This window comes from Stegodyphus dumicola, chromosome 3 (assembly GCF_044657685.1).
Source record: "Stegodyphus dumicola isolate Sdum_Otavi_A_Nest chromosome 3, ASM4465768v1".
Taxonomy (NCBI): Eukaryota; Metazoa; Arthropoda; class Arachnida; order Araneae; family Eresidae; genus Stegodyphus; species Stegodyphus dumicola.
Genome location: NC_140770.1, coordinates 3325250 through 3613607, shown reverse-complemented (window position 1 = coordinate 3613607; position 288358 = coordinate 3325250). Strand labels below are relative to the sequence as shown.

Here is a 288358-nt window from a genome sequence, read left to right as displayed (position 1 = left end):
TAAATGTGGGAAGTAGACAAGATACACAGGAAGGGTATACGAAACCCTTTATTTTTCTCTCTTTACAATGATTTCCGGACTTCGGAATACAGAGACCAACCACTTGTGGTCTGAACGTAAGAATATAAAAATATTAACTAAACTAACTTTGGATTAATAAACAAGTGTCTACTTGAAGATTGGCCGTATATTAACAGAAAGGCCGTATGTAGTACAGAGAACTGTTAACACTACGATACGTTTAAAATTATCAAGAGGATTAAACCTCTGGCCTTGAAGGCAACCAGCAACCGAGTAAAACTGCTATGGCAAGCGGCCTGCTCCTAATCACTCCTTCCTCTCTCTTGCTTGACAAAAAGCCACAACTTAAGTACTTGGCGTTCGCAAGACAAATTTGCATAAATAAGTTAAAGCTTTTAATTCTGGCCGGAAGTACAAAATAAGAAGTGATAGTAAGGATTTAAAATAAAATAAACGTTAGTAAAACTTAAGATCCTTACACTGTGAATAATTTAGATACATTTATTTTCAGAACTCCCTTCGAAAATGCAGAATGCAGAATCTACTGCAATAAGTAATTAATATGGATACAGAATTATAATAACAAATTTTTTTTAAATAAGTACAAACAATGTCATAAAACGTGTTTTAATTTTAAGAGCTTGGATGCATCAAAATACATTCAAATGTACTAATTTATTATTATAAGATAGGCGCTCCTCTATAACCAGCATTGCGCAGCTCTTCAACTTGCACCTATTGTATTAGATAGACGCTTCTCTATAACCAGAAAATTCTGCAGCTCTTCAAATTGCACCTATTGTATAATATAGGCGCTCATTTATAAGCAGAAATATACTGCAGCTCCTCAACGTGCTCCCATTGTATTATATAGACGCTCCTCTATAACCAGAAGCACTGTGCAACTCCTCAAATTGCACCTATTGTATTATATAAATGCTCCTCTATAACCAGCATTGCGCAGCTCCACAACTTGAACATATTTTATTAGACAGACGATCTTCTATAACCAGAAGCATTGTTCAGCTCCTCAACTTGCACCTTTTGTAATATATAGACGCTCCTCTATAACCAGAGGCATTGCGCAGCTCCTCAACTTGTAACTATTGTATTAGATAGACGCTCCTCTGTAACCAGAAGCATTGTGCAGCTCCTCAATTTGCATCTATTGTAATGGATAGACGCACCTCTATAAGCAGAAACATTTTGCAGCTCCTCAACTTGCGCATATTGATAAGCGCTCCTTAATAACCTGAAATATTGTGCATCTCTTCAACTTCCAGATATTGTATAAGACAGACAATGCTCTATAACCAGAAGCATACTGCAGCTATTCAACTTGCACCTATTGTATTAGATAGACACTCCTCTATAACCAGAACTATGAGGCAGCTCCTCAACTTGCAACTATTGTATAATATAGGCTCACCTCTATAACCAGAAATATTCTGCAGCTCCTCAACGTGCGACCATTGTATTGTATAGACGCTCTTCTATAACCAAAAGTATTGTGCAGCTCCTCAGCTTGCACCTAATGATAGACGTTATCGAAGCTATAACGTTATAGAGGAATGTCTATCTGATGATAGACACTCCTCTATAACGAGAAATATAATGCAGCTCCTCAACATGCACCTACCGTATTAGATAGGCGCTCCTCTATAACCAGAAGTACTCTGCAGCTCCTCAACTTGCACCCATTGTAAGAGATAGCCGCTCCTCTATAACCAGAAGCATTGAGCAGCTCCTCAACTTGCACCTATTGTATTATAAAGGCGCTCCTCTATAACCAAAACCATTGTGCAGCTCCTCAACTTGCACCTATTGTATTAGATAGCCGCTCCTCTATAACCAGTATTGCGCAGCTCCTCAACTTGCACCTATTGTATTAGATAGACGCTTCTCTATAACCAGAAAATTCTGAAGCTCCTCAACTTGCACCTACTGTATAATATAGGGGCTCAAGTATAAGCAGAAATATTCTGCAGCTCCTCAACGTTCGCCCATTGTATTATATAGACGCTCCTCTCTAACCAGAAGCATTGGGCAGCTCCTCAACTTACACCTATTCTAAAATATAGGCGCTGTTCTATAAGATGAAATATTCTGCAGTTCTTCAACGTGCGCACATTGTATTATATAGACGCTCCTCCATAACCAGAAGCATTGTGGAGCTCCAAAACGTGCACCTATTGTATAAGATAGGCGCTCCTCTAAAACCACAATTGCGCTCTCCTCAACTTGCACATATTTTATTAGACAGACGATTTTCTATAAACAGAAGCATTGTGCAGCTCCTCAACTTGCACCTATTGTATTAGATATGCGCTCCTCAATAAACAGAAGCATTGTGCAGCTCCTCAACTTGATCCTTTTGTAATATATAGACGCTCCTCTATAACCAGAAGCATTGTGCAGCTTCTAAATTTGCATCTATTGTATTGGATAGACGCTCCTCTATAAGCAGAATCATTTTGCAGCTCCTCAACTCGCGCATATTGAAATGGATAAGCGCTCCTCTATAACCTGAAATATACTGCAGCTTCTCAACTTGCAGATATTGTATAAGACATACACTCCTCTGTAACCAGAAACATTGTGCAGCACGTCAACTTGCATCTATTGTATTATATAGACGCTCCTCTATAACCAGAACCATTGTGCAGCTCCTCAACTTGCACCTATTGTATTAGATAGGCGCTCCTCTATAACCAGAAGCATTGAGCAGCTCCTCAACTTGCACCTATTGTATTATAAAGGCGCTCCTCTATAACCAAAACCATTGTGCAGCTCCTCAACTTGCACCTATTGTATTAGATAGCCGCTCCTCTATAACCAGTATTGCGCAGCTCCTCAACTTGCACCTATTGTATTAGATAGACGCTTCTCTATAACCAGAAAATTCTGAAGCTCCTCAACGTGCTCCTACTGTATAATATAGGGGCTCAAGTATAAGCAGAAATATTCTGCAGCTCCTCAACGTTCGCCCATTGTATTATATAGACGCTCGTCTCTAACCAGAAGCATTGGGCAGCTCCTCAACTTACACCTATTCTAAAATATAGGCGCTGTTCTATAAGATGAAATATTCTGCAGTTCTTCAACGTGCGCACATTGTATTATATAGACGCTCCTCCATAACCAAAAGTATTGTGGAGCTCCAAAACGTGCACCTATTGTATAAGATAGGCGCTCCTCTAAAACCACAATTGCGCTCTCCTCAACTTGCACATATTTTATTAGACAGACGATTTTCTATAAACAGAAGCATTGTGCAGCTCCTCAACTTGCACCTATTGTATTAGATATGCGCTCCTCAATAAACAGAAGCATTGTGCAGCTCCTCAACTTGATCCTTTTGTAATATATAGACGCTCCTCTATAACCAGAAGCATTGTGCAGCTTCTAAATTTGCATCTATTGTATTGGATAGACGCTCCTCTATAAGCAGAATCATTTTGCAGCTCCTCAACTCGCGCATATTGAAATGGATAAGCGCTCCTCTATAACCTGAAATATACTGCAGCTTCTCAACTTGCAGATATTGTATAAGACATACACTCCTCTGTAACCAGAAACATTGTGCAGCACCTCAACTTGCATCTATTGTATTATATAGACGCTCCTCTATAACCAGAACCATTGTGCAGCTCCTCAACTTGCACCTATTGTATTAGATAGGCGCTCCTCTATAACCAGAAGCATTGAGCAGCTCCTCAACTTGCACCTATTGTATTATAAAGGCGCTCCTCTATAACCAAAACCATTGTGCAGCTCCTCAACTTGCACCTATTGTATTAGATAGCCGCTCCTCTATAACCAGTATTGCGCAGCTCCTCAACTTGCACCTATTGTATTAGATAGATGCTTCTCTATAACCAGAAAATTCTGAAGCTCCTCAACTTGCACCTACTGTATAATATAGGGGCTCAAGTATAAGCAGAAATATTCTGCAGCTCCTCAACGTTCGCCCATTGTATTATATAGACGCTCCTCTCTAACCAGAAGCATTGGGCAGCTCCTCAACTTACACCTATTCTAAAATATAGGCGCTGTTCTATAAGATGAAATATTCTGCAGTTCTTCAACGTGCGCACATTGTATTATATAGACGCTCCTCCATAACCAGAAGCATTGTGGAGCTCCAAAACGTGCACCTATTGTATAAGATAGGCGCTCCTCTAAAACCACAATTGCGCTCTCCTCAACTTGCACATATTTTATTAGACAGACGATTTTCTATAAACAGAAGCATTGTGCAGCTCCTCAACTTGCACCTATTGTATTAGATATGCGCTCCTCAATAAACAGAAGCATTGTGCAGCTCCTCAACTTGATCCTTTTGTAATATATAGACGCTCCTCTATAACCAGAAGCATTGTGCAGCTTCTAAATTTGCATCTATTGTATTGGATAGACGCTCCTCTATAAGCAGAATCATTTTGCAGCTCCTCAACTCGCGCATATTGAAATGGATAAGCGCTCCTCTATAACCTGAAATATACTGCAGCTTCTCAACTTGCAGATATTGTATAAGACATACACTCCTCTGTAACCAGAAACATTGTGCAGCACCTCAACTTGCATCTATTGTATTATATAGACGCTCCTCTATAACCAGAACCATTGTGCAGCTCCTCAACTTGCACCTATTGTATTAGATAGCCGATCCTCTATAACCAGGATTGCGTAGCTTCTCAACTTGCACCTATTGCATAAGGTAGGCTCTCCTATATAGCCAGCATTGGACAGTTACTCAACTTGCACATATTGTAATAGATAGGCGCTCCTCTATAATCAGAAAATTCTGCAGCTCCCCAACTTTCACCTATTCTATAATATAAGCGCTCCTCTATAAACAGAAATATTCTGCAGTTGCTCAAGTTGCGCCCATTGTATTATATAGACGCTCCTCTGTAACAAGAAGCACTGTGTAGCACCTCAACTTGCACCTAATGTATGAGATAGAGGCTTCTCTATAACCAGAAGCATTCTGGAGCTCCTCAACTTGCACCTATTGTATTATATAGGCGCTCATCTATAACCAGAAGTAATTTGCAGCTCCTCAATTTGCATCTTTTGTATTGGATATACGCACCTCTATAAGCAGAATCATTTTGCAGCGCCTCAACTCGCGCATATTGAAATAGATAAGCGCTCCTTTTTAATCTGAAATATTGTGCAGTTATTCAACTTGCACATATTGTATTAGATATACGCTCCTCTATAACCAAAAAATACTGCAGATCCTCAACTTGCACCCTTTGTATAATATAGGCGCTCCTCTATAAGAAGAAGTATACTGCAGCTCTTCAACGTGCGGCAATTGTATTATATAGCTGCTCCTCTAAAACCAGAAGCATTGTGCAGCTCCTCAACTTGCACCTAATGTATCAGATAGACGCTCCTCTATAACCAGAAGCATTATGTAGCTCCTCAACTTGTATCTATTGAATTAGATAGGTGGTCCTCTATAAACAGAAGAAACGTGCAGCTCCTCAACTTGCACCTATTGTATTATGTAGACGCTCCTCTATAACCAGAAACATTGTGCAGCTCCCCAAATTGCACCTATTTTATTAGATAGCCGTTCTTTTATAACCAGAAATATTGTGCAACTCCTCAACTTGCACATATTGTATAAGACAGACGCTCCTCTATAAGCAGAAGCATAGTGCAGCTCCTCAACTTGCACCTATTTTATTAGATAGACAATCCTCTATAACCAGAAGCATTGTGCAGCTCCTCAACATGCACCTAATGTATATTCTAGACGCTCCTCTATAACCAGAAAATTCTGCAGCTCCTCAACTTGCACCTATATTATTATATAGACGCTCCTCTATAACCAGAATCATTGTGCAGCTCCTCAACTTGCACCTATTGTATTAGACAGCCGCTCCTCTATAACCAGCATTGCGAAGCTCCTCAACTTGCACCTATTATATTAGATAGACGCTTCTCTATAACCAGAAAATTCTGCAGCTCCTCAACTTGAACCTATTGTATAATACAGGCGCTCCTGTATATGCAGAATTATTCTGCAGCTCCTCAACGTGCGCCCATTGTATTATATAGACGCTCCTCTATATCCAGATGCATTGTGCAGCACCTCAACTTGCACCTATTGTATTATATAGACGCTCCTCTATAACCAGAACCATTATGCAGCCCCTCAACTTGAACATATTGTAATAGATAGGCGCTCTTCTATAACCAGAAAATTCTGCAGTTCCTCAACTTGCACCTATTGTGTTATATAGACGCTCCTCTGTAACCAGAAGCATTGTGTAGCTCCTCAACTTGCACCTATTGTATTATATAGACACTCCTCTATAACAGAATCATTGTGCAGCTCCTGAACTTGCACCTATTGTATTAGATAGCCGATCCTATATAACGAGCATAACGAAGCTCCTCAACTTGCACCTATTGTATTAGATAGACACTTCTCCATAACCAGAAAATTCTGCAGCTCCTCAACTTGAACCTATTGTATAATATAGGCGCTCGTGTATATGCAGAATTATTCTGCAGCTCCTCAACGTACGCCCATTGCATTATATAGACGCTACTCTATATCCAGAAGCATTGTGCAGCTGCTCAACTTGCACCTATTGTATAAGATAGGCGCTCCTCTATAACCAAAATTGCGCTTTCCTCAACTTGCACATATTTTATTAGAGAGACGCTCTTCTATGACCAGAAGCATTGTGCAGCTCCTCAACTTGCACCTATCGTATTAGATAGGCGCTGCTCATTAAACAGAAACATTGTGCAGCTCCTCAACTTATACCTTTTGTAATATATAGACGCTCCTCTATAATATATCTCCTCAATTTGCATCTGTTGTATTGGATAGACGCACCTCTATAAGCAGAATAATATTGCAGCTCCTCAACTCGCGCATATTGATATAGATAAGCGCTCCTCTATAACCTGAAATATAGTGCAGCTCCTCAACTTGCAGATATTGTATAAGACACACACTCCTCTATAACCAGAAGCATAGTGCAGCTATTCAACTTGCACCTATTTTATTATATAGCCGCTCCTCTATAAACAGAACCATTGTGCAGCTCCTCAACTTGCACCTATTGTATAGCATAGGCGCTCCTCTATAAGCAGAAATATTCTGCAGCTCTTCAACGTGCGCGCAACGTACCTAATGTATCAGATAGACGCTCCTCTATAATCAGAAGCATAGTGAATCTCCTCAACTTGCACTTATTGTATTAGATAGACACTCCTCTATAACCAGAAGCATTGTGCAGCTCCTCAACTTGCACGTAATGTATTTCTGGTTATAGAGGAGCGTCTATCTGATACATTAGGTGCAAGTTGAGGAGCTGCACAATGCTTCTGTTTATAGAGGAGCGTCTATATAATACATTGGGCGCACTTTGAGGATCTGCAGAATATATCTGTTTATAGAGGAGCGCCTATATTATACAATAGGTGCAAGTTGATGAGCTGCACAATGCTTATGGTTATAGAGAAGCTTCTGTGTAATACAATAGGTGCTAGTTGAGGGGCTGCACTATGCTTCTGGTTATAGAGGATCGTCTATATAAGACAATAGGCGCAAGTTTAGGAGTTGCAAAATGCTTCTGTTTATAAAGGAGCGTCTATCTAATACAATAGGTGCAAGTTTAGGAGCTACACAATGATTGACGAGATTCTGGTTATAGAACGATTGAGGATTAACGATTAAAGACCTATGTGGTCAAAATGTTTGCGCATTGTGCTGCAAAATTGAGGAAATTAAAATAAAAATTCTAATACACACGCTAAAAAGCTGCTGAAGTACTCTGGTTCCGTGAAAATTTTATCATAAATCAAATTGGTTGCAATGAAATGTGTTAAATGAGAAAAATACAACATTTGATTATTTACAAGTAAAAATCAACAATCATAGTAAATTATATGCTAAACTAATTAATCATATTTAAAACATAGTAAAAGTATTAACTAATTAATTGAGTTAAAAATAAAATTAAGAAACACATATATATATATATAAATAAGTCACCCTGGTGCATTATATACAGTAACTGTGGATACGTTATTTACTTCAGAGTATTCATGTGCAATATTCTATTATACACACTACATAGCACACTTAAATGTCGCACAAGAGCACTAGTACCGTACAACGAGACGCCAGGAAGTAAGACAGTTAGTACTGAAGTTTTGGCAGCAATCAGTGGTGCACAAGGTTACATGGCAAAGGTCCTGTCCCAAAGACTGCAATTTTTCCATTATGAGTTTAAGTTTTCTGAGCAGAGCAGGCTGCTTAATGAAGAAACTCATGAATGGTACATCATGAACTGGCAGGTCAGGTTAGGTGAGGTGTATGTAGGGCCGGACACACGGACGGATTTTTGTGACAGATCTGGTATCGTCCGTTACCCACAACTATCTAGCTGACCCACACCCTTATAAATTAACATAATATTTCAAAGCAAAACGTACTTTCATTGCATTGTAACTTGCTTAAACAATATAGTTGGAGTCTTTCGAGTTTTGGCGCCCTAAGTTGTAGAGTCATTAGGATTTTTAGGAAGTCTTCCACGAAGGCATCGCTCCTCTTAGGCAGATAGCCCTTGCCTACTTTGCCATAATTAAATAAACGATATCAAATCAATTGTTATTCTTCTGGATTCAGAAAATGGATCGCTTAATACGAGTTCAGTTTCGCGTAATAAAGAGATCAGACAGGTATATAACATATTTTTCAAGCCAATGTGTAGAGACATTAAATTATTTCGAAGCAGGAAAGACGAAAAAATGAGCAATGCCCTCGCCGGGACTCGAACCACGGACTTCTCGAATACGCGTCGAGCGTGCTGACCATTACACCACGAAGGCATGCCAAGAAGGCTGGAGAAATACAAAATTGGACATGGGGACTGTCTTCCTATTATTCCCAAAGATTCGTGCTTATTGAATAGCCTTAAATAAATGCATATAAAACGATCTTGAATCATTAAAGATTTTACAGAAAATTACAGACGGCCGTTATGAAGATAAACAAGCATGCTATATAGGTATTAAAGCAATTAATAGGTATAGTCATAATTAATAATAAATTAGTACATGTGAAAGTATTTTGATGCATACAAGCTCTTAAAATGAAAACAAGTTTTATGCCATTGTTTGTACTTATTTTAAAAAAAAATTGTTATTATAATTCTGTATCCATATTAATTCTTATTGCAGTAGATTCTGCATTCTGCATTTTGGAAGGGAGTTCTGAAAATAAATGAATCTAAATTATTCACAGTTTTCATTACAACGCTTTGTCCCTAGTTATAACTTGGAATTCTCCAGATATATTCCAATTTACTATTAATGCAACTTTTGGTTCCGCCCAACCAGGACAGTGGTAAAGTGTCTGTGCGGAATGGGAGCACTCTAAATATGCGCCGAGCCGAAAGTCCTCCCGATGGTTTGTTGGTAGGAGGAGAGTGGTGGGAGATCTTAGGACCGGTCTCCTCTGGATGCTCTCCATCAAAATTGGGGGCGGAACTGAGCTAAGGGCCGGCTGTCACCTCTGTGCTGCTCAAGGCTGTTGCCAACGACAGGCGCAATCCTGCACTTCATTACCACAATAAATTTCACTGGGAGACCCTGGGACTCTTCACTCCCCTCCCCGGGGGCTATTTTTCAAAATTCGGGGGTGAGCTGAAGTCGGGTAGTCACATGCATGGTGCGCAAGTCTCTTGTCGACAACAAGCATATTTGACTCTTGCCCTGATGAATGTCGTGGGTTTTGGTAACACTTAGCTCACGTTAACAATCTATCAAAAACAATGCAATTTTTGTATCCTAAGTCGTACATGAAGAGTTTAGAATAGAAAGTAAATTGTTTTTTAGTCGAAATAAGACAGCGTGTAACAAAATAATTGCTTATGAAGCATTAAGATAAGTATTTACTCTTTTTTTAAGTCCACTTTATAGAAGCTGATAAGATAAATCGGAGAAGATAGTTATATAAATTTTTTTTAAACTTCCCGGCAAGAGGATTCATTATTTCATTCTTTCAGTTAATATGATTGAGCAAAAAGTTTAGATGCGTTTATTTAAACTAGATAATACCTGTGTTATTTTACCCAAGGTAAAATTGCCTCTAATTTTAATCAGGAAAGAAATTCATTTAAATGGATAGAAAAACTGCGTCTAATAATGCAAAATGAAATTATACAAATTTGAAGCTTTCATTCATTACAACATACTATTTTCGCACATTTTTTTTCAGCTTTTCAATGTGTGATTCTTTACTTAGATGAACAAAAAAAGTTATATCTTATCATTTCGCTTAGCAGCAAAGTAAAACCAAGTTTACTTAGTAACTAGCTTACAACCTCACTTTACTTAATATTACCTTACAAAGGATATATAGAAGAAACGTTTGGTATAAACGTCTGGTATAACTTAACAAATATTTATATTCTGAAAATGCTATAAGAAACCTATTGTAGTATTATTTCAAATGTTTTGCCTCAGGATTTTAATGATTTTTTTTGTTCTCATGATTTTAATGGAACTTAACATTCTTATCATTTCTGAACATATAGAAAAGGAATTAAGGATAATAACATACTGTCAGAATTTTACATTATTGTATTTACTTCATATATTTTACTTTCAAATTCTACAACTAAGTATGTCCACTTCACAGTTGATGTCTCTATGGCTCAGAAAGATTTTTGCTTCTCCAAAGATACAGTACTCAAAAGAAATTTATACTTTTCACTTCATTTCATTAACCATCTTTCCATTAAACGTTTTAGATTGTTAACGTTATCAGGTTCAATGTTCCGTCTTACTTTCTTTGGGAACATGCAAGGACCTGACTCGGAACAGGGAGCTTACTAAAGCTATGTTCAATAAATGTGGGGAGTAGACAGGATACACAGGAAGGGTATACAAAACCCTTTATTTTTCACTCTTTACAATAATTTCTGTACTTCGGAGTACAAAGACCAACTACTTGTGGTCTGAACGTAAGAATATAAAAATATAACTAAACTCTAACTTAAATTTGGAATAATAAACGTGGAATTTTGGCCTTATATTAACAGGAAGCCGTATGTAGTACAGAGAACTGTTAACATTACAATACGTTTAAAATTATCACGAGGATTAAACCTCTGGCCTGGAAGGCAACTAGCAACTGAGTAAAACTTCTAAGGTAAGCGGCCTGCTTCGACTTACTCCTTCCTCTCTCTCGCTTGGCAAAAAGCCACAACTTAAGTACTTGGCGTTCGCCAGACAAATTTTGCATAAATAAGTTAACGCTTTTAATTCTGGCCTGAAGAAGAAAATAAGAAGTGATAGTAGAGATTTAAAATAAAATAAACATTAGTAAAACTTAAGATCCTTACAACGTGAGCTTTTGGTCTGTAGAAAAAAACGTGAATACATTTCAAAAGAAATTACCTGTTTCTTAAGAATAATGCATTTTAAGACTTGCTATTTTTGTTACCAATCTCGCTTGGCTGTCAATGGCCAGCACAAGCCCATGATATTCATCGTAGCTAGGAGTCATATGCTCCTCTTGTTGGCAAGAGCCTTGGACACAATAAAGGAGTGATAGGCTCCTGTCTTTGGCAAGAGCATTGGACACCATAAAGGAGTGATAGGCTCCTGTCGTTGGCAAGAGCATTGGACACCATAAAGGAGTGACAGGCTCCTGACGTTGGCAAGAGCATTGGACACCATAAAGGAGTCATAGGGTCCTGTCGTTAGGAAGAGCCTTGGACAGCATACAGAATTCATATGCGCCTGCCGTTGCAACAGCCTTCAACGTCATACAGGTGGTAGTCCGACTTTAGCTCACTCTTGCCACCAAGATTCAGCAAGAGCGCCCCTAGGGTCTCCGACTCCCCTTCCCTACCAACAACTTCTTCATAGGACTTTCGGCTCATTCCATATTCAGAGTACCTCCATACCGCACAGACAGTATACATTTACAAACAACCAAACCTTCTCCGGGATTCGACTCCCATCCCTTCGGCATGGCAGTCAGAGTTACTAACTATTCGCCCATTCGGTACAAAGAACTACTACATTATTTAAAACCTTATGGATGATATCAGGTCAAGTAATGTACTTTCATTAGTACGACACTTGAAGTATAATGTCACGACCTGAGCTTAATCTCAGTGTCACCTGTAAATGTGCTCAAGGCGCTGGCGTCACTTACCCTCCTTGCCACGAGGTATTTCATGGGATTGTTCTGATGTTACTGTCAGACAAGTGAGATAAGTCACAATCAATCAAATGCAGTTCTATTTCGCAAAAGCCAGTCGACCAGTTTACTAGCTACTCCCAGAGCCGCCTTGTTCAAATTGAAAGTTGGCGCCTTTATGGGGTTCTGTTGCACTCATACAAAGTGCTGCAAATTATGTGTGAAATACTCTTTTATAATATTCAAAATTTGACTTTCGAACTGAAAAGCTTTAGAATTATAATATCAAGACACGTGTTTGTCTTAGTGTTTTTTATTATTTCTTAAATTTTAAAACCTAAATAATGATAAAATATTTTTTAAGTAAAATATAAAAATTAGAAAAATATATTCAAATATTGACTCCCCTAGCTTTAGCAGCTTATCAATTCCTTTATATTTAGTTTATCCAAAATTTGGCTCTCTTTGGACACACGACCAGTCCGATAATTTCTCCGGCGCCATCGTAGATCACATGTAGTTTTTAATACTTTTAAGTTTTGAAAAATTTCGTTTTCCAGTAGTCATCGAAAATTCTCAGGGTTAAAATTTATTGCAATATTTGGAAATGTATCGGTAAGATTGTTTTAATAAATATAATTTGAAACATCAATATGTGACAAATCCTCTTTGGCAAAACGTAGCAAAGATTTTATTTGTTCAAACAATTTTAATCCGTCAGTATCCTTTCCATTAACATTTTTAGTATCCATTAACTTTTGTTCTAATCCACTACAATGCTTTAAAATTTCTTTGTCACTCCAGTTTTTAAATTAGGTATATACTGAATTATGTAAATGTAATGTTCTTTTAATCGACTGAATATTTCAATAATTGAAGAAATAGTAGTGTCTAATATTATATTGTAATATTCAACCTTAAATTTTTGTTTCAGATTTTTGATTGGTTTGTTCATCTTGAAGTAGTTTCTTTTGAAACCAGTTTCGACTTAAAACCTGTTTTGAAAAAAACCCTGTTTTGTTTCGACTTAAAAGCCGTTTTTTTAAACCTATTTCGAAACTCAGTATCCACCCGAAACCATCAGCAACGATGCTTGGCAATTGCGTGTTCACACGCTTCATCAGGTCTACGATTATTGAGTTCTGATCAAAGATTTTGTAAACTGTCAGTCACGATTTGTAAATCACATTTTTTCATTTACCACTTTTACTAAATTTAAAACATCGCGTCAGATGTTAATGGAACAAATGAATTTAAACGTCAAACCATCCGAATCAACTCTATTGCTTGAGTTCTTAATTCTACGTCTCTTGATTGATCTTCTTGAATATTTATAAACGCTCTCAAATTTCCCTTCGCCCACCAGCGGCCGAGCGGTAAAAATCGCTGAACACTGGTAGTACTGTCCGAGGTCCCAATCCCGCGAACGGGATGGCTGCATGTTAGTTTTCGTGGTTTTCTCCATGTAGAACGTGCATATGAGCCATTTTCCTTAGAAAGTCTTCCACGAAGCCATCGCTCCCTCGAGGCTTTGCCATAATCAGACACACACACAAATTTCCCTTCAAATCGTTTTCTTCGATCTCCCGTTGTGTCTTAAACTGAAGCCCAAAGACTGAATTCTACTTCTATCTGGTGTTGGACAGTGGTTTTAAAATAATATATGTTTCCTCCTGCTGCTCCTCCTCCTGCTACTTCTCCTCCTGCTGCACATCCTCCAGCTGCTCATCCCTACTGCTGCTCCTCCTCTTGCTGGTCCTCCTCCCGCTCCTCCTCATGCTGTTCCTCCTCTTGCTGCTTCTCCTCCTCGCGAGGCTCCTCCTTATGCTGCTCCTTATTCTGCTCCTCCTCCTCCCGCGGCTCCTCCTCATGCTGCTCCTCATTTCTCCTCCTCCTGCCGCAGCTAATCCTCCGTCTGCTCCTCATTCTGCTCCTCCTCCTCCGGCTGTTCCTCCTCATGCGGGAGGAGGAGCAGGACGAGGAGGAGCAGAATGAGGAGTAGTTTTTAATACTTTTAAGTTTTGAAAAATTTCGTTTTCCAGTAGTCATCGAAAATTCTCAGGGTTAAAATTTATTGCAATATTTGGAAATGTATCGGTGAGATTGTTTTAATAAATATAATTTGAAACATCAATATGTGACAAATCCTCTTTGGCAAAACGTAGCAAAGATTTTATTTGTTCAAACAATTTTAATCCGTCAGTATCCTTTCCATTAACATTTTTAGTATCCATTAACTTTTGTTCTAATCCACTACAATGCTTTAAAATTTCTTTGTCACTCCAGTTTTTAAATTAGGTATATACTGAATTATGTAAATGTAATGTTCTTTTAATCGACTGAATATTTCAATAATTGAAGAAATAGTAGTGTCTAATATTATATTGTAATATTCAACCTTAAATTTTTGTTTCAGATTTTTGATTGGTTTGTTCATCTTGAAGTAGTTTCTTTTGAAACCAGTTTCGACTTAAAACCTGTTTTGAAAAAAACCCTGTTTTGTTTCGACTTAAAAGCCGTTTTTTTAAACCTATTTCGAAACTCAGTATCCACCCGAAACCATCAGCAACGATACTTGGCAATTGCGTGTTCACACGCTTCATCAGGTCTACGATTATTGAGTTCTGATCAAAGATTTTGTAAACTGTCAGTCACGATTTGTAAATCACATTTTTTCATTTACCACTTTTACTAAATTTAAAACATCGCGTCAGATGTTAATGGAACAAATGAATTTAAACGTCAAACCATCCGAATCAACTCTTTTGCTTGAGTTCTTAATTCTACGTCTCTTGATTGATCTTCTTGAATATTTATAAACGCTCTCAAATTTCCCTTCGCCCACCAGCGGCCGAGCGGTAAAAATCGCTGAACACTGGTAGTCCTGTCCGAGGTCCCAATCCCGCGAACGGGATGGCTGCATGTTAGTTTTCGTGGTTTTCTCCATGTAGAACGTGCATATGAGCCATTTTCCTTAGAAAGTCTTCCACAAAGCCATCGCTCCCTCGAGGCTTTGCCATAATCAGACACACACACAAATTTCCCTTCAAATCGTTTTCTTCGATCTCCCGTTGTGTCTTAAACTGAAGCCCAAAGACTGAATTCTACTTCTATCTGGTGTTGGACAGTGGTTTTAAAATAATATATGTTTCCTCCAGCTGCTCCTCCTCCTGCTACTTCTCCTCCTGCTGCACATCCTCCAGCTGCTCATCCCTACTGCTGCTCCTCCTCTTGCTGGTCCTCCTCCCGCTCCTCCTCATGCTGTTCCTCCTCTTGCTGCTTCTCCTCCTCGCGAGGCTCCTCCTTATGCTGCTCCTTATTCTGCTCCTCCTCCTCCCGCGGCTCCTCCTCATGCTGCTCCTCATTTCTCCTCCTCCTGCCGCAGCTAATCCTCCGTCTGCTCCTCATTCTGCTCCTCCTCCTCCGGCTGTTCCTCCTCATGCGGGAGGAGGAGCAGGACGAGGAGGAGCAGAATGAGGAGCAGCCGGAGGAAGAGGAGGAGCAGGAGAAGGAGCAGCATGAGGAGGAGCCGTTGGAGGAGGAGCAGCATGAGGAGGAGCCGTTGGAGGAGGAGGAGCAGCCGAAAGGAGGAGCAGCATGAGGAGGAGCCGTTATAGGAGGAGGAGCAGAATGAGGAGCAGCCGGAGGAGGAGCCGCGGAAGAAGGAGGAGCAAGAGGAGGAGCAGCAGAGGGAGGAGGAGGAGCAGCATGAGGAGGAGCAGAATCAGGAGTAGCCGGAGGAGGAGCAGCATGAGGAGGAGCCTAGGGAAGAGGAGGAGCAGGAGGAGGAGCAGCATAAGGAGGAGCCGTTGGAGGAGGAGGAGCAGCATGAGGAGGAGCCTAGGGAAGAGGAGGAGCAGGAGGAGGAGCAGCATAAGGAGGAGCCGTTGGAGGAGGAGGAGCAGCATGAGGAGGAGGATCAGGAGGAGGATTAGCAGGAGGAGAACCAGCAGGAGGAAACATATATTACTTTAATACCACTGTCCAATTTAATTTCTTTTACGTTTACGTTTACGCGCCTATTGTATTAGATAGACGCTCCTCTGTAAAGAGAAACATTGTGCAGCTCCTCAACTTGCATCTATTGTATTAGTACACTCTCCTCTGTAACCAGAAACATTGTGCAGCTCCTCAAGTTGCACCTATTGTATTGGATAGACACACCTCTTTAACCAGAAACATTTTGCATCTCGTCAACTTGCGCATATTTTATTAGATAAGCGCTCCTCTATAACCAGAAATATTGTGCAGTTCCTCAACTTCCGAATACTGTATAATATAAGCGCCCCACCTCAACCAGAAGCTTTATGCATTTCCTCAACTTGCCCCTATTGTTTAAGATAGACGCTCCTCTATAGCCAGAAGCACTTTGGAACTCCTCAACTTGCGCACATTGTATTATATAGACGCTCCTCGATTAGCAGAATCATTGTGCAGCTCCTCAACTTGCACCGATTTTATTAGATAGCCGCTCCTATACAACCAGCTTTGCGCAGCTCCTCAACTTGCGCCTATTAAATTAGATAGACGCTCCTTTATAACCAGAAGCATTGTGCAATTCCTCAACTTGCGCCTATTCTATTAGTTAGGCGCTCCTCTATAACCAGAAAATCTTCAACTTCGACTTCCGAGATAGCAGGCAGCGGTGTTTGGAGCTCCGTGTTTTTCAGAAGTTTCTGCGAAAATTTTTTATTTTCAAGATTTGAAACTAGTTGTATTGGATTATTAAAGGTTCTACGAGTAAGCCGATCGGATCATTAATTAGGACGTAATTAGTAAAATCTGCATCAATTTCAACGTGGTGCGATCGACCAGTGGTTTTCAAACGGCCATCGAGTAGCTGCCGGATGCCAACGCCCATCGCAACTTATATCTCTGGAAAGAGGAAAATTCAATAATTAATTTGATACTAATTGCAAGACGGATGGATAATTACAGCGGGAGTTATTAATTTTTGAATATTGTAACTTTCTAGCCACGCGGTCCCAGTAACGTCAGACCTTGTCAGCATTGCCATTCATCCCCGAAGGCGCTCCTCTATAAGCAGCTCTATAGGCGCTCCTCTATAAACAGAAATATTTTGCAGCTCCTCAAGGTCAGCCCATTGTATTATATAGAATCTCCTCTATAACCAGAAGCATTCTGAAGCTCCTCAACTTGCACCTAATGTATCAGATAGACGCTCCTCTATAATCAGAAGCATTGTGCAGCTCCTCAACTTGCACCTATTGTATTAGATAGACGCTTCTCTATAACCAGAAAATTCTGCAGCTCCTCAACGTGCGCCCATTGTATTACATAGACGCTCCTCTATAACCATCAATGCACAGCTACTGAACTTGGACATATTGTAATAAATAGGCGCTCCTCTATAAACAGAAGCATTCTGCAGCTCCTCAACTTGCAACTATTGTATTATATAGACGCTCCTCTATAACCAGAAGCATTGTGAAGCTCCTCAACTTGCACCTATTGTATTAGTTAGGCGCTCCTCTATAAAGAGAAGAATTGTGCAGCTCCTCAACTTGCACCTTTTTAAATATATAGACGCTCCTCTATAACCAGAAGCATTCTGCAGCTCCTCAACTTGCACATATAGTATTAGATAGCCTCTCTATATAACCAGCATTGCACAGCTACTCAACTTGCACATATTGTAATAGATAGGCTCTCCTCTATAACCAGAAAATTCTGCAACTCCTCACCTTGCACCTGTTGTATAATATAGGCGCTCCACTATAAGCAGAAATATTCTGCAGCTCCTCAACTTGAGGCCATTGTATTATATAGACGCTCCCCTATAACCAGAAGCATTGTGAAGCTCCTCAACTTGCACCTATTGTATTAGTTAGGCGCTCCTCTATAGAGAGAAGAATTGTGCAGCTCATCAACTTGCACCTTTATAAATATATAGGCGCTCCTCTATAACCAGAAGCATTGTGCAGCTCCTCAACTTGCACATATAGTATTAGATAGCCTCTCCTCTATAACCAGCATTGCACAGCTACTCAACTTGCACATATTGTAATAGATAGGCTCTCTTCTATAACCAGAAAATTCTGCAGCTCCTCACCTTGCACCTATTGTATAATATAGGCGCTCCACTATAAGCAGAAATATTCTGCAGCTCCTCAACTTGAGGCCATTGTATTATATAGACGCTCCCCTATAACCAGAAGCATTGTGAAGCTCCTCAACTTGCACCTATTGTATTAGTTAGGCGCTCCTCTATAAAGAGAGGAATTGTGCAGCTCCTCAACTTGCAACTTTTTAAATATATAGGCGCTCCTCTATAACCAGAAGCATATTGCAGCTCCTCAACTTGCACATATAGTATTAGATAGCCTCTCCTCTATAACCAGCATTGCACAGCTACTCAACTTGCACATATTGTAATAGATAGGCTCTTCTCTATAATCAGAAAATTCTGCAGCTCCTCACCTTGCACCTATTGTATATTATAGGCGCTCCTCTATAAGCAGAAATATGCTGCAGCTCCTCAACGTGAGCCCATTGTATTATATAGACGCTCCTCAATAACCAGAAGCATTGTGAAGCTCCTCAACGTGCTCCTAATGTATCAGATAGACGTTGCTCTATAATCCGGAGCTCCTCAACTTGCACATAATGTAATATATAAACGCTCGTCTATAAACAGAAGCATTGTGCAGCTCCTCAACTAGCTCCTATTGTATTAGATAGCCGCTCCTCTATAACCAGCATTGCGCAGCTCCTCAACTTGCACCTATTGTATTAGATAGACGCTTCTCTATAATCAGGAAATTCTGCAGATCCTCAACTTGCAATTATTGTATAATATAGGCGCTCCTCTATAAGCAGAAATAATCTGCTGCTCCTCAACGTGCGGCCATTGTATTTTATAGACGCTCCTCTATAAGGAAAAGGATTGTGCAGCTAATCAACTTGCACCTTTTGTAATATATAGACGCGCCTCTATAACCAGAAGCATTGTGAAGCTCCTCAACTTACACCTATTGTATTGGATAGGCGCTCCTGTATTAATAGAAGAATTGTGCAGCTCCTCAATATGCACCTATTGTATTATATAGACACTTCTCTATGACCAGAAACATTGTGCAGCTCCTCAACTTGAACATATTGTATAAGACAGACGCTCCTCTATAACCAGCATTGCGCAGGTCCTCAACTTGCACGTATTGTATTAGATAGACGCTTCTCTATAACCAGAAAATTCTCCAGCTCCTCAACGTGCGCCTATTGTATTACATAGACGCTCCTCTATAACCAGCAATGCACAGCTACTGGACTTGGACATACTGTAATCGAGAGGCGCGCTTCTATAAACAGAGGCATTCTGAAGCTCCTCAACTTGCACCTATAGTATTAGATAGACGCTCCTTTATAACCAGAAGCATTGTGAAGCTCATCAACTTGCTCCTAATGTATCAGATAGACGCTCCTCTATAAATAGAAGCATTGTGCAGCTCCTCAACTTGCTCCTATTGTATTACATAGCCGCTCCTCTATAATCAGAAAATTCTGCAGATTCTCAACCTGCACTCTATAAGCAGAAATATTCTGCAGCTGCTCAAGGTGAGCCCATTGTATAATATAGGATCTCCTCTATAACCAGAAGCATTCTGAAGCTCCTCAACTTGCACCTAATGTATCAGATAGACGCTCCTCTATAAACAGAAGCATTGTGCAGCTCCTCAACTTGCTCCTATTGTATTAGATAGACGCTCCTCTATAACCAGGAATGCACAGCTACTGAACTTGGACATATTGTAATAAATAGTCGCTCCTCTATAAACAGAAGCATTCTTAAGCTCCTCAACTTGCACCTATGGTATTAGATAGACGCTCCTCTATAAACAGAAAATTTTGCAGCTCCTCAACTTGCAACTATTGTATTACATAGACGCTCCTCTATAACCAGAAGCATTGTGCAGCTCCTCAACTTGCACAGTATTAGATAGCCTCTCCTCTATAACCAGCATTGCACAGCTACTCAACTTGCACATATTGTAATAGATAGGCTCTCCTCTATAACCAGAAAATTCTGCAGCTCCTCACCTTGCACCTATTGTATAATATAGGCGTTCCTCTATAAGCAGAAATATTCTGCAGCTCCTCAACGTGAGCCTATTGTATTATATAGACGCTCCTCTATAACAAGAAGCATTGTGAAGCTCCTCAACTTGCTCCTAATGCATCAGATAGATGTTCCTCTATAATCAGAAGCATTGTGCAGCTCCTCAAATTGCACATAATGTAATATATATACGCTCGTCTATAAAGAGAAGCATTGTGCAGCTCGTCAACTAGCTCCTATTGTATTAGATAGCCGCTCCTCTATAACCAGCATTGCGCAGCTCCTCAACTTAAACCTGTTGTATTAGATAGACGCTCCTCTATAACCAGAAGCATTGTGAGCTCCTCAACTTGCACCTATTGTATAAGATAGGCGCTCCTCAATAAACAGGACCATTGGGCAGCTCGACAAATAGCACATATTTTATTAGTCAGATACTCTCCTATATCAAGAAGCATAGTGCAGCTATTCAACTTGCACATATTGTATTAGATAGATGCTCCTCTTTAACCAGAACCATTGTGCAGCCCCTCAACTTGCAACTATTATGAAATATATACGCTCCTCTATAACCAGAAGCATTTTGGAGCTCCTCAACTTGCACCTATTGTATTATATAGACGCTCCTCTATAACCAGAAACATTGTGCAGCTCCTCAACATGCACCTATTGTATTAGATATCCGCTCGTATATAACCAGCATTGCTCAGCTACTATAATTGCACATATTGTAATTGATAGGCGCTCGTCTATAAACAGAAAATTCTGCAGCTCCCCAAATTTCACCTATTGTATAATATAAGCGCTCCTCTATAAGCAGAAATATTCTGCAGTTCCACAACGTGCGCCCATTGTATTATATAGACGCTCCTCTGTAACAAGAAGCACTGTGTAGCACCTCAACTTGCACCTAATGTATTATATAGGCGATCCTCTATAACCAGAAGCATTGTGCAGCTCCTCAACTTGCACCTATTGCGTAAGATAGGCGCTCCTCTATAACCCGCATGCAGCTCCTCAACTTGGATATATTGTAATATATAGGCGCTCCTCTATAACGAAAATAATCTGCAGCTCCTCAACTTGCACCTATTGTATAATAGTGGCGCTCCTCTATAACCAGAAGCATTGTGCAGCTCCTCAACTTGAATCTACTGTATTAGATAGGCGCTCCTCTATAAACAGAAGAATTTTGCAGCTCCTCAACTTGACCTATTATATTATATAGACGTTCCTCTATAACCAGAAACATTGTGCAGCTCCTCAACTTGCACCTATTTTATTAGATAGCCGTTAATCTATAACCAGAAATATTGTGTTACTCCTAAACTTGCACATATTGTATAAGACAGACGCTCCTCTATAACCAGAGAAGCATAGTGCAGCTCCTCAAGTTCCATCTATATTATCAGATAGACACTTCTCTATAAACAGAAACATTGCGCAGCTCCTCAACTTGCACCAGTTGTATTATATAGAGGCTCCTCTATAACCAGAACCATTATGCAGCCCCTCAACTTGCACATAATGTAATAGATACTCGTTCCTCTATAACCAGAATATTCTGCAGCTCCTCACCCTGCACCTATTGTATTATATAGACTCTCCTCTATAACCAGAAGTATTGTGGAGCTCCTGAACTTGCACCTATTGTATTAGATAGACGCTTCTCTATAACCAGATACATTGTGTAGCTCCTCAACGTGCATCTATTGTATTATATAGACGCTCCTCTATAACCAGGACCATTGTGCAGCTCCTCAACTTGCAACTATTGTATTAGATAGCCGATCCTCTATAACCAGGATTGCGAAGTTCCTCAACTTGCACCTATTGCATAAGGTAGGCTCTCCTATATAGCCAGCATTGCACAATTACTCAACTTGCACATATTGTAACAGATAGGCGCTCCTCTATAACTAGAAAATTCTGCAGCTCCCCACCTTTCACCTATTCTATAATATAAGCGCTCCTCTATAAGCAGAAATATTCTGCTATATAGACGCTCCTCTGTAACAAGAAGCACTGTGTAGCACCTCAACTTGCACCTAATGTATGAGACAAACGCTCCTCTATAACCAGAAGCATTGTGCAGCTCCTCAATTTGCATCTTTTGTATTGGATATACGCACCTCTATAAGCAGAACCATTTTGCAGCGCCTCAACTCGCGCGTATTGAAATAGATAAGCGCTCCTTTTTAATCTGAAATATTGTGCAGGTATTCAACTTGCACATATTGTATTAGATATACGCTCCTCTATAACCAAAAAATACTGCAGCTCTTCAACTTGCACCCATTGTATAATATAGGCGCTCCTCTATAAGAAGAAGTATACTGCAGCTCTTTAACGTGCGGCAGTTGTATTATATAGCTGCTCCTCTAAAAGCAGAAGCATTGTGCAGCTCCTCAACTTGCACCTAATGTATCAGATAGATGCTCCACTATAACCAGAAGCATTATGTAGCTCCTCAACTTGCACCTATTGTATTATATAGACACACCTCTATAACAGAATCATTGTGCAGCTCCTCAACTTGCACCTATTGTATTAGATAGCGTATCCTATATAACCAGCATAGCGAAGCTCCTCAACTTGCACCTATTGTATTAGATAGACGCTTCTCCATAACCAGAAAATTTTGCAGCTCCTCAACTTGAACCTATTGTATAATATAGGCGCTCGTGTATATGCAGAATTATTCTGCAGCTCCTCAACGTGCGCCCATTGTGTTATATAGACGCTCCTCTATATCCGGAAGCATTGTGCAGCTCCTCAACTTGCGCCTATCGTATTAGATAGGCGCTCCTCATTAAACAAAAACAGTGTGCAGCTCCTCAACTTATACCTTTTGTAATATATAGACGCTCCTCTATAACCAGAAGCATTGTGTAGCTCCTCAATTTGCATCTATTGTATTGGATAGACGCACCTTTATAAGCAGAATAATATTGCAGCTCCTCAACTCGCGCATATTGATATAGATAAGCGCTCCTCTATAACCTGAAATATAGTGCAGCTCCTCAACCTGCAGATATTGTATAAGACACACACTCCTCTATAACCAGAAGCATAGTGCAGCTATTCAACTTGCACCTATTGTATTAGATAGACGCTCCTCTATAAACAGAACCATTGTGCAGCTCCTCAACTTGCACCTTTTGTATAATATAGGAGCTCCTCAATAAGCAGAAATATTCTGCAGCTCTTCAACGTGCGCGCATTGTATTATATAGCTGCTCCTCTATAACCAGAAGCATTGTGCAGCTCCTCAACTTGCACCTAATGTATTTCTGGTTATAGAGGAGCGTCTATCTGATACATTAGGTGCAAGTTGAGGAGCTGCACAATGCTTCTGTTTATAGAGGAGCTTCTGTATAATACATTGGGCGCACTTTGAGGAGCTGCAGAATATATCTGTTTATAGAGGAGCGCCTATATTATACAATAGGTGCAAGTTGATGAGCTGCACAATGCTTCTGGTTATAGAGAAGCTTCTATGTAATACAATAGGTACTAGTTGAGGGGCTGCACTATGCCTCTGGTTATAGATATCCTCTATATAAGACAATAGGCGCAAGTTGAGGAGTTGCAAAATGCTTCTGGTTATAGAGGAGCGTCTATCTAATACAATAGGTGCAAGTTGGGGAGCTACACAATGATTGACGAGCTTCTGGTTATAGAACGATTGAAGATTAACGATTAAAGACCTATGTGGTCAAAAAGTTTGCGCATTGTTCTGCAAAATTGAGGAAATTAAAATAAAAATTCTAATACACACGCTAAAAAGCTGCTGAAGTACTCTGGTTCCGTGAAAATTTTATCATAAATCAAATTGGTTGCAATGAAATGTGTTAAAAGAGAAAAATACAACATTTGATTATTTAAAAGTAAAAATCAACAATCATAGTAAACTATATGCTAAACTAATTAATCATATTTAAAACATAGTAAAAGTATTAACTAATTAATTGAGTTAAAAATAAAATTAAGAAACATATATATATATATATATATATATATATATATATATATATACATAAGTCACCCTGGTGCATTATATACAGTAACTGTGGATACGTTATTTACTTCAGAGTATTCATGTGCAATATTCCATTATACACACTACATAGCACACTTAAATGTCGCACAAGAGCACTAGTACCGTACAACGAGACGCCAGGAAGTAAGACATTTAGTACTGAAGTTTTGGCAGCAATCAGTGGTGCACAAGGTTACATGGCAAAGGTCCTGTCCCAAAGACTGCAATTTTTCCATTATGAGTTTAAGTTTTCTGAGCAGAGCAGGCTGCTTAATGAAGAAACTCATGAATGGTACATCATGAACTGGCAGGTCAGGTTAGGTGAGGTGTATGTAGGGCCGGACACACGGACGGCTTTTTGTGACAGATCTGGTATCGTCCGTTACCCACAACTATCTAGCTGACCCACACCCTTATAAATTAACATAATATTTCAAAGCAAAACGTACTTTCATTGCATTGTAACTTGCTTAAACAATATAGTCGGAGTCTTTCGAGTTTTGGCGCCCTAAGTTGTAGAGTCATTAGGATTTTTAGGAAGTCTTCCACGAAGGCATCGCTCCTCTTAGGCAGATAGCCCTTGCCTACTTTGCCATAATTAAATAAACGATATCAAATCAATTGTTATTCTTCTGGATTCAGAAAATGGATCGCTTAATACGAGTTCAGTTTCGCGTAATAAACAGATCGGACAGGTATATAACATATTTTTCAAACCAATGTTATTAAATTAATGGCATTAAATTATTTCGAAGCAGGAAAGACGAAAAAATGTGCAATGCCCTCGCCGGGACTCGAACCACGGACTTCTCGAATACGCGTCGAGCGTGCTGACCATTACACCACGAAGGCATGCCAAGAAGGCTGGAGAAATACAAAATTGGACATGGGGACTGTCTTCCCATTATTCCCAAAGATTCGTGCTTATTGAATAGCCTTAAATAAATACATATAAAACGATCCTGAAACATTAAAGATTTTACAGAAAATTACAGACGGCCGTTATGAAGATAAACAAGCATGCTATATAGGTATTAAAGCAATTAATAGGTATAGTCATAATTAATAATAAATTAGTACATGTGAAAGTATTTTGATGCATACAAGCTCTTAAAATGAAAACAAGTTTTATGCCATTGTTTGTACTTATTTAAAAAAAATTGTTATTATAATTCTGTATCCATATTAATTCTTATTGCAGTAGATTCTGCATTCTGCATTTTGGAAGGGAGTTCTGAAAATAAATGAATCTAAATTATTCACAGTTTTCATTACAACGCTTTGTCCCTAATTATAACTTGGATTTCTCCAGATATATTCCAATTTACTATTAATGCAACTTTTGGTTCCGCCCAACCAGGACAGTGGTAAAGTGTCTGTGCGGAATGGGAGCACTCTAAATATGCGCCGAGCCGAAAGTCCTCCCGATGGTTTGTTGGTAGGAGGAGAGTGGTGGGAGATCTTAAGACCGGTCTCCTCTGGATGCTCTCCATCAAAATTGGGGGCGGAACTGAGCTAAGGGCCGGCTGTCATCTCTGTGCTGCTCAAGGCTGTTGCCAAAGACAGGCGCAATCCTGCACTTCATTACCACAATAAATTTCACTGGGAGACCCTGGGACTCTTCACTCCCCTCCCCGGGGGCTATTTTTCAAAATTCGGGGGTGAGCTGAAGTCGGGTAGTCACATGCATGGTGCGCAAGTCTCTTGTCGACAACAAGCATATTTGACTCTTGCCCTGATGAATGTCGTGGGTTTTGGTAACACTTAGCTCACGTTAACAATCTATCAAAAACAATGCAATTTTTGTATCCTAAGTCGTACATGAAGAGTTTAAAATAGAAAGTAAATTGTTTTTTAGTCGAAATAAGACAGCGTGTAACAAAATAATTGCTTATGAAGCATTAAGATAAGTATTTACTCTTTTTTTAAGTCCACTTTATAGAAGCTGATAAGATAAATCGGAGAAGATAGTTAAATAATTTTTTTTAAACTTCCCGGCAAGAGGATTCATTATTTCATTCTTTCAGCTAATATGATTGAGCAAAAAGTTTAGATGCGTTTATTTAAACTAGATAATACCTGTGTTATTTTACCCAAGGTAAAATTGCCTCCAATTTTAATCAGGAAAGAAATTCATTTAAATGGATAGAAAAACTGCGTCTAATAAAGCAAAATGAAATTATACAAATTTGAAGCTTTCATTCATTACAACATACTATTTTCGCACATTTTGTTTCAGCTTTTCAATGTGTGATTCTTTACTTAGATGAACAAAAAAAGTTATATCTTATCATTTCGCTTAGCAGCAAAGTAAAAGCAAGTTTACTTAGTAACTAGCTTACAACCTCACTTTACTTAATATTACCTTACAAAGGATATATAGAAGAAACGTCTGGTATAACTTAACAAATATTTATATTCTGAAAATGCTATAAGAAACCTATTGTAGTATTATTTCAAATGTTTTGCCTCAGGATTTTAATGATTTTTTTTGTTCTCATGATTTTAATGGAACTTAACATTCTTATCATTTCTGAACATATAGAAAAGGAATTAAGGATAATAACATACTGTCAGAATTTTACATTATTGTATTTACTTCATATATTTTACATTCAAATTCTACAACTAAATATGTCCACTTCACAGTTGATGTCTCTACGGCTCAGAAAGATTTTTGCTTCTCCAAAGATACAGTACTCAAAAGAAATTTATACTTTTCACTTCATTTCATTAACCATCTTTCCATTAAAAGTTTTAGATTGTTAACGTTATCAGGTTCAATGTTCCGTCTTACTTTCTTTGGGAACATGCAAGGACCTGACTCGGAACAGGGAGCTTACTAAAGCTATGTTCAATAAATGTGGGGAGTAGACAGGATACACAGGAAGGGTATACAAAACCCTTTATTTTTCACTCTTTACAATAATTTCTGTACTTCGGAGTACAGAGACCAACTACTTGTGGTCTGAACGTAAGAATATAAAAATATAACTAAACTCTAACTTAAATTTGGAATAATAAACGTGGAATTTTGGCCTTATATTAACAGGAAGCCGTATGTAGTACAGAGAACTGTTAACATTACAATACGTTTAAAATTATCACGAGGATTAAACCTCTGGCCTGGAAGGCAACTAGCAACTGAGTAAAACTTCTAAGGTAAGCGGCCTGCTTCGACTTACTCCTTCCTCTCTCTCGCTTGGCAAAAAGCCACAACTTAAGTACTTGGCGTTCGCCAGACAAATTTTGCATAAATAAGTTAACGCTTTTAATTCTGGCCTGAAGAAGAAAATAAGAAGTGATAGTAGAGATTTAAAATAAAATAAACGTTAGTAAAACTTAAGATCCTTACAACGTGAGCTTTTGGTCTGTAGAAAAAAACGTGAATACATTTCAAAAGAAATTACCTGTTTCTTAAGAATAATGCATTTTAAGACTTGCTATTTTTGTTACCAATCTCGCTTGGCTGTCAATGGTCAGCACAAGCCCATGATATTCATCGTAGCTAGGAGTCATATGCTCCTCTTGTTGGCAAGAGCCTTGGACACCATAAAGGAGTGATAGGCTCCTGTCTTTGGCAAGAGCATTGGACACCATAAAGGAGTGATAGGCTCCTGTCGTTGGCAAGAGCATTGGACACCATAAAGGAGTGACAGGCTCCTGACGTTGGCAAGAGCATTGGACACCATAAAGGAGTCATAGGGTCCTGTCGTTAGGAAGAGCCTTGGACAGCATACAGAATTCCTATGCGCCTGCCGTTAGCAACAGCCTTCAACGTCATACAGGTGGTAGTCCGACTTTAGCTCACTCTTGCCACCAAGATTCAGCAAGAGCGCACCTAGGGTCTCCGACTCCCATTCCCTACCAACAACTTCTTCATAGGACTTTCGGCTCATTCCATATTCAAAGTACCTCCATACCGCACAGACAGTATACATTTACAAACAACCAAACCTTCTCCGGGATTCGACTCCCATCTCTTCGGCATGGCAGTCAGAGTTACTAACTATTCGCCCATTCGGTACAAAGAACTACTACATTACTTAAAACCTTATGGATGATATCAGGTCAAGTAATGTACTTTCATTAGTACGACACTTGAAGTACAATGTCACGACCTGAGCTTAATCTCAGTGTCACCTGTAAATGTGCTCAAGGCGCTGGCGTCACTTACCCTCCTTGCCACGAGGTATTTCATGGGATTGTTCTGATGTTACTGTCAGACAAGTGAGATAAGTCACAATCAATCAAATGCAGTTCTATTTCGCAAAAGCCAGTCGACCAGTTTACTAGCTACTCCCAGAGCCGCCTTGTTCAAATTGAAAGTTGGCGCCTTTATGGGGTTCTGTTGCACTCATACAAAGTGCTGCAAATTATGTGTGAAATACTCTTTTATAATATTCAAATTTTGACTTTCGAACTGAAAAGCTTTAGAATTATAATATCAAGACACGTGTTTGTCTTAGTGTTTTTTATTATTTCTTAAATTTTAAAAACTAAATAATGATAAAATATTTTTTAAGTAAAATATAAAAATTAGAAAAATATATTCAAATATTGACTCCCCTAGCTTTAGCAGCTACAAACGCGCTTATCAATTCCTTTATATTTAGTTTATCCAAAATTTGGCTCTCTTTGGACACACGACCAGTCCGATAATTTCTCCGGCGCCATCGTAGATCACATCGTAGTTTTTAATACTTTTAAGTTTTGAAAAATTTCGTTTTCCAGTAGTCATCGAAAATTCTCAGGGTTAAAATTTATTGCAATATTTGGAAATGTATCGGTAAGATTGTTTTAATAAATATAATTTGAAACATCAATATGTGACAAATCCTCTTTGGCAAAACGTAGCAAAGATTTTATTTCTTCAAACAATTTTAATTCGTCAGTATCCTTTCCATTAACATTTTTAGTATCCATTAACTTTTGTTCTAATCCACTACAATGCTTTAAAATTTCTTTGTCACTCCAGTTTTTAAATTAGGTATATACTGAATTGAAGTAAATGTAATGTTCTTTTAATCGACTGAATATTTCAATAATTGAAGAAATAGTAGTGTCTAACATTATATTGTAATATTCAACCTTAAATTTTTGTTTCAGATTTTTGATTGGTTTGTTCATCTTGAAGTAGTTTCTTTTGAAACCAGTTTCGACTTAAAACCTGTTTTGAAAAAAACCCTGTTTTGTTTCGACTTAAAAGCCGTTTTTTTAAACCTATTTCGAAATTCAGTATCCATCCCAAACCATCAGCAACGATACTTGCATTGGCAATTGCGTGTTCACACGCTTCATCAGGTCTACGATTATTGAGTTCTGATCAAAGATTTTGTAAACTGTCAGTCACGATTTGTAAGTCACATTTTTTCATTTACCACTTTTACTAAATTTAAAACATCGCGTCAGATGTTAATGGAACAAATGAATTTAAACGTCAAACCATCCGAATCAACTCTTTTGCTTGAGTTCTTAATTCTACGTCTCTTGTTTGATCTTCTTGAATATTTATAAACGCTCTCAAATTTCCCTTCGCCCACCAGCGGCCGAGCGGTAAAAACCGCTGAACACTGGTAGTCCTGTCCGAGGTCCCAATCCCGCGAACGGGATGGCTGCATGTTAGTTTTCGTGGTTTTCTCCATGTAGAACGTGCATATGAGCCATTTTCCTTAGAAAGTCTTCCACGAAGCCATCGCTCCCTCGAGGCTTTGCCATAATCAGACACACACACAAATTTCCCTTGAAATCGTTTTCTTCGATCTCCCGTTGTGTCTTAAACTGAAGCCCAAAGACTGAATTCTACTTTTTAATCTGGTGTTGGACAGTGGTTTTAAAGTAATATATGTTTCCTCCTGCTGCTCCTCCTTCCGCTCTTCCTCATGCTGGTCCTCCTCCTCGCGAGGCTCCTTCTTATGCTGCTCCTTATTCTTCTCCTCCTCCTCCCGCGGCTCCTCCTCATGCTGCTCCTCATTTCTCCTCCTCCTCCCGAGGCTCCTCCTCCGGCTGCTCCTCATTCTGCTCCTCCTCCCGCTCCTCCTCCTCATGCGGAAGGAGGAGCAGGACGAGGAGGAGCAGAATGAGGAGCAGCCGGAGGAGGAGCAGCATGAAGAGGAGCCGTTCGAGGAGGGGCAGGAGGAGGAGCAGCATGAGGAGGAGGAACAGAATGAGGAGCAGCCGGAGGAGGAGCAGCATGAGGAGGAGCCGTTATAGGAGGAGGAGCAGAATGAGGACGAGCCGCGGAAGAAGGAGGAGCAGGAGGAGGAGCAGGAGGGGAGCAGCATGAGGAGGAGCAGAATCAGGAGTAGCCGGAGGAGGAGCAGCATAAGGTGGAGCCTAGGGAAGAGGAGGAGCAGGAGGAGGAGCAGAATAAGGAGGACCCGTTGAAGGAGGAGGAGCAGCATGAGGAGGAGGAACAGAATGAGGAGCAGCCGGAGGAGGAGCAGCATGAGGAGGAACCGTTATAGGAGGAGGAGCAGAATGAGGAGGAGCCGCGGAAGAAGGAGGAGCAGGAGGAGGAGCAGGAGGGGAGCAGCATGAGGAGGAGCAGAATCAGGAGTAGCCGGAGGAGGAGCAGCATAAGGTGGAGCCTAGGGAAGAGGAGGAGCAGGAGGAGGAGCAGAATAAGGAGGAGCCGTTGAAGGAGGAGGAGCAGCATGAGGAGGAGGAACAGAATGAGGAGCAGCCGGAGGAGGAGCAGCATGAGGAGGAGCCGTTATAGGAGGAGGAGCAGAATGAGGAGGAGCCGCGGAAGAAGGAGGAGCAGGAGGAGGAGCAGGAGGGGAGCAGCATGAGGAGGAGCAGAATCAGGAGTAGCCGGAGGAGGAGCAGCATAAGGTGGAGCCTAGGGAAGAGGAGGAGCAGGAGGAGGAGCAGAATAAGGAGGAGCAGCATGAGGAGGAGACGTTGGAGGAGGAGGAGCAGCCGGAGGAGGAGCCGCGGAAGAAGGAGGAGCAGGAGGAGGAGCAGGAGGGGAGCAGCATGAGGAGGAGCAGAATAAGGAGGATCCGTTGAAGGAGGAGGAGCAGCATGAGGAGGAGACGTTGGAGGAGGAGGAGCAGGAGGGGCAGAATCAGGAGTAGCCGGAGGAGGAGCAGCATAAGGTGGAGCCTAGGGAAGAGGAGGAGCAGCATAAGGAGCAGCCGTTGGAGGAGGAGGAGCAGCATGAGGAGGAGACGTTGGAGGAGGAGGAGCAGAATGAGGAGCAGCCGGAGGAGGAGCAGCATGAGGAGAAGAATGAGGAGGAGGATCAGGAGGAGGATTAGCAGGAGGAAATATATATTACTTTAATACCACTGTCCAATTTAATTTCTTTTATGTTTACGTTTACGCGCCTATTGTATTAGATAGACGCTCCTCTGTAAAGAGAAACATTGTGCAGCTCCTCAACTTGCATCTATTGTATTAGTACACTCTCCTCTGTAACCAGAAACATTGTGCAGCTCCTCAAGTTGCACCTATTGTATTGGATAGACACACCTCTTTAACCAGAAACATTTTGCATCTCGTCAACTTGCGCATATTTTATTAGATAAGCGCTCCTCTATAACCAGAAATATTGTGCAGTTCCTCAACTTCTGAATACTGTATTATTATACAGTATTCGGAAGTTGAGGAACTGCATATATAAGCGCCCCACCTCAACCAGAAGCTTTATGCATTTCCTCAACTTGACCCTATTGTTTAAGATAGACGCTCCTCTATAACCAGAAGCACTTTGGAACTCCTCAACTTGCGCACATTGTATTATATAGACGCTCCTCTATTAGCAGAATCATTGTGCAGCTCCTCAACTTGCACAGATTTTATTAGATAGCCGCTCCTATACAACCAGCTTTGCGCAGCTCCTCAACTTGCGCCTATTAAATTAGATAGATGCTCCTTTATAACCAGAAGCATTGTGCAATTCCTCAACTTGCGCCTATTGTATTAGACAGGCGCTCCTCTATAACCAGAAAATCTTCAACTTCGACTTCCGAGATAGCAGGCAGCGGTATTTGGAGCTCCGTGTTTTTCAGAAGTTTCTGCGGAAATTTTTTATTTTCAAGATTTGAAACTAGTTTATTGGATTATTAAAGGTTCTACGAGCAAGCCGATCGGATCATTAATTATTACGTAATTAGTAAAATCTGCATCAATTTCAACGTGGTGCGATCGACCAGTGGTTTTCAAACGGCAATCGAGTAGCTGCCGGATGCCAACGCCCATCGCAACTTATATCTCTGGAAAGAGGAAAATTCAATAATTAATTTGATACTAATTGCAAGACGGATGGATAATTACAGCGGGAGTTATTAATTTTTGAATATTGTAAATTTCTAGCCACGCGGCCCCAGTAACGTCAGACCTTGTCAGCATTGCCATTCATCCCCGACGGCGCTCCTCTATAAGCAGCTCTATAGGCGCACCTCTATAAGCAGAAATATTTTGCGGCTCCTCAAGGTCAGCCCATTGTATTATATAGACTCTCCTCTATAACCAGAAGCATTCTGAAGCTCCTCAACTTGCACCTAATGTATCAACTTTGTACTTAATGTAACAACTTGCACCTACTAACTCACCTAATGTAACAACTTGCACCTACTTATTTGAGGAGCGTCTATCTAGACGCTCCTCAAATAATCAGAAGCATTGTGCAGCTCCTCAACTTGCACCTATTGTATTATATAAACGCTCCTCTATAAACAGAAGCATTGTGCAGCTCCTCAATTTCACCTATTGTATTAGATAGGCGCTCCTCTATAACCAGCATTGCGCAGCTCCTCAACTTGCACCTATTGTATTAGATAGACGCTTCTCTATAACCAGAAAATTCTGCAGCTCCTCAACGTGTGCCCATTGTATTACATAGACGCTCCTCTATAACCAGAAGCATTGTGAAGCTCCTCAACTTGCACCTATTGTATTAGTTAGGCGCTCCTCTATAAAGAGAAGAATTGTGCAGCTCCTCAACTTGCACCTTTTTAAATATATAGACGCTCCTCTATAACCAGAAGCATTGTGCAGCTCCTCAACTTGCACATATAGTATTAGATAGCCTCTCCTCTATAACCAGCATTGCACAGCTACTCAACTTGCACATATTGTAATAGATAGGCTCTCCTCTATAACCAGAAAATTCTGCAGCTCCTCACCTTGCACCTATTGCACCTATTGTATAATATAGTCGCTCCACTATAAGCAGAAATATTCTGCAGCTCCTCAACTTGAGGCCATTGTATTATATAGACGCTCCCCTATAACCAGAAGCATTGTGAAGCTCCTCAACTTGCACCTATTTTATTAGTTAGCCGCTCCTCTATAAAGAGAAGAATTGTGCAGCTCCTCAACTTGTACCTTTTTAAATTTATAGACGCTCCTCTATAACCAGAAGCATTGTGCAGCTCGTCAACTTGCACATATAGTATTAGATTGCTCTCCTCTATAACCAGCATTGCACAGTTACTCAACTTGCACATATTGTAATAGATAGGCTCTCCTCTATAAGCAGAAAATTCTGCAGCTCCTCACCTTGCACCTATTGTATAATATAGTCGCTCCACTATAAGCAGAAATATTCTGCAGCTCCTCAACTTGAGGCCATTGTATTATATAGATGCTCCCCTATAACCAGAAGCATTGTGCAGCTCCTCAACTTGCAACTTTTTAAATATATAGGCGCTCCTCTATAAACAGAAGCATTGTGCAGCTCCTCAACTAGCTCCTATTGTATTAGATAGCCGCTCCTCTATAACCAGCATTGCGCAGCTCCTCAACTTGCACCTATTGTATAAGATAGACGCTTCTCTATAATGAGAAAATTCTCCAGATCCTCAACTTCCACCTATTGTATTAGATATCCGCTCCTCTATAACCAGAAATATTGTGCAGCTTCTCAACTTGAACATATTGTATAAGATCTATTGTAATGGATAGACGCACCTCTATAAGGAGAAATATTTTGCAGCTCCTCAACTTGCGCATATTGAACAGATAAGAGCTCCTAAATAGCCTGAAATATTGGTCAGCTCCTCAACTTGCAGATATTGTATAAGACAGATACTCCTCTATAACCAGAAGCATAGTGCAGCTATTCAACTTGCACCTATTGTATTAGATAGACGCTTCTCTGTAACCACAAAATTCTGCAGCTCGTCAACTTGCGCATATTGTATAATATAGGCGCTCTTCTATAAGCAGAAATATTTTGCAGCTCCTCAAGGTGAGCCCATTGTATTATATAGAATCTCCTCTATAACCAGAAGCATTCTGACGCTCCTCAACGTGCACCTAATGTATCAGACAGACGCTACTCTATAATCAGAAGCATTGTGCAGCTCCTCAACTTGCACCTATTGTAAAATATAAACGCTCCTCTATCAACAGAAGCATTGTGCAGCTCCTCAACTTCTACCTATTGTATTAGATAGGCGCTCCTCTATGACCAGCATTGAGCAGCTCCTCAACTTGCAACTATTGTATTAGATAGACGCTTCTCTATAACCAGAAAATTCTGCAGCTCCTCAACTTGCGCCCATTGTATTACATAGACGCTCCTCTATAACCAGCAATGCACAGCTACTGAACTTGGACATATTGTAATAGATAGGCGCTCCTCTAGAAACAGAAGCATTCTTAAGCTCCTCAACTTGCACCTATGGTATTAGATAGACGCTCCTCTATAAACAGAAAATTCTGCAGCTCCTCAACTTGCAACTATTGTATTATATAGACGCTCCTCTATAACCAGAAGCATTGTGAAGCTCCTCAACTTGCACCTATTGTATTAGTTAGGCGCTCCTCTATAAACAGAAGTATTGTGCAGCTCCTCAACTTGCACTTATAGTATTAGATAGCCTCTCCTCTATAACCAGCATTGCACAGCTACTCAACTTGCACATATTGTAATAGATAGGCTCTCCTCTATAACCAGAAAATTCTGCAGCTCCTCACCTTGCACCTATTGTATAATATAGGCGCTCCTCTATAAGCAGAAATATTCTGCTGCTCCTCAACGTGAGCCCATTGTATATAGACGCTCCTCTATAACAAGAAGCATTGTGAAGCTCCTCAACTTCCTCCTAATGCATCAGACAGACGTTCCTCTATAATCAGAAGCATTGTGCAGCTCCTCAACTTAAATCTATTGTATTAGATAGACGCTCCTCTATAACCAGAAGCATTGTGAGCTCCTCAACTTGCACCTATTGTATAAGATAGGCGCTCCTCAATAAACAGGAGCATTGGGCAGCTCGACAAATTGCACATATTTTATTAGTCAGATACTCTCCTATATCAAGAAGCTTAGTGCAGCTATTCAACTTGCACATATTGTATTAGATAGATGCTCCTCTTTAACCAGAACCATTGTGCAACCCCTCAACTTGCAACTAATATAAAATATATACGCTCCTCTATAACCAGAAGCATTTTGGAGCTTCTCAACTTGCACCTATTGTATTATATAGACGCTCCTCTATAACCAGAAACATTGTGCAGCTCCTCAACATGCACCTATTGTATAAGATATCCGCTCGTATATAACCAGCATTGCACAGCTACTATAATTGCACATATTGTAATTGATAGGCGCTCGTCTATAACCAGAAAATTCTGCAGCTCCCCAAATTTCACCTATTCTATAATATAAGTGGTCCTCTATAAGCAGAAATATTCTGCAGTTCCTCAACGTGCGCCCATTGTATTATATAGACGCTCCTCTGTAACAAGAAGCACTGTGTAGCACCTCAACTTGCAACTAATGTATCAGATAGATGCTCCTCTATAACCAGAAGCATTGTGGAGCTCCTCAACTTGCACCTATTGCATTATATAGGCGCTCCTCTATAACCAGAAGCATTGTGTAGCTCCTCAACTTGCACCAATTGTATAAGATACGCGGTCCTCTATAACCAGCATTGCGCAGCTCAACAACCATCACATATTGTAATAGATAGGCGCTGTTCTATCAGAATTTTCTGCAGCTTCTCACCTTGAAACTATTGTATTAGATAGACGATCCTCTATAGCCAGAAGCATTGTGCAATTCCTCAAATTGCGCTTATTGTACTATATAGACGCTCATCTTTAACCAGAAACATTGTGCAGCTCATCAACTTGCAAGTATTGTATTGGATAAACGCACATCCATAACAAGAAACGTTTTGCAGCTCCTTAACTTGCACCTATTGTAAGAGATATGCGCTCCTCTATAATCAGAAGCCTCAACTTGCAACTAATGTATCAGATAAACGCTCCTCTGTAACCAGAAGCATTGTGCATCTCCTGAACCTGCACCTATTGTATTAGATAGGCGCTCGTCTATAACCAGCATTGCGCAGCTTATTAACTTGCACCTAATGTTTCAGATAAACGCTCCTCTGTAACCAGCAGCATTGTGCATCTCCTCAACCTGCACCTATTGTATTAGATAGGCGCTCGTCTATAACCAGCATTGCGCAGCTTCTTAACTTGCACCTATTGCGTAAGATAGGCGCTTCTCTAGAACCAGCATGCAGCTCCTCAACTTGGATATATTGTAATAAATAGGCGCTCCTCTATAACCAGAAAAATTGTGCAGCTCCTCAACTTGTATCTACTGTATTAGTTAGGCGCTCCTCTATAAACAGAAGAATTTTGCAGCTCCTCAACTTGACCTATTGTATTATATAGACGTTCCTCTATAACCAGAAACATTGTGCAGCTCCTCAACTTGCACCTATTTTATTAGATAGCCGTTAATCTATAACCAGAAATATTGTGCAAATCCTCAACTTGCACATACTGTATAAGACAGACGCTCCTCTATAACCAGAGAAGCATAGTGCAGCTCCTCAAGTTCCATCTATTTTATCAGATAGACACTTCTCTATAAACAGAAGCATTGCGCAGCTCCTCAACTTGCACGAGTTGTATTATATAGAGGCTCCTCTCTAACCAGAACCATTATGCAGCCCCTCAACTTGCACATAATAATGTAATAGATACTCGTTCCTCTATAACCAGAATATTCTGCAGCTCCTCACCGTGCACCTATTGTATTATTTAGACTCTCCTCTATAACCAGAAATATTGTGGGGCTCCTGAACTTGCACCTATTGTATTAGATAGACGCTTATCTATAACCAGATACATTGTGTAGCTCCTCAACTTGCATCTATTGTATTATATAGACGCTCCTCTAGAACCAGAACCATTGTGCAGCTCCTCAACTTGCAACTATTGTATTAGATAGCCGATCCTCTATAACCAGGATTGCGAAGCTCTTCAACTTGCGCCTATTGCATAAGGTAGGCTCTCCTATATAACCAGCATTGCACAGTTACTCAACTTGCCCATATTGTAATAGGTAGGCGCTCCTCTATAACCAGAAACTTCTGCAGCTCCCCACCTTTCACCTATTCTATAATATAAGCGCTCCTCTATAAGCAGAAATATTCTGCAGTTCCTCAACGTGCGCCCGTTGTATTATATAGACGCTCCTCTGTAACAAGAAGCACTGTGTAGCACCTCAACTTGCACCTAATGTATGAGACAGACGCTCCTCTATAAACAGAAGCATTGTGGAGCTCCTCAACTTGCACCTATTGTATTATATAGGCGCTCCTCTATAACCAGAAGCATTGTGCAGCTCCTCAATTTGCATCTTTTGTATTGGATATATGCACCTCTATAAGCAGAATCATTTTGCAGCGCCTCAACTCGCGCATATTGAAATAGATAAGCGCTCATTTTTAATCTGAAATATTGTGCAGCTACTCAACTTACACCCATTGTATAATATAGGCGCTCCTCTATAAGAAGAAGTATACTGCAGCTCTTTAACGTGCGGCAATAGTATTATATAGCTGCTCCTCTAAAAGCAGAAGCATTGTGCAGCTCCTCAACTTGCACCTAATGTATCAGATAGATGCTCCTCTATAACCAGAAGCATTATGTAGCTCCTCAACTTGCACCTATTGTATTATATAGACACTCCTCTATAACAGAATCATTGTGCAGCTCCTCAACTTGCACCTATTGTATTAGATAGCGTATACTATATAACCAGCATAGCGAAGCTCCTCAACTTGCACCTATTGTATTAGATAGACGCTTCTCCATAACCAGAAAATTCTACAGCTCCTCAACTTGAACCTATTGTATAATATAGGCGCTCGTGTATATGCAGAATTATTCTACAGCTCCTCAACGTGCGCCCATTGTATTATATAGACGCTCCTCTATATCCAGAAGCATTGTGCAGCTGCTCAACTTGCACCTATTGTATTATATAGACACTCCTCTATAACAGAATCATTGTGCAACTCCTCAACTTCCACCTATTGTATTAGATAGGCGCTCCTGTATGACCAGCATTGAGCAGCTCCTCAACTTGCACCTTTTGTATTAGATAGACGCTTCTCTATAACCAGAAAATTCTGCAGCTCCTCAACGTGGGCCCATTGTATTACATAGACGCTCCTCTATAACCAGCAAAGCACAGCTACTGAACTTGGACATACTGTAATAGATAGGCGATCCTCTATAAACAGAACAATTCTGAAGCTCCTCAACTTGCACCTATAGTATTAGATAGACGCTCCTCTATAACCAGAAGCATTGTGAAGCTCCTCAAGTTGCTCCTATTGTATTAGACAGCCGCTCCTCTATAATGAGAAAATTCTGCAGATTCTCAACTTGCATCTATTCTATAATATAAGCGCTCCTCTATAAGCAGAAATATTCTGCAGTTCCTCAACGTGCGCCCGTTGTATTATATAGACGCTCCTCTGTAACAAGAAGCACTGTGTAGCACCTCAACTTGCACCTAATGTATGAGACAGACGCTCCTCTATAAACAGAAGCATTGTGGAGCTCCTCAACTTGCACCTATTGTATTATATAGGCGCTCCTCTATAACCAGAAGCATTGTGCAGCTCCTCAATTTGCATCTTTTGTATTGGATATATGCACCTCTATAAGCAGAATCATTTTGCAGCGCCTCAACTCGCGCATATTGAAATAGATAAGCGCTCATTTTTAATCTGAAATATTGTGCAGCTACTCAACTTACACCCATTGTATAATATAGGCGCTCCTCTATAAGAAGAGGTATACTGCAGCTCTTTAACGTGCGGCAATAGTATTATATAGCTGCTCCTCTAAAAGCAGAAGCATTGTGCAGCTCCTCAACTTGCACCTAATGTATCAGATAGATGCTCCTCTATAACCAGAAGCATTATGTAGCTCCTCAACTTGCACCTATTGTATTATATAGACACTCCTCTATAACAGAATCATTGTGCAGCTCCTCAACTTGCACCTATTGTAATAGATAGCGTATACTATATAACCAGCATAGCGAAGCTCCTCAACTTGCACCTATTGTATTAGATAGACGCTTCTCCATAACCAGAAAATTCTACAGCTCCTCAACTTGAACCTATTGTATAATATAGGCGCTCGTGTATATGCAGAATTATTCTACAGCTCCTCAACGTGCGCCCATTGTATTATATAGACGCTCCTCTATATCCAGAAGCATTGTGCAGCTGCTCAACTTGCACCTATTGTATTATATAGACACTCCTCTATAACAGAATCATTGTTCAACTCCTCAACTTCCACCTATTGTATTAGATAGGCGCTCCTGTATGACCAGCATTGAGCAGCTCCTCAACTTGCACCTTTTGTATTAGATAGACGCTTCTCTATAACCAGAAAATTCTGCAGCTCCTCAACGTGGGCCCATTGTATTACATAGACGCTCCTCTATAACCAGCAAAGCACAGCTACTGAACTTGGACATACTGTAATAGATAGGCGATCCTCTATAAACAGAACAATTCTGAAGCTCCTCAACTTGCACCTATAGTATTAGATAGACGCTCCTCTATAACCAGAAGCATTGTGAAGCTCCTCAAGTTGCTCCTATTGTATTAGACAGCCGCTCCTCTATAATGAGAAAATTCTGCAGATTCTCAACTTGCATCTATTGTATAATTTAGCGCTCATCCATAAGCAGAAATATTCTGCAGCTCCTCAACGTGCGCCCATTATATTATATAAACGACTCTCTATAACCAGCTGTGCGCAGCTACTGAACTTGTACATATTGTAATAGATAGGCGCTCCTCTATAAACAGAAAATTCTGCAGCTCCTCAACTTTCACCTATTGTATAATATAGGCGCTCCTCTATAGGCAGAAATATTCTGCAGTTCCTCAACGTTCGCCCATTGTATTATATAGACGCTCCTCTATAACCAGAAGGATTGTGAAGCTCCTCAACTTGCACTAATTGTATTAGATAGGCGCTCCTCTATAAACAGAAGAATTGTGCTGCTCCTCAACTTGAACATATTGTATAAGACAGACGCTCCTCTATAACCAGCATTGCGCAGCTCCTCAAATTGCACATATTGTAATATATAGGCGGTCCTCAATAAACATAAGCATTGTGCAGCACCTCAACTTGCACCTTTTGTAATATATAGGCGCTCCTCTATAACCAAAAGCATTGTGCACATATTGTATTAGATAGCCTCTCCTCTATAACCAGCATTGCACAGCAACTCAACTTGCACATATTGTATTACATATCCGCTCCTCTATAACCAGAAATATTCTGCAGCTCCTCAACTTGCACATATTGTATAAGATAGGCGCTCCTCTATAACCAGCATTGCGCAGCTCCACAACTTGCACATATTTTATTAGACAGACGATCTTCTATAACCAGAAGCATTGTGCAGCTCCTCAATATGCACCTATTGTATATTATAGACGCTCCTCTATAACCAGAAATATTGTGCACCTTCTCAACTTGCGCATATTGTATTAGATAGACGCACATCTATAACTAGAAACATTTTGCAGCTCCTCAACTTGCGCATATTGTATTAGACAGACGCTCCTCTATAACCAGAAGAATTGTGCACCTCCTCAACTTGCAGCTATTGTATAAGACAGACACTCCTCTATAACCAGAAACATTGTGCAGCTCCTCAACTTGCACATATTGTAATATATAAACGCTCGTCTATTAACAGAAGCATTGTGCAGCTCCTCAACTTGGTCCTATTGATTAGATAGCTGCTCCTCTATAACCAGCTTTGCGCAGCTCCTCAACTTGCACCTATTGTATTAGATAGACGCTTCTCTATAATCAGAAAATTCTGCAGATCCTCAACTTGCAGCTATTGTATAATATAGGCGCTCCTCTATAAGCAGAATATTCTGAAGCTCCTCAACGCGCGCCCATTGTATTATATAAACGATCCTCTATAACCAGCATTGCGCAGCTCTTCAACTTGCACCTATTGTAATAGATATTCGCTCCTCTATAAACAGAAAATTCTGCAGCTCCTCAACTTGCACCTATTGTATAATATAGGCGCTCCTCAATAAATATAAGCATTGTGCAGGTCCTCAACTTGCACCTTTTGTATTATATAGGCGCTCCTCTATAAGCAGAAATATTCTGAAGCTCCTCAACGTGAGCCCATTCTATTATATAGACGCTCCTATATAACCAGAAGCATTGTGAAGCTCCTCAACTTGCTCCTAATGTATCAGATAGACGCTCCTCTATAATCAGAAGCATTGTGCAGGTCCTCAACTCGCACATATTTTACTATATAAACGCTCGTCTATTAACAGAAGCATTGTGCAGCTCCTCAACTTGCACATATTGTATAAGATAGGCGCTCCTCGATAACCAGCATTGCGCAGCTCCACAACTTGCACATATTTTAATAGACAGACGATCTTCTATAACCAGACGCATTGTGCAGCTCCTCAACTTGCACCTATTGTAATATATAGGCGCTCCTCAATAAACATAAGCATTGTGCAGCTATGCTTATGCTTAGGCGCTCCTCTATAACCAGAAGCATTGTGCATCTCCTCAACTTGCACCTATTGTATCAGATAGCCTCTCCTCTATAATCAGCTTTGCACAGCTACTCAACTTGTACCTATTGTAAAAGATAGGCGCTCCTCTATAACCAGAAAATTCTGCAGATCCTCAGCTTGCACCTATTGTATAACATAGGGCCGCTCCTCTATAAACAGAAGAATTGTGCATCTCCTCAATATGCACCTATTGTATTATATAGATTCTCCTCTATAACCAGAAACATTGTGCAGCTCCTCAACTTGCACATATTGTATTAGATATCGCTCCGCTGTAACCAGAAATATTGTGCAGTTCCTCAACTTGAACATATTGTATAAGGCAGACGCTCCTCTATAACCAGCATTGCGTTGCTCCTAAACTTGCACGTATTGTATTAGATAGACGCTCCTCTATAACCAGAGAAATTGTGCAGCTCCTCAACTTGCGCATATTGAATAGATAAGCGCTCCTTAATAACCTGAAATATTGTGCAGTTCCTCAACTTGCAGATATTGTATAAGACAGACACTCCTCTATAACCAGAAGTATAGTGCAGCTATTCAACTTGCACCTATTGTATTAGATAGAAGCTCCTCTATAACCAGAAATATTCTGCAGCTCCTCAACTTGCGAACATTGTATTGTATAGACCTTCATCTATAACCAGAAATATTGTGCAGCTCCTTAACTTGCACCCAATGTATCAGACTGACGCTCCTCTATAACCAGAACCATTATGCAGCCCCTCAACTTGCACTCATTGTAATTGATAGGAGCTCCTCTTTAACCAGAAAATTCTGCAGCTCCTCAACTTGCACCTATTTTATTATATAGACGCTCCTCTATAACCAGCATTGCGCAGCTCAACAACTTGCACCTATTGTAATAGATAGGCGCTCCTCTATAACCAGAAGCATTGTGCAGCTCCTCAAATTGCTCCTATTGTATTAGATAACCGCTCCTCTATAACAGGCATTGCGCAGTTCCTCAATGTGCCTCCATTTTATTATATAGACGCCCCTCTATAACCAGCATTGCACAGCTACTGAACTTGCACGTATTGTAATAGATAGGCGCTCCTCTATAAACAGAAAATTCTGCAGCTCCTCAAATTGTACCTATAGTGTAATATAGGCGCTCCTCTATAAGCAGAAATATTCTGCAGCTCAACTTGCACCTATTGTATATTATAGACGCTCCTCTATAACCAGAAATATTGTGCACCTTCTCAACTTGCACATATTGTATTAGATAGACGCACATCTATAACTAGAAACATTTTGCAGCTCCTCAACTTGCGCATATTGTATTAGACAGACGCTCCTCTATAACCAGAAGAATTGTGCACCTCCTCAACTTGCAGCTATTGTATAAGACAGACACTCCTCTATAACCAGAAACATTGTGCAGCTCCTCAACTTGCACATATTGTAATATATAAACGCTCGTCTATTAACAGAAGCATTGTGCAGCTCCTCAACTTGCCCCTATTGATTAGATAGCTGCTCTTCTATAACCAGCTTTGCGCAGCTCCTCAACTTGCACCTATTGTATTAGATAGACGCTTCTCTATAATCAGAAAATTCTGCAGATCCTCAACTTGCAGCTATTGTATAATATAGGCGCTCCTCTATAAGCAGAATCTTCTGAAGCTCCTCAACGTGCGCCCATTATATTATATAAACGATCCTCTATAACCAGCATTGCGCAGCTCCTCAACTTGCACCTATTGTAATAGATATTCGCTCCTCTATAAACAGAAAATTCTGCAGCTCCTCAACTTGCACCTATTGTATAATATAGGCGCTCCTCAATAAATATAAGCATTGTGCAGGTCCTCAACTTGCACCTTTTGTATTATATAGGCGCTCCTCTATAAGCAGAAATATTCTGAAGCTCCTCAACGTGAGCCCATTCTATTATATAGACGCTCCTATATAACCAGAAGCATTGTGAAGCTCCTCAACTTGCTCCTAATGTATCAGATAGACGCTCCTCTATAATCAGAAGCATTGTGCAGCTCCTCAACTCGGACATATTTTAATATATAAACGCTCGTCTATTAACAGAAGCATTGTGCAGCTCCTCAACTTGCACATATTGTATAAGATAGGCGCTCCTCGATAACCAGCATTGCGCAGCTCCACAACTTGCACATATTTTATTAGACAGACGATCTTCTATAACCAGACGCATTGTGCAGCTCCTCAACTTGCACCTATTGTAATATATAGGCGCTCCTCAATAAACATAAGCATTGTGCAGCTATGCTTATGCTTAGGCGCTCCTCTATAACCAGAAGCATTGTGCATCTCCTCAACTTGCACCTGTTGTATCAGATAGCCTCTCCTCTATAATCAGCTTTGCACAGCTACTCAACTTGTACCTATTGTAAAAGATAGGCGCTCCTCTATAACCAGAAAATTCTGCAGATCCTCAGCTTGCACCTATTGTATAATATAGGGCCGCTCCTCTATAAACAGAAGAATTGTGCATCTCCTCAATATGCACCTATTGTATTATATAGATTCTCCTCTATAACCAGAAACATTGTGCAGCTCCTCAACTTGCACATATTGTATTAGATATCGCTCCGCTGTAACCAGAAATATTGTGCAGTTCCTCAACTTGAACATATTGTATAAGGCAGACGCTCCTCTATAACCAGCATTGCGTTGCTCCTAAACTTGCACGTATTGTATTAGATAGACGCTCCTCTATAACCAGAGAAATTGTGCAGCTCCTCAACTTGCGCATATTGAATAGATAAGCGCTCCTTAATAACCTGAAATATTGTGCAGTTCCTCAACTTGCAGATATTGTATAAGACAGACACTCCTCTATAACAGAAGCATAGTGCAGCTATTCAACTTAAACCTATTGTATTAGATAGAAGCTCCTCTATAACCAGAAATATTCTGCAGCTCCTCAACTTGCGAACATTGTATTGTATAGACCTTCATCTATAACCAGAAGTATTGTGCAGCTCCTTAACTTGCACCTAATGTATCAGACTGACGCTCCTCTATAACCAGAACCATTATGCAGCCCCTCAACTTGCACTCATTGTAATTGATAGGAGCTCCTCTTTAACCAGAAAATTCTGCAGCTCCTCAACTTGCACCTATTTTATTATATAGACGCTCCTCTATAACCAGCATTGCGCAGCTCAACAACTTGCACCTATTGTAATAGATAGGCGCTCCTCTATAACCAGAAGCATTGTGCAGCTCCTCAAATTGCTCCTATTGTATTAGATAACCGCTCCTCTATAACAGGCATTGCGCAGTTCCTCAATGTGCGTCCATTTTATTATATAGACGCCCCTCTATAACCAGCATTGCACAGCTACTGAACTTGCACGTATTGTAATAGATAGGCGCTCCTCTATAAACAGAAAATTCTGCAGCTCCTCAAATTGTACCTATAGTGTAATATAGGCGCTCCTCTATAAGCAGAAATGTTCTGCAGCTCCTCAACTTGCACCTATTGTATATTATAGACGCTCCTCTATAACCAGAAATATTGTGCACCTTCTCAACTTGCACATATTGTATTAGATAGACGCACATCTATAACTAGAAACATTTTGCAGCTCCTCAACTTGCGCATATTGTATTAGACAGACGCTCCTCTATAACCAGAAGAATTGTGCACCTCCTCTACTTGCAGCTATTGTATAAGACAGACACTCCTCTATAACCAGAAACATTGTGCAGCTCCTCAACTTGCACATATTGTAATATATAAACGCTCGTCTATTAACAGAAGCATTGTGCAGCTCCTCAACTTGCTCCTATTGATTAGATAGCTGCTCCTCTATAACCAGCTTTGCGCAGCTCCTCAACTTGCACCTATGGTATTAGATAGACGCTTCTCTATAATCAGAAAATTCTGCAGATCCTCAACTTGCAGCTATTGTATAATATAGGCGCTCCTCTATAAGCAGAATCTTCTGAAGCTCCTCAACGTGCGCCCATTATATTATATAAACGATCCTCTATAACCAGCATTGCGCAGCTCCTCAACTTGCACCTATTGTAATAGATATTCGCTCCTCTATAAACAGAAAATTCTGCAGCTCCTCAACTTGCACCTATTGTATAATATAGGCGCTCCTCAATAAATATAAGCATTGTGCAGGTCCTCAACTTGCACCTTTTGTATTATATAGGCGCTCCTCTATAACCAGAAGCATTGTGCAGCTCCTCAAATTGCACCTATTGTATTATATAGGCGCTCCTCTATAACCAGATGCATTGTGCAGCTCCTCAACTTGTTCCTATTGTATTAGATAACCGCTCCTCAAATTGCACCTATTGTATAATATAGGCGCTCCTCTATAAGCAGAAATATTCTGAAGCTCCTCAACGTGAGCCCATTCTATTATATAGACGCTCCTATATAACCAGAAGCATTGTGAAGCTCCTCAACTTGCTCCTAATGTATCAGATAGACGCTCCTCTATAATCAGAAGCATTGTGCAGCTCCTCAACTCGCACATATTTTAATATATAAACGCTCGTCTATTAACAGAAGCATTGTGCAGCTCCTCAACTTGCACATATTGTATAAGATAGGCGCTCCTCGATAACCAGCATTGCGCAGCTCCACAACTTGCACATATTTTATTAGACAGACGATCTTCTATAACCAGAAGCATTGTGCATCTCCTCAACTTGCACCTATTGTATCAGATAGCCTCTCCTCTATAATCAGCTTTGCACAGCTACTCAACTTGTACATATTGTAAAAGATAGGCGCTCCTCTATAACCAGAAAATTCTGCAGATCCTCAGCTTGCACTTATTGTATAATATAGGGCCGCTCCTCTATAAACAGAAGAATTGTGCATCTCCTCAATATGCACCTATTGTATTATATAGATTCTCCTCTATAACCAGAAACATTGTGCAGCTCCTCAACTTGCACATATTGTATTAGATAGACGCTCCTCTATAACCAGAAATATTCTGCAGCTCCTCAACTTGCGAACATTGTATTGTATAGACCTTCATCTATAACCAGAAGTATTGTGCAGCTCCTTAACTTGCACCTAATGTATCAGACTGACGCTCCTCTATAACCAGAACCATTATGCAGCCCCTCAACTTGCACTCATTGTAATTGATAGGAGCTCCTCTTTAACCAGAAAATTCTGCAGCTCCTCAACTTGCACCTATTTTATTATATAGACGCTCCTCTATAACCAGCATTGCGCAGCTCAACAACTTGCACCTATTGTAATAGATAGGCGCTCTTCTATAACCAGAAGCATTGTGCAGCTTCTCAAATTGCTCCTATTGTATTAGATAACCGCTCCTCTATAACAGGCTTTGCGCAGTTCCTCAATGTGCGTCCATTTTATTATATAGACGCCCCTCTATAACCAGCATTGCACAGCTACTGAACTTGCACGTATTGTAATAGATAGGCGCTCCTCTATAAACAGAAAATTCTGCAGCTCCTCAACTTGCACCTATAGTATAATATAGGCGCTCCTCTATAAGCAGAAATATTCTGCAGCTCCTCAACTTGCACCTATTGTATAATATAGACGCTCCTCTATAACCAGAAATATTGTGCACCTTCTCAACTTGCACATATTGTATTAGATAGACGCACATCTATAACTAGAAACATTTTGCAGCTCCTCAACTTGCGCATATTGTATTAGACAGACGCTCCTCTATAACCAGAAGAATTGTGCACCTCCTCAACTTGCAGCTATTGTATAAGACAGACACTCCTCTATAACCAGAACCATTGTGCAGCTCCTCAGATTGCACCTATTGTATAATATATGCGTCCTCTATAACTTGAAATAACCTGCAGCTCTTGAACGTGCGCCCATTGTGTTATATAGACGCTCCTATATAACCAGAATGATTGTGCAGCTCCTCAACTTGCACCTCATGTATCAGACAGACGCTCCTCTATAAGCAGAAATATAATGCAGGTCCTCAACTTGCACCTACTGTATTAGATAAGCGCTCCTCTGTAACCAGAAATATTCTGAAGTTCCTCAACTTGGAGCTCTTGTAATAGATAGGCGCTCCTCTATAACCAGGAGCATTGTGCAGCTCCTCAACTTGCACCTATTCTATTAGATAGCCACTCCTCTATAACCAGCATTGCGCATCTCCTCAACTTGCACATATTGTATTAGATGTTCGCTTTTCTATAACCAGGAAATTCTGCAGCTCTTCAACTTACAAATATAGTATAATATGGGCGATCCACTATAACCAGAAATATTCTGCAGCTCCTCAACTTGCGCCAATTGTATCATATATAAGCTCCTCTATAACCAGAAGCATTGTCCAGCCTCTCAATTTGCACCTATTGTATAAGATAGGGGCTTCCCGATAACCAGCATTGCGCAGCTCCTCAAATTCCAGATATTGTATAATGTAGGCGCTTCCTCTGTAAGCAGAAATATTCTGCGGCTCCTCAACGCGCGCCCATTGCATTATATAGATTGCATATATATATTATCCTCTGTAACCAGAAGAAATGTCCAGCTCCTCAACTTGCAACTAATTTTTCAGATAGACTCTCCTCTATAACCAGAAATATAATGCAGCTCCTCAAATTGCACCTATTGTATTAGATATGCGCTCTTCTATAACCAGAAACATTTTGCAGCTCCTCAAGTTACGCATATTGTATTACATAGACGTTCCTCTATAACCAGAAAACTCTGCATCTCCTCAGTATGCACATATTGTATCAGATAGACGATCCCCTGTAACCAGAATTGTGCAGCTCCTCAACTTGCACATATTGTATAAAACAGACGCTCCTCTATAATCAGAAGCATTGTGCAGCTCCTCAACTTGCACATATTGTAATATATAAACGTTCGTCTATTAACAGAAGCATTGTGCAGCTCCTGAACTTGCTCCTATTGTATTAGATAGCTGCTCCTCTATAACCAGCTTTGCGCAGCTCCTCAACTTGCACCTATTGGATTAGATAGACGCTTCTCTATAATCAGAAAATTCTGCAGCTCCTCAACGTGCGAACATTGTATTATATAGACGCTCCTCTATAAACAGAAGAATTGTGCAGCTCCTCAACTTGCACCTATTGTATTATATAGGCGCTCCTCAATAAATATAAGCATTGTGCAGCTCCTCCTTTGTATTATATGTATTTGTATTTCTCCTTTGTATTTGTATTGTCCTCCTTTGTATTTGTATTGCACCTTTTGTATTATATAGGCGCTCCTCTATAACCAGAAGCATTGTGCAGCTCCTCAGATTGCACCTATTGTATTATACAGGCGCTCCTCTGTAACCAGAAGCATTGGGTAGCTCTTCAATCTGCATCCGTTCTATTGGATACACGCACCTCTAAAACAAGAAACAATTTGCAGCTCCTCAACCTGCGCATATTGAATTAGATAAACCCTCCTCTATAACCAGAAATATTGTGCACCTCCTTAACTTGCAGCTATTGTATAAGACAGACACTCCTCTATAACCAGAACCATTGTGCAGCTCCTCAGATTGCACCTATTGTATAATATATGCGTCCTCTATAACTTGAAATAATCTGCAGCTCTTGAACTTGCGCCCATTGTGTTATATAGACGCTCCTATATAACCAGAATTATTGTGCAGCTCCTCAACTTGCACCTCATGTATCAGATAGACGCTTCTCCATAAGCAGAAATATAATGCAGGTCCTCAACTTGCACCTACTGTATTAGATAAGCGCTCCTCTGTAACCAGAAATATTGTGAAGTTCCTCAACTTGGAGCTCTTGTAACAGATAGGCACTCCTCTATAACCAGGAGCATTGTGCAGCTCCTCAACTTGCACCTATTCTATTAGATAGCCACTCCTATTGCATTAACAGAATTATTATTAACAGAAGCATTCTGAAGCTCCTCAACTTGCTCCTAATGTATCAGATAGATGCTCCTCTATAAAAAGAAGCATTGTGCAGCTCCTCAACTTCCACCTATTCTATTAGATAGGCTCTCCTCTATAACCAGCATTGCGCATCTCCTCAACTTGCACATATTGTATTAGATGTTCGCTTTCCTATAACCAGGAAATTCTGCAGCTCTTCAACTTGCAAATATAGTATAATATGGGCGATCCACTATAACCAGAAATATTCTGCAGCTCCTCAACTTGCGCCAATTGTATCATATATAAGCTCCTCTATAACCAGAAGCATTGTCCAGCCTCTCAATTTGCACCTATTGTATAAGATAGGGGCTTCCCTATAACCAGCATTGCGCAGCTCCTCAAATTCCAGATATTGTATAATATAGGCGCTTCCTCTGTAAGCAGAAATATTCTGCGGCTCCTTACCGCGCGCCCATTGCATTATATAGATTGCATATATATATTATCCTCTGTAACCAGAAGAAATGTCTAGCTCCTCAACCTGCAACTTATGTATCAGATAGACTCTCCTCTATAACCAGAAATATAATGCAGCTCCTCAAATTGCACTTATTGTATTAGATATGCGCTCTTCTATAACCAGAAACATTTTGCAGCTCCTCAAGTTACGCATATTGTATTACATAGACGTTCCTCTATAACCAGAAAACTCTGCATCTCCTCAGTATGCACATATTGTATTAGATAGACGATCCCCTGTAACCAGAATTGTGCAGCTCCTCAACTTGCACATATTGTATAAAACAGACGCTTCTCTATAACCAGTAGCATAATGTAGCTCCTGAAATTCCACCTATTGCATTATATAGACGCACTCTCCTCTATAATCAGAAATATATATAATGCAGCTCCTAATATATAATGCAGCTCCTCCTATATATTGCAGCAACCCAACCTATATAATGCAACCAACCTATATGATGCAGCTCCTCAACTTGCACCTATGGTATTAGATAGGCGCCTCTATAATCGGAAACATTTTGCAGCTCCTCAATTTGCACCTAGTGTATTGCATAGATGCACATCTATAATTAGAAACATTTTGCAGCCCCTCAACATTCGCATATTGTATTAGATAGACGTTCCTCTATAACCAGAAAATTCAGCATCTCCTCACCTTGCACATATTGTATTACACAGACGATCCTCTATAACCAGAAGAATTGTGCAGCTCCTCAATTGCAAATATTGTATAATATAAGCGCTCCACTATAACCAGAAACATGGTGCAGCGCCTTAATTTGCATCTATTGTATTAGATAGGCTCTCCTCTGTAACCAGAAGCATTGCGCAGCTCCTCAATTTGCACCTATTGTATTGGTTAGACGCACCTCTATAACCAGAAACATTTTGCATCTCCTGAACTTGCGGATCTTGTGTTAGATAAGCGCTCCTCCATAACCAGAAATATTGTGCAGCTCCTCAAACTTGTACCTATTGTATTATATAGACGCTCCTCTATAACAAGAAGCATTGTGCCGCTCATCAACTTGCACATAATGTATCAGATAGACGCTAATCTATAACCAGAAATATAATGCGGCTCCTCAACTTGCATATATTGTATTAGATAGGCGCTCCTCTATAACCAGAAATATTCTGCAGCTCCTAAACTTGCACCTATTGTAAAAGACAGGCTCTCCTCTGTAACCAGACACGTTGTGCAGCTCCTCAATTTGAAGCTATTGTATTGGATAGACGCACCTCTATAACCACAAATATTGTGCAGTTCCTCAACTTGCACACATTGTATAAAAGAGACGCTCCTTTATAACCAGAAGCATAATGCAGCTCCTCAACGTGCACCTATTGCATTATATAGACGCACTCTCCTCTATAACCAAATATATAATGCAGCTACTCAACATGCACCTATGGTATTAGATAGACGCCGCTATAACCAGAAACATTTTGCAGCTCCTCAGTTTGCACCTAGTGTATTGGATAGACGCACATCTATAATTAGAAGCATTTTGCAGCTCCTCATCTTGCGCATATTGTATTAGATATACGTTCCTCTATAACCAGAAAATTCTGCATCTCCTCAACTTGCACATATTGTATTAGACAGACGATCCTCTATAACCAGAAGAATTGTGCAGATCCTCAACTTGCACCTATTGTATTAGACAGACGCTCCTCTATAACAAGAAACATTGTGCTGCTCCTCAACTTACACATAATCTAATAAAAAGGCGCTCCTCTATAACTAGAAATATCTGCAGCTCCTCAACTTGAATCTATTGTATTAGGTAGACGCTCCTCTATAACCAGAAGCATTGTGCAGCTCCTCAACGTGCACCTATTGTATAATATAGACGCTCTTCTGTAACCAGAAACATTGTGCAGCTCCTCAACTTGCATCTATTGTATTATATTAGAGAGATTCTCCTCTATAACCAAAAGCATTGTGCTACTTCTCAACTTGCGCTTCTTCTATTATATAGACGCTCTTCTGTAACCAGAAATATTGTGCAGCTCCTGAACTTGCATCTATTGTATTAGATAGTCTCTCCTCTGTAACCAGAAGCATTCTGCAGCCTCTCAACTTGCACCTATTGTATAAGATAGGTTCTCCTCAATAACCAAAAGAATTTTGCAGCTCCACATTTTGTACCTGTTGTATAAGATAGGCGCTCCGCTATAACCAGCATTGCGCAGCACCTCAACTTGCACATATTGTATTAGACAGACGATCCTCTATAACGAGAAGAATTGTGCAGCTCCTCAACTTGCACCTGCTGTATTATACAGACTGTCCTCTATAACCAGAAACTTTGTGCAGCTTCTCAACTTGCACATATTCTAATACATAGGTGCTCCTCTATAACCAGAAAATTCTGCAACTCGTCAACTTGCATCTATTGTATTAGATAGACGCTGCTCTATAACCAGAAGCATTGTGCAGCTCCTCAACTTCCACATATTGTATTAGAAAGACGATCCTCTATAACCAGAAGCATTGTGCAGCTCCTCAACTTGCACCTATTGTATTAGATAGACGCTCCTCTATAACCCGAAGCATTGTGCAGCTCCTCAACTTGCACCTATTGTATAATATAGGCGCTCCTCTATAACCAGAAATATTTTGCAGCTCCTCAACTTCCACATATTGTAATAGACAGACGATCCTCCTTAACCAGAAGCATTGTGCAGCTCCTCAACTTGCACCTATTGTATTATATAGATGCTCCTCAAAAAATCATCTACTGACTGCTACATTGTTTGTTGGATGTTTTAATGCTGATCGTTTGAGGATTTGTAAGTGCGGAAATATCGACAGTATATTCTTGAAAAATATGTCATTCGACAGCCCTTTATAAGAGTAACAGTTTGATATAACTCTCATAAGGGTGCTCCTTATCACCTGTGGACGGTTGAATTAATTACAACTTCGGAAAATAGGTCTCTGCTTTTCAACAATCATTACTCCGTTTCAACGGTGGTGTAAGCTTTATGTACTAGATATTTTCAATATTTCATTTGAAAATTATGTTTTAAATTATATTTTCTTATAAGAGAAATTTTCTTCTTTACATTAAGATAAATACTTTTCCTATACCTATTTGCATTTAAAAATTATTATATTTTCAAATTTTGATACTTATCCTCTTTTATCTTAAGAAAAATTTATTGAGTTACATTATTGTATCGGCTCTAACTGATCTAAATACATATATCTTTTATATTTTCATTTTAAGATTTTGTTGAAATATAATGATTTTATAATAGAAATAACAAGAAGAATTTTCTCTTTCTTTTCATATTGGTTTAATTTCTGAATATTCATTATTTTAAAAGTTATTATACATTTTTCAATATTTTACTATTTATTTTCATATTTAAATAATTGGAATAATACTAGCAATGCATATGTCAAAATTTAACTAAGCGCATGCAATAATACATTCATCTAATATATAAAATTGTTAATATCCTTAATTATAAAATAAATAAATCTCATTTTAAATATGTTTTAAGAAATTGTTTAGTTTTCTGTAATTGGAAACACTAAATATTTAAATATTATTAAATAGTAATATACGAAATAAAAGTTAACGCATTGTTTACATTTTAATAGCAGAAAGCATTGACTCTTGTGTTTTGAAGATTTCAATTTGACAAGACTTCAACTTTTTATTTCTATTTTTCTTCTCTACATTTCTATTATTTTATAATAATAATAAGTACCATTGATACTTTTTCGGACACAAATTCAGAATTGGATATGGAGTATTCAACTGACGTTCTCGAAAATTCTGAAAATGTCCTCGTCAGCAATAAGGAGGTCATCGAATTCTTTTACAACAAAGGACTGAAATTGTTAAAATCCAAAAAGGGGGAAAAGAACACTATTCCATTAAAGTTACAAAATCAACTAACACAAATTTTGGACAATCTAAGAAATATTGCCATGAAACAACTGAAATTAAGAACTATTCTGATAAATCAGGCCAAGTCACTCCTACTATCCTGTCTCCAAATACTCATAATAAGAAGACTACTATGCAAGACAAAGCGGGGCAAGTTACTCCGTCTATTCAGTCTCCTCAATCTCAAAAAGAAAAAAATCAATACTCAAAATAAATCAGCTCATATTATTCCTAATTTTCATTTAAATGAAACTCACACTGATAATTTTCATCAAGATCACTTGCATATGAGATCAAACTGCCATACACATTCTACTCCGAATATCACACTACCACACAATTATCCATCTGTGAACGATTACAACTCAAATAAAAAATCTCCAGCACTTATCATCCATCCAAAAGAAAATAATACGACTGAAAAACTTTTAGATGATTTGGATCACTATGTACCATTAAACAATTTGAAACAGAAAATTAAAAAAATAACCAAACTTAAAAGAGGAGGCCTGGTTGTCACCTGCGAATCTTACAACGATGTCAAACTCCTTAAAACAACAATAATAGATAGCCCAATAGATAATATTTCTCTTCGAATCTCTTTACCAAGACTCCCAAGATGTAACTTTCACAATGTTCCAGCCCATTACACGGATCAGGACATTTCTGCCTTAATATCTTCGTTAATAGATACTTCCAACCACTCTTTCACCCCACTTTTCAAACTTTCAGAAAGATCAGAATCTACAACAAAGTGGGTAATTGAATGTTCCCCCACGGTTTTTGAACTTCTTATCAACATGAAATCAATTGCAATAGGTTGGAAAACTATTCGAATCACTGAGCACTTCGGAATTCGTCGATGCAATAATTGTCAAGATTTCCCACATTCAAGCAAATTCTGCACTTATTCAACACATTGTCTATACTGCGGAGATAATCATCATATCTCGCAATGTCAAGCTCCAGCTCCAACCTGCATTAACTGTCAAGTTAATAACTCTTATTTTAACACCAATTTTCATATCTATCATGCTGCAAATGACGTTCACTGCCCTTCTTATCAATTAGAAGTCTCGAAAATAATATCAAGAACATACTACTAATGGATTCTCATAAACAAATAAGAATACTACAAATAAATTTACAAAGAGCTCGTGCTACTTTGCCGAATGCTCTACAGTTTGCAAACGAAGAAAATATCAATATCATCTTTGCACAAGAACCATATATTTCCTCAACAAGGAAATTCCATCGGGGCTATTTTATCATCTTTCGCATTCTCATAAATCTGCTATAATCTACATTGGGCCTCTAACTCCAATAATAGTTCATACTACTCTACATACAATAACTATCAAATTAGAATTTCTTATTCATCCTTTATTTTGTACCTCCATTTATGCTCCTCCATCAATAGACTTGCAAGAGATACTTATAGAACTGGACTCAATTCAACTGCCTCCAAACTCAAATCACATCATTGCAGGAGACTTCAACGCACATAGCCCTGTATGGGGAGCGCCGGTTGAAAATAATAGAGGTAGACTGCTTTTAGAATTTATTCAAGAAAAACGACTTACAATTTTAAATAACGCTAATAGTCCACCTACATTCCTGACACTAAGAGCACAAGGTTGGATTGACTTAACTCTCGCAACGCCTAAAATAGCATCCTTAATCACAAATTGGAAAGTTTCTGAAATAGAATCTTTTAGTGATCACCGATTCATCACTTTTGAAATACAATCTGATTTCACTTTTAATAAAAAACGTCGCTTCAAAACTCATTATGGCGGACACAATAAATTTATAGCTAATCTACAAAATTACTCTGACAGTATTCTTCATTCCTTAAAAACAGCCTCTTCAAAAGCGGAAGTAAATTCCTCTGTTTCATACCTCATAAACAGTATAACAGAGATCTGCAACTCCTCATATAAACGATGCTCAGGTACCAAAAAATTAAGTACTCCATGATGGAATCAAAATCTTGCAATAGAAAGAAAAAAAGTAAGAGCTCTTAGAAGAAGATACAAAGCCTGTCTAGAAGATACAGAAAGAACTCACTATAAAATAGCTTTCCAAAAAGCAAGAGCGCATTATAAAAGAAATATCAGAATATCAAAAATTATTAGTTGGAAAACATTTTGCACTTCTACCTCCAAAATTTATGGCTCCGCCTTCAAATTAGCGCACAATAAAATTTTCACTCCTCCTTCATTATCAATGTACAGCTTCTCTGAATCAATTTCCTCTTCCCAAGCTGCGTTAGAAATTTTATCAAAACTATTCCCACAAGATGAATATAGATCGAATCATACCACAGATACAGAAGCATCTAACAGTTCTTCTACACGTCGTCCTAATCCACCAACAGTTATCATCCCTCCAAAGATCGATGAATTGGAACATATCATCAAAAGACTAAATAACAGGAAAGCACCAGGTCCCGATGGTATCGACAACATCATCTTAAAACTTCTTTTTTATAATTATCAACAAATTATTATATCATTCATTAACGCCTGCTGGTATAACTTAACATTTCCTAATATATTAAAAAATGCAGAAGTTGTTTTGCTCCTCAAGAAAAATAAACCAGCCACAAACCCTCTATCTTATAGACCAATATGCCTTCTTCCCACGTTGGGCAAACTCCTTGAAAAACTAATCCTTTCAAGACTTTTATATCATCTAAATAAGAATAAAATCATGCATGAAAATAAGTATGGATTCACACCAAATAAATCAACGGATCATGCTTTTCAAAAAATGCAAGAAGTCTTAAAGATGAATGAATCAAAGAATCTTCATTCAATAATAATTTCGATAGATATTCAAGCAGCCTTCGATTCTATCCGCTGGAAAGACATCATAACAATTCTAGAAATAATACCATGCCCTCAGGATATCCTTCATATTATCAAAGACTACCTATGCAATAGAACTCTACAATATTCTTCAGATTCCGGTGTAATAAATTATAAATTAACAAAAGGTTGTCCTCAAGGATCTTGCTTAAGCCCTACGTTTTGGAATCTTATAGCAAACGAAGTTTTAAAACTATACGACAATATTAATCATACCCATATCCAAGCATACGCAGATGATTTTCTTCTCATTGTGAACGCAAGTAGCCGGAAATCAATAGAAATTAACTCCAGTTTTTCTTTAAATATCTTCCGCAACTGGACAGATAAATTTCATCTTAAAATTTCTACTACGAAATGTAAAGCACTATGCATTCCAAAAAGAGGTACTTCTATAAAAAACCTAAGAAAGCCAATAATTAAAATTTCTCAAGAAAAAATCAAAATTGACAAGAGCATCACATATCTGGGAATAGTATTAGATACTCGGCAATCCTGGCATTTCCATATTCAATATCTCAAAAACAAAACTTTAACCCTTCACAATTCTCTTCGATCTGTAACAGCCAGCACTTGGGGTATATCCTCAAAATTAGAAAAAATTTGGTACATAACAGTTATTGAAAAAATACTACTATATGGTGCTTCCGTCTGGGGTTTAACCTTGAATTCCCAAGCTCAAAAACATTTACTTTCAATCCAAAGACCTTTCCTCCTCTCTCTAGCAAAAGCATATAGAACTACTCCAACTAGTGCGCTACAAATAATGACAGGCATCCCTCCAATTACTTTATCTCTAATAAAAGAAGCAAATAAAGTAAGAATATCAAAACTAAGAATTCAAAGCATAATGAATAATAATGTATTTCAACCCACAGATTTTGAATATCTTAAACACAACTTAGAGCTACATCCTACATATTTTTACACAAAATCCCTATTGGGAACCTTTGAACTCAATAAATGTGAACTCACCATATATACTGATGGTTCGAAATCTGAAGCAGTCGTTGGTAGTGCATATTGCGCATTCCGAAAAAATTCAAATATTAAAAACTGGAATATTCGTTTAAACAATAACAAATCAGTTTTTCAAGCAGAACTTTTTGCAATCAAAGAAGCCATATGCTTCGCAAAAGAACTTTCTTTACCATCCTTAATTCTCTCTGATAGTGCATCTGGTATTCAAGCTATAATTGGACACAATCGATCGCCTATTGTACGAGAAATCCATTTTCTACTTTCTCAATTTCAAAACAATAATAGACCACATTTCAAATGGATTAAAGCACACATCGGTAATAGTGGTAACGAGCTCGCAGACGAACTAGCAAAAGGGGCTGCAAACAATTCTTCCCTTCCAAATTACTCAATTCCATATCCAATATCACTACTAAAAACAAAATTAGAAACAGAATTAATGCACTTATGGAAGCAAACCTGGACTGAAGCAACTACCGGCAGAAGAACGTTTACTTTCATATCAAAACCTTCAAGATCATTAATATCTACCAACCGTTCAATTACATTTTTCCTAACAGCTCATGGTCCATTTCCAGAATACCTTCATAGATTCGGACTTCAGCATACAAATCTCTGTACCTGTGGTAATGAAGGCACAATAGATCATTATCTCTTTCACTGCAACCTTACTAAAGATTATCACCTTAAAGCATACAGTTTAACTTCTGCTCAGTTATGGTTTCAACAGTTATTAAAAAGTAATATTCTCAATAATCTTCATAATATAATAAATTATATCTCCGCAAACATCGATAATCTTAAAGGAACTTGAAATCATTATTCTTTGTTCAATTACCTTACTTAATAAGCCATTCTTTCTATTACCTCATTTTAATGCTTTTACTCAAGACTATCTTTATTTAAACCTTCAAGATCTCTCAAGCTCGATCAAGAATTTAAGGATATTTTCTAACTCCATCTCCTTAATATATTAATAAAGTCTCAACTCAAGATTTTTAGTCAAGTCTTTTACTCAAGAATGACTCTCTATCAAGAATTTCTACGAACTTTTCATTGAGGTCATCCTAATTCATTCAAATACTATTTCTCATCAACTTTTATTCAATTACTGCTCTTCATTCTCCACAATGAAATACTTTACTCTTTACATATCTTACATTCTCAGCCTCTATTCTTATACAATATGTTGTTCATTTTCAAAATTTGTAATGATCTTCTTAAGTATTTACTTATCTATTTACGTTTCATTTACTTTCATATTTCTTTAGGTATTATGTTTTTATATATTTAATTTCTTCAATTTTTATTATATAATTCTCAAATTCTGATACTTTATTTGGCTTCATATATAACACCATTGTATTTATCTTATTCTAAATGTTTAACTTTTATTTATTGTATCTATTTATGTTTATTATTTATTGTATTATTTATATATTTATTTCTTGATATTTTATTTTTATTATGTAATTATCAAAATTCTAAAATTTTATTGTATTTTACATAACAACACAGTTGGTAGATAATTCCATCAGTTGAGCGTAAAAGCTGAATGTCTTAAAGGCGGTGCAGCTGCTCATCTGATGGTAAATAAATAAAATAAATAGATAGATGCTCCTCTAAAACAAGAAGCAAAGTGCAGCTATTCAACTTGTACCTATTTTATTAAATAGACTCTCCTCTGTATCGAGAAGCATTGTGCAGCTCCTGAACTTCCACCTATTGTATTATATACGCTCTCTTCTGTATCCAGAAGCATTGTTCAGCTCTTCTATTTGCACCTATTGTATTGGAAAGAAGCCTATCTATAACCAGAAACATTTTGCAGCTCCTCAACTTGCACCTAATGTATCAAATTGAGGCTCCTCTATAAAGAGAAATATAATGCAGCTCTTCAACTTGCACATGTTGTATTAGACGACCCTCTATAACCAGAAGCATTGTGCAGCTCCTCAACTTGCAAATATTGTATAATATAAGCGCTCCACAATAACCAGAAACATTATGCAGCGCCTCAACTTGCATCTATTGTATTTGATAGGCTCTCCTCTGTAACTAGAAGCATTGTGCAGCCCCTCAGTTTGCACCTATTGTATTGGATAGAGGCACCTCTATAACCAGAAACATTTTGCATCTCCTCAACTTGCGTATCTTGTATTAGATAAGCGCTCCTCGATAACCACAAATATTGTGCAGCTCCTCAACTTGTACCTATTGTATTATATAGACGCTCCTCTATAACAAGAAGCATTGTGCAGCTCATCAACTTGCACATAATGTATCAGATAGACGCTAATCTATAACCAGAAATATAATGCAGCTCCTCAAATTGCATATATTGTATTAGATAGGCGCTCCTCTATAACCAGAAATATTCTGCAGCTCCTAAACTTGCACCTATTGTAAAAGACAGGCTCTCCTCTGTAACCAGACACGTTGTGCAGCTCCTCAATTTGAACCTATTGTATTGGATAGACGCACCTCTATAACCACAAATATTGTGCAGTTCCTCAACTTGCACATATTGTATAAAACAGACGCTCCTTTATAACCAGAAGCATAATGCAGCTCCTCAACGTGCACCTATTGCATTATATACACGCACTCTCCTCTATAACCAAAAATATAATGCAGCTACTCAACATGCACCTATGGTGCATGTTATTACCTATGGTATTAGATAGGCGCCTCTATAACCAGAAACATTTTGCAGCTCCTCAATTTGCACCTAGTGTATTGGAAAGACGCACATCTATAATTAGAAGCATTTTGCAGCTCCTCAACTTGCGCATATTGTATTAGATAGACGTTTCTCTATAACCAGAAAATTCTGCATCTCCTCAACTTGCACATATCGTGTAAGACAAACGATCCTCTATAACCAGAAGGATTGTGCAGATCCTCAACTTGCAGCTATTGTATTAGACAGACGCTCCTCTATAACAAGAAACATTATGCAGCTCCTGAACTTGCACATATTCTAATACAAAGGCGCTCCTCTATAACCAGAAATATCTGCAGCTCCTCAACTTGCATCTATTGTATTACATAGACGCTCCTCTATAACCAGAAATATTGTGCACCTTCTCAACTTGCACATATTGTATTAGATAGACGCACATCTATAACTAGAATCATTTTGCAGCTCCTCAACTTGCGCATATTGTATTAGATAGACGCTCCTCTATAACCAGAAGAATTGTGGAACTCACCAACTTGCGCCTGTTTTATTATGTAGACACTCCTCTGTAAACACAAACATTGTGCAGCTCCTCAACTTGCGTGTATTTTCTTAGACAGGCTCTGTTCTGTAACCAGAAGCATCGTGTAGCTCCTCAATCTGCATCTGTTCTATTGGATAGACGCACCTCTAAAACCAGAAACAATTTGCAGCTCCTCAACTTGCGCACATTGAATTAGAAAAACGCTCCTCTATAACCAGAAATATTGTGCACCTCCTCAACTTGCACCTATTGTATAAGACAGACACTCCTCTATAACCAGAACCATTGTGCAGCTCCTCAGATTGCACCTATTGTATAATATATGCGTCCTCTATAACTTGAAATATTCTGCAGCTCTTTAACGTGCGCCCATTGTGTTATATAGACGCTCCTATATAACCAGAATTATTGTGCAGCTCCTCAACTTGCACCTAATGTATCAGATAGACGCTGCTCTATAAGCAGAAATATAATGCAGGTCCTCAACTTGCACCTACTGTATTAGATAAGCGCTCCTCTGTAACCAGAAATATTCTGAAGCTCCTCGACGTGCAGCTCTTGTAATAGATAGGCGCTCCTCTATAACCAGGAGCATTGTGCAGCTCCTCAAATTGCACTTATTTTATTAGATAGCCACTCCTCTATAACCAGCATTGCGCATCTCCTCAACTTGCACCTATTTTATTAGATAGCCACTCCTCTATAACCAGCATTGCGCATCTCCTCAACTTGCACCTATTGTATTAGATGTTCGCTTTTCTATAAGCAGGAAATTCTGCAGCTCTTCAACTTGCAAATATTGTATAATATAGGCGATCCAGTATAACCACAAATAATCTGCAGCTCCTCAACTTGCGCCAATTGTATCATATATACGCTCCTCTATAACCAGAAGCATTGTGCAGCCTATCAATTTGCACCTATTGTATAAGATAGGGTCTCCGCTATAACCAGCATTGCGCACCTCCTCAAATTCCACATATTGTATAATATAGGGGTTTCCTCTGTAAGCAGAAATATTCTGCGGCGCCTCAACGAGCGCCCATTGCATTATATAGACGCTCCCCTGTAACCAGAAACATTGTGCAGCTATTCAACTTGCAACTATTGTATCAGATAGACTCTCCTCTATAACCAGAAATATAATGCAGCTCCTCAAATTGCACCTATTGTATTAGATAGGCGCACTTCTATAACCAGAAACATTTTGCAGCTCCTCAAGTTACGCATATTGTGTTACATAGACGTTCCTCTAGAACCAGAAAACTCTGCATCTCCTCAGCATGCACATATTGTATTAGATACACAATCCCCTGTAACCAGAATTGTGCAGCTCCTCAACTTGCGCATATTGTATAAAACAGACGCTTCTCTATAACCAGCAGCATAATGTAGCTCCTCAAATTGCACCTATTGCATTATATAGACGCACTCTGCTCTATAATCAGAAATATACATAATGCATCTCCTAATATATAAAGCAGCTCCTCCTATATAATGCAGCTACCCAACCTATATAATGCAACCAACCTTTATGATGCAGCTCCTCAACTTGCACCTATGGTATTAGATAGGCTCTCCTCTGTAACCAGAAGCATTGTGCAGCTCCTCAATTTGCACCTAGTGTATTGCATAGACGCACATCTATAATTAGAAACATTTTGCAGCTCCTCAACATTCGCATATTGTATTAGATAGACGTTCCTCTATAACCAGAAGAATTGTGCAGCTCCTCAATTGCAAATATTGTATAATATAAGCGCTCCTCTGTAACCAGAAGCATTGTGCAGCTCCTCAATTTGCACCTATTGTATTGGTTAGACGCACATCTATAACCAGAAACATTTTGGATTTCCTGAAATTGCGGATCTTGTGTTAGATAAGCGCTCCTCCATAACCAGAAATATAGTGCAGCTCCACAACTTGTACGTTTTTTATTATATAGACGCTCCTCTATAACAAGAAGCATTGTGCAGCTCATCAACTTGCACATAATGTATCAGATAGACGCTAATCTATAACCAGAAATATAATGCGGCTCCTCAACTTGCACATATTGTATTAGATAGGCGCTCCTCTATAACCAGAAATATTCTGCAGCTCCTCAACTTGCACCTATTGTAATAGACAGGCTCTCCTATGTAACCAGAAACGTTGTGCAGCTCCTCAATTTGAACCTATTGTATTGGATAGACGAACCTCTATAACCAGAAATATTGTGCAGTTCCTCAACTTGCACGTATTGTATAAAAGAGACGCTCCTTTATAACCAGAAGCATAATGCAGCTCCTCAACGTGCACCTATTGCATTATATAGACGCACTCTCCTCTATAACCAAAAATATAATGCAGCTACCTCAATATGCACCTATGGTATTAGATAGGCGCCTCTATAACCAGAAACATTTTGCAGCTCCTCAGTTTGCACCTAGTGTATTGGATAGACGCACATCTATAATTAGAAGCATTTTGCAGCTCCTCAACTTGCGCATAATGTATTAGATAGACGTTCCTCTATAACCAGAAGAATTGTGCAGTTCCTCAACTTGCATCTATTGTATTAGACAGACGCTCCTCTATAACACGAAACATTGTGCTGCTCCTCAACTTGCACATATTCTAATAAAAATGCGCTCCTCTATAACTAGAAATATCTGCAGCTCCTGAACTTGAATCTATTGTATTAGATAGACGCACATCTATAACTAGAAACATTTTGCAGCTCCTCAACTTGCGCATATTGTATTAGATAGACGCTCCTCTATAACCAGAAGAATTGTGGAACTCACCAACTTGCACCTGTTTTATTATGTAGACACTCCTCTGTAACCACAAACATTGTGCAGCTCCTCAACTTGCATGTATTTTATTAGACAGGCACTCCTCTGTAACCGGAAGCATTGTGTAGCTCCTCAATCTGCATCTGTTCTTTTGGATAGACGCACGTCTAAACCCAGAAACAATTTGCAGCTCCTCAACTTGCGCATATTAAATTAGAAAAAATCTCCTCTATAAACAGAAATATTGTGCGCCTCCTCAACTTGCAGCTATTGTAGAGGACAGACACTCCTCTATAACCAGAACCATTGTGCAGCTCCTCAGATTGCACCTATTGTATAATATATGCGTCCTCTATAACTTGAAATATTCTGCAGCTCTTCAACGTGCGCCTATTGTGTTACTCGTATATAGACGCTCCTATATAACCAGAATTATTGTGCAGCTCCTCAACTTGCACCTAATGTATCAGATAGACGCTCCTCCATAATCAGAAATATAATGCAGGTCTCAACTTGCACCTACTGTATTAGATAAGCGCTCCTCTATAACCAGAAATATTCTGAAGCTCCTCAACTTGCAGCTCTTGTAATAGATAGGCGCTCCTCTATAACGAGAAGCATTGTGCAGCCCCTCAATTTGCACCTGTTGTATATGATATTGGCTCCCCAATAACCAGCATTGCGCAGGTCCTCAAATTCCACATATTGTATAATATAGGCGCTTCCTCTGTAAGCAGAAATATTCTGCGGCTCCTCAACGCGCGCCCATTGCATTATATAGACGCTCCTCGGTAACCAGAAGATTTGTGCAGCTCCTCAACTTGCAACTAATGTATCAGATAGACTCTCCTCTATAACCAGAAATATAATGCAGCTCCTCAAATTGCACCTATTGTATTAGATAGGCGCACTTCTATAACAAGAAACATTTTGCAGCTCCTCAATTTACGCATATTGTATCACATAGACGTTCCTCTATAACCAGAAAACTCTGCATCTCCTCAGCATGCACATATTGTATTAGATAGACGATCCCCTGTAACCAGAATTGTGCAGCTCCTCAACTTGCACATATTGTATAAAACAGACGCTTCTCTATAACCAGCAGCATAATGTAGCTCCTCAAATTGCACCTATTGCATTATATAGACGCACTCTCCTCTATAATCAGAAATATATATAATGCAGCTCCCCAACCTATATAATGCAACCAACCTATATGATGCAGCTCCTCAACTTGTACCTATGGTATAAGATAGGCGCCTCTATAATCGGAAACAATTTGCAGCTCCTCAATTTGCACCTAGTGTATTGGATAGACGCACATCTATAATTAGAAACATTTTGCAGCTTCTCAATATTCGCATATTGTATTAGATAGACGTTCCTCTATAACCAGAAAATTCTGCATGTCCTTAACTTGCACATATTGTATTAGACAGTCGCTCCTCTATAACCAGAAATATCTGCAGCTCCTCAACTTGCACCTGTTGTATTAGATAGGCTCTCTTCTGTAACCAGAAGCATTGTGCAGCTCCTCAATTTGCACCTAGTGTATTGCACAGATGCACATCTATAACTAGAAACATTTTGCAGCTCCTCAACTTTGGCATATTATATTAGATAGACGTTCCTCTATAACCAGAAAATTCTGCATCTCCTCAACTTGCACATATTGTATTACACAGACGATCCTCTATAACCAGAAGAATTGTGCAGCTCCTCAATTGCAAATATTGTACAATATAAGCGCTCTATTATAACCAGAAACATGGTGCAGCGCCTGAACTTGCATCTATTGTATTAGATAGGCTCTCCTCTGTAACCAGAAGCATTGTGCAGCTCCTCAATTTGCACCTATTGTATTGGTTAGACGCACTTCTATAACCAGAAACATTTTGCATCTCCTGAACTTGCGGATCTTGTATTAGATAAGCGCTCCTCCATAACCAGAAGTATTGTGCAGCTCCTCAACTTGCAACTATTGTATTAGATAGGCGCTCCTCTATAACCAGAAATATTCTTCAGCTCCTCAATTTGCACCTATTGTAATATATAGGCTCTCCTTTGTAACCAGAAGCGTTGTTCAGCTCGATTTGCACCTATTGTATTGGATAGACGCACCTCTATAACCAAAAATATTTTGCAGCTCGTCAACATTTTGCGCATATTGTATTAGTTAAGCGCTCCTCTATAACCAGAAATATTATGCAGCTCCTCAACTTGCACATATTTTATAAGACAGACGCTCCTCTATAACCAGAAGCATAATGCAGTTCCTCAACTTGCACCTATTGTATTAGTTGGACTCTCCTCTATAACCAGAAACATTGTGGAGCTCCTGAACTTGCACCTATTGTATAATATAGGCGCTCCTCTATAACCAGAAATATTCTGCATCTCCTCTGTATGTGTGCGCATTGTATTATATAGACGCTCCTCTATAGCGAAAAGCATTGTGCAGCTCCTCAACTTGCACCTAATGTATCAGGTAGACGCTCCTGTATAACCAGAAATATAATGCAGCTCCTCAAGTTGCATCTATTGTATTAGATAGGCGCTCCTCTATAACGAGAAAGATTCTGCAGCTCCTCAACCTGCACCTATTGTAATAGATATGCTCTCCTCCGTAACTAGAAGCACTGTGTAGCTCCTCAACCTGCACCTATTGTATTAGATAGGCTCTCCTCTGTATCCGGAAGTGTATTTCCAACCCCTATCCCATTTTTTGAATTTTTTGACGTCGCGGAAATATCGACTAGTTTCACCTGGCAAGACGCCTACCCCACTTTTGCATACTACGGCACGCTTTCGAAAGAATTGTGCTGCTGAATAGTCTGTTTAGGTGCTAATTGTGAAATTTTCGCAATTTAAATTATTATGAGTGGGAATTTACGCAAAATCTTTAGTGAATGGTTATTTTTTATCGCCGTAGTGTATTTGAGGAAAGAGGAGAATAATTCACTGCTGATGTATACATTAACAGTGTGAAAAATTTGGAAAGTGATACTCGGCAATAAATGTGCAGCATTTAATCGCAAAATTCAGCGACGCCAGTAAAACAAACGAAAGTGTTCGAAAAAGTTATCCACATCTCAAGCCACTATACAAAAATCGTATGTGTGCCAATACAGCAATTTAACTACAAAAAAAAAACAATTGCAATGGAATGACTTGCACTGTTGCACTGTGTTAATTGAATGACTTGCAGTAAACTTTAGATCAAGGAATAAGAAAGAATTGCAGTGCCTCTATGTGCTTAAAAAGTACGAAGCATACTGCAGACTTTCGTGCCAAAATCAAGGTGTACAAATAGATTAATACATTTTAATGTTTCTTTTAGTGTATATATTTCAAAATTATTAAAATAACTTAAACAGTTGTTTAATTGCTTGAAACAGCAATAAAGTTTATTTATAAAGATATGCAAGGAACTTCATAATTCACTGCTTTGGTGAACAACTGAAATTTACTAAATTACCTAACTTTATAACATTAAATATCTTCGTAACTGTGGTATTACTATCTGTTTTGTAAAAGCTTAACTACTTCATTCATTTGTCATACATTAAAATATTTTCTGATTTATTTACTAAATGCATATTCAGGATTACTAAATGTATTAAGAATTTTCATACATGCTTGTGCAGTGTGAATGCACGTTTTTGTAATAAACCTTGATTTTCATGAACGAAAAAGAAATACAATCTCCGAATAAGTACTTTTTTGTTTTCCAGTTCCTGTGTTTAGCTGTAAAAGTAAATTCACTTCGTGTCTGTGCAGTCTTGACGATGTAAATGCTGAAATGTGTGTACAGTAAAAACTCAACAAAAAAAATATCCGGAAAGCTCTTGAAATTTTGGATAGCCGAGCATATAAAAAATGAAATATTGTAATAAGAGAATGGAAGAATAAACTACTAGTCTAAAATCATAAAAACAGTTCATCTTATTTGTATCAACTTGACTAGCAAAAGCCAATATTTAATATTATGCACGATTTTAAAAAAAATGTATGCTGCTGATCTTTGCAATGTGATAACGGGTGATTTTTATAATGGTTGTTATGTGGATTAAGACTGCAAGTTGAGACTTTAAATATGAACGATAGTAATCTGAAAATTTGAAGTAGTAATTTTATATCCAACAATCTCTGCCAAATAACTTCCATGTTTTAAGTAATTAAAAAATATATTTTTAACCACTTATTATTAATTTTATAAAGTACATTATATAATTTAAATTTTATTTACTTTCATCTATTTTTAATGTTTGTCATTATAAATTTCCTACTATGTACATTTTAAGATTTCATAGTTGCAAATTAAACTTCCTTTACAATTTATTTAGTTATTTTACACATACATTTATATTTTATGTAAGAAAGGGATTTATGTGCAACAGATATACACTGAAAATCATTTAACACAAAACTGAGGGGACTGAAATATTTTTTCGTGTTAAAGAATATTGAAAAGAAAAAAAAAGCATATATTCAACAAAATTAAGCTTATTACATTTTATTTACATAGATATGTACATATGCATGTATTTTATAAAAACCAATGAAACAAAAACATCCACAAGAACTTAATGGAATTTAATAAAAAATTTTCAAGTTCTTGAAAAACAAAACATTTATTGAGTTTTGGGAAAATAATCTGATATTTTTCTTTGCATTGTCTTTTTTTAGCATCAAATTGTTCAATGTTGAACATTTTATTATTCATTTTATCTTTGGAATGTGCGTTTAAATAACTGTCCATACTTTTTATGATATTCCTCATTTCGGATGACGTGGGAACAGGAACTGCATTTATTTTATTTTCGTCATCAGAATCTACATCAATGATATCTTTTTAGCTTTGAACAAACTCCAAAATAACTTTGTCTGCCATAATTTGGGCTGTACACACATTATCATAAACTACTGCAATGAATTCTTCCGATAGTACAGTAGGACAATTCATTAATACAGAAATTTTCTCAAACATTTCATTAAGTGTCAGCTCACTTTCAATACCCTACTTCTCCATTTCTTTCGGCGCCAAAGAATCTGATACTTTTGAGAATCGTGTGCAATGAAAATAATTTTCATTCATCCTTAGAGTCGCTGAATTCTATGCAGTGCAACATATGAGCCAAACTCACTAATTTTTACTCACATTGCCATGTACTCATCACTGAATTCCAAAGCTAACTGATGAGAGATGAGATGTTTGTGTGGCGTTTGTAGACGTGGAAGGCGAAAGTAGCGTAGATAAACAAACCTGGCTCGTGTCACAGGCTATTCCAAGGGTATTTCAAAGCCAAATTAGCCTCTTTCTACGAAACATGTGAAACCACCTCTCTTTCATTTCACACCCTGCTTAAATCTCGCCTGCAATGCCAGTGTTTTAAGTATTTTTTTCATTTCCAGAAAGGATATCTTTTCGTGTTAAGCTATTTTTTTGTTTCGTGTTAAGAGAAACAAATTGCATGAAAATACATAGTAGTTTGTGGGGACCGTTGCATTATTTCGTGTTAACCGATATTTCGCGTTAAACACATTCCACTGTATACAGATATGTTTAGACTATACAAATAATTTTTTAAAAGGAAAATTTATAATCCTTCCAAAAACTTTTGTGCATTATGCTGCTAAAAATTGATCAGTAAATTTATAAAGAAAGAAATTTAGAACCAATTTTTCAGGAAGAATAAAAATTCAAATTCAAATTAACTTGATAAAATCCTGTTTAGACTAGTAAAATCTTTTTTAATTTGAAGATATTTTTAATGATTTTACTCCCCCCCCCATTTTCTTTTGCTACTGCTATTTGATAAAAGGTTTTAGTAAAGTTTTGTGTTAAAATTATTTTGAACTCTCAAAGATTTTCCACTGTAGGATTTTAATTTTTTCTACATTTTTAAGGGCAAGTTTTCATTTTTTTTAAAGATTCCTTTTAGATTAGAAAAATATTTTTAATGATTTTCCTTCGCTTTGAGGAGGACTAGAATTTTCGAGTGAACTATTAAGATAAAAAATATATTGAAACTGTTCATTAGCTGATTCTGGATACAGAAAAGCAAGGATTTTGTTTTAGAAGGAAAATGTGATTAAATTCGACGTACCTCCTCTTGACGATATTATGTTAAAGTTGTCTTTTCTTTATACAACTTTTTTGGTTTTTCTTGTGATGGTTTATTTTAACATGTGACTGCCATGAGGGTCACCGGTGACCTGCACTCGACTTGGCTACAGCGACGTGGGTGCCACCGGCAACTCGACCAATAGTAAAATACATAATTAGAATAAATATCAATACTGATAAAATTTTTAAATAGTACCATTGTTACTATAATGGTTTGAAGAATAATAAATCATAAAAATTTAAATTATAAATCACAAAAATGGTCTACAGATGTTTGGAGGTCGCTGGTGATCCCCAGCATGAAGCACAATTATATAACATTATGTTCTGTAGACAATATTTCGACATAATATATATCGCATAATAAAAATTTCAAGTTGGCGTCAATGGCAAATCACGTAAAATGCACGCGGCTACGTGTTAATTTTTACATTTTAAATTATTCTTGTTCTACATTTATAGGATTTTTATGAAGACCATTTGAACTTCAATTTTTTAGTCTTTGTGAAAAGTTGGTTCTAAATTTCTTTATATACTATATATAAGAAGTCCTACACTCCTAGAAAAAACTAATTTATATATTTATTTATCCAAAATTTTCATTTTGAAACATTTTAGTATATGCTTTTCCTTAATATTTTAAAAGTTGATTTTGTGTTGAACTGAAATATGTAATATGGAAAAATTCTATCAAAAAACATAACTCAGAATCGAAACAGGAGATAAATAGAGATAATACTAATGTGGGATATTTGATTCTCTTCCCCTAATAGTCATTTGAAACATTTTAGCGTATTTTTCCATTTAGCTGAAACAGTAAAAATATAGAAAAATTCCCACAGAAACATAATTCGGCTGAGAAACAAAGAGGCAAAAAAATGGATTAGCGTCAGGAAACTGATTGGTCTAAAACAGAGCTTCTTAAACTTTTTTTCAGTTGTAACCCTTTTTTATCATATATTTTTTTCACGACCCCAAAATATTTACGAAAATTTTGTGGGACCCCATAAGAATTGCGAAAATCTGGCACGCGCAAGTGTAAAACTGTCAATTTTTTCACTTGTATTGATTGTAAGATATCACTTGTATTGATTGTGTTTTAGGTCATTATCTTTAATTTCTCATTTTAAGACATAGAACAATGAGAAAATTGTAATTAAGTAACAGACGAAATGACAGCGTCACGTGGAAAGCAAGTAAAATGAACATTTATATTATAAACAGAATGCGTTGAAACATTTTTGTTTTTCTCTTTGTCTGTATTGTCTTATCTTTATCTATTTTCAGATACATTGTGTAAAAACATTGGGTAATTGTTAAGTTATTATATTAAGAAATACCAAAACTACTAAAATTTTTTGCGACACCCTGCTGTATATGGGGGTTGCGATCTACAGGTTAAGAAAGTCTGGTCTAAAATAACGTGACAATATTTGATTTTGTTGGAACATTGGATAACCGAGGCCACAGCCAGTGCAGTTATGGCAGGCGTGCAAAATTTTGGAATTTTCAGAAATATCAAGTAGCAAAATTTTTGGAATTTAGAATTTAGGACCCACAGAGATTGCATAGCACAACAAAATGTACCTGCTGAAGCTAGGACTCTAGTGCATGGTTATATTCTTATAAGGAGTGTATGTCTGAATGAAGAGATGCATTTTGAGTCATCATCCCTAGGTCACCAGCCTACACAGCATTGTGTGATACATCATTCATGTAAATAAGAAAATTGACTGTACTTTAGTTAAATAACCTAACTCATTCCTTGTAAGTATTATGCAAGAGTACTGTAATTGTTGAATAAGAATACAACACTTGCTTTCTGTTCATCTGAAATGGGATAGATATTCTAGCAATTATTCCAGCAGAAGTTTGAAAGAACGGATCATTCTGTATTTAGTTAGATAATCAAAATACACAAGCTATGAACATAACATATTAAACCGTAATTCACTTTTCACATTGGACAGCCAATGTTTATCAATTTTCACATAAGTCGTACTTTCCCGTAAATTTGAAAATACTCTATTGTATTGCTGTTCTGTTGAAGACAAACCTGAAATCATTTTTTTTTTCTAAAATGCAATTGATAACTTGTATTGTTTTTTTACAAAATTTTAACCTGGGAGTCATGAACAAATTTGTGGGGGGTCACCAAATTCAAAGAAATTTATTTGACAATAAAAAATATACGGAATTTGAAGAGAATTTTGGATGTTTTTTAACATTTGCCAGGAATTTTAAATTAAACATTTCCGTATTTTAATTCTGATTTTATTGCTTTTCACTTGATTTATGTGTTATGTTTGATGATTTCCAAACAGCTTGAATCAAATTTCAAAGCAATTGCATACGCGCAGCTAAGATTTAGTTTTTTCGGCTATCTTAGTAGTGTCTTGCATGCAATTTGTAATTGTAATACGCATCATTTATAAACTATGTTTCTTATTTCTAATCAAATTTATTGTCAAGTAAGCACATAACATTTTCTAAGCATTGGAAAATTCAGTAGTGTCTCAAAGGATAATAAAAACAATTTTGTTTTAGTTGCAATTTTGTTCATGATGGTTAAATGGCCCAAAATCTCTTGTAAGAGAAACGGGATGGATGCACCAACATCAAATAAACTTAGAGAAAAACTATTAATGAAAATGCAAACAAAAATGAAACCGTTGGCTCTCTTTCTACTTCTAAAAAAAATTGAGTAAATATCAAGAAGAGTTTATTTTATACTGTTTTACATGTTGCATTATCAATGGAAAATGAATATCCATTGTGTGTTAAATGCAGTGAAAACTTGGCACATGGAAAGCATGAAACCTGCGAAATAAAAAACACATTTAGAAACGGTACTTTTCCCATTTTGACGGCGCAACCAATAAAGTCGGCAACAATGGTACAACTGATGCCAAACGGAATATCTTCGCTGCCAACCTTTTACGCCTCATTTTCAAAACAAGGTGCAGCCATTTCTTATCAGATTGTTTCTTTTAATACTGGCATACAACTACATAGAATTTTTACAAGATAATTAAATTTTATGCCCCAAGACAATTCGCGGTAATTAAGACAATTAGACTGCAATCACACCACTTACTCGAAGGCAAAATCAAGGGTTAAATTCATCAGTTCTAATGAGAATGCTGTAGCGAAGTAAAGCACTGCGGTTTTATATAATTTCTGAGTAAGCTATTTGTACGAATTGAAATAATTCTTGCATTTAAACTTTTATTCCAAATTAAGATTTAACTTGAAATTAATGTAGATAATTACTAAGAGAATAAGATTTTTGTAGAGTAGTTTACTTGAGATGAGATCACGTGATATGAACCATGAAATGTTGAACCATGAAAACATAGTAAATTCTTAATGTCTTTTTACAAATTTATTATCTTTATTTATTGGCTTTTTACAAAATTTTAAAAGATATTAAAATGTTTATGCCTTCAAAATAAAAAATTCTTAGAACTAACATTTGTTAACATTTTAAAAGATATTAAAATGTTTATGCCTTCAAAATAAAAAATTCTTAGAACTAACATTTGTTAACATTTTAAAAGGTATTAAAATGTTTATGCCTTCAAAATAAAAAATTCTTAGAACTAACATTTGTTAACATTTTTTTATGTGTATGTTGTCGCCAACAAAGTCTGCTTGGCGAGATTTGCGCCAGTGAAACTGAAAAGTACCTCAGAAACTAAACATAAAGATTAAGTAAATAAATCTGAAGAATTTTTTTAAGGAATGAGCTGAGAGTATGAAAAATTAAAATGTATTTTTGAAAAATATACAACAGTTCCTGAGAAAGATTTACAGGCATCCTTAAAAATTTCATCCTTAAAAGTTTCATATTTAATTGCAAAAAATTTAAAACCTCATACAATTGGAGAATCGCTCATTCTTCCTTCAGCAATTAAAATGACATCATTTATGCATGCAGAAAATTATAATAACGATTTAAACACAATAGCATTAAAAAAAGATACCTTTCTCACCAAATTTTTGTCATATCAGACACTATAGAATACAAAATCTAGTCTTTACTATAAAACTTGATGAAACTACCGACATTACTAAAATGTTTCAATTCATCGTTTATGTGAGATGTGTTTTTGAAGACGACACAATAGAATATTTTTTATGTTGTAATACTTGGGAAGGAAAAGCAACTGGAGAGAAAATATTTGAAATTATTCACAGACACTTTGAAACGAATAATCTTACCTAGACACGCTGTGTCGCAGTTTGTACTTATGTAAGCTATTAAAACTAAGCCAATACTTTGGCAAGGAGAATTGAACAAAAAAAAAAAAAAAAAAAAAAACAGAAACATGCTTTTTCAGAATTTACTAAAGAAAATAATACAGATTTCTTGTTTAAAATAACATATGATAAAAGTGACAGAAATTTTTTTGAAAAATTTCCAAATAAGGAATTAGGTTGGATCTGTGACCCAATTCCAATGTATCTCTAAACGAAAAAGAACAATTAATTGATATTTTAAGTGATGGAATACTGTGTGTTAAGTCTCTAACTTGCCAAAACTTTTAGTTGATTGGAAACTAATAAGCCGATTGAAAAGGAATGAAAGTAAATTATTACGTTTCTTACATAAAATTGTACAGTAAACCTTTAGCTTACATTTAAAACTTCTAAAATACTTATGTTACATTTTTCTGTTAGCATTGAAAGTGGATTTCTCACTGAAATAGAAATAATTTTGCTATTGAATTAACATAGAGAACTTTTTTATTGAAATATTTTTTCTCTGTGACATTAGTTGCATCTACTCAAAATAAAGATTAAAGAACTGTTTTTAAAACATTTTGAATTCGTTGTCATATTGATCTATGAAGCACTAGATTAGTGAGTTTTTATTACATTATTGACAAATATAGTTTTAAACAATCAAAAAATTTTCAGCGGAGATAATTATTTGTCAAATATGAATGTGTTTTCAAAGAGGAAATAAATAATAAGTGACAAAAAGAAAATTCAGTTAGAACATTCACATCTCTAACAAAGTAATTTGCTTTGATTTAATCTTTATAATACAATATATTTTACAATGATAAGGCAAAATCCAATGTGAAAGGTTATGCGAAGATTACAATAGTACCTAGAGTATTCAGCATTTTGGAGAATCTTGTAACCAGATAATAATAATATTAAAATAAATTTTATCTGAATGAAGTTTTCTTATTACAGAAACAGTAAAATTATGCAATTACATAAACGAATGCACTTTCAGACATTATACTTAATACTTTGTTGTTTGACTTCTGAATTAATACTTAATACTGTTTACAAGTGCAAGACAAAGTTCTGTTTATGTTTACTTCTCGCCCTTCAGCGCATGCTCAAGAATTACCATCCAGGCGAAACTAGTCTACTTGTCCATGACGCCAAAAATCCGAAAAGTGGGGTAGGGTTTGAAAATACGCTATCCGGAAGCATTGTGCAGCTCCTCAACTTGCACCTAGTGTATTGGATAGACGCACATGTATAATTAGAAACATTTTGCAGCTCCTCAACTTGCGCATATTGTATTAGATTAGACGCTCCTCTATAACAAGAAGCATTGTGCAGCTCTTCAACTCGCAACTATTGTATTAGATAGGCTCTCCTCTGTATCCAGAAGCATTGTGCAGCTCCTGAACTTGCACCTATTGTATTAGATACGCTCTCCTCTGTAACTAGAAGCATTGTTCAGCTCCTCAATTTGCACCTATTGTATTGGATAGAGACACATCTATAACCAGAAACATTTTGCAGCTCCTCAACTTGCGCATATTGTATTAGATAGGCTCTCGTCTATAACCAGAAATATTGTGCAGCTCCTCAACATACACATATTGTATTAGATAAACATTCCTCTATAACCAGAAAATTCTGCATCTCCTCAACTTGCACGTATTGTATTAGACAGACGATCTTCTATAACCAGAAGCATTGTACAGCTCCTCAACTTGCAAATATGGTATCATATAAGCGCTCCACTATAACCAGAAACATGGTGCAGCGCCTCAACTTGCATGTATTGTATTAGATAGGCTCTCCTCTGCAACCAGAAGCATTGTGCAGCTCCTGAATTTGCACCTATTGTATTGGATAGACGCACCTCTATAACCAGAAACATTTTGCATCTCCTCAACTTGCGGATCTTCTACTAGATAAGCGCTCCTCCATAACCATAAATATTGTGCAGCTCTTCAACTTGCACCTATTGTATTATATAGACGCTCCTCTATAACAAGAAGCATTGTGCAGCTCTTCAACTTGCATCTAATGTATCAGATAGACGCTCCTCTATAACCAGAAATATAATGCAGCTCCTCAACTTGCACCTATTGTAATAGATAGGCTCTCATCTGTAACCAGAAGCGTTGTGCAGCTCCTCAACTTGCACCTATTGTATTAGACAGATGCTCCTCTATAACCAAAAATATATTGCAGCTCCTCAACTTGCGCCTATTGTATTATATAGACGCTCCTGTGTAACCTGAAACATTGTGAAGCTCCTCAACTTGCATCTATTGTATTAGATAGGCTCTCCACTGTATCCAGAAACATTGTGCAGCTCCTCAACTTGCATCTATAGTATTAGATAGGCGCTCCTCTATAAACAGAAGCATTGTGCAGCTCCTCAATTTGAACCTATTGTATTAGACAGACGCTCCTCTATAACCAGAAGCATTGTGCAGCTCCTCAAATTGCACCTATTGAATTAGATACTCGCTCCTCTATAACCAGAAATATATTGCAACTGCTCAACTTGCGCCTATTGTATTATATAGTCGCTCCTCTGTAACCAGAAATATTCTGCAGCTCCTCAACGTGCGCTCATTGTATTATATAGACGCTCCTCTGTAACCAGAAGCATTGTGCAGCTCCTAAACTTGCAGCTAATGTATCAGATAAACGATCCTCTATAACCAGAAATATAGTGCAACTCCTCATCTTGCACCTATTGTATTAGAAAGGTGCTCCTCTATAACCAGAAAGATTCTGCAGCTCCTCAACCTGCACCTATTGTAATAGATAGGCTCTCCTCTGTAACCAGAAGCATTGTGCAGCTCCTCAACTTGCACCTATTGTATTAGACAGACTCTAGGATTTGAAAGCGAGCACTTGCTGCAACTTTCGAAATAAATCAGATTTTCATCTCCATCTTGCGAGACGGTTGCCACTCGTAAAAATGAGGCCAAATATTAGCGTTTTTCCGAGTTTTTAATTGATATCTCTGATTTTAGCTACTTGTTTTGGGGAAAAAGTAGACGTGGACCTTTTTCAGGATCCAGAAAAGAAGTGTAAAAACTTTGGTGACGATAGCTATAGTAGTGACTTAGATATCAGCAAACAGACTTTCTTATACGTATATATATATATGCGATAACCACATATAATAAAAATTTGCCATCATATTTGCATACTATTAAGAAAGGTAGAAATATCATTACGCGGATTGCTGTAGAGAAGGCATAAATGTTATATATGGGACATGGGGGCATTTTTAAAATACTGTTCGTCTCGAAAGAATTGCCGCAGGGAGAGAATAGGTAAGAGACCTTTGAATCCATCCCGTTGAATTATCAAAGAAATTTACAAAATGAGTGACGACTAGAATACGCGAGGGATCTCATGAAAAGCCATGTTATGAGCAAGTAGGGCACACAGAAACACGAGCTGCTCGTAGATAAATTATAACAATTGAAACATAATTAGCTTCAAAATTATCAAAGAAATTTCAGAAGAGAGTGTTCAATAGAATATGCTAAGAAAATACTTTTAGCAATCTAATTAAACCAGCTTTATTAAGTTCATTTGGTTAGATGATTTACATTAATATTCAAAATTAAAGTACACAATGTGAATAACCAAAGAATAGCCACTATTACAAATGAAGAAGTTAAATTATAAATGATGTAAATAGTTCAAAAGAACTTAAGCAATATCACAGTGTTCAAACTGGTGCAAAAAAATCGATTCAAATTTCCTAGCGAACGGGTTGCTGCATGGGCGTCTTCGTAGATTTTCCCATATGTAACTTGTATACGAATTAGTTTCCTATAGAAAGTCCTTCACGAAGGAATCCTTCCCCTAAGCACATATCCCTCGAGTGCATTGCCATAATTAAATAAACCAAACCAAGCAATCCCGAAAACTTTACCTGAGGTGAACCCCATAATCAATAGTCATGAAAACGCTACATATAAGAAATAAATTGTCATGGCTACATTTAGAATGCTTTAACACATTGAGGACGGCGCAGAATTTGCTTATGTTTTACCTGGCGGCGCCTTACACACAATGTTGTGTAACAAGCCTTCAGAAGCAGAAGCGCAGTTTCCTTTTACTGTGCGTTTAGTATATGCAGCGCTCTTTACAAGAGAAGTTTCTTTTTTCTGTTATTCTATGTTTTGCAAGCACTTGCGCTAAGTTGGTTCTGTAAATATAAAGTTGAGTAATGGTAAATAGTAATTCTTCATTCTTTACGGATAACTAAATGATAGTGAACTGCTGTTGGCGTGTAACGTTTTCATTTTGCACGCAATAATTTGAAATTTAAAAAAATTAAAAGTTGATTTCTTCTGGTAAGCAGAATTATAAGACATGTAAGGTATTTTCTCCCACTTCCCTAGCCTGCCTTCGTGGTGTAGTTGTTCAGCACGCTGATCCGGTATTCCAGAAGTCTGTGGTTCGATTCCCGGCGAAGGTGTTGCTAATTTTTCATCTTGTCTGCTTCCAAAAATACATAATGTCTGTACAGTGGCGCCCGAACTAAAAGGGTTTTGGATGACGATTCTCCTCACCAGGATTTGGCGATTGGGTCCCCTAAAAACACCAGTCGCCCTTTAAAAGGGGGGTATATAAAGTATTTCTCCCACTTTCCTAGCATGCCTTCGTGATGTAGTGATTCTGCAAGCTGGGTCAGTATTCCAGAGTTGCGTGGTTCGTTTCCCGAGGAAGGCGTTTGTCATTTTTCATCTCTTCGGCTTCCAAAAATAATCCTAATGCTACAGACATAGCCAGTATAATTTGTAATATACTAGAATTTTCACCTCTAGAAAACGGATGAACTGGATTTTACGATACGATAATAGATGACTCATCAGATGAGTTCACAATTGTGTTCCACAGACAAAGATCAAGGGAGATGATACTTCAGTCTCCTTCAGAGGAGAGTAATAATGACATTTATGATTTGGAGGAAAGAGACTCGTTTAGGACATCTGATAAATATACTACAACGCCAAAGTTTTTAGAAGCTGATTCCGAAGAAAGTGATGCGGAAACAGAATGGCAGCAGGTCACAGGAAGAAGCAGCATGATATGTCAGTACATGAAAGACGAGTCATTTTTGCACGAAAATGTTAATTCTGATGAACCTTTTTCATTATAACAGTTAGTTTTGTCAGACAATGTTCTAGAATTAATAGTGAATGAAATAAATAGATATGCTGAACAATACAACGTTGAAAATAGTTCTTTATCCATCACCAGAAAAGACCAACAATCTTGAATGCCTGCTACGATAGGAGAAATAAAAACGTTTATTGGCGTACCCATTATTATGGGTCTAGCAAAGTAGCGTAATATGATACAGTAAACCTTAAATATACTAATACATGAAGTTTTTTTAATCAAACAAAATATTATACAACTATAGCTGATGTGATACATCGATGGTACACGACGCCAGATAAACCATTCGCGTGTCAGCCACCAGTAGTAACGCCCTCCAGGTAAACCGTTCGAGTGTGAGCCACCGCTGGTGATCAACGTGATAATAAATCTATTAAAACATCTTTTTTATGAAATGGGAAATATTTTCTATTGTTACAATATTTCCTTCTGTTCCTATTTAAGTATTAACAAAGAATTCCTAAAATACTTTTCTTCTCTGTCCTACCATTCTCTTTACGCCATTAAACCTTTCAACTTGAAAACAATTCATTCCTTCCACAATACTTCACTTTCTGCGTCTTAAGGTAAAAATAAAAGATTTCTTTTGCCATCATGCACTCAATCTCACCCAATGCAGTGATAACGAGGAAGAAACCCTTCGGATACGAGATTTTTCACATCCTTCTTTTTCATGGCACAAAGAATCCTGTCATCTCCAGCATGTCCTCTTTAGTTCGCTCCCATTTCCTTTCGATGAATGTCTTGATCACCTCGGAAGGACTTATTAATCTATTAAGGGCTAATTCTGTGGGGCATCAGTCGGAAAATACGTCTTTTAGGATGGATTGCTAGAGGTTCCCCACACATTTAAAAAGAGGTTCCCTAACGCACAGAAAAAAGTGTTAAAAAAGAAGTAAACTGAAGAATAGAATTTTAATGGTATCTGTGCATTCACGGATGTCTTCTGTTTGATCATTATTAAGCATACTGATTTTTTCCGGTAAAAACAAACCGAATTTTTGCAATATATTTAATAAGAAAAAGAGGAAGAGCGTTGATTTGGAAAGCATTTGTATATTTCGCATGTACGAAGAAAGCGCAAAACATTTCATTGATGATTTGGATACGCTAAGCATGCACATCTCACTTATACATTAAAAGAAGGAAAATTTGAAACTTTTAGAACCTAGACTAGAGCTTTTCAACCAAGGGGAGAATTTCATAATTTAAGGAGGACGCGGCATAAACTTCTAGGAAAGAAAAAAATTTCATAAAACTTCAAAACAGCTTTATTAAAAACTCAAATATATAGAAAAACGTGAAACATCAAATACAGATAAACAGTGCCAAATTTTTTTACAATTAAAATTAGAGTTTCTACGCAAAAACAAGCAATTCGATCAGCGGGCAGATTTTCGATGCAGAAAACTAAGTTTCCTTTTGGTCCCACTCGACAAAAAGACAATGAAGGTGCAGAAAGATTTAATTCACTATTCTGCTAAGTTTCAAATGTAAACAAATATGGCTGTTATGTTAATAAAAAATTAGGCGTAGCTGCACTTAAACAATTTTTGAGGGGGATTTTTCGAAGGTGGATTTTAAGTGAGATTAAGAAGGAAGATTTTCCGGTGCTCAAAAGTTTACTTTTGGTTCCACTCGGCAGAAAGACACTGAAGGTGCTGAAACTGACTTAAAAAATTAGTCCCACTGAAACAACTTTTAAATTGTTGATAATTCTATAACTATTGTATGAAGATTAACTAAAGGCATAAAATCTTAACTGGAAGATAAGAACGACATAATTCAAACATTTTTAAAGCAAAAAATGTACAATTTACCAACATATGAGAATAAAAAAACTGAGCTCACTGAGTAGAGTAACAGGGTATATATAGAAATACTTACATAATTTTGTTGCGGCCGATTGCAACCAAAAACGTTAACACACACACGGGAAAACGAAGCACAATTAATGTTATAGCAGTCCTACATACAAAATTTCAATATTCTAAGGCTATTCGTTTTTGAGTTATGCGAGATACATATGTACATACAGACGCAACAAAAAATATCTTCTGAATCCATATTAAATCCTTTTTGCAGCCCGTTTTCGGAAAAAGAGTCCTTTATTCTGTCCTTCCGTAGAGATGTCACGCAAAAACATCTTTAAATCGCATTGGATAGCGGTAAAAATGAGTATTTTCGTTGAAATATGAAACCCGGAATTTCTCGCGATTACAATACTTCAGTTACTTCGTACAATTAAGAAAAAATATAAAATAAGTAAATACAGGGTGTTTCACAAAGAATCACCCTATTTAAAATGGGTAAATTGTGAAAAATATTGAACACAGAAACTTAAGATAAATTTTATACACGAAGGTGTATCGAAACAATGTTATAAGCATCAGCCTTTTGAAAAGCAAGTATTGGGGAGGAAATACTTTGACCCTAGAGTGTAGATAGATGGCACTAATTCTCTAGAAGTGGTTGTTAGGATAGGCAGGGTATAAGTTCCCAGACACGTCAGAGCCACAAGACGCTTAGAAAAGCGGTCTCGCCGAGCCGTGATTCTTTATCCTGATAGGGTATCTGGAGAGTGGTCATACCGTTACTGCCGATCGTTATTCTGCTACTTTAACAAGGAGGCACTGATACAGCTTTCCTTGAGTTAAAATAAATTTAAATCTGATAACGTTACGCTTTTGATTATGTAAAAAGCTAGATGAATTGGAAATCTGTGAAAAATTGAGCGACGATGACATAATAAAAACTGTCTAAGAACATGAAAATGAAGAGACCTTATTGGATTCAGAAGAGAATGCAGATATTGTAAAGCGTCCTAATGATCAAGCCATAATGGACTCCGTAAAAACTCCGAAAGCATTTATTCAACTTGAACCTTTCTAAAAATGAATTGAAATGTTTACGAAATGAATCGAGATGCTGGCTGAAACATGTAGGCATAATATTAAACAACACCAACTACCAATTCTACAGTTTTTTCCAGAAGTGTAATTCATATTTTTAATTAAAGTTTACTTTCTACTACATACCTTCTGCTTCGTTTTATGATTAAGATAAGTTTTTTTAAAGATGTTTCATTTTAGACAGCATAGCATAATACATTTTCTGGCGTTACACCTACAAGGAGATATTTCTTCTTCAGTGATACATTTTTAGAGTAATATTTTCTCTTAACATCGGATAATTCGGAAACTTCTCTGAGAAACTTCGAATTAACGAGCGTCCACTGTACAACACAACTTACAAACGTATGTAACATGTAAGTATTTTAAACCGGACTTCTCAAATACGCGCCGAGTGTGCTAACCGTTACACCACGAACACATGCTGGAGAAGGAGGGAGAAATTACCTTATACACTCCCCTTTTAAAATGCGACTGGGGATTAGGAAACCCAGTCGCCAAATCCTGGTGGTGAAGTATCATCATCCACCACGTCTTTTGTTCGGGCACCACTGTAGAGTCATTAGCACAGCTCATTTTGATGCTGGAGACGTGAAAAATGAGCAATGCCCTCTCCAGGACTTGAGGCTGAACCTCTCGCATACGCGTCGAGTGTGCTAACCGTTATACAACGAAGGCATGCTGGAAGGAGGAAGAAAGTACCTTATAAGTTATGAGGTTGTCTGAACGCGTTTTATATCCTGTATGTTCGTTAGTCAATGTAGGTTATAAGCCAACACTGTGAGACTGTTCTGTCCTCTTCTGTTTCCCGCCGTCATACATATTAAAATCTACCTTATATATTTTATCCCATTTCATTACCCATTTCGTAGTATTGGCGAAAGCAAAATATGATTAGAAACCTTATTTCATAACACTTATTTGAAGAAACATTTGTTGAAATTTCTTTATAATATCACAAAGAAGTTCTTGCTCTCAACTAAAAAGAAGCCTCAAAACTGCTCTTTTGAAATACGGTACAAAATCATTCACTTATTTTGTCAGGAAACAAATCATCTTACAGGACTATATTCGCGTAAATGACACTTTATAGAGAAGAATCGGTCAGTTTCGGAAACAGGATTTGTTCCACAACGACAAAGGAAGGTATTTCATTCAAATGGAAGCCCTGAAGAAGCTATTTCTTTTACAGTGAATTGGAGTTAAGGGGATAAGTAACAACTTATTTCTCAACAAAAGCGTGTTCTTCTGGTATTCAAAATCTTAGTGTTGCTATGAAACCTTTTGCAAGCTAAAATTGCATGAAATAAAAATGCAGTTATCACTAATAGCATTTATCAGGGAAAATTGTTTCAAAGATTCTCATTACATGTTTTGTTTTTTTGGGCTCGGCTACGCTTAAACAGAAATGAATTTTTATTATATTTTTAAGCATCTTTGCTTATTTATGATTTTGATGCCATAATTTTGTAACAAAATCTTTTACCCTCGTCTGTATGGTGTCAGAGTTTCGTACGTTTCGTATTAAAATTTTTCATGTGTTGGATTGTTTGTATTTATATGGTTTGTAATTTGGATTACGCTTGCTCAATGTAAAAAAAAAAAAAAAAATAATTAAAAAACGTTTTACTGACCGTGTAAAAATATTACCAAAGACAAGTATACCCATATTAAGGTTCAGACTGCAAACTCTAAAGGAACGAGTTCCGCATCACGTAAGCATCAGATTAGAAGCTTTCAAGCTAAGTTTTGTAAAAATAAAATACGTCATAATTTTGTTATCGCGATATTGTGAGTTTTTTCCCACCGGATGAAAGAATTTATTCGTATAATTTTGATGACTTGTATTAAAAACAGTTTTGAGCGTTTACCAGAGCGTTAAGTTAAAAGATCTTGAACTAGAAAGATTTAAAAGATCTTGAGCAAGAAATGTGAAAAAATGTGCAGTTCCTCGCCGGAACCTGGATCTCTCGAATACGCGCCGAGTGCGCTATGTGTATACCGCGATGTCGCACTGGAAGGAAATACCTTGTAATATACATATATTACACAATGAAATCGTGGAGAAAATACTTTATAATATACATATATTTATATACGTTTGGTGCTGCCGATTGTAACTAAAACGGAGGCGTTATAAAAATAGCACATGTTATAAAAATAGTACATACAAAATTTCATCACCCTGGGGCTACTCGTTTTTGAGTTATGTGAGATATGTACTTACGTACAAACGTCACGAAGTACGTACAAACGTCAAAAAAACAACCTTTTGCAATTCGCTTTGGGGAAAAAAAAAAAAAAAAAAAAAGAGTCCTTTATTCTGACCGTATGTACAAATATCGAGCAAAAACGTCGCTCAAACGGATTTGAGAGTTGTCTAAATGGATAATTTCATTTTTTCATGAAAATTAAATATTTTCATTAAAAAATTTTTCGCGATTACAATGCTTTCTTTACTTCGCACAAAGAAGCAAAAATACTATTTCATTGTTCTTTTCTCATTCATGACAAAAGAACAATGAAAAATTAATTATGATCGTGTATTTATTACAAAGATATCGAGGTAAGTGTTTCCCTGAAAGGCGTGACAGTGAAATAATTTTCTTTTGTAGAGTTCCTCACTTTGTAATTCTGCGTTAATGTTGGACAAATCCAACATTTGTTGGTAATCCAACAAAATGTTAAAACCTTTTAAAAAGTAAAATTTTTGGATAAATATTTGTTGGAAAAGTAAGTGTCCCATCACTTATATGAGCCATTTTTTGCTCCGTTATAAACAATTGTATTTTTATTAAATTAATATTTTAATATTTTGAGAAAATGTATGTTATGTAATAATTGTTACTAAATTTAAGTATGAAACATACCCACAAAAAATTTTTACATGCTTTTTTTTAAATTTATTTTACTACAGTTTCCTTTTGTAAAGCACAAGTGTCCCATAATATCAAATACATGCTTTGAAAATAATATCACAATTACAAGAGAAAAAAATAAGATACTAAATTTAATGGTGGTTAATAGGAAACAATGGTACACTGCCGGGAGGAAGAAAGGACAATTCTATATTCCCCGTTCTACTGGGACGATTGAGGAAATTCAACTTGAGTTTTTCATGTCTCGAAAGCGCGACTTAGGATATGTATTAGATTTATATATACCATTGTTCTAGTGTAAGTATTTTGACACAAAATCGGACTTTTGCTGAAAAGACATGACATTTTTTTTCATATTTCGATTATACGACTGAGATTATACCAAAATGCCAACTTTTGTAAAAAATCGCACGTCTAGTTTTTTAAAAAAATTAGCTATCAAACTTTTAGCTCCTCTATGTTAATTGAATTTGGTATATATTAATTAAGATTTCTTTTTTTTTTTTTTTTTTATTAAACTTACTTTATTCCTTCTTCCAGAATTCGAAATTTAGGCTTAATCCAAATATAATTCGCCTTTTTTATGATTTATTTTTAAAATTTGTATTTTTAAATATTTTTTATAAATTTTTCGAAAACATTTTTGTGTTATAACCTATAAAATTTTTAACATCGTCTTAAAGTAGATGAACTTCTAAGCACACTTGCAAAAAACTAGAATTTTTTGGCTAATCTTTGGAATATGGTAACAGGTAGTTTGGCGACATTTTGTTAAGGCGATAAAAGTTACTAGCCAGGAATTTAGTAGTGTACATGGATAAAGTCAAGAGTGTGCGCAATGCCATTTTTGTGCAATTCTGGGATTTTTTTTTAAATAGGTCGACGTGTACATGGATGATACCGTGTATATGCAATTCTTAAAAACGCGGCAAGCAGTTTGCGATTCTGCACTTTCTCCAAATTTCGGACCTAATCTTCGTCATGATTAAGCATTTTTGTTCCATAAAAGTTCTAGTATAAGCGTAATTGCGTAATTCGGGTAGCAGATTGTTGGAAAAAATATTGAGTTAAAAAAAAAAAAAAAAAAAAAAAGAGCCTTTACTTCGTGAAAACAAAATGGCGTCCCAAAACAAAACTAGCAGGTTGCCAAATTTTCGCCAAAAAATCGTAAAGTTACCATAATCCAAAGATTAACCAATTTTTTTTTTTATTCAAAATGTTTAAAGATATACATAAATTTACAAATTGGAACGTTTTAAAATTTGGCATTTCTTTTCCGAAGGATAATAATGCCAACTGTGGCTTAAGCACTTTGTTAAAACTATTTGAAAGTATGAGTGATGACTTTTTCCCCGCTCATCTACAATGAAAAAAAAAAAAAAAGAAAAAGAAAAAAAAGAAAAAAAAGAAAAGAACATAGGTTGCTATAAATTAAAAAGTTCGCCAAATAAATTATTCTTGACGTAAACTGAAAAAATACGCCAAGACATTTTTTTTAATTTCTTCTTAAATTTCGTACCAAATTTTACAAAATTTAATATTTAGGCAAAATTTGAGTTGTAGAATCGAAATACAGAAAAGAATTGGCATGACTTTTAAGAATTGGCGAAGTAGGACGGCCCAATTGGCCAGTAGGACGGGAGATATCGGTCCCTTTTTTGGGAGAAGCAGTATACATGCATGTTTCTTTAGAAAATTGTTTGGCACGTGTTCTGTAACTAACAATATCTCATTTTAATAGGAGCTGTAATTTTGTTCCGTAAATTTTGCAATAATTTGCTGCAACAATTCATTTATTACAGCCTCAAAATCAACAACAACTAGCTTTACTGTATTCGACAGACGATTAATCATATAGCCGATTAATCATATCTTAACCTATAACCGATTAATCCAAGAAACAGTTCTTCAGTATTCGCATACCTTTTTATGAGTCAAATCAATTTTCTTAGCAAGAAAGGCTTACCTGAGCTCGAAGAAAACTTTATTTGCTAGCTAACTCTTCTTTAAATATGGCCAACAGAAGGGCTGTCGTAAAAGGTTTTCATAGATTATCGTTCTTGTCATACCCTTACAATAAGCATAGATTTACATAGCTTAGTCGGTACACTATGTTATGTCAATTTGCTCAAATTTGACAGCCTAGTCGAACCGGTTTTTATGTTTTAATTTCATTTTCGTGTTTCAAATCTTTAAATCGACAGCTTTATCGCTTTCATTTATTTCTGTTCCTTCATAAAATTCATTCATTTTTTTCATTTATTTCTCTCTTTCTAAAATTTTATTGCTTACCCATTCATGTTACTAAAGCACATTCTTTTAAAAGTACTACATATTCGATACTGGTTATCTTATAAAATCAACGAAGCGGAACTGAACGTTTAAGAGGTTTTCTTTAATGCCGATATCAGTTGCATTAAAATCAGACACTACGGTTCGTCTTAAATCTCCCACACACAAAAAAAGTTAAAAATTTAAAACTCCGTTTCTATTTTATGATGAAAAATTAAATTTATTATTTCATTATAAACAAGAGAACAACTCAAAAAGGAAGAAAAAGAAGTCACGTACGTACGTATCTCGCATAACTCAAAAACAAGTAGCCTCAGAACGTTGAAATTTTGTATACAAGACTGCTATAACATGTAGATGTGCACCTCGTATTTTGGTTGCCATCGGCCGCGCCAAACGTATATAAATATATTTATATATATATCCACTCTGTTACCCGGCTCAGTAATCTCAGTTTCTTTACTCTTATATGTTTGTAAATTGTACATTTTTTGCTTTAAAAATGATTGAATTATGTTGTTTTTATCTTCCGGTTAAGGGTGTTATGCCTTTAGTAAATCTGTATGCAATATTTTTAGAATTATCGACAATTTTAAAATTGTTTAAGTGCCGCTAAGCCTAATTTGATGGCGGCCATTGCTCTTGTTTACATTTGAAACAGCTGAGTAGCGGATTTGTTGCCAATCTAGATAAACTTAGCTTCGTAACAACAAAGATAACGCCTTCATTTATTATTTAAATCATGCTTAATCCTTTCTGGAATTTTTTCGAGGAAATAACCGTTTAAGATTTACTTCGTAATTTTTAATACAGATATTTTAAGTTTTTATGTATTTTTGCCTTGCCGCGAAGTGAAAACTGAATTAATTGAATGAGAAATACTCAATCGTCTGTGGAAAACTGTTTCTTTTTTGTTTTGTTTGCTTAATTTCTTTTATACATAGTTCTAGCTTTATTATAGTATTTGAATAGAAAATGTGGCAACGATTAGATAATTATTTAAATTATATAAATTTTGTGCATTCTGAGTTATAATATGAACGAAATATAATACTGTTAAGTAAACCTAGCGCCAGAAAAGTTATTGTAAACAAAGTGAATTTTAAAGAATGTATTTATTCTATTGTGGTTTATGCGCTGTCGGCGAAGTAGGTTTAATTCAATCTAATAAGTTTAAATAAAATGCAAGAAAAAATGCGTATAATTTAATATTCCGTACAAGGAAGACATGTGGTGTACACATCAGATTTTTATTTATTAACGTTTGTGTGATTATTTTATTAAATATCACGTTCTCGGCGCTTACGCCACATAAAATTCAATTCAAGAGCAAAATCACAAAGTATTTAAAAACAACATATCTTTTGAATTTCCGATAGGCAGTCTCGCGCGCTGGATATGTAAATGTTTTATTCCGTACAGTGTTGCTACTGCTCGCTTTGAAGTCGTTGAGTTTATTAATAAAAAATTCGTTAAAGTTTTACAGAATATGAAACATCTTCGAAACTAAAAATTCGAGCCTCCAGGTGCCCATGTTCGGGAGGAGGACTACGTTATTCAAAATTTGATGTTTTTAGATACCATTGTTTTCTCGCACTACGAGAAACATACATACATTCAAGCAGATTCTTCATTATTTTATTTCCTTATATATAACACATGGCGAAATATATTTGGTGGCAACACTCTGAAAAGTGTTATAATGCATTTAAGTGTTTCGAAGTAAAGTAAAATGCCGTTTAGAGTCTAATATCCAATTCGGGGCTAACGTCCTTTTGGCCTAATAATGATGTAGAAATATATATATATTATCTTTTTTTTAGATGCGCGACTAAAACTGGTGTCTATTCTAATCATTTAGTTTTTTCTCCATTTTTATCGCACAGCAGAATATGAAAGCTATTGAGTTATTTTATAATATGAAGCTATTATAGTTGAATTAAGTTATGTAAATTGAAATTTAATGGAATAAAAATGTGGTTTTTAAATTAATTTAATTTTCATGTATGTAGTCTTAATTATTTATACTCATTTTCATTTTATGAAGCTTTGGAAATTTAAATACAGTGGGGTTAAATATTTAATAGGTTTATTAAATTTCTTTAAAGCTACTAAATATTTATTTTTATGAACCTATAGAAATTCAAATGGGATGGCGTTAAAAATTTAATGGGTCACTAAAGGTATAATTTAATTTATGCCTTTAGTTTATCTGCATTCAATAGTTGCAGAATTTTCAGCAATTTAAAGGGTTTTTTTTTTCCTCAATGGCAGATTGTGAATAATTACAAATGTAACCCAGTCCATTAATCTATACAAGGCCAGATGTGGTGGTCTCTTTATTATGGAGGCACCCAATAGGTGAGGCAATTTGAAAGTTGTTTAAATAAGGCTGAGCCAAATTTAGCAAAACTGTGAATTCAGTCAGTTTCTACACTTTCAGTGTCTTTTTGCCGAGTGAGACCAAAAGTAAACTTTCAGTTTTGTGCACAGAAAAATCTGCCTTCTTGCCCGCTGGCTTTAATTGTAAAATTTGATAACTGTTTTCACTGTACTTGGTGTTTTACATTTTACTAGCAGCTTCGCTGCCAGCCTTCGTCTGGCTTTTAAATGTACCGAAAAAATGCCTTAAGGGCAAACGTAAAATTTAAAAACTGCGTAGAATTTTACTATGCAGAACAACTTCATAAAAAAAGTTATTACGTATAACAAAATTACAATGAAATAAGCAATATCCCTTAATACAAATATTAATTATCCTAATAAATAAATTAACCAACTTCCCCTTGCAAAATCTTAAGAACTCAAATGGTATAAAGGAGGTTAAGAACTTTGTTTCCTAAAAAAATCACTCAAAATTTTTCAATATCTTAAAAACAGGGAAATGAGCAATAAATAACATAAAAGAATACAAAAAACAAAAAATTCTGAAAAGCAAAATATAATTAATGATATTTTACCTTATATTTTCAAGAGAAAAACTTTACAATGAAATAAGCTATATCCCTTAATACAAATATTAATTATCCTAATGAAAAAATTAACCAACTTTGCGTTGAAGAAAAAAAATCATGCAAAACTTTTCAATACCTTACAAACAGTGAAATAAGGAAAAAATAACATGAAAGCTACTCAAAAAACATAAAATTCCTCGCAGAATTTTACGCTACAGAATAACTTTATCAATAAAAATGTATTATATATATATATATATATAAATGACAATGAAATATGCCAATGTCTTAAAAACAGTGATATAAGAAATAAGATGAAAAATTGTTGCCAATCAATTCAAAATGATGCGATTTCATCAAAAATCTATCAAAAACAATAATAAGAAAGGAAAATTGTTGCCCAAATCATTTTAAAGATGTGAGATGTGAGAAGCACTCGGAAGCTTCATTTAAAAAAATACAAAATATTATCATTTTTCCAAAATTCTTTTTGTAAAAGTAGTCGCAAGGATGAATGTTTAACGTGTGCAAAAATCAAAGAAAAATAAACTGCAGATTTTTAAAAATAAAATTTTTTAGAAAAAATCCCGTTGAAAAGGTGTTAAGCTCACTTTGTTAAATAAATTCGTATTTATGGATTTATTGAAACATGAAATTTATTTTAAGTTCGTAAAATAGTTAAGTGACTACATTTCATGACGATGTGAAAATGGAGTGTGCAGAGTAAAATCTCGGTTTCCTATAGGCCATTATGTCTCAAAATGACGCAATTTCGTCACAAAACATAAAATAAAAAAAAAAAAATTAATTCGAATTTCGAAAAAAATCGCTTCGAGGTGCACTGGCTCTTGTCTAGATGCACCTATGTACCAAATTTCGTAGCCGTGAGTCTATTAGCTTACGTGCAGCGCGAACGAAAGACACACACACAGACAGACTCTTTCTTTTATTATATGTAGAGACTATATTTTTCAATTTTAATAAAGATATTTTGATGTTTTATGTATTTTTGCCTTGCCACGAAGTGTGAACTGAATGAGAAATATATATCTAAGGAAATTCGAGGAAATAAGTTTAAATTAAATGCAGCAAAAACAAATCGTACAAGGAAGTCATGTGGTAATACACATTCGATTTTTTTATAAAGCAATGGAAATTTCAATGTAATGACATTAAAAATTTAATATGTTTTTAAATTAGTAATGGAATTATATTCATTTATGCACTCTTAATTGCATTTATTTTCATACTAAAAATTAGAATTTTAATCGCACCATTTGAGAAAAAAGTAACAAAAAGTGGTAGTTTGCATACTACATCATTACCAAATAAAATATGTATAAGTTAAACTTTAGGATTGTTTTCTCTTCCATAATAAAAATTCTTTAGTTAAATCCTTAATTCAAATTTCAGGTATAGTAAGCATTAATTAATTAATCTACATTCCATTACCAGCAATATTCTTATATTTTAAGAAGGATATATTTCTGAGACATGTTACTGTATTTTGAACAAGCGATGAACTAAAGTTCAAAAGCTTGACAGGTTCTAGATGATATGAAAATTTCTTTACTGATATCCCAATTTATTGAATGATGATCGCTAAGCAAATCTCCGACTTGATCGACACGCTGTTATTTAAAGTAAATGAAGCCAGTTTCGTCTTCGATGTATTCTTTCCCTTCATTAAACATCTTACACTACTCAAAATCTCTTACGCTGAATAAAATATTGCCTTCAAAAGCATTTTACAAAGTTTCCAAAACTTACCTAGCGGATTTCCATTGCGAGGACAAAATTTCACGCATATTCTTTGCGATTAGAATCGCTATTTTGGGAAATCTCCAAAGGAAAAATTCTTTATTCATTAAAAATTAATATATCTGCAAACGATAAAAGAAAATGAAATGCGAATTGTTGCCACATGTCGATGGAACTCGTCAACTTCTGAAAAACCTTCGCAAACGATTTTTGGACGCTCGCATTTTAAATTATTCATTCTCAATATTTTGATTCCAATGTAGGGAAATGAATTTTAAATAACAAGAGTAAAATGTAAATCCACTGCACTATAGAAATCTATAGGAAGCATAAAACGTAATCTGCTGTGATTGCTATGAGCAATTAAGCTGAGAATGGCTGTATATGAATTGAAGAATTTTTCATTTAAAGCAATTGAGGGAGTTTCCAAAATTACGTAATTTCCTACTGTTTCCAAGAAAAAGAAATGAAATCTTACAAGAAACCCACTTTTTACTCCATCTTGTGTTCCTAATTGAAAAACTAAATTTGAAAAAGTTGTAGTACTTATTGCTAAGTATTTCTTTCGTTGAAAATTTGTTCACATTTGTTCACTAGAGCCATTCTGATTTCATCTCAAGTAAAAATTTTTAATTTAATTTTATTATTTATTTATTTCTCAAAAAATAGAGACATGATTTCAGAAATATTCAGAAAGGGAAAAAAAAGATTTCTGGATTAGGCTTTTGTCATTTTGCTCCATCTAATGACTGAAAAAGAACTCTAGACACATAATAATAAAACATCTTAAAATATTGACAAAATAAAATGAATTTTCAAATACAAACTGGAAGCAATGATTTTACATATTTTAAGCCAATATTTTATCCTATAAAACCAAGAAGGTTAGAATAGAAGGAGGGAAGGTTCAACTCAAACGGTGAAGCTTGGCGGCCATCTTCCTGTTATCACCGTGACTTGTGCAAGCAAGTCTGTCATTGCAACATTTTTTTCTTTTCTTTTTGAAGCATGTGAGCTTGTATTATCGATGCACAAATAGATTCTCGAAAAAAATTCCAGGCATTATTTTTCACACGTAAGTATTAATTTTCTTTTTTTATGTAATATGACAACTATGTCAAAAAATATCACAATGTCATGTGGTTTTCTTTCCAGATGTGAAAGAAAAGGACTTAAAATAGGTTATTTAATATAACTATAATCAAAATATATTAAATACATTTTAATGTTTCTGTTTATAGCTGGTATCTTCGTTCCTTAAGATACAATGCTATATGGTAGAATTTAAATTGTATAATTTGAACGTTTTAGTTAATTCGTTTTATAACTTTCATGAAAAGTAAGAAATCAATTGTTACTATTTTTATTAATTGTAAAGGTGTTAAATAAAGCAATGCTTTTCTTTATATATTAATTATTATTCATTTTTTTAAGATAAACTGTTCTGTTGTTAAAAATTTTTTGCATAAACTTACAAATTTCTAGGCAGTATAGTGATAAAATTAAGTAAAATATTTACACAATTGAACATGTGAAAAGATGTATCCAAAAACTTATATAGGTGTATTTCTGTAATTCAACTTAATTAAAGGCAGTTTCTTTGAGATTAATAAATATGAAATGCGCATAAACTGAAATCAATTAATTCACATAAATCTGTTTTATTTTATTAAGATTTATTTTCTAACCTAAGCAAGTCCGTGAAATATGCAGAAACATCATTTTTTAAAGGCTTTAATGTTATGCGCATGCATTTAGATTTCGAACTATTTCTTAATAATTTGCTGTACATAGTAAATTATGGATATAATCTTTATTACTTTAAAACAAAAATTCAACAATAGCGAGGGATTTCATTATAAATTTAACATATTTTTACTGGAAAATAAATGCACGGAATAGGTTAGAAACACATACATGTCACTGCCGTAATGCAATGTTTTGAAGTCACAAACATGGACGCCGCTTGTTCGGCGGAGTTTCATTCCCCGATAGTGGAGGAAACCGCGAACCTTCCCTCCTTCTATTCTAACCTCCTTGTATAAAACTGATTTTTCTTTTCAAGACTAAAATGATTCTAATGAATCAAATACCACACTATATAATATTTTACATGACGTATTTCTACGGTTCTAAGACGCAAATAATGCTAACACCTAACTCTTAATTTCAGAACGCAACCGAAGAAAGGCTGATTCCACGTGAATAAAATAAAGAAAATAAACGCTTAAATACGTTTAGCGTATATTTTTTTTAATAAGTACACCTTGCACAATATATATATATATATATGTGTGTGTGTGTGTGTGGGTTGTTGTGTTTGGCAATCACAATTCATATTCAGACAAAAAACATTTAATGAAACATTAATACATGTATAATATAGTTCATTTATTAATACAACATCTATAACACCTTATATCTATAAAACAACCTCTTACATCTCCTCTCATAAAACAGTGTTCAAAGTTCTATCAATTTCACTCGTGCAGTCAACAGCTAAAAATTAGACAGCTCGCGAAGAAAATTGTTAAGCTATGGATTTAGTATCCCACATTCGGGTTCCTGCTATGCGTCGACATAGACGACATTATTCTACTCTTGACATCATAAAAAGAACCATCATCGTGAATAAGCCGAAACCTGAAAAGAAGTACGAAGGGAAGATTGTGTGCTAAGGACAATATTGAAAGGAAAGATCTTAATTGTCCTTCATCTTTGCACAATAACATCGTCAACAGTTCCTTCTCTATTTCATCTAAAACGAAAAATATCTTCAATCTTTAACATTTTTGGAAATGTTCATTTCATCTTAAAAATAGCATTTACTGAAATAAAAGTCATTATTAGGTGAAAACTCACAGTTCAGTTATCAGTTGTATCACTCCAGGTTAAAAATGTCATAATCAGTATTATTTTATTCATCTTCTTCTGCTTGAGTCCATTGTTTTATGTATTCGGCACATGTACTTGTTTTAGTGGGTCCTTCATGATCTCCTTCTTTTACAACATCATAGGAGTCATTATTCTTTATTTTGACAATCTTATACGAGCCTAAATACTTTGATTTTAACTTAAAGTTTGGTCCAAATTGCGACTTTTTGATTGCTACTAAATCATTAATTTCATAACATTTTGAAGAAAGTCTTCGAAAGTTATATGTTTTCTTATTTTCTTCTTGTACCTTAAACATTTGTATTTTCGCATCTTTTCGAAGCTCTTCTCCGTAAGTTTCAAAACTATTTTGAATTTCTGCGTCAATTATTTCTTTTCCAGAAGTATAATCAGTATTTGATTGAAAATTAAAAGCATTTTGTTTGCTTACTTCAGATATAAAATTAACAGCTGATATTGCTTTAGAAAGTCTTCTTTTGGGGACAGAAGATTGTTCAAGAAACGCCTCTTCTGTGACGTTGTGTTATGTTTAGTTGATTTGTAAATTTATGTTGAAGTCGTGCTAGATGGTGTTGAAACAGCATCAGCACCACATAGGTCTCCCTAATGTTCCCAATCATCAGCATTAAGAATTTCTCGCAACTGACGACAACCTTTCTGATATTTTCATGAGTGATACACATTTTTCTTTCCAATTCTGCTTGTTTAGCAAATAATCTCTTCTCCATAATTTCCCTCATGCAATCTTTTTCTAAAATCATTTCTTGCATGTTCAGTTTAACATTTTGAACTTCATTTTCTTTCTCAGACAGGATTTTATCTTTGCTAAATCATTAATTTCATAACATTTTGAAGAACGTCTTCGAAAGTTATATGTTTTCTTATTTTCTTCTTGTACCTTAAACACTTGTATTTTCGCAGCTTCTATTTCATTCTTGGCATCTAATAGTTGTTTCTGTAAAATTTCTACAGTCTGATACGGAAAGTTTTCTTTCCAAAGATATAACTTGTTCTTCATGAACATCCAAATCCAATTGTAAAATAGATTTTACTTGTTTTAGTTGAACACTTTCTTTATCTCTTATATCTTCTGGGTATCAGAGATATAGGTTTGTTATCTTTTAAAATAATATGCATTTCAGAATTAGTATCTTAGGCTTGTCTTCCTTTAAGTTTTTCAGACATACCAGGATCCAGGATGGAAGTTTGATATTTCTGTTTCACCTGCGCACACTGAGCCGGTTCTTGGTGGTTGTATTGGTTGGTTACGCGGTCAGAGCGGACAGTGGCTACAGCGGACACGTGAGAGTAGCTAGGTGGACAGAGCGGACATTCTCGCCCTTATTGTGTTGTTTTCCTAATCAGTCATATGTCATCTATTGTGTAGTTTCGAGCTTTGCACCTGCTGTAGAGAAAAGCCGATACTTATAATAGAAAATGTCTTTCTCATTTTCTCAGTCGATGTTTGATCCTTATGAAGCATGTATGTCTTTTTTAGCGTCGAAAAAAAATCTGCGATGGAACCCATAGCCATTTTAAAAAAATTACTCTCTACAAAAAAAGAATGTTTAGTTGTAGATGATTACCCACACCGAAAAAATAAATTAGGAATGAGTTGGGTATGTGTAAAAGAAAAGACACATCGTTGTAAAGGAAATGTAAAGAGAAATTTTCAATACAAAGTACTGAAGAAAGTACATATACGAAGTACATTTCTGCGTGCCCAACATTACTGAGAACAAAGTTAAAAGGAAGTTAGAGACTTGCAGAAGAAAAGTCCAAAAAAAAAAAAAAAATCAGTTCCCGTTCCCCATACATTTCCAAAACTACTTTCAGAATTATATCAGAAAGGTTATGATTTCATTACTAAAATACCAGCATACTCCAGTGCCAAGACTGTTTTATGTAAGGAGAGGAGAAAGGCTTTGGGAGCTATCCTAATTAAAAGGCTAAATATTGACAAATTAAATACATAAACTGATTCAAAAATTTAAGTTTCTCGTTTGAATATTTTGATCAATGTTGTGTTAGTTAATATTTTTTGTATTTTCCATATATTTTTATTTTCCATAGCTGTCACTGATATTACTTACTGAACCAACTCACAGAACATTTAGAATTCTTCTGCAATTTTCAGCAAAACAGATAAATTCAAAAAGTGCAATTTTGCCATTTAAGTTTTAGTTTAAAATACTAAAATTCAAATAAAAAAATGCCTACAATGTTTAAATTGTAACATGTATTATTTTGTGCTTTTGTATTTTAATATGTGTTTTTGTTTAATTTAAAAGGGTCAAAATTCAAGCAAGTAAATTTACACAATTTAAAAATTACAGTAAGCATACTTGTCTTAAATATGTTTTCTTAAAATTCTAAAAGTTAAATGTTTAAAGTTACGTTTAAATATTTCTAGTAGCTTTATTTGCCATTTTTTCCCCTTAAATCTTTATTTCATATTTTATATTTATTTTATTTTTGTTTAAAAAAAATCTGAATTTCAGCTTTAAAAAACTATTTAAAAATTACTAGTTTACTTAATTTAGTTTTTTTGTTTTAAAATGCAAATATGAGCCCGAAAGTTTTATATGCATCAGAAAAAGAAATATGTATTTATATAAATTTTGCAGCTTAGAAACATTGGAAGTTCTATCATTAGATAAAAAAGAATAATTCATTTATTACATAACAGTAAATGGTTTAGAAACATGTAATTTAAATCAGAATTTTCCGAATTCATTTAGTAGGAAAAAAGTCCATATCAATCCTGAAATTGGTAAATTGGTAATTGTAAGACAAGTTTAAAAAATTAAGGAAAAGTCGTTTTCCAAATAATTCTTAATTAAAATACTGGATTGACAGTCTCGTTAATTCACAATAAGGGGGGGGGACGAAGACCATAACAAAGTTTTGTTCACATCTAATACAGCAAATGCTTCATTGTGTGCTGCTACAAAAATAATCATTAACGATTTTTGTAATAAAATAGTAAACATAATAATACAACATACTACAAAATCATAGCACCCATATAGTGCCACCTATTCCAACTGGGCACAAAAATAAGAAAAACTAAAGCAAGTCACAATTTTTTTTTTTTTTTTCTGCTGTAGTATTTTGTGAACCAAAGTGGTCCTTTCATTTATATCCAACAATTTAAACATTTCCATACATTGGTAAGATTTACATTTTCATACATTGGTCAAACATTAACATTCAAGCATATATTACTACAAACACTGACAAAACAGCAGTGTGTGTTATGAAGCATTTCAACAAGGGTGTGTTTCTTCATCACACACGTATATACACACATAAAAATATCTTTCTACATTAGTAATAACAATATTATTGCAAATAATATGATTCAGCATCATAAGCATAACGGTATTTTTTCAGGGGAACAGCTTTGGTACAATACGCAAGTAAGAAATTACATTAAACAAAATGGTCTCGCAAAACAGATTTAATTCATTAATTTGAATCAGTTTTGCCAGCAAAGATTTTAAAAGTAGAACTGAATAAGATATATTCTCATGTACTTTTAACTCAATTAATGTCTGAATTAATATAATTTATAAGTATAATATGGGCATACTATATATGTAATATATACAATCCCTTTGTTTTCAAATAATTTTCAATCTACAACTAAGTAGTTTTTGAAGCAGCTGTGTGATGCCATTTGTAATAAGCAAACTATGACTCTAATGATTGTATTCCACAAAACATAGAATTTGTTATTAATAAAATAAATATACTTTAAATAGTTTTCGACACACTTCATCATGAATAAATAAATTTCTTAAACAATTTTTGTGTTAGATTAATGTACAATAACAAAGTTTTGTAAAGTAGGGAAGAATCGTAGTAGAGGTTTTGTGGATTATTTCTCTAAAATCCCAAGTATTCAGAAATGGTACTTTCACCTTTAATAGATCGAACTAACAACAGCTGTACATTGACAGCAAATTTCGTGTTCAGTACTGTAATTAAAAAATGAGTTTAGATGTTGCAATAAATTTTACTCTTCGCCATTTAACGTGTTTTGATAAATTCTATCTAAAAGCTCTCAAAAAATTGTCCATGGTGTCACTTCACTGGCTTTCTTTGAATTATAAGCAAATTTCTGAATTATTCATACCCTACCCCAAAACATACATTTTTTTACACTTCAGTTTGTGAATTTGTAATACATTTTTTGGTATCGGTCTGAAGGTTCACGTTCCTGCACAATGAAAGAACGCAACACTGCACAGAAATCGCCTCTTCTTCTAAAATGTACTTTTCACAAAGGTTTTTTTTTTTTTTTTTTTTTTGAAAAGCTTTCTTTCTTTCTCTTAACCACAGTAAGTGTTTGACAACAGTTTTAGTTGCCTTTTTATGTTTTCCTTTATTCTTTCTATGATGTGTTTGGTCTTCAGAAAAAGATGGCGACTGAAAAAAAATGCAGGAATGATGGATAAGAAGCCATTGCTAGGTGGACCAATGGGAGCACCTGATTTGGTAAGATCACGCCTCATCATCATTACAGGATCAATCACGTGTATGGTGCCATTGACAGTTTACACATCTGGGCGGACGATACGAGCTTGACGACCTTCCCATTCCAACAACAGTTCACCTAAATTCAAAGGAGATTCAAATAAATATTTAGTCAAAATTTAAATAAATACTCATTCATTCATTTAAACAGAAAGAACAAAACGTTATTAACAGAAAATTGCTAAAGGAACATTGTTAACGGAACAGTGTTATATAATGAAACATTGTTAATGGAACATTGTTAATATTGTTATTTAAATTATTAACTTTGCTTATGACAGAAAACTAAGATATTAGCCGAGAAGCTAAATATAGAGATACTGCGAGAAAACTTGGATTATCATTAGGCTTACCAGAAGTCCTCTTTTGACTGGAAATGATCTCGTCTGACGATGCGGTGCCTGCCTCTCAGCCAGTTATTCGTATTTTTCCACTTATGTGTTTAAATTTTAAAAGTCCAGAATACACACAAATGATATTAATACAAGCCTACAAGAGCTTACAACATTCTACAATGCATTCGTTATTACACTGAGGCACAGAAAGAAGTTTTGATGGAGCAGAACCTCTTATATGGATATACAGCAGTGAATTAACATGGTCTGAAATTGAAGCTTCAGGTGTAATTTAAAAAATGTTATCCGAATAAACAATTAAAACACAACTTCAAATCTTTAGAACAGCCATTTTATTTTATTTTTAACAATAACAATGGTAAAGCAAAAACTGGTAACCATGGTAACGCTTTGCGACTGTGCAGATAGTCTTGCAGATGAATACAAAAATTTTAAAGAAGGTGAAAGCATTAATGAAGTTCCCGCAAATAATGCAATAAGCATGGATCATCCTTTTGATGAAGTTGATCATTGCAAAGGCTTTTTGGCTAACTAGTTTGAAAATTTGGAACGGGATTATTTGGAAAAATAAATACTGAGAAGATGGATGGATATTTTTCGGGCATTTCAAAGGAAATGTCTAATGTGTACACCACATGGCTTCCTTGTAAATATTAAATTATGCACATTTTTCTTGCATTCCATTTATACTTAACCTAAAATTAAATTAAACCTACTTTGTCGATAGCGCATAAAGCAAAATAGAATAAATGCATTCTTTAAAATTCACTGTATTTATTTACCATAGAGACACCCTGGCGCTAGTTTCACTTAACAGCATTACATTTCATTCATTTTATAACTCGGAATGCACAAAAATTATATCATCTCAAGAATTAAATTATATTATCTGAAGAAATAAATTATATCATCTGAAGAATTACATATTTTGCGTAGGCTTTGTGTATAATACATAGACATTCTATAGAATGACAAATGCTCTTTATTAAAAGAAATTCATTCCTCAAAAGTACAAATGTTATTTTGAAAAAGTAATAAAAGAGTCCCATTAAAAATCTGTCATTCAAAATACGTAAAAAAGTAGTGAGATGAATTTGATACAACATTATAAATTTGTATTTTTTATCTGGTCGATACTGGGAATCGGTAAGACCACAATCTACCTGACAACGGAAATTAATTTCAGAAATAGTCATAAGTTTCACAACAATGCCCTTTATTAATACCTTTTTGTTTTTTCCAGCAGAGCTCACAAAGGTGGTTGTACAGTTCAATATCATTTATGTGCAACGTTTTTGTATTTGGTTGAAAGTTCTTTCAACATTCTGTCGCCTCGCCCATGTCCAGTACTCAAATGAGTTTTCGTGAAGTACGAGAAATAACTCAGCGCCCACATCATAGTACTGTATAGTATTGACGCTTCCTTTAAAATCATAAATCAATGTACTTTTCTTTTCCGCAAATACGTATTTTAGCGATTCAGGAACCATTAGTCCCATGGTTCCTTCTTAGTAGTCATTCAGTTTTTATATATGATTTATTAACTTCTGGTAAGTAGTTTACGTTCTTCGAAATGAATCGGAAATGTATTTCATGCTTTGCCTGTTTCTCATTTGGCCTTCCTAGGAAATTTACGAAATATGAAGAGTTTCATACATTGCCGGCTAGTTATAGGTATTATGTATAATGCCTTTTCATTTTTTATTATTACGGAATTCACATTTCATGAATCATCTTCAAGAATTAGATATAAAAATATACAATTTAAAAAAAAGTATGTCTTAGTAATATAATGCACATGCAAAATTTCATGTGGACAGATGCCTATGAGGGCTGAAAGCTTACGTAAGAGAATACTAAATCATTTGTTCGAACCATTTTAAATAAAACTAATAGAAAACAAAAGGTGCTATGGCATTCACTTGACATAAAAACAAGCACTAATCTGCTGCAAATAACAGGAATGATTAAGCATTCAGCAATATAATTGAGATAAACATAGTGAGCAGGGTGCATGCACAATGCTTACTCACCTAACGGAGGCTAGCCTTCAGATATATTGCTCACTCCTGAATGTAGCACAAAAAAGATATGGAGTGAAGAAACATATTAAGAATGCAGGCATAATACAGTCAAAAGTTGTTAATCCGGACTCGTCGGGACTCGTTGGGACCTCGGCGATTCTGGATTATCGATTTTTATGGATTATAGATCATCAGTTTAAATCTCGTAAGATGGCACGCAGAAATTCTAAAATTAAAAATATGAAACCATAATTTATGAAATAAAGAACAATTATGATCTAAAAGGTATCAAAATTTACAAAAAAAAAAGCTTAATATTTATTTGTTTACTTTATTAAACATTTCTTTCAATGTAAGTTGTTTAAGTTGCTTCATTTTATGTGATAATACTTTCTCTTTAATTCTATAAACAGACATAATTTCTTGTTCAGTTACAAAGTTCCGCTGTTCAAGTCCCGTAATTGCTGTGCCGAGAATACCGACTACCTTGTCAATCGAAATTTTTTCGTTTTTACTAACCTCTCTGTCACCTTCTTCATGTCTTTATCCATTTTTTGCAGCAATTCCACTTTTTGTTTGATGGACATCAAAACATACTTTCGTTTTGTAGATCCTTTGGGAGCTCCAGCATCGGAAATTCTATCTGACATAATCGAAAGTTCAAGTTTACTTTTATAAAATTGCTCTTACAGTCTGCAAAAAAAAAAAAAAAAAAAAAAAAAAAAAATAAGCCGGATCCAATTCGAAGATTAAGGAACAACGCAATCATCAACATTAACTGAAATGGATAATTAGATAATTTTAGTTTATACCGTCCGTTATACATAAAACGTGCACGCGAAAACGTATTCTGCACTTGCACACACGCATATGCACAGTCGTAAAGGTCTTACGCGCACGCGTAAACAGCTATGCGCATGTGTCAATGCGGCGCATGCGCAGAAAGTTTTTAGCTTTGAGGTCCGGATTATAGATCATTCCTGATTATGGGTGTCCGAATTAACGACTTTTGACTGTAGAATGAATGCAAATAACACTGCTTAAGGAATGATTGAAGAATATGCAAAGAAGCACACTGCGCAAAATAAATAAATAAATAAAATAAAAAAGTAAAATGAGACAGTGCTATATCTGTCGTTCTACTGGGTAAACCCATAGAAAAGATGAGTGTTCTTAAGCATATACTCTAATATTTCTAGTCTTGTTAACTAGCATTAGTCCTGCGTATACTCTTAATGTTTTCTAGTCTCATCTTCAAGTGTTCACTACCAGTAACCGGTTCAATATGCCAAGCAGATATAAAATGGTGCTCTGTGTAAAAGTGAACCGCACGTTTTTCAATGAACACATAAATTTTTAACTCAACACAAGGGAGTACAATGAACATGACAAGCAAATATTAAACAGGAACTCTGCAAATATGTGAATAGCACATAGGATGTACATTAATATACCCAGTCAATATTGTTCATTTTAATTCATCAGAATAACTTCTTATATCAAAATTCTACAGTCAACATTCTCTATAAACTCACAATCACAATGCATAAAACACTGCTGAAATACTCATTCAGCACATGGTGTCTTTAATAACCCATCTCCCAGAGTAACTTTACAATTTTTAATATTCCACAGAGATTTTTGACTGGGCCTAGTGATAATAGAATGCTCCATCAATTGAGTCATACAACAGGAGGTACAGCAACTCAGCTGGTGGTAAGTAAGTAAGTGTACACTCTCTCTAGGGTAGAGACCTCTCCTTTTTATGGGATCAGATGAGTACCGTTCACTCGCTGAAATAAACCAGTTCTTATTTATAACTTACAGCTCACTAATAATAACCTTGATGGAAAAATTCGGGAAAAAAAGTAACCTTATTCGGGTACAGTATTGTAGTATATTTTAATTACGCTAAAGCCCTCCAGGAATATCTGCCTAAAGGAAGTGATGCCTTTGTGGAGGATTTTCGAAGTAAAACTGGTTCGTATACATGTTACACATCAGGAAAAGCATGAAAACGCCATGCAGCCAGCCCGTTTGCCGGGATTCCAACCTACTAATGTTCAGTGACTTTACCGCTCGGCCAAGTTAGGCATAGATATTTTCAGAGAATTTGTTTGCTCCTGATTTTATTTATTGAGATGATGGTAAAGCCTTGAGGGCTATCTATCTAAGGGAAGGATGCCTTCATATAGAGGACTTTCTAAGGGAAACTGGCTCATATACACGTTTCAAATGGTGAAAGCCACGAAATGACTCATGCAGCCAATCCACTTGCGGAATTCGAACATCGTACCGAACTACCAGTGTTCAGCAACTTTATCGCTCGGCCGCTGGTGGGCTGTTTGCTCCTGAAGAGAAGAGACTTGTGTCCGATGCTCTCAAAATCAACAGAGTTATTGAAAATCTACATCAAACTAAGGCTGAGTTTGCACCTAATATGCATAACTGAAATTGCAAATTAAAATTACAAACCACGATGTTTGGTGACATTTTGTTGTTTGTCAATTTTTATAATGAGTTTTAAATTTTTTTGGAAACTTTATTTTTTATTTGACGAATTTATTTCAGTTTAAAAAATTATCCTACAATTATCTAATTATTATAATTCATATTAATCTAATTATTGATCATGATATGATGTATTTACAGCAATGAAAATTTTACTCATCTTAGTTTTTGCTCAAACTCAGTCTTGAGAATTTTAGATTAACTACTGCAAAATTGCCGCAAATTCACAAACAGATGTTTTGAACAGATACAATCGAAATTTATTAATATTTTAAATCTGTGCATTAGCCATTTTTTTGTATGGTTGGAAAGTGCTTTCAAGCATCAAAATTCTAAGTAATAACTTCCATTATTGAGATTTTCAAGGAAGCGAACAGAATACAGACACTGAGAGACTTACGTGAGATTATCGCTTAAAATGCACAAAACGGTTTTTATAATCAATGCCATTTGAGGTCGCAGTTTTATTAATTAAAATAAAATTGCTAAATTTCAATTTCTTTTTTCTGAATTTTTCATATTTTTAGCAAAAAAAGATGCAAAATCTTACTGCGGTATGCTTCCGCTGAAATTTTTAATCTAAGCAGAATACAGCTGCTTGAAAAAGAGAGTCTGCATGAGATTATTCTCTCTTTATAGATGCACATAATCATTTTTACAATCAATGTTATTGCGATGTTGAGATTTTCTGTATTTAAACAAAACTGATAGTTTTCAGCTTTCGATTACTGATTCACATTGTTACAGCAACAAATGAAAACTTTTATTGCAGTGGCTTTCCATAATCCATGCAGAATAAAGCTGCTTGAAAATAAGAGACCCACGTGAAATTATCGCTCGAAATGCTCAAAATCATTTTTCTAATCAATGCTACCCTCACGTTGAAGTTGTACTAAATTTAAATAAAAAAGTTACATTTCAAATTTAAAACACTTCTATTTCTAAATTTTAAATGTTTCTATTGCTTAGAAATGCGAAAATTAAATGTGTAAAATAAAAGATACATATAAAAATATTTCAGTAGTTTTTAATCGCATCATGAATACCTTTTCTTTTCTTTCCCCCCCCCCACTTTTATGGCCGAAGTGAAATTACGCTTACAAATTATGTTTCAGTGACTTGTTTTATTTTCCCATGTCTTATTTCCTATAGCAGGTAAAAATCAAATCCTAAAAAGACTTACAGATATAAAATGACACAACACGGTTCTCCCTACCAAGAATCCATTCCTTGTTCCTAGCTATAGGCTCACTGGTGGGAGCGAAGACGATGATCGGATAACGTTGCAATAAACTCCTGCATAATTCATCCTGGTTGACCATCTCATGGAACTGAAATGAAGTGAAGAGCAATTTCTTAGATCATTTGAAAAAGTAAAAGCTGGAGAACGTGTCACATCTCCTTTAAACAAAATGATTTGAATAGTCACAAATGCAGATTCTCTTTTGAAACGAATCAAATTTATAGAATTTTTTTTTTTACTTCCAACTGCAGAGTACAAACAGGAAAAAACAAAACAGAATGCACACAAGACAAACAGGATATTGTACAAACAATGCAATAGAATGCAATATTGTGCAAAGAGAACTCAGTGAACATATAACGCTAAAAGCCAATATCTCATCATTTGTCCTCCTAGTGCTCCAGTACCTTTGTTGTTGTTGTTACTTATGCTCACTTATCTGACTGTAACATCAGCCCAAACCCACAAAATTTCTCTTGGCAAGGAGTGCAAGATACGCCTGTCGTTGGCAACAGCATTGAGCACCTTACAGGTGATGGTGCTATTTAGCTCAGTTCCGCCCCCCATTTTGATGAAGAGCATCCCTGGAAGATGGGTCCAAGGGTCTCCCACCCCTGTCCCCTTCCACCAAGCCACACGAGAGGACTCTCGGCTCGCTGCATATTCAGAGTGTCACCATGTCGTGTGGAAACTAAACATTTACAAACATTCATGCCTTGTCCAAGATTCGAATCCGGGCCCTTCGCAGTCGGCCACGCTGACCACTATACCGGTTGGTCGGCCCAATACCTCTTCACCTCAGAGACATGAACGTAATCAAAATTACTTTTTTCTAAATGTACTATAGTATACATATTTTAGTTGTATATGTACCTTATTTGTAATATGGAATTATATTGTTGCGTTCGTATGGGTTTGTTATGAATTGTCCGATGAAAAAAATGAATAAGATTTATTATTATCACAAAAAAAAAAAAAAAAAAAATGCTTAAATTATCTCAGATATTCCTACACTATCCCAATATCTCACAGCAGATATCTTTTAAACCACTAAAAAGGTTAAAAGTTAGAGAAAGCTAATCAGATTTCACCGCAGCAGTTTTCTAAACAAAACTCATAAAACAACTAACTAAAGAATTGAGAGGTTTTCATGCCGCTTATATAAGCTTTTTAAATGTACGAGAATTTTTTGACACTTTCTCGAAATCAAAAACAGATATTTATTTATTAAATGCACATGCTCTTGTATTTTTAATTTTCAGGCATAGCCTTCTCTTAATATCCGTCACGCGCTGCACTGCACGGGGAATAAAACAATTTAATTTATAATTCTACTAACATTAGCTATTTCTATACCAAATCCGTAACAATATGTAATATGTTGTACCTTAATTGCGACATGGTATATGAAACAAAGTATTATTGTATGGCAATGTACTATCTGCCAAGCCTCTTGTATGGCACTGTATTTTCAATCAGCGACTGGTGTTAAGGCCTCTCACCCTTTCCCATACCATCTTGGGATGCTCTGGACAAGGGGAATGCTAATTAATTGCTATGGCATGTCACCTCAGAGGCTCCATGCAGCACCAGGCACATTACAATAGGATACTGTCCATTTTTCATTTGAGCCACAGCTAGGCAGTTTGGGTTAGTAAAAATAGCAGAACAATAGAAGTGGCATGCCCAGTGCTTAAATTGCGCTGGAGCTCAGCTCTGATACTTCTAAATTTAAGATAAATTAAAATTCTAGCCGGAGCACACCGGAGCCCTAAATAAGACGAGCTCCGGTACCACTTTTTATAAAACTAAGCCACAATTTCAAGGAAAAAAATTAGAATTCCTAACGTTTTAGTTTAACAATAAGATCTTGCAATACTCTTATTTCCCTAGAAATACGAGCTCATGAGAACATGAGACGTTCAAGTAAAGTCCCCTCACTCACATGCAGAAACTTTCTGTTTAAGAAGGGTAATAAACTTGGGGGAGTTTGTTTAGGAACGCGTACATTTCTCACCATGCCATCGTATCTAGTGCATTGTTATCGATGCTTATAGTTAGTTACCCTTGCAGGAAGGAAAATTTGTGTTCTTAAATGTGGATTAAGTGACAGCGAGTACAGAAAGGTGAAATACTGAGATAAACTGCTCAAGCACGTCCTACACATCGTCTTCTCAGAGTATCCACTAAAGTAACCAAATACGGTGGTGCGAAAAGCGTAACCAGCAACTTTGCATTCATTCTTAGGAGTCAGATTCAGACTCATTTTACCCCTGACACACATCCGCTTGATTGGCTATAATTGATGGCTTTAGTTTTTCCTTATGCAAATTTTGATCAGAGGTCAATCGGTGGTAAGCTAACGTGGTTGCTGTTGATTGGCCGATGACGTCAAGATTGGCGGGTTGGCCGAGTATTATATGTACGCCGGTATTGGCGAATGGGTTATAATGAGTTAGCATAATGCTAGTTTTCTTTCACTCAAATGATTTTAAATGTAAAGGCTACAGTGTTAACTTATTTTATTTTAATTTATGGAATAAAGCATGAATTTTATTTAGATTAGTCTTAGCTTTATTTAAGGGAAGCAAAATATGCTTTGCCTTTATCCACACTGCCATAAGGTGTATGGGCCCAGTGCCAACAGCTAACCTGTTACCCAGTTCAACTCAGCATTGAAGGAATGTAGATGAAGAGAGCCATTATCCACGAAAAGAAGCTGACCTGTCTTAGAAGTTTGTTCAAGTTGTTGTGCTCACACTTAATTGAAGATGTCATTACTACCTGAAAGTTTTGAGCTGTTAAACCATGACAACTGGGATCGAAGGAATTTGATATTAAAATGCTGTTACTGGATAGAAATTGTTGGAGCTTCATAGAGGACAAACAAGAAGAATTAGATAAAAGTGCAACAAGACGTGAAAAGCAGGAATTCACATTGAGAGAGAATAGAGCCTTCACTACATTATATTATGGAATTAAAACTGAGTTCAGGCCGCTGATACAAGAATGCTCAAGTGGTAAAGAAGCATGGGAAGTTCTACAGAAGCAATTTGAACTCAAATTAAGAGCAAGGATAATTCAGTTACTGGATGAATTTTTTAGCATTAGATATACCCCAAATGAAGAAATAGGATTATTCATCATGAGGATAAGAATGACTGCAAAGTTGGCTGAAGCTGGACACAACTTGGCAGATCTTTTTAAAGGATTTCAGGCAATAAGGAGATACCCCAGAAATACTCCAGCATTGTACAGTTGATCTATAGGTGGAAGGACGAAGATTTTACGCTGGAAAGAATTGCTGAAGAACTGGTAAGGGAAGAAAGCCGACTTATGGTAAATGCCGATTTAGAAGACAGCAAGGTAAGCGTGTTCAATACTATTAGTTCAAATGCAGGGAAAGATAGAGTTTTCTAGTCTAAGAAAAAAATGGGGAATATGAGAATAGAACCTTGTTTCAGACGTCATAAATTTGGACACTTAATCACTCAATGAGAAGAAAATGTAAGTAAAAATCAGAAATTTAAAATAGACGATAAAAATGGACAGTTTAAAGATAAAGAATTAATGTTAGCAGAAAATTATGTAACAACTACAGATAAAGGACGTAACGCAGGTAAATTTAATTGGGTCGTAGATACTGCAGCTACAACTCATTTCTGTAATAATAGAAATTTAAAGACAAATTTTGAAGAAATAGATGATATACGTATGTCTTTAGCTGTAGGAAATTCTTTAGCTGTAGGAAAGGGTACCATCAAATTTGCAGTAAAAGTAGGCAATCGAATAAATTGGATTGAGTTAGATAATGTGTTATATAATCCAAATCTAAAAAGAAATTTACTATCGGGAGCAAGGTTAGAAAAGGCAGGTGCTCATTTTGTGATTTCAAAAGGGAAGATGTGGATATACTTTAATAATTGGGATAGATTATGCTACGCTAAACGATATGACGGACTTTATCACATAAAACCTTTTAAACATGCAACAGATAAAAAGGAAGCTGGTTACGGTACAGAAATTGGAAAGTTAAATAAAGTAGACCATACGATGCTATGGCTTTGGAGATTTAGCCATGTAAATTTTGATTATGTTAAGAATACTAGTAAGAATCAAAGCATGAAAGGGTTACTAGAAATTGAAAAACCAATGGAGAGGTGTGAACCGTATATTATTGCTAAATCTAGTAGAGTAACTTTTAAAACTGTTCTGACGAGATCGGATAAACCATTGCAGTTGGTTTATTTAGATGTTTGTAGCCCACTCCCAGTTCCATCTAAGGGTGGGAGTAAATATTTCCTTGCTATTGTGGATGACTATAGTAGATTAGTAACAATGTATTGTATGAAAAAAAAATTATCATTCTACAACTTTAAGAATTATCATAGGCAGATGGAAAGACTGATGAATAGGAAATTAATAAATATACGCACCGATAACGGTGTGGAATTCTGTAACAGACAATTCGAAGGGTACTTAGCCGAAAATAGAATTAGTGTTGAACGCACAAACGCGTATACCCCAGAAGAGAACGGTGTGTGTGCGTTTTAACCAAATGGCATTAGACACAGTTAAAACTATGCTTAATGATGGTAAAATGGGAAAAGAATGGTGGGCAGAGGCACTTGCCTGTTTCGTACATACGTGGAACAGAGTATGTCATAAAAGCAACTGAACCCCTTATGAAATGTTCCTAAATAGAAAACTCAATGTTGTTTATTTTAAAATATTTGGTTGTTGGCATGCCAAAACAGATTAGAAATAAATTACAAATGAGGTGCAAAGAAGAAATCATGGTAGGATATGCGAAGGAAACTAGGGGTTATAGGATATGACTACCAGAAGAACGCAGATTAATAGAAATCTGTAATGTGTTCGTTAAAAAACTGAATGCAGCAAATGGCATCCTGGAACAGAAATCAAAAACTTTTAAAAGACTAGAGGAACCTAAGCTATTAACAGAATCAGGTGAAGAACAGGAAACGTCTAGAGAAGAAATAAAGTTCTCAGATGACAAATTTACCCCGAAAGAAGAATCAGACTTAAACTGGCAAAGAAAAGCAGTTAAAAGGCCAGACGAAAGACGTACAGACATATATTATTATGTAGAGTTCCCTCTACCCCGTTATAGACACCCGTTTTAGATCCTATAATGATATTGAAACGTATTACGAGGCAAGAAATATTAAATTTGAAAAAGATAAGTTTGATTTTAGTGGAAAAAACGAATACTCGGAGAAAGTTAATTTTGTAGAAAAGGAGACTAGCTCTGTGTCTGAAGAGGCAAATTCCGTAGAAATTGTTATAGCACAAAATTTTAAAGAAACACGAAAATCAGTAAATGCCGAAAAATGGGATAAGGCAATGAAAGAAGAAATTGACACAATGAAGAAAAGAAAGGTTTGGGAATTAGTCGAAAAGCCAGAAAATAAAACTATGCTACGAAACAAATGGGTCTATATGCTAAAAAGAAATGAAAAGAATCAAGTTGTTAGATACAAAGCACGTTCAGTACCACAGGGATTCAGGCAGAAAAGAGGTGAAGATTTTGATGACGTTTACAGTCCTGTAGTAAATTTTTCAATCATAAGAATATTTTTCACTATACAGGTATGTTTATATGGATGGACTAATTGTCAGTTAGATGTAAAGAATGCATATTTATATGCAAACCTAAATGAAAACATATATTAGATGTAAAGAATGCATATTTATATGCAAACCTAAATGAAAACATATATATGACCCAACCAGAGGGATTTATTGAAGAGGAAAATAAAGTGTGTTTATTACAAAAGGCCATTTACGGTCTACATCAAAGCGGCCATGAATGGTTTTGTGAATTTGAAAGTACTTTAGAAAATCTACATTTTAAGAAAATACAATGGTGTAATTGTGTTTATAAGAGTTCAAATGTAACTCTCTTGTTATATGTAGATGATATTGTGATTTTTAGTAAAGATCAATATGGTATAGATAAAGTAATTTCACAGCTGAGTAAGTTTTTTGATCTTAAAGTATTAGGCAAAACTGAAACGTTACTTAGAATTGAATTCTTAGAGAATGAGAATGGGGTTTTTATACCTCAGCAAAAATATATTGAAGAAACTTTTGAAAAATTTAAACATTTCCAGATACCAATAACTTCACTTTCCATAGCTAAAGGCACTATTCTTACCAAATTAGATTGTCCATCTACAAGCGCAGAAATTGCAGAAATGCATACATTACCCTTTAGAAATCTGTTGGGATGTTTAGTTTTTGTAGCTAACAGGACAAGGCCTGATATTACATATGCAGTGAATATCTTATCACAATTTCAGGAGAATCCTGGAATTAGGCATTGGGAAGCATTGTTGAAATTGCTTGGTTATCTCAATTGTAATAAATTATATAAATTAAACTTATCGAAGATTAAACATCTAAATTTATATTGTTATTCAGATGCTGATTATGCAAGTAATAGGGATGACCACTTGTCCATGGGAGGATTTTTATTATATTTAGATGAAGTACTGGTAATCTTGAAAACTGTTAAACAAAAATGTGTAAGTTTATCAACCATGGAAGCGGAGTATATCGCCTTATCTGAAGCAGCGAAAGAATTAATGTGAACGAAAAATGTCTTTCAAGATGAAATTTTAAAGTTTAATTTAAGAGAATATAAACTATTTTGTGATAACAAGTCTGCCATTGATTTTTCTAGACCGGCAATAGAAAATCGCTGAACTAAGCACATAGACATAAAATATCACTTTATTAGAAGACTAGTAAATGATGGAGTGTTTGACCTTGAATTTATCACCAGTAAATTAAATACTGTGGACTTATTTACAAAAGCGGCGACTGCTGTTAATTTAAGGAAGTTTTGTTCAGATGTTTTCAGTGTTTAATATCATAAGATATAATAATAAGACAATAAGTATTTTCATATAACAGAATTGAACTATGAACTTCTGTAATTCTGTGTAAGTTTTGTTTTTGTATTTGCATGAGGAAAACAGGGCTGTTTGTTGCCTTTAATTTTTCCTTATGCAAATTTTGATCAGAGGTCAATCGGCGGTAAGCTAACGTGGTTGCCGATGACGTCAAGATCGGCGGGTTGGCCGAGTATTATATGTACGTCGGTATCGGCGAATGTGTGTTTTTATGAGTTAGCGTAATGCTAGTTTTCTTTCACTCAAATGATTTTAAATGTAAAGGCTACAGTGTTAGCTTATTTTATTTTAATTTACGGAATATAGCATGAATTTTATTTAGATTAGTCTTAGCTTTAAGGGAAGCAAAATATGCTTTGCATTTATCGCCCCTGCCAACACTATATATATAAAGAAGAATGTTTGTTGTGTATTTGTTCACAATTAACTCAGCTACTACTATAGCTATCGTCACAAAGCTTTCTACAATTCTTTTTTGGGTCCTGAGAAAGGTCGACATTCACTCCCTCCCCAAAAATAGCTAAAATCTGAGATATTAATTAATTCTGAAAACTCTAATTTTCGACTTCATTTTTTTTTAGTAGGAACAATCTCGCACGCTGGAGATAAAAACCTGCTTTCTTTGGAGAAGTGTTGTCACTGCTTGCTTTCAAATCGTAGAGTTTGTTAATTAAAAATTTGTAAGTTTTATGATGAAATAAAAACAGCATTGCTCAACATTAAATACATTATTCCCGATTCCAAAAACTCCTGGGAAGCCATTTCGACTGTTCCCGATCTTCGTACAACTTTAATCAGCCAAGATATTAATTAAAAACTCAGAAAACACTCATTTCCCCACTCACTTTTCAAAGTGGCAACAATCTCGCACATTGGTGATAAAAAAAAGTTTTATTTCGAAAAGTGTTGCTACTGGTAGCTTTCAAATCGCAGTTTGTTAGTCAAAAATGTGTAAATGTTACAATATATAAAGAAGAATGTCTGTTTGTGTTTGTTCGCATTATTGACTTATAATGTTATCATACTAAATTAAATATAAAATATATATAAAATATAAAAGTTTATCATAATAAATTATGATAAAAGTATAAATTAAATATTATAAAATAATAAATTTATACTTTTATCATAATTCATTATAATAAATTTTGATAAAACTATAAATTTATTATATAAAAGTTTATCATAATAAATTATGATAAACTTTTTGTCACATTTAATCGACTGAAATTGAATATAGGTGACATACTGGACGGAACTTGAGCTTTTACGATCTTTCGATTAGAAAGACGAAAATCATTAAAAACTGTGTGCGATTGTTGCCGATATAATGGGAGAGAATTAGTTTATTTTTCTACAGAAATTTTTCTGTGGGTTCCATATCGCATCAGAGTGAAAAATGTATGACTATCAATCGCTTTTTTGCATCGTTATTACAGAAGGATTACAGTGGTATCGTTCTCTCCGTTGTTAGATACATTACTCTAAATTTAACTTAACTGGCATCGGATACTTCCTCTAGTAAGTGAATAAATAAATAAAAATGACTAAGTTATAGTTTTGATCTCCAAAAGAACATGTATAATATGTAAAAAATGCTTTTTTATCGAAAACTTCTTAGAATAGACTGCTAGTAGTAATTAAAAAGACGTAGAAAGGAAGACAAAATCTTCTTCTCAAACCTCTTTGAGTCACGCAGAATAGAATATTACGGTAGAATAAAAATATTCTCTCAAGAGGCAATATAAGTGGATAGCTATCTTGGTTAATTCTGACTGCTCTGGTTTGTTAAGCCTAATTAGCGAATTCTGTGTTAGGTTTTGACAAGTGAATGTCAAGCTACTAATTTCTTTTAAATAATGGCCTTCTTTTTCCTTTCCACATCTCTCAGACATTGAGTTGGAGTTAGATATTTTTCTTAATTATTTGTCAAACAGTTGATTCGAGAAAGAAAACCGTTACTACTATTTTTTTTTTCTTTTTTTTAAACTGAGGAGGAAGGGAAGTAAATATAAAATTTAAAAATCTGAAAGCTTTCAGGTTTTGTATTACTCCCAAAAGGGCGTTTTTTAAAGTTTTTGTGTGTTACGATTATTTATTAAATATGTTCTTTGCCCTTAAACCATAAAATTCAATTCAATGGCAATATCACAAAATATTTAAACGATCATATCTTTAGATTTCCGATACGTAGTCCTGTGCACTGGAGATTAAAATGGTTTTTTTTTCGCACAGTGTTACCATTGCTCCCTTTGAAATCATAAAGTTTCTTAATCAAAAACTCATAAATGCTTTACAAAATACGAAATACATAAATAAAACAAATTCCAAATTTGGGCTTCCAAATATAGGAATGGAAGACTACGTTATTCAAAAATGGATGTCTCTAGGTACTGTTGTTTTATCACAATGCCAGAAACATACATACATTTGTGCAGATTTGTCATTATTTAATTTTTTAAATATAATACAGGGCTCTAATATTTGGTGGCAACAATTTGAAAAGTGATTTGCCGTTTATAGTCAATCAATGCAAAATGCCAAAACGAAATGAATAGCCTTCCTCGGTAAATTCCCCTTTGGGATAATAAAATGAAATAAAACTAAAAGTGTTCAGATTTTAAAGTCACACAAGAGAGTTTATTAAGATTTTCTAAACACTCGCTGAGTTCGCAGCTTATTAGTCTGCTCTTGAACTCACTTACATAATTTGTTTTGTTATACACATCGCTTTCTTCGCTTTTACTCCGCGTAAAATTCAATGGTAAAATGACAAAAATATTATTTTACATTTAATACAGCATATCTTTAGAATTTCAAATACAGTAACAAGTATTGTTATGCAGTTTCATATTTTTTCAGTCTTTAATCAGTTGATCATATTAGTATTCAGTTTTGATAGCAAGATGGCTTACAAAACATTTTTTTAACATTTTCTTATTAACATTGTGTTATATTGTTATGTGCTAACAATATTGTTAATTTTTTCTTATTGTTGTGTGTTAACCTTATCTATTAAATATTAAGTTCTTCACACTTCACCACATAAAATTCAATACCAACGGCAAAATCACAAAATATTTAAAAACAGCATACTTTTAAATTGGTGATACAATGTAAGAAGACGCCATGCATATTTTTATATTTGCTATACTATTTCTATAAAAACTAATTATCATGAAAAGTATTTTATTTCCGGCCATGGCAGCATAATGCTTTCATAGAGTTAGAGTCGAATTTGTTTATTAAAATTGAAAGATAAATAACTTCCACTTTTCTGAATGGCAACAGCTTCGCACGCTGGAGACAAAAATATTTAGTTTCGAAGTTTCGCCGTAAGTTCCGTGGTTTCAAATCATTGAGTTTGTTAATGAAAAATTTTAAATGAAAAGTTTTTTAAAATATGAAAAAAAAAATAAAACAAATTTGAAATTCAAAATTCGGGCGTTCAGGTGCAAATGTTTGCATGCAGGACTACATTATTCAAAATTTGCAAAAACATATGCTAGTATGCAACTTTTAAAAATGTTCGTTGTGACATTTTTCTGAAGCATAAGCGGCGTAATTGGGAAGAAAGTGATGCTTAATTACAAAGCTGTAAAAATGGATAATTAGAAGCGAGTGCAAGAGTAGATTAGTAGTCTACAAGCTGAGAGAGAGCACAGAAAACCTTAGCAAATTCATTTAAGTGACTGTAAAAATATTAAACCTTACCGATTTTTTAACTTCTTCTAAATATATAAAAATTTTTTTACACAAGAAGTGCAATATAAAAATGTAAAAGGCAGGAACACAAGAAAACACAACCACAAAAATTACAAAGCACTTAAAACTTCCTCAGAAGATATGTGTTACGTACGATCCACTTGCAAAATTTGAAAACTTTTAATATTCGCTTTTAATAAAGTGAACACTTGATTGTGTTTGCACAGAACTGCTGAAATGCCATGTTTCATTTTGAAATAACTATCGAAGAAAAACTGATCGCATTGAAGAAGGATAAGTCTTTTTCAATATATATATAGTATATACACTAGGTTTTTGAAATTTAAAAGTCACTGGAGAGAAATATATCAAAATATAAAAGTTGGTTTCGAACAACAAACATCATTAACATTTCCATTTTTCTTACCTAGTAGAAGCAGACTTCAGATACGTCAATAATTTACTGTAGAAACCAAGAAACTATCATGTTAAGCAATTTTATGCTAAATATTTAAAATATTACATCAATACATCGAGCGCAGCCATCACGGTAATTAAAATCGAGCCATTGTGCAAATAAAATCTGTGATTCTGTTTCTGAAAACTTGTGTATATTTGTAAAATCAAAAACAATAACAATACGAAAAATAAAAAGGCAAGAACCTAGTAAACCATTTTTCATATTCTAATTGTTAAGTCATTTATGTGCCATAATTTTTATTACATTTATGTGGTATGCTGTACATTATAGAGAAGAATATAAGGGGGTGGCAGAAGAAAACCATCCTTTTAAAAGCAGTTGTACAAGTAAGAAGTAAAAGGTCATTCTTTCATGAAATACATGGACAAGACAACAGCAATAAGTAAAAGCTGGAAAGCCTTTTAATGTTAAAACATATTTTTTTTTTTTTTTACTTATTACATGCTTCGCCTTTAGGCATTAAACGGAAAGGAAGGAATGCCCCGTGGAGGTCACTTTAAGGGAAACTGGCTTGTATCCACCTCATGCATGGGGAAAACCACGAAAACAACCGGGCAGCTAGCCCGTTTGCCGGGAATCAAACTCCGGAACGAACTACCAGCGTTCGGTGGCTTTTACTGCTCGGCTGCTGGAGGGCCTTTGAACATACTAAGAAGGGATTTTATGAATTTCAAGAAGAGTTATTCTAGTCTTTTTTATTCAAGAGAAAGTTACTCATCTTCCTTCTATGAATATTTCGTTACTCGAATATTTAATTTTTTTTATCAATAACTGGATCATAATTTTAAAAATTAAACACATTTCTCTGTTCGAATAAAACTAAGAAATATTTATCATAATTTAAATTCTCTCGAAAATTAATTTCACTGAGTGAATTTCAGTCTCGAAAATATTAAATTTCAATGAGTGATTAATTTAATATAAATGTACTATGCCAAAAAAATTAATTTAATTTTAGACTCGACTAAACAAATTAATGTATCGTTTAGGAAACACCTTTTTCATGAAATAAGCTTTTATTTGCCATTAAAGCAATTTAAATTTATTTTAAAATCTAATTAGAATATCTTATATAATTTTAAAAAGGCTCAATAAATATTATTTCTGTTTTCGAGCTGTACCAATACTCCTTTTGACTATTTAATTCCTGATCTTATTCTTATGACGTATTTTTCTTTCTAAATATTTCAAATGAAATTCTAAACCAATTTTATACATTATGTGAAAAAACATTTTTTTCTGATCAATGGATTTCTTCAAAAGCCCATAAATTGCATTTAAATGTGCTCGTGAAACTCTTGTATACGGTAAAATTTATTTTGGTTAGCTTTAATTATCTCATTCATTAATTAAAGGGAAATACATATTATTAATCTACTTGGTTCTATACATTTACAAATGTACACAGTTGTATATTAAGAATTTAATTTCTTAATAACAGGAAAAGTGTTAAAAATTAATATTTAATAATAATGGCACCTGGTGTCAAAACCTGAAGTATTCATACAGAAAAAATTTCAGTCAAATGTAAATTGCTTTTCATTTGCTATATGAGATTTTTACGTACTAAATAATAAATTGTAATTTATTAAACAGAATGATTTAATGATTTGTAATTATGATTACAAATAATAATCATATAATTATGATTAAAAATCATTAAATAATCCATAATTAAATGGAAATGATTTGTAATTATGATTACAAATCATTAAATCATACATAATTAAATGGATTAATAAAATATGTAATTTAATGATTATTTAATAATAAAATGTAATTTATATTAAAGAGCATTATTTCAGTAAACAGGATTTCGACTTAAATGTTCACAAACTTCCCTTAGAAAAGGCATTACTTATAAAATTACCCAGAAAAGCTACCTTATCTGAGTAGTTTTTCAATAAATCTCTATCGATTTTGAGGGTGATCAGGCACAGTCCCTCATCTTCAGAAGTAAAACATTTTTGCGAACATCTCGCTATCTTAAAAATAGCTCTATAAGTCTAAACTGCGTCCTTCAAATTAATCATGCGATCTTACATAACACTTAATGTGGATGCCTCTTACGAAATCAAAAAGATTGTAAATCAATAGCAATAATAATAAATAAATGTAAATCAAAACTTTTTCTAATTCAAACTGAAACTTTTGACTCCCTTCCTTCTTCCTCTGAATCTTTCTCGCTTTCATCCTAGCAAGACGCTGCTGCAATCATCTAGACTCGCTTTTATTGCCATTGTATCATGTATTGATTAGTGCTCCCTGCTGATGAAAAGTCAATATGGCTGCTCTCTGTGTTATTTTCCCAACATCAGTAGGATCAACAAGATTAATATTATCTCCTGCTTTCCAAAGTATGAAAAATGAGCTCTTGAATAATTTGACCAAGGACTCTTTTTATTGCTAGGTTTTACTCAGATAAATACTACAAATGGAAGGATGAATTGATTAAAATTCAGGAAATTTAGTGGTACGGAGGATGCAGAAATCAGTAGTCCCAATAATCATAACTCATTATAGCAGCTGAAAGGAAACTGAATGTTACCTGCTATTGTTTTTGTGAGTCAAACAAACTTCGGATGGCAGTCATGGGTACAAAAGTCCACCTGTGGTTTCAAGGTCTATGATAGAGTGTTGCACTGGCATGTAAATATTGTCATTTCAGTCTCTCTCCAACTGTTAATTGGTGAGAAATCTTGAACATGCATTGTGCAAAGCAGGAGTTGAACATCCTGTGTATAAAGAATATATAGGGCAATGTGAGGAACATTGGTTTGCCCATTGTTCTATTGAAAGGAGAAGGGACAGAAGCCCTGGATATATTCATAGCCATGGGCATTAAAACCTCAGTAATATGATAGTGACTGGTAAGAGTACCAGATATGCACACTACAGGTGAACAGGATGTGCATCCAGTGCACCTCATACAGTTGCTGGGCCAGCATAATGATGAAAAATGCAAGCTTCGAATATGCATTCTCCACACATGGATATGACTATCATAATATTCTAAAAGAAAAGTGGGACTAATTAGAAAAGGTGGCAAGGTGGACTAATTAGAAAAGGTGGCAAAGGAAAAGGTGACAGATATCATGTGGGCAAGATATCTGTCATTTTGGGCAATAGTGAGAGAAGACCAATGAGATTCTGCAGGCCAATCTCTGTGATTCTCCTGGAGTTATTAACTGCAAAGTCTCGCAAAAATCATTGGACCAAAATGATAAGCAGTTGGGAAACACAGTGATGCACAATACTGAGTCCCCTTGCAACTGAATTCTGAGACATGTTAGTATGAATTCCTTCTTGTCTTATGAGACATTACATGACACCCAACCTTCAAAATAACAAGTAAACATAATGTATGGATGAAAAACTGGCATTTTAGTCTGCCTTTTTAAATTACTTCGTAGTGTTATTTACTCTTTCATATAATGTACACATGTTGTGGAATACTAAACATTTGCATATCCCAGCATGTTCTACTTTTTATGCAAATTTCAGATTTGATGTGTGATTCTGTCATGGTGTAATGATTCAAATGGCCAGCAGCTACAAAGTAACAGTTCATTACATATAAATTTTACAACCTTGGTAAGCATTTCCAGATAAAAAATCTTCATCTGAAGAAAATAAAAATTGCTGTTCCTCGAGCAGTGTTTTTTTCAGTGCCTTGTGATATTAGACAATGATCAAACTATTGAATACACTGAAAACAATACACTCAATACAAAAGCTCTGAAAAGGACTCAATAGTGAATGGCATTAATTGATTACAAAAGATGCTTCCTGACCCAGTTAAAGCAACCCCTCTAACAATTTAGAAACTCAACAAATTAAAAACAGCTTAGAAAATTATTTAGGTCATTACTACTTAAATAATTATTTAACTCATAATTACTAATTTAATGCAATTCTAATTCTAGAAATGACTGGTCCAACTTCTAGAACCAAGTGCTTTTGTTAGATCAAATTGAGTCGATTTTATGTCAATTTTCGGCAATGACTCCCCAAGTCTCTGGGCTCATTCCAATGAAGGCCAGGAAAACACCAAAATTATCATAAAAGGCACAAGGATTTTTATGTGCTGTAAGTTTTAGAAATTATATTAAGAAGTGGAATATTCCACCGATATATCTTACACTTATTGTTCTGGGCAGTATGCTAATATCCCATGTTACGACTGCCCTGTTTGTTAGGGATAAAGAATGCAAAACAAAATTGTGCTAAGTTTAAAGCTTATTTTAAAATAAGTTTCATATCTCAGCTTGATGTGTAATTAATTTAGCTACTGTTATGGATTTAAGCACCCAGCAAGTATCTGACCTTTGGAGGGTAAGACAAAGTTTATTTTGAATGTAGCAGTTGATTAAAATTGGCAAAATTGATTCATAGCTGTAATCAGAAAGAAAATAAATATTGGAAATCAAAGGAAAAAACTTGTTTTCCTATTTGGGTGAGAAAATGTTCAACACATTGCAGAAAAATGTGTGTAGCTACTAAACATATTTTCCTGATAAATGAGCAAGAGCAAAAAATTACTTCTTTGTGTTTATTATGAATGTGCAAAATGTGAAAAAATGAACACTTGAAAAAAATGTGTATAGCTACTAAACATATTTTCTTGATAAATGAGCAAGAGCAAAAAATTACTTCTTTGTGTTTATTACTATGTGATTTTATGAATTAAGAAATGTGAAATATTATTAAATTACTTCAAACCACTACTTTCTACCCAAAATCTAGTTTACTACTTTTAAAGATAATATTTATTACTTTTCAATCCTCTTCAGCTCCAACATATCTCTCCTACTAACAAGAAATTAGCCACCCCTTTTTACTGCATTGTCTTCTTCATATAAATGCAATTTTATATACTAATTCCAGCTATTACATTATAAAGAATTTAGTCTACGGAAAAGTCACTTCATGTTGTCATTATGCTGCCAGAGTATAACTTTGAAATTTTAAATGAAAAACCTGAGAATGCAAATGTTCTTTTAAAACAAATGCTAAAAAAGTGCAGAAAAGATATTATAATACAGAAATAAAAAAACTGCAAGTAACTTCTTTTCTTGATATTTTCTGTCACATTGCAAATACTAAGTAAATCTTTCATTTTCTAAAGTATTAATCCTAGAAATGATTTCCAGTTACAGAGGTTTTCAAAACAAGATATAGAAAGTTATCAAAATAAATTCAATTATGTGTATCAAAGAAGTCTATAAATATAAAATCAAATATTGTATACGGTATCCGTAGCACAAAAATTCCAAGTAAAATATTCATTATGCCTAATGCCTAATCATGTATATATGCATGTATGTAGGTAGGTACCTATATATTTATTTAGAGACATAAATATGGTTGACAAATTCATAAAAATATTCAAGAATGAATTTTCTGACTTAGATACCATTTCAATGCTTAAATTTTCAAACAAATTTAGGGAGCATTTAAAAGACAAAAATGCTTGTTCGGCAATTAATGGTTCTATATTATAAAATGGTATCATATGTTATGAAATTTGTAGCTTGCCCATTGAATTCTTACATCACATAGAATTCAATAGTAGATTCACATTTAGAATTCTCAATAGTGTGTTAAATGTTGCCATAAATTTTCCTACTTTCTATTGTTGTTTCTCAATTCATCATATCAATGCATAGTTTTCTTAACAAAATGGCCTGCACAACTATCTTTGTCTTTTTAACTTTATTATTAAACATTTCTTTCTTTGCACTTACCCCACACAAAATTTAATAGCAAAATCACAAAATTTTTAAAAACAGTATATCATTAGGATTCCTGATGTTGCGATGTAAATGTGAAGGAACTCAAAACACGTCCTTGTTTTAAACATGAAACTTATATTAAATAACTGCACAATACAAGTATAAACAAGAAAATAACATATAACACTTATAAGTACGAGAACAGAACAAAATAGTGAAGAATAGACAGCATAGCAGCTGCCTTGCGAATGCGTTCGTCTGAGTCTGACTGTTCAACTGAATTAAAAATGTTCTTTGGCATAGTTCCAAAAGCGAAAGAGTCAGGTTGAGTTGTTCTGTTCCGGTGCACCGAAACATACTCCCACCCTATCAGGCATTAGTCCTGATATATGGGCAAAGGTGCTAATTTATGAATGTTTCTTTTGAAAACAGAGTTTTTAGTTTTAACCGTGGCCACATGAACTAGTCCGTCAATACCATGATGAAGTTCGACCACTTGTCCTAGTGGCCAAGAACCTGGAACATGACCATCATCTAGTAACAGGACGATGTCTCCAATTTTCATATTCGGCTGAGTGTCCTTCCATTTCTTTCTGGTTTGAAGAGAAGATAGATATGCTTTGGTCCATGATTTGCAGAAGTCCTTGCGCATCTTTTGAAGGAGATCCCACCTATTCCGTATATTGGCAGGACTAGTAAGAGGTAGTTCAGGAGGGGATAGGATCACGTCTCCTATTACTCTTTTACAGTGATATTTGGTTGATTTAATTGCGGCCTCCCAAATTCCTCCGAAATGAGGAGATGCTTGAGGTATAAAGTGCCATTCTATTGATGCTTGAGTTAAATGATGAGCAACGGCTTCGTTCTTAGGAAGTGAGGCCCACAATCGTTGTATTTCGCTGAGTTTTCGATTAGCCCCAACGAAGTTTGTTGCATTGTCACTGTAAATGTGACTTGGAGCTCCTCGTCTAGCACTGAAGCGACGCAAAGCAGCTAAAAATGCATCAGCGGTTAAACCGCTCACTGCCTCGATGTGTAGTGCCTTAGTAGCGAGACAAATAAATAGAGCAATGTAACCCTTGGTTGATTTTGCTCCACGGCCCTTGTTGAATTTGATTGAAATAGGACCGGCATAGTCCACTCCGCAGTTGAAGAACGGCCTCTCGAGTGTTACACGATGCTTAGGTAGATTACCCATAAGCTGAGATGTGGTGGATGCTTTAAATTTGAAGCATTTGATGCATTTGTGAACACATTTATTAATGAGCTTTTTTCCACCTATTATCCAATATGATTGTTTGATAATGTGGGACAGTAATGAAGCACCAGCATGTAAATAAGTTACATGCTTTTCTTTTACGATGAGCTCACTTATCTTGTGTTTAGCAGGTAGAATCACTGGGTGCTTTTGATTAAAAGACAATTCTGAATTTTGTAAATGCCCTCCCACCCGTAAAAGACTGTTTTCATCTATAAACGGATGGAGGGAGTGTAGATGACTTTTCTTAGGCAACGATCTTTGATTTTTAATGCATTTTAGGTCTTCATTAAAATAATCTTTCTGAACCCATCGAATTACGATTATTTCTGCATTTTTAGTTTCCGTGTAAGTGAGTGGAGAAAAGGAATCAGTTATAAGTGTTTGACATTTGTTATTGGTTTTGCACTTATTGATGAATCTTAAACAATATGCTAAAATGCGTATAATCTTAGAAAATGATGAATATTTTTCAAATAAATCACTATATAATTCATTTGATGTAGCACTATGAAATGAAAATATAGGATCAGATCTTTGTTCAGCTTTAATTAGATCCTTGATTTCTTTGGAAGCGGATTCCTCTTTCGGCCAGTGAGACGAATCCAAAAAAAGCCAACTTGGGCCATTCCACCACAAGTTGCAATTAGGAAGACATTTGGGATCAATACCACGCGAAGCGATATCTGCTGGGTTATCTTTGGAAGGGACATGCCTCCAGTATTTTGTTGGAAGTACTTCGATTATTTGAGTCGTCCGGTTTGCAACAAAAGTCTTCCATTTACGGGGATGTGCCGAGAGCCAGGAAAGTACGACTTTGGAGTCAGTCCAAGCGTAAACATCAAACTTATATTTTTTGAGAGTGTTCATGACTGCACGATATAACTTTGAGAGCAAATGAGCACTGCACAGTTCCAATTTAGGAACAGATACTTGTTTAATAGGTGCGACTTTAGTTTTAGAAACTAAGAGAGAAATCTTTATTTCATTTCCGTGTATTTGTTTGCAATATATTGCAGCAGCGTAAGCAAGTGTTGACGCGTCGCAAAAGCCGTGCAATTCAAATGTGTCAGAGGAAATAAGCGTTACACCTCTAGGAACGGTAAAATGTTCAACTGCATTGAAAGATTTCTGAAATTTAAACAAATCTTCAGCAAGACTTTGTGGAATAGGAGAATCCCAGTCCTCTTTTGTAAGCCAGAGCTTCTGATAAAAAATTTTCATTACAACAGTACATGGTGAAATTAATCCTAATGGATCTAAAAAGCATGCCGATTGGGACAAAATGTGTCTTTTTGTCAGCGGTGAGGTGAGTGCAAGTGCGGGTTTGAACATGAATGTGTCTGTTGAAGAATTCCAAAATAATCCTAAGACTTTCGTGCTTTCCTTATCATTAGGAATTATTTCTAAATTAGCGTCCGTTGAACAATGTTCTTGAAATTCTGCAAGAAATGCATCTGAATTAGAATTCCACTTTCGTAGGTGGAAACCGTGTGTTTGTAAAATATTGGTAATTTCCTTACAAAGTGATATTGCATCACTATCGGTACTTGAACCCGATAGCAAATCATCCATGTATACATCGTGTAGTAAAGTATGAGACACAGCACTATTTTGTGAATAATCTAATGCACCTAGTGGCTAGGAAAGAAGCTGGAGCTAAACCATATGTTACGGTGTTTAACTTGTATGTGCGTATTTCTTCGTTAGGATTAAACCTCCAAAGAATTTGTTGGTAGTTCCGATCCTCATCGGACACTAAAACTTGACGGTACATTTTCTCTATGTCCGCTGAAAAGACTATTTCCGGAAATCGAAAATTAAGTAAAATTTCGAAAATGTCTCGTTGCAATTTAGGACCAACACCCAAGATAGAATTCAATGATTTACCATTGGAAGTTTTACATGAAGCGTCGAAAACGACTCTTAATTTAGTAGTTGTACTAGACGGCTTGATCACTGCATGATGGGGAAGGAAATATTGCTCATTCTGAAATCTATTTAAACAGTTTTGTGTGACCAATTCCATATGACCTAAATTTTCATATTCATGCATAAAATCCTTGTATTCGGTTTCAAATTCCGAGTTTTCCTTAAATTTACGTTCCATAGCATATAATCGAGAAAGTGCAGCTGGTTTTGAATTACCTAATTCAGATTTAGATTTTAAAAATGGCAACTTCACCACAAAACGACCATCTGAATTAATTGAGTAATTTTCCCGAAAATGTGTTTCAACAAATTGTTCTTCAGGTGAGAATACAGTGTCAGTTGAATTTGGCACTTCTTCTAACTCCCAAAACCTTTTTAATTCGCTGTCAATATTTATTTCATAAGTATGCATGTTTGAAAGTGAATTTGATTTCGTTTGAGATTCCGGTAGTTTTCCGGATATGAGGAAACCAAAAATTGAGTTTTGAGCAATTAAATCACTTTGAGAACAAGTTATTTGTCCAGGAAGTAAAATAGAAAACAAGTAGTCAGATCCTAGAATAATATCTATCTTATCCGGAATGTGAAAATATGGATCAGCTAACTTTACATTTTTTAAATGCGAAAAGTCTTTCTCATTTATTTTTTGGCTTGGAAGCGCAGCAGTTAGTTTATCTAATACAAATGCCTTAATTGGCATTCTCACTGATGCATCATGTATTGACATCAACTCGATTTCAACGCAACCTTTTGTAACTGCGACTTCTGACTCAGCTAAACCCTTGACAGGAAAACGCGCATTTTTCCTTTTAAATCCCAATAAATTAATACAAGATTCAGATAATAATTTTGATTCGGAACCACTATCACAAAGCATTCTAATATTACGTTTTTGACCCATCGAATCAATTACATTTACATATGCAGTTGGCAATAAGCCAAAAGTTATCTGAACGCTATTATTTTGAATTACAGTTCCGTTTTTGTTTTCATTCGTAGACGCAATGTTTGGTATTTCATTCGCGGTTGGATTCTTTTTTTGCTATTCTGACTGAAAACTGGTCTCAGAAAGAGACGCAGATGTTGAATAACTTTTTAACTGATTTTCACACAGAGTACTATGATGCAATAACTGGCAATAATGACAACGATGTTGAGACATACATTCAGATTTTTGGTGCTGACTAGAAAAACAATTTAAACAAAGATTATTTTTCCTGACAAATTGATTTCTTTCTTTGACAGTTAGTGCTTTAAATTTGGGGCATTTGAACAGAAAATGATCTGATTTACACATAATACATTTGATACCTTTGTTCACAGAAAATCTTTTAACACTAGGTTGAGTTTTTTCCCTTTCTTTTTCGTGGAAAATTTCTAAAGAGGAACATCTATCATTTATAAATTGAATAAACATTTCAAAAGTAGGAAATTCCACTTTTGCTGAAAATTCAGACCACCGTTTACATGTTTCGTTGTCAACCTTCTGTAATAAAATATAAATTAGCCAGACATCCCTTTCACTAGCTTTTGGATCAATAGATTTTAAACCTCTGATAATTTCATCAGATGTATCGGCAATTTTTCGCAAATTAATTGCATTTGCATTAAGTACACAAGATTGTTCCATGAAAGTTTTTATTAGTGATGTGACAATTTGTTTTTTCTTATCATACCTAGATAATAATTTTCCCCAGGCTTCCATATAACTATTTTCTGAAATGGGAATATGTTTAATAATAGAAGCCGGTTCATCAGTTAATAAACCCTTTAGATATTGAAATTTTTGAATGTTGCTTAAATTTTCATTGTTATGCACTAATGATACATATAAGTCCTTGAAAGACATCCAATTTCTGTAATTACCGTTAAAAGACTGCATATTTATTCTCGGTAATTTAAAATTGTTAGCAGTATTTGTAGTACTATAACCTGGCATTTGACGTTCATTAACATCAGTAACTTGCATATTAACAGTAACATTTAATTTCTCAAGTTCTTGTTGTAGTTTGGCTTTGGTTTCATAATATGTTTTCTCAAATTCTTCCATTTCAGAACTTTCCAGCGGAAGTTCTGCGTCTGCCTTGTCAAAATCAGAATAAATGCTTTCAATTTTTTGAAGTTTATTTATTAAATCGTATTTTTCGAATAACTGCTTATCATCATTAATGAAATTTGAAATTCTGGTAAGAGCAGCTTTCGCTCTACCTCTACTATTTTTTCCAATCCTAGCCTTGTCTTCCATTACGACGTAATGGTGCAATGAGGAAAACCAAAGTCAAACTTGTAAAAAAAGAAAAAAAAAATACTTATCTTGCTTGGTCTTTAAATGAAGTTCGAAGCTAAAAGTATCCAGTAGTATCCATTACTGTACCGAATGCAGTGTTGCAGTGCTGACGAAACCGAAATCAAAAGTCTTTTAATCTCGTCGGTGCCTCCAAAATATTATGTTGCGATGTAAATGTGAAGGAACTCAAAACACGTCCTCATTTTAAACATGAAACTTATATTAAATAACTGCACAATACAAGTATAAACAAGAAAATAACATATAACACTTATAAGTACGAGAACAGAACAAAATAGTGAAGAATAGACAGCATAGCAGCTGCCTTGCGAATGCGTTCGTCTGAGTCTGACTGTTCAACTGAATTAAAAATGTTCTTTGGCATAGTTCCAAAAGCGAAAGAGTCAGGTTGAGTTGTTCTGTTCCGGTGCACCGGAACACCTGATATAGTGTTAAGTGTTGCCAAAATATTTTTTTTTAATTCCCTATATCATTTCTTTCAAAATAATACATAACAATAACATTTAGAGGCAGTATCCTTTTATTTGAAAAGTAATGTGAACATAAAAGTGGTACGGAGAAAAATGAGAAGTGAGCTCATCTGGTGATAGTAAAAAATAAAAAATAGAAACATCTACATAAACTTACTATCCCAGAGTTTAGTTTTTACTATAAAAATAACCATTCCTCTCATAAAATGAGTCAATGGTTAATAATTTAACTTAAATGGGCAACATAATATCTAACAGAACTTAAAAATACACTCAATTTTCTCACCTCAGAGTAAGGCCCAAACCACCAGTTTGTAGGATCAAGTTCCTTGCTCTCAAATCATCCAATAACTTAAATGCATTGATTTCAGAACCATCAATTGAAATGTCATCATCTTCAAAGAAACCTGGTGGTTGCCACCAACGACTTCCAGTTGATGCCATTCTCAAGAAGAACTATAGGATAAACATGAGCATGAGAATAATTCAGTTCATGTAGTAGATGCCATTGTATGCCTGAGAAATGAGCAAAATAATTGAAAATTTTAAACAATTAATAAAAAGTGAAATAACTAAATATTACTGAAATAGTGAAACCATTTTAATGCATTAAAAATATTTTTTTGTGCATATGTGTGTACTTATAAATATTTATGGGGCAAGAAAATAAAAATTCAGCACTAGAAATGGATGGATGATTGTCAATCAAATGGTAACTTTAATGTACATTTTAAATTGCAATAATGTATTGTTCAGTAATGAAGCAAAGAGAACTTGAATGATTCTTCTTTTTAGTGGCAACCAAATTGCTGATAAAAAATCTGAAATTTTAACAACTGTTTCTATGCAGTGGTTTTATTGTTATATATAAATACCAGCATTTAGTTACTTTCTTCAAGTGTCTTCTCATAACAATGAAGGAGGAAATGAAATAAGAACCGGATAATAACAAAAGCCTTCATATGCAAAAAAGGTTTCATTCACCTTTTTTGTATATTATACGCACAATGAAGTGCATATGCATATCTACATAATGCTATTTATCCCTAAGGATAAATAGCATTATGCAGATATTCTGGTACTGCTGCCTCATTTTTGAACATGTGAAGATATTCCCATAGAATATGCACAGGTGTAAGTTTAGCATCTCAAAGCAATTGCTAAAAATCCTGATCATTCAAGAAGCAATCTTGAATGATCATGATCTTTGTAGTCTCAGCCATAATCATGTGTAGCCAATAACACTAAACCTTAGTTCAGGTGATCACCTAACTACATGAGCAATCCAGACAGGACGCTTCATTTAGTTGACTCTTTACACCTGATTAGATAAATTGTGACTTCTTATTTCTTTGTACAGACTTCAGAAGCCAAAGAACTGTGATAGTACCACATCCAACAGCATGCCATTGTATCAGCATCTGCCTTCTATGAGTTGTAGAACACAATGACTGGTTCACTGATGAATGGAAGCAAGTGGCATGAAGGTATGAGTCTTGATTCCAAATGCATTAAGCTGACTTTAAGGTTAGAAATACGGTACTATCCTTATAAAGCCAAACTTCCAATGTGCCAGTCTGAAAATGGACAAGGTCATGATGATTGTGATGATTCAGTGATGGTTCGAGACAGCTTCCTTGACAGTGTTTGGGATCTTTGGTATTTGAACCAACAAGTATGTGAAACTGCTCAAAAGTCACATTTCTTATCATTTTTCTGCTATCTGGATGAAAATAGAGTGTTCCAAAACGACAATTTCTCCCCTGAGGAGCATTTTACAGGATTCTTTTTTCTGAAATGGCCACCAAGAACCCAAACTTATTAAATCCTTTGGTATATCTTGAAGGAAGAGGTGCAATCCCATCATCCATCATCACAGTGTTCTTAATTCATTCATGGGAAATCCTAGATGTTTGGCACGGCTTACCCCTGAAACATTTCTGCTGACTTTTTGAAAGTATGCCTCAGCATGTGATACACATTGTCAGGGTTAACAGAGAAATAACTTATTACTAATCAAGTATCCCTAATACAGTGACACTTCAGCAGACATGTCATGATTATGTGAATACTATGTATAATATTTTAATAATTATAAATGCATTACTTAATAATTTCTTTAAAGTAAAGAAAGAATGGCATTATGTAAAAATAATGGAATGACTCAAAAACATTTTCAAGCATTTAAATAATATCTCATGTAATATTCAATTTGATTAAACATATTTACCACCATTTGTAGAAAATTGTAAGTATGCACTGTGGTTCCTAGAAGTTGCACCAATGCATGCCAGATTTTCTCCATATCCTCCAATTCGTACAATAAATCTGATGAATCTAAAAAAAAAATATTTTTACAGTTAAAGAAAACATTAAACATATTTTATTACAAATGAAATAGATTTTATGTTCTTATGTAAGATCTTAAAAAAGGTAATGCAGTATTCAAAATGATGATGTCCACTTTTAGTAAGTGGAAGTTGAGCTGAAAAGGAAAATAAATTACTTTTAGCCAAAAATTATCCCCCACATAAAGAAACAGGTGCAAGTAACCAAACACTTAGCAACTTTGGCCTGGACTTGACAGTTTTCCTCTTCTCCAAGTTATCCATATGAACAACTTTACCTGAATGTCTGCTTTTCTCAGTTTTTTTGCTCATTTGGCTAAAAACTGTTAAATTTGGCATATTAATGGACAGTAATTCTTTGACAGAACAGTCAAAAATCTCTAAAATACAATTCATATGAATTTGATCATGTTTAGAATAAATTTTAGTTTATAATTAAAATTAAAGAAATACGTTTTAAGTTTGGCTAAGTTTTCAAGCAAGAAATTATCCAACAATGATGAGATACATTTATATGGATTTGAGATAGATTAACTGTATCACTTTTCAAATTGTTGTCACCAAATATTAGCATCCTGTATTATTTTTAAAGAAATTAAATAAAGAAGGATTTGCATGAATTTATGCATGTTTCTTGCATTGTGAAAAAACAACTGTAGAGCAATCAAATATTGAATAATGCAGTCCTCCACCCAAACATCCGCATCTGGAAGTCCAAAATTTGAATTTGTTTTATTATCTATTTCATGTTTTACAAAACTTTAATAAATTTTCAGTTAACAGACTCAATGATTTCAAACCAAGCAGTGGCAACACCGTACGAGTTTGGTGTTTGACTGCTTTTAAATATCTTGCGATTTTGCTGTCAAATTGAATTTAATCTGGTAAAACTGAATACTGATATAGAACTGATATAATGAACGCTGATATAATAAATTGAGAAAAGACTGAAAAAAATTGAAAAATATATGTCCTGCAATTTTGAAGTTGCTCAATTTCTAACTGGACATGGTAAATTCAATTCATATCTGAAGAGATTTAGATTATTTAGTACAGACTTGTGTTCATGCAGTTTCGGGGGAGTGCAAAATGTTGTCGAACATTTGTTGTTCTATTGTTCAAAGCTCAAGGAAGGATAAAAGAAACTCATTTCTAGGTTAAACTCTGTGAATATTACATTTCCTCCCCCTCTTCACATATTTGTCCAACATAAAATGGCTTTCTCTTTCTTCTGTAAATTTATCTCTTACATATCATCTGTGAATTTGTAAGTTTTTTTTTTTTTTTTTACTTACCTCTGTAAGCCTTGTGTAATACTATGTTTAAATGAGATTTAAAATTTTCAAAAAAAAAAAAAAAAAAAAAAAAAAAAAAAAAACCACTTAACACTGCAGTAGAGTATATTCCTAATATATGTCTTTTACGCTGTCTCAACAGTTAAAGCCCATTCTAAAAACAATTTGCTCAAAGTCCAGAAATGAATTTTCTGATCTTTTATAAATATTTCAACAATTTAATGCATTTTATGCATTTTGAAATTATAATGTGCATAAATATACTATCAAAAACGAAGTGGATGATACATATAAACAAGCATCATAGCATGATATTTTAATTATACATTTAACTAAAGTTATATATTTAATTATACAAATTAAACTACTTCTTATTATAAAGAAACCTATATTTAAGGAGGCAAAGAGTTGCATGTGGCTGTTCAGTTTACAGAGGAAATTTTGATGAATTATAAAATTTCTGACCACACCTCAAATTATGATAAAAACTTAACAGTGCTTTGAATTTTCAGTTTGTTTGTTTAATAGTTTTTATGGGGAAGCATAATATTCTTAAAGTGAAGATGTCTTAATGGAAGATCTTTTAAGGGTAACTGTCTCTCATTCACATTACACAAGGAGAAAAGTGAAAAAATGCCCATGTAGCTAGTTAATTTGGGAACATCGCATTTTCTGAACTGACGAAAATTTTAATAAACTGAAATGAAATTTCAGAAACATTTCCCTTGCAAAATGCATAGAAAGAAAAATTAATCTTATCCCTTAGACACATACAGGGGTTGGACAAAATTATGGAAACACCTTTAAAAAAACATGTTTCTTTGCTTAATATGGTGAAGGAAACCTGTTGGCATCCAAAACAGCTTGCAGTCTTCTCGGAATGGATAAATACAGTTCCTGTATGTTTGCCAAGGGAATATTATACCATTCTTCCTGCAAAACGGTGGCAAGTTCAGATAACGATGTTGGCGGTGTATAACAAGAACACACTTTCCGTTCCAATGTAGACCACAAAGGTTCGATAATATTCAGGTCTGGTGACTGTGGTGGCCAGGGGAGATGGGACAACTCATTCTCGTGCTCAGAAAAGCAGACCTGGACAATGTGAGCTGTGTGAACAGAGGCTTTGTCGTCTTGGAAGACACCATCACCATCGGGGAACAAAGTTTGTACCATGGGATGAACTTGATTGGCCAAAATGTTCACATAAGTCTTGGCAGTCATGTGCCCTAACACAGTAATCATGGGGCTAGCAGAGAACCACTATATGGCTGCCCAAACCATAACAGAACCCCCGCCATGTTTCACTCTTGGCAACAAGCAGTCTGTATTATAGGCTTGAGATGGCGTTCTCCAGACGTAAACTCGGCCAGAAGTGGGAAACAATGTGAAAGAAGACTCGTCAGACCATATTACTCGCTTCCACTGCTCTATAGTCCAGGCTTTATGACTTAAACACCACCTTTTCCTGTTACGGCATTAGCATCACTGATGAGTAGCTTCTCAATTGCAGCACGGCCAGCAATTCCCTGTTTATGAAGCTCCCTTCTAATTGTTTTGGTACTCACAGGGTTTGGTAACACAACATTCATTTCAGCAGTAACTTTTGCAGCTGTGGTCTTCTTATTTTTCATCACAATTGCTCTTAATGATCGTCTGTCATGATCACTCAGGACACACTTTCGTCCGCGCTGTGATTTAGCAGATGATGTTTTTCCGCTTTTCAAATATGCGGAATAAATCTTCGATACAGTACCTCTTGAAACACTAAACACCTCGGCTACCTTGCTTACGGAAGCACCTATCATACGTGCTCCAACAATTTACCCACGTTCGAAGTCTGTTAACTCTGACATAATGCAATGACAACATCACATAACAGTACTCCGACAACAACTGAACTGTTTAGCACATTTACGAAGTTGTATAGATGGTGTCAGTAGTCAAAAACGCCAGCGGCACCTACATATTTCATTAAAATCAATCTTTCTTTTCAAACATGCATTTCACAAGGTGTTTCCATATTTTTGTCGATCCACTGTATTTTTAGTAACTTTGCTACTCAGTCAATTTGAGCAGCTTTCTCATTTTATTGGAATGTTTGTATAATTAATCAAACATTTTTTTGTGTTATATTCATATTTTATATCTTTTTCATTTAACAGTTTATATATTTTTCTCTTTTTCCATGAAAAATGAGTTCAAATCAAAATTCCAAATTGTCTCACATGTTGAGCTAACAATATGATCTCACAAGCTTAAGATTATGTTTTAATACTATTTACAATGTCTTTAAAGCTTTAACTATTCTAATTAATGCTGATTGCAATTTATGTAGCTAACACAGAAATATCAAATATGAGATTAAACTACAAAGTCAGAATGTAGCCATTTGCCATGTATGTTATGCTTGCTGTTTCATTTCATTTTAAAATAATAATTTAGAGGTATATGCATCAGTGAAATTTTTTTTATAATTTATCCTACGAAATTTAATTTAATTAAATAACTGCAAATTAAAATGAAAGTACGGTCTTCCAGGAATAAAATTTGAATTTACTGTTGTCTAATCATTTTTTAAAATAGTATGTTGAAGACAGAAATCTCAAGCTAGCTGAATAAACTAATTACTTTTAATACTTATTAAGGAAGAGAGTTATTTATAAATCCATGCATTTTAGCTTTCTTTAAGTTAATTTCTCTAGATTCTTTTAAAATCAAAATTACATAGAATAACACGTTTAATTTTTCCTATTCAAGTAAGAACGCGAGTAAAATGCAAATAGGAGAAAACACAAATAGCCTGCTCTGTAGAAGTTAAAAGTTAGTGCTGTTAATTAATATGCAAAATTTGGCAAATAGTTGCCAAATATAAGCCAATTGAAGACATGCAACTTAAGCAAAAGTTAACACCCAAGTAAGACAGGTAGAGATGCAAGATATTTTCTCAATGGAAAGATATTATTTACTTGCAACCTGCCTCATTTCCCTTTCTGTGTGTGTGGGGAGGGGGAGAAATTTCCACTCTGAGTATACTATCTTCCCTTTCAGCTAATCTTCCACTGACTGAAAAGACACCAAATCATTCAAAATATCTCACCAATGTTCAGAAAAAATATGTTTTCTGTAATATGCAGAAACTGGTTTATTTGATTATGACAAAGCATGTCTATGTGCATATATCCCAAAACTAAAGAAACAATTAGAAATTAAATTAATCAGTCCATTTTATAAAAAGAACCATAAAGAAAAAGTCTTACTTAGTGTTCGGTGTCTGAAAGAGTATTGCTTAGCAGCATTGTTTTACGCCAAGCAGAGTTTGGCTTTAATGTAACCCTAAAGTTATTCCGTTTTTGCCTTATTAGTATGTATGATTTTTGACTTGATGTGGGAGCATATGAATGCTCGCTTTTAGCCAAGTTGCATAGGTAACTATAAGCACATGCGTGTGCTAGTATTCAATAATGTTGTTTTTGTTAAAATAAATTTGTTATTGTTAATATTACAGTTCGCTTACTTAAGTTAAGTTTTACTAAATAAGTTGGAGCTATCTTCAGCAGGAACAGTTTGGTCACTTAAGCCGGAGAAGAGTATGGCTACTAATATTGTTTCATTGAATCGCCAACGCGGCGTAGTGAAAACGAAACTCGGAGCTTTGATAAAATTCCTTGATGAATATAAAATGGAGGAGAATAATAAAATTTCGGGTTAAGCTATCAGGGCCAATGTTCCTTCTTACCTTCTTTGGGAACATACAAGGACCTGACTCGGAACAGAGAGCTTACTAAAGCTATGTTCACTAAATTGTGGTAAGTAGACAGGATACAGACGAAGGGTATACAAAACCCTTTATTTTTCTCTATTTACAATGACTTCCGTACTTCGGAATACACCGACCCGCTACTTGGGGTCAAAACGTAAAAGTATAAAAATAAAACTAAACTCTAATTTAACTTTAGAATAATAAACGTGGAAGATTGGCCTTAAATTAACAGGAAGCGTATGTAGTACAGAGAACTGTGAATACTACAATACGTTTAAAATTTATCAAGAGGATTAAAACCTCTGGCCTGGAAGGCAAACAGCAACTAAGTAACTTCTAAGGTAAGCGGCCTGCTTCGACTCTCTGCTTCCTCTCTCTCGCTTGGCAAAAAGCCACAACTTAAATACTTGGCGTTCGCCAGACAAACTTTGCATAAAAACCTTAACGCTTATAATTCTGGCCGGAAGTAGAAAATAAGAAGTGATAGTAAAGATTTAAAATAAAATAAACGTTAGTAAAACTTAAGATCCTTACAAAGCAACTCATAGTGGAATACACCAGTTTACCAGAGGAAATTGACTTGAAAGATAATCTAAGCATTACACAAGAATTGGAAGAAAGAATCAAAGAGTTCGAAGTAAGATTTAGAATTTTTCTTTTTAATTGTGAAACAAATAATAAAGATAAATTTGAAACCAAAACTGTTTCTAAATCAAATTTTAAACTGCCTCATTTACCTTCTTTTTCAATTTTATGGTAGATATGAAAATTTAAAAAATTTTAAAGTGCAATTTATGTCTATGATTGGTAATAATGAGTTTCCATTATGATACGGTTTAGAAAACACATTTATGCATTTACTGCCAATATTGAGAAGATGTTTCGACAAATTTAAATATTGCCATCTCAGACCAAATATCAAAAAATACTTTGGAAGGAAGATGAAGATAAGCCTATAGAAATATACAGACTCAAAACGGTAACTTATAGCACAGCATGTGCTCTATACTTGGCACAAAGGACTCTTCAACAGTTAGCGAAGGATGAAGAAAAGGATTTTCCTGTAGCATCGAAAGTGGTCTTGGAAGATTTCTATATAGACAACTGTCTTACCGGATCTTCGAATTTGAAGGAATGCATTAAGCTCCAGAAAGATTTGACAGAATTGCTCCAAAGAAGAGGAATGAAGCTACACAAGTGGTGTACTAGTTTGATTTGCAGAACTCTGATTTACAGAATTTTTCATTTGATCGTAATAGTAATACAACTGTGAAGACGTTAGGTATGTTGTGGAATAATAAGAAGGATACATTGCACTATAAAGTTATTACTGTTAATGAAAAGCCTGATGTTATGAAAAGAGATGTTTTATCTCAAATAGCGAGATTATATGATCCTTTAGGCCTACCACTATTCACTACACTACTATTCATGCAAGCACTTTGGCTGCTTAAGCTAGACTGGGCAGAACAGCTACCACCACCTCTTGCCAATGAATGGATTTTGTTCATTAAAACTCTTCATAGTATAGAAAATATACAAGTGCCTCGTTGCATCTTAAAAGAGACTTTTTCAATGCTCATTTTACAAGGATTTGCGGATGCCTCCAAGAAGGCATTTGGGGCAGTGATATATCTTCAAGGCATTACAAGCCGTGGTGAATATTGTAGTAAACTTCTTTGTAGCAAATCTTGTGTAGCGCCAATCAAGACCATCACTATTCCTAGATTAGAACTATCAGGATGTCTACTCCTGTCCAAACTTATGCAAAAGGTTTTAGAAGCTTTGAAACTCAAAATTGATGATGTTAAGCTCTGGTCAGATTCAAGCATTGCTTTACCTTGGATCAATACATTACCACATCTTTTGAAAACCTTTGTGAGTAATAGAGTCTCACAAATTCAACAACTTACTTCTAACTATCAGTGGGGACATGTGTCTTCAGAAATGAACCCAGCCGATATCATTTCCAGAGAATCAGATGCTACAACTCTTGGATCTAACAAGCTGTGGTGGAAAGGTCCTGATTTTTTAAACAAGGACGATTTTCAAGATAAAAATGGACTTAGTGATGAGCTTTATTCTTCAGAACTGAAACCAGTTACTTCCTTGTTGACTTTAAAAACTGATTCATTCTTTGATGACTGCCTAAAAAATAACTAATGATTTCTAGAAACTAATATGAATTTTTAGTTTACTTTTCAGATTTATCTACAACTGTAGGAACACAAGTGAGAAACGAACAGGTAGTATTAGTATAGATGAGATGGAGCTCTCAAGGAATATACTCCTTAAATATATCCAAGGTAGGTATTTTGCAGAAAAAATTTCTTTGTTGCAGAAAGGTCTGCAGATAACATCAAGGAGTAAGTTAAAATATTTTGATTCCTTCTTAGATGAAAAAGGTCTGATAAGGTAGGTGGTAGGATAAAGAATTCAAATTTAAGTTATAGTCAAAGACATTCCATTATTTTGCTTGCCAAAAATAAATTAACTGAACTTGTATTTATTTATTTTCATGAAAAGGATTTTCATAATGGTCCACAATCACTATTAAATTCTATTAGACAAATTTATTGGCTCATTAATGGCAGGAATATAGCTAGAAAGATAGTCCTAAACTGCATAATTTGCTTTAAGGCAAAACCAATTATTTCTCAACGACTAATGGGAGAATTACCTAAAGAGAGGATTAATATTAACTTTACATTTAATTGTTGTGCTATTGATTATTGCGGCCCATTTTTGATAAAGTACAAAGGGCAATGCAAGGGTAACTATCATAAGATATATGTCTGTATTTTTGTTTGTATGGTGACAAAAGCAATTAATCTACAGATTGTCAATGACTTAACCGCAGAGGATTCATTGCTTGTCTGAAGAGGTTCTTTGCCCGACGAGGTAAACCAGAAAAAATATTTAGTGACAATGCAAAAAACTTTGTTAGTGCAAATACAGAAATTAAAAAATTAATGAGTATTTTTCTAAAACAGAATGGAACTTTAGCTAATTTTCTAGCCGAGGAAGGTGTACAATGGAAGTTTATATCTTCAAGAACACCAAATTTTAATGGTCTATCTGAAGCAGGAGTAAAATCCTTTAAATTTCATTTTAAACGAACAGTAGGAAATTCAGTATTCACCGACGAAGAATTTTTGACAGTAACAGTTCAAGTAGAGGTAATCTTAAATTCTCACCCTCTAACACCATTAACTTCTAATGTTGATGATTTAAATGTTTTGAATCCTGGTTATTTCCTTATAGGTCGACCGATCAATTCAATAACTGAACTTAATTTAACAGAAGTAGATAATAACAGACTTAGTTTATGGCAAAAAACTACAAAAATGGTACAAAATATAGGGAAGAACTGGACTAATAATTACTTGAGCACTTTGATTCAAAGAAATAAATGGATGATTGCTAAACAAAATATCAAAATAGGGGATATGGTAGTGATCAAGGAAGAAAATCTTTTTACCTGCAAATGGTTGTTAGGGAGAATTGTAGATATGTTTTATGGCAGGGACAACCTTGTGCGAGTTGTCTCTGTCAAAACCAAAAATGGTATTTATAAACGAGCAGTTACTAAAATTGCTGTACTGCCAAATGAGATATAATGTACAAGTTTTTTATGTTTATTTGAAGGTTTGAATTGTAATCCATCATATTTGTTCTTTTCACATTGTAATCACATGTATTATAATTTGTGCATTAATTTACATTGTATCATTTTGTATTGTATGAACATTTATTACTTTTTTGAATTTTACTTATTGTATTGAAATTAATATTTCAATGCCGGGCGGGATGATCAGTGTCTGAAAGAGTATTGCTTGGCAGCATTGTTTTTTGCCAAGCAGAGTTTGGCTTTAGTGTAACCCTAAAGTTATTTTGTTTTTGCCTTATTAGTATGTATGATTTTTGACTTGATGTAGGACCGTATGGTTGCTAGCTAAGTTACATAGGTAACTATAAGCACATGCGTGTGCTAGTATTCAATAATGTTGTTTTTGTTAAAATAAATTTGTTACTGTTAATATTACAGTCCACTTACTGAAGTTAAGTTTCATTAAATAAGTTGGAGCTATCTTCGGCAGGAACACTTAGCATCTCGTAAATCTAAATCAACTGCCTCCAGAATTCTTGGGCCAGGACCACAGAAAATAGCAGCAGTATCTTCCACAAGAACAGAACACAGGTATGCTATTCTTCCACCTACTACATAATTCCAATATGTTGGATCAAGACTTGCTTCATGGAAACTTTCTTTTAGAAATGTCTAAAATAAAAGAAATAATAATAATAAATATTTCCACCTTAAATATACAATAAAAGACACAGTATTAATAAACATTAATTCTCTTTTGTATACTAAATTTTTTGATGAAGCAAGTTCTAATCAGATTCAGCAAAGCCACACAAATATTTCCACAAAAATAATTATTATGTTATTATTATTTGCGGGTAAACAGCCTCAAATATTTAAATAAAGCATACAACTAAGAGGTCCATGATGAGTAAACCAGGTGTAATTATGAGGGTAGTGTGTGAGTTCATAATAAATTTATGTATAATAATTTTATCAGTTTTTATTTATTTACGGTGTCAATTATGATTTTAAAACAACTGTGTTTGTCTTATTGAATAAAATTCAGGTAGATAAATAAATGATTACGACAATGCATGCAAGGATTATCCAGTCCTGGAGGCTTCCTTTTATTTAGCACTTCTTAAATTAAACTCATTCATGTTTGCAACATATAGAGAGAAGTACACGAGGAAAGCAATGAAAATATTCACACAGATAATCTTTGAACTGAAATAGAATTAACTGCCAATTACTTTATCCACTTGATCTATGACACATAAATAAATTTGTGTTAACAGTTGAATATTCATCCAGAAAGTTGTATTTATCAGCAATTTTCAAATGTATTTTATTTTTATTGCATGAAAACATTTCGTCGTGAACCTCAGTAGTAATTTCTGCTTAATTAATTTGTTGCGTTCATACATGTACTGAATTACAAAAGTCTTAATATAATATATTTAAAAGAAACAGTAGACTACATATATATTTGCTAATTTGTGATGCAATGAAACTTATTAATAAATGATATCTAAATAAATTTAAAAACAAAAAATTCTGATTGATGATGACTAGAAGCTTCAGTGAATTTAACAATACAATTTTCTTCCTACAACCATAATTCTAGACATGGCAAAAGAAAAACTCTCGCACTTAGGAATTTTTATGATGAATGGCTTTCAAAATAGCTTTGTTTATTTATTTAGATTTATTCGCCAATGTATGCAGTAAAAGACGACTATACATAGGTGAATGAATCTAATAAGGATGCATTTTCTTATATTTAGTAACAAACAAAATACACGAGTTTGTTTTCAATACCTGACAAAATGTAGGCAAAAGCTATTTCATAGTGATTTAAAAAATTGACTGGACAGCTATAGCTATGGAGCATGGACAGTATAGCAACATTTTAAAAAGTTTTCTGAAGTCAATTAACTTCTGTCCCTTTAAAAGTAATTCTCTTCTACGTTCATATGTCATTCCAGCATCGGAATCATGCCCGGAATGTCTATGCCAAAAATTATTTAGCCACAAATTTCATGCTACACAAGAACGTAAATTTAACCAGTTATGATTTAGAAATTTACACTTCTCCTTTTCATTTCCCTATCAGAATGCAAACTAGTTCGAGAAAACTTGAGGTTTACAGATTTTAAGACAAAGCCTGTTTCTGCTTCTCGAGGCCACATTACTAGTTTCACTATCTCAGTAATTTATTATTATATCTCACTATCTCAGATAAGATCACAATCCAAAGTCTCTGGCTTTGGATTGCGATTGCTGACATTTAAATTGTTATGCTGGTGAGAAGTTTGAGCCAACTTCCCATTAAATGAATTGTACAGTATTTGATTACTGGATTAGTTTTAATTTAAATTTGAATGTGACTTTTAAGATAGCTTGCGACAAGTCATTGTTTGACTTTGTTAAACATGAGATGTGCAGTTCAAGGATCTGATTTAATAAAAAGTTTATATTGTAACCATCAGAAGTCTTTCTCAGTATCTTCAGCCAAGCAATAATTCACTTCAAGTCCATTAGGAGTTTGAATATCAGTTTATACTGCCAAAGAGCATCAAACTCTATACACTGAAGAGATATTTTTTTTTCATTCCTAACTTCAAAAAGTGAATGCAGCAAGCTACTGTGTATTGTATAGGTTGTATTTTATGCAACAAAAAGCAAGGAAAAGGTGACAGCATGCTACCCAATGAAAATGTACCTACCTTTAAGCACACTTCATGAAGATTTTATAGGACCGTTACTATAAACAAACAAGAATTATAGCCATATTTTGACCCCTGTAAGATGCTTTTATAAAGTTTGTCTAGCTGTATCAGTAAAGCAGGCATCAGCCCAAGATTCATGAGATCCTTTTAGAATAATTATAAACATAGATATGGCTTTCACCTCAAAGAATTGCACAGATGATTGCTGTGCAAAACAAAAAACCCAGTACATATTCTAAACTACAGGCATTCTGTGAGGAAATGGTCAAGCAGAAAGTATCCATTCAACTTTCAATCTAGTCTTAGCCAAATTGTCTACTGAAGATCCAATAAAATGACACACGTATGTTGCAGATGCCCAATGCATATTAAACAGCCTTAACTGCAGAAGCACTAGGAGATCAACATTTGTCAGCAATCTGTCAGCAAAATACATATTATTAAAGCAAGCAATTCATACAGCAGCAGAATATTACAAAGACTACTTTTTAAGGATACATGTGCCCTCCCCCTCTTTTATTCTATGGCTTCTGGAGCCAAACCTCATGCAGACATAAGGAAGAAACAGAAATAAGTGATTATCATTTACAAGAAAATTGTTTTTAACAGCTTATTATTTTTTTTCAATTCAGTGTGACCATTACATTAGAAATGTAAAATTATAAAGAGACATAGAAAGGTGAATGTATTTCAGATTTATGATGCCATCTAAACCAATAGTAGAAAAAAAATTAATGAAAATATGTCTTATGAAAAATTAAACACATATGAAACAAAAAAACCTATGAAAAAATTACTTTTATTCACCCATTAAATATTAAAACTGCTAATAACATGATGTTTGGTTCAGCAATGTTTAAAACTGATTATATTTTATTCATTGTTACCTCAATAACTCCTCCAGAATAAAATAAATAAATAAATAAATAAATAAAAGGAACAGTTGAATCAAAATTTTCTTCTAACAGATTAGGACGATCTGCAGCACTGCTTATGATGGTGTTGTCAATTGCCCAACATACCTTAAAAGTTCTTCCACCACTTACAGATTCTTGATACCACTGAATACAAACATTGGTTGATTTTGCAGAGGCAGGTAAACCCAGTATATGTATCGTTATTTAAACTGCAGGTTGTAACCTATGAAATAAAATTATGTAGAATAATTACTTTAAATTATTATTAAAAATCTATCTTTTTCATCTTTATACAGTTTCAAGGAATAAACATAACTTCAGGAATAGATCATCCTTAGATATATGAAAGACTAATAAAAAAACAAATATTTTAGAAAATCAAAGTTCCTTACATTCAAATATTATTTTAGCTACAGTAGCTGAGAACAATGGGGTGCCCATTTGTTCCAAACTAACTGGAGCAGATTTATCTTGAATAATGCTGTTGTGAATATTTGTAAACATCTGAATCCTTTCTGATTACACTTTTTGTTTTTCTGTATTCTTGTGGTGTTCTATTCATTTATTGTTTTTAGGCTGATAATTTTGGGGTTTACTTGATTTCATCATTCATTTCCTTTATTCCTTGGCCACAATTTTTGCCACCCATTTGGGAATGAGAACTTGTCAACTTGGTGCTTTTATGGGAGATTTGCAAAAACACATTTTCAAACCCAAGGTTTGTACACATTTCTGCACACAGAAATTAAGTACTTTTAAGGACCATTAATGAAAAAAAAATTAAGGACCTATAAACAAATGGGAACTGAATAAATTCAATTAAAAATATTATCTATGCCTGAACTTCACTTTTGTAACGCTATCCTAAAAATAAAATATAGATCCGTAAGTAGGATGCATTATTATTAAGCATAGCTTAATTAACATTATAATTAATAAGTGTGAGAATAAAATTAACTTTATGGAATTTATCAAGTAGCATTAAATATTTTACACTGATAATAGTTGGACATATTTGAAAGAAGATAAGTGGCATTTTACTTATGTTTTACAAATAGTTAGCTTTATGTTTATTATTATTATTAATGTTTAATTTTGTAACATACTCACTCAGTCTAGAGATTTAATAAATAGTAAACAGATTTTATGTCAAGGGGCATAGGTTAAAATGAAATCATAATCAGCATGATTCGTAACAAAAGACTGGCTGTTGCCACCATTGCCTAGAAAGAAACCTGCTGATCAGAACAAACCTGAGAGGCCTGATGTAGGCACAGTTGGCAGGTTCTGAAAGTTAGCTGGGCTCCGTCTGACGCAGTTACTGTCATAATTTCATGTAGAGTTCCAGGGGTTGCGACTCAGATAATATACTTTAAGGTTCTAATAAGCCAATAAAGCATCAGAGGTGATAAGTTATTTTTCAGTATTTTAAGTGTCACTAGATGCAAAGAATAAGTTTTACATAAGTTTTTACATTTTTGTGTTTTATGTTGTGATCACGGTAAGGGTCAATGAAAGGCAATAACTCACTTTAATATGCAGAGATAATTTTTAAGGGTAAGCAGTTAGTTATAAGTAATTAAATTAGGTATTAGATAACCTTAGTCGTTATGGATTTACATGGCCACTATTAAATTTTATTTATTTTTTAACAATATTTGTTAAAAAAGGCCCTAGTAAAATCACTATCTAATGAAATTTCACAGTTTAAAATACCTATAATTTATGACATTGATTCTAAAACAATATTAGGATAATTACACATTAAAAGCTACAAAACCATTTATGTTTTGTAGCAACAACACTCAACAAAATAGTTATGCATCTTTTTAATTTGAAGCCTTCCTAGACATTTTGGGTAATTTATATTGATTTCCTTCTCTTGAACCATCTTTACTAACAATTATAAATTTGTCTCAATAGGCAAAAGAATGTCCTCACTAGTTTCTGCGTGTTTTATCTCCTAACCTGTCAACCTCTCCGCAATGTACTTATGAGGGTTTATTTGATCTGGTAAAAGTTAAATAGCCCCAAAACCCCAACAGCTGTGAAACAAATTATTGCTGTGTCTGAAAGTAACTACAAAGTCAGACAAACATTTAAATAAGCTTCTTATTTAAAAAGAACTTAGAACATAGAGGCATGTTCTTATGCTAACAAAATCAACTGCAACTCGTGGAGATGTAATTAAACACGAAGAGTCAAATTCAAACTAAAAATATCAACTAGCGGTCAAAGACTATACAACTTAATTTCATTTAACTCTATCGTCGTAACAAACTCAAATGTTGGCAGCCGTAATGGAAAGACAAATAATTACAAATTATGAGAGCTGGCAGGAACTAATGCAGGGAGCAAGTGGAGGTCAGAAACACTCTTGCCTTGCACTCCAAAAACCTCCGTTTAAAAACTGTCTAAGTGATTTGTATTCTGGTAAGGAAATAGAAATGGGAAATTAGAGTAAAGGCTGAAATTGTAAACAACTGGTAAGTTACATAATAATAACTGTACATATCTTTGAAGAATAATTTTCTTTCTCTTTATGTATTCAGTTTCTTTCTTCCCCGTTTCCTTACATACGCGGTATCCATATACACGTCGACCTATTTTCACTTAAAAAAACATCCCAGAATTGCACAAAAATGGCATTGCGCACACTTTAGCCATGTACACATCGACCTATTTTCACTTAAAAAGTCAAAGAAAATTTACAAAAATCCAGTTCTTCTTACTCTTCTAAAAAGTGCAAAACAAATAAGTGGGCGATTCTGCACATTAGCAGCAAAATTGTTTCTAAGTGCTTATTAGCTAAAATCACGATCGGAATTTTCCAGAAAATGTCACATGACATGTCTCATGATCTCTCACTTCTCCAAGACAAAATAATCTGTGATTCGAACTGTGTACTTCTCAGATTATTGCTAAAGTCCTACCTAGTAACCTTTATCGCCTTACCAAAATGTTGCCAAACTACCTGTTACCATATTCCAAAAATTAGCCGAAAAAGTTACTAAAAGTAAAAAATATTCCTGTTACTTTCTGGTTAGTTAAATGGTAGGTGGTGTTTTGTATTATAATGCTTCACAGATTCTGCAGTAATTTTACTTTTTGTGTGTATGTGTGTACTCAAAGGGTGGCAAATTCAGGAACTGCCCCAAGTAGCAAAAGCTGTGGTTATGGCACCAGTTCCTCATAATTCAAAGTTTTACTGATTTTGATCTCCTGGATAAAAAACATTTTTCAGTTCTCTGTTGTTGAAAACATTATTCTTAAATCACTTGCTTTCATTACAAACTGTATAGTCAAAAGTCATTAATTCGGACATCCATAATCCGGAATAATCTATAATCCGGACCTCAAAGCTACAAACTTTCTGCGCATGCGTGCGCATAGGCATTTACGCATGCGCATAAGACCTTTGCGGCTGCGAATATGCATGTGCACAAGCGCATAATACGTTTGCGCATGCGCGTTTAATGTATAACGGACGGTATAAGCTAAGCTAAAATTATCTAATTCAGTTAATGTTGCAGATTGCATTGTTCCTTAATCTTCGAATTGGATCCGGTTTATTATTTTTTGCAGACTGTTAGAGCAATTTTATAAAAGTAAGCTTGAACTTTCGATTATGTCAAATAGAATATGCGATATATATTTACTAATATGTAAAGGAACTACAAAACGAAAGTATGATTTTAAATCCGAGATCTGTTTATCAATTTCACGCTGCTTTGCAGCAGGGGGGGAGAAACGGCGTGGCGCGCTTCTTCAGGGCAGATGCTTTTATTTTATTTTGCTTATAATTTTTTACTAAATGTAGTATTTCATCTCGATGTACTCCGTCTTTGGTATGATTCGAAGAAAGTGACAGAGAGGTAAACAGTGACAGTATTGAAAACGAAAACATTCCGATTGACAAATTAGTCGGTATTCTCGACACAGCAATTATACGACTTGAACAGCCGAACTTTGTAACTAAACAAGAAATTATGTCTGTTTAACAGAATTAAAGAGAAAGTATTATCACATAAAACGAAGCAACTTAAACAACTTACATTGAAAGAAATGTTTAATAAAGTAAACAAATAAATATTAAGCTTTTTTTCTTTTTCTTTTTTTTTTTTTGTAAATTTCGATACCCTTTAGAACATAATTGTTCTTTATTTCATAAATTACGGTTTCATATTTTTAGTTTTATAATTTCTGCATGCCATCTTACCAGATTTAAACTGATGATCTATAATCCGGAAAAACTGATAATCTGGAATCGCCGAAGTCCCAACGAGTCCTGTTTAACGACTTTTGACTGTATTTACTTCTAAAGAATGAAACAGAGAAAAACATTATTTTAAAAACTACAATTGACTGAGCCTACTAATTTGCTGCAAGGCTGTTTAGTAAAATTTGGGTTAAATGGGGTTTGCTATAACCTTGAAAACTCAAAAATAAATAAATAAATAAAATAATGAGAATATTCCTAGCTAATTTGTTCCAGCTCATGCCATTTTGTGCAGTTTTCTGTACCATAATATACATTTATAGGAGGTTCATCAACTGCAACATTACAGTTTCCAGTCCCTAATGGAAGAATCATTTGTCGCAATTATATTGCAATAAATTTTTTCTTAAGCTAATTTAAATAAATAAAAAAACATTTCACACTCTATTGAAGTTATTTCATTTGTGATATAAATTAATTTATCATTAGGACGATTTATGTTTGTTTTCCGATTTTTCAAGAATTTGAATAAGCTTATGGAAAATGAAGAATAATCAGTAAAATTTGTCTTGAACCAGTGGAATTGAGAAAATGCAAGTTATCGCTCAAATATATCGCCAACTTTGTTGCCAAGATGAGACAGCGATATTTAAGCCAAATGATTATTAAATATCATAAACTCTTACGTAAAAAATAAGATGATTTACACAAAATAAGGTTGATCTTTACATTGCGGTAACTGGTAGTTTGGCGACATTTTGGAGGCGATAAAGGTTACTACCTGGGACTTTGGTAATAATGTGAGCAGTACTGAGTTCCGATTACGCATTATTTTGTGTGGGGGAAATGAGAGATCATGGGATATGTCATGTGATATTAATGGACGAATTACGGTTCTTTAATCGGAAAAGGGGGGAAATCGGGAAAAAATCTGGAAATTTTGTATTTGGCTTTATTCTGTGTTGTGTGAAATAGTGTTTGTGAATTTTTGGATCCCATGGCCGTAAGTAAAGTGAATTCGAAATAGGTATTTAGTGGTATTGAAAAGGATAGTAAGAAATGTTTTTTAAGGTTGTGTGAGAGAGAAATAAACATGTTTTATTATGTTATTTATTTTACCTGGTATCTTGCTTTGAAAGATAAGTATGATTTTAAAGATTCTGAAAGAGAATGAAGAAAAGTGTATCCGCCACGTAATGAAGATTCTGAAGGAGATTAGGTAAGTTAGTAGTTTTAATTATTTTTATGCATTGTTGGAAATGTAAGGTGGAAAGGAATTTGGTATTATTGGGAAAATTGTTATTAGCAATGATTTAGTTTAAAGTAATTAGGATTGTAAGGTAATTTTTATTAATTGAATGTATGTGCTCATGTATATTTTAAGTGGTGTTTTTGAATTTAATTATATTTTAATGAAATGGTAGTTATTTTGTGAATTTTATACTTGTAGGAATTTGGTGTATGTTTAAGTTGAAATAAATGTGCATGGAAATAATTTAAATATTTGATAATAAATATTTGTAATGCTTCATGTATGAATTCGTTGGTGACGTGTATAATGTAATAGATGATTTAGAGGTAAAAGTTTTTGGATATTTTATTTATTTTATATGTGGAAATGTTCATATTTGTAATGGGTAAATACTTTTTCGCGATCATGTAATTTCATATATGTTCTTTTTACCGGGTTTAAAGATTGAGAAAATTGTCATGTATTTTCGTGAAATTTTTTTAATTTATGAGATAAAAGCAGTGTACATGGATATAGTGAAGAGTGTGCGCAATGCCATTTTTGTGCAATTCTGGGATGTTTTTTTAAGTAAAAATAAGTCGACGTGTACATGGTTCAGTGATATTTTAATGAAATGATAGTTATTTTGTGAATTTTATGCTTGTAGGAATTTGGTTTACGTTTAAGTTGAAATAAACGTGCATGGAAATAATTTAAATATTTGATACTAAATATTTGTAATGCTTCATGTATGAATTCGTTGGTGATGTGTATAATGTAATAGATGATTTAGAGGTAAAAGTTTTTGGATATTTTATTTATTTTATATGTGGAAATGTTCATATTTGTAAAGGGTAAATACTTTTTCGCGATCAGGTAATTTCATATATGTTCTTTTTACCGGGTTTAAAGATTGAGAAAATTGTCATGTATTTTCGTGAAATTTTTCGAATTTATGAGAAAAAAGCAGTGTACATGGATATAGTGAAGAGTGTGCGCAATGCCATTTTTGTGCAATTCTGGGATGTTTTTTTAAGTAAAAATAAGTCGGCGTGTACATGGTTTATGTGTATGTGTTATTTTGAAAAACGCGTAAGGTGTATGGTATTGTGCACTTTTTCCGAATTTTGCAGTGAATATTTGTCGTGATTAAGCAGTTTTGTTTGATAAAATTTCTAGCATAAGTGTAATTCGGCTAGTAGATTGTTGGAAGAAGTGTTCAGTAGATAAGAAGAAAAGAAACATGTCTTTACTTCGTGAAGACAAAATGGCGGCGGGGAAAAAAAAAATAGAGGGTTGCTGTAGAGGAGTTGGTCGCCAAATTTTCGCCAAAAAATCGTTAAGTTACCGTAATGTAAAGATCAACCCAAAATAAATATTTCTATAAAAGCATTTCATAACAAAAAAGAAAAAAGAAAAAAAAAAAAAAAAAAATACAATTTTGCAAGTTAAAGGAATTTTAGAAAGGCGAGAAATATTCATATTTGAAACTTAATTGCAAGTCAGTATGAAGTTTTTAGTGTACAAAACAGCTTTCAAGTATAGTTTTAACTTATGCTGTTTTTCAAGATAAACATAGCGGAATCGAAATAAATATGAAAAGACTAAAACAAGTATTTAGTAATGCTAGGAAAAATGATAGTAAATAAAGGTTCAACTGAAATCTGGTTCAATCATTCTTTTAATCATGCAGAAATTCTAGACAGTAGGGTAAAAAACTTACTCGTCTTATGAACAACTTACTCGCAGTGGCTGAGTTCTAATCAATTTTCGTATTTAAACCGCTCAAAGCATATGTAAGCAAAACATCAATGTTGCCATACAAATTTTACATTATAATGAACATATTAAATTATTAGTGCAAAGAGGCTTTGTCCCTAAAGGACGATTGTTTTCGTTTTGCGATTTTGCATTGAATCAATATAAATGTCCATTTCACTTTTCAAAATGTTGCCACCAAATGTTAGAGTATATAATATATTTGAAGAAATTAATTAATGAAAAATTTGAGTGGCTCCTAAACACTATACCATCTGGGGGGCAAAATCTTTTGACTAAATCAAAAGTTAGACCAAATCAAAGTTCTGAAATTAATTTTAATAGAAAAGTTATTTTAACATATGTGCGATTAAGAAAAAAGAGCAGCGAAAATTTCCCAAAATCGCAAGCACATAAATTTTGGCAGCATAGTTTTGTCAAAAATTGTGCTATTTGGCAACACTACGTTGCAACTTCTTGATTCGCTGGTTGTCCTTGCGCCAAAGGATTAACTTCTCTAAAATTATGTATTTAACAGCTGTTGACATTACAACATATTTTCTGAAGCAAGGCAGTATTTGAAAGGTAAAACCTCTTGGAAAACCAAAGATGTCTTGTAGAATATAATACAGTATTATCAATTAATTACATAACTGCTTTTCTCTTACTTGAAGCAGAACTTTATTAATCTTGTGAGATATTTAGTCCAAGACAGGTTAATTATAATATTGTTTTTCGATTTTTTAATATTAGGTATATTTATATTGTAATAGATGAGTATGAATTAAGGATACAGTGAATATTTTGCTGAGGTATGTTAATCAGCCTAAATGATACTATTTATCTAGTATATATATATAATATAATATATAATAGTAATATATATATAATATAAATATTTAGGAAGTGAAAAATTTTCACACTTTTTTAAAAAAAAAATTCAGGATCTTTATTATAATGGGAATATTTCCATTCCATTTTATTTCTAGCTTCCTGTTAAATAGTCTTAAAATTTGTTTTAATTCAAAATAAATAAAAGTTGTAGATTGATAAAAGCTTTCCATAATGTGAAACAACCTTTCCATGAATACGTTTCTTCCCATAATGTTATGCAACTTTAAAATATTAGATTATCTGAATTAAAATTTGGGTAAAATCCCTGGAGAGCCCTTGGCGACAAACTGATAAAGTGTAGAATTACCCACTGCTCTGCGTGTTTCTCAAAATTGCCAACTTGAAAATAGCAAGTAAAAAAATGGCACAAACTTGGTATCCATGTACACATTGACCTATTTTCACTTAAAAAAACATCCCAGAATTGCACAAACTTGGCACTACACACTTTGTCCATGTACACATCGATATGTGACATATAAATATGTTATATATGGCGCATATCGTATAATATATGTTATTATATGTGGACTTTAAATAAAATTTGTAGAGTCCACATTAATAACATTGCAAATATGGTCCAAGTTAGATCATTTTTAAATGCATATAGTAACCATATTACCTTTATATTAATTACACTAATTGTATATGTTTATTATATGAATATTTGGCTGATCTTTAGAATATGGTAACTGGTAGTTTGGCGATATTTTGGAGGCGATAAAGGTTACTACCTGGGACTTTGGTAATAATGTGAGCAGTACTCAGTTCCGATTACGCATTATTTTGTGTGAGGGAAATGAGAGATCATGGGATATGTCATGTGATATTAATGGACGAATTACGGTTCTTTAATCGGAAGAGGGGGGAAAATCGGGAAAAAATCAGGAAATTTTGTATTTGGCTTTATTCTGTGTTGTGTGAAACAGTGTTCGTTAATTTTTGGATCCCATGGCCCTAACTAAAGTGAATTCGAAATGGGTATCTAGTGGGATTGAAAGGGGTAGTAATAAGTGTTTCTTTAAGGTTGTGCGAGATAGAAGTAAAGATGTTTTATTAAGTTATTTATTTTACCTGGTACCTTGGTGTGAACTATAAGTATGATTTAAAGACCCTGAAACAGAAATAAGAAAAGTTTATCGGACACGTAATCATGATTCTGAAGAAGAATAGGTAAGTTAGTATTTTTAATTATTTGAGGATATTATTTTTATGCATTGTTCTAAATGTAAGGTGGAAGTAAAGTAATTTGCGTAAACGTGCATGGAAATAATTTAAATATTTGACACTAAGTATTAGTAATCATTTGTAATGTTTGCGGTATGAATTAGTTAGTGACGTTTGTAATATAATAGATAATGTAGAGGTAAAAGTTTTTGGATATTTTATTTATTTTATACGGGGAAATGTTCATATTTGGAAAGGGTATATACATTTTCGCGATCAGGTAATTTCATATATGTTCTTTTTACCGGGTTTAAAGATTCAGAAAATTGTTATGCATTTTCGTGAAATTTTCCTAATATATGAGAAAAAAGCAGTATACATGGATATAGTGAAGAGTGTGCGCAGTGCCATTTTTGTGCAATTCTGGGATGTTTTTTTAAGTAAAAATAAGTCGACGTGTACATGGTTTAGTGATATTTTAATTAAATGATAGTTATTTTGTGAATTTTATGTTTGTAGGAATTTGGTATACGTTTAAGTTGAAGTAAACGTGCATGGAAATAATTTAAATATTTGACACTAAGTATTTGTAATGCAGTATGAATTCGTTGGTGAACTGTATAATATAATAGATGATTTAGAGGTAAAAGTTTTTGGATATTTTATTTATTTTATATGTGGAAATGTTCATATTTGGAAAGGGTATGTACTTTTTCGCAATCAGGTAATTTCATATATGTTCTTTTTACCGTGTTTAAAGATTCAGAAAATTGTCATGTATTTTCGTGAAATTTTTCTAATTTATGAGAAAAAAGCAGTGTACATGGATATAGTGAAGAGCGTGCGCAATGCCATTTTTGTGCAATTCTGGGATGTTTTTTTAAGTAAAAATAAGTTGGCGTGTACATGGTTTATGTGTATGTGTTATTTTGAAAAACGCGTAAGGAGTATGGTATTGTGCACTTTTTCCCAATTTTGCAGTGAATATTTGTCATGATTAAGCAGTTTTGTTAGATAAAATTTCTAGCATAAGTGTAATTCGGCTAGTAGATTGTTGGAAGAAGTGTTCAGTAGATAAAAAGAAAAGAAACATGTCTTTACTTCGTGAAGACAAAATGGAGGCGGGAAAAAAAATATAAAGGGTTGCTGTCGGAGAGTTGGTCGCCAAATTTTCGTCAAAAAACGCCAAGTTACCATAATGTAAAGATCAACCGAATATTTTAAATGTCTATTTTATCATTCATTATTAATATATTTATGGACTTTTTTTTTTTTTTTTGATTGTTCTGTTCAATGTATCTTTGATTTTAATTTCACTTTCAAATTTTCACACCATAATTTTATCAAAGTCTTCTGAAATTTAGTCACAATTTTACTCAATCAAATCTAACAGTGTAGTTCACGGATGCAGCATAAAAACTATGTCAAATAACAGTCACTAAGGACGTATGGATTAGGTTTTTCATGCCATCTGTTTTGTTTATTTCATGCTTATGACTGCATAAGAAGACTTACATGAAACAAATGTGTCACAAGCAGTGACACTGAGATGTTTATTTTACATATAACTGAGAAGTACAGCACTAATTAGTACAGTAATTGTTAAAGAAAGTATCCTAGCTTTTAAAAAGCTTTGTTGCATGTAATGTGAACTTAATTACTTTATCATTTTAAGAATAAGAAGGGTTTGTGTGTTTATTTAATTCATTATGCAAAGCATGCAAGGGCTAGCTGAAAAAGGCATGCTTTTGTGAATAATTTCTAGGGTAATTAGGCTCATATTTACATCACTTAAGGAAAACCATGAAAATGTCACAAAATTCACAAAACACATGCAAAAAAAAAATAACCTGCACAGCCAGCTCATTTTTCAGGATTTGAGCCAAGATTTAACTACCACTATTCAGCCCTCTGAATTACTTGCAAGACTAAATATGTAATATGTAATATCATATAATAAAAAGTTAACTGTGTGTTGTGTGGCAGGATTGCTTTCTCAAGTATCAATGTAGGAAATACTATTCTTTTCTAAATCTATTCTTTTTTAAGTGTTTGGTCACGGTATTATTCATTACATGTATTTTCCATAATTCATATAGAATACTAATATTTCTACTACAAGTGTCTTTTTTTTTTTTTTTTTTTTTTAAGTGTTTTGCTTGTTGATATTCTCAAAATTGTATCTGATAATTAGTATAGTAATAATAGGTATAAATACAGTAGACGTATATAATCGATCAGGAGTGGCCACAACTGCATATTTACATCATTCTAAAATAGGTGAAGTAGGTTTCAGACAACAAGAAATGTGGATTCCAAACAATTATTCAGTGACAGTGTTAGTTCAATAAGAGCCATGTGCTTGTAATAAATTAATGAATGCATGACTTTTAATACATCCATTTTACATAAACAGTTTTTCAGTGTTATTTTTTTCAATTTACTTGCAAACAATTTAAAGCATTTTATGTTGAAACAACTGCATGTCTTTCATAATATACTTGACAGTACCAATAATCTTCAGGAGTACTGAAATTCTATTCAGTAGCATTGTTAATAAAACTAGAAAATTGTACATTTTATTACTTTTGAAGAGTCATTTGCACTTGGATTCATTACACAAATAGTGGTTTGCTAATTTTGATGACTTTGGGGATCCATAAAACTATTCTGTCATTTTAGAGAATCAATAATACTTTTTATTTCAATTTAATCATCTAATTGTGTATCACACCTGAAATCTTCTCAAATGTTATTGTTGGAAAAGCATTAACAATATATTATCTGGTTAAAGTTTTGAGGCATAAATACTGTTTTTCTCATTATTTTAGATGACCATAACCAATAATAAAAGCATTAATTAAGTATTTTAAATGCATATTTTGGCAGCCTATGAAGTCAAAATATTTTATCGGTTGGAAACCTTACGATTCTGCGTGCTTAACGGTACGTTAACAGCTGTGTTACCAATTATCATTAACCCCCCCTCCCGCCATATTTTCTTCTACGAACTAGCACCTGTCACTGAAAACTTCCTTAATTATATGAAAATATTTCCATCTATTTGTGAAAAGTTCATAAAAAATAACATGAAAATACGATAAAATAATAATAAATAAGTGAAGAATAATTTAAATCGGCAAATGCGAGAAACGAGGGTGATAATTCAACAAAATTAATGTTAGAGAAATGGCTGCAACCTTCGTACAAGCGAATAGGTTGAATCCGCCGGATTACCAGGTTTGTCGGCAATGTTTACATTTGCTGGGTTCTTTGTAGAAGTGTTTCAAAATTCTAATTAAATGTAAACAAATTTCATTTAATAATAATTAAATGCCCCAGAAAGCTTCAAACTTCTTTTTCTTTTTTTTTTTTTGGTTAATCTTTGAATTATGGTAACTTGGCGAAAATTTGGCAACCAACCCTGCTACAGCAACCTGCTAGTTTTGTTTTGGATGCCATTTTGTTTTCATGAAGTGAAGGCATGTTTTTTTTTTTACTCAACATTTTTTCCAACAATCTGCTAGCCGAATTACGCTTATACTAGAACTTTTATGGAACAAAAATGCTTAATCATGTCGAAGACTAGGTGCAAAATTGGGAGAAAGTGCAGAATCGCAAACTGCTTGACGCGTTTTTATGAATTGCACATACACGGTATCGTCCATGTACCTGTCGACCAATTTTCACTTAAAAAAACATCCCAGAATTGCACAAAAATGGCATTGCGCACACTCTTGACTTTATCAATGTACACTACTAAAGTCCTAGCTAGTAGCTTACCAAAATGTCACCAAACTACCTGTTACGATATTCCAAAGATTAGCCGTTTTTTTTTTTTTTTTTTTTTTTTGGCTAGTACAGAAAAGATCTAACATTGTGGTTCTCAACCTATTTTGCCCTATTCCAACCCTTTCGCCATTGCTAGAAGATCATTCCCATCATGCCCTTCCTTTTCAGCACTTGAAAAATGCATATGTATATTTATTTAGATTTCTTAACTTGCTTTATAAATTAAACAACAAAAAGTACAGAAAATGTTGGTGTATACCAGTATTTGAATAAAAGTAGTTTTTTATATTCATAAACCACAGCTGCCAACTCTGGTTTTTCTTCTGGTTTCCTGGTATATCACCAAATCTACCAGTTTTCCAGTTTTTAGCCTTTATTAAAGAAAATGTTTTCCAGAAATAAATAAATTTCATTGAATGAATTAAACTTAAATTGTGCTAATTCCATCTTTTCACCTTTAGTGATTTTCAGAATAATTTTTCTTATTAAGTTTTATTACACCTGAATTGTATTTTTTATTAATTTTATTAAACATCATCTGATCTGAATTATCTTAATCTAATGGAGATATTTGTAGATGTTTACATCAGGGTTCAAGCTCTGTTTAATCAATTAATATTTACGTCTAATTTAATTTTATTTCGATCTACGTTACATTACCAAGTTTATCCGGATTTAAAGTACTTTGATCAGTAAAAGCTTTCATTCACTATTTGAAAATTTCTCAATTCATATTCTATTTCGATTCTATTTTTGCCATCAGTTTGTACTCTATTTTGATTTGCTGTTTAATGTGTAAGCTACAGTTGAACACTTTTTTATAAAATCTTCATTATTTTTCTATGGATGACAAAAAAATATCTCAATTCAGAAAAACTGTAAATTTCAACATTACACTGATCAATACATTATGTAAGTATAATCAGACATCAGGCTGATTTTTACTGTACTGTACCCCTTGGTTTCTGAAAAAATCGGAAAGTAGTATTGGTTGTTCGTGAAATCTAAAAACCCCAATGTTGGTAACCGTAATGTTGATAATGTTGGCAAAACTTGCCTTGGGGAATTTTTTTTTTTAGCCGTTTTTCTGCGAATATCGCCAAATGTGTTGTGATAAATTGAGATTTTGGCTATTTTTTGTAATAGTAACCCTTCATTATGGACCAGGATTTTTTTATACTTACCATTCTTTTCAATTGATGTGTTCGGTTGCATGTGCATTAGTGTTGTATTTTGGTGTGGGTACCATCATTTGAGTATACCTGAGGTAAGTAAGAGGATGAATGTTGATGGTTTGGATGCTGTTATGTGTATTTATCCACCATTAATAGCAGATGAGCTGAAACAACCAAAAATTTAATTGAATTGCTTACCTGGAGGATGGAGATGGTGGTGGGAAGCTTGAAAGTATGCTCATGATAAAAAGGTATGCTAAAAAATTGATGTTTCATTTATTTATTTGTCTCCGTATGTTAATTTTTGTTAAAAGATTTGTTGTTTAATGTTTTTATGTTAGGAAATATGCATTTTCGGTTATTTGTTCATCTCTGTGTGTTAAAAGGCAGCGGCAAATTTTTTCTGGTCAACATGATAGTTTTAACTTTGTTTAAGTGAAAATAGGTCGATGTGTTCATGGACAAAGTTAAGGCAGTGTGAAATGCCTGGTTTGTGCAATTCTCTGATTTTTTTTTTTTTTTTTTTTTTAAGTTAAAATAGGTTGATGTGTACATGGACACCGAGTTTGTGTAAGTCTTTGACTTCTTGTTTTGGTTTTGTGTAGTGGGCGGAAAGATCGGCACCATCTTGAAATTGGTGTAGATCCTTCCTGACGAAGATCCTGGCGTCAAAAAAGAAATGATTCGCCAAGGGGTACTGTAGAGTAAATTTTAACCCAGAGCCATGTAAAAATTTATCCATTTGAGCGTGTTGCATATTTTTTTGTTAGTAGCATTTCAAGGGTGTTCCCCAAGACATGACTTTCCTAGTAACTTTCTGTATCTCCACTTGTAAGTTCAAGTGTTTTTCTAAAAATTGTTAATGGCTTTGTCGAGACTCTGCTGTTGTTGGTACAGGACTGGAATTTCATCTTCCAACTCACTTTCATTTTCACTAATTCCTTTGTTTTCCCTGATAACTTGGATGATCTCTGCATCACTCTTTTCATAGCAAGTCTGATATTTTTTTGGCAGGTCTCATCATGCATTTCTTCATCGTCACCCTTGTCTTCTGGCACATCTCGAGAGTTTCCAGGAATTTGCTTTGGATGGAAGCTGGCTTTTTTAAAGCAATTTGAAATCAATTGGGAGTTACTTCAATCCAATGCATTTAAAATAACATGCATAGCATCTAAAAGAGAAATCGACCTAACAGCTTCTCTAGAAGAACAAACTGCGTCAGTCGTATGAATTTCATGGTACTTTTCTGTTATCAGGACCAGATTGAGAAATGTATGTACAGAGTTGCCAACTCTCCCGATTTAGGCGGGAGACTCCCGATTTTCGACCGATCTCCCGCCAACCCGATTTACAATATATTTCTCCCGACTTTTTCGTATTCTTAAAATTTCTCACGATTTTTATGGAACTTGGCTTAATACTTTGTTATATGAACAAAAGTGATTTTGGACGTCTGAAAGCAATTGAATTTTCTCTAGATTATATCTAAAACAAAACCTTACGAATCAGATAACTTCTGCAGTTATTTCGTTCAATCTGTGCTCAGTTGTGTGAGTGCACGTGCCTTCGGGAAATAGTTTTAGAAATTATCATCTTTTGTTATGTCTGCGAGAATGAAATACTCGTGTACGTTTCAAAAATCGTACACAGTTGACTTTCCTTCCATTATTTCCTCCAGGAAATGTAATAAATTTGCGATGTGCACCGCCTGTCGTTGCGATTTTTCGAATTCGCAATGTGGAAGGACGAATGTTCTGAAACATGTGCGAACACAAAAACACAAGGATAACATGAGTTGTTTAAAAAAAAAAAAAAAACGAAAAATTAGATTTTTCTTCGGAAACAAAGGACCAAAAAGTTATTAATGCAGAATGTCTGTTCTCTGCCTTTTTACTGGAGCACAACCTGCCACTGAATGCATCGGATCACGCTGCAGCTTTATTTAGAAAAATGTTTCCCGATAGTGAAATTGCTAAGAAATACTCAAGTGCAAGAACCAAAACAGGTGCAATTGTTAAAGAAATGGTTTTGAAAAATAAATCTTCAGTTATTGATTGCACAAAACAGCTCCGTTCTGCCTCTCTACGCATGAAAGCAATAATACCGATTCAAAACTGTATCCAATTGTTGTTTCTTTTTTTTAATCCAGATTCTTCAGAAATTGAGTGCAGTTTACTTTCTGTCCCCATTTTAGAAGGACATTTGACAGGCTTTAATATAATACAGCTAATTATTCAACTTTAAAAGAAAATGCAGGCCATCTGGATAATTGCTTAGCACTTGGTGCCGATAATGCACCAGTATTGGTAGGCTTGAAGACTGGTGTTGCAGGCATCTTAAGAAAGGAAAATTCAGATTTGCAGATTATGAGGTGCACCTGTCACCTCTTAAATTTAGCAGCTGAAAAAGTGGCAGCTTCTTTACCAATAAATGTGGATGAACACATTGTTGATATTTATTATTATCTTGAAAGAAGTTCTAAAAGGAAGAAAAAATTGAAACAGTTCCAACAGCTGCATAACAGCAGTTTACAATTAGAAAACTTGAATGAAGTTATAAAATCAGCTAGGATTGACACCCAGTGGAGTTTAATTGGAAAACTGAAAGGTGCTGATGGAATTTTAAAATATAGTCAACTGTCTAGAATTGTGTTGGCCATCTTGACAGTTCCCCGTAGTAGTGCAGAGTGTGAGAGGATTTTCAGTGTTGTTGCGTAAACGAGGACTAAATTTAGATCTAATATTAGTGATGACACATTAGAAAAACGTTTCTTAGCGAAAGCAGACCTACGTGGCAATTGCAGTGAACAAAATTAGGAAGTTTCTTTAAACTTCCTAATTTTCTAAACTAAAATTCCCTCCCTTTTTTTTTTTTTTTTTTTTTTTTCCCTCCCTTAAACGATGCAAGTAATAAAAATGTTTTTTTATGTGTAAGGTATTTTTGTGTTGCTTGCATTTAAGAATTAGTTACTATTTAAAGTTAATTCATTATTAAAAACCATATTTTTATCATTTAAAAAGTCTTTTTAACATTGTGAAAAATCTCCTGATTTTTGAGTGTCATAGGTTGGTAAGTATGTATGTATGAATGATGAATGTGTTCATGTATGTATATATGTATGTATTTGTCTATACACAAATATAAATGTATGTATATATATGTATGTGTATATACACATATTGTGCATACATACATGAATCCAGATTGGATAACAGAAGAGTACCAATTTCATTAATAACATTTTAAACCACTTCCTTCCTGTAATGGATCTTCAATGCTTGTATAACATCCTGATCAGAATGAAAATTGTAATAGGAGGAAGGAAAACTAATTTTATATTCTTCAATGAGAGATCATATGGATGGGCAGTGCAGTTATCTGACAAGTGCACCACTTTTTCTTACTGAAGTTCTTTTTCCCACTTCATAAGTAAATCTCTAAAAAATCCTTCTTGTCATCCAAGCATTTTTATTGCTATAATAGGCACCCTTCAGACAACGAGATTTTCTGCTTGCACCGATGACTAATGGAGTCTTTTTAATTTTTCCGTCTGTGTTACACGTTAATAACATAGTAACACATTGTTTCATTCTTTTACATCTCGCTGATGACTCACTTTTAAATATTAAAATGTGCCAAGGTAGGGCTTGAAAAATATATTTCTATTTCAGGCAAAAAGAAATTTGCCGATTTGTTGGCACTGTTCCTGTTTCCAAGTAAAATAGCATCCAAAACATAAAAAAATTATAAACTTAATAAACTGCATTTTAAATCAAAATAAAACAAGGAAATAACATGAAAATAGAAATACATGATGTCTAATATGTACAGTAACAAAAAGGAAATATCGACTTACTTATTTAGAAATTTCTGTGTCTTCGATGAGTAGCGCATAGAATTCCTTAAAAGCATCCAAAAGAATCTGTATACTGCTGACCCCATATAAATTCACAAAAGTGAAAATAAAAAATATCTTCCGTACTGCCGGAGGTTTTCAGATATTAATTAAGGCTAATCGAGTGTATGAGATAGGATTCAGTTTCCCTCGTCCCTTCCTTAGCAGGTAGACTTAGCTTTGCTATAATTAAAATGAAAAACCAGATATTGTTTAGCTTTTTAATTCTTTAAAAAAGTACTTTTCTTTCTGTATATTTTCAGCATTAAACAGTGATTTTTATTGCTCAGATTTTTTTTCTCTCTGAGGGATCCTTTTTTACTTTGATAGAATGACTGATTTAACAGAAATTTTGGATTTTTGGCCTGGAATTGAGTTTAAGGAAGATTGGAGAAGTGAAGATGATCCTCATGACAACAACGATGTAGAAGTTCCTCCAAATAGGTATGTTTTAGCTGAGCCAGGAAGATTTTAAGTACATCTTATACATATATGTATTAGCGGGCTGCAGCCAAAGCAAAATTTCTAAGTTCTATGTTCACCTGAAAAAAAGTGTATAAAAACATTTCAGTGTGAATGAAATTAGTTCAGTCTCTCTAAGCAACAACCAATTGGTAAATATTTTTTGGGGGGCCAAAAACTTTTGACACTTTAAGTTAATAGGTAGTATATACGTATGACATCATGATTTAAATTTAATGTAATGTAACAACTTTTTCTCAATATCAAAGTAATTAATGTGGCAATAACATATCATGTCAGTTATCCTAACCCAGAACAAAAAAGTTCCTTAGCAGCTGCTGTTTATTTTAAATGTTGATATTAACGAAATATTTTTTACATGCAATTACGACTCATGCAATATTGTGCTTTCTTCAATGTCAGAATTAATTCTTCAATGCCTTATATAATAATAATATGTTTAATGTTTGGCATAAAACTTAAGAATCTGCTTTATTTCTAAAAGTGTGGCCACTGCTCGCTTTCAAATCATTGAAATCATAGAGTTTGTTAATAAAAAATTTGCATCTCCAGCATGCGAGATTGTTAGCACTTGGAAAAATGAAAGTGAAAATTAGCATTTTCAAAGTTTTTAATTAATATCTTGGCTATTAAAGTCATACGAAAATGAGAATGGTGAAAATGGTTTCTCACGAATTTCTGGAATCCAACAGTACTTCTTACAAAATTCAACTCCCTGTCATTCTGGAGGAGATAATGTTATAAACAAATAAAAAGACATATTTTAATAATATAGATAAGATAAAAAAGTATGTAATTCAAAATTATAATTTAAATTAACAGTAACCCCTTAATTCCTCATTTTTAATTTGGGTATTTCCCCTCTTTATTCCAAAAATAGTAATAATTATTTCTGGACTGCATTTTTTATAAATCAGTCCATAACATATGACTCACATAAAGCTGATTATGTTGCTTATTCAGAACTTAAACATTCTCTTAATAAGCTGCCATATTCAATAAGTTGCTTTTCATTATGGATTAGCATTCTATGCATCTAAGCCATCAAATTTTTGCATCGGATCTATATCTATGAAATGCACTATTTCTACATTCTGCACCATCAATATTTTTAATAATCATTACAATTAAGATAAAAAAATATGTAGATAAATATTGTAATGTAAATTAGAAATAGCCCCTTAATTCCTCTTTTTTAATTGCGTATTTTCCCTCTGTATTCCAAAAACAGTGACAATTATTTCTGGACTGCATAATGGTTCATGGATTAATTTCTGGACATGAGGGTCTTAGATCCAATTTGATAAACTTGAGAGCTGAGAACAGTCTTTCCACACTAACTTGAGTAGGAAGAAGACTGTTACTGTTAGGACTACGTCTTTTAACTTTTCAGGATAGATTTTTATAAGTTTCAAAAGAGGTGTCTTGCAAGTGCAATCATATTTCTCTATTTCTTGAAAGGCCTTGTAGAAATCTTGTGTTTTTTTTTTTCATTTTTATATTTAAAGGCTCTTGGTTCTTTATTTTCATTCGCTTTGCCTTAGCCTTTTCAATATTATTCAAAAGTATTTCTCAAAATCTAATTAATCAATGCAATAAATAAGTATCTATATAAACAAATCATATGTGAACAAAATAACTAGAAAAATCTAAGTTACAAAGTTATGGTCTCTCATTCTGTGCATTGTGAAAAAGAACTGTAACACCCCGAAATAGGTACTAGTAGCCCCAGCACTCGTCAACCTGTCGAGAACTGTTGTCCCAGTGAGATTTGCCAATGTAACTGATAAGGCAAGAGTTATTAGGAAAGATGAAGTGGTTGTAGAATGTACTCTAGTGATCAGCGTTAAATGAAACAGTAACTCTCCAGAATCCATATCTTCAGAGAACATGACATTGGAGTTACTGTAGAATGTAAAATTAAGCGATGAACAGAGGAGTACTGCCGACCATGTCATTCAAGAATTTCAAGATGTCTTCTGATGTGGGTCGAACCAATTTGACACAGCATAGAATTGATATCAGGGATCATCCATAAATCAAGCAACATCCAAGACATCTACCAATTGCTGAATTGGAAGAGGTAAGAGCACTTTTAAAGGACATGCAAGAAAGTGAATTCATTGAGCCTTCAGTAAGTCCATGAGCATCTCCCATCATCCTCATCAGAAAGAAAGATGGTTCAACCAGATTTTGTGTTGACAATCTCCAGTTAAACGAGGTTACGAAGAAATACAGCTGCCCTCTTCCTAGAATTGATATTCTTGGACACTGTTTGGATTATGTAATGTGTTAGCGACATTCAAATGCCTCATGGTGACTGTGCTGAGAGGTCTTTCCTGTGATGCTTGTCTGATATACCTGGATGATCATCATCGTCGCGAAGAGTTTTGAAGAACATTTAGAAAATCTTAGAAAGGTATTTCAGAAAGTGAAGGAAGCCCGTCTAAAGTTGAGTCCCACCAAATGCAAATTGTTCAAACTAGAAATGACTTACTTTGGACGTGTCATCTCTGCCGAAAGTGTGAGTACGGATCCAGAAAATGTTTCAGCAGTTGAAGGTTAGAGACACCCTGAAAATGTGCATCAGCTGAGAAGTTTCCTGGGTCTTTGCGTCTACTATAGCAGATTTGTGAAGGACTTTTCATACATCGCAAGACCGCTTCACAAGCTGACAGACAGCAAGCAAAACTTTCCGGGGACAAAAAAATGTGAGGATACATTTAACAACCTGAAGGAGGTTCTAACATCTGTTCCAATCCTAACACGTATTCACAGCTCAACAAACCATTTATTCGCGACACAGATGCAAGCAGTAAAAGTATCGGTACTGTTTTGTTCCAAGAAATTAACAGCCGAAAACGTTTTGGGACTTAATAGAGCAAGTACTTATCTAAACAGAAGAATAATTACTGTGTGACCAGTAAAGAGTTGCTTGCCATAGTTAAGGCCATAAGACATTTCCATTATTATCTCTGCAGCAGAAAATTCCTGCTCCACATGGGATCATGCATCGTTGGCCTGGCTTTTAAATTTCATTAATTTTTTTTTTTAAATACTAGTAACTGAATACCAAGCAGCATGGTATTCTTTTATGTTGATGTTAGAATTGATATATTGGATATTGATATTATTCATCTGTGATTACAGCACCCCAATCATTAATTAACTAACAGATGGTGGAATCTAGTATGGTTCTAAATTCAGAAAATATCGCTACTGATAGTGAAGAAAGTAGAAAGATTTATGAAAATGAAAAAATTTCAACTGACAATTTAGTGGGAATTTTCTACAGGGCAGTTGGAGGACTGATAATTGAACAAAGAATAATATCTATCTGTAAAACTAAAGAGAAAGTAACAAAGCAACTTAACCCTTTAACGGTTTGACCCGGATTATCTCGTTCTTTTATGCAGGTCTCTTAATGGTTTGTTACGGATTATTGTAAGTTTAAATGTACCCTCGAAAATGGATCGTCCCGTGTTTTCGTATTAGCGAAAAAATGCGCCAAAAACGACTAGCCCGTATTTTTGTACGTCTTCCAACCCCCATTGCCTAAGGGGACAAGGGTCCACGCACCTCTGACGACAATGGGTAATGGCTGTCATTATCGCGGGGAGAAGTCTTCTTGATGTTTTGAGATAAAGGCCTTACACTGACTCTAAGGAAACAAATTTATTACCAGTTACAAAGTGAATGTATATATAAAAGGAATTAAGAATTTTCGTTTTAGAACAATTATTGAATAAAATAAACAAATTTTTACAAAATAAACTTTTATTTATGACTCATAAAATTATTAATGAATTGAAATGAGAAAAATAAAGTATTATATAATTTACTGGGAACACTCGATTAAATAATTCTCTTTAAAAATATTTCGACAAATCTATATCACGAATAACAAACGTGCGGTTCTCTTGATAAATTTATAAATCTTGTACTTTTGACAATGCGATTCGATATTTCATCTCGTTATTTAAGAATCTATTATTCTTCTTATAAAACTGTACAGGAATTTTTCAAAGGAGCTCTTATTCCCATTAATCTGTACGACAAATTATTTTTCTCCTTTTGGTACATTTTTTTACTTCCAAAATTCCTCTTACCTCATAAAAGTATAAAGTTTTAAAAATTCGCCCAAAATCAGAAATTATATTAATTTTATGCAAATTTTATTTCAAAACTATTTTATGCTCTGTGAAGTGATGCAAACTTAAAATCTGTGAGATTTTTAGTTTATTCTTTAAATGGAAATATGCGCAAAAATTTTTTTCAACATTAAATTTTAAGACCTCTAAATCGAATTTGATAAAACTCGGTTTACCATGCGTATTTCCATTTGTAAACCGTGCGAGTACAAAATTTGAACTCGGTAGGTTAACGAGAAATAGGCTAAATATCGATGACGAGCTTCTGATTATATCGACAAACACCGTAATTGAAATGCATACAATTTTTTTAAACAAACTTGCCGACTCTTAAATATTATATTTTTAAACATTTTGGAAAGTTCGGTAAATGTTGATACAGTCAAAAGTCGTTAATCCGGACTCGTCGGGACTTCGGCGATTCCGGATTATAGATCATCAGTTTAAATCTGGTAAGATGGCATGCAAAAATTACAAAATTAAAAATATGAAACCGTAATTTATGAAATAAAGAACAATTATGATCTAAAGGGTATCAAAATTTACAAAAAGAAAAAACTTAATATTTATTTGTTTACTTTATTAAACATTTCCTTCAATGTAAGTTGCTTCGTTTCATGTGATAATACTTTCTCTTTAATTCTATTAAACAGACATAATTTCTTGTTTAGTTACAAAGTTCCGCTGTTCAAGTCTTATAATTGCTGTGTTGAGAATACCGACTAATTTGTCAATCGAAATGTTTTCGTTTTCAATAACCTCTGGGTCACTTTCTTCACTATCGGAAGCGAATTATAATGACGAGGAACTTGATTTAAATCATATCAAAGACTCGAGATGAAATACTAAACTTAGTATGGAATTATAATCCAAATAAAATAAAAACATCTGCTCTGAAGATAAGGATAGTGTTGACAGATCAACTTCCAATCCGCCACGTGAAATTGATAAACAGATTTCGGATTTCAAAACATACTTTCGCTTTGTAGATACAAATTACATATTAGTAAATATATATTGGAAATTCTATTTGACATAATCTTTCTAATCTATCATAATCTAATAATGACGTTTCTGCCCCCCCCCTCTGCCGCAGAGCAGCGTGAAATTGATAAACAGATTTCGGATTTCAAAACATACTTTCGCTTTGTAGTAAATATATATTGGAAATTCTATTTGACATAATCGAAAGTTCAAGCTTACTTTTATAAAATTGCTCTAACAGTCTGCAAAAAATAATAAGCCGGATCCAATTCGAAGATTAAGTAACAACGCAATCTGCAACATTAACTGAATTAGATAACTTTAGCTTAGCGTATAACTCCGTTACACATTAAACGCGCATGCGCACAAACATATTCGCAGCCGTAAGGGTCTTACGTGCTCTCGTAAACGCCTGTGCGCATGCGTGAACACGACGCATGCGCAGAAAGTTTGTAGCTTTGAGGTCCGGATTATAGATCATTCCGGATTATGGGTGTCCGAATTAACGACTTTTGACTGTATCAGATAACCGTCATTTTTATAACATTCTTGGTATTGTAAAGCATGTATGTGACATTCATACGCGATTCCCGACAGTTATGTTCATTTATCAAAGTGGCTGCTTTTGCGACAAGCACAATTATATAATGTGATGGTCTACATCCTCCACTGTCTATGATACTAATTATCGATATGTAATTATGTTCTATATCTATACAGAAATATTGGTAAGACCGAGAGAGGTCAACAAAATTTTCGCAAATATTTAATTATTTGAGTTACATAATTACTTGAACTAGCTCAGGAAATTTTAAGTCATTTAAAAAATAATCTTTTCTTTAAAATTCCTTTTTCACCCCCCCCCTTACGCTTGACTTTATTCTGATGAATGGAAGTTATGAAAACTAAAAGCTGAGTATATAATTACAGATCTTCCTAATAAATACTTTACAAATACAACTCTTCATATTTCAGCAGAAGTTTTTGAAAACGCATTTATATAAGTTGTAGAAATCGACAAAATTTTATACCAATTTAAATTTTTTTTTCTTCCCCTAATTTTCAGTTGCTTATGAGCGTATTAAAAAAACTTTTCCGCTCAAAATTTTAGTTGTTTTAAAATATTCGTAATCGCACTCGATTTGATGTGTACAGTTTTTTTCCTGCGATTTCTCTAAAAAGAAAGAATTATAATTGTATTTAATAGAGAAAATTTAATGGATTTGGAAACTGCGCAAGAGGACTGAAACTATCATGGAGATAATTTCTAAGGGGAACTAGATTTCATCCACACTGAACGTGGAAAACTCGTAGAACAAGCGCGTTCGTCGGGATTTGAACCCCTGTCGAATTACCAGTATTCAGCGGTTTTTAGCGATTGGCTACTGGAACCCCCATAGCCCGATTTAAAAATCTTGTTTAGAAAGCTTTCATCTTGATTTAGAGTTATAGGTGCCGTAGTTTGAAGGTTAGGATTATTTGAATACAGCAAAACACACGAGGACTATCTGCTTTTAAGGAGAAAGATGCCTTCATAGAGGACCTCCTAACAAATAGCTCGTACTCATGTTATACGTAGAAAAATACCTTACAGCCATCACATTCGTTCGTCTGAGTTTAAATCCAAATCGAACAACTAATGTTTAGCGGTCTTTTCGGCCACTGATACGGCTGTAGTATAACCAGACTTATTATTATGTATTATTAGATATGTATTACCATACTGTATGGCATCTAAATTAAGAAATTTAAAAAAAAAAAAATCTGAGGTAATCTTCAACCCAAGTTAAGTTTTTTTAATGCTAATGAGTAATACAGTCAAAAGTCGTTAATTCGGACACCCATAATCCGGAATGATCTATAATCCGGACCTCAAAGCTACAAACTTTCTGCGCATGCGTCGTGTTCATGCATGCGCATAAGACCTTTATAGCTGCAAATATGCTTGTGCGCGTGTGCAAAATACGTTTACGAGTGCGCATTTAATGTATAACGGACTTAAAATTATCTAATTATCTATTTCAGTTAATGTTGCAGATTGCGTTGTTCCTTAATCTTCGAATTGGATACGGCTTATTATTTTTGCAGACTGTTAGAGCAATTTTATAAAAGTAAGCTTGAACTTTCGATTATGTCAAATAGAATTTCTTATATATATTTATTAATATGTAAAAGATCTACAAAGCGAAAGTATATTTCGAAGTTCATTAAACAAAAAGTGGAATTGCTGCAAAAAATGGATAAAGGCATATCCTTTGTTTAACTAAACTTTAACGTTTGTTTATCTAAACTTTGTTTATCTTTAACACTACTGCGCGCCATGAATTGGAAGTTGATCTGTCAGCACTATCCTTATCTTCAGGGCAGATGTTTTTATTTTATTTGGCTTATAATTCCTTTCTAAATGTAGTATTTCATCTTGATGTACTCCGTCTTTGATATGATTTAAATCAAATTCCTCATCATTATAATTTGCTTCCGATAGCGAAGAAAGTGACAGAGGTTATTGAAAACGAAAAAATTTCAATTGACAAATTAGTCGGTAGACACAGCAATTATAGGACTTGAACAGCGCAACTTTGTAACTGAACAAGAAATTATGTCTGTTTATAGAATTAAAGAGAATGTATTATCCCATGAAAAACAAAGCAACTTAAACAACTTACATTAAAAGAAATGTTTAATAAAGTAGACAAATAAATACTAAGCTTTTTTTTTTTTTTTTTTTTTTTTTTTTTTTTTTTGTAAATTTTGATACCCTTTAGATCATAATTGTTCTTTATTTCATAAATTACGGTTTCATATTTTTAATTTTATAATTTCTGCATGCCATCTTAACAGATTTAAACTGATTATCTATAATTCAGAATCGCCGAAGTCCCGACGAGTCCGGATTAACGACTTTTGACTGTATAATTATGAAAGAGTTCATGTCATTTGTGTCATTTTCAGATTGCTAGTTAAAATTAGTGTGGTTTCAATCAACGATTATTTAAACCTGCTACAAGAAAAAAAAAATACATGAAACTTTTCCTTTAAAATATCAGGAATTATTGAAAAAAAATCTTCTGTAATTTATAAACGAGGAAACATATTTAACCAGATTTTATATGTGTGAAAAAATAATGAATTATGATCTTCTCTAGTGGAGATCTTTGTAATTATATTTCTAATTCCAACATCAAAGTGAGAAATCTAGTCGCTAAAGCAACACAACACTATCAATTTTTGTAGGCTTCTATTTTCAGCGACGGAATAGATCAGCTGCATGGAATTTTCATGATTTTTCTCTATATGTAAACCTAAATGCATGTAAGCTTTCCTTAGAAAGTTCACCAGAAGTGGAATATTTCTATCTTAGAAGATAGATATCGCGTGCTACCGAGTACAAAATTTGAACTTGGTAGGTTATCGAGAAAGCAAATCTAAATACAGGGTCGACAGTAATATGTTTGGGGCCCTATTCTAAAAATTAAAAATAACGAAAAACACCCTACATCGTCCCCTTTTACTTACTTTTATACTTTTATCTAAGAATTATATATTGCATCCATAAAAAGTTCTCTAAATTAATGTTATTTGGATTTCCAAACCATTTTATGCTAAAATACATCTTCCCAGATGGTCGCTTTTACTCACTGGGAGTCGATGCTTCTTGAAGATGCCGATTCATGAGTGAAAAATTATTTTATTTCTTTTCCGGTTTCCCCTAATCGTTTACACAAAGGCTGAACTTTCGGGAGAAAACAGCCTATCTATTGGTGTTAATTCGTCAGTAAAGAGATACAGCACTGAACAGAGGAAAGTGCATTCTTTTTTTTTTTTTTTTTTTTAATTTGTAGAAATCTGGACTTTCCTTTTCCCTCAAAATTCAAGCAATACGAAATCTACTAGAAAAGATATACTCTCTAAGATATAATGTTGAATGATCTAAAATTCACTTAGCTCAAAACAGGTTTTTCTAATACTTGCGCAAAGTAAGATAATAATAATTTATTTACTAAAGAAATATTGATTATATTATCTCTAATATAAATTTACTAGAAGTATCAAAAAAGAGGGAACTCGTATGTAGGAAGTTTAATTCCGAAAATCGTGTTTCAAAGTAACTTGAATGCAAATTATGTAAAAAACGTTTTACGGGGTTGTTTCACCTATCAACATACTGTAATGGAAAAGCGATACCACAAAAAAAAAATTTGAAAACTTTGGCGGAATAATAGGTGGACCTTGGATTTTTTCAAAGCAAGAAATGCGAAAATTCAGCAGAGCTGTCATTATTCTTCTACCAACAAAGTCTTCCAAATTCTAATTGGAAGAACATCCATTTGTAGCAAGATAGGGAGAATGGCATAATTCCTTATTTTTTCCCACTTATAGGGCGAAAGAGAAGGAAGTACAAGACTCTGTCGGCCTAATTCATGTGTTCACAAATTATCATCTATCACGTTTCCATACATTCCGTTTTTCTGAGGAGAAAATACGAAAAATTTTCTATGCTCTCTCAAGGATACGAAACGCAGACCTTCCAACTGCTAGTCCGATCTACTATCACTTACAACACAACAGCCCTCAAAAAAGAAGGAGATACTTTCTTATAATATATACGGATATGCAAACTGATGATTCTAAAATTTTTTTATCATAAGACTGGACAAAATTAAGGATTTAATTCATTTTTATACATTTTCAAAGAAATTCAATTTGTCAGAAAGGTTAAGATAAAATACTTATTAGAATGTCAAATTTAAGCATTTCAATTATTTATATAATAAAAGATAAACTTTATATTTATAAAGAAGAATTGTTAATAATATCCCTATGAATTTAGAAAGAAATTTATTTCATGTGATACGTTTAGCTTAAAAGTAACGGGAGCAAAACTGTGCTAAAACAAAAGCCACACATATTGTAATTATCTCCTTTAAATTAATGATATCTATACCGCTGACAAATTGTTACTTGACATACATAATACAATATTTACCTTTGATATTTACATAATTGATCCTTTCTACACTAATACAAGCATAGCATATTTCTATGGAATGATTTGCTATAGTTAATTTAAGTTTCACATACTTTCATATTTAGGGAATTAATTACATAGCACTGAAGATTACTCAATGTAACATAAAAGATATGCTATCTGATTTATGTTTAAAATGACTAAGTTTAAATGTTATATGCTCACATGTACATATACTCCAGAAACCTGACACATTTCAAAATTTAAGATAAAATTACTGGAATATTTCGTCAGAAAGCGGTTTTTTAAATTTTGGTAAATTTCGTGCGATTTTGACATAAATTAGCCTGATCAACAAAAATGCAGTGCTCATGAGGCCCATTAGGACACAAGTGATTAAAGTCATTGAACCACAGTGGTTAAATATGGCTCCGAATACTGATGAACGAGCTAACTGTACAGATCTTTTCGTGATTTTCCCTCCATGTGTAGCATTAATACAAGTAATTTACCCTTATAAAGTACTCCCCCAAAACATTCTTTTCTTAAAATAGAGAGTCCTCGTATGTTTTGAGCTAAATGAAAGAAACGTAAACAAAATTCGGTTGCATGCAATTCCCTGATGCATGAAACGAACGCGAACCAGTTTCCTATAAATCCTGCCTGAAGGCATTTTATCTTTCAGGTTGAGAGGCTTTGTCTGATTTGCCTTTATTCATTGAAATCAAACAACAGTAAACAACATCCCCTAATAACGACAAAAACCTAACATCAGGGAAGGAAAGAGATGATAAACAGTTCTTAAGCGAAAGGCTCTATGTAAGTGTAAAGGTCCTACATGTGGCAGCCGAATACTAATAGTTCAACCGGTATTCGATCCCAGGCGAAAATATTGAGCGCATGATTTGTTTTCGTAGTTTTTCACCTGTGGAATGCGAATACGAGTCAGTTTTCCTACAAAAATCCTTCACGAAAGCATTCCTCATCTTATGCAAATAGCCCTCATCTACTCTGTCATATTCTAATAGCATAACCTTTTCTACTAGACAGAAGAATCTCTTTTTTTTAATGTATGACTCCTAATGGTGTCAAAAACTGCAGTTTTCTTTTATTTTCCCCTCTTCAATGCAAAAAATACACATCGATCAATCGATGTTACTTTACATAAAATCTACATGAATTCGTATTTTTTCCACTATTTATTTATGTGCTGGAGTGTTTTCATATCCGTGAACTGCAACTTGACGCGGACAGTAAGCTTCTCTCTATTATAAGCGCAGAATGTTTCATATTAACTTTCTCTGGAACGTTCAAAATTTAATATTTCGTGAATGTGATGGAAAGAAGTCTGCATGTAACATTAAAACATAGTCTCTAGTTTCTAGAAGTTTACTGTCACTAATTTTTCAAACAGAAATATCGTTTATAATGTAGATTAAAGTTGTATATTAACTTATAGTAGCAGGGAAAGGAACTCGAAAATCATTTCATTCAAATGTTTTGATCATTTCATTCAAATTTATACAGCAACTGACACTGAAATATTTAAACGATGGCATTAAGATTGCTTGCTTATTAAAAGTTGTTAATAATATAACATTTTATTTTGTAATAAAAAAGGTTGCTTTAAACTGAATAATTATAACATTATAGAATATTAAATTTTAAGTTTATGAATTAAAACTGTGATAATTCACTAAATTTTCATAGACAAATACCTCAGCAATCCTTGTAAAAGTTAAAACACAGTTCTAATTTAGAACTTAAAAATTTAAAGGTAGTATTAATAAATTTGACATGTGTGAAACTTTTAACAATTATTCAACCTGAATGACAATATTGTGCATTTCTTTTGAAGCAATTAGGCATGAATCAAAGACTGAATGATTTTAAAATGAAGCTTTATTATTAATAACCAATAAATAAAACAAAAATGCACATAATTTGACGTAATTGACATCCAACTTGCTAAAAAATATTTCCTTCTTATAAAAAAAATTTTGAGGATACAATATTACTAATCGTGAAAGAAATGGGATATGTTTATATTTCTTGAAAAATTAAATAGAACAATAGTAATAAGTATAATAATTTTAGTTGTAACAGAATAAGTGCCTTTATTTTATTTTTGACCTAACTTAATACAGTCAAAAGTCGTTAATCCGGACTCGTCGGGACTTCGGCGATTCCGGATTATAGATCATCAGTTTAAATCTGGTAAGATGGCATGCAGAAATTACAAAATTAAAAATATGTAACCGTAATTTATGAAATAAAGAACAATTATGATCTAAAGGGTATCAAAATTTACAAAAAGAAAAAGCTTAATATTTATTTGTTTACTTTATTAAGCATTTCTTTCAATGTAAGTTGCTTCGTTTCATGTGATAATACTTTCTCTTTAATTCTATTAAACAGACATAATTTCTTGTTTAGTTACAAAGTTCCGCTGTTCAAGTCCTATAATTGCTGTGTTGAGAATACCGACTAATTTGTCAATCAAAATGTTTTCGTTTTCAATAACCTCTGGGTCACTTTCTTCACTATCGGAAGCGAATTATAATGATGAGAAACTTGATTTAAATCATATCAAAGACAGAGTACATCAAGATGAAATACTACACTTAATAAGAAATTATAAGCCAAATAAAATATAAAACATCTGCTCTGAAGGTAAGGATAGTGCTGACAGATCAGCTTCCAATCCGTCACGTGAAATTGATAAACAGATTTTGGATTTCAAAACATACTTTCGCTTTGTAGATACAAATTACATATTAGTAAATATATATCGGAAATTCTATTTGACATAATCGAAAGTTCAAGCTTACTTTTATGAAATTGCTCCTACAGTCTGCAAAAAATAATAAGCCAGATCCAATTTGAAGATTAAGGAACAACGCAATCTGCAACATTAACTGAATTTTTAGTTTAGCTTATACCTCCGTTCCACATTGAACGTGCATGCGCATAAACATATTCACAGACGTAAAGGTCTTTCGCGCACTCTTAAACGCCTGTGCGCATGCGTGAACGCGACGCATGCGCAGAAAGTTTGTAGCTTTGAGGTCCGGATTATAGGTGTCCGAATTAACGACTTTTGACTGTAATACTTTACACAACCAATAGTTCTGAGGAAACATTTTTTAATATATAGTTTAATTTCAACAAAAATCTCTACAGAATTTAATTTCAAATATTTAATGGAACTATAATCGTATAATAGACTTCTGTATTAATAAATGTGGTTATAAGAAACATAAAATGAAAATTAAATATTATTGTAGGGTTTCAATAAAAACATTGATTGCTTTATATTGTAATATCTAGATTAGTAGGAAAGGCTATCTTGCTGAAACGTCATAGAAACTCTAATCCTTAATTTTTGCATCATACAAACACCTCAGTCATAGGATAAGTCAGGGACACGGGCTAACATTTTTACAGAACACAAGTTGAAGGCTTTATGGTTCATCCCTGCCCCAAATAACCCGAGGGGAAAATTAGGAGGATCTAAGCTTTGAGTATGCTTCAGTTTTACAACTCTCTCTTCTTGAATGCTTAACAGACAAAAAACGAATAGGAGGAAGAAATGTTTTTGCTCTAGGCAAAACCATTTTGAGACACCCTGAGTCTTGGAGGCAAGCCCGTTTTGAGGACAAAAGTGAAAACTTTTGTGAGACATTTTGGTCTGTTTTTGCCATCAAAGTGAAAACCGGCAATGAGTTAAATAATTTACATTTAGAGAAATGTTTAATATAGTAAACATTTCTTTAAATGTAAATTATTTTAAGTTCTTGATGGTTCGGTAAAACCATTGAAACTAGTCCTGTGAAAATGTGCAGATGTAACGCTGATTTTTTTTTTGGGGGGGGGGGTGAATCCTAAATTAATACTTGTTCGGCGGGTTATTTTATCTTAAACAAATAAATATCAAAGTTTCTTTATTTATTGTAAACTTTCATTCTTTTAAAGTCATAAATGCATCATTATTTTGTAAACAACTATTCATACTTTTAATTTGATAATTTCTACATGTTATCTTACTAAATGTAAACTGATGATCTAAAATTCTGGAATTGCAGACGAGTCCAGATCTCGAACTTTGTACTGTATTTGATGATTTGTCTTTAGCTGATTTTAGTGACTAATGTGACTAATTGTTCCTTGTAACTTAAAAAGATAGGATTGATTGTGAAAAGAGTTTCTAACTTTAAATTTTGCTCATTTTCTTATTTTTCTAAGTCAATTAACATCTATCTGGGTAAAGCCATGTTGATACTTAACTTGAATGAAGTGAATCTTAAAATTTAACCAGAAAAAGAGCACTATTTCCTTTTAATTTAAAAATTTTTAAACCTGTTTTATATTTTGACAGCATCTGTTTCTGTTGATATTGTAAATTTTATTATTTTTAGCTTGTTTATCAATGCCTGCACCTCTTTGTGCATATGAAAATGAGCCTGTCCATGTTGAATTCAGTGAGCGGAAGTCTGATGAAGATGAGTTTGAAGCGTATGAATATGATGCTGAGTTTTCCATTAAAGAAGATATGGATACAGATGCTGATGAGTATGTTCTTTCCACAGTAGATTAATATTGGCATATTCTTTATTATATTGTCTTACCAGCGGCCCACACTACTGAATACTGACAGTTTGATCTGGTTTGGGTCAAAACCCATGGGGACAGGCCGATAAATACAAGCCAGCTTGTCTTAAATCGCCCTCCACCTCTTAGGCAGACAGCCCTTGTAGCTTTCCCATATTCAAATAACCTAACCTCCATTTATCATATTATTTAATAATGTGTTACTGCAGTTGGTTTATGTTTTAAAAGGTACAAAATATATTGTTTAATCATCATTTTTAATGCACACAGTACAAGCTTAGCATACGGAACATAACTCATCTTTTTAAAACATTGTAGTAGATGATGAAATCAGGCTTGTGTATACACATCGCATTCAAAACCGTAACATTTGATTCCCTTTTAAGTGATAGGGTAGTCTTCAAAATGTTTTGGTTCTGCACTTTATATAATGTAGGACATAATGGCTGTACAAGCTGGATCCATTAAGATCACTTCTGTAATTGTAAATCTAAGCAGGATCATTTAGTTTGAAATATTTGTATCTTCATTTTTCATAAGTGACTGGCAGAGTCAGGATCAGTAATCCTAAGAGTGTGTTAAGTATGTTAATGATGATGCTTATCTTGTCTTAACCGTAATTAGAACTATCTTTTGGTCCACATCTTTACACAGTAAGTCTGATATAATTCTTTTCAGTGTATATGGTGGTTAATGATGTTTTTGAACTTGTTTTTTCTTGCATACAAATTCTTGATTTGAACTTTTTAATACTTTTTTGAGGGATCGTGAGATTTAAATGGTTGTCCTGTTCTCCATGATTCAGTCCTGTTCCCCTTGAGATTTAAATGGTTCCAATAATTCAGAACTCAGATCTACTATTATGATGATGTGACTGAGTTTTGGTCTAAGGTTAATTTTATGCTTCTTAAGAAGTGACAAAAATTGCTACAAAAAATTCCAAGTTTGAGTGAAGTGACTACATGAATAAGCAAAAGTGATTGATAAACATGTATGATTGTGTTGATGTCATGATTAATATATGTTACTGGCTGCATCAGTTGTGCTGATAGAGCAGAATTGGTTTGTGACAATTAAATCATTATGCTGACATCGCACTGTGCGAGTGTTATTGGACTCTAGTACTGTACCTGTACCTGTTAAAGCCACTGGGCACATGTGTTTGGTTTTTTTTTTGTGTGTGTGTGTGTGTGTGTGTGTGTATTTTTATTCAAAACTATGCAGTAAGCATACTTATGTCCCTTTGGGAGAAGAAAAAAAAAGTTCTTCCAAAGTACAGATAAAGTGGCGAAAGGCCACTTCAAAATTTTCAGAAAATCGTGTATTGTCTTCTGTATGCAATTTTGACTTTTCAGTTACATGATGACTGAAGGTGACATATGGAGTCTATTTAACAAAAAGACTGCATTAAAAATAAAATCTACTTCAAAAGCAGTGTCCTCATTTTTCTATAAAAAATTATGGCATTTTTTTTACAAATGCAGAGTTTTCATTCTCACCATTTCTGGTGAAGCACGGTATTTCAGTTTCATGTGCTGACAATCCAGCTAAGTGCTTCTTGTTATTTCTGGTGGAGCACAATATTCCATTTTCATGTCCTAAACATGATCTGTGTTTCAATCAGTGTTTGCCAATTCTGTCATAGGGAAAAAACTGCATGCAGAAGAAGTGAAGCAACTGCTCTGGTTAAGTGCATAGTAGATTGTACAAGAAAGGAAACTGAGCATCATTGCAAAACAAATCGCTTGCATTAGCTATGGATAGAGTTCAGATTATAGTATAGGTTACGGTATAAACAGCATAAAGGGAATTAGTTGTAGCTTTCAGTAGAGAAATTCAGTCTTCTATACTTCTGTAAGGTTTTTTCCCTATTTTCTTCACATAGCTGCTCAAAATGTCTAAAAACAGACTTAGATGTTGAATAGATTTTAATTCATTTGTATACTCTAAAACATAAAAAGTGACACATCAATGTGGTGTTATATGAATGGGGCACAATTGTATATGCCCATACCTTACAATAACTTTTGGCAGCTAATGACTGACTAGCTGGAGCTCCAGCATATTACAGAGCATCCGGATGGTGTATAAAATAACAGGGTATTCTAATGCTAAGGCATAATTTCCATGCCAGTGTGTTCTGTAACCCACATAAGCTGTACCAATGTTTTGCAGATGGCTTCTCGAGTCTATCAAACTGTAGTAGTGAACTGCAGCCTTTTCACATGGGTAAAATTCAGTTACTTAAAAATAAAATATCAAAAGAATACTGAATGATGTAGGAAGAAAATCTAAAGTTTTGTTATTTATGCCAGAGTTTTTGATGATGTGAGATTTGAATGAGCTTCACAGAATGGTATAACATTAAGCATAACCATAAATTGCTTTAAAAAGCAAGATTTGTATTGCAGCTGAATGCAGTCCACTGATTGCTGCTGAATACAATCATATCTATCCAGAATTTTGGAGAAGGTGCCGATGAAGTGTAAGATAAAATTTCACACACCTACCAGTTGTCTAGTTACATCTCTCGAGGTTGCTTTTTGCCTAAATATTTGTTAGTGTTATAATATTTATGCTGCTGCAGAGTTTTATTAAGACTGCAAGGGTTTGTTTTTGATGTAGAGGTTAGTGTATGGGTAGGGAAGTTAGAGAAGCTTTCTATACCAGAAGCATATTGTAGATGACTGTGAAATTTGAAAATGCTGAGAAATATACCATAGTGCATAAAATTGATGTCAACACAAAATGTGAAAATTTTTTCCATTTCTGGAATTTTTGTATCTAAACACAGGACCTGTTTAGCAGATAAAGCAATAGATGCTTTATATGTGCACATAGTTAAATAAAAATTGTCAGCAACTGAAAAACATAACTTTTTATATATTTGTAATATAACTACTGATTGAATAAATGTAAAATATATTAATAGTTTCTGTTTCTGTATTTTACGATTTTTTGTGCACTTCACCCTTTCCTATTATTTTTAAGCATATTGAATGTCTTAAGCAGAGTTTGTTCAAAAATTTCGATGCTTGCCTTATGCTATGGCATATTTTTATTCATACAGCTTGACAAGTGTTATTATTGCATGAAGAATAAGATTAATTTATCTTTCACCTGATTTCACTGTTACTCAGTTTTTAAAGGGCTGCAAGAAAGTAAAGCATAAAATCTTTGATTTAAATTTATTTAACCTGCTATCATTTAAAAAGTTATTAACATTTGAAGCATTGCTGTTATATTAGTACTGTTACAATGTTTCTAGTGCTATGTATTATTACATACATCAGTGCAGACTTGTTTAGTTTTTAACTGAAGCAATTTGTTAGAAGCATGAGATTCTTGAGAAATAAATTACTAATTCAGGATTTTCCAAATCACCAAAGAAGGCAAAAGTTTTGAGAAAACACAATGTATATAAAGCAATTTGCCTTTTAATTTGAATTATTTAACATTGTAGAAATATAGTTGATGAGAATTTGATCTTATTTAAAAATGTAACTGGTATTTAAACTTAAATGCCTAATAATTTATTCTTCACAGCCTTGTCAAAATCATGATTAATTATATAGAAGAATATCTGCTTAATTAGATATAAAATACGCCAATTTATTATGCATAAATATGAGTTGTAAAGTTAGTTTATTGTAGTACTTGCTTGAATTTTCTGATTTCATACGTTGTGTGAAAAATTGTTAAGTGGCCGAAATCTTTACATTTTGCTGTTTGAAGACTGCTATTAGATTTTAATATATGACTTTATAATAAATCCAGATTTTTCTAATAGCCATTATAAATGTGTTTAACATGTTTCTATAGAATCAAAAGAACAGAATTTGGGATATTTATTTTCTTGTTCAAAACATATGATGTCTTGAATTACGTTTGATTGCGGGAATAATTCAGAATTTTGTGTAATGTAATTTGACATAAGATAGAACTGAAACACATTAACCACTTGCGTTAAAAAGATGTGCCACGCACGTCGAGATGCTTTTGTCTCAAACCGCGAGCGACTAGAACACCACGTCGATAGGCATTTATAGCAAAAGTGAAAATAACGTGGTGCACATGTCGCCTAACGAGATTGTTTATTTCTTGAGCTACAGCTCTGGATTGCACTCGCAGATGCAGAGCGGCGTAAATGAGATACTTTATTGTCTCATTTGCAAGTTATATTGTAGCACACCACACCACAACCGTGGAGTTTAGTCGTAGCGCAAGTGGTTAAAATGAAGTAAAGTGATAGGATCTTGAATGTATATTTAGATGTTGCCATGATTACTGGAGAAGCTAGAGGAGACAATTTGCTTTGAGAGATCTGTTTTAAAGTAACAGAGTCTAATTTATCTTTGATATATGACTTAATTTAGGGTATAAAGACTGATAATACAGAAAAAAATGAAATACACCTATAAATTAATCATTTTAATAAGTGTTATAATAACGCACAACTGACAAGGTGAAGCTGCAGCATAGTTAATACTGGACTGCTGTATAAGTGTTTCCTTTTAAATCTCTCATATTTTTAAATTAAACATTTCCATTCAAAAACCATTTACTTATTCAGCATTACTTGATGCATTGCTTAATACTATGCATTTCTGTGATGCATTACTTGATAATAAAATTTTAGTACATCTTTGTTGCAGCGGCCTCGATCATGTTTGGTGATTTTAGATTTGTGCCGAGATTTCAACTATAATTTCTCCATGCTCATGAAATGTGAATGTAAAAATAAACAACACATTATATATTACAAAAATACTCATATGTCATTTCCTAACCATGTTTTTAAGAATCTTTTTTATTATTATTTTATCTCATGTAATTGTTCCAGTAAACTGCAGCACCTGTTCAGCTGTTCAACTGCAGCACTTATTGAGCTGTCATCCATATTAAGTTTGTTATACAGTTTCATGGATGTCAGCTTCTCTGCCCAAGAATTCATAAATCTAATAGCAGTGACAAATGATATTCTGGAACTACTGAACAGATTTTCAATGTGGAGGCCCTTCTTCTTTTTGCAATTTTTAACATTGCATCTCCAAATGGTTTCATCGTTAACATAAAATTTCATGTTGTGGCCATTTTTGCATACTCGTTTGTGAGGTAAAAAAAACATCTTTCTTGAAAAATGATATGGCATCTTCCTCATTACTTGGTAAATTAAAGAATGTTAATGTGATATTCACAAAAAAATGCAATGAATGTATTTTAAAATAAACAGTGTGAATTCAAAAATCTCATCAGAAAGGAATAATGTAAGAACAGGCTGCAAGAGCAAAAATGCAGCGTGGTGCTAATATACGATTATGTGGCGAGGTATGTCGAGTAATATATGATCGTGTGGTGAAGTGTAAGAACTCGTAGCCAGATTCTGGCAAGAAATCTTAGTTGATTGGAGATTCAACTCAGGGGCCGCTATAACGAAGAAGTACCGAAATTTCTTTTGTTTAGTATATGACTGAACTTCACAGTTCAAAGTGAGACACTAAGCAAAAATATTGTAAAGGGCAGAGGAATTTTGCCTAGAATCTTAAATTTATTTTTTTGCAGTGTCATTTTTCCAATTTAATGCAGTTGCCTTGTTTATTAAAATGCTTGTCATTGTAGATACTACTTTCTTCTGCACCATCAATATTTGTGTCTTAAATCAATGATTAAAGTGACTTACTTTTGATATACTAAATTGCTAATTTTAAATGCAAGACTATTTTTAGCATTTTATAATTTATAGGATGTTTATTCTTTCCTGAGAACTCGTATTCGTGCATATAGTATTTCATGATGATACCAATAAATGAGAGGATTTTTTTGGGAGGGGAGTTGATATTTCATTCAATTTCAAGCATTATAGATTTCCCTAGCATGTTTTTAAGTAATATAATTGTTAAACTCTGATTGGTAGTTAATGGAAGATTGAATGCTTTAGGTAATTGTTGATGAATAAATATATTTCAAGGTTGAGTTTTAGATACGTAAGCGAGATATTTTATAGTATGTTCAGTTTTTTTTTTTTTTTTTTTTTTTTTTTTGTTTTTTTTTCCCATTACATTTGAAAATTTAATATGATGTTATATTATTATTTTTTTTAAAATCAAAACTTGTTTGATATAAAGCTTGTTTGCATGCTGTATTAGGTTCAATGTTCCGTCTTACTTTCTTCGGGAACATGCAAGGACCTGACTCGGAACAAAGAGCTTCTCTATTTACAATAACTTCCGTACTTCGGAATACAAAGACCCACTACTTGGGGTCTAAACGTAAAAATATAAAAATAAAACTAAACTCTAATTTAACTTTAAAATAATAAACGTGGAAGATTGGCCTTATATTAACAGGAAGCCGTATGTAGTACAGAGAACTGTGAACACTACAATACGTTTAAAAATTATCAAGAGGATTAAACCTCTGGCCTGGAAGGCAACCAGCAACTGAGTAAAACTTCTAAGGTAAGCGGCCTGCTTCGACTAACTGCTTCCTCTCTTTCGCTTGGCAAAAAGCCACAACTTAAGTACTTGGCGTTCGCCAGACAAGTTTGCATAAATACGTTAACGCTTATAATTCTGGTCGGAAGTAGAAAATAAGAAGTGATAGTAAAGATTTAAAATAAAATAAACGTTAGTAAAACTTAAGATCCTTACATACTTCCCGCCAGAGTTTAGTTTGAAACTGAGGTTTAAAACGACCTTGTTGAAAACTTTTAGCTCTAGAATCTAACGCGAGGCCAATCTTTTACAAACATACTTTGCTAGAAACTAGAAATTTAAAAGAAAGAAATTTGTTACAATAGCAGCTCCCAGGATATACAACAATCTTTTTTCATCTGTACTGCATCTAAACAGGAGCTTTTATTCAAATCTGGTTCCTTCCAGAGCTAGTTTAATGAAATGTTACACAATGAAATGGCAAGTAACATGTATAATTATATTTCTCTTAACATTCTTATTTCATTCATGACTATTTTAATTATCTCTCCCCGTGCTCTCTGACATGTGTTGTAAAAGAACACCAAACACGAATGTTTTTATGTCTATGTGTTCAACACTTCCTCCTACAATCAAAGCACTAACGTGTTAAAAATTCAACATACCAAGACCTCGTAACACACCCTAACTTCAACTCTAAACCCTGAGGTACTATTCTGAAAGTGGCTAACTCTGAAGTGTAGCGTCAGAGAGCCTAACTACATTCATTCAACCTTTAACACATATTCACCATGATTTAGTCTTTTTTACAGTCACACGAATAAAAAAAATTTTAACATTACTTTCACTTTTACCATATCACGGTATTTCTTAACATTTGAAATAACAGTTCACATTGTATATAAGAACATATTAACATGCCGTTAATTTTACGCATTTGACAACATACATTAGTAGTACATTGTTAACTTCTATTCTTTTCAAAGCAAGTGCCAATTTTTCTACATTGAAATACTACATTTCAAAAAGTCTTTCAGACTAAAACTTCTTTCTTGCCAGAAAGTTTTAAATAAAATTTATACAATAACTTTTACAATATTTAAGTCTTTACACATCGCTATTATACATCAACTTTAGTTTTACACGCGAGTAATTGAAAAACATAATACCAAAATCGGTAGCAACTCATTTCTCGCCCTTTTGGCGATAAAGGTAGACCTCGCATGAGGTAAAACTTCTTGAAATCTGCCACTTGCAGTAAGAATGAAAGATGAACTTAAGTTTGCAAAGTAACATAAAATTTTACTTATCTTTGTGATATTCGGACATTCTTTTCCGAGCCCAGTCCTGGAAAGTAGCGTAGATTGTTGTTTGATTTATCCTCCTTCGTGTGCGGGCTTGCCCTTCAGTGCCTTCCTCTAGAAGCTTTCTTTTTTTTTTCCAGTTCGGTCACCCTTGAATACCTTCTTTTTCGCCTCTGCCTGTGGTCTTGGCCGTTTAATGGCAGCTGGTCTTGGCGGAACCGGGAAACTTCTTTCGTGTTCCTGCTTGGACCTCGTTGCTGGCCGTTCAAATTTTCCTTGTAACTTTTCCTCTGCCGCTGGTGGCCCTTCCGCAGTTCGGCGACATTTGCTGCGGAGAGTCCTGTCGGATGAGTAGATCTTCCGTTTTAGAGCCGGGTTATAGTTGCCGTCATTTCTCCTGGCTCTCTTTGCATTCGTCGTCCTTCTCCCTTCTTCATTCTGGGAGTGTTCGTGAGCTCTCTTTTCTGGACGGTGGAACGGCTTCTTTTTCTTGCTACCTTCAATTTTCCCGCGAGGAAACTTTTTTTTCACTTCCTCCTGCCTCTTAATGGCTTGCCCTTGTACTTGTCGTTGTTCCACCTCTGGAGCTTGTGCCTGCGGTGTCTGCCGTGCCGGATCCTGCAAAAGATCTTTGAAAATTTGCATTTTATTACGATCATAGTAGGGTTTGATTTGATCAATGTTTGCAGAGCAGGTTTCACCATTTCTGGCTTTTAACACTACTACAGCGTGAGTTATTTTTTCTATGACATATGGTCCTTCAAATCGTGGAAAAAATTTGGCAGTTTTATCTTCTGGTGCTGAAGAAAGTGAATGCTTAATTTTTAATACTTCATCCCCTACTTTATAAGTTACTCCCCGTCGTTTCAAGTCATAATATAGCTTTTGTTTTCTCTGTGCTACTTTAGTATTCTTTTTTGCTTCTTTAATTAGTTTTTCTATATCACCCATTTTAAATTCTGGGGCTCTTTGTTGCACATAAAATAATTTATCTAACGGCATTATAATCTTTCGGCCTAAAAATAACTCAGCAGGAGTTTTGCCCGTTGTATCATGTTTTGCGGTCCTAAGGGCGAAAGCAAATTCATTGACATAGTTATCCCAGCTTTTATGAAAATTTTTAACATAACTACGGATAATTTTCACTATATTTCTATTGACCCGTTCCGCTATATTTGATTGCGGCCGATACGGGACCATTTTTAAATGACGTATGCCCAGTTTTTGGCACATGTCTTCAAATACATTACTTACAAATTGAGGACCATTATCCGATATAACTTATAGGGGCGCTCCGTATTTTAAAATATATTTATTTAAAATAGAATCAGTAACTAATTTCGCGGAGGCTCGTTTTAAGGGAACAATTTCGGTCCACTTACTAAAATGATCAACCATAACAAGGAGATAGCGACTTTTATTTAACTGACTTTTTGGGAAAGGGCCCAATAAATCGATGCCAATTATTTCATTTGGAAATTCGGATTTAATACTATTTAGAAACCCGGCCGGGCGGAAATTAATATAATTAACTGCTTGACATGTTGGGCAGGACTGGACATACGCCCTTGTTAACTTTTGCAGTTCAGGAAAATAGACTGCCTCGCGTACGCGTTGGATAGTTTTTCGAATACCAGCATGAGAAGCTAAAGGGCTGTCATGGAGCTCCTGCAGGATATTTAATCTAAGACTAGCTGGGATAACAGGTCGAAATTCGTTGTTGGAATTCGTAGTTTTTATATAGAATAATAGACAATCTATTAGTTCGTAATGGGCCGCCCTATTTCTTATCGCCACAATATCTTGGTGGCTAAAATTTTCAGGATCCTTTAAATACTCTAAATTATTATAAATTTAAATCTAAAAAATAAATGCTTCCAAACTCAGGATCCTTACCCAGTTCGGTTATTACAGTTTCTCGGGAATTTATTGTACATGCTGTGAGCATTGCCACCTTTACGGTATTACCTTCTTCATCTATTTTAATTCTGGATAGGGCATCTGCTACGATATTTTCCTTTCCAGGGGTATGCTTGATTACCAGATTATATTCTTGTAGCTTGAGTGCCCATCTTATTAAGCTGGGGATAAGTTTTTCCCTGAGTACAATCTAGTTACCGCCGCATGATCAGAATACATTGTTATTGGCGCCTTTCCAAAATAGACTCGGAACTTTTGCACTGCTAACAGAACTGCAAGTGCCTCTCTCTCGGTCGCGGAATAGTTTCTTTGTGTTTGATTTAAAGTTCGGCTAAAAAATGCCACGGGCTGCTGATTTTGCGAAAGTACTGCTCCTACCGCATAATCAGAAGCATCCGCTGAAATTTCTAAATTCTCATCCTTTTCAGGAAATTTCAACACAGGGGCTTGCGTTAATGCTTGTTTTAATTTTTCGAAAGCACTATTGGCTTCGTCCGTCCACGAGAATCTTGCCTTTTTCCTTTTTAATTTTAACAATGGTTCAGCAATAGCTGCAAAATTTTTTATAAAGGACCTATAATATGAACAAAGTCCTAGAAAAGAAGAGAGCTTCTTCGCCGTGTTTGGAGTCGGATACTTTTGTACAGCGATTATTTTTGATTCGTCTGTCTCGATTCCTTTCTGAGATATTTTGTAACCTAAATATTTTAATTCAGGGGCTGCAAATTTGCACTTTTCGACATTAACTTTTAGACCGGCCTCATTTAATAAAGAAAACATCTGTCTTAAATCCTGTACATGTTGGTCGAGATTATCACTAGTAATAATGATATCGTCTAAATAGATAAATGTGGACTTTCCAAGAACAGGCCTTAACACAATGTCCATACATCGCTGAAATGTTGCCGGCGCCCCTGAAAGGCCAAACGGCATACACAAAAATGCATAAGTGCCAGACTTGGTTATAAAAGCAGTCTTAGGCACGTCTTCAGGCCTAACCTCTATTTGAAAATAACCAGTCGTTAAGTCTAAAGTCGTCATATATTTGGTGGATGTTATGTTCCTTAGAATTTCTTCAATAATAGGTAACGGATATACCGGATATTTAGTTATGGAGTTTAATTTATGGTAGTCAATTGCGAATCTCCACCTTTTTGGATGTGTCAAAGGATAGTCATTATTTTTCTTACATAAAACCACCGGGCTAGCATAACTACTTAAGATGGGCGTTATGATCTTTTTACGTAGCATATCGGTGATATGCCATTCTATAATTTTTTCCTTATTCTTATCATACCCGGTATGCTTTGTGGCGAACTGGCATTGAATCTCCGGTGTCAATATTATGGTTAGTAACCTGAGTAAATCCTGGAATATCACTAAATAACGAAGCAAATTCACTTACCACTTGTCGGATTCTTCGCTGTTCTTCATTAGGCAGGTGGTCAAGATTTAACATCAGCGGTTCAGCCTTTTCTCCACGAACTGGTTTCATCGTCAGCTTAAGGGACGCTTCATTAAAATCCAGCGTTGCTTGTGCCTCTGAAAGAAAACCTATTTCTAAAATAATATGTGCTTGCAGATTCTTTACTATGAAAAACATCACCTTTACTTGTTCGTCCTTGATACGGACATACAGCGGTAATTTACCTATACACTTACATTTTTCTCCTTGCGCCGCTAACACTGTCGTATTATCCGAATTATATGTGCGGTATTTCCGAAAATACTTCCTAAAAAAATCTTCTGCCACACAGGAACACTGCGCGCCTGTATCCAGGAGTGCGGTGGCTGGGATATTATTCACCAACACTTCAATCTTCGGAAGAGTCAAATTTTTCACCATTACTGTATTTAACTTGAAGGAAGAGGGGTTTTCGTGGCCTTTGGATTTCCGCACCCTCCCGTCAGCAGAAATCCGTTTTAGTTTAAATTATTTTTCATTTCCGTGCTTTCCTTCTTTTTCCACTGGCCTTGAGACTTTTTTCCTGGATTGCTATTGAACTGTCGACGTTCGCCGGCTGTTTTTGAATGCTCGGGTTTCCTTGCCCACTGATTCGCTTTGCTTCCGTAGCCGTGTGCTTGAGTTTGCTGTAGTCTTGGCGCACCAAATTGGTTTCGCTGTTGATATTGGCATCTTCTTTCAATGTCCGCCGTTCTTCTACTTTCAAACTGGATTGCTAGCTCAAATAACTTTTCCAGTGTAGTCAGATTTCTTAATTCAATAAAGTCTTGCTCTTGGGGCAGTAACCTCGGCAAAATCACTTGAATTATCTCAGGATCCGGACGGTTTCCATACAAGAGTTTGAAGACGTGAATTTTTCTTAAAATAAAGCTTGAGAGATTTTCGATTCTTTGCTGATATATACTAAAAAGTTCCGTTTCTAATTTTGCACGATCCCTTACAACAGGGAAGGCTTTTAGTAGGGCAGTCTTGAAATTTTCGTAAGTATAGGTGGGACTTCCTGCTTGACCCAAGAGACTTCTGCCTATACATTTGAACCAATTAAGCGCTTGGCCCCTCAAAGCGCTGGTAGCTAAGGTAACTTTTTGAAATTCGTGCACGGGGTAGAGCATGAAGTGGTCATCCAATTTTTCCAAAAAACTGGTTACCGGTGAGTTTTCATTAAATGTTGCTTCTGGTTTCATCGAAGCGCGCATGGTCTGGATGATGTAACCGAATCCTTCCAGGGCGGCAGCTGGCATTTCTGGATTCTGAGCCGCTTCTGCAGGCAGCACAGGTTCTTCTTGAAACTTGGCCATGGTTATTCTTCTTCGTTGGGCGCCACTATCAGATTCAATGTTCCATCTTACTTTCTTCGGGAACATGCAAGGACCTGACTCGGAACAGAGAGCTTACTAAAGCTATGTTCAATAACTGTGGGAAGTAGACAGGTTAAACAAGAAGGGTATACAAAACCCTTTATTTTTCTCTATTTACAATAACTTCCGTACTTCGGAATACAAAGACCCACTACTTGGGGTCTAAACGTAAAAATATAAAAATAAAACTAAACTCTAATTTAACTTTAAAATAATAAACGTGGAAGATTGGCCTTATATTAACAGGAAGCCGTATGTAGTACAGAGAACTGTGAACACTACAATACGTTTAAAAATTATCAAGAGGATTAAACTTCTGGCCTGGAAGGCAACCAGCAACTGAGTAAAACTTCTAAGGTAAGCGGCCTGCTTCGACTAACTGCTTCCTCTCTTTCGCTTGGCAAAAAGCCACAACTTAAGTACTTGGCGTTCGCCAGACAAGCTTTGCATAAATACGTTAACGCTTATAATTCTGGCCGGAAGTAGAAAATAAGAAGTGATAGTAAAGATTCAAAATAAAATAAACGTTAGTAAAACTTAAGATCCTTACAGCTGTATATTTTTCATTATGATCTATATGTTACACGTTTACTCTTTCCAGAAATTGTCTGCTCCAATATCATCTACAGAAGTGTGAAACGTTTTGCAATTGTTTATTAAGAATTTCTATCATTTGCCACTTATGTTGCATGTGTAGTAAATTTTTAAAAGTTTTTTTTTCCCTGTTGCTTGCATGCGTCATCTGCATTATGCTATTATGATTTTTTTCTTAGTTTATTTTTTAAAGGAAGAAATGATATATTCCAACTTTCATCATTTGTTGTTATTGTTACATTGTCAAATGTTGCTGGATTATTCTTTATTTCTATATAATACGCATGAAAAATATTTGCATAATTTTTGCTTTGTATTACTTTCTATTCTATGTCAAGATTAGTCAGAGATTTGCAACTATTTATGCTTAATCTAATATATAGTATTCCCTTGCTAGCCTGATAATTAGTGCATTATCAAATTTTTTGTAGTTTATCAAAGGGTTTTTTTTTTTTTTTTTTTTTTTTTTTGGTTGGGGGGTTACATTTACAAAGTTGCAGTGCAAAAAAACACAGTGAGAATTATTTGTTGTTTTATGCAAATTGAATTTTTGATTTTTATTAACTATAGGTATTAATAGGAAACTACATATTGTAACACAATCCTTTTAGTAAAAATGATATTGCAAGATAATTACATTAATTGACAGAGAAATGTCTGTTGTACAAACCTTTTCACATTAAAAAAAAAGTTTTAAGCTAATGGCATTTTCAGTATTATTATAGTTGTTTTCTTTCTAAGTGTAATATGATTTGAAAAGCCTAATAACATCTATTTCATTCATTCCTAATAACAGTCATTGCAGGAATCTAACTCAAATTTAGGTCTTGAGTGGTGAAAGCGCTACTTGTTGAAGAGTATGAGTATTGTGGTATCTATCGTGACTTGTCGATGAACTTTTTAAATCAAAATGGAGGCATGTGATGCAATAATTGTAGTTAAAATTTTTTAGAATTTTCAAATACCTTATATTGCATTTAATTTTTTCATACCTTATTTTTTAAAGGAATAAGTGTCTTTGGCTGTTGTGGGCCTGTTATTTTTTTTCCCTTCTATCTGATCTAAAGTAGGCCTAAAGTCTGGGACTCAAATGAGATTGGCCTTATAAATGATGGAAGGATTTTGTTATGTTGCTGCTATTCCCATTTCTGTTTGTACTGTTTTTTGTTACTGATACTCTGCTAAAAATTTCAAACAAGATTCAAGGTGATGGCCATGCTACTGATACTCTGCAATGAGTAATGCTTTCTTCCAGTCATCAATACCCAGCATTTGGTTTTGTTTCTTGTGTAAACACACACACATATATAAATGTACATGCATGTGCACTCACATACACAACACACAAATTAATATAAAACTGACAAAAGTAAATTGCAAGAATGACTTTGAGAATCCTTATCTTGTGCATTTGCTGCTAAAATTGACGTACATTACTTTAAAATGTTAAATTATTACCACGTATGCAAATTTTTTTGAACTAATAAATTACATGATTAAAATAAATGAAAATTAAAAATTAATATGTTGATTTTTTTCACTGCCAGACCTGAACATTGTCAGGAGGTAGGTAGGTATGACACCTATACAATCATCATACCTGGCCTATTAGATGTGTTTCTGTTAATCCCAAATTGGCTGAAGCTTTGAAAGGTAATATTTACCATTTTTAAAAACCATTTTTATGTCTGAAAATTTAAAGACTCTGTCCTGCCAGAGAAGCATATATACGATAGTATAAACTACATTCAAAATGAAAATTCAAAGCATCAGAAAATTTAGGTTGGGTCGTATGCATAAAAATGGCAAAGTGGGCAAAAGCAACACTTTTTACAGGAAAACTATAAGCACGGTAAATATACTGGTGTGCAAAAATTAAGGACGAGACGGTTTTTTTTCAATATAACTTTGTACAAAATCTTTCCAAATCAACACATTTAATACCGTAAGATCCCCAATACGTAAGGACATGAGTAATGTAAGCAACACTTACTAAAAGAAAAATCAGAGGGATAAAAAGAAGCTTTATTGAAAAAGTAGCATGGAGCGCAATGCGACTGAAGGCCGAAACATCCCTGTGGTGGGTGTCCAGCAAGAAACATCCGGTCTTTAATAGGGGATATGATCTCCCCTGACTGCTAGGCAGGTTTCACAGCGTCTGCCCATGCTGAGAATGAGGGTGTCAACTTTGACACCCTCATTCCCTCATTGAATCAGGGCGCCAATCGAAGTTCCGGAATCGTTACTGGTGGTAAGGTACGAGCTGCCAAGCGTCTGCCTAGAAAATCCCATACATGCTCGATGGGATTGAGATCCGGAAATCGTGCCGGCCAATCCATACGTTCAATATCCTCACTCTCTAAGAGCTGTTCGGCAGCGCGATGGCATGGTGCATTGTCGTCCATCAAAAGGAACTGCGAACCCATAACGCCTCTAAAAAGACGCACATATGGAAGAAGAATCTCGTTACAATAACGGGTCCCGTTGATTGAACCTGCGTCGAAGATGGGAAGGTCTGTACGACTACCAAGCATGATCCTCCCCAAACGAGAACACCTTCTCCGATGAGCAGGCGTTAGAGGTACACACCGTACAGGGTGTCGTGCAAACAGACCACCATCGTGCAGTCTTCTGGCCACGGTAAAACGCGATATCAGTCGTCCAGTTGCCTGTGTCGTGTGTCTAGCAATTTCTCCCGCTGTCTGCCGCCTCTTTCTTCTGGCCTGTAAGGCAATATACCGGTCATCTGCGGGTGAGGTTCCTCATGGACAACCACTACTAAACCCCTGGATAGCTGTTCCTGTAGTTTGAAATTGTCTCCAAAGTCGTGAAACGATGCTGTGAGCAATTCTGAACTCTGCAGCCACACTTGTCACACTGCGGCCTTCCTCCAGCTTCCCAATAATTCGACCTCGTGTAAAAGCATCCAGATATCATGTAACAGATTGATTATTTGCCATTTCTTCGCTGAGGCAGCAACTCGGTGTGATTTTAATTGCTATACGGCGTGCAATCTCTTTGCCAGAAATACTGATCTTACACCGACAACATGCTTTATACTACTCAGACACTCCCCCATTACGTCTACCTGCATATCTGCGCATGTGCTACCGTACATCAACTTACTTAATCTCCTGATTGGTCTTTCTGTCCGCTCTGCCTCTTCATTCAGCTGATATGCTAATTTTTCGACTTCGTCCTTAATTTTTGCACACCAGTGTATATAAGTGGTAAATGCAATCATAAAATTAAGTATAAAGAATCTGGAATTCAATAAACATTAACACTTTCACTGCTGGTCATGTGAGGTTGTATTGATAGTTAATGCTGTGTCATAGAAATAGATTGTACCCATATGTCGACTTTATGAGAAATATGATTTAAAAGAGGTACAAAAGATTATTATGTCTACCATATTGATTGCTAAGCCTTTAAGCATAGAATTTTATGACTGCACACCAGTGTGTGATTGCCACTAGAGGTAAATGTATTTTAGCAATGCTGCATTAACCCTGGCGCAAGATATTTAAAAATGAATCAAAATTAGTAACAATAATATGCATTATTTCTGAATGAAACTATGCCACAAACAAATATATATATATATATATATATATTATAAATAAACATGTTATAAGACAGTTACAATGATATTACTACAAAGTATATTTCTGAATGTTATTCGTGTATGGTCTTTGCATGAAATGGAACTTTGTTTTCATTCCAAACTATATACATTGACAACTAGTTTCTAACCTTCACTCCATGCCAGTACCAGCACATATTTTCAAAACTTAATGCTGATCGGCAGCAAATTTGTTAATCAATATTTCAGTCTAATTACAAAAATCATATGAATTAATTAAAACTTACTCAAGCAGTAGCTACTTCTAAATGACTGTTGGAAAGAATGTGGATGGGGAAATTATCTGCACTCAGAGCAGCCTTTAATCTTGTCAAATAATATTAATGAAATAGTTGCTATAAAAACTTTAAAAAATGGAATTCAGAATCTGGCAAAAATTAAGAAAAAGAAAAATAGAACAGTCTAACAGCTCTTTGTGTTATTTTGGCCGCAGTAGCAACTTTCAGAAAATTTGAAATGGGCCCATTAGTCAAAGTTACAGCCATAATGGTAGAAATAAAAATACAAATTTGCAGTAAATTACATATTTTACATACTAAAAGTAGTTTCTCACACATTCACCTCGTTCTTCCATGTGGTTTAAAAATGGGCTTCATTATGTTAAAAGAAAAATCACAGTTCATAGATGATGCCAGCTTTTTTTTCAGTTTTAATTTTTTTTAAAAAAATATTTATTAACTTGATTTTTGGCGAATGTTTGTGAAAGCAATAGAATTTCTCGTATGTTGACTTCCCTTCAAATATTTTTTATACAAGCTAATTGATTATGAACAGTATTTCCTATAACCCTTTTGGAGATGTTACTGTTCCGATTAAGTAGCTTAATAGAATTAAAGTCGAAATCTCTTTTGTCAAGTAATGTGAATAAATGTGGTAATTAAAAAGTCAAGTAATGTGGTAATTAAAAATGTTAAGATCCAGAAAATCGACAGCTGATCAAACTGATCAATCTCAGTTGGTCTTGTTAAGTTTAAGACAGGAAGAGTAAATATTGCTAGATTCGATGAGGTTAAACTTGTTGAAAGAATGATATCATCAATATATCTATAGAAATCTCTACTTTTTAGTAAATAAGTAATGGTTACATATTTGAGTAAAATAATTCATTCCCATAAAGATGCCATTAATTTGCAGAAAAGTAGTATCTCGGAACTAAATGTAATTGTGAAAAAGAGAGCAGTGGAGATATACCTTCCAGCTAATAGTATCTAAACTTTTACGTATCTGTAATATAGGTAATTCTAACAGACTGGTATAAATTTTTTTTTCATTGGCTGTGGTGTATAAAGGTTCCCTAAGTCATAGCAATTGATATTAAGTATATTGCTCTCTTTTACAATTTTAATCACAGGATGGTTGTTCTAAACGATGCAATTGAAGTGTTTTTCTTTATTTGCATTTTCAAAAATAAGTTAACAAATCTGCTTGAACTTAAGAGAAAAAATGTAGTCATATCCCTCCTTATAGTTCCTCGTGCCATTAGAAATAAATCTGAACTTGGCTGAGCTCTTTTGAAACATAGGCAGTGCATATAAGTTAGAAAATCTACTGAACTCAGAATTAAGAAATAATTTTAGTGTTCTGTGAAAAGCATGATGTTTATTATTAATATTTGCTCTTTTGTTACTTTTAGCAACACAATAAGTAACTGCTTGTTTAAGTTCGCTTTCATCAAGAGAGCTGTTACAAATGATACTGAAATTATTACCGACTTTGTTTTTAGTTATAGAAAATTTAGCCCTAAGAGTAGGTTTTTTTTTTTTTTTTTTTTTTTTTTTTTTGAGTGCTTGCAAGAAGTAAAAACTTTTAGAACTTTGCTGCTTAGACAGTGCTATTTGCTATTGTTTAATATATGTTTCCATTCCATAAAGGTTTAAGTAGGTAGGCAAAGCTTGAAGCTGGTTCTGAAAATGAAGTCATCTGTATTATCTTCAACATTTTTAATGCATAATGACTTATCAACTGAGCCAACTAACTGGCTTAAATTTAGTACTCTGTTTCATAAGCTGCCTTAAGGAATAATCTTCCAACTGTATCAAAATTACCAGTGTTTATTGGTAATTTTGATGTGTTTATTGGGAGAATCCATACAAAAAGGGGGGAAAACTACATCATTGCAGTATCAAGTTGCTTTTCAGTTCAGTTCCTGATGGTTGGAAAGCCAGTTACTAAATTATTTTTTTTTTTTTATTATTTTGTAGTTGAAACAGACGCGAGTCCTGGAAACTGTTGTGGGAAAAGATATTGTGATGTTTTAAACATTTTTTTGAAATTTATTCTATCGAAGGCAGGATGTAGGAAGTTAATAAGACAGAAATTCATGGTCATGATCTTTCTGTTACTTTGAAATTTAAGTATAATAAAATCTAATACAAAGTCTTTAATATCAGAAAAATCATTGAAAGTACCTGTGAAGTACTATTGAAGTTGTGATAATAGACTGTTGGTAAATGTGTGCAGTAACGTAACACTTTTTAAAGTGAAATCTCAGAATTAAATAAATTAATGAACTTAAGTTGAAGTTTATTAACATTAACCACTAGTATTTTGTTTGTAGTCTTTTTGCCTCATCTAGTTCTTCTAAGAGTGTTTTTACTGAAAATATTAAATCTTCCATAAGTAGTATGATTAAAATAGAAAGTAGATTTATTAAGATAAGTCCCTGTTTTTCAAAATGTACAGATTCTCTGAAAAGTCTGATTTTTAGATTAGGAATAAAATCTAAAATTTTAATTGAAATATCAGTGAAACTGTGTGTTTTGAAATGTTCTATTTCTGCTGTGGCCTGAAAAGTTTGAGCTGATGCAAGCAAATTCATTTTAATGCGAGATCTGTAGGTGCTAGACTGCTTTTTCACCAAGTTGGGTTAGCTGGTGTGGCATTATGTCTGCCTGTATGTTAAACAATTGGAAGTTTTACATTCCTGTATTTCAAATCAGCAAGATGATAAAAGTAAAAGGGGGGCTAACCTTAATTACAGTCAAGATTTATGAAAGAAAAACTTGAAACCTCAGTTTTGCCTGTAAGTAATAGATTAATTCAAAATTGGAAAGTCCTTGAATTATTAAAATAAGAGTAATAAATAATAATAAAAGAATATATTAAGTTGTTTACTCAGATACAAACTAATATAAAATTGAAAAAAGTAAATTGCAAGAATGACTTTCAAACCGAAAGCCCTGTGCATTTGCTGCTAAGATTGACATAAATTAATTAAACATGTTAAGTTATAATCAAATAAGTAAATTTTGTTAAATAATAAATTGTAAACAAAAGTAATTGTTGTGTTTATTTTCAGGACGTAAGCCTATTGATACAGTTATCTTATCTGGGCCAGATTTCTTTCACTCACATTACTTTCTTTTTTGTTACTTTCAACAATTTTAATCACATCCAGTCTAGCAGTATTTGCTTTTCGTACCTTAATAACGCTAACTCAGAGCAAAACTGACTGTTAATTTTCTGAATCTTGGCATTTTTAATTGTCAAAAAGTCAGATTAACTTCGTTCAATTAAGCTAATGAAATGGAGCAAGTAACATCTCAAAAAGGCTGTAGAAAATACTATTTATAATCAGTTATTTCATATCGATAATATTTGCACATAAGTTGAGCAATAGCAACAGGAAATTTTATTACTTTCACAAATAGTGGGAAATCAAATTCCTAATTATTTTTTAAGAAACTACTGAAAAAAAGCTGGCTTTCTCTACAGACCATAAATATTCTTTTACATAATAAAGCCAAGTTTTAAACTGTGTGGAGGAATGAAGTGAATGGGTGAGAAAGTATTTTTATTGTTGTCTCTAATAACCTTGCTATGATTACACACAAACTTTCCACCGGCCGCATCAGCGTAAACGCCGCACTTGAGAAAAATGGCGGGAAAAAAATTTAAATTACACAGAAATGCCACATCATCGTAAACGCCGCAATAGATTAAATTGCGTGTGACATCGTCATGGGCCGTATAGATGCAAAAACTCAACCTAAGTCCTGATATATGACATACCAGTTAATAAAAATGCATGAAATGAAACCATAACTCAAAAATAAATTAAAGGTAAGAAATGTGGAAACTATATTTACCTTCACGTATATACTTACTTATATTTACCCACTAAAGAAGTCCATATTTGTAATACTCAGACTATATTATAAAAAATGTTGAAACAACGAAATATTAAATTTGGATGACAAAAGAAAATTTAAAATTTTATTTACGAATTACAGCAAACTATTCATCATATGAAGCCATCAAAATCTGATTCTTCACTATCTGAATTAAAAAGATTTAGTAAATCCTGATCTAAGTCTTCCAGATCGTCACATTCATCCTCTTGGTTTACAGTCTCTTTATCTAAGGATATAATTTCAGCTTCTTTGAACCCTGCTATTATTGACGATGTTTCTACCGATTTCCACGCACTTCCTGCCCACTTGGCAATTTCTTCATAAGATGCTCTACGCATTTTATCGCTTTTGGTATACGTATGCAATCCTTCACTCATCCAACACTCCCACCGCTTTCGGACTTCAGCTTTGAAGGATTTATTACCTGACAAATCTAACGGTTATTTTTGTCAAACCGCCAGGAATTATTGCTTCGGTCGTAGACAATTTTTGACATCTGGTTTTCACTGACTCAAAGAAATGAGCACGCATGGAATCCATTATCAATAACCCCTTTGGCTGGAAAAAAGATCCCATACGACACTGCCAAACTTTTTGTAGCCACTCACGCATGATTGTTTCACACATCTAGCCGTTCTCGTTTGCACAAATAATTACGTCATTAGGAAAATCTTTCTTCGGAATAGTCTTTCGTTAAAAATTATCATTGTTTAGCTTGTCACCGTTTGCAGCACAAGCTAACACACATGTAAATAACGTTCTTTCATGCCCTGTCATAAACACAGATACAGTTTTTGCACCAGTTTTATCAACAGTTCTGTTTGCAGTAGAGTCGAAAGCTGGCATTTCATCCATATTTATTATCTGTGACCGAAGAAGTTTTTTTTTGTCAATAATAGCTGTCACATATTTTAGAAAAGATGACTTTTTATCCTGCCGGTTCATTGGTAATTGTTACCCAACTGTTGTTCTAGTATGCACAGAAATATTTTTTCTTTTCATAAATCTGCTACACCTCCTTTGAAATCATTTATGTTCATTCGTTTTGCTATAAATTTTGCTTGTAAGCGAATTTTTACAGTCGAAATTGCCATTCCCTTTCCTCGTTGCTCCTTTATCCAGTCCTCTACATTGGGCCACCTTACAGTACCACTTCTTTTGGCTCGTTTCTGTTGTGGCATATTTTTAAGAAGTTCTTTTTCAGTTCTCCAACGTCGAATACATCTGTCGTCCACTTCAAACTCTTGAGCTGCTGCTCGATTTCTAATTTGTTCAGCACGTGAAATTACATTAAGCTTAAAACCAGCAGTATAGCTTCTGTGCCGTTTAGGGACATTTTCAAAATTTTTCTGCTCCCTTCTTACTTAAAAACTATTCGACAAGTACTTGTACCCAAATTGATGGGATCTGTATCTGGCAGAATGCCAAGAAAAATCCATTCATTCTGAACGGGAAATACGTCAGAGTTCGTTATTGCGAGACAGGTGGAGTCGGGTCCACCTTTGAAAAAAATTGCAGAAAAGGCAGGGGTGGGGAAACGATGAGTCCTGGAAGATTCATCGAATGGCAGAGGAGAGAGAGACTATTCAAACTGATGAGAATGTTGATTTGAAAGAGGGAAGAATGTTATTGTTCTGAGATCTCGTTTAGGGTGAATAAGGCATATAGGTCCGTTCAAGGAAAAGAATGTAAACAAAATAACGTTTGCAAAAAGCAACTGAGTGGTCTTTTGTGTGGAACAGCACCAGTCTATGCACAATGACCATCATAGGAAATATTTTATTTTTAGTGCACCTAAACGCCACATGGGTAGAAACGCCACACCCGCTGAAAATTTAAGTTTTAAACACGTAAACGCAGTGGCGTTTCTTCCGGAAATTACGGTTTATTCTTTTCAACAGTCATTTAGAAGTAGCTACTGCTTGATAAATTTTAATTAATTCTTGGCCTTTTTTTTGTAATTATATTTTGTATTTAGATGCCAGTTTTTAACACTGTTATAATTCCAGATTATTTATATTTCAGTAGGCACTTACTACTCACGATTGCTTATTGTTTTCTTGTGAGAAGTTTTGTTTTTGGCCAATTTTATACATGTGATCCAACAGGTATTTTCTGATGCCTTGAATTTTTATTTTGAATGTTGTTTATACTATTGTATTTACATTTTTTGAGCAGGCTGGGTATGTAGGCGTAGCGTTTTTAAAATTTTAGAGATACAAATAATTTTTAAATAATTAATTTTGAAACCTATGCTAATTTGGGATGATCAGAAACATATCAAGTGGACTGGGTATGGTAATTGTATCAGTGTTAAGCTCACCTACATCCTGACGATGTTCAGGTCTAACACTGATAAAGCAACCGTATTCATTTTTAATTTTCATGTATTTTCTGCTGTTTGAATTTTTAGATCTAAAAATTAATATTCATTTAGATATCTGTCTCAAATATTGACTGTTCATTCACCTGCTAAATTTGCATATATTTATATATTTTTTATTTATTATTTTAAAAAATTATGGCTTTTGCTTATAATTTATTTGACAAAAAAATTGCCTACTTGTTTATAATTTAACTTTTCAAAAATTTATATATATATATATAATTGTCTTCTTCGCTTTTTATTTTAATTTTAATTTTTTAACTACGTTCACAAAGTTTAAACTCTACAAGCTAGTAGGTCCTCCCTAAAAATCTTATATTTTTTACTAATATCAAATCACTATTTATTTTATTTTGTACATTTACCTAACCAGGCCATTATGTATAGTTTTTTCTTACACCTTAATGTGTTTTTTCAAGCGGACGCGACGTGAAATGGAACAGAGAATTGAGACTTGAGTTTTTTCAGTTAATATTCAAAAAGAATTTCGTGTAGTTTCAATTGTCTGTTTCGACGAAGTGCATTATGGAATTGGATTTGAATATCATTATAAAAAAGAGTTGGTAATGAGATTCAAATTGGGCTAATTTACCATTTACTGCTTTTTTGTTTTTATTTTTGCTTAAGTCTTATATCACACTTTTATTTTATTGTTTAAAGTTTGCCTTACCTTGATCAACATTTTCCTTACAATTAGATTTGAATTTTATTTGTAAATATTCTAGTGATAATATTGTTTATTTAATGTTTACACTTTTAATTGCACTTTATTTTACTTATGTTAAAATTTTTTTCACTGGAACCACAGTATCTAAGCTACTTTTTAGCAGAAGCACTAAGAATATTCTCTTAACTAGTTTTCTAAATTTTGCAGCTCAATGTGCAAAAGTTCTTGACCACAAAGGTCTTTTTTAGTTTGTTCTCCTTTCTTTAATTATTTATATAATTAGCTGATTTAGGATTAAAAGTAGGAAATAACTAAAAGTGAACCTGCTAACTCTAGCAGAATTTGATGGTATTTAACTTATAGGATGACAAAACTTGAAATGCAGACATTTTGTCATTCCTTGTCTTCCTGTTTATCTTCATAATTTTTGTTTACAATTTGTCCTTTTGTCTTGAATTAGTAATTTGTTTGTGTTTGTAATTTGATCCTTTTGCTTTGAATTAGGGAGAATTGTAGAATTAAATATTATAACATTCAGCTAGGCTTACTGGTGCTCACTTTTTCGGGGCATATACAAATACACATGCGGCTGCCTGAAAAAGTGCAGTATTATGTAACAAAAAAGCATGAACTCCATATGTTTAAGACAGATATTATTTTATATAAAAAAAGAAATAATTGCTGCTTAGTTTGACATGTGTAATGTAAAGAAGTCAGTGTAGTGCATTGCCACTGTAAGTGGTGGTAACTGCTGTTCTGTATCCCAGTACAGAAGGGAAATTATGTTCATTATGTATTTGAGGTATGTAACTCAGTAGTTTCAGTATGTTATCAGATTTCATCTGCTGTAACTAAGACTGGTCTGTGCTGTGCTAGTTATTGTGCTATCATGACAAGATGCATTTATTAGGTGATACATCTTGTGAATACATGGCCTGAGAAAGTATTAACAACTGACTGCTACACTTCAGATATGTAATGGTGGTTATCCGGTGCAGTGAGAATTGGAAACCAGTGGCATCTTATATCATAATGCTAGATGATGGATTGGACTCTGTGCAGTGAGAATGGGAAACCAGTGGCATCTTATACCATAATGCTAGATGATGGATTGGTATTCTGATATGTAATGTGGGACTCACTCTGTCTGTCCCTGTTCTACCGTTGGATGGCATCATAGTGCTGCAGAGGGGATTCATATGAAAACTTTATATGTCATTGATCCTATCAATATGCAATACTCTAGGGTCTCATTGCAGTGTCAGAAACCTATGATATGCATTCTGAAGTAATGGGTACTTGGCAAAAATTTCTCAGTGGTATGTGTTCAGTCGTTTCTTTGTATTTGCCTCCAAATGAACACATTGATCAGCAGGATTTAAATAGTCTCATAGAGTAACTGCCTGAGCCCTTTATCATAATAGGGGATTTTAACAGCCATAATCCGCTCTGGGGAAGTAAAGACACGAATTCCTGAGGAAGACAAATTGAGCGAATGATTGAAGATCATAGCCTTTGTTTCCTGAATAGTGGGCAGGATACTTACTTCCATGAGCCTTCAAGGACATTCCATGCCATCGACCTTGCCATCTGTTCACCATCTCTGTTGCCATTTTGCACTTTTAAGGGGGGAAATGATCTTTACAACAGCGATCACTATCCTATTTTAGTATCTCTTGCACAAAGAGAAGCAAACCACATATCGAGATCTTCTCAGTTCATATTCGATAGGGCAGACTGGGAACTCCTCTTCTGTTGCAGAGGTTACAGATGAAATGGTAGAAGATGTGCATATCGATGATGTTGTTGAAGCTGTTACTAATACTATTATTCAGGCAGCTATGCTTTCCATTCCTAGAACATCAGAAAAAATACTAAAATATTTGAAACCATGGTGGAATCGCGACTGTCACGAAGCACTGAAAAAACAGAAAAAAGCATAGGGAATTTTTCGTAGATATCCTACTCTGCGAAACCTCATAGCATTTAAAAGAGCCAAAGCAAATGCACAAAAAGTAAGAAGGCAGAGCCAAAGGAATTCTTAAATTTCATATATGTCATCAATAACATCCTCTACGCCTAGTAAGCGGGTTTGTTTGGGAAAGAGTTCAAAAAACATGCGGAATATATAAAGACCACTCACTTTCCTTTTTGAGAAAAGATGGTCGAGTGATTAGCTCCATAGAAGAAATTGCGTATACTTATTTGTGAGACATTTGCTGCCATTTCTTCCAGCAGAAATTATTCACCTGCATTTCTCTCTATCCAGCAGTGCTCTGAAAGAAATCCCATCGCATTCAACTCTTTCAAATCTGAGCCTTATAATAGAGACTTTACTTTGCTTGAATTAAGGAAAGCTTTGTTGCAGAGACATAGGTCTTCTCCGGGTCTTGATCGCATAAATTATGAAATGCTAAAGCATCTGTCCTATAAGTCACTGATTGCCCTTCTCACTCTTTACAATAGAGTGTGGAAGGAGCGTACTTTTCCCAGTGCATGGAGGAGAGCTGTTGATAAAGAAACAGAAAAATACACAATTGTACATGTGTCGCCTCTTTTTAATTCAAGCAATTAAGCATTTTCTTTTTGGTATATTTTTTGGCCCTTAAAAGGGCCTTTTTTTTAGGGGGGGCAATGTCAAGGATAAATTATGCTTTCTTTTCTGTCTTAATTCCTATTGCTAAGCCAGGGAAAGATCCAAGAAATCCCTCCAACTATCGGCCAATTGCCCTTGCGAGTTGCATATGTAAACTGTTTGAAAAAAGGGTAAACAGCCGCCTAGCCTACCTCTTGGAAAAGAATAATATTCTATTGCCTTATCAAAGCGGTTTTCGAAAGGGGAAAACGACCTCAGAATTGGTCACACTAGAGTGACACATAACTATCTTCTAAAAGCTGAAAATGAGCCTATTTGTTTAAATTGTAATGTTTGTGTATCTGTCTGTCATATTTTAATCGAGTGTCTATGTTTTAATAGTCTTCGTCAGAAATAGTAGATAATATGCTTCTTTTAGAGACATCCATTCGGAAAGCTTTTGTAAGAAGAAGTCACCTTGTCTCGGTATTCTTTGACATTGAAAAAGCTTATGATAAGGCATGGAGATATGGTATACTTTGGGATCTTCACGAGAGTGGCTTGCGCGACAACTTACCAATTTTCATTCAGAATTTCTTGAAAATTAGAACTTTTCAAGTAAGGATTGGCTCTGTTTTGTCAGATGTTTTTGAACAGGAAGAGGATGTGCCTCAAGGCTGTGTACTTAGTGTAACCCTGTTCAGTTTAAAAATAAACTCCATATTAAAAGAATTTCCTCACACCATCTTGGGATCTCTGTATGTTGATGATTTACAGATTAGCTGTCGAGGGGCAGACAGGACATATGCAGAGAGGCAATTGCAGATGGCTCTGAATAAGATCCAAGAATGGTCAGACAAACAGGAATTTACATTTTCGAAACAGAAAAATTTGTGCGTGCACTTTTGTAGGAAGCGAGGTCTCCATCCTGAGGCTTAGTTATATCTGAATGGTACAATTATTCCAGTTGTACCTGAAGTAAAATTTTTAGGAGTGACGATCGACTGAAAATTGACTTTCCTTTCTCATGTTTTAAACCTGAGAAAGAAGTGTTTGAAAACACTAAATATTTAGAAAGTGTTGGCGAACACCTCCTAGGGTGCAGTGCGTTGCTCTATGCTTCGCATTTACAGACGCTTGTCTGCTCTAGACTGGACTATGGCTCAGTTGTCTACTGATCCACTTGGTCATCAGTATTGTTAAAACTAGATCCTGTTCACCATCAAGCTCTGCGGATTTGTTCAGGAGCTCTCAGGACTTCTCCTGTCCAGAGCCTGTATGTTGACTGTAATGAACCATCACTTTATCTGAGGCGTGAGCAGTTGTCCCTTTTGCAGTATTTTAATATTTTATCACAACCTGAACATCCTAATAAGTAGTGCTTCCTTGATAATGTGTGTAGCACTTTATTTGAAACACGTCCATCCTGTGTGCCTACCTTTCCTTTAAGAGCGCACCCTATCATTGAGGAACTCTTCCTGTCTGATATGTGTCCCCAAGCAGTGCAGAATTTAGAAACCCCACCTTGGGAAAATGAATGGATCCAGCTTCTTAATGTTTTCAACCATTACGTGAAGGCAAGAACTAACGACATCGTTTACAGACAACTGTTTGCTGAGCACAGGCATAAATATAGCAGTTATCTTCCACTATATACAGATGAATCCAAGTCAAAAGATCATGTCCGGATGGAATTTGTAATTGAAGATCACATTGAAGGGCAGATGCTTGCACCATGCTTTCTCTGTCTTAACATCTGAACTAACTGCAATATATTATGGTCGATTCATATAAACGATTCGAGGATATGAAATCCTGTACTGCTGGGTTCCCGGGCATGCGGAAATAAATTGAAATGAGCTTGCAGATATCGTAGCAAAGTCTGCTGTTGAACTATCCAGTCGCCTTATCCCTTTTAGAGACATCTGCTCTGTCATCAAGGGGAAGATCTGAAAAAAATGGCAGCAAATTTGGGATATTCAGCTTCAAGTTAAAAAATGTAAAGCCTAGAATTGAGCATTGGGATTTTGCTGGAAATCGTAAGGAGAAAGTTCTTTTGACTCACCTCAGAATTGGTCACACTAGAGTGACACATAACTATCTTCTAAAAGCTGAAAATGAGCCTATTTGTTTAAATTGTAATGTTTGTGTATCTGTCTGTCATATTTTAATCGAGTGTCTATGTTTTAATAGTCTTCGTCAGAAATATTTTAATAGCTGTGACTGTTTAATCAGAAGAGAGGTCAATTGTAATTAATTTTATTATTTAAAAGAGACTGGCTTTTATTACCTAATGTAATTTGTTTTGAAGATTGTGTCTTGGATTTTAATGTGTGCTTTTACCTTATTTTTATATGACTTCATCCTCTGGATTTTGTACATTTGTTCACCTGTTTTTATTTATTGTATTTTAATCTCATCAATTTCGATCATCCCACCTTGTGTTTGGCGCGTTATAATCATCTTTGGTTTTGCGCCAAAAACCTCACTCACTCAATTTTGTCCGTACTTCTAATCATGTTCAATTTGGTAATTGGTACTATTTTATAATTTCAGCCACTATAAACTTAATAAATCTTTTTGTGGATTCTTTTCTTATATGTCAAAAACTGCATGAGTTTTTAAGAAAACAGAAGAACTTTTTAATGGATTGGAATTACTTTAATTATATTGTAAGAGATTATCATTGTGATTAAAATAATTTAATAATCATTCTTTGCACTCAGTATTGCACTTTTTACTTGCTTGTCTTTTAATGTGATAAAATAAGTCCACTGTTTGATAATATTTCTTATTAATGAATATATGTTTCAATATATATGTGTAATTATTTACGTGGCTAATTTTTGCAATAAATTAATGTCTTTGATGTACATTCATTTCATTGTGCTACAGTTCATTTTGCAAAATTTTGTTCCACTTTTTTTTTTTTTTTTTTGCTTGAAAGGAATTCTTTAAAACTATATCTGTGCATAATTATTTATGTTTTATGTTTTGGCAGTTTACTTTTGGTTTGTGTTTTATGATTTTTTGGGGGTGATATGTTTTGTGTACTTAAAATCATGGATGCTAAATCTGCCATGTTCCATGGTTGATCAGCCAACCATCTGTTGGAACATGAATTTTATTTTTAGTAATACAGAGCTAGTTTCAGCTTGTATTGTTTAATTTTTTTCTGTATTGTATTTCATTTATTATTTATTAAATTTAAATATTCTTTATTATATCGGTAATAACGTCCATATCAGCTTAGTGTATTAAAAATTAAAAGAAGACAATTTTACAGTGGGCTTATGATAAGTTAAACTATTAAAAGATTAATAGTTTGTATCTTTTTTTTTTTTTTTTTTTTTTTTTTTTGCTTTTGTTCTTTTTAACTATTTTAGAAACTTTAGAGATTATAATTATTTATGAATTTCTTAATGTATCAAGTAAAAAAAAAAAAGGATTTTATAATATGTTTATATTTTTTACAGCCACAAGAACTGTTGAAAATTTGGCTCAGGGAATTTTTACTGGTAAGGGCTATAAATTTTTTTGTCTTCTTTCTGAAGTTTTAGAATTCCATTATTTCAGTCAGAAAATTGTATAATAATATTGATTTCTTGATTTGGAAACATTAAATGGTCAGGTCTTCCCTATTGAATGGCCCAAGTCCAAAATGTACATTATTTGACCATATTTTTTTCTGCTAAAATATGCTAATGCATAAATTTTTCCTGATTGAGGTTTCTGTATTGCAGCACGTTTTGTGAAACTTTCATAGGTACTTTCTGATTATCTGCACTTTCTATCTGTACTATGATTCTAAACTAATAAGTGGACTGTATAGCAAATGAACTAACTAATTTATTTACAGTAATTAACTATTCAGATCTAATACATGCTCTGGCATGTTGCTTAGCCGAATCCAGATGGCCAAGTGAGAGTTTCTCTACTTATCCAATAGGTGGCACTGTATTCTAACTTAACACTACCAAAAATCCACTAAAGAGAATTAATGAGGCAATATATATACTATAAAAAAATATTTATGGCATCTGACGATGTTGTCTGAAAATATTTATATATTTATATGGCAACTCGGGTATGTGAGTAGCACATGTGTGTTTGAGTACACAAGGATTTGTAGTTTTGTCAGTGTTTACTTTTCTGATTAGTATATTTTCCATTGAGTACATTTGTTTTTATTGTGATGATTCATAATAAACTGTGGATTTTGCTCTCTTTTATTTTTATTACATTGATGTATTTCTTTGGAGTGTACGTTGAAGTTGCAACAGTTCTTAGGCAGCTGTGATCAGGGTTGATACACAAGTGCTGAAATTATGTACAATGCCAAGTTTGTGTTTAATTTCTGTTTAAGGGGAAAACAGATCACTGTGTACATGAGGAGAGCATTCTTCAGTGGGAAAAAAAGAATGTAAAATAATAAGCAAACTGTTATGTTATAAATGTTAAAATGCACAAACACCCTTGCTGTAAGTGGACAATGAATTCACAAATGCTCTTCAAAGTCAACAGCAAATTTGCGATTTCAGTGTGGGTGTGGATTATCATAAAGTATCTTTTCATATAACACAGCAAGACTGTATTAATTGTATTCTAACTGTATTCTAACTTAACATACCGCCGCCCGTTGAAATTACAAATTTCAACATACAAATTACTAACATACATACAATTTAACAATCAAGAAAAACTAATTCTACACTACAATATGAAAGATGATAGATAATTTCATCATGAATATAAAATAATGCAACATTTTAAAAACATAAACATTCACTATTCTACAATCGAACTTATTCTTTAAACAGTTCCATTTTAATGTAAAGCACAATTTTCAATAAGAACATAATAATGTAAGCTAAGCATTATTATCCTGGATAGGTAATAAACAAATTTTACTAATACATCGAATATACACACCATTTGATGTTTTCACTTTAACAACTCTGGCCTTATTATCTTTACCAGGTAAAACTTCTAGAATTCTAGCTAAAGACCATTTAAATGGAGGAAGATTATCTTCCTTTAACACAAATAACATACCTGCCTTTAAATTTTCTTTATTAATAAACCATTTGGTGCGTTGTTGTAGATGATTTAAATAATCAGTTTGCCAACGTTTCCAAATAACTTGAATGAACTTGGTAATAATTTGCCATTTAGAAAGTCTATTATCTGTAAGATGAGACAAATCTGGTTCAGGATATGAAGTAATGGAACGTCCAATTAAGAAATGACCCGGCGTTAAGGCTTCAAAGTCATTTGCATCTGTTAATAAGGGTAAAATTGGACGAGAATTGAGAATACCTTCAATCTGTGTGACAACAGTTCAAAATTCTTCTAAAGTTAATTTATAACTGCTGATTGTACGCTGAAGATGGTATTTAAATGACTTAATACCTGCTTCCCATAAACCACCGAAATTTGGTGCTCTAGGTGGAATTAGTTTCCAATTTATACCTTCAGATGTTAAGAAATCTGCTATATCAGAATTAGATTTAAAGACTAAACTATGCAATTTTTTCAGTTCTGATTTTGCACCAACCATATTAGTACCGTTATCTGACATTATGGTATTACATTTTCCACGTCTAGCAATAAATCTTTTAATAGTAGCAAGTAATGAATCTGTGGTTAAATCAGTTACTACCTCTAAATGTATTGCTTTAGAAGCTAAACAAATGAATATAGCAACATACACCTTTGCATAATTACCCTTTCTCTGATTTTTATACTTGATGAGGAATGGACCAGAAAAGTCAAGTCCACACGTATTAAATACAAACCCTGGATTAACTCTCTCACTAGGTAAATTTCCCATAAGTTGTTCACATACAATTGGTTTAATCTTAAAACATGTTACACATTCATGTACAACCTTTTGAGCTACATCTCGACCATTAATAACCCAAAATTTACTACGAACCTGATGCAATAGTGCTTGAGCACCAAGATGTAAATATTTAACATGGTAATACTGAAAAATTAATCTAGTAAATACATGATCTTTTGGCATTACATAAGGAAACTTTTGGTTGTAACTAAGATTACTATTGGCAAGTCTGCCTCCTACTCTCAGAAGAGAATCATTATCTAGAAATGGACATAAAAATTTTAACTTACTTTTGGAAGAAACACAATTCTTATTTTTTAAAGACAGAATATCTTTGCTAAAATGCTGTAACTGTACATACCTGATAATGATTTTCTCAGCGTCATCCAATTCTTTAACAGTTAGAGAACCTATTAAATGTTTTCCCTTACAATTGGCTATAAATCTACAAACAAAACTTAATACACGAATAATACGAATATAGTTATTACTAATGTTAAGAATATGATCTAAAACAAGGGTATTAGAGTTCACATTTAGATTAACTAAGTCATTATCCTTAAGTTTGAGTTCTTTGACGTATTCCACATCATCCATATCAGATGAAATTAATTCACAAGGATTAGTCAAAAACCTCTCCTTAGTCAAGAAAGTTGGTCCACACCACCATAAATCATTATGAAGAAGATCTTTAGGTTCAGCTCCACATGATATCAAATCAGCTGGATTATTGTGAGTGCTAACATGGTACCACTCTTGAACCGAAGTCATGCTTCGAATAACAGATACTCTATTAGCAACAAATGTCTTTAGTTGATAAGGTTCCTTCTTAATCCATGCTAACACTATTGACGAATCAGTGAAGTAATACACCTTCACTATAGGCAGCTGAATGGCCTCTAGTATTCTTTTCATTAGTTTTACCAACAGATCTGCACCACAAAGTTCCAAACGAGGAATGGTAATTGACTTCAGAGGTGACACATGAGACTTGCTGCACAGAAGTCTTGATGTACATTCATTTGAAGATGACATACATTTCACATAAATTGCAGCACCATAGGCTTTCTGACTAGCATCACAGAATCCTATAATTGCTATTTGTTGTAATCCATTGGTTAGAACAAACCTGGGGATGCGATAATCGTTGACTATTTTTAGACTATGCAGAAATGCCTTCCATTCTTCAGAGTAATTTTTAGGAAGAGGTGTATTCCAATTTAATTTTAGAAGCCAAAGTTTTTGTAGAAATATTTTAGCTTTTGTCGTAACAGGTCCAATTAAACCTAACGAATCAAACAGGCGACCTATCATTGATAAGACATCTCTTTTCGTGCCTGTTTCTTCAAAGTCAGGTATCTTTAGATCGTAAGAAAAACAGTCTGTAGACGTATTACATGACATTCCTAAGGCTTTTGTAATCTGAGGCTTATCCGTAACTTGAAAGGAGTAATCCTGAGTAGCACTTTCTTTATTCTTCAATAGTTCTGGATTGTTTGAACACCATTTGTGTAACTGCATTCCACCACGTTCTAGAAGACAGGTTAACTGTGTCTGCAACTCCTTGGCTTCTTGCATCGTATTAGCTCCAGTAATAATGTCGTCCACGTAACAGTCCTTCAGTATGGCTCTTGAGGCATGAGGAAAGTCTGTCGCTTCATCCATTGCTAACTGCTTCAGGACCCTTGTTGCAAGGAATGGTGCACTTGCTGTTCCGTATGTTACAGTCCTTAGACGGTAAGTCTGCACAGGACTACCAACTGATTCCTTCCACAAGGTCAACTGCAGGTTTCGTTGAGATGGTTCAATAAGTATTTGTCTGTACATCTTCTGAACATCAGCTCCTAATGCATAGTTGTACTTTCGAAATCTAATAATAATAGAAAATAAATCTTCTTGAGGTATTCGCCCTTTCATTAATATTGAGTTCAGTGACTTTCCATTGCTAGTAGCAGCGGATGCATTAAACACAACGCGAAGCTTGGTAGAGGCTTTCTCTGGCCGATAAACTCCATGATGACTAAGATAACTGCAAGTCGATGTTTCAATTTCTTGAACTTCTTCCATGTGATTTAGATCCTTATATTCTTTAATAAAATTCTTATATAATGTTTTCATATTCGAATCACTTTCTAGTCGATTCCACACTTGATGCAATCTTTTCTCAGCCAGCATTTTCGATTCTCCTAATTCTATACCTTCCCTTATGGGTAACTGAACTACGTATCTTCCATCATTTTGTCTATAGTGAGTACGCTTGAAATGTTCTTCACAGTATTTTTCTTCTTCACTCAAAGCATCCTCGATATTTTCAATGGATTTAACTTCCCAAAATCTTTGCAAAATTTCTTCACTATTTAGAACTAAACCACAATAATTTACTTCTGAGTCACTCTTGCATGCACCAGACGCGATATATCCAAAAACTGTTTCTTGGAATATCAACAGTTGATTTTCTAATTGAAATTTTCCTTGTTTTAAAATCTCAAAGAACAATTCAGCCCCTAATAACATATCTATTTTGTTAGGTGTTCCAAATTGCGGATCCGCCAATTCAATATCAATGGGAATATTTAATGACTGCACATCTAAACACCTTGATGGAGTTACATTGGTTATTTTAGAAATAACCAAGCAATTAACTGATCTTACATATGTTAAATCCTTATTCGAAATCTGTACATCTAGTTGATAATTAATATTTATAACGTTCTCATTAATTCCGGATACAGATGCAAAAATTCTTTCTTTCTTTATATTTAACAAATTAGCAACTCCTTCACACAGGAAACAACTCATGCTGCCGTTATCAAGTATTGCGTGAACTGGGATTCTTTTTCCTTCGGAATTGCAAATATATATTATTGTAGTCGCCAATAACACGTTTTTTCTGCGTGTCAAAAGACAACTTGATTGATTTTTATTAGAGACATCTGCGTTCTTGTTTATAATTTCGTCACTCGCTGTTTCCGTTTTTGTTTTATCTAACTTATGTTGAATGGCGCCATTTCTGAGCAGGCAATGTATTAATGAATGGTGTTTTTTATGGCATTCCGAACATCTGAACTTAGAATTGCATTTTGGGATTAAATGCTCGTTACTGAGACAGTTTAGACACAATTTATGGGTTTTAACTATTTCATATCTTTGATTTGGATTTAATTTCAAAAATGAATCACTTTTATGCAGTGGATGATTATTATTTTTGCATATAACACAAATCGAAACACTATCGGTTTTAACCATCAGAGCCTTTGATTTCGAATTTTTTTCTAACGGATATTTCATTTTATTAGCATTACGGTTAATGTTATCCAATAGCTGACATCTTTTCTCTAAAAACGAAATTAATTCATCAAACGTAGGAACTTCCGTAGCATTAATGCTGAGTTCAAATTGTTTACGCGTTTCAAAATCTAGTTTCTGAAGTACGATATTTAATAACAGAATATCCGATAAATTATTTTTCTCATATTTTAAAACATTAAAAGCCCTAACGTTTTTAGTAACATTATCTATTACATATCTTATTCCTTTAGATGATTCAAATGTTAAAGTACGTAAATCCATTATTGACTTTATATGCGTCTCAATTAATATTCTTTTATTTTCATACCTATCTTGAAGAGCTTTAAATAGAGAACTAAAAGTATCATCAACAGTTTCAAGATTTTTTGCTTCATCAGTTAATACAGCCTTTAAATAGTAGAGTTTCTGAACTTCTGTTAATTGCGTGTTATTCGATATGATGTTTTCGAATTGAAGCTTAAAATTATTCCATTCGGTATATTTACCAGAAAACTTAGGAATTGGTAATTCTGGCAAACGTATTTGTACTTTAGGATCAAATTTACTACAATCATTTTCATTTTCAGAATGTGCTATAGATGATAGAATTTCCATAATTCTTACCTCTAGAACTTCCGTTCTTTCTTCCATTTCGGCGATATCTTCATCGATGTCTGTGACATCTTTTTCATCAACGCTTTCGAAATATCTAATCCTCAAGTTTCTAATATCCATTTGAATGCTTTGTAGCAATTTATATTTTATTTGAATTTCATTTTTATTCGAACTATCATCATATTCCTTCACTACATTTTCTAACCTAGTTAGTTTCGCTTTTAACGAAGTTTTGTTTCTATCTAATGCCAGCATTTTGTTCATTTCTCCGGCTGTGCTGACCATGTACTATGATTCTAAACTAATAAGTGGACTGTATAGCAAATGAACTAACTAATTTATTTACAGTAATTAACTATTCAGATCTAATACATGCTCTGGCATGTTGCTTAGCCGAATCCAGATGGCCAAGTGAGAGTTTCTCTACTTATCCAATAGGTGGCACTGTATTCTAACTTAACACTACCAAAAATCCGCTAAAGAGAATTAATGAGGCAATATATATACTATAAAAAAATATTTATGGCATCTGACGATGTTGTCTGAAAATATTTATATATTTATATGGCAACTTGGGTATGTGAGTAGCACATGTGTGTTTGAGTACACAAGGATTTGTAGTTTTGTCAGTGTTTACTTTTCTGATTAGTATATTTTCCATTGAGTACATTTGTTTTTATTGTGATGATTCATAATAAACTGTGGATTTTGCTCTCTTTTATTTTTATTACATTGATGTATTTCTTTGGAGTGTACGTTGAAGTTGCAACAGTTCTTAGGCAGCTGTGATCAGGGTTGATACACAAGTGCTGAAATTATGTACAATGCCAAGTTTGTGTTTAATTTCTGTTTAAGGGGAAAACAGATCACTGTGTACATGAGGAGAGCATTCTTCAGTGGAAAAAAAAGAATGTAAAATAATAAGCAAACTGTTATGTTATAAATGTTAAAATGCACAAACACCCTTGCTGTAAGTGGACAATGAATTCACAAATGCTCTTCAAAGTCAACAGCAAATTTGCGATTTCAGTGTGGGTGTGGATTATCATAAAGTATCTTTTCATATAACACAGCAAGACTGTATTAATTGTAATGGAAACCACCTTTGTATTCTAATTTTTAAGAGATGGATATATTTGAATAAATTGCAGCAAACTGTCCTTGTGTCTAACAATACTTGTGTTTCCGCTTCAATTGTTAAGAAAACTGTTTGAAAAGCATGACATCTTGCAGGAAATATTTTTTTTTCCAAGTATGTTAAATAATAATTTTTTCAATAATTTCATTCAAAAATGATTTATAAGTCCTTAATAATCTGTATATGTGAAGCTTTTTTTTTTTTTTTTTTTTTTTTTTTTTTTTTTTTTTTTTTTTAAGTAGAGGTTTTGGTTGATCTTAATATAACTATCAAATCAAAAATAAAAGGGGGGAGGAGGAGGATTATATTGTTCTTAAATACTAAGAATCTGTTTTGGTGTTGTGTTCTTGGTAGATGCAGCTAAATCCTTACTTACAGTTATAAAATTTTTTCATTTTAAATATGAGTATAATAAAAGTGCAAGCTGAAAATTTTGTGGGAAACATGGTTTTGCTCTAGAATAGGGACTCCTCCCCCCCCCCTTTGTGTCAGTCTGTAGCAAGCAATATCTGCCATGTGACTTCTGACAGCCCAATAAAATTTAGTCTCAGTAAAGTTGTCATAATTAAAAGTCATAAAACCTCCTGGTGAAATGGTTGATAACGAAATTCCGGAAGATGTAAAGGTAATTAATTCAAAGCGGTCGTCGAGTAGTGCCTGGTGAACGGATGGACTTAAGAACTGCTATTGACTTTTTCTTTAGACGTTGATAATTATAATGTTATTTGTGTGTTTATTGTTCTGTATTGTTATATTCACACATTTATAGTTCTTAGTTCAATTTCATGTCATTCGTTAAGTTTATGTGTATTATATTGTATACATTTTCACTGCTTCAATTTGCATTGCTTTTAAGACTCGTTTTTAAGGAGGATGTTGTGACTTCTGTTAAGTTTAGCATTTCCTGTTTATTATTATTTAATAGTTTGTTTTGTAATTTTTTTTTTATGTTTGAACCTGGCAACCAGTTTTGTTTTTTAATTTGAATATTGTGATCGGAAAATTACTGTTCTAAGCAGTTAAGTAAGCAGCAGTTAAGTTACGTTACTGAGATACTGAATGTTTTTCATCATTAAGATGTATGGATCATTTGATCATTATACTACTGATGGCAAGATTATAAGTAGGAGCTCTAATAGTAGGAAGAGAGAGGCCAAACTGGAAAGGGTGGAGTAAAGTAGGCATGATGTTATATAGGGTACAGAGTTCCTCAACACAAGTGATAAATGATTTGTATGTTTTCAGTTGGGGGGGGGAGTACTTATTCCAATGTTTCAAATTCGATCTTTCATACTTATCATGGAGTTTTAAAACCTGCTTTTCTCTTCTAAATTTTAAAGACTCAGTGTCAGTCTGAATCTCCGTGGCAGCAAGTGGAATGGAACCAGCTGCACCAGTAATAATCCTGAGTGCCTTATTTTGCATCAAATTAATATCTTCTTGACAGGTTCTGGAGGCAGTGGCTTGCAAGTTCACTCCCCATACTCCAAAGCAGGCCTGACATAAGTTTTATAAGTGGTCAAAAGGGTATCAGTCAAGGAACCCCAAGTGATGCCAGACAATCTTTTTAAAAGTTTGAGTCTGTTATTTCCCCTGTTAATCATATGGACATGGAAATGGCATGTACTACATGAATGATATTTCATCATGGCATATAAAAAAAGTGATGTATTATCCAATTCATTAAAAAAGCTTGAATTGTAGTTGGCTCGCTTATTTTGTATCAATTATTTCGCATCGCTGACAAGTGTAATTTAATAAAAGTGTAGGAATACAGTCCATTTGTTGATTGATTATAGTTTGTGAAACACATTAATTTAATAGAATACATATTGTTGGTCAAAAGTCTAGCCGGAGAGCTAGTGAAGATAGTGACTGTTCTAAGTGTATTCTAACAACGCAAATATGCAGATGGTTTGTGAAAATTATCCACTTTGTGAGGTAAGTGGATTTTGAACAAAAATTTGTTTAATTTGTTGTTAAATTTTAAGAACAATGTTGTAATACAACATAGAATTCGATTTCATTTTAATAATAGTGTTAAGTGATTTAAGAACAATTTCTGTTTTTGAATTGATCGATTATGAGTGAACTTATAACTTTTAAAACAAAAAGAGCGGTCTTACGCAGGAGTGTTACTAATTATGTAAAGAAAATTGAAACTATTTTAACTGCAGATGAAATTAATTTAATAGAACTAGAGGAATGTGTCGAATTATTGAAACAAAAAGAAACTGAGTTAAGGAAGCTTGATTCTGAAATCGAAAGTTTAATTACAGATACTAAAGAATTAGAAAACGAAATAGATAATGTTCAGGAGTACACAGATAAAATTTATTTGTGGAAATTTAAAGGTGAAAAAATATTAAAAAATCAAAATAATAAAAATAATGCTAATAGTGTAATTTCAGAACAGGTTCTTGACAATATTAAATTACCCAAGTTAACATTACCGACTTTTGGTGGTAATATTACAGAATGGATAGCTTTTAAAGATCTTTTCAGTGCTTGTGTAAGAAATAATACAAATTTATCTAATGCTCAAAAATTGCAGTATTTGAAGGCTTCGTTGAAAGGTGAAGCATATCGCATTATTCAAACCATTCAAATTTCGGATTGTAATTTTGAAATAGCATGGAATCTGTTAGACGAAAGATATTCAAATAAGAGAGAACAAATTTTTGCATATATTAAACGTTTTTTAAGTTTACCAACTATTCAAAATGAATCAGCATTTGCTATTTTAAATATAGTTGACAATATTAATGAAATAATTCGTTCTTTAGAAGTATTGAATCAAACCATTGATAATTTTGGTGACACTTTAATGACTTATTTAACTTTGCAAAAATTAGACCCTGCTACAAAATTATGGTGGGAACGTCAGTTAAAATCTAATGAAATTCCAAAACTTACGACTTTAATTGAATTCCTAAAAAACTATGCAAGAACACTTCAAAATAGCAAATCAACAAGTAATAAGGTACCTAAATCTGTGTTTCAAAATAAGAATAATGTTCTGGTTGCTACTTTGGGTTGTGGTTATTGTAAAGAAGATCATAGTTTAGCCAAATGTTCGAAATTTCTAAATTTATCGGTTCAACAAAGGATAGATTTTGTAAAATCTAATCGTTACTGTTTTAATTGTTTATCTAATATGCACTTGCTCAAAAAATGCAAGAGTTTAAATACATGTCAACATTGCTTTAAGAAGCATCACAGTATTTTGCACATTGTAAATAATTCAAAGAATAAAACTCAGTTAAACAGTATATCTCCGCCTACGCAATCTATCATTAAAAGAGATGAATTAACGAGTCCTAAGGACGTTTCAGCCACAGTTTGTGCCTCTCATTATGATTCGAATGCAAAAGGTAATCAAACCAGTCACATTTTATTGTGTACTGCTTTAATAAAAGTTCAAAATTCTAAGCAACAATTTGTGAAGTGTAGATGTTTATGTGACACTGGATCTCAGAGATCATTTATTTCAAGGGATTGTGTGAAGAAATTAGGATTACGAGTGAAAGATAATTCCATTTCTGTATCATGTTTAGGAGAATTTAATACTATAAGTAATGGGGAAGTCGATTTAGTATTCACTTCTCATTTTAAAAGTGATATTCGTGTATCAACATCAGCATTTGTACTGGACAAGGTGACAGATAACATTCCCTATGTATCTTTGCCATCAATCATCTTCGATAACTTCAGTGATTTACAATTAGCTGATCCATTATTTTACAAGTCACAACCAGTTGACATTTTATTTGGAGTAAATGTATTTCTGCATTTAATGACGGGAGAAATTGTCAAACGTGGTCCTGATCTACCATTTGCTCAAAATTCGAGGTTGGGATGGATAATTTCGGGTACTACAAATTTTGAGCCAGTATATGTAAATCATTTGAATACAAACACAGATGAGTTAGTAAATTCTTTCTGGGAGTTAGAAAAGTTTCCAAATGTACAACCTTTAACAAATGAAGAAAAACTTTGTGAAGAACATTTTAAAAACTCGCATTTTAGAGACACATCAGGTCGTTATTCAGTTGCATTACCATTCAAACATAATAGAGATATTCTAGGTGACTCCCGTGAAGTGGCGTACAGAAGATTTCAATACTTGGAGAAGAGGCTGTTATCTATGAAAGAAATTTACAACGAGTATATTTAGTTTATGAAAGAGTACTTTTCACTAGAACACGTAGAATTAGTGCCAGACACAGATTATGAATTAGAGAATAAACACTATTATATCCCACATCACTTTGTGTTGAAGGACTCTAGCTTAACAACAAAATTGAGAGTTGTTTTCGATGCGAGCGCTAAAACAACCACAGGTGTTTCTTTAAATGATACACTAATGATAGGCCCAAAAATACAAGATGACTTAATTTGTATTTTACTAAGATTTAGACTTCATAACATTGCAATAACCGCTGATATTAAAATGATGTACAGACAGATAAAGGTTCATGAAAAAGATAGAGATTTTCAGAGAATATTATGGAGAGATAGCCCATATAAGCAAATACAAGTTTGTCGTTTTAAAACAGTTACATATGGAACTGCAGCTGCTCCATATCTTGCAACCAAGGTGTTGAGTCGGTTAGCAATTGATGAAGGATTGAACTTTCCAAAGGCAAAGAATATAGTTTTAAGAGATTTTTATGTTGATGATATGTTAACTGGTGTAAAAGATAGTTCGGAAGGTATTGCATTGATAGACGAATTGCAACATCTGCTAAAAAGTGGTGGCTTTGAGCTTCACAAATGGTCGACAAGTGAACCGTCATTGTTAAAAACCTCTGGCTTAACAAACACAGATAGTGACAATATTCATCGTGTAATAGAAGACAAACCATTGAAAGTTCTGGGATTGGAATGGCATCCGGACAATGATGAATTCAAATGTAATGTCGGTGTAATAGAGTATCAAAGTGTTCCGACTAAAAGAATTATTTTGTCATTCGTAGCAAAACTATTCGATCCATTGGGGTGGATAGCTCCGTTTGTAATTCTCGCTAAAATGATCCTTCAGCAATTGTGGAAATTACAGTTATCATGGGATGATCCTGTAACAGAAGAGATTGATCGAAATTGGAGAAATCTATGTAGAGAAGTTAAACTTTTGAATTCTATAAATATACCTAGGAAAATTCTGCTACCTGATTATTTTCGATGTGAACTTCACGGATTTTGTGATGCGTCTGAAAGAGGTTATGCAGCAGTTATTTATACCAAAACTTGCAATAACTCTGACATTAATGTTAAACTCGTAACAGCTAAAACTCGTGTAGCACCATTAAAATCTATTACGATTCCAAGACTGGAATTATGTGCAGCAGTGTTATTGGCACGCTTAATTCAGTCTGTAAAAGCTGCATTAGTTATAAATTTTGATTTAGTGCAAGCTTGGAGTGATTCACAAATCGTTTTGTCATGGCTAAGGTCAGATCATAAAAAATGGCAAGTCTTCGTATCCAATAGAGTTTCTGAAATACAATCCATCTTACCACCTGAGAACTGGAGTCATGTTGATGGAAAGGAAAATCCAGCTGATTGTGCTTCACGTGGATTATTTCCTGCAGAACTATTATCTCATCAATTGTGGTGGAATGGTCCTTCTTGGTTAAAGTGCAGTGAGATTGCCTTATCTAAAAATATTCTTATAGATGAAGAGGCATTACCAGATGCACGTAAAACAGTCTCATTTGTAGTTTCTGAACCTGTACAGGAACTTGCTATTATATCAAATATATCTTCATTTCAAAAGTTACAACGCATATTTGCTTGGATATTAAGATTCATATCGAATTCTAAAGTAGCATATCTAGAAAGAAATACGTCTTTTTTATCTAGTAATGAAATTCGAGCTGCAACTTTCTGTATTGTCCGAATAATACAGCGATTTCACTTTTTTAAAGAAATTCAATGTTTGGAGTTGGGAAAGGACTTACCTACAAACAGCAACCTCCTTAGCTTGTGTCCAATTTTAGATGACAACAAAGTGTTACGTGTAGGAGGAAGACTGAAAAATGCGCAACTATCAGAAAATGAAAAACATCCAATCTTATTACCTTCAAAACACAATCTGACAGAAATCATAATTAGACACTTTCATGTCAAATATCTGCATGCAGCACCAGAACTTCTTCTATCTTTAATTAGACAGCAAGTTTGGATCATAGCTGCTAGATCTGCTATCCGAAAAGTAGTAAAATCTTGTATCACGTGTTGCAAACTTAGAGCTAAAACTGCAAGTCAAATAATGGCTGATCTACCGGAATCTAGAGTAACACAATCACGACCATTTCATCGAACTGGAATAGATTTTTCTGGACCGTTCATGATTAAACATCGTGCAGGACGTGGACAAAAATCATTTAAATATTACGTATGCTTATTTGTGTGTTTTGTAATCAAGGCAGTACATCTTGAAGTGGTAGAAGATTTGTCAACAAAGGCATTTTTAAGTGCATTGAAACGATTTATTGCAAGAAGAGGGAAACCATTTGAGATTTATAGTGACTGCGGTACTAACTTTAAAGGTGCAGACAAAGAAATCAGAAAATGTTTTTTGCAATGTAAGCAAAATCAAGAAATTCACAAATTTTTGTCTTTAGAGGAAATAAAATGGATATTCAACCCGCCATCATCTCCCCATTTTGGTGGACTATGGGAATCGGCAGTAAAGTCAATGAAATTACATCTAAAAAGGACTGTTGGTGATACTGTGCTGACCTATCCGGAATTTCAGACCTTGATAGCGCAGGTTGAGGCTTGTCTCAACTCTAGGCCATTGTGTCCAACATCGGCTGATCCAAATGATTTAACTGCGTTAACACCTGGTCATTTCCTAATAGGAACGTCTTTAACTGCCATACCTGAACCAGACCTAAATTATAGTTCCTTCAATCACATTGACAGATGGCATGTGAGACAGTTTATTTTTCAGCACTTCTGGAAAAGATGGAGTCGAGAATACCTGTCTCAGCTTCAACAAAGACCTAAATCGCAAAAAAGTCAAAACAATTTAGAAGTCAATGACTTAGTCCTCATCAAAGAAGACAACCTTCCACCTCTTAAATGGAGGTTAGGGAGAATAATTGCTGTTCATTCGGGCTCAGATCAAAGAGTCAGAGTTGCTAGTATTAAAACTGGTCATGGTGTCATAAAACGACCAGTCGTGAAATTGTGTCCTCTTCCTATTCAGACTAAAAAACGATGAACTGCTTCGCATATAATATTTTGTATTATTTTTTCTTATGTTTATCTTTATTACAGACTAAGAAGTTTCAAAATGCTCCAACTGTGTTGAAATCCCCTGGGATTTCAACGAGGGCCAGGATGTTTATGTGAGTATCGTTTGCTTCATTTTATTGTTGCAAACAGCGTAAATTCCTTTTGCTTTTCTTCCTTTAGTTTTGAAGGCTGTCACAAACACAATTCTATCAATCAATTATCTTGTTGCCACACATAAAGTTCAAAACTAAAGGAAGAAAAGCAAAAGGAATTTACGCTGTTTGCAACAATAAAATGAAGCAAACGATACTCACATAAACAGTAGTATTATTATTTTATTGTTGGCAAATTCTGGATGTTCCCAAAAGTTCTCGTGAGGATATATGAAACAATGCTAGAATATTAAATCTGTCCTTGCAATCTGTCAAATTTTGCTGCATCTCCTTTTCCCTTTCGTGGTAATGAGTTTTAAGTACAGAAAACTTTCAAAAATTGGTTGAAAGCACATATAAAAATAATTTTGTTTTTCGTTCTTAATTTTATATTATGCCTAGAAATGATGGAATGATATTTTTAACAAAATTCATCAAGCATTTATAAATTAGATGTGTAAAAATGAATGAACTGCATTAAGGCTGAATATTAAGTGCCTGATGTAGAAATGAGTAATTTAGAATAAGAAAAGTAATGAAGATATTTATGTTTACCCAGCTAAGGATTTAATTTTATATGTCAAACGCATAATGCCTCAAATAATAGCTTATATTTTAGAAGACAAAAAATTGCGCTTTTAAATCGGAATAACAATTATAAAAAAAAAATCCACTAGAGAAACGAGAAACATTAGGAGTGAGATGTATTAAATATTTATATTCTGTCTGTGAATGAAATTATTATATTATCAATGTAATGCACACAGAATTATGATACATTTGCGATTATACATGTTTGAGTGAGGTTAAAATAGCTCTAATCAAAATGAAATCATCAGCTGTTTTAAAACAAAGGAGGGGGATATAATACCAAAAAAGTACTTCATTTGCAAGATTAAATTTTGAATTCTATGAGAAAATTTTGAAGGTGAATTAAAATATTTCTGTAGCATTCAACTTTCAAAGGGTATCCGGACATAATCCCAACAGCCGAAATCCCGACAAGCCAAAATCCCGACAGGGTCGAAATCCCGATTGTCCAATATCCCGACAGGGTCAAAATACCGACACGGGCGAAATCCCAATAAGGCCTAATGACCCCTTAACATACTTCCACAGCTGCAACTAGTATATGCTTTGATGACTAGCAAATCTGAAGAAAATTACAAAAGATTTTTCCAAGATTTAATTGATTTCGCTGAAGAAAATAATATTGAACTGAGGCCATCTAGAATCATTAGTGATCTAGAAAAGGCAGCTATAAATGCTCCACGCACTCAAAATGCTGTCGAGGATTGGCACAGAAGATGGGAGACCTTAATTGGACGGGCCATGTTGGCGTTTATAACATCATAGAAGGATTTCAAAAAGAACAGGAGCATGTGGAATACCAAGTTGAATGCATTCTTCGCGGAGAACAACAACCAAAACGTAGGACGGTAGATGATGACAGAGAAAGGAGAATTATGACTGTTGCGGACGATCGTGATAATTGACCTGTGGTGGAACATCTTCATGCTATCGCTCACAATGTGTCACTGTAAATATGTCTTTTGCATGTGTAAATGATGTTTTCTTTTTCTTAATAAAAAAAATAAAAAGAATTTTATAAATCTTTATTTCAAATTTTAACGGTCATTTCAATTTGTTAAAAATTATTTAAGTAATGACATAATTTTTATGACTTTTTGATTTAAACTTTTAATTAGTAATATGTAATAGTTAGTTAAAAATTGTATTTTATTAAGCTAAATTGAGTGTTTGTATTTAGATATTAACTTGTCGGAATTTTGGACAGTCGGGATTTCGACCCTGTCAGGATTTTGACCATGTCGGGACTTTGGGTTGTCGGGATTTCGGCCCTGTCTGGGTTTTGGACAGACTGTCGGGATTCTGGCTTGTCGGGATTTCGGCTATCGGTATTATGACCCAGACCCCTTTCAAAGTCATCTTTCATTTAATTGTATAGGAGACTTAGTCGATCCCAGGGGCAAATTTAATAGTATTTATTAATATTTATTAATTTTTTGTTCAGACAGTGTTATATATTCCCCTTTTGAATAAAAAAGAATTCGAGGCTAATACTATTTCCTTCTGTTGCATGCATAGAAAGTTAATGTTATACATGCTGATTCAAAGTGAAATTTTTCAGGTGGTTAAGCGTTCAACCAAAATTTATAACCTTGCATTGCCAAGAAGTTGGAGGTAAAAATACTGAAGAATCTATGGGGCATGTTGAAGAATTCTTAAGGTAAATGTGTTCTTAATTTATTGTATATATTTAATTTTGCAGGTATAGAATTAGATTGTTTCATTACTAATATAATAGGTTTTTAAAATTAAAAAAATTGACAAATGGTGCTTGATAAATGAACACTTAATAGTCACATGTTCACAAACACATACGCACATATAAACCATGTCCAGAAAAGTGATTACACAGCCTTTATTTTCACAACTGTTAATCATGGATATCTACTTCCAGTTACAAAAAAAGTTTTAAATGACATGAATATTCATGCTTTAGCGGGGTTTTTTTTGTTTTTTTTTTGTTCAAAAAGTTGAATTTTGCAAATGATTTTATGCAGTTCAAGAAATTTATATTCCCGTTATAAAAAATAAAACACAAGCTTAACTTCCATATGAAAAAAAACTGTCTAACATATTTAATTTCAAAATTTGGGATTTTTGGCATCATTGTCAATTTGCCTTGAGGTGCTTTATTAATAAACATATTAGAATAATTTGAGGTGATTTTTTTTCCTTCGGAAATGTCATTCAGTGGTATTCTTTTGTGGTTTACTAGAGGGTAACCTACTTTAATTTTCAATGTTGATCCATATTGTATGCTGAATGAATTATCTAATTAATTGATAAGCTTTCAAATGCTGAGAGGATTTCATTAATTATGAAGTTTTATTATTTTAGAATCATGATATAATTAATATTCATACAAAAAAAGTCAAACTAGAAATATTTTTCATTTTTAAATTATTCAAACAGTGCTACGAGTTGGCTGTTTGCCAATACTGAAGTCTTCCAGTGTTTTCTAGTACAGGAGTTCTGTAAGATTTTGTGAATAAAATTTCATTTTTGAAAAACATTATGTTGAATAATACTTATAACAATTTGCATAAAGTGCTTATCACTTAATCTGTTGGGTCATCTGAAATTTTCTGATGATAAATACAAATGAAACTGAGCAGAAATGTAGGAAACCTACATTGAACTTTTTAGCATCATTTTATTCTGAGTTTTTGCCAATATAATTTTTTTTTTTTTTTTTCCCCCTGTGACATCTTTCAAGCACCTGGAAAATTTACATTTTAAAAAGTCATTAGGATCATTCTTAAAGAAGTTATTGACATGTTGTTAAATAATCTCAAAGAAAAAAATGAACTGCAGGCCATTCAGAGATTCTTTAAGTAACCTGAAGTGATGCAAATCCAAGAGGGCAAGGTCTTGAATATGGGGGTGGGTGACACAAAACATCTCAAATCATAGTTGTGATAGAAAGGTTGGTCACTTTTGGGCTCTTTGCATTGATTTTTTTTTTTTTTTTTTTTTTTTTATATATATATTAAAACTGCCATTTGGAAACAGTATTTTTCTGAATTTGTCTGATTTGGTGGCAGCAATTTGTAGTATATAATTTCTTTGTAGTCTCTCCATGCACAAAGCATTATTTTTTTTGGATGCAGAGCCCTTTTGGTATTACTAACCAAAAGAGATATTTTGACTAACCTTATGATCTTTCTCATGTAATGTTGCATAGTTCAGAGCTGAAATTTACAGACTTGTAGTTCTCAAACTACCTTGGAACTGTGTCATAAGAAACAGCACACATTTTGCTGGCAGTCTAATTAGCATTTTTTTTCCATTTTAAAATAAATGAGCATAATATGTAATTAAAAGATAGTAATAATAATATGTAATTACTCTTAAATTCAAAAGAGTTTTATGTAATAATATGGTTGCAGTAGCACATGAAAGTAATTTGCTACCAAAATTTTTAAGTGTTTATGTGTAAAATATCACATTTTTACCTTTATTGGTAAAAGCAATTTGATGGACAAATATTGGGTATATTCTGCTGTAACTTTGATTTTCAAAAACTCAGCAAATTTTGCACATTGTTGATGGCAATGTTCTAAGCAGGGCCAATAACATATTATAAATACGAAAGTAATATATCTGAATTTCCTGTATGGGAATTTCAGATTTTATGAAAATTTTAATTCAGAGTTAAATAATAATTAAAAAGTAAATAGAGTTTACTATCTGCAAGATTGCATTTTAACTAAAGGTAAAAAATTTTTAACTAAAAAAAATTTTTAATTTTTAAAAATTAAGAATTAAATGCTTCTATGCACTTAACCAGTAAAATCCGAAGATATTTTTAAATGAGTGTTAAAGTATTATAAGTGCTAATTATTAAATTTTCTTTATCATGTCAACTAAAATATATAACAAAAATCAGAAGTTGAAGGAAAGTTTATATGTAATAAGCAACACTGTAGAAATAAATTTTAATGTAGATTAAAAGTTGTGTAAAGAATGCAGATAAAGTAATTTGAACTCTGAGATATTTTTGTATTGTGTTAAACATACATACATAGTTTGGTAGCAAAATAACCATCAGAATGGGAATTGTCTTAGGAAACAGAATGAATTGAACAATGCAGAAGTGAATAAGAATAAAAAAGGTGAATTTATCGATTAATAATAGGTATTGTCACGTCTGGAATGGATGGCGAGGCAGTGACCTGTAGGAGTCTAGGAGAGAAGTACTGTGCAGGATTTCTATGAAGTTTTCTTTACAGCATAAGAGTTACATAAATGCATAGAATTTGAAATTCCTCAAAATAGTTTTAAATACATATATTGTTTCTGCTTATGCTGAATTTAGTTTTGCAACTGTTAGTCATAAACTTCTTGTAACAGAACCATATTAAATGATACAGATATCCTCCCCCTTTTTTTCATTTTTAATCTTCAAAAATAAATTTTATAAAGTTAAAAATAGTTTATATAATGCAGGTTCACATGCTGGAGACATGGTTAAAAAAATAAAGGAGCTCTCACAGATGGCCTGTCTGCTTTGTCAGCTGGAGCTGGAAAGGATGATTTAATCACGTTCATCTGTTTTATGGGTTTCTGCAGGATTTCTGTATTTAGAATTGATGTCCAGATGTATGGAAGAGAAGGTGTCTTGTGCAGCATGGTTTTATAGTGATTTCCTGCATTTCTCTGATTTTTAGCCTGTTTTTATGCAGGGGGTTTGGGTATGATTTTGACCTTGTCGCATTTAATTGTTGAATATGGATGCTTGGTGAAGAATTTAACCAAAAATTTGCTATTTTCTTTAATGAAGTGGCTGGCAGAGAACCTGGAAATAGCTTTTTTATGTTGAGTAATCATTGTTGATAATTTTCTGGATGTTGAGTCATATATTGAGTTTCTGTGCTAGTATCTTTGCTACAATTTGGTATAATATATATATGTCTAAAGTATCTACTGTGGCAATGTCTGATTTATATGATTTTAACGATTTTCAGACTGATGGGACTGGGGTAATGAAAAGTTTATAATCAAATCTTTTAAAGATGGAGTACATATGTGGAGTGATTTGGTACTAGGGAGAAATTCCAATAAATTTGCTATTATTTGATCAGTAACGACTTTATTTTTGTAGAAGTGATTGTAGGAGCTGTTCCCCTACCCCATTTTTATGGTTGAGTTTTTCCTTATAATCAAGAGTATATCTGTTGTTTTTAAACACTTTTAGTATGTAATTATATTCAGTTTCATAAAACTGGTGTGCAACAAAAATTGTTGGCTTATTTTAAGTAAAAGGCAGCTGTTTTAAGCTTTTATTTTTTATTTAAAATGTAACTCTAAACAAATTTTATAAAAATTGTGAAATATATGTCTTTACATGCCCCCTGCTCCCTAAGATTATGTTAGTAAAGATTTACACTCATTATAAAGAATATGGCATTAATAGTGTGACTCAAGTAGGAAAAGAAATTTACCAAGATATTTAATTTCTGAGATGATTATGACATACCATGTCAGCGCAGTTTTGAAAGTTTGGCTAATTTGAAAATTTTAATAATTTTCTGTAAAGTGATTACAGGCTCCTTGAGCAGATGCTGACTAAGTATATACATTCTAAGCCTTATATATGTGTTTTATGTTGCAGTAGTAAGCTGCCCCTGATTAGCATTGTTCATCCTGTAGTTTGATTTCTATGATGAATGAAACAAAGTTCTGCTCAGATTTTTAAACTGTTAAATATAAAAGTCATCAGTGTCACATCGTGATATGGTTTATGCTGCCCTGATCGGTATAATATTTAGTAGTCCTGGCTTCTGTATATTTCATTGGGTTTGGGTTTGAATCCTCTGGGAGGCATGATGTTTGTGTGGCTTAATGACATTATAAATATATGGTGAGCTGAAGTCCTGTTGAGTGGCTTAGCGATTGGGAAAGAGGGGTGTCTTCAGGCCTTACCCTTGGGGGTTGATCTCCATGAAAATCGGGACAGAACTGAGCAAAGTAAGTGATCCTGTGACCTATTATGCTGGTAAAGGCCCATGCAATTTTAAAAAGATTCAAAGACAACTATGGATTTAATATGAAAAAACATCTTAATTGCAGATATTTACAAAATTTAGAAGCAGTAGATATGCAAAAATGATAAAGCTTGTTTTCAAAACATAAAATTTATCATCAAAAGATTAAAGGTGCTATACAAAATGCTGTTTAGTGGAACTGACCTGGAATGATGTGTAGCAGGTGTTGGCAACCTTTTTTTGGCTGTGGGTCAAAATCAATCACAATGTGTGTATTAAGAAGATGTTTTGGGCCAGTGGTGTTTTCATTTTAAAACCATCAGTTTCGGTGAATAATAAGTTTGTTTGAGAAAATAATTCTAATATGCTTTAAACTTTAAACGTAAAAATTTAAATTACAATTTTACTTATAAAAACAAGCATAAGTGAATTTCATTAATAACATTTTAATAACAAAAGCATCTGAATTTTTTGGTGTTTAAGCTCTGCCTGTTCTTACTTAAAATAAATTTTGTGTGTGAAAATATTTGCTTGCATTTATAAGTTGAACAAAATGCCTATTTTTTCGCTACTGAAGTCATTCTTGGACTACTGAACATCTCAGAGTGGATGAGGAGAATTGAGCTAACAGTATTAATGTTCTCAGATGTCAAGGAATTATAGAACAGCACTGTCAAACTTATCAATTTCTTCTTGAAATTATACTACAATTTAAATTTAAAAATAAAAATGTGTGTTCTTGACTGGAAATTTGTAATCAAACAAAAGTGTTATTGTTATTTAGTTTCAATTAATGTTTTTATATATTCTTCAAGTGTTTGTTTCATATTTGCCTTTATATATTAACCTTATTTCTGAAACTGAAGTGGGTTGCTCGATGACCTGTGGGTCATAGAACGCCCAGACCTGGTGTATAAAATTGTCATTCTTTTTCATGAAAGTGCTTGCTGTCACAAGGGCCAATTTGAAAGTTTTGCCATATGGTCATTATAATCCTGGTTTTTGGTATCTGTGTTTAGTACCTTTGTCTCCTTTTGTCATTCAACTTATTGTCTGCTTCATTTTAGTGTACTTGCCCCCCCCCCCGAAAAAAAGCCATATACGAGGGATAATATGCAAGTTAGGTAAAAAATTGCAGCCTTAACGTTTAGTCTCAGCAGCAATGCAGTTCTTTCTGAAGAAGTACAGAATTGCCTCAATGAAGGCAATGATGCCTAGATGCATGAGGATTTATAGTTTTGGTGCTTTTTGGACTTTTCATTGTTATATTTAAAAAACGGTCTTGGTTAACTTTGAACCATTTTTCCGAATAAGTATTAGATGAGAAATTTTGCATATTCTGGATGTTTTAGAAGTGAAATATTTAGAAGAAAACTGAGAATACAAATGTTTTCTTGCTAAAAGTTGGAGAACAGAAAAACTAAAATAATTTAAATGGATTGAATTTCATTGTTTCCTTTTGTTTTGGGGGGGGGTTAGCACTCATTACCTTTTTTTTCCTACAGCTTAGAAACCAGCAGAATATAGCTAACATCATGAAATATGTTCTAGAATCGGCATAATTGGTGGAAAAATAAATTACAATAAATAAATAAATATATAAAATGTAACATAAGGGCAAAAATTTTAATGCCTCAGTTTAAAGCATTTTTTTAATGAGTTAAGCCATCATGTAATTCCTTTTTTATAGCAATGTTTTTAATTACATAAAGCAATGAAATGGTGCTTGAACATTTTTCATCATTAACATATTTTCAAAAAACTTAATTTTATGGAATTCCTTTGTGTATTCCTTATGGTTCCTTGAATATCATGATCTTTCTTTACGGCCATAAAGGCTCTTCATCATTTAATACAGCTTTCATGAGTCACACATGTAGCTGAAAGGTGCAGGTAGAAAATTATAGAGGGCTTATCTTCAGCATATAAAATTTCTGAGTTGAATGAATTGTGTGCTTTTAAAAGATATAGAGTGTTCCAAGCATGTGGCATCATTCTGGCTGCTGCTATGTAAAGAATATTCTTAACATCAGCATTCAGTATGTTTAATGACTATAAGGATGTGATCAAAGTTGCGTTTTTTAACTATATTTATGTAATATAAAATGAGTTGAAAACTTACCTCATCTGAGAAATCTGGTGAAGAGACCTTGCTTTGATTACAAAAATTAATCTTTATTTATATATGTTATATTACTCATTTGAGGAATGGACATTGGGCATTTTTATTGGTTGTCACTCTAGCATCATGTATTTCATAGAACTTGTTATGTAATAATTATGTAACAGGCAGACACAAACATTCTCTTAATATATTTTGTCAATGGAAAGTGGGAAAACTAACTGGCTGGATTCTTGTGTCTGTTCTTGTGTCTTAGAATTATTTGATCGTTAAGCAGAGCAGGTTCATATGATTTTCAGCAAAATAATGTATGTTGTCAAAGACATCCACATGACCACACACTTACCAGATAATTGTCAGTTAAAAAGTTTATAATATCTATAACATTTATCTAAAAAAGCGTAAGATCATTTTCAGCCAGTCTGCATGGGTATGCCAAGCAGTAACTTGAAGTAGAGAAAGCAAAACATAAATGTATTGCTTTTGTTTTAAGCAGAAATGGAAGACTTTGATCTCAAATATTTTTGTAACAACTTTGTTTTAGTGTTTATAATATATTAAAGTAAAAATTAAATTACTTCAGTGCTTTGATGTCAGTTTTGAGAGATTATCCACAGTTAATACTTTGTTCTCTCTAATTTTCTTGCTAAAGCATCTGTAATTGCATATTGATAAGTAATGAAATGTTATAGTGTTTTTACATTAGTTGTAGAAATTTTTTTATTTATTCCGTTCAGTAAAGTGTTAAAGTGTATATAATTTATATAATTTGTATTTTTTAGAGCTCTCATGACGAGTGAAGAGCTGTCTCCTTTTGGTCAATTAAGGCTATTTCTTGATGAAGATATCAGATGTCCAGAAAAATAAGAAACATAATCAGTTATTTTTGTAAGCCTTAAAAATGTTTTCTATTAAACTCTTTGTTGTCATTATATAAGCATTTTCATAACGAATCTTTGGTTCTTACTCTGCATTAATTTAATCCTGTTAGTTTCTTGTATTCAGCTGTGTACTTTATTCCAAGTTTTATTCAGAAAAAAGTAGCATTTGATCAGATAGCTGGCAAACATATTTCAAGGGGACTATGAATTACTAAACTCTTGGTGTATTGGGGTAATACTGGGGAACATGCTTATGGTTAACCAAAAATCATTTAATCTGAGATAAAAACAGAGGAAACTTGAATTACCCATATTATAATACAAGTAACAAAAAAATACTAAGCAGTTTATCTGTATTGTCACTTAACCAATCTTCAGGTTTTTTTTTTTTTTTTTTACTGTGTATAATTAAATCATCATTAAATTAAATTAGTAATGGCTCACACTTCAAAACAAAAAGAATAATATATTAACACTTGTTTTTCAGTTGGAGTCGTTATGTACCAAATTTTGGCTGTGCGCCTGATTTATTTCTATAAATGAGCAATTTTAACTAATAGTGTTTATATGTTCCACAGTACTTACAATTAATTTATATATTTTGCATTAAAAACCATTCCCAAAAACTATGATGTCATAAGCTATCACTCTTGTTATCCCAAGCATTTTTCTTCTCTTGAATTTTCCATAGACAGTTTGGTTTTATGTTGGTCATTTGCGACATTAATTTTTCCATCATTCCCAAATAAACAGTTTTTTTTTTTTAAAGGGATAGGATCAAGTTACTCTGTCTCTGTGTAATTTGGAGTTGACTGTAGTTGCAAAGTTATGTAAATAAGATCTTCATGTTATGTGAAAGATTATTTAGCTGTCTTTAGTTAACTAATGGCTATAATTGCATTTATTGGAATGGAAAAGTAGCCTTTAACCCCTTGACAAACAATGAAGTCCAGGAGACATCATTGATTTGATGTACCATTGTAGACATTGGCATCTCCGAGATGTCAAGAACTGTCTTCGGCGAATGCCGCATATTATTATTGTTTGAAATTTATTTAAATTAATTTGAATGTAAATTTGAAAATAAAATTTTGTTTCTAAGCTTGCACATGAGTGTCCAAATTAAATGGTATTCTTTAGATGATTTTTTTATTTGTATGTCAAGAAGTTCAGACGCTTATTTTATTTGTATATCAAGAGGTTAATGTAATAATTTAATATATGAATAAGAATTATTTATTTAAAAATGTTTTGTTTTATTGTGATTTAACCTTTTTAAGTGAGTGAAATTTAATGAGAGTATTAGAGGACTTGCATTTATATCCAAATCCTATGATTTCAAATGAGTTAGGAAATTGTACTTTATTTTTAAATTTATCTGATTTTAAAAAAGTTTAGATTTTATAATATTAATTTCACACTATTATGAGATCTGAATTTACTGTAGCCATTTTATTTGGAAATAAGATGTCCGTCAGAAAAGAATTACTTTTAATTTTTAATGAACATTTAAATTTCAGTGTTTTCATTTAAATATTAGAGAAAAAATATCTGTACTCATAACATGTCATTTCACCCTTACAATATACAATATTTCTTCATGTATTGCCCCCTCTCTTAGCTTTTTAGCACCTGATTTTGAAGATTTAAAAAATATTTGCATGATTTCCTTTCCTTCCTGCATTCAGAGAACAAGCTTCCCTAAATTTTAAAATGGATTCTTCCACATGGTGATTGTTTTCATTTATACAAACCCTTGGATACCTTTTCCTTAAATATTTAATCCATTGTTCCCACCAAGCCAGTTTTCACCAGACAAGCTGGTTTTTAGATTTGTGATCTGAATTAATTGTCAGTTTGTCCGGTTTTTATAGAAATTATGATTAAATAAAGTAAATTTGCAAAAATATTTTTGAGAATTTTGTTGGAACAGATAATGAATATAACTTGACCTTTATCTAAACTGATTTAAAAGTTTCGAGTGACAAAAAGTGAAATTTTTAATTTGTAACCTGAAAATATTTATTGTAAACAAGGTTGCCACGCTACCTGGAAAACCGGGAGAACCGGGAAAATTCAGGGAATTCGAAAATTGACCAAAATATTCAGGGAATTTAAATATTTTTGTCAAAATCTGGAAAAGTCAGGGAAGGTCATACAACGATCCCGCCAAAAAAAGCGATTTTTGCGCCAACGTCGGAAGAGGTAACTTTTTTGGCGAATTATGTATCTAGTGAGTGTCATTCGGGTAGCTGGCATAGAGCCAATTTTCGCAGCTCCAATTTGATTATCTTTTAGAAAGGCAAAGCAACTTTCCTGCAACTTTTGGTTTCCAATATTCTCGAGAATCGCATGTGCAGCGCATGAACTAAATAAAGTACCTGTTCTCGTATAAAACAAAAGGGGTTTAATCCTAGTATACGGTACCATGGAGGTTAGAATCAAAGAATATGTATTGTAAAGAAGGAAAACCTCTCTGCAACAGACATGGCTGTGGCTCCGTTCCATCATAGAGGGAAAACAGCTGTGCATGTCTGATATATCTGTCGCCAAAGCTCGAAACCGGTGTCGAAGTTCGAAGGTCACGTTATCAAGAGTTCGTAAAATGAATATTGTTTAAAATTTCTTTAACAACTTGCGCTAAAAAGACGTGCCACGCACGTCAAGATGCTTTTGTCTCAAACCGCGAGCGACGTGAACACCACGTCGCTAAGCATTTATCGTAAAAATGAAAATAACGTGGTGCACACGTCGCGTGTGTTTATTTCTCGAGTTACAGCTCTGGATTGCACTCGCAGATGCGGAGCGGCGTAATTGAGACACTTTACGGCTTGTTATATTGTAGCGCACGGCACCGCAACCGTGAAGTTTAGTCTTAGCGCAAGTGGTTAATCTCTAAAGGAAAAGAAAATATTTTTTGGCGCAAGTAAATTAATTCATGGATTAGTTATTTTCAGGGGGAAAAAAAAAACTGCGAAAATCTGTATTTAAAATTATTGTGAAAAATCCAAGAAGAAACGTCCTTTGATAAAACGTTTCTTCTTGGATTTTTCGCAATAATTTAAAAACGGATTTTCGTAGTTTTCTTTTTGTCAAAGAGCGTTTCTTCTTAACACGTGTTTTTCAATTTCCTGTACACATCGCGGAGAGGGAAATTCTGGCCGCCAGGTTCCGTCGCCAAATCCCTTGGCAAATTTTCCCTCCGCATTCTAGCGGCGTACTAGCATTTTACTTGTATGACACCTGTTCTTCTTTACATAGACGTTCTTTGGTTAGAATAATAATGGGATTTGGCGACATCTTGGTGTGCAGTAAACGGGTCATTTTGGTCTTGGCGACAATTTTCAAAATCGTGCCAAAGCCTTACCGTATACTAGAATTTTACCGCAAAATCTTTTTAAACCTTTTTTTTTCTTTTTAATAAATACCTTGCCATTTTGTAGTAAAATAAAAAAATAGTAATCAGTCATCTAGGCTAGCCATGTAATATAACTATAGTCGCTAAAATATCATTGATTATTCTAATTCAATTTTTAAGTAATTGTTTTTATGTTATTCATATAATTTAATGTTGCTTCTTCCCTCTAAATTTATTTATTATTAGTAAATAATATTTCCAAATTTCAGGAAATTTTCTCTGGCGTAATTCTGAAATTAATTATAGCAGTATGATGACATACCATCATGAAATTTAATGCACATATTTTTTCCTTATGTATGCTGCGAAATAAATATAAAATACCTCAATTTATTAAAATAGATTTCTTTCTTTCGTTTAGCTGCAGAATGTCTGCAAAAAAACCCTTATTTTATTCCAGATTGGGAAGATTCTAATCTCAATCTTCAGTGGAGAAAACAACAACTATTATAATTGTATTTGTGTTTTCAAGTGTTAAGGTGCCTTTTAAGAACATACCTCACGCAAATTAAATTTACCTAAAATCTAACCTAACTATTTAGCATTGCGTTGTGATTTATAAGGACCGGATTAGCCTTGTGTTGAACTGGTGATGATCATGAGTAATAATTAAATAAAACATACATTTGTTATCCAATATATATATCTTAAATTTTATTATGTTTCTTAAGTGGAAAACTAAACAAAATTATCAAAGTATACCAAGAATAATTAAGAATAAATGTCCTCTGGGATTTATTGAATAATTAAGTGAATTTGCTACACAATACAAGTAATACCATAATTAATTTACCTCTTAGCACAGCCAACGTACATTACGCGGATAGACTGGAATTTTCTTGAAACATACCTGGAAAACCTGGAAAAGTCGGGGAATTTCATTCTCCTGTTTGTGTGGCAACCCTGTGTAAAGTGAATGTGAGTTTCAGTTTATAAGTTTTTAATTTCTGTTTTAATTATTCAGTCATTCAACAAGTTCTGAATATACATATATATTATTGTATATATGGTAAATGCATAAATTAAAGAAAATAAACAGTTAAAGAGATAAAATTCACAATTTTTGCCTTGTTGCTGTTTAAAATTTTTGTTTAACTTAGACAATTATAGTTTCTTTACTATTGAATTTTATAGTAAAGCAGAAGCAGACAGAGCAGTTTATTAACTTTAAAATAAATTAATTAATTAGTTCAATATTTTTAATAAATAATAAATTTAATAAAATAATAACAAAAAATATAATAAAGTAATTATAAATAATAAATGTAATAATAGAAATATTTACTTTCTACTCACCATAAATTTGGGAAAAAATAGGTTAATTTTTAAATTAAATATTCCATTTAAAAATATGCTGGTCAGAAGTTTTGAAAAGGTAGCAACACTGTATTGCACTTCGTTCCAGACCAATGCAAGAACCAAATAGCCACAGTTTAGCAAACATGAACAGTCAGTTAGTCTAGTTTGAGTCAGCTGCACATTCATCTTCTCTAATTATTTATGGATGATTTGAGGCCTAAGGAGTAGTAGAGAAAACAATAAGAATGTATGAGACTCAAGTTATAGAGAAGTTAAAATGAAGATATCTTATTAGGTACTGTAATGCTGCTATGTATTCTTCTTGGAATGTATGTTTCTTTTAAAGAAATAGTATTATAATTACATGTTGTTTAGTTATGACTACTCTTTTTCATTTCTTATGTTCTTAGCTGTAGCTGCATCCTTTGGAAATTAAATTATTCACATTATTTTCCTCTTTTTTGTGGGGGGGGGGTGACTGTTACAATTAGTAAAAGAAAAAGGGGGAAATATTAGAGGAAACATAGTATGTTATTTTAATTGTATGATGTTTCATAATTTAGTTTTGTCAAATATAGCATTTGAGTGCAAAATTTAAAAAATGATTGTTTTGAAGGTCTTCTGAATTTTACAATAATTTCAGTTGTAAATGTTATGAAATTGAGAACGGAAATTTAATTTTAATTTTCTTACAGTATTTATGCCTGTGCAAAATTTAAAAAATAATTGTTTTGAAGGTCTTTGGAATTTTACAATAATTTCAGTTCTAAATTTTATAAAATTTAGAATTAAAATTTAATTTTAGTTTTCGTACAGTATTTATGCCTGTGTCATTCTTTTTTGTTAGGAGATTTCAAACTTAAGTATTCATTTAAATTTTTTCTAAAGACTGCTCTTACATTTTATGAGAAATATTTTGAACATTAAACTTTAGTAGAATTGCTTTTCTTGAAGTGAATCTTTGACCTGCTCTGTAAAGGATAAACCAAGCATGGGGAACATCCAAGTCCAATGCTTTTCAAAATATGCATCCAAGAATTTTATTGAAAAGAAAATTGCAGCTTTTAAATTTATTTTTACACTCTTAAATGAGAGAAAAAGATTATTAATAAAAAATTACAAATAACTACACAGCTTACAAACACCCCCTTAATAAGGCTTTCCCTAAATTGAATCTGTTTGTTGATTTCAATAATATGTTCTGGTTAGGCACATTTAATTAATAACACTACCAGAAGTACTAGAGTTAAAATTTTGAACTTATAGAAAATCTCTTCCTTCTTTAGGCTCTTTTTCGCTATCATATTTTCTATTTTTAATGTCAGAAGAAGCTTTACAAGGGCTGTTTTCAAAAGCATGTGTGTATTCTTCCACGGACGTAAACATGCTCATTTTGTGAAATATAAACAAATCAGCTGGGAAGAGCAAAGTGGCACTGAAAACACACATAAAAGAATTTTTTAGATATGTCTCATAATTTTAGAGTGTCGTAAAATTGTATGCTAAATAAATTCAAAATTAATAACAACAGTGGAGTATGTACCCCAAAATAGGTATTTATATGAAGCAAAAAAGTATTCAGCATGGGGTTCGGTCCTGTGGTTGCTCTTCATTTCCTACACACTTGTCCTCAAGGGGCTAAAGAAGTATTGTACTGCAAGTTTCCTTCTTTCCTTATGTGCATAAAAATAAGAAGTAGCAATTTGCCTTTTCACTAACTAAATAAAGTATTTAATTAGTGAAAAGGCAAATTGCTACTTTTTATTTTTATGCACATATTGCTTTAAATATTTTTATAGTATTCTTTTTTCCTAAAGTGCTTATCATGGTGATCTCTTAAAAGTGGAATCTGATTTAATGTTATAATGGTAGAAAACCTTTTCTTTATAACAAAGCTCATGGTTATGATGTGACTGATTTAAGTCTCATTCTAGACATTGGCTCTTTTTCTATTAAAGTATAGATAGTCACTATTAAAAAAAGGCATTTATGCACTAAGTATAAAGTTGCAGTGCAAATGAAAAAACTTTTAATAAAATCGTAACAGCAGATGCCTAATGTTTAATGATTGGTTACTTCCAAAAGTCCATATGATTACCTAAATTTGCTGTTGTAGAACATTTAACATGTGTTATCATAATTGGTGGTAGTAGTCTTTAAGTTCAGTTCTAAGTGGCTCCGAATATTACACAGGAGAGTAGACTATTTCTGAAGGAGTGTTCAATTACATGTTATGAGCAAAAAACATGCTTGTATTTATTATACTCTGTGCTTATGTATCTTGCTTTGATGTGCTATTAATTTTCAAGCCTAAGATTATGCTAAGTTGCATATTAGAGTGTCATTTTTGTATGCTTACTTGTTTTGACAATATTTTAATGTATTTATAGGCACTTGGAAGTTTATATTTTGTACATAACAGCTTAAAGAATGTTCAGATATGGAACTTACATGGTATGTAATATATTGATACATTAAAAAAGTAAATTTTTTTATGCTTTATGATTTGTTACTTTTTTTTTAACCTTTCCCAGCGAGCTGGAACATGTATACCCCACATGTTCACTACATTAAATAAAACTCAAAGAAATTTAGTTTACCTATGAAACAAACAAAATTTGCCGTTTAATGTAGAGCAGGAAATTGCATACCCTGTCAATTTGTTTTTCTGTTCCTTGCTGAATGAATAGTCGGCTGAACAACTTAAATACATTAAAAAGAAGTCTGTATAAAAGCTTTAAAAAATTGAATGAAAGATTAATGAAATGGTTAATCACATAAATTGTGGGATGTATGAAAACTGTCTTCACCACTCCGTTTTCTCTGATGTGATGCCAATTTTTAGAATCAGATACATAAGTCAAATTTTGTTAGAGACTGATACAAAACTAAAACACTGTAACAGTTATAAAATTAAAATATTATTACTAAGTGGGCACAAAATAGTATATTCAAATGTAAATTAAAGCTTTGAAGAATGTTAATGGAAATTGAGAATGGGTTGCTTGTCATCATGGTGGTGATTATAAATTTGACTGCTGAAATATTCAGTTGAAATAGTATATATTCTATCCAAAACGTTTATTTGATTAAAAATAATTTCTTGTCTCTCTAATTCTAATGTCTTAGTTTCCTATTTAATTACCTTTTGCCCATTAGGTGATGCTATACTCATTTTCTTTTTGATTCTCTTACTAATTTTTAGTCCTAAGTACCGCAGATTTCATCTCTTAACATAACTAATCAAAATTAGAATGGATTTATCAAATTGTCTTTAGTGTTTTGGCGTAAATATCCTTTCATAACATTGTGACCACCCTTAAAGCATTGGCCGGGAAAGATTGCACATTGCACTTTGTTATTTAACGGTTGCTGGAGATGCTGAAACATTTTCTTGATGCTGTGTATGCATGTAATGGGAAGCCTGCAAGTAAATTCCGGCTTCTATTATATAATGAAATGCAGATTAATGGTCAAGTTTATCTGCAAGCTCCCCAGTTGTTAATTTTGGGTTATTTTCCACCAAAGCATGTACAATGTCCTTTTTGCGAGAAATCTGCCCAGGGTGTGGTTCATCATCGAAATTAAATTCAGTTTTTAAAAAATCTGCTAAATTACTTCTTATTGTGCAGACAGTATATAAAAAATGCATTTTGTTTATTTATTTTTTGTTGTAGTTTTAACACATATCCCTTTTCGATTTCATAATGTGGTGCAAATGTATCACTTTTGACAATCTTTTCACACAAAAATCAACTCTGCGGAATAGTGCCTGTCTTTAAAATAACTCGCCATACTCCTACCTATACCATTGGTGCATATAGCCATGAATTAAGGCACTGGTGCTTCTTAGCTTTGATTTTGCAATTTATGAAAACAGAGAATTAAATTTTATAATTATCCAGTGTGCCAAAGGGGAAAAACATTGTCTGAAAAACCATAAATCTTCACTGTATTGTTCATCAAAAGCATTGCCTTCAGCATTGTATATTTATAATGCAGCAGTATTCCGGAACACACCCATTATAATATAGATCAATAGAATATTACAATATGTCAATATTGAGTATAGTGCTTTGATTATTTTATAAGTTCTGTGTTATTTTTTAAGGTTTGATTCATCTTTGAGTACTATTAAGTACTCATTTATTTATTAAGTATATTAAATAAAAAAAAATCAATGTTTTTAGTATGCAAAAATAACCATAAACTGAATACAGTACGAAGTCTGAGATCCGGACTCGTCGGAATTCCAGATTTGAGGTTTTTCTGGATATTAGATCATCAGTTTAAATCTAGTAAGATGGCATGTAGAAATTATAAAATTAAATCTATGAAATTGTGATTTTTGAAATAATAAAGTATTTATGATCTAAAGGGTATCAAAATTTACAAAAAACAAAAAAAAACTTAATATTTATTTGTTTACCTTGTTAAAAATTTCTTTCAATGTAAGTTGTTTAAGTTGCTTCGTTTTTCGTGCTTATACTTTCTCTTTAATTCTGTAGACAGACATAATCTCTTGTTTAATTACATTGTTGAAGTCCTGTAACTGCTGTTTCAAGAATTCCGACTAACTTGTCAATCGAAATTTTCTCGTTTTCAGTAACTTCTCTGTCACTTTCTTCACTACCAGTAGTGGTATTTTCTGCATCTAGAACCATGCTACAGATTTCGCCATTCATTAATTGATTGATGATTGAGAAGCATTGTCATCACAATGAAAACCTTCTTTTATATTATCTTCATTTATTATTGCATATTCACATTTCTTTACAAAATCCATTAATTGGAAAATTTCACCTTTGTTTTTCGATATCCGATAACCTTTAAAATTAGCAGCTATCATCATCAAATTTAGCTATCCTTCACTATACATATTTGGCTATGCATCATGGGCTTGGCGATTAACGACAAGTTGTTCCGTTAAATTTTATGTTGTTTCTAAATGCGCACTGAGACAATTAAGCCTGAATTGTATTAGTTTAGTTATTTATTATACTTTTGCCCATTTCTTGCACATGCGTAAGGCTTATAAGTTTAAGTTCTGAATAAATAAATTTCCACATTTACTTAAGCCTTATTGAGGGCCAGCACTAGATATCTTACTGCCTGATGCAGTCTCTGTGGGTCCTAAATTCTGCAACTCCATGCAACCATATGGGCGCTGGTTCTGGGTTTATATGAATAACAAATCGGTTATTCTTAATTCAAATAGCCCTAAATGTAATCTTTGGATCTATGAGTATCATTAACAAAATCTATGTTTAGCGTATGGAAAGAAATTGTTGGTAAATTTTCCCTCGTCAACAATTTTAGCACATTTAACTTAAATCTGTAATCATTTCCAAGCGTAATGTCAACATGAAAGGTTACCATACTCCTTTATTATTCAATTACTAACATAAAAAAATTGTTTAATCATCGCTACATGAGTCATTACTCAAGTTGTCATGTTTTGATAAACATGCGGTGATGAAAGGAAAGTATAATAAATAATGATATGCTAAGTTGACATCAGATCAATGATGGATCTATGTGGAATGTTTCCGTTTGAGATGTGTGCCAAGCAGATAGGCAGAAACGGAACCAAATTACTGGTCATACAAATTTATAATAAAATGATTATTTCTTCAATAACAAGGTATTTTATGTGGTGTTGAAGTGAAATTAAGAATTGGGACTCTCCAGATGTTTTATTATGCGCAGAGGGGAAAATAAAATATGAATGTGTAAAGCGTACGAGTAAAACGGTTTTGGTGGTTATTGATGTCCGAATTTTAGATCGTTCCGGATAATGGACATCCAGATTTTGGATTTTGTACTGTATTTATTTGTTTACTTTATTAAACATTTCTTTCATTGTAAATTGTTTCAGTTGCTTCGTTATTTGTGCTTATACTTTCTCTTCAGTTCTATAGACGGACATAATTTCTTGTTCAGTTACAAAGTTTCGCTGTTCAAGTACTGTAGTTGCTATGTCAAGAATTCCGACTAAATTGTCGCCCACCAGCGGCCAAGCGGTAAAGTCGCTGAACACTGGTAGTTCAGTCTGAAGTTCAAATCCCGCGAACGGGCTGGCTGCATGGGTGTTTTCGGGGTTTTCCCCATGTGTAACGTGTATACGAGCCAGTTTCCCTTAGAAAGTTCTTCACAAAGGCATCCCTCCCCTTAGGCAGATAGCCCTAGTGGGCTTTGCCATAATTAAATACACCACACCACCACTGATTAACTAGTCAATCAAAATTTTTTCATTTTCAATAACTTCTGTGTCACTTTCTTCACTATTGGTAGTGATATTTTCTGGATTTAGAACCATAATACAAATTTCACTGTCCGTTAATTGATTGATGATTGGAGCATTGTTATTGCAATGAAAAACTTCTGTTATATCATCTTTGTTTATTACCACTTCTTCACATTTCATTAAAAAATCCATTACTTGGAAAATTTAAACTTTGGTTTGAGATATCTGAAAGCCTTCACATTTGCGGCTATCATCTTCATCATCCTTAACATGAAATGTTGGCCATAAATTATGCCAAGCAGTTTTTAAAGTATCTGAAGAGACATCCTCCCAAGATCGTGTGATGCTCCAGAAAGCAGATTTTACGCTAAAATATTTCAGAAATTCTTGAATAGTCTTGCCACTATTCAAGAAGTGTAACAAGGATTTTAAAAATTCTAATTTATATTTGCATTTTCAGCATGCACTCTATTCTGATAATATCCATAGGCTGAATGATGGACGTACAATGTGGAGGAAAGAATAATACGGTTACTTTGTCTTTTGCTAAAATTTTAAGTGACGTATGAGCCAAAGAGTTGTCTACAATCAGAACAATTTTTACGTCAGGCCTCTGTAAACCAACCGAATTTTTCCAAGCCTTGGGTATGAAATGATTTTCAAACCAACCATTCATTAACACTTGTGTCATCCATGTTCTTTTATTTGCACGATATATGACGGGAAACACTTTACTCCTTTAAATTCATGATGTCCTGTATTTTTTCCAATTACGAAAAGTTTACACTTGTGCATTCCTGCAGCATCTGCGCATGCAAAAATTTTTAATCTCGCTTTGGAATCTTCGACACGATTTGGAGTCTTTTCTGTAAAGGTGTCCAAGGTATTTTGCGGTGCATATTGCTCGAAAAGACCAGTTTCATCAGTGTTGCAAATTTGTTCTGGAGATAGCTTTTAACTATTAATGAGTTCAATGAATTCATCTGCAAATAGTTCATCATAATTGTTTCACCTGAACTTCTTAATTGCCTTATACCATGATGATTTTTAAATTCGGTTAACCAACCTGTCGAATATGTTCATTTAGTTTGTAAGTTCATTTCTTAGTCAAATAATTTAGTTTGAGCCATTAGCATTTGATCTGTCAATGGCATGCCTCGCTGTGACACCGTCTGACCCATTCAGTCATCACTTTGCCATGATCTTCACTTTTAGCATAACGAATAATTTTTCTGTTATGCGAGTGGGGTGTTGGAATCCACAAAAAATTCAAAAAGTTCCTTATTCTGTTTTCTTATGTCATATACAGTTGACTTTCAAATGCCATACTCCTTGCATAATTTTGAGACAGGATTATCCTTTATACATTTTTTGCAGCAGTTTTATTTTTTGTTTATTGGACATCGAAGTAGGTTTTCACTTTTTAGATTCTTTTGCAACTCCAGAATCAAACTCTTTTCGACATAATTGAAAGTTGAAATTTTAATTTTTTATAAAATTGCTGTAATGACAACAGCCTGCAAAAAAAATAATAAGCTGGATCAAATTAGAAGGTTAAGAAACAGCACAACCTGCTACATTAATTGAAATTCCTTGGAATTAGAAAAGTATAATTTTAGCCTAGTTTAATAGTGTCCGCTATACACTATTGGCTATGTATTATGAGATTGATGATGAAAAACAAGTTCTTCTGCTAAATTTTGTCTTGCCTCTATAGCGCACTGAGGCAATTAAGCCAGAATTATTCGTTATTTATTATACTTATGTCTATTTCTTACAGATGCTTAAGGCTTATCGGAGTCCTGAATAAATAATTCCCGCAGATACTTAAGGCTTATCAAGGGCCAGTACTAGATATCTTACCGCCTGATGCAGTTTCCATGGGTCCTAAAGTCTCCTACCATGCACCCCCCCCCAAGTTCTAAATTTTTGCCACTCCTAAATTTTGGATCCCAGAGCTTTCTTTAAATTCTAAATATCCTTTTATCCCTTAATTTTGTTGCTCGGTGCTTCTCTAAATTCCAACAATCTTGTCTTCCATATATTTTGCCTCCAGGTGCGGCCATACAATCTCTGGTGCCGGCTCTGAGTTTATGTGTTAAACAATTAGCACTACATGTAATCTTTTGGCCTATGAGCATCAACAAAATCTATTTTTAGCATATGGAAAGACATTTTTGTTAAATTTTTCCTTGTCAATATTTAGCGCATCTGTAATCACCGCCAAGCATAAATATCAACATAAAAGGTTTCCATACTCCTTGTTTTTCAGTTACTAATATAAAAATATTGTTTAGGCATCGCTGCATGAGTCATTACTCATGCTGTCATGTCTTGATAAACATACGGTTATGAAGGTGAAATATAATAAATAATAATTTGCCAGGTTGGCATCAGAGATATAAAAGTTTTAAAATCAACAATGTTTTTACGTAGAATGTTTCTGCTTGAGATGTATGCCAAGCAGATACGGAGCCAAATTATTGATTACACAAATTTATGCTAAAATGATTGTTTCTTCAATAACAAGGTACTTTATTTAGTGTCGAAGTGAAATTAAGAATCGGGTTTCTCCACATGTTTAATTATGGGGAAAACAATCAAATCAACACAAAACATAAAAAAAATTCCTAAAAGAATTTTGTTGGTGGCTTTGAGGTCTGGAGTTTAGATTATTCCGGATACTGTAGTCCAGATCTCAGACTTTGTACTCAGTTTTGATCTAAGACTACAAGTTATATTTTGTCTCTTATGCAGTGCAGGACATGAGTTAACAATTTTACTCAAATGGCTGGGGCCAGAACAATTTAAGAATTACTAATCTGGAATACTGGTATTACTGAAAATGTTATGTTGTATATAACTTTATGCATAAAATAAAAAGATCTTAAAAAAGTGCTCTGCTTTTATGATTTGTTACATGTGTATTTTTATTGTAATTAATCACATTTATGTGCACTATTTGTATTCATAGTACATTTCAAATGATATAATTTAAATCATGATATTTTTACTTGTCTAGGCCAAATACTTACTTTTGGCAGGGAAAGAAGTTTATATTGGAAGTATTGAGCATTTTAGAACAAAAGAAAAATCAAAATTTCCACAGAGATATTTCCTGAGGTAACATTAATTCGTTACTTTCTGCTTTTCTGCTTTTTTCATGGGGAAAACACTGATTGTTTAATAGTCACATGCAAAGTATTTGTTTTTTATTCAAAATTTTGAAATAATCACTTGATATATATATATATATATATATATATATATATATATATATATATATAATATGGGCAGTGTAATGTAGAAAGTGCTATGATACATCTAAAGGACACCTGCTTAAAAATTTATCTTTCTCATTTTTCTGCATTGCTTTAATTTTTTAATTATCATATTTAATGATTGAAAGCGATGCTGATAATATTTTCAAGATTTATGTTACATTTATCCCTTCTCATGCCATTTACCTCAATGAAACTTGGGCTCAAGTGTTATGAGTCAATGTGTGATAAACAAGCCAGTCTGATGCTTGAGAACAATCACAACACGAGCCGAAGCATAAATGCCTGTATTATAGTCAGTTTTGCTCGATACTGCTGGCATGGAAGTAAACTTTAATGCTCCATAGATATTATAAATATATTTTGTAATAAATAACAGTTTCAAAATTATATTTCATAAATAAATAATATTTCAAGAAAGTAAACTTTAGTAGAAGTAAACTTTAATCCTTCTGCCTTTTGCAGATATTATAAATATATTATATTTTTAATATATAATTTATATAATAAAGAATCGTGACTAACTCATGTGGTGTACTGATAGGAACTAATGTTGGGTTACGACCATGAAATTACGATGTTAATGCTTACTAGCCCAGCTTTCTTTTCACAAGCCTGAATCGGGATGTTTATGTTTGGCTCTGCTTTCTGTTCTCGAGCCTGTCTCATGATGTTTATGTTTGGGACAAAATCTCAATCATGAGTTGTCAGACTTGTTAAAGCACATGAAGCGGTTAAATAAATATTCACTTTTTTGTAGTTAACGTAGTAAATCAAGATATAAAACCTCCCATTTAACCATATATTATATATTTTATGGTCAGGTATTTTTAAAACTCGGTTATTAATAATAATAAACCAGTTCAAATTAATAATTTATGAGAGTTTATCACATGAATCGTTTGTTATTAATAATTTCCATCAATGAAGGGAAGTGTAACAATTTTCAGTGGGTTCGTTTTGAGATTTGCCATTATGCATGAGTGTGATTTTCCTGCATCAACACCTAACAAAATTGCAAATGTACAATAGCTGTGATGAACAGGTTTGTTTTTGCCTGTTGGCCACAACTGAATAAAATCTACTGTTTTCCCCCTCTAGATGGAGGCACTCACATTTTTCAGAACACTCACATGTACTTTACATTCAACATTCAGAAATGTTCTGTGTTCTGCTGTGTCTCAATTTGGTATTACTTTCGTCAGTTGCTAGCATACACATAAATGTTTTCAAATTTTCACAAATTTTACTCTCTTTGTAAGCACAGTGGATGATGATTTAGATTTCAGAGGGCACATTTTGATGATGGTTTTGATATGCTAAAATCGAAAAAAAGAAAAAATTGTCAGTTAGCTTTTGGGGGGGGGGGCAAGAGAGAGAAGGAAAATGAAGAGAAGACTTCTGGCAAATAACCAGAAGATGATCATTGACTATCAAGGTATGATATTGTTAAGAATTGGTTGTGTTAAAAAAAAATATTGCTGCAGCTAAAAATAAAAAAGACCTAATTATACTTTATGCTTTTCTGGAGGCCATGGAGGGTGCAATAGAATGATAAAAATGCTCAAGACAAAATATAAGCATATTGTGATCAAAATTGATATATTTAAATCTTTGTGAATCTTGTCAAAAGAAACAATTTGTTCCAAGACAAAGTTTTTCTGTTTGTTTATTTTGTTAAAAGCATTAAATTGAATCCAAGGTGTCAAGTTGGTCGATCTTACTGACTTACAGTCAGAAGCAAATGGAGACATTAAGTTTATAATGGTTTAACAAGACCATTTAATGGAATTTGTTCAGTAAAGGGCATTAAAAGCAAATTAAGTTACCTATCATCTGCTGGATGTGTTCACGATATGGAGAGCTAAGACTGACAATGGCAAAGAATTTGCTAATAAAAATACTGAAACAAGATATTGAAGAGGTGTTACTTGCTGGGTTGGAAACAAACATACAAAGTGGTCAGAAGGGATAAAGTTTATTCAATTTGTGAGAAATGGAGCACATTGCTTAGAAAGAGATCACAGCACGTATGAAGCTATATTTAGCTGTAAAGCTAAAGTATGTTTAAGAACCTACTTGCCAGTTAATAGGAATTGAAGATGAAGAATACCTGGCATTATTAAGAGTCTAAGACTGATATCCATCCTCAGAAAGTAATCTCAGTCGAGGATAAAGATACTGGTGCAATGAATATGGAAGTTGAAAAGGATGATTTGAATGAAGACTTGGAGGTAATAACTGTTGCAGATGTAATGAAAAACAGAAATAAGAGTGTTGGGTAATAGAAAAGGAGCAACATAATTCTGAAGTGGAAAAGAGAAAGAATTGATGAAGTCTCAGAAAATATTCAAGAAACTTAGCGCTGTGCTAAACTGTCACCAAATAATCAAGAAGAAAACATGTTAGCACTTTTTAAGTTAAAACCTGCAGCTGCTAATTTAGGAGAAACTATTTGGATAAAAATACCAGAGGGTTGGCATGGGAAAGGCTGATAAGGAGAATTCATAGCTGTTACAATTTTTAAACAAAATGAAAATAATTTAAGCTCAAAACGTGGCATTTTAAACCAACTTCTAACCAAAGAATTATTCTACTGTCTGCTAGGAAGCTTTTATTTTAGTCAATAAAGTTACAAATATTAAAATAAGTAAGAAAATGTGCTCATAAGAAATTTAAGTAGTCAGAGATTTCAATATTGTAATTGCACAAGTAATGGTAACCCAAATCGCTACAGTGGAAAAATTCAGAAACCCTCCGTAACTTCATATTTCACAGTCGTTAATACTTTCTTTAAAATGTAATAGCAGTGTGTTTATAATGCAATTTATTTGCATTTTTTGTTGCTGTAAAGTGTTCATAATATAATTTATTTGATGTAGTAAATAATGAATGTATCTTACAAATAACAGTAATCATTGTTATAAAACATTTCTTTTTTTTTTTTTTTTTTTTTTCATTGATTACATTTCACTGCTAAGAAAAATGCTAAAGTATGTATTTCATTAGAGTTTGAAATTTCTGTTTAGTATGCTTAATTATTTGCACTGACCAAACCCCATTGATGATTATAAATATTTATGAGTAAATGTGATTATTTTGTGTTATTTATCACATTAACCCAACAACTAGATTATTATTAATAATCACTGGATTTTTTACTTTGACCATAATATATGCAATGAATATGAGGGGGAATATATACTGTAGGGTAACTGAAATGCCAAAGAGATTAATTATGAAATAAGCTGTTCATCTGCTGAAGTTTAGTCTTCTTATATTTTCTAATTTTGATGAGTCAATGTCAGTTGAATTGCTCGATAATGAATTTCTGGTAAAATTGTTGTATCTGAAAGGCAAATCAGCTGTTTCAGCTTTGTAACAATTTCATATGCTAAAACAGATGAAAATATGCCTAGACTAAATGACTGTAACAAAACTAAGAATTCCTGTACATTGCTTCAGGAAATCTAGTGGTTTGGCTCATCGAGGTTGCAGTGGCAGTCTGTCATTGGCCATATCTTAAGTCGTGGCACCACAGATGCAGGCTGTAGCAGCGCAATCAGCAAATTACGTAGCGTAATATCCAGAAGAAAGATCACATCAGCGTAAATGTTGCACTTCAGGAAAATGGCAAGAAAAAAAAACAACGCGGAAATGACACTCAACCTAAACACTATACTAAATTAAAATGTGTGTGACATGTCCTTGAACATTATAGTTGCAAAATCTTCGCCTGTGTCATGATATCTGGGATACCAGTTAAGAAAAATGCTTGGAATGAAACCATAACTTAAAGATAAATTATAGATCTTCTGTCTGATCAAAGTATTTTTCTTCAATTCTAACCTGATAAATCACACTGTGTTTCATATGCTGGAAAATACAGTATCTTGAGATGTTGCAATCCATGTGACTGAAATTCATTGCCAGAGTTCTATCATTTGCAGCCGCTAGTAGTCTGTTATTCCAGTGTGTGCAACATTTGTATACCAGACATGTTCAATTGGGAAAACATCTAGTGAAACCAGCAGTCAAGGCGGAATTGTTACCTTTTGTGTGTTGCTGAAGTGTTGACATTGATTGCTTACCGTGATTGTGCATTACCTTGCTGGAAGGTAATTCTCAAGTCCTTGTGAAGATATGGGAAAACCACAGTTCTTATCATGTCTGTAATGTAACTCTGGCTAGTTAGTTTATTGTATGCTTACTTGACACAAGTTTAACTCATATCAAATGGCACCCCACGAAGCAGGTCGTTTCGACGCCGGGGCAGTTTGACGCCATATTTTTTTTAGTATTTTTATTTATTTTTAGAATAAATATGAAGTAATATAAATAAGTAATATGACTGCTTTTTATTTATTGAATTAGCGATTGTTTGTTTGCATGCATATTTGAAATAAATATATGTGTGTATATGTGTGAAAGTGTTTTAGATTTTTGTTTGTCTCTCAGATTAGTGAGAAGCCCCCTCGCCAACGTCAAGGCCCCGGGACATGAGGGAGGTTTATTTATTTATTTATTTATTTCAGAAAACAGCATCAAATAGGCAAAATATACAAATGGTAAATAAACATATGGTTACAAAGTAGTTATATTATATTGCAGACAAATATAATTATAGATAAATAAGATTACACATAAATAAGATTAGAGATAAATAAGATTACATCGCAGAACTGTTATTATACTAATCCATTGCAAAGTTATGCGTCACACCTTTCAGGTATTCCATTATTTCTCGATTTTCAAAATCTTTAACGATTACTTTAATTCTCATATCAGCTCGCAAATACCTATTCCGCTTGTGCGGCGGTTCATCTCCACGTACAAATTGTTCATAACATTGATCAACTGATTTTTGAACACGCCTGAGACCATCTATGAATTCCCATAATGTGGGGTGTGAAACACCAAATGATGATGACACTAAATTTATTTGAATGATGGTGCAAACTTATTCTAAAAATAAATAAAAATACGAAAAGTATGGCATCAAACAAAAACAAAAAGTATGGTGTCGAACTGACCCCGCATCGAAACGACTTTGTCGAATTGACCATATGTTGAAATGCTGGCGTCGAACTGACCTGTACTGGGCACCCCATACTTTACCTCCTACTGCTGAACCTGTAGGATTCATACGGTAAAATTCTAAGATACACTTCCTACTGTGGGGGCATCTGTATATTTGTTTACCTTGATATTGCATGTAGAAGCAGAATTTGTCTGAGAAATGTCATTCCGTTCATATAATCGCATGCACCACTCTGTTCACAAATGAAGGTCATATGCTGCTGCGCCATTAAAGGTAGGCGAAGGAGTAGCAACTGTGCCATACACTGTATACCATCTGATAAGGTATGCAATGTGGCCATATGTTCTTTACAACCCATTAACACAAGCTCTGCTGAACAATGATGCATTGAGGTTGTTGTGAGCTTGCAGTCCTTTGTAAAGCTAGATTTGATGGAGTGAAAAGGGCCTACCAGTGGCCAAACGGTAAAGTCCCTGGTAATTTGGTCCAAGGTTTGAATTCTGTGAATGGACTGTTTGATGGCAGATTTCGCCATCTGTTACTCGACTAATTGAAGCATTGTTATTGCAATGAAAAATTTCTGTTATATCATCTTTGTTTATTATTACTTTTCCACATTCCTTCACAAATTCCATTAATTGGAAAATTTTGCCTTCTGCTTGTGATATCTGTAAACTATAATTTTTGTGATTGTTGTAATCATCATCACAATGAAATATGGCAGCTAGCAATAAATTATTCCAAGCATTTCTAAATATATCTTCAGACACATCTTTCTATGACCTTCCAATGATCCACGAAGCAGATTTTATGTCAGTGTACTTGAAAAATTCTTGAATGGCCTTGTTACTGTTCTGAAAATTCAACATAGGTTTTAAAAAGACTATCTTACATCTGCATCAGTGTGCAAAGCACTCTGATACTCATTGGGCAAATGATTTATGTTTAATTTGGAGGAAAGAAAAAGATGGAGACATTAGCTAAAACATTAAGTAAAGTATGAGCCGGACAGTTGTCTATAATTGCTAAAATTTTGCATTATCCGATGAATCAACTAATTTCAAACGTTGCTGAGCATCTGGTATGAAATGTTTTTCAAAATCAGTCATTTGTTAATGTTTCTGTCATTCATGCTTTTATATTTAAGCGATGATAGAGAAAATTTTACTCTTTCAAATGTCAAAGTTGTGTTATTCCCAATTGTGTAAAGTTTAAATTTGTGCATTCCTGTAACATTTGCACATGCCAGAACGATTAGTCTCGCTTTGGAATCTTTGACACAAGGTTAGGTCTTTTCTGTAGAGGTAGCTCGGGTATTTCAAAATTCATATATTACCAGTGTCATCACAGCAATAAATTCTGGAGTTAACTTTCATCCTTAATGAATTTGGTGAATACGCATGGATCAGCTGGAGCTTTATTGCCTGAAATTTTGAACTGCCTCATACCATGGTGATTTTTAAATTTGGTTAACCGACCTGTTGAATGTACGAATTAGGCTTTTAACTTCATCATCATTAAATATTTTGCCTAGAGCCATTAGCATTGGACTGTCAATGGTGCAGCATCGCTATCTCATCTATTCAATCACCACTTTGTCATAATTATCATTTTTAGAATTATGAATAGTTTTTCTGTTATTCATTGTTGACTCTCCAGTACCATATTCCTAACATAATTTTGAGTTCAAAAAGTTCAAACTTTTAATTTGTAATACTAAAGTTCTAACTTTAATTTTAATAGTGCAGCACCAATTATACCAGATCCAAAAAATAATAAGCTGAATTGAATTGAAAAGTTAAGAAAGAGCACAATTTGCAATGTTAACTGAACTTAAATTCCTCAGAATCAAATTCCTTCTCCTGTTGCTATGCCAGTGAACAGAAACTAGCATGAGGACATCCTGCTCCCAAAAAATATGTCTTGGACATTCAGTTATTGTTTATGTTAAAAAATAAATTATATTGTTAAAAAAAATGCTAATCCCCCCACAACCATTCAAGGGCAAAAAGTGTAGTCATAGCCACTGTTAATACAGTGTTAATCAATGTATTGCTATTAGCCTACATGTTATTCTTAGCCAGCAGGTGTTTGAATGTTATGAGTAGAAATCTCAGTTAGTCAATGAGAAAAATCACTGTTATGGAACAGCTCTTTTTTTTTTTTTTTTTTTTTTTTTTTTTAAGTATTATACTCTCTATTCCAACACTTTGTAAGAAAAAAAAATCTTAAAAAATTGCTGAAGGCTGTTCTGAAGTCCAGATATTAGATCATTCCGAATATGAAAAATCCAGATTTTGGACTTTTTATTATAAATGCTGTATTAAAGTAAATCGGTTGAGCACTTTTTGTAGAAAGCATGAACAATATCATTTCTAGTATTGGTATTAAAATTTTGGACCTTAAATCAAATTTAAAAAATACTCATGTATAGAAATTTATTCCCATTTCTATAAAAATTTATCTCATATACAAGTTTGAAATGTTTAAATTGCATTTATTTAATATAATTCTTAGACTACTGGTTTGGTTACAATATTAAAAAATTTAAATGTAATGTCCTTTGTTAAATTTGACAGAGTTCTGCTATAAATTAAGTTAGAAAAAGTGTGTTGGAATATTACATGGCCTACGTAATGATAAGAAAACACTGTTAGGAGGTTTTGGATATGATAGTTTTATAAAAATTAATAGACAGCAATTCATTGGTACTACTTTCCACATCTTAACTCTAAAACATATTAAACACTTAATTCTAAAATATGCTGTATGCACATTATCTAATGTTTTTACTAAGGTGTTTGATATTTGTTAAGTTACTTTTTTTGTTTCATTTTCTGTTTTTAGAGTAAAGGATTCATGAGAACACGCTGGAGTATTGGTCATACAATCTTTGATCTAGTCAATATACATATTTTTCATGATGCATCAAATTTCATAGCCATGGAAGATGTAAGTTTTGTTTAAATGATTTTGCTGAAACTTTTGCAAAAATTATGCTTTTATGTTTAATCAGATTTGCATGAAAACAAGGGGGAGTCTGAAAGATACTGCCATATAATGTAACTGGAAATGTACAAGTTAAGGGAAGTTGAGTTAATATGTTTCATGTGCCTTGCGAGTTGTTATTGGATTCGAAAATCTGGTTAATACATTTAGTTTTGACATTATTAATGTGCTTTTCTCTCTTTTTTTCATTCGTGATTTTGATATCATGCTTGAATGCTTATGGGGGATGGTGAAGACCAGTTTTTATTCTATGAAGCTAAGAAATTTTAATGATATTCATTAATGAATTACAGTGGGATTCAGTCCATGCTGCTTGTTGTGTGTTGCTGTGTCACGGAGAGCATGATCCAACTGATGCATGTGTGCATTTAGAAACACGGTGACTGGATTGAAGGTATTTACTAACTCAGGTAAAATTAAATGACTTGACTTGTACATGTGCGATATGCTTTGTATTGCCATATCTACTTATATGTAGCTTGCATTGAAAATTAATATATTCATTGAAGTGGTAACATCCATGTTGCTTGTCCTGTATAAGTAGAAATAATGGATTTCTTTAAATGTCTAATATTTCTATTATTTTTATGTTCCAAATCATAAATTTACTTAAAATTGAAAAGATTTTTGTATTGGCTATTGTGAATATTTTTCAGTTTATTAAGCCATGTTGGGGAAATAAATCATTCCGCAATGCTATTTCTAAAGCTAGAACTTACTCTGTTTCTGTTTTCAAGGTCTTGGCTCCAAACAGAGTTAAAAGCAAAAGTTCATAGTTTTCCTGGACGAACACTCCACATATGTAAAAATGAAATAATCACCAAAATGTTTTATCTGTCCATCTTTTAACCCCTTGTCTCATGATTTGAATTACAAGAGTGCATGCCTTAAACACCAACAAGGTTGGTCACACATCAAGATATTTCATGATTTGGCTAAGCATTTGAACTGGAGGTAATTGGTGGCTTTTAAATGTAGTTTGACCATCTGAAAAATACTAGTGAAAAACCAGACAAATCTTGCATTTGTCTTTTGATAAAGCTATTGTTAACAAAAATATTATTTGCAAAATGCAAACATTTAACTATCTGGTTGTAACGAAAGTTTTCCACCAAAAAACGTTCTTAATAAAGTTAGAAAAAAAAAAACACGAAACCAGTACCTTTAGTGCAGGTAGTAATCACCACCCAAATGTATGATTTTCTGCTAACATTTTGATAGCTTTTCAAAGCCTTCAGCCCAGAATGGAATATAGCACCAGCAAGATGTAGCTGCAAATATAAAAAAAGTAGAAGTCCAAAAAAGCAATGTCAAGGCTGGTGTGTGCAGTGGGTGTTGCAAAAAATCGCATTCAAGTCTGTACAGAGTCCAGCTGGTGAATGCAGACACATGTGGACTTTCATTATTTGGATGGAGTATATTACCTTCTTGTGCCAGAACTCAGTTTGACATTTTTCCTTGATAGTAGCATCAGCATGGACTAGTATCTTGCTGTACACCTTACTGTCGGGTTTTACCTCTTTCCAAATACTATTTTTATATAATACTACAGTTATCCCACCAGATACAAAGCATGATCTTTTTATTAGTCAAAATTATACTTTGCAGTGCTGCCGACAGGCTCACTGCATGCAGATCAAGCCCCTTTTTTGTTTTTGTTGTTGAAGTGAATCCACTTTTCATCAGAAGTGTTGATCCGGTCCAGAATTTTATCCTTGCATTGATATTCAAATGGATTAGTGCAGACCTGAAACATGTCTGTCTGTATCTGCTTCGTCTCATGCGGCACCCAGTAATTGAACTTGTATGTCAAGTTTATGCAATGCATAGCATGAATAATGGACATGGCGCTAACATCTAATTCCTTAGCAAGCTCTCGAGTGGTTGCATACTGATCTTTTTCTGCAAATTCTGGCAGGCAGGCCTCATTAACATCAGTAGGACGGCCAGTGCGTTCTGCTTCTTCAATGTCATAGTCCTTGTTTTTTAACTTTAGATACTAAACCATCACAGTGTTATATGATACAATGTTGGGACAGGACTTATGTTTATACTGACTATGAGCAAAGCATTCCTGAGCCACCTTGCCACCCGGCCGAATTCAACATCTCAATTAACTGCAGATCACCAACGCCACTGCAATCTACACCAATGGTTCCAAAGGAGAATGTGGCACCGGTAGCGGATACTGTGTTCTACTTGGGAACCAGATCTTAAAGACCTGCGAAAGAAAGCTTAAGCACCACAACTCAGTTTTTCAGGCTGAACTGATTGCATTAAAAGCTGCACTTGTCTGCGCACTGGAAAATAACTATTCCAGTATATATTCAGACTCAGCCTCTAGCCTCCAGGCAATCCAAGGCACATGTAGTAAAAATCCACTCATCAGGGCCATAAAGCTATAGGCCTGAACTCCAGTGGGTACCTGCCCACACTGGAATACTGAGTAATGAAATTGCAGATGCAATAGCCAAAAGAGCAGCAACTGACCCCCACGTTCGCACACTTGACGTGCCTCTCCCGGGTTCGTTCTTAAAAGCTGAGCTTGAGAGAGAATTACTCAAACGTTGGCAACATCTTTGGGAGACAGAGACTACTGGCAGAAGAGTATTACAGATTTTTTCCAAATGTCTGCCGGCTTCTAAAATCTGGCTCGTCTTACTTCACTTAGTATCTAACAGGACATGGTCCCTTCATGACTTACCTGCATCGCTTCAGACGACGCGAAAACGAGCATTGGTTATGCGGGATGGTAGGAGATCCGGACCACTATCTGTTCGCTTGCAGAGAGACCGCCAAATATCATCTTAGGTAACCAGTAGCAAACCATATCCATGCATGGGCCGAAGCTACTTCAAAAAACCGCAATGCATTGAAACGCATATGCGATTGCATAAACATTGCACAGAAAATCTCAGACAGGCTGGAGTAATTCTCAGCAGCTACCATCCTCGTCACCAGCACAGCCCCTGTATGCTCTGTACCTGTAGCGAACTAATTTTATCTTAAATTAGCTTATTCAGCTTTTCTTATTCCCTGTATATATTTATCTCCTTGAACTGTAAACCTTGAATTATGTATTTTGCCTTATTTTATGTATTGTTTCCACTGTTTTGCCTTTTTTTTTTTTTTTTTTTATTTATTTTATGTATTATTTCACTTTCTAGTATTTTACTTCTTATTACTCTTAGTATTTGTAACCACCTATCCATAACTCTGTAAGTATGTAACTGAAATTGTTCTTCACACCCACAATGCACCCTTCTTCCATCATGCACTATCGTCTTCGTCCAGCATTTGTTTGTACTGCCACCGGCAGTCGTCTTGAGCACAATATGTATTTATAAGTGTGTTATTTTGTTCGAGTTATTTCCGTCAGCAGGGCTACCTGGCCGATATGCTAACTATCCAGTGGACCGGCTGCCTCGCTGTCGGTGGAAAGAAAGTACCAAAAGCTGTTCACATGATTTGGCGAAATTTTGTAGTTGACTTTTTGCAATAGAACTGGGAATAAATGATGTTTCTAATGTGGTAGCCTGATAGTTCTATTTGTGACTCCATTCTACTTAACAATATTTTTTTACAAATTTTACAACACAGTGTACTAAAGCAAGTGCCTTTCTTTAAATATCAAAAATCATTTGACAAAATGTGTTTAAACAGGTGAATGTGATCTGTTTAGTGGACGATATTTGCAGTGGTTGGAAACTTTGATTAAAACCTGATATTTGCAAAAATCTGTTGAACTGCATCATTTTTCTGAATACTGGAGTTTCTTAACTGCCCTCCTTAGAGGAATTCATTTGAATTGTTAGCTTCAGTTCAACCATTATTATACATAATGGAAACTATATTTTCATGTCGTTCCAGTCTACAGGAAACCAAGTCTTGTCTATTGCTTGTCTATTTATTTAAATTGCTTGCTGTATGGTTTACATGCTTATGTTTTCATGCAGGAAGTAAAATATCAGTACTGTCAATATTACTAGCATAGTTTATAATGTTAGCAAAACTTTTATTACCCTCATCAAAGCTTAGTATTCTTTTTGAAGACATTTTCAATAGTATCTAATATTCAAGAAATATATCTTCACATTTCAATGTAGACAGGAAAATTGGTAAGTGTTTTGTTGCATGTAGCCCAAAGAAATACCATGTCTGTCACATGTTGTGTTTACTTTTGGCCCTATTGATGTACCACATCTCTCACATGCCATAGTTAAGGCAAGGTGTTAAATTTTACAGCTTACAAATGCAGAAAGCCTGGAGTTAAATTTTCAAAGTTTATAGTTGACAAAAGAACTGAATGTAATCATACAGTGATGTGTACTGTGCTGGATATTAGTGTAACGTATTGTTTGTTCTGCATTGCTACTTTTACCTGAGTGGATTCTCTTTGCTGAAGTGAGTTAAGAGGTGATAAAATATAAATAGAATACAAAGTCTATAATCTGGACTCGTCAGGACTTCGGTAATTCTGGATAAGGGCTTTTTTCGGATTATAGATCATCAATTTAAATCTGGTAAGATGGCATGAAAAAATTAAACAATTAAAAATATGAAACCGTAATTTATGAAATAAAGAGCAGTTATGATCTAAAGGGTATAAAAAAAAGCTTAATATTTATTTGTTTACTTTATTAAACATTTCTCTCAATTTAAGTTGCTTTTTTTTTTTTTTTTTTTTGTCCTAATACTTTTTGTAAACAAACATAATTTCTTGTTCAGTTACAAAGTTCCACTGTTCAAGTCCTGTAAATGCTGTGTCGAGAATACTGACTGACTTGTCAATCGAAATTTTTTCGTTTTCAATAACCTCTCTGTCACTTTCTTCACTATCGGAAGCGGTATTTTCTGGATCTAGAACTATACTACAGATTTCGCTGTCCGTTGATTGATGATTGGGGCATTGTCATTGTAATGAAAAACTTCTGTTATATCATATTCATTTATTACTGCTTCTCCACATTTCTTTACAAAATTTAATAACTGGAAAATTTCACTGTTAGTTTGTGATGTCCGAAAACCTTTAAAATTCACGGTTATCATCATCAAATTTAGCTTTCGTTCACTATACATATTTGGCTATGCATCAGGAGTTTGGCGGCTAACAACAAATTGTTCCGTTAAATTTTATCTTGCTTCTATCACATACTGAGACAATTAAGCCTGAATTGTATTAGTTATTTATTATACTTATGTCTATTTCTTGCACATGCATAAGGTTTATCAGAGTTCTGAATAAATAAATTCCCACATATACTTAAGCCTTATTGAGGGCCGGCGCTAGATATCTTACAATCTCTGTGGGTTCTAAATTCTGCGACCCGGTGCGGCCATACGAGCCCTGGCGCTGGTTCTGGGTTTCTGTGAATAACAAATCAGTTATTCTTAATTCAAATAGCCTTAAATGTAATCTTTGGGCCTATGAGTATCATCAACAAAATCTATTTTTAGCATATGGAAAGAAATTTTTGTTAAATTTATCATCGTCAACATTTTTTAGCGCATTTAACTTAAATCTGTAATCAACGCCAAGCGTAATGTCAACATAAAAGGTTACCATACTCCTTTATTATTCAATTACTAACATAAAAAAATTGTTAACGCATGGTTACATGAGTCATTACTCAAGTTGTCATGTGTTGATAAACATGCGGTGATGAAAGGAAAGAATAATAAATAATGATTCGCCTGGTTGACGTCAGATCAACGATGTATCTATGTGGAATATTGCATGCTACTGTGTATATAGTTGTTTTAAATTTGTGACAAATTGACTAGTTTCATATTTATAGCTGAGGCATTTAATTTTTTATTTTTTATTATACAATTTTATGTTATTATTTCAAATCTCTAAGACTGTTACACTAAAAAAGTTATAGTAATATTATCTCATAGCCGTTTTGCAATTTGTCTTGAATGCTTTTTTGTTTTTGTTTTGTTTAGTATCTGATATATTACAATTTATAAAACTGATATATTACAGGTTTTCTACTGTATATGAGAAAGTACCATTCTTTATTTTTGGAGACTTTAATTTTCACTTAGATACCAAAGATGTTATACAGGTAATATCTTCAGAAAAATAAGTTTGCATAGTAATTATAACATTTATATGTTAGATAAATGGAAATAATTATAACAAGATAGCTGAACATTTTTTATTCTGTACTTCTACTAGCTGTTGTTATGTATTAGAGTTATAATATGTATTATCTTTCAGTTACATATTTTGCAGTAATATTCCTCTAAAATATCTGAGACATAAATTTTTGTAGTTTATAGTTAGTCATGCAAACAGAATATTCAAATTTGTTAACAGCTATCTTTGTATATAATATTTTCTAAAATTGAAGGAATCTACAAGTAACATTGAACTTGCCAATTAAGTTTGAGCTTTACATAGTTGTAAAAAAAAGTTTTAATTTCCATGTTTGCAAAAGAATAATGCACAACTTTAAAAAATCAGCAAGAGCTTGAAGTTCTAACTTTGCCCCCCCCAAATCCAATTTTTTTTTTAATGACCAACATAAAAGTTTCAAGAAAAATCAATTTTTATTTATTTTTAGTTGTATACAAAACAACATATTTCACCTTTATACTGAATGTATAATGGCCTACCATACTTTTCCTTTCCTTTGGAAATTTTTCTTTAAAATTTCAAAAGGTTGAAACAAAAAAGGTTCAAAAGGTACCATTGCTTGCTTTTTAGCATCAGACATGACGAAGCTTCCACCCTTGTCCCTTCAATTACTGCTCTCAGATTGATTTTGAGTGAAAGCAACAGCTGTCTTTTTCTTCTCTCTAATGAATTCATCTAATGTGGGCTGTTCATTACTGTATGTTATGGACAAAGAGATCAATCTCATTATTTAATAACCACACCATGTAGGTGTCTATGCAAACTGGAATTTTATTTGCAGTAACACAGTTAATATGTAAGACTTCAGAATTTTTTCGTATATTAAATGTTCCCACCAATGGGCGAGCGGTAAAATCGCTGAACAGTGGTAGGTGGGATCTGGGTTTGATTACAGACGAACGTGCTAGCTGCTTGGGCATTTTCATGATTTTCCTCATGTGTAACATGTATATGAGCCAGTTTCCCTTAAAATGTTCTCTACAATGGCATCCCTTTAGGCAGATAGCCCTAGTGTGCTTTGCCATAATCAACTAAATCAAACCATATATTAAATATTGACCTCTTTATGTTTATCATTTGTATGTTGCAACACAAGCTAAAATATTAAGAATTTTATAGTCAGTAAGGAGACTTTTGTATCTGCAGATGTGAAAAAACTGAATTCCAAAGAACAGTAAATGACAGGTTAATATGCAATTAAGTGAAAATATTAATTCTGTTGGTGGAGATTTCTGAAACATAGGGAAGGGAAAACTAGTGTAACACAGCTAGAATTATCTATGATATGTGTTTTTCATAATAAACAGAATTGCCTGTTTATTTTTATTCCTCTAGATTAAGTATTACAAAAGCCATGTTCTGAATTTCCTTGATATATCCAGAATACTAAAAAAATAATACTTTTGTTGGACCATGTGTCAAGAAATGCCAGCTAAAAGTGCTAAAAGGTGGTGTTAAAATAATAAATTAAATATTACTACCTTCTGAGTCATTGACTTTGCATGACCTAAGATGCGTCATTATACTAGGCTGAGATGGCCAATATGTATTTTGTTTATAGGTCGATTAATAGAAATGGATGTATGTGAAATTGAACGTAAGATATATGTTTTACACTAGCTATTTAAGACATCTTTAAGGTCTTTCAGTCCAGATGTAATAAGTATGCACAACTAGTGTTTATCTCCTTATAGAGACAATCACTAGGAATAGGAGATTACAGCCAGCATGTAGAATTTCCACACTGGTTTTTGTAGTTATGTTCTGAAGGATGAGTTTTTCCATTGTGGGTATGCATATGTAGGTATACGACAAGCCATATAGCTTTATACTATAAACCTATAGTTCACTATAAATGTTTGCATTGGTACTCTTTGATTGGTCTTTCTTTCTTCATGACTTGGCTAGCGGAAGATATTCTGAGAGAAGATCTTGTCAGAACTGCAGTTTAATGTTCCTGGTGTTTCAACATATTTATTTTTATACAAATGTTTTAATGATTGAAGTTAATAAGTATCCATATTCTAACATATTATTTTATTTACTAACATTTTAACTGTCAAGTTATTTTGATGATTTAGGTGCATAAATTGTCAATTTTTTTTAATTTCAAAAATGAAATGTTTACCTCGCAGTCAAAAAAATACCCCGCACTTTGAACTTTAACCTCTATCCTTTGAAACCTTCAGTAAAATGCTGCTATCTGTTGAACTATAATAACTCCAAAATAAACTTGTCACAATATATATTCGGGTATAACAATACTAAAAAAATATTAGCCCGAGTAATACTCGGGCATGACATTTTGGAATACCAGTGCTGTGCCCGAGATTATTTCGAGCATGACAGTTAAAAGGTTAATAAATAAAATAATTCTATCATTAAGTTCTACTTATGATGCTTCTTCCCTAAAATGTATATATATGACGTATGGAATAGACTGAAATATATATACCCAATAACACAGGGGTTCTCAGCCGGGTTGAAATTCCCCCCTTGGGGGAAAATTTTCATGGTTTCATGTGTGGGATGTGGTCAGCCTTTTACTCTTTAACTTGTTTTAGTTTATGTATATAAAAAATTACTCTTATTCAAGTTTTATCAACATTTTCTATACTTCTGGTTTAATTAAAAGCACATTAAAAATAATCTAAATTTAAGTTAATGTATATGCATTTTTGAGTTTTGGAGTTGCATGGGGCAAAATAACTTGAGAGCCACTGCAGTAACGTAAGCTCAAATTATACCCACATAGTTATACCACCATAATATGAAATGTATAACTGTTTCCAAAAAGTTTGTGGTAGTAAAAAGTAAAACTTGCAACTGAATTTTGTTCTTAGAGGATGTTAGTATATTCTTTATAAAAGACATATGTGAAGTAATATCTTGTGGGGCAACATACACAAGTGATCTCATGCAAATAGAAATTAAAGCATCTTTTGACTATTTAGTGTGATGCTGCATTTTGTAAAAAGTGTGCTCGAATGCAAATACTTGGGTTTCTGTGATCAGAGAAAAATTTTCATCAAACCACAACCACCTTTTTAGCAAATGTTTTATTCTCCAACTCCATTTTTCTGTATTATTTAACTGTTTCTGTAAGGTCAGCATTTCTGGACTATTCAGTATGATAAAATGGTTTCGAAAAAATTTCTTGGCTGCAGTTATTTCCCCGATATTTGCATTCAATAATTTGTGGTAGAGTTTTGAGGCTTGTGAAAGGGAATGAAAAGTTTTGTTATTTAAAAACGACTGAGTCATTTCTTAAAAAATACTTCCATGCTAGGTGTTTTAAACTTTGTGCCTGTCATTGTAATGCAGGTGGTTAGCACTTATTTATGTTTTGCATTTCTGAAAATCAAGTAAGCCTTATATTTAAATTTTAGATAGTGATTTAGATGTATAATTAAAATCTCGGTAATGTTTTTATGTTGATTGATTTTAATATTTCTGTATATCTTTTCCCTTTACTCTTTAACTGAATAATCTGAATATTTTATAAGTTCTGCAATTAATCAGAATTATTATTTAGAAACTGACCAACCAAGCTGTTCCTGTCTATGTTAAAAGTGCCCAAAATGGAGAAGTTGAAAAAATATTGTATAGAGATCCAGGGAATGAAAATAAGGTAAGTCTTTTATCCTCACAAGCAAAATTTAAAATGAAAATAAAGTAAAATTTCTGCTAAGATTCTGCAATATCCAAGGTGAACTTCTAAATATAATGTGCAGTGTGCATCAGAAAAATCTATACATACTTTAAACTGTCATAGAAAATTTATTTTCCTACCTACGAAATTAAATTTCTAAGAAAACATAATGTTATGCTTCCTCAGTAGGTAACAGCAGTCATTGCAGCTGTACAACCCAGTTAGTGTCAAGTGGAGTAACATCAATATAGCAGACATATGTTTGAGCTTTCAAGAGCAGTTGCAGGTTATTAAGTGGTAGTGAAAGTTTGAGAATATTGCTGTAGTTCAGAGAAAGTGGAGGTGTGAGTGTGGGACTAATCCACTTTCAAGGGTAATAATTACATGTGTACAAGAAAAATCAGAGGTTCGTGGATCAATGTGTGATGTGCATAAAAGCTAATCAGGCCAACCTGGTATGGCTACAAGTGATGAATCTTCAGTTGGGGTGCTGGAACTGTTTCAGCATTCACCAAAACAAATCTTCAAGCAAGGCTTGCATGAGAGTGGTGTAAGTGCTAGTAGTGTGCTATAGATTCTGAAGAAGGGCAAGTTGAGGGTACATTCCAAGGCTGGGGCAACAGCTAAGTGATGATAACCCAAATCGCTGGGTACAGCTTTGTGAACGAGATCAGAAGGTGCTTAAACGCGATTCGGGGTTTATGGATAGCATTGCTTAGTCAAATGAGGCACAATTTAAACTTAATGGAATTGTCAGTACACATAATTGTGTGTAATGGATTGAAGATAATCCCCACATTACTGTTGAAAAGCTGTGAATTTGCCTGGTGTGGTTTGTCCCCTAAGGTATCATAGGGTCTTTCTGTTTTGAAGGTACTGTAACTGGAAAAGAGTATTTAACATTGCTTGGTGATTCCATTTTCCTTGTCATTCTTGCAATATGCGGTAATGATAGGGTATTACCAACAAGATGACACCTCTCCTCTACATAGCGTACCTGGATCAAAATGTACTAGGACAGTGGATAGGGTGCAGGGAACCAGTTGAGTTCCCTGTGTGCTCTCCACACCTTACGCTGCTTGATTTTTTGTATGAGACACAGTAAAAAATGAAGCGTACTGTTATTAACCATGCAACCTTGACACACTTGGATAAGATTCTAGTAATTTGTGCAGAAATCCCATTAGACACTGTAGTGCGAAGCACAAGTCAATGATGACTCTGAAATACTCTCTTTTGCAAAAAATTCAAAGCACCATGGAGGAAGTGGTTGTTTTTGATGAAATTGAATATGTGTATAGCTCATACATAGATAATAAAATAATGAAAAAATTAAGGTCATAGTACCTGTTCACAGCTCACAATCACCCACTGAGTGTTCAAATTAGTAGTTGGTCGAACCATCCCTGGTGGCAACGCATGCTTGAATTCGCTGAGGCAAGGAGTGATAGAGGTTCCTAATGTCATCCTGCGACACATTTTGTCAGGCATTTATCAGTTGTTGCTCCAGATCTGCAATATTTTCTAGTGCCCGAATCTGGCGGCCTACCATATCCCAGACATGCTCGATTAGTGAAAGACTCATGATTCCAACTTCCTCTTCTCCTAGTGTAGGGGCCCACTAGCAGCCAAGTAGTGCTGAACACTGGTAAATTGGTCTTGAGTTCAAATCCCGTTGAACATGGGGCATGGCTGCATGAGTGTTTTTGTAGTTTTTCCCATGTATAATGTGTATATGAACCAGTGTTCCATAAAAAGCCCTCCACAAAGGGAAAAAGGCATCTCTTCTATCTTAGGCAGATAGCTCTTGAGTGCTTTGCCCAACATAGGGGGGCTGCCCTATGTAGCAATCATCCTTCAGTACCTTCTTCCTTCCTAGTTCTTAAATTGAAGCATATGTGCTTCAATTTTTCTTACAGCTTCTTTACATAAAATATTCTACATAATAATGCAGCATAAATAACAGTATTCTATACTGTATTATGTATTGATATGATTATTACTGAGCTCCATAAACATGTGCAATATTCTAAAATTTTAAGTTATTAAATTATTTTAAGATTAATTATTAATAATTTTATTTAAGATTTTTTAAATTAGATTTTCTTAGAGGCATTTCACTTTGATATAAATCTTTCAGTTCTAGTTAGCAATCCCAGTTCCAATCCGTCTTTACCCTCAGTTTCTAATGAAATTATTTGATAGCTTTTTTCATTTTTCATCAATAGAGGGTGCCAGCAGCTTGACATCCTTCTTATCGTTCTTATTGCCTAATCTTATTACTGCTTTTTCCTTCATCATTTGCACTTCTGCAGTTGAAGAAGGAGTTTCTATATTTAACCTTCAAAACTAGTCCTGTAAATTTATAAATATTGTGCTAATTCTTGTTGCTTGTTTAACTCCTGCAATAATAGTTATTTGCACGTCATTTTAACTCAAATACACTTGAGTTCACATATGTAATATTCAATTAAAAACTCTTCCTTGCCAAATATAGATTTAAAAAGCTCTGTAGCTTTTCAATAATTCTCTTTAGAGAGCAAAATCTTCTAATAAGCTGGCGAGTTCGATTTCATGCATTGAAATAAATGATCAAATTTATCCTCAGAATTAAGAGATTCATATTTCAATATTTTCATTGCCCTTCTGTAAAAGATAAATTTAAAGCAATTCAACAGTATTCGTATTCAAGAGATACACAGTTTGCTTCACGTTAGTGCCTTTTCTGCTTAAAAACTGCTTTCTCTATAAAAAAACAAATCATTTCTTAAAAACAATGAGCAATCCAGACTTTTTTAAGGTTGGTTTGAAATTAAAATAGGTGAAAATTATGCAGGATACATCTGTTTTATAAGGAGGACTTTGCTGCTGAACAGTGTAAATTATTATGAAATAAATGCTGTACATCTTATATGTATTACTTTGTATATTTTGACTTAAAATGTTATCTTTAGAATTTAAAGAAAATTCTGATCAGGAACAGTTTTCCCTTTCGTTATGAAAATAACTTGTACTTGCGTAGATCTTAAAATGTTTTCCTTTTTTTTTTTTCAGGTAAGCTTTTCATTAGTTTTAACATTATTGATAAATATAAATACATAACATGAACAATAGTTAATTATTACTCAAAAGAATATCAGCTATAGAGCTATGATTAAAAACAATAAAGGCAATAGGAGAATAATCATTAGGATCACTGTCTTTCTTTAGTTCATCTAAAAGTCATCTAAAGAAATTAGAATGTCATTGTCTACAGAAACATCAGTCTTTTCTTTCAAAAACTGGGCCCATGCCACCAAATGTTACCTATTCAATAAAATGTCAGCACCAACTCTCCTGCTGAGATCTACGAGATTTTCTTTCTCAGGGCACCAGTATCACTTAAACTCTGTATTTCATTCACTCTGTTGGTGGCAAATGATTTCTATTATTTTGTTGTCCTCTTAATCCAACAGAGTGATTTTTGAATTCGTCCAAAAAACACTGAGGAGTGCCTTTTTTTAAATGCATCATTTTCTTGACTTTGCTTGCTAACTGAGCAGCAAGCAAAGCGCCAAATAATTCTAGTCTCGGAAGCGTGATTTTTCTTAGTGGCGTCGCTTCACACTAAAATTCACTTTGTTTGGGTTGTTTACTGTATTTGGTATTTTAGATTTTTTTGTATTTAACAATTTCGAATGAAGATGTTTGAAGTGTTTATGTACTTTTGCGTTGCTGCGAAGTGATTGATTGTAACAGAAATGCATTTCTAATGAAATTCGAGGAAATAAGTCTAAAGAAATTGCAGGGATACAAGTAATATAAAAAAATTGTCTAAAGTCAATTCCTAATTAGATCAACACAGAAACATTTTAAAAATACAACAAAATTTTAAATATGTGAAAATTTATATTAACATCAAGTGTCATCAACTACAAGCTTAAAAAAATGTATTTGAACTTCAGTGGACGAATAGAAAGTATTTTATTAACAATTGAAAATTTGAACAAGATATAGGTTGAGTGTGAGCTAATAGTAGGAATTTTAAAAAGTAAAATTTCAATAGTCAGTACAAAGCAGTCGCATTCTGTACACATTATATATTTACTAAATATCCAAGAATTTAATTGAAATCTTCTCTAACAAGTTTATTATTATCTATTTCAATGCAGATTGAATTTGAAGGTGAAACCACTGATGGAAACTTTGCTGTTGATGACGTCACCTTTTAGGATGGGAACTGTCAAAGTAAGTATGATAACACATTTTTATGCTCTTTTTAAATGCAGCTAAGATGCTCTTCCCTATGTCAGTCTCTAGCGATATCTGCCATGAAACCTCTGGCAGCTCCCATTAAAATTTAGCCTTTGGAAAGTTGTCAGAATTAAAATCATAAAATGAAGTGCAGTACAAGTTGTCAAATGAAGAAAGTCCATGGTTTCACCGGACGGACATCATCAGCAACTACACCAATGCGGTGCAGGTATTTATATAAAATGTCTTGTCGAGAGTTGAAAATTTGCCGTAAAGAATGCACGGGGTATGTCCACTGGGATAGGCGAAAATACAAGAGTATTCCACACTTTATCAGTTGAAAGGAGTTTATACATTTAAAAGTTGGTCCACTTTCCTCTTTGCCTCAGAACTAAACTGTTAATTGGAGAGTGAGAAATGTGGCTAGGGTAATCATTTTTATCATTCAGATTTCAAATCATTATAGCATAATGTGGCTAGGGTACAAATAGGGCGCAGCCCCATCCACCTAATCGACAAGATTTTATGACAAACAAGGGCTGCACCAGGATAGCTTACAGCCATTTTTAGGCAGAAGATGGGCTTTTTCATTTCCAGTGGCTGGGGATACATTGAAAAACAAGCTCCGAGCCAAAAGCCATTGCGTTGGATACATTTATCTTGGCCTCTTCAACAAGAAAGTAATCAGTAGGTGTATGAGACAGCTGCTCACTCGGGAGTGAGCAAATATAACTGCCTTGCTAAAGTTAGTATCAGGTACAAGAAGATTTAAAATTGCCTTTCCCATGGCAAAAATCTCTGCGTCGAAGTTAGAGGCATTCGGATCAACAGAATAGGATTCCGCAAAATATCTTTCACAGTACAACCGGCACCAGTATTTTCCTTACGTGCAGTGTCATCAGTAGAAATGTGGATCCACTCACAGCTAGGGTTATTTGTAGCTATAACTTCTAAGGAAAAAGCTTTAAGAGCATCAGGAACTGCCTCGTATATCTTTTCAGCCATATTCAAGATTACAAGTAGGAGCCCTAATAGTAGGAGGAGAGAGGCTAAACTGGTTAGGGTGGAGTAAGGTAGGCATGATTAGGTATTGCAATTTCGGACCAAAATTTCAATACCTGTATTCGGTAGTTTTCAGATTCAATACCAGTAGTAGGAATTTTATAAAAAAAAGAAAGAAAACACAGGTGTTTCTTTGTTTTGTTTGCCAGTTTTATTAAAGTATATACCACCAAAAAATCATTCATAATTTATACATTATAACAGTATATAAAGAATTGTAAAGAAACGAAGAGCATCTTATATATTTAAATCACAAAAAAGTGTAAATATCAGTATTCTGTGGTACTATTACAAATTTTTTAAATGTGATCTTAAAAAAACATAATGCATCAATTGTACTGTTGAGCCTGGAGCATAATTTTGTGTAAAAATTACCGGCTGTCTAAAACCCTCTTTCAGCAAGTACGCTAGCAAGTACTGTTAGCAAGGGCAATATACTTTTTCCAAGTATTTATCTCGAAATCTCTCATCTTCAAATAAATCGATTTCTCGTTGGATGGTTTTGGATATAACTGATTTCTGTATTTTATTTTGGCTTGTTGAATTTTTTTTTTTTTTTTTTTTTTTTTTAGTTAGTGCTAATTCTAATTTTTGTTCAAGAGATAATTCTTTTCACTATCGACATTAGTGCCATCATCATCTTCGATAACTGTACCAAATTCTTCTGTGTGTGGATAGGTTTGTGGGTAATTTAAGAAAGTTTAATATTTCTTTCTATTTTCATTTTAAGAAAATTTAACATAAACTTGATTTGATTAGTCTCTTCCTCTTTTTCATTTTTAAATCATTATAATTATGTAAATACCGTAAGCCATTTTCTATTTCAGTATGCCTTTCTCCTGTGCAATTTTTCAATGTAATATATAATTCTTTAGATAGTGATGTGACCTGTTCCTTGTTGCACTAACTGTTAATCAATTAGAATCTCTCCGTATCGGAAAAATTAATTTGGAGATTAAAGTCGATTGTTGCTTTTGGGGATTGCATATTTCAGTTTCATAAATCGTTCCATCACTAGGAGTAAATTGTTCCAACATGGTTTAGAATCTAATATTAAAACATGTTCTGTTTTACTTCCAGTTAGTATATATTTTTCAAATAAGGCATTTTTTGTAGGGGAACGTTTAAATGTCTTAACAATTTTTCAAACTTGATTAATTATAATGAACTTGATGAGTTAATATTTCATCCTCATTAGCAATATCTTCAACAGTTACAGGGTGATTATAAAGTTGTGATATCAAAACGCTGCTCTAACTTTAAAACTACCAGTTAGAATGACTGGATATTTTACCAGTGGAATCTGAACCATCGTGAAACAATTGAATTTTGTTTAGTGAAGGAAAAATACCATATTTGCCGCCGTATAAGACGCACTTTTTGTCTTTGAAAATAGGTCTGAACAACGGAATTCGTCTTTATATGTCGATACTCAGTTTTCGATTACATTTATTTCTCAAAATTTCCTCTATTCGGAGTTGCACAATCTTTTGTCTTGTTTTTTGCAGAGTATGGGAACATTAGTTACATAAAGTTCATTGAACCCGCATGCACACATATCGGCAATCGCAGCTGAAAACTTTCCAATTTTTTTGAACGACTTTTAAGCGTGTGAAATTTCTACTGTTCAGTTTTCTTTAATTTTTTGCCAAGTTATAGCTCAAAAACCATTGTCGGCATTGCTATAACATAACATACGAGGTACGTGTGATTGCGTATGGTAACAAGACTATAGATACGCATTTCGGGCCACTCCGACTGATAAAATGATAAGAACTGTCAACTGGGATGCTGTGAAACTAAAGATAGTGTTTAAATCATTTAAGAAATGTGGTATTAGTAATGCACTGGAGGGTACAGGGGACAATTTGTTGTATGAGGACTCTGATGCTGATTTAGAAGGTTTCTAGTGACTTTCCCTTTAGCTCTTGAGATGAGTATCTGAATTTTGATGAAAAAATTAAAAGATGGTCTTTCCCGGATAGATTGGATATTTGCAGAAATTATTAATTTGTATTACTTTATATTTAAAATACTGTAAATTCATTATAATGATCAGTGATAACGTTTTATCCTTCAAAAATGTGTATAAAAAAGGGGTGCGTCATATATGCCAGCAAATACGGTAGTTAAAAAAATGTGCCGATAGATGGTGTTGTCAGAGTTTACATGGCTGTTGTAGAGATATGGATATTTCAAGACTTGACATGCACACCACAGATATAGCTGTGATAAAAAATGCAGAACATTAGCGGAACACGTAATGCTTTGCTTAAATGCTTTATTGTGACTGACAATGAAGGATCGCGTTCTGCTCGTGAAACTTTTCTATCAGAACGGTGACTCTGCGTTAACAGCTATCAGGAAGTTCTGGACATTAAAGGGCATAAAATTCACCCCCAAAACTGCTTACGGCCTGCGAAAACTGATGGATAAATTCGAAGAGACAGATTTATTTAACGTGAAACAAGGTAGAGGACGAAACCCAGTTGCGACAGTGGAAGATGTGGCTACAAAGTTCCAAGAATAGACGAACAGTGATACAGGAATCAGCGGTGCATGGGGAACTGGACGAATGTTGGATATGCCTGTCAGCACGGTGCGTAATGTCCTGTGGAACATCTTGCGCTGTTATCCGTGCAAGCTAACTCATGTGCAGAACTTTCTACTTCCTTACCTGGAAACATGTGAATCGTTTGCACAGTGATTTCTTGCCCGGATGGAAGTGGAGAATGGATGGCCAGGGAATATTCTGTGGTCTGGCGGAGCCCATTCCGTTTTGCAAGGTTCTCTAAATACTCAAAATTGCAGGATATTGGTGATCAAGAATCCGTTCCCGCTACAGCGAGTACCTCTTCAGTCTAAAAAGGTCACTGTGGTGTGGAATAATGGCAACGTTTGTTATAGGTCCGTTCTTCTTTGAGATCATATCTGCAGGGCTCATTAACTGCTTAACCATGTCCTTCTGGCAATTCAGCAGCATCAGTGGTTCACACAAGACGCAAGATGGTGCTCCTCTGGACATTGCTACTTCTATGAAGGATCTGCTGATCACTCATAAAATCATAACCTGCCATTTTCCAACAGTTTTACCGCCACGTTCGCCCAACTAAACCCATGTGATTTTTGGCTTTGAGGGATACCTGAAAAGTATTGTTTGCAGTCAGTAGATTGGGAATCTGGCCGACTTGAAGCAACCATCACTTACCACATTCATAGCATCAGCACAGATACCCTCCGGAACTGTACTGGAACATGTCGTTTTGCACTTCCAACTAGTAGTGGAACAAGGTGGATGCCATATCGAACAACTTATGCACGTTTGTTTTCATGAAGCTCTTCCTTTTTCTCTTGTCATTATCATTGTACACACGTATTCTTTAAACTATTCGCTGTAAACACGTCTTTTTGCCTGTCTTAAACCCTTGGAGTCTATTATTTTCTTTTGGCTAACAACATTCGTGTGGTTAATGATTAGGTCTTACCCCTGCTAGCAAGTCTATCGCCACATTTTGGAACTATTTTTTCCAGCCGCCAAACAAAATTTCATTGCCTCTCGATTGTTCTGGCAAAATTTCAAGTCATTCTGACCTGTAGTTTTAAAGTTACAGTGTTTTGAAATCGCAACTTTAATTATAATCACCCTGTACCTTGTCATTATCTTCATTGTCACTCTCTTCAATGTCAGAATCGGAAGTTTCTATATCTACAGTATGCGGGTTCTTCTGTTGTTTATTATTTTTGGTATAATACATCTACTACTCCTAATTGGAGAAAGTGTGCGTGTATGTGCGAGAGAAAGTATGTGAGTGTGAGTGCGAGAGACAGAGTGAGTGGGTGTGAGGAGCGTTTGAGAGAGTATACTCTCTCTAGCACTCTCACTCTCACGACCCACACTCTGTCTCTCGCACTCACACTTCTCTTTCACTCTCTCTCTCTCGAGGCCCACCAGCGGCCGAGCGGTAAAGTCGCTGAACACTGGTAGTTCGGTCTGAGGTTCGAATCCCGCGAACGGGCTGGCTACATGGGCGTTTTCCTGGTTTTCCCCATGTGTAACGTGTAAACGAGCCAGTTTCCCTTAGAAAGTCCTCCACGAAAGGCATCCCTCTCCTTAGGCAGATAGCCCTCGTGTGCTTTGCCATAATTAAATACACACACACACACACACTCTCCCTCTCTCTCTCGAGTGCGCGAGAGAGAGTTCGTGAGTGGCAGAGAGAAAGTGTGTGTGAGTGCGAAAGAGAGTGCGTGTACGTGCGAGAGAGTGTGAGAGCGACAGTGTGTGCGAGTGCTAGAGATTGAGTGAGAGTGACAGAGTGAGTGGGTGTGAGGAGGGTTTGAGAGAGAGAGTACACTCTCGCTAGCACAATCACACATTGTCTCTCACACTCGCACTCCCTCACCTCTTTCACACCCTCTCTCACACACTCTCTCTCGAGTGTTAGAGGGAGTGAGTGAGAGTATGAGTGCAAGAGAGAGTGAGTGGGTGTGAAGAGCATTTGAGAGGGTACTCTCTCTCGCAATCACACCTCTCTTTCACTCCCCCCCCTCGAGTGCAAGTGTGTGTGTGCACGAGTGCGAGAGAGTGTATGAGACTACAGAAGAGAGAGTGTACGTGCAAGCGAGTGCTACAGCAAGAGTATGACTGCAAGAGAGAAAGTGAGTGGGTGTGAGGAGCGTTTGAGAGAGTATACTCTCTCTCGCATTCACTCTCTCTCGAGTGCGAGAGAGAGTGTGCGTGTATGTGCGAGAGAGAGAGTGAGTGAGAGTAAGTGGATGTGAGGAGTGTTTGAGAGAGTATACTCTCTTGCACTCAAACACTTTCTCTCGCACTCGAGTGCGAGAGTGAGTGGGTGAGAGGAGTGTTTGATAGAGTATACACTCACACACTCTCGAGTGAGAGAGAGTGTGCGTGTGAGAGAAAGTATGTGCATGCGAGAGACAGAGTGAGTGGGTGTGAGGAACGTTTGACAGAGTGCGTGCACGAGTGCGAGAGAATGCCTGCGAGTCAGAGTGCATTTGAAAGAGGAAGTACGCTCTCTCACACTTGCAGGCATTCTCTCTTGCACTTGTGCACGCACAAACTCCTCACACCCACTCACTCTCTCTGTCGCACTCATGTACTCTCGCACTCGAGTGTGATTGAGAGAAAGTGTGTGAGTGCGAGAGAGAGTGTACTTACTCTCTGACTCGCAGGCATTCTCTCTCGCACTCGTGCACGCACACTGTCTCTCACACTTTCTCACTCACTCGTACACTCTCCCTCTCTCTTGAGGGCAAGAGAGAGTGTGAGACTGCGAAAGAGAGTGCATGTATGTGAGTGCGACAGAGAGTGAGTGATGTGAGGAGTTTGTGCGTGCACAAGTGCAAGAGAGAGCGTACTTTCTCACACTCACATACTTTCGCTCGCACGTACACGCATACTCTCTCTCGCACTCGAGAGTGTGCGATTGATAGAAAGTGCATGTGCGAGATTGTTAGAGAGTATACTCTCTCAAACGCTCCTTACATCCACTTACTCAGTCGCACATACATGCACACTCTCTCAAGTGCAAGAGAGAGTGTGTGAAAGAGAGGTGTAATTGCGAGAGACAGAGTGTGGAGATAGTGTGAGTGCGAGAGAGTATACTCTCTCAAACGCTCCTCACACCCACTCACTCACTCTTGCACTCATACTCTCACTCACGTGCACTCTCTCTTCCGTAGTCTCGTACACTCCCTGTTGCACTCGAGAGAGAAATGAAAGAGAGTGTATGAGAGAAAGTGTGAGAGCGAGAGACAGAGTGTGCGTACCCTCTCTCTCTCAAACCCTCCTCACACCCACCCACTCTGTCTCTCACTCAATCTCTAGCACTCGCACACACTGTCGCACGTACACGCACACTCTCTCTCTATCACTCGAGAGTGTATGATTGATAGAAAGTGTGTGAGTGCTAGAGAGAGTGCACTCTTTCTCTCAAATGCTCCTCACATGCACTCCCTCTTGCAGTCGAGAGAGAGAGTATACTCTCTCAAACGTTCCTCACACTCACTCTGTCTCATCCTCTCACTCACTCTTTATCACTCTCTCTCTCTTGCACTCATACTCGCACACACACTCTCTCACAGTCGAGAGAGAGTGTGTGATTGCACTTTCTCAAACACTCCTCACACCCTCACTCACTCTGTCGCACTCACATACTTTCAGGCACGTACACACCCTCTCTCTTGCACTCACAAACTCTCTTGCTCTCACACTCACGCACACACTCTCTTTGACTCACAGGCACTCTCTCTCGCACTCTCGTACTCTCTTTGACTCGCATACTCGCACTCACACACTCTCTCTCCCTTTTCACTCACACTCTCTCCCACTTTCACTCTCGCACACTCACTCCCTCTCTCCCTCTTATTTAGTAAGATAACCCCTGTGTATCTAGTACTATGGTAGTCAAATTTTTACACATCTTTGATCACCGACGCTTTCCACACACGTTGCTCTTCAGTTCCCTAAAGTGTCACAGAGATAGGGTTGACATTGTCAAATACTTTTCCTCGAATACAGGGTTAGCAAGAAAATACATAGCCAGCGAGCAAATTCCAAAGACGTCTCAGCCCAGTTCTGCATAGCCAGCCAAGCCAAACATTACCTTAAATTATCACCCAGCTCAATCAGAGCTCAGTCAGTAAATCGACTATGCGACCCACACTTCATAAGTGCTTCGGGTGCCCAAGTGAGAACCATTGCTCTGTGTATGTTGATCTAGCTGCGAGTATTCCCTGAGCAACAGAACATGGAAAATGGACTCTTGAATACTCTGGAAACTGGTATCAGGGAGTAATCAGTCTTAAAAACGACGACACACTCAGAATAAGGCGTCATGCTCATGAAGCAATGGATCCTGCATGCCAGGCCATGGCGACTTAATCATGGTTTGGGCTGTTTTCTCTTTGGCACCATTTCGGTGTTTTGCTACTTGTATCAATCTCCCTCCATATGCTTCGGTACATGGAGTTGCTGGCCAATCTTCTCTATCCATTTATATAACCTATTAAGTGTTTCTTTAACCATGCCTGTATCAACAAGTTAATGCAAATGTACCTCAACTACTAGATGTTCAACAGTTGCTCCTGTAGGGCTATGTATCTACACTTAGTTCTTAAATAAACTCCTAGGGAGGACGCGGAAAAATGCCTGCTAACCTCTGTTAAACTTCAGGCATCCCCATCCTCCATCACCTGTCTTTCATTCGGAAATTCAGTATTCCAGCAAGATAATTGCACCTCTCACAGGTCCCGGTTGCCTACTGCATGCTGACATCACCAAGCCTCTGACATCTGCGTCATGAATTAGTTACCTAGAAACCCTAAATGACTTAATCCTATTGAGAATCTTTAGGGGAAAGATGTAAAATTTCAGAAAATTATTGAATCAATGCCTGGTAGTGTTGCGGCCAGATAAGGCCAAACATCTTATGGACTAGCTATCCAAAATACAGTTAACACTTTTTGTACATAAAATTCTTTTCTTTTCCAGCTCGTCCTGTAGAAGCAGCAGTGGAGCCCCCTCCATCTGAGAAATTCCAAGTGGTTTAAGAAACTGCTAAAAAATGAAGAAGAAAAATGCCGCTTTTAAAAAACAGAATATTTCTAATTAAAGCAACCAAAAAAAATATAAAAATTAGGCTTACCATGTTTCATAAAGTGCCTTATATTTACTCCTGCATCCCATTACAGTGGCAAACTGAAAATCAGATACTTTCCTCAACCATCTCTGCTTTGCGGCAAATTTTGATACTTTGGAAAAGATATCGATATTACTTTCTCTCGTATTGAAGGACAAGCGGAGACTTCAAAGAGGAATCTGCCATTATTTTCATGCAATTTTGGTATCAGCCAGCTTTTTGTTCGCATCTACGGCATTTTCGTGGCATTCGAATAAATCTTGGCATGCCACATAAATAAATGTCTGCTCAATTCGCAAAGCTATATGTGAAAGAAATCTGACACATTAAAAAACTGAAATGTTTCACGTCATGTAATTATAAATAACCTTGTATTTAAATACATTAATACTAAAACTATTTAAAATTATGACAACTTTTATACTACATCATTAAAAAAGATATCAGTTTTGCAAGAAACTCTCTATTGAATCTTTCCTTTTAAATAGCATGTGCGTAATTACTATAAATTCAATATAAATTAATGTTTATTAAAGAAAAAGAACAAAATGGAAAGCCTTAACCTAATTTAAAAATTGATATTTGCTAAAAAAAATCTTAGCAGTATTTTAACACACGTAAGGCAATTTAAAATTTCACGATCACCGTTTTGATTACACATTATCATACACCTGGTCACGTGTGCATCGAAGATCGAATTTCGAGTTTTTAGATTTACTTTTTGCAAAGTTAATACTTTGCACTAACTTTCATTAACAAACTCGACGATTTCAAAGCAATAGATGGCCACTCTGCAAGACTTATGATATTTGTCTTTCAAATTTCATCAAAACCAGCAATTTCAAAGAAATATGTTCACGCTCCAATTTGTTTCCATTTGGCGAAGCATAAAATACATTTTTTTACCAGTCTTCACAGTATATAACCTGCCTCTTACTGATAACCAAATTAAGCGATTTAAAATCAACTAAGCAGTTCTTCGCGTCATTTATTATTAATTGCTAGTTGGACATGTCAAATCAATCTAGGACTCATTACAATTGCTTATTTTTTTCGAATCACTATTCTATATGCTTAGTTTAAAAAAATACGTAAGCAAGAAATATATATAATCTTTAACTTATTTTTTCGTGTTTTTTCCTCTGTGTATTCAGTTATAGCAGCCAAGCAATAAAATATTTTCACATCTAACAAAAACTAGATACTTATATTCTGTTAAATATTTATGGTGTCGAATAATAATAAAGTATATAGCAAACATAAAATTACAGTCTTTTAATAAAATTGTGAAAAATTACAAAAATGTACAAATGAGTAAAAATAAAGCATTTGTGCTTGCGTTTTTTGTTTTATTATTATTATTATTATTTCAATTTTTTTATTTTATTTTTTTATTTAGACTGAAATTCACAGGTGCACTTTTACAACGCATTTCAAAACGACGTCGCATGACCCAACATCTTACGCATTTTGCAACGAGAATGTAGTATGACAAAGCGAAACCGATATTTCTGCTTAAAAGAAAAATGTAAGCAAAGACCTGAAATCCAAGTCTTTGCAACGATCAGAAAATCGTGGAATTTTGCATATATCTAGGTAGCTTAAAAAGGATGGATTTCATTGTGCTGAATAAAACAAAAATTTATCTTTTAAACGCCAGATAAAATAATAACGGTTTAAATGAGGTCTTTTTCGGTGATGTGTTTGTACTCATAATCTACTTAAATTGATATTTTTATATTTTTTTAACTTTCTACTAATATTTTCTACATTGCCGTAATAGCAATTCTGAAACTACAGAAGATTTTCTTATTTCTATAAATACTAAGTTATGATTTCAGATCTGAAGAATAAATTGTGCAAATTTCGCTTCAAAATTTAGTACATTACATTATTTTATATAATGCATTATACGATTGTACCTCAAAACTTTAAATGGTTTTTATTTTATAGGTTCGCCAACGAAGGGCGCCACAGATAAAACTTTGTTATATTCATTGCTGCAAATGCACAGCACATCAGCACGAGCAGAACTACCATAATAATTGCATTTTTCTACAACTAGGACTAAAAAATTCTCCACATTAAAATCATAAAGTGGATCTCCTTCCCCACTACGATGTACCCCATAGGGTAACTACTTTAGGAGTCAAAGTCTTTTAGACTAAATACTCCTTCCTACTGCAATTCATGCCATGCAAATACGCATCTAACTCATGAAATGTAAAGATTCAACACATTTGTAACCATAAGGGTCATTTATACTTTAGTTATGAATAAATCAAAGGTAAATTTTAAAGTACCATGTATTTTCACACGCGAAAAGCACCCGTAAATAATATTCTAAAATATTCAATGTAGCTGCAAATAATGGTGAAAAATATTTAAAATAAAAGCAATAACAATCAAAATTCTGAAAGAATTAAGATTTTAACAGTCACCCAAGAGGGTTAAAGTTTTTATGCTGTCGCTAAGCTCTCAGTCTAAGAGTCTGTTACATTCCCTCTTACCAACCCCCTTTTATTCCTTTGTCTATTTAGCTCTATTATAAACCGCCATTAACACTTATACCATATAAAGTATGTGTCATCTTTTCAAGGTATATGTGAATCTTTTGAAACAGAGTCAACCATTTAAAATAACTGTCTACTTTTTGTAAAAAAGCCTTTTAACAAATGAAATTAATTTTAAAGGTAACCTTCCCGTAGCCAAATATATATTCTCACTCACGTTATTCGACAGAAACAAATATTCTTTAATATTACATGTTTGGAATATGCACAACATAAATTATTCTTGTAAAATTAATAAAATGTATTTTAATCTTCCTGCGATATTAATTATAAAGACAAAAACTTTGTTATGACCCCGAATATTAAAATTATCCAATATCATACATTTTCATAAAATATCAATCTTTAACATACTGAAAATTTAAAAATAACAAATATTTTCTTACGATAAAATATGAATTATTTTATTTCTTCAGTACACGTTTTCAGACGATTCTTTTTTCATACCTCTGTTAATTATTTTTTCTCAGACGTTACAAGTATAAAAAATTATCTTTTTTTAATTCATGAAATAAATTTAAATAACAATTATAAGCACACATTTGTGATCTGGTTCCTTTGAATTCTGATCTTTAAAAAGTAGACATGCTGATATTTTCCACCAAGGTAACAAACATCCTTAAAGAAGAATTTACAACAAAGAAAAAATAAATAAGTAAAAGCATTTATTTATTGTCCGATATTTTACTTTCGTAGAACAACTTGTGTAAAAGCTGATGCTGCTAATTCAAATGAAACTTACTGAAAACTCATCGTAGGTAATTAATAAATTACATTTTCTTAATTTTTAAGCCGCAAGTAAAATTAATTCCTACAATTAATTACTTAAAAACTTAAATCTGAAACCGAGATGCATTTCAATAAATTTTATTGGTTTATTCTTACCTCACCTCTGAAATAGTCAATATACTCATGAGCTAAGTAATTCTGCGATTTGTAAATTAGTGAATTATTTTTTAACGTTAAAAGTAACGTCAGTGTCAAGTATAAAATCAGGTAAAAATTCCAAATTTAAGTTAGCTTTGGTTTTATAGTAAATTCGATCCATTTCTAGGAAGAGAAGCAAAAAGGTCTTTCATTTTCGGTACGAAAAAATAAAGATCCACAGTATAATGAAAACTACCTTCCTTTGAAAAAATATAAATAAATAAAGGAAAAATAAAAAGTCTGAAATTATATTCGACAGAATATTAAGGCTCGCCCAAAACGGTTTGCTAAGGTTTTCAGGTTCGCAGTCTGCCTGTCTGCTGTTGCACTCCCTCCTACTAACCCCTATTTTATCTTTTTAGCTATGATTAAGCACTATTTTCTTCGCACTTACGCTTTATACAATTCAATCAGAAAATTACAAAACTTTCAAAAGCAGCACACCAGTATACGTTTAAGAATTCCCGATGCAGGGTTGTTGGAATACACTTTTCTGCTCTCGTACATTCCTGTGAAAATGGGGCTGAGCAGTTGCAAAATGTGCTATGAAGGGTAACGCAAACGGCTGCAGATGTTATCAACAAACCGTTTAAAATTGCCTACGCAGGATGCCTGTTAAGTTGCCTATTCCCATATATGCTATATAAACAATAACCGCAAATGTATAGTATATGTAACAATAAGCCCAGTATACAAGAGACAACTAATAGTGACTCAGGTGTACTGCATGCACCTCGCAAACTACGATCAATGCACCTTGCATACTACAGAATCCAACCATGAGTGATACACCCTGTACACTCATCAAACCATACCAACAGTGTACTCGATAGATCATAAGAACTGTGCACTTTATAAATTATATAAGCCCCACGCGAACTGTGCAAACGACTTTTCGTATAACAAAGAACTGTTTGTCTTACAAACTCTATGATCTCTATGAACTTAATACTATTGGAATATCCTTACAAACCAAATGAACTGTGTACCTTAAAAACTCTGTGAATCGCCTAAAAACTCATAAGTTTACAATGCCTAATATATAAAATGAATGTTGAATTTAAAATGTAGCATGTCAAATTTATGTATAAGGAATGTATGTGCCACATTTTAATGTTTCAATAAATGCTGACGCGGGGTTCCTCTGGATAGTTAGTGTACAGGGACAATACCACTTATGCGACGTAATGGTGCCCCTTACACTTTTCTCCTGTCCTGTCCCATACATGACGTGCTGTCGTAAGACATCACACCAGGAGTAATGGCCACTGTCAAACTAAGGCTGATTGGGCCTTGGTTCCTCCACACGCGGAGGTGATCGTCATCTGCTCCAAGATTGAATGGAGATTCATCGCTGAACTCTACGCTTAATACTACACGACGATGTTAGTCGGTTGGCAGTATGATGATCAGTTACGAAAACCACTCCAGACGACTCTGTCGATATTCTGAAGATAAAGGCAGACGTCTTCAATGCTGCTGTGAGTGTAAATCCACCTCAAGCAAGCACCGTGAGATGATGGAAGGTGGTGTGAAAGATAGCTGTAGCACGTTAAATAGCGGACAATTACACCGTTCGGGCATGCGACACAATCATCTGATCTTTCCTCGTTTCTGTGAGCATTTGTTTTCCAGAGCCTTCCGCCGATGAGCGTCTTGCTGCTTCACGAAAATCTAAAATGCGACCATGTTCGAAGTCGTGCAACTGTCTATGAAGTTTTCAACAATGTCCTAACGGCATTATTGATTGTGTTTCTGTCAACTGAAAACTGGTGTTCAGGAAACTGCAACACCAAGAAGGAGAAAAGATTAAACCGTCACCGTACTATGCAAGTTGCGCAACAGAAACAGGCGCTGCGTTCGAAGTTAACAATCATTGCACTGATCATCGATTAGTCATTATTAATCAAGTTATCAATCATCTGAAATATTTAATCATTTGCATACTCGGTATAAAATTTTGAGATAATCAGATCATTTTTTAAATTGCTTTCCTCTCAAGAGAGCACAGCTATCTGCCTAAGGGAAGGGACGCGTGGAGGACTTTCTACGGCAGACTGCACGTATACACCTCTTCGTGGAGGACTTTCTACAGCAGACTGCACATATACACCTTACACATGAGAAAAATTATGAAAACGCCCATACAGCCAGCCTTTTCGACCGGAATTGAAGCCAAGTTACTGTTTAGGAATTTTACCAATACAGTAATTTGGTGGGCCTTTTCATTTCTTACTGAGAAATTTTGTTTGCTATACCCCAAGGAGGAGTGGAGTAATGATGTATAACGGTTTAGAGGTACCACGGTAAACCAGCCGCCGAACCCAGATAGTAGTAAGATGACATTGGCTGCCGTACCAAAAAGCCCGGCATCGAATCTTGAAAAAGGCATAGATATTTGTAAATGTACACTGTCCGTGAGGATGGGTGGTTCCCCCCCACCCATGTGCAACGTGTATACGAACCAGTTTTCCTTAGAAAGTCCTCCCCGAAGGCATCCCTCCCTTTAATATGATTTGCTATATTAAACTAAACCATACCCCACATCTTTAAGCATGCTATCAAATATCGTTTCACAATGCAGAAAGTAGATTCATAATTTTACAAATTTGAATTACAAAACTCGACATTAGCCAAGAGAAATTAAATATGGCATTGTTTTGTTAATTGATATTCCATTGTATAATAATCTGGAGATCGTATATTCCCACAGACTCAAACATCAATATTGCTAAATCCATACTTACAGAAAACGTTGCAAAGAGAACACAAACACGGGGGCACAATAAAATTTCATCTAGAAGCAGAATTTAAACCCGCTAAAGATTCCACTAACGATTAAATGCGTATCATGCATATATAGTGACGTATAAACTCAATATGTAACATATTGCATTTTACGTATAACATGTAAAATATCGCGGTATATGTATAATACGTTGTACATGTAATGTGCATCATAACGTAAAACGCGTATGACACGATATGTATAATGCACGTTTGAAAGCGTATATGCTCGTACATATCGTGTTTAGATGAGTTCTCTATGTATATAATACGCATTCAAACACGCTGGGGATCAGTGAGACAAACTATTGATAAATTCGGCGCTGATCAATGACACAAACTATTGACAGTGTTTAAAGTGAAGAAGGTTGCATTCTCTAGGATTAAGATTTGTATGACGTACATGAACATACGTAAATGATTAACGCATGGAAGTGTAAAGGGAAACTATTTGTTCAATTAAGTTCCCTCTCAAAGCGTTTAGGACGAAAATTTAGAGCTCGTTTTGCGTTTCCACGTAGGGTAAAGCACTTTAAGGAGCTACAGTGGATTAGGAAAGCATTGGCAATATCCTGTAATTGATCATATTAGGTAGCAAAGGAAATGCTTCACAATTTTAACTGGTTATAATAAACACAGGAGGTAATGAAACTTTCATTTTAATATGGCTTTTACACAAATTTTGCTATGTTGAGCTCACGTGTTTACACTAGCAAGACACCCTGTTAGTATAAAGCCTGGACTGCTACTTCAAAACTTTTAAAACGTTATTTGACTAATACTGTGATAAAATGGCTTCGAAGGAGTTGGATGTTAATGCTAAAAACGTGATTATTCAGCTCCGAAATGAGGGTTTAACTTATCGTGCTATAGGAATGCAACTGAACGTAAGTCTATTTACTTCTAAAAGTGTTGTAAAAATATTCAATGAGACAGGATCGACGGAAAATAAGATTAGAAGTGGACGGCCTCGAATATTTTCTGCAAGGGAAAACGGGCATTATCAAAGAGGTTAGGAAAAACCTTCAAATAAGTGCACCCCAGTTAGCCAAAGCTTTTGCTAATACTTCGCATAAAACGTTCAATGTGAAGACTCTACGGAATATTATACCTGAGGAGAGTTATTATGGAAGAGCAGCTAGAAAGAAACCTTTCATTTCAAAAATAAACAGGACAGAGAGATTAGATTTTGCAAAATCCTATGTTAATTTATCAGACGAGCTTTGGAACATGGTTATTTTCTCCTACGAATCGAAGTTTAACATTTTCGGGACTGATGGACAACAATATGTGAGGAGAAAGCCAAATTCAGCATTTAACCCCGACTGTGAAACATGGTGGAGAAAACGTCGTCGTTTGGGGCTGTATGGCAGCAAACGGACTTGGTAACCTATGCTTCATTGGTAATATTATGACACCATGTACACTTACATAATGAGCTATAACTTGAATTTCAGTGCTCAAAGTCTTGGCTTAGGAACATCATTCGTGCTTCAACAGGACAATGACGCTAAGGATACAGCGAACCTCACCCAGAAGTAGTTACTCTAACGTTCCTCGCCAGTTAAAGTAGTTACTGTATAACCACCTCAATCCCTTGACATAAATATTTATTATTTATATGCACACGAGAGAAAACATGACAGTGCTCATACACCAGCTCGCCAAAACCCGATTCCAAATTGAACTACCGATATTCAGCTGTGCCTTCAAAGGTAAATTTTGAAGGTTAAAGTTAAGTATAAAATAAAGTTCAAGCTTCACATTTCCTCAACTAAAATGCTGATTTGAAGTAAAATACCAAAAACATTTGCACTTAAATAGAATTTTGAATATTTAATAGTTACCGTTTCAGATACTTGTCACGTTAAAGAATAGAACTTTGGCTTTAGTTTAAAATATTTCGGAGAAATAATTTTTTCCGTGATTTTCGCTCGCTTTATTACATGCTTCTCTGGAAGAATTATTCATGACACCTGCAAAGAAATATCAGCATCCTATTCTGAACCTTATCGTATGACCTAAAATTCCAACAATAAGGCATCATTCCCCTTAATTAGTTACAGTGTAGGGGAAAAATATTTGAACAATACTGATTTATGTCATAATTTCATTGCAAATGATGCAAATTAAATTTTTAAATAACTAGTTCATATTAGCTTATGTAATAAATTAAAATTAACTATTAAGTAATCTTGTCACAACGCAGAAAAACGAAGTTACGTGGGTTTCCAAAGGGAACAATGCATTTGAACCACCACTGAAAAACCTGTCTGCAAATACTGAAAGTGAAAGAAAAGAAATGCAGTTTGTTTTAGAACGTTCTATTAGTCGAGAACGTTCTGATTTTACCATATAACTATTAAAAACATTTGAATTTTTTTTATGCAAAATACATTTATCTAATTATTTTCTCAGTAAACTGATTACTTAATTTTATTTTGTGCATATTAGGGTGATTTTCGAGTTACTTATATATTGTAATTTTAAGAAGAATACCAACTAAATATTTTTTGAACGGATTAGACTTAATGCATTACTGAATTATGACAAAGCTTATTTGAATTCCATCTAGAGTTTGGTGTGATTTGGTTTATTTGATTATGGCAAAGCATGTTAGGGGTACCTGCCTAAGAATACGGATGCCTTCATAGAGGACTTTCTAACGGAAACTTGCTCCTATCCATGTAACACTTGGGGAAAGCAACGAAAACGCCCATGCGTCTTACCAAATTCTAAAAATTTTGCTGCACCGGAATTCTGATACTCAGTGATTTTTCTACATTCTAGAAAGTTTCCCATCCCTAAATTTGGGTGTTTCTCTAAATTCAAAATTTTTGCCTTTCCTAAGTACACCACAATGGATTGCATCGCCTCTGGCGCCGGGCTTTAAATAAAAATCGTTGCAACTTGAAACAGAAGGAAGGCGTACGGAATTACTTACTAAAACTGAAGAATTATTAGGCTCATCAACTCCAGAGTTTGGCACATTCTGAAAATTTGGTGACTTCTGATAAGGTGGTTGCATTAATACCTAATTAATTCTTCATCCTGTGTCATCACTAATAATCGTTAGTTCCGAGAAGGATTGGATTATTTAAATTATAGCAAAGCACTCGAAGGTTATCTATTTAGTAGAAAAGATGCCTTCGTGGAGGATGTTCTAACAAAAAATGGCTCATATCCATATTACACATGGGGAAACCAAGGAAACTCTCAACCAAACTGAAGTTTTTTAGTATATGAACCCAGGTCACTTTACCACTTGGAGGATTGGTGTATTGAGAATACGGCAAGCACACTAGGGCTATCTGCCTAAGGGAAGGGATGCCTTCGTGGAGGACGTTCTAAGGGAAACTGGCTCGTATACACGTTACGCATGGGGAAACTCACGAAAACGCCCAAGCAGCCAGCCCGTTCATGGGATTCGAGCCTCGGACCAAACTACCAGTGTTCAACGATTTTACCGCTCGGCCGCTGGTGGGCACTACTTGGAGGAACTCCAGTAAGAGGATATCAGAGGGGTATGCTAGAATTAAGATGTCCATTCAAAGAGTGCAACGATTTAATGAAATTTTATATCAAATAATATTTAATATTAAATCCATCGGTTTCGTTGACGCACATCTGCGAATTTTTACGAAAGAGCTCTTATTAAATTGGTATTTTTATGTTATAGCAGTCCCCATCCATACTTGGCGATTTTAGATATGCGCCTATATCTCAGCTATATTTTCGCGAAACTCGTGAAAGCAAATGTAAAAATACAATATACAGGGTTAGCATAAATTATTCATTCATTTAGAAATGGCTATATTTTCAAAAGTATTACGGATATGCACAGGAAAAATATATAAAATGAACCACAAACTCACCAAGTATTTTTCACTCTATCACCAAGTTTACCGGATAAGTGGAACGTTACTTCATCGCTGAATATCATCTCGGTGGCAAAATCTTTGTCCTCTAGTACTGATGCAAAAATCTGGTTGACGGGTTTAATCCTCCGGCTTTAATTATTGCAGGAACTGCGCATGGTACGGTTTGAAATGCAACTGTCATTTCCTAAATCTTTTAACTATTCTTATTACTAGACGCTAAGCGGTCAGCCTTCGTCTGGCTTTTCAATGTACCGGAAAACAAATGTCCAGTATCCAGGAGAAACATTAAATTTAAAAACTGCACAGAATTATCGCTCTCATTTTTCCGAGTGGCAACAGTGGTATATCTGTTAAAATTTTAAAAAAAATCTCATTCGACATTTGAAAAAATCGCTTCGAGGTGCACTGGCTCTTGTCTAGATGGACCTATGGACCAAATTTCGTAACCCTGGGTTTATTAGCTTACGAACGAAACACACACAGAGGGAGAGAGAGACAGACTCATCCTTTTATTATACTATATTGAGATTATTATCGCATGCAACTATTCCAGTCTCAACTGCAGCACTTTCACTCAAATTAAGCTATTGATTACACCATTTCATGGACGTCAACTCGTCTGCCCTAGAATACATATATATAATAGCAATGATGAACGATATTCTGGAACTGCTGAGCCAATGTCCGACACAAAGACCCTTCTTCCTGCAGGTTTTAATATTGCATCTACAAATGGTTTCGTTGTTAACATGAAGTTTCATGTTGTGGCTATTTTTGCAAACTTGTTTGTCAGGCAAAAGACCTCTTTCTTGAAAAAACGATAGGGCATCTACCTCATTACTTGGTAAATTAAAGATTGTTAACGTTATATTCACAAATAATAATAATAATCTGGAAGGTTTCAGATTTTAAATTACGTCCAAAGGGGCGTTTTTTAAAGTTTTGTGTATCACCTTTATTTATTAAATATCATGTTCTACGTACTCAAACTATAAAATTCAGTTCAACAGCAATATCGCAAATTAATTTTAAAATGAGTATATCTTTACAATTTCCGATATACAGTCTCGCGCGCTGGAGATAATTTTTTTTTTTTCGGACAGTGTTACCATTACTTGCTTAGTTTAATCGCTTAGATTTTTAATCCAAAATTCGTTGAAGTGTTACAACATACGAAATCGATAATGAAACAAATTCAAATTAGGAAAATGAGTATATCTTTACAATTTCCGATATACAGTCTCGCGCGCTAGAGATAATTTTTTTTTTTCGGACAGTGTTGCCATTACTTGTTTAGTTTAATCGCTTAGTTTTTTAATCCAAAATTCGTTGAAGTGTTACAACATACGAAATCGATAATGAAGGAAATTTCAAATTCAAATTAGGGTTTCCACATTCTGCGGAAGATTACGTTATTCAAATTTTGATGGCTTTTACCGTTGTTTTATCACAATGCGAGAAACATGCATACATTTAGGTGGATTCTTCAATATTTAATTTCTTTAATTATAAGACAGGGCGGTAACATATGGTGCGAACGATTTGAAAAGTGATACAGCCTTTTAAAAGTTTCGACGCAAATTGCCAAAACGAAATTAATAGTCCTTTAGGGCGAACTGCCCCTTTGGACTTATAAAAAAAGGGGAATATATTTTTAAATAAATAATGCGAACTCGAAAATCTGAACAAAAATGAATAATATA

The 288358-nt window shown here is 34.3% G+C and overlaps 2 protein-coding genes across 19 annotated transcripts; one reads left to right on the top strand and one right to left on the bottom strand.

Moving 5' to 3' along the window:
* Positions 1-95049: 95049 nt before the first annotated feature.
* LOC146997889 (uncharacterized) lies at positions 95050-151135 on the bottom strand. Of its 12 annotated transcripts, none has more exons than XR_015040109.1 (9): positions 150952-151135; positions 147978-148076; positions 143864-143981; positions 140575-140799; positions 131342-131448; positions 129398-129627; positions 106222-106369; positions 102537-102753; positions 95050-100226 (listed from the first exon to the last, which is right to left on the bottom strand). XR_015040109.1 is itself a non-coding variant. In XM_085812512.1 (8 exons), exons 4-7 carry the CDS (start codon positions 140588-140590, stop codon positions 106279-106281), a joined length of 384 nt encoding a protein of 127 aa, XP_085668638.1. In that variant the 5' UTR covers positions 140591-140799; positions 143864-143981; positions 147978-148076; positions 150952-151134; the 3' UTR covers positions 95050-100226; positions 106255-106278. The 12 variants fall into 12 exon arrangements, 2 of the variants coding, with proteins under 2 accessions (XP_085668638.1, XP_085668639.1); XR_015040102.1 differs by having other exon boundaries at positions 106255-106369; positions 129398-129567; positions 150952-151134; XR_015040101.1 differs by having other exon boundaries at positions 129398-129567; positions 150932-151133.
* A 300-nt stretch (positions 151136-151435) lies between these two features.
* LOC118180802 (inositol polyphosphate-5-phosphatase A-like) lies at positions 151436-277825 on the top strand. 7 transcript variants are annotated; one of them, XR_015040096.1, is made up of 16 exons: positions 151436-151551; positions 162220-162333; positions 176895-177048; positions 191710-191815; positions 207046-207087; positions 224008-224106; positions 231338-231443; positions 235660-235772; positions 238544-238607; positions 245423-245523; positions 253570-253674; positions 254025-254141; positions 259721-259802; positions 263412-263507; positions 267680-267755; positions 276340-277825. XR_015040096.1 is itself a non-coding variant. In XM_085812511.1 (14 exons), coding segments are annotated over exons 10-13 (240 nt in total). In that variant the 5' UTR covers positions 151436-151551; positions 162220-162333; positions 176895-177048; positions 207046-207087; positions 224008-224106; positions 231338-231443; positions 235655-235772; positions 238544-238607; positions 245423-245523; positions 253570-253672; the 3' UTR covers positions 267740-267755; positions 276340-277825. The 7 variants fall into 7 exon arrangements, 1 of the variants encoding a protein (XP_085668637.1); XR_015040095.1 differs by having other exon boundaries at positions 235655-235772; positions 254025-254125; XR_015040094.1 differs by having other exon boundaries at positions 235655-235772.
* Positions 277826-288358: the final 10533 nt, after the last annotated feature.

Excerpts from the sequence above, each read along its gene's own strand:
- LOC146997889 (XM_085812512.1), bottom strand. Across the intron at positions 129,568-131,341 it reads ACAATTTTCTACAAATGGTG|TTCTTCTTGAGAATGGCATC; the intron begins GTAAATATGTTT and ends TTTATCCTATAG. Across the intron at positions 106,370-129,397 it reads GGTTTGGGCCTTACTCTGAG|TTCCATGAGATGGTCAACCA; the intron begins GTGAGAAAATTG and ends ACTTCATTTCAG.
- LOC118180802 (XM_085812511.1), top strand. Across the intron at positions 259,803-263,411 it reads ATACCAAAGATGTTATACAG|AAACTGACCAACCAAGCTGT; the intron begins GTAATATCTTCA and ends ATTATTATTTAG. Across the intron at positions 263,508-267,679 it reads ATCCAGGGAATGAAAATAAG|ATTGAATTTGAAGGTGAAAC; the intron begins GTAAGTCTTTTA and ends ATTTCAATGCAG.